At 46.4% G+C, this 288,358-nt stretch overlaps 3 protein-coding genes across 6 annotated transcripts in view; 2 read left to right on the top strand and 1 right to left on the bottom strand.

Moving 5' to 3' along the window:
• Window positions 1-99,119, top strand: part of CAMSAP2 (calmodulin regulated spectrin associated protein family member 2) — a 174,850-nt gene extending 75,731 nt beyond the window's left edge. Inside the window, exons 3-18 of one of the 3 annotated variants that reach the window (XM_075322053.1) lie at window positions 31,953-32,114; window positions 38,965-39,048; window positions 40,758-40,790; window positions 43,955-44,096; window positions 48,223-48,362; window positions 51,766-51,856; window positions 54,979-55,051; window positions 59,123-59,157; window positions 60,630-60,696; window positions 70,519-72,667; window positions 76,302-76,438; window positions 78,255-78,478; window positions 84,313-84,385; window positions 87,014-87,138; window positions 87,874-87,992; window positions 89,670-99,119. In XM_075322053.1, coding sequence (XP_075178168.1) covers window positions 31,953-32,114; window positions 38,965-39,048; window positions 40,758-40,790; window positions 43,955-44,096; window positions 48,223-48,362; window positions 51,766-51,856; window positions 54,979-55,051; window positions 59,123-59,157; window positions 60,630-60,696; window positions 70,519-72,667; window positions 76,302-76,438; window positions 78,255-78,478; window positions 84,313-84,385; window positions 87,014-87,138; window positions 87,874-87,992; window positions 89,670-89,975 — 3,960 coding nt within the window. In that variant the 3' untranslated portion in view covers window positions 89,976-99,119. Of the gene's footprint in view, window positions 1-31,952; window positions 32,115-38,964; window positions 39,049-40,757; window positions 40,791-43,954; window positions 44,097-48,222; window positions 48,363-51,765; window positions 51,857-54,978; window positions 55,052-59,122; window positions 59,158-60,626; window positions 60,697-70,518; window positions 72,668-76,301; window positions 76,439-78,254; window positions 78,479-84,312; window positions 84,386-87,013; window positions 87,139-87,873; window positions 87,993-89,669 lie in introns of all 3 variants that reach the window. The other 2 variants (XM_075322052.1, XM_075322054.1) reach the window with 2 other exon arrangements.
• A 68,541-nt stretch (window positions 99,120-167,660) lies between these two features.
• On the bottom strand, window positions 167,661-169,256 carry LOC142249316 (E3 ubiquitin-protein ligase TRIM39-like). The gene has a single exon (XM_075320951.1). It carries the CDS (start codon window positions 169,254-169,256, stop codon window positions 167,661-167,663), a length of 1,596 nt encoding a protein of 531 aa, XP_075177066.1.
• Window positions 169,257-173,125: 3,869 nt separating this feature from the next.
• On the top strand, window positions 173,126-287,314 carry WDR47 (WD repeat domain 47). 2 transcript variants are annotated; one of them, XM_075322049.1, is made up of 15 exons: window positions 173,126-173,380; window positions 186,223-186,389; window positions 191,351-191,434; window positions 191,593-191,677; window positions 194,283-195,085; window positions 196,892-197,018; window positions 221,048-221,226; window positions 241,142-241,396; window positions 247,347-247,407; window positions 263,827-263,990; window positions 264,069-264,238; window positions 264,593-264,763; window positions 265,391-265,522; window positions 268,670-268,888; window positions 282,345-287,314. In XM_075322049.1, the coding sequence occupies exons 2-15, from the start codon at window positions 186,232-186,234 to the stop codon at window positions 282,485-282,487; spliced, it is 2,751 nt and encodes a 916-aa protein (XP_075178164.1). In that variant the 5' UTR covers window positions 173,126-173,380; window positions 186,223-186,231; the 3' UTR covers window positions 282,488-287,314. The 2 variants fall into 2 exon arrangements, with proteins under 2 accessions (XP_075178164.1, XP_075178165.1); XM_075322050.1 differs by having other exon boundaries at window positions 173,129-173,380; window positions 196,889-197,018.
• Window positions 287,315-288,358: the final 1,044 nt, after the last annotated feature.

The following is a 288,358-nucleotide window of genomic DNA, read 5'->3' as shown; positions in this document are numbered from 1 at the left end:
TATAGGGGTGTCCTGACCAGATCCTGTAATATTTGTATAGTTGTGGGGGATCTGTGTACGGTCTGTATACTTCCCTACACTCTATATAGGGGTGTTGTGACCAGATCCTGTAATATTTGTATAGTTGTGGGGGATCTGTGTACGGTCTGTATACTTCCCTACACTCTATAGGGGTGTTGTGACCAGATCCTGTAATATTTGTATAGTTGTGGAGGATCTGTGTACAGTCTGTATACTTCCCTACACTCTATATAGGGGTGTCCTGACCAGATCCTGTAATATATGTATAGTTGTGGGGGATCTGTGTACGGTCTGTATACTTCCCTACACTCTATAGGGGTGTCCTGACCAGATCCTGTAATATATGTATAGTTGTGGGGGATCTGTGTACGGTCTGTATACTTCCCTACACTCTATAGGAGTGTTGTGACCAGATCCTGTAATATTTGTATAGTTGTGGAGGATCTGTGTACAGTCTGTATACTTCCCTACACTCTATAGGGGTGTCCTGACCAGATCCTGTAATATATGTATAGTTGTGGGGGATCTGTGTACGGTCTGTATACTTCCCTACACTCTATAGGGGTGTTGTGACCAGCTCCTGTAATATTTGTATAGTTGTGGGGCATCTGTGTACTGTCTGTATACTTCCCTACACTCTATATAGGGGTGTTGTGACTAGATCGTGTAATATATGTATAGTTGTGGGGGATCTGTGTACGGTCTGTATACTTCCCTACACTCTATAGGGGTGTTGTGACCAGATCGTGTAATATTTGTATAGTTGTGGGGGATCTGTGTACGGTCTGTATACTTCCCTACACTCTATAGGGGTGTCCTGACCAGATCCTGTAATATATGTATAGTTGTGGGGGATCTGTGTACGGTCTGTATACTTCCCTACACTCTATAGGGGTGTTGTGACCAGATCCTGTAATATATGTATAGTTGTGGGGGATCTGTGTACGGTCTGTATACTTCCCTACACTCTATAGGGGTGTTGTGACCAGATCGTGTAATATATGTATAGTTGTGGGGGATCTGTGTACGGTCTGTATACTTTCCTACACTCTATAGGGGTGTTGTGACCAGATTGTGTAATATATGTATAGTTGTGGGGGATCTGTGTACGGTCTGTATACTTTCCTACACTCCATAGGGGTGTTGTGACCAGATCGTGTAATATATGTATAGTTGTGGGGGATCTGTGTACGGTCTGTATACTTCCCTACACTCTATAGGGGTGTTGTGACCAGATCGTGTAATATATGTATAGTTGTGGGGGATCTGTGTACGGTCTGTATACTTCCCTACACTCTATAGGGGTGTCCTGACCAGATCGTGTAATATATGTATAGTTGTGGGGGATCTGTGTACGGTCTGTATACTTTACTACACTCCATAGGGGTGTTGTGACCAGATTGTGTAATATTTGTATAGTTGTGGGGGATCTGTGTACGGTCTGTATACTTCCCTACACTCCATAGGGGTGTCCTGACCAGATCCTGTAATATATGAATAGTTGTGGGGGATCTGTGTACGGTCTGTATACTTTCCTACACTGTATAGGGGTGTCCTGACCAGATCCTGTAATATTTGTATAGTTGTGGGGGATCTGTGTACTGTCTGTATATTTCCCTACACTCTATAGGGGTGTCCTGACCAGATCCTGTAATATTTGTATAGTTGTGGGGGATCTGTGTACGGTCTGTATACTTCCCTACACTCTATATAGGGGTGTTGTGACCAGATCCTGTAATATTTGTATAGTTGTGGGGGATCTGTGTACGGTCTGTATACTTCCCTACACTCTATAGGGGTGTTGTGACCAGATCCTGTAATATATGTATAGTTGTGGGGGATCTGTGTACGGTCTGTATACTTCCCTACACTCTATAGGGGTGTTGTGACCAGATCGTGTAATATATGTATAGTTGTGGGGGATCTGTGTACGGTCTGTATACTTTCCTACACTCTATAGGGGTGTTGTGACCAGATTGTGTAATATATGTATAGTTGTGGGGGATCTGTGTACGGTCTGTATACTTTCCTACACTCCATAGGGGTGTTGTGACCAGATCGTGTAATATATGTATAGTTGTGGGGGATCTGTGTACGGTCTGTATACTTCCCTACACTCTATAGGGGTGTTGTGACCAGATCGTGTAATATATGTATAGTTGTGGGGGATCTGTGTACGGTCTGTATACTTCCCTACACTCTATAGGGGTGTCCTGACCAGATCGTGTAATATATGTATAGTTGTGGGGGATCTGTGTACGGTCTGTATACTTTACTACACTCCATAGGGGTGTTGTGACCAGATTGTGTAATATTTGTATAGTTGTGGGGGATCTGTGTACGGTCTGTATACTTCCCTACACTCCATAGGGGTGTCCTGACCAGATCCTGTAATATATGAATAGTTGTGGGGGATCTGTGTACGGTCTGTATACTTTCCTACACTGTATAGGGGTGTCCTGACCAGATCCTGTAATATTTGTATAGTTGTGGGGGATCTGTGTACGGTCTGTATACTTCCCTACACTCTATAGGGGTGTCCTGACCAGATCCTGTAATATTTTTATAGTTGTGGGGGATCTGTGTACGGTCTGTATACTTCCCTACACTCTATATAGGGGTGTTGTGACCAGATCCTGTAATATTTGTATAGTTGTGGGGGATCTGTGTACGGTCTGTATACTTCCCTACACTCTATAGGGGTGTTGTGACCAGATCCTGTAATATTTGTATAGTTGTGGAGGATCTGTGTACAGTCTGTATACTTCCCTACACTCTATAGGGGTGTCCTGACCAGATCCTGTAATATATGTATAGTTGTGGGGGATCTGTGTACGGTCTGTATACTTCCCTACACTCTATAGGGGTGTCCTGACCAGATCCTGTAATATATGTATAGTTGTGGGGGATCTGTGTACGGTCTGTATACTTCCCTACACTCTATAGGGGTGTTGTGACCAGATCCTGTAATATTTGTATAGTTGTGGAGGATCTGTGTAAAGTCTGTATACTTCCCTACACTCTATAGGGGTGTCCTGACCAGATCCTGTAATATATGTATAGTTGTGGGGGATCTGTGTACGGTCTGTATACTTCCCTACACTCTATAGGGGTGTTGTGACCAGCTCCTGTAATATTTGTATAGTTGTGGGGGATCTGTGTACTGTCTGTATACTTCCCTACACTCTATATAGGGGTGTTGTGACTAGATCGTGTAATATATGTATAGTTGTGGGGGATCTGTGTACGGTCTGTATACTTCCCTACACTCTATAGGGGTGTTGTGACCAGATCGTGTAATATATGTATAGTTGTGGGGGATCTGTGTACGGTCTGTATACTTCCCTACACTCTATAGGGGTGTCCTGACCAGATCGTGTAATATATGTATAGTTGTGGGGGATCTGTGTACGGTCTGTATACTTTACTACACTCCATAGGGGTGTTGTGACCAGATTGTGTAATATTTGTATAGTTGTGGGGGATCTGTGTACGGTCTGTATACTTCCCTACACTCCATAGGGGTGTCCTGACCAGATCCTGTAATATATGAATAGTTGTGGGGGATCTGTGTACGGTCTGTATACTTTCCTACACTGTATAGGGGTGTCCTGACCAGATCCTGTAATATTTGTATAGTTGTGGGGGATCTGTGTACGGTCTGTATACTTCCCTACACTCTATAGGGGTGTCCTGACCAGATCCTGTAATATTTGTATAGTTGTGGGGGATCTGTGTACGGTCTGTATACTTCCCTACACTCTATATAGGGGTGTTGTGACCAGATCCTGTAATATTTGTATAGTTGTGGGGGATCTGTGTACGGTCTGTATACTTCCCTACACTCTATAGGGGTGTTGTGACCAGATCCTGTAATATTTGTATAGTTGTGGAGGATCTGTGTACAGTCTGTATACTTCCCTACACTCTATAGGGGTGTCCTGACCAGATCCTGTAATATATGTATAGTTGTGGGGGATCTGTGTACGGTCTGTATACTTCCCTACACTCTATAGGGGTGTTGTGACCAGATCCTGTAATATTTGTATAGTTGTGGAGGATCTGTGTAAAGTCTGTATACTTCCCTACACTCTATAGGGGTGTCCTGACCAGATCCTGTAATATATGTATAGTTGTGGGGGATCTGTGTACGGTCTGTATACTTCCCTACACTCTATAGGGGTGTTGTGACCAGCTCCTGTAATATTTGTATAGTTGTGGGGGATCTGTGTACTGTCTGTATACTTCCCTACACTCTATATAGGGGTGTTGTGACTAGATCGTGTAATATATGTATAGTTGTGGGGGATCTGTGTACGGTCTGTATACTTCCCTACACTCTATAGGGGTGTTGTGACCAGATCGTGTAATATATGTATAGTTGTGGGGGATCTGTGTACGGTCTGTATACTTCCCTACACTCTATAGGGGTGTTGTGACCAGATCGTGTAATATTTGTATAGTTGTGGGGGATCTGTGTACGGTCTGTATACTTCCCTACACTCTATAGGGGTGTTGTGACCAGATCGTGTAATATATGTATAGTTGTGGGGGATCTGTGTACGGTCTGTATACTTCCCTACACTCTATAGGGGTGTTGTGACCAGATCGTGTAATATTTGTATAGTTGTGGGGGATCTGTGTACGGTCTGTATACTTCCCTACACTCTATAGGGGTGTCCTGACCAGATCTTGTAATATATGTATAGTTGTGGGGGATCTGTGTACGGTCTGTATACTTCCCTACACTCTATAGGGGTGTTGTGACCAGATCGTGTAATATTTGTATAGTTGTGGGGGATCTGTGTACGGTCTGTATACTTCCCTACACTCTATAGGGGTGTTGTGACCAGATCCTGTAATATATGTATAGTTGTGGGGGATCTGTGTACGGTCTGTATACTTTCCTACACTCTATAGGGGTGTTGTGACCAGATTGTGTAATATATGTATAGTTGTGGGGGATCTGTGTACGGTCTGTATACTTTCCTACACTCCATAGGGGTGTTGTGACCAGATCGTGTAATATTTGTATAGTTGTGGGGGATCTGTGTACGGTCTGTATACTTCCCTACACTCTATAGGGGTGTTGTGACCAGATCCTGTAATATATGTATAGTTGTGGGGGATCTGTGTACGGTCTGTATACTTCCCTACACTCTATAGGGGTGTCCTGACCAGATCCTGTAATATATGTATAGTTGTGGGGGATCTGTGTACGGTCTGTATACTTTACTACACTCCATAGGGGTGTTGTGACCAGATTGTGTAATATTTGTATAGTTGTGGGGGATCTGTGTACGGTCTGTATACTTCCCTACACTCTATAGGGGTGTCCTGACCAGATCCTGTAATATATGTATAGTTGTGGGGGATCTGTGTACGGTCTGTATACTTCCCTACACTCTATAGGGGTGTCCTGACCAGATCGTGTAATATATGTATAGTTGTGGGGGATCTGTGTACGGTCTGTATACTTCCCTACACTCTATAGGGGTGTTGTGACCAGATCGTGTAATATTTGTATAGTTGTGGGGGATCTGTGTACGGTCTGTATACTTCCCTACACTCTATAGGGGTGTTGTGACCAGATCCTGTAATATATGTATAGTTGTGGGGGATCTGTGTACGGTCTGTATACTTTCCTACACTCTATAGGGGTGTTGTGACCAGATTGTGTAATATATGTATAGTTGTGGGGGATCTGTGTACGGTCTGTATACTTTCCTACACTCCATAGGGGTGTTGTGACCAGATCGTGTAATATATGTATAGTTGTGGGGGATCTGTGTACGGTCTGTATACTTCCCTACACTCTATAGGGGTGTCCTGACCAGATCCTGTAATATATGTATAGTTGTGGGGGATCTGTGTACGGTCTGTATACTTTACTACACTCCATAGGGGTGTTGTGACCAGATTGTGTAATATTTGTATAGTTGTGGGGGATCTGTGTACGGTCTGTATACTTCCCTACACTCTATAGGGGTGTCCTGACCAGATCCTGTAATATATGTATAGTTGTGGGGGATCTGTGTACGGTCTGTATACTTCCCTACACTCTATAGGGGTGTCCTGACCAGATCGTGTAATATATGTATAGTTGTGGGGGATCTGTGTACGGTCTGTATACTTCCCTACACTCTATAGGGGTGTTGTGACCAGATCGTGTAATATATGTATAGTTGTGGAGGATCTGTGTACGGTCTGTATACTTCCCTACACTCTATAGGGGTGTTGTGACCAGATCGTGTAATATATGTATAGTTGTGGGGGATCTGTGTACGGTCTGTATACTTCCCTACACTCTATAGGGGTGTTGTGACCAGATCGTGTAATATATGTATAGTTGTGGGGATCTGTGTACGGTCTGTATACTTCCCTACACTCTATAGGGGTGTCCTGACCAGATCGTGTAATATATGTATAGTTGTGGGGGATCTGTATACGGTCTGTATACTTCCCTACACTCTATAGGGGTGTCCTGACCAGATCCTGTAATATATGTATAGTTGTGGGGGATCTGTGTACGGTCTGTATACTTCCCTACACTCTATAGGGGTGTTGTGACCAGATCCTGTAATATATGTATAGTTGTGGGGGATCTGTGTACAGTCTGTATACTTCCCTACACTCTATAGGGGTGTTGTGACCAGATCCTGTAATATATGTATAGTTGTGGGGGATCTGTGTACGGTCTGTATACTTCCCTACACTCTATAGGGGTGTCCTGACCAGATCGTGTAATATATGTATAGTTGTGGGGGATCTGTGTACGGTCTGTATACTTCCCTACACTCTATAGGGGTGTTGTGACCAGATCGTGTAATATTTGTATAGTTGTGGGGGATCTGTGTACGGTCTGTATACTTCCCTACACTCTATAGGGGTGTTGTGACTAGATCGTGTAATATATGTATAGTTGTGGGGGATCTGTGTACGGTCTGTATACTTCCCTACACTCTATAGGGGTGTTGTGACCAGATCGTGTAATATATGTATAGTTGTGGGGGATCTGTGTACGGTCTGTATACTTTACTACACTCCATAGGGGTGTCCTGACCAGATCGTGTAATATATGTATAGTTGTGGGGGATCTGTGTACGGTCTGTATACTTTCCTACACTCTATAGGGGTGTCCTGACCAGATCGTGTAATATATGTATAGTTGTGGGGGATCTGTGTACGGTCTGTATACTTCCCTACACTCTATAGGGGTGTCCTGACCAGATCGTGTAATATATGTATAGTTGTGGGGGATCTGTGTACAGTCTGTATACTTCCCTACACTCTATAGGGGTGTTGTGACCAGATCCTGTAATATATGTATAGTTGTGGGGGATCTGTGTACAGTCTGTATACTTCCCTACACTCTATAGGGGTGTTGTGACTAGATCGTGTAATATATGTATAGTTGTGGGGGATCTGTGTACGGTCTGTATACTTCCCTACACTCTATAGGGGTGTTGTGACCAGATCCTGTAATATATGTATAGTTGTGGGGGATCTGTGTACAGTCTGTATACTTCCCTACACTCTATAGGGGTGTTGTGACCAGATCCTGTAATATATGTATAGTTGTGGGGGATCTGTGTACGGTCTGTATACTTTCCTACACTCTATAGGGGTGTCCTGACCAGATCGTGTAATATATGTATAGTTGTGGGGGATCTGTGTACGGTCTGTATACTTCCCTACACTCTATAGGGGTGTCCTGACCAGATCGTGTAATATATGTATAGTTGTGGGGGATCTGTGTACAGTCTGTATACTTCCCTACACTCTATAGGGGTGTTGTGACCAGATCCTGTAATATATGTATAGTTGTGGGGGATCTGTGTACAGTCTGTATACTTCCCTACACTCTATAGGGGTGTTGTGACTAGATCGTGTAATATATGTATAGTTGTGGGGGATCTGTGTACGGTCTGTATACTTCCCTACACTCTATAGGGGTGTTGTGACCAGATCCTGTAATATATGTATAGTTGTGGGGGATCTGTGTACAGTCTGTATACTTCCCTACACTCTATAGGGGTGTCCTGACCAGATCGTGTAATATATGTATAGTTGTGGGGGATCTGTGTACAGTCTGTATACTTCCCTACACTCTATAGGGGTGTCCTGACCAGATCGTGTAATATATGTATAGTTGTGGGGGATCTGTGTACAGTCTGTATACTTCCCTACACTCTATATAGGGGTGTTGTGACCAGATCGTGTAATATTTGTATAGTTGTGGGGGATCTGTGTACGGTCTGTATACTTCCCTACACTCTATAGGGGTGTTGTGACCAGATCGTGTAATATTTGTATAGTTGTGGGGGATCTGTGTACGGTCTGTATACTTCCCTACACTCTATAGGGGTGTTGTGACCAGATCGTGTAATATTTGTATAGTTGTGGGGGATCTGTGTACGGTCTGTATACTTCCCTACACTCTATAGGGGTGTTGTGACCAGATCGTGTAATATTTGTATAGTTGTGGGGGATCTGTGTACGGTCTGTATACTTCCCTACACTCTATAGGGGTGTTGTGACCAGATCGTGTAATATATGTATAGTTGTGGGGGATCTGTGTACGGTCTGTATACTTCCCTACACTCTATAGGGGTGTTGTGACCAGATCCTGTAATATATGTATAGTTGTGGGGGATCTGTGTACGGTCTGTATACTTCCCTACACTCTATAGGGGTGTTGTGACCAGATCCTGTAATATTTGTATAGTTGTGGGGGATCTGTGTACGGTCTGTATACTTCCCTACACTCTATAGGGGTGTTGTGACCAGATCGTGTAATATATGTATAGTTGTGGGGGATCTGTGTACGGTCTGTATACTTCCCTACACTCTATATAGGGGTGTTGTGACCAGATCCTGTAATATTTGTATAGTTGTGGGGGATCTGTGTACGGTCTGTATACTTCCCTACACTCTATAGGGGTGTTGTGACCAGATCGTGTAATATTTGTATAGTTGTGGGGGATCTGTGTACGGTCTGTATACTTCCCTACACTCTATAGGGGTGTTGTGACCAGATCGTGTAATATTTGTATAGTTGTGGGGGATCTGTGTACGGTCTGTATACTTCCCTACACTCTATATAGGGGTGTTGTGACCAGATCGTGTAATATATGTATAGTTGTGGGGGATCTGTGTACGGTCTGTATACTTCCCTACACTCTATAGGGGTGTTGTGACCAGATCGTGTAATATATGTATAGTTGTGGGGGATCTGTGTACGGTCTGTATACTTCCCTACACTCCATAGGGGTGTCCTGACCAGATCCTGTAATATATGTATAGTTGTGGGGGATCTGTGTACGGTCTGTATACTTCCCTACACTCTATAGGGGTGTCCTGACCAGATCCTGTAATATTTGTATAGTTGTGGGGGATCTGTGTACGGTCTGTATACTTCCCTACACTCTATAGGGGTGTTGTGACCAGATCGTGTAATATATGTATAGTTGTGGGGGATCTGTGTACGGTCTGTATACTTCCCTACACTATAGGGGTGTCCTGACCAGATCCTGTAATATATGTATAGTTGTGGGGGATCTGTGTACGGTCTGTATACTTCCCTACACTCTATAGGGGTGTTGTGACCAGATCGTGTAATATATGTATAGTTGTGGGGGATCTGTGTACGGTCTGTATACTTCCCTACACTCTATAGGGGTGTTGTGACCAGATCGTGTAATATATGTATAGTTGTGGGGGATCTGTGTACGGTCTGTATACTTCCCTACACTCTATAGGGGTGTCCTGACCAGATCCTGTAATATATGTATAGTTGTGGGGGATCTGTGTACGGTCTGTATACTTCCCTACACTCTATAGGGGTGTTGTGACTAGATCGTGTAATATATGTATAGTTGTGGGGGATCTGTGTACGGTCTGTATACTTCCCTACACTCTATATAGGGGTGTTGTGACCAGATCGTGTAATATATGTATAGTTGTGGGGGATCTGTGTACGGTCTGTATACTTCCCTACACTCTATAGGGGTGTCCTGACCAGATCCTGTAATATATGTATAGTTGTGGGGGGATCTGTGTACGGTCTGTATACTTCCCTACACTCTATAGGGGTGTCCTGACCAGATCCTGTAATATATGTATAGTTGTGGGGGGATCTGTGTACGGTCTGTATACTTCCCTACACTCTATAGGGGTGTTGTGACCAGATCGTGTAATATTTGTATAGTTGTGGGGGATCTGTGTACGGTCTGTATACTTCCCTACACTCTATAGGGGTGTTGTGACCAGATCCTGTAATATATGTATAGTTGTGGGGGATCTGTGTACAGTCTGTATACTTCCCTACACTCTATAGGGGTGTTGTGACCAGATCGTGTAATATATGTATAGTTGTGGGGGATCTGTGTACAGTCTGTATACTTCCCTACACTCTATAGGGGTGTTGTGACCAGATCCTGTAATATATGTATAGTTGTGGGGGATCTGTGTACGGTCTGTATACTTCCCTACACTCTATAGGGGTGTTGTGACCAGATCGTGTAATATTTGTATAGTTGTGGGGGATCTGTGTACGGTCTGTATACTTCCCTACACTCTATAGGGGTGTTGTGACCAGATCGTGTAATATATGTATAGTTGTGGGGGATCTGTGTACGGTCTGTATACTTCCCTACACTCTATAGGGGTGTTGTGACCAGATCCTGTAATATATGTATAGTTGTGGGGGATCTGTGTACGGTCTGTATACTTCCCTACACTCTATAGGGGTGTCCTGACCAGATCCTGTAATATATGTATAGTTGTGGGGGATCTGTGTACGGTCTGTATACTTCCCTACACTCTATAGGGGTGTTGTGACCAGATCGTGTAATATATGTATAGTTGTGGGGGATCTGTGTACGGTCTGTATACTTCCCTACACTCTATAGGGGTGTCCTGACCAGATCCTGTAATATATGTATAGTTGTGGGGGATCTGTGTACGGTCTGTATACTTCCCTACACTCTATAGGGGTGTTGTGACCAGATCGTGTAATATATGTATAGTTGTGGGGGATCTGTGTACGGTCTGTATACTTCCCTACACTCTATAGGGGTGTTGTGACCAGATCGTGTAATATATGTATAGTTGTGGGGGATCTGTGTACGGTCTGTATACTTCCCTACACTCCATAGGGGTGTCCTGACCAGATCGTGTAATATATGTATAGTTGTGGGGGATCTGTGTACGGTCTGTATACTTCCCTACACTCCATAGGGGTGTCCTGACCAGATCGTGTAATATATGTATAGTTGTGGGGGATCTGTGTACGGTCTGTATACTTCCCGTAGATCTCCATCATGATTAGCCCTGGCTGCCTGTCACACCCGCCGCTCTCAGGATTCCCTTTTCTGCCGTTTCCTTGGAAACAGGACTCTTCGTTCTGTTTTCCAGTCCCCCTGTGTGCAGGCGGAGGATTGTGGGGGTGTATCTGTGAGTCACTGTAGACTTTCAGTTAGTTTTGCATTTTTTAGTGTTCCCTGTTTTATATTTAATAAGTCTTCTGGAAATCCCAGCATGAAATGTTCAACGCTCGAACAGCAAACAGGAAACTAAATAAAAGCATCAGCTCTTAAAGGGAATCTGTCAGCAGCTTTGTGCTACCTCATCTGAGAGCACCATGATGTAGGCAAAGGGCTCCTGAATCCATCAATGTATCACTTAGATTACCGAGTGCAGCCTTTCTGACAGAGTTTATGGTATGCCACACAGCTAAAAAAAGCTGCAACCTCCCACCCCAGGCTATCTATATACAATGTCTATAGACAGTGAGCTGCTAATCACAAGAGGGGCTGGAGTTGGACAGCATGGGACAGTCAGAAAGTCACAGCAATGATAATGTCCTAGTGATAAAACACTCAGTTTAAGTAAACTATAGCACAGGAGGGGGCATGTGACATATCATTGAATTCGGTGTTTTAACCCTTACCTCATGTTGTCCTTAGCAGGTTTTTGTTATGTAATCTGACAGAACTTCTTTTAAAGGGTCTCTGTTAGTAAGATCAACCTTATCCCTCTTCCCAAACTGCATATTTGGGCATTCAGGTCTTTGAAATTCATGGACACCTTTTACATCTCCTAGGGACTCTAGCACCAGGTTTTTGCTACCACATATGAGCACAGCATAATGTAGAGACAGAGACCCTGATTCCAGCGATGTGTCACTTACTGAGATATTTGCTGTCATTTTGATACAATCACTGTTTTCTCTGCTGCAGATCTAGTAGTTATACAGAGTTCATGAATATGGTGGACTACCTGACCGCACACCAAGTAGTTCTATAATGATAATCTGCTGCTGATTATACAGTTATTTTATCAATCTACACTAAGCAGCCTGGTAAGTGACACATCGCGGGAATCAGGGTTGCTGCCCCTACATTATGCTGCTCTCAGATTAGGTAGCAAAAACCTGGTGACAGATTCTCTTTTATTCATATGCAAGTGAGGAGTTAAAAGGAACCTATCAGGTCCAATATGCACCCAGAACCTCGAGCAGTACTGGGTGGATATTGCTAATCCTTGCCTAACTGTCTCTGCATCTGGTAGCCTAGATAAAGGGATCTTTAGAAAAAGTATTTTTAAAGATCTTTTATCATATGCTGATGAGCGCGGGGACAAGTCCTCTGGGCATTAGTTTCCCTGGCTAGTCGGCCCCATTAGCATGTTGGTCACCCCTGTGGGCGTGCTATCATGGTAATGAATGTGCAGTGTCAGAGGATGATCACCTCTCCGCCGCCTGATGATTTTGTCTCCGTGCTCATTATGCTTTCGGTCATGCGCTCTACTTCAGTTTGAAGCTGGGACGCGTACACCCGGCTTCATAGTGCGCATGACCGAAACAGCGGGGGTTTGATGAGGGTTGATCTTATGTACAGATTCCCTTTAATGCCTCCAGGTCCACCTCCTGCGATTGACCTGAAACTGGTAGACAATTGTGGACGAGAGAGCGCAATAGGGTCTTACCCGGTAGGCATATGGGATATAATTGGATTACGATACACTCACCTTTTCAGGTTGTGCAAGTCACAATACCTACATAGCACATTCAGTAATGATATCAGCTGCAGCCCCGAGGTGTATAGGTTGTAGTGGGACGTAACTAGAAATCTGGTATATACCACGCTGATACTCAATGGTATATTGATATGTCTTTATTGTTCGTACAGTTCTACGCGTTTCAGAGACATCCGTCTCCTTCCTCTGGAACAATCTGTTTCTTTGATGTCCTGAGGAAGGAGATGGATGTCTCTGAAATGCGTAGAACTGTACGAACAATAAAGAGATTATATCAATATACCATTGAGTATCAGCGCGGTATATACCAGATTTCTACTTACGTCCCACTTTTGTGCTGAAACTGGCATCTGAGCCCCCAAATCTTTCGACCCTACCACTCACCACCCATACAAATTGCAGCTCCCAATTAACCCCCACATAGCCTGTGGGGATGCAATCTAAAGCTATGTGTGTTGTTTGCTGCAGCTCATCAGCAGGTATTTGCAGAGATTCTGCTCAGCCGCTGTCGATTTAGTTGCCAAAAACTGTGGCATAAAGGACACGATAGGAAATCTCAGCACTGGTCACTTTACGGCCTGGATTTTCTTCACATTAACTCTCAATCCCAATACTGCTGATGTAAACCCTGAAGGAAAATCTGCTGAGTATACGCGTCCCATGGGAAAATCCCCCTCAAGTCTGATATCACTGATTCCGCAGCTCTGGCAGTCATTTTCCAGTCTCTGGTGGTGGTTTTTGTTGTTTTTTTTTTTTTTTTTTCTTCCACCCCATGGAACATTCATTTCATTGGTCTGAAATTCACTGGAAAATGTTCACAGCATTTATTTAGGGTTGTTTATTAATGTTGTATTTATTATAAAATTTCTATTTTTTTATACAGTTTCCCATATCAGATTGTTGTGAAATTCCTCGTATTGTTGGAAAATCTTTTTTGGTAAGCTGATATAAGTTGTTAATAGGTGAAGTTGTTTGGAGCAGTAGAGGTGACGTCTGATGATGATTTCTGGCCGTGTGTAGTACAGTGATATGGTGGGTTTGTGGCCGCCCGTGCGTTTCCTGCCGGTGTCTCACCGCTCCGTCTGATGATGATTTCTGGCCGTGTGTAGTACAGTGATATGGTGGGTTTGTGGCCGCCCGTGCGTTTCCTGCCGGTGTCGCACCGCTCCGTCTGATGATGATTTCTGGCCGTGTGTAGTACAGTGATATGTTGGGTTTGTGGCCGCCCGTGCGTTTCCTGCCGGTGTCTCACCGCTCCGTCTGATGATGATTTCTGGCCGTGTGTAGTACAGTGATATGGTGGGTTTGTGGCCGCCCGTGCGTTTCCTGCCGGTGTCGCACCGCTCCGTCCGATGATGATTTCTGGCCGTCTGTAGCACAGTGATATGGTGGGCTTGTGGCCGCCTGTGCGTTTCCTGCCGGTGTCGCACCGCTCCGTCTGATGATGATTTCTGGCCGTCTGTAGCACAGTGATATGGTGGGCTTGTGGCCGCCTGTGCGTTTCCTGCCGGTGTCGCACCGCTCCGTCTGATGATGATTTCTGGCCTTGTATAGTACAGTGATATGGTGGGTTTGTGGCCGCCTGTGCGTTTCCTGCCGGTGTTGCACCGCTCCGTCTGATGATGATTTCTGGCCGTCTGTAGCACAGTGATATGGTGGGTTTGTGGCCGCCCGTGCGTTTCCTGCCGGTGTCACACCGCTCCGTCTGATGATGATTTCTGGCCTTGTATAGTACAGTGATATGGTGGGCTTATGGCCGCCCGTGCGTTTCCTGCCGGTGTTGCACCGCTCCGTCTGATGATGATTTCTGGCCGTCTGTAGCACAGTGATATGGTGGGTTTGTGGCCGCCTGTACGTTTCCTGCCGGTGTCGCACCGCTCCGTCTGATGATGATTTCTGGCCTTGTATAGTACAGTGATATGGTGGGTTTGTGGCCGCCTGTGCGTTTCCTGCCGGTGTTGCACCGCTCCGTCTGATGATGATTTCTGGCCGTCTGTAGCACAGTGATATGGTGGGTTTGTGGCCGCCTGTGCGTTTCCTGCCGGTGTCGCACCGCTCCGTCTGATGATGATTTCTGGCCTTGTATAGTACAGTGATATGGTGGGTTTGTGGCCGCCTGTGCGTTTCCTGCCGGTGTCGCACCGCTCCGTCTGATGATGATTTCTGGCCTTGTGTAGTACAGTGATATGGTGGGTTTGTGGCCGCCCGTGCGTTTCCTGCCGGTGTCGCACCGCTCCATCTGATGATGATTTCTGGCCGTCTGTAGCACAGTGATATGGTGGGCTTGTGGCCGCCTGTGTGTTTCCTGCCGGTGTCGCACCGCTCCGTCTGATGATGATTGCTGGCCATGTGTAGTACAGTGATATGGTGGGTTTGTGGCCGCCCGTGCGTTTCCTGCCGGTGTCGCACCGCTCCGTCTGATGATGATTTCTGGCCTTGTATAGTACAGTGATATGGTGGGTTTGTGGCCGCCTGTGCGTTTCCTGCCGGTGTCGCACCGCTCCGTCTGATGATGATTTCTGGCCTTGTATAGTACAGTGATATGGTGGGCTTGTGGCCGCCTGTGCGTTTCCTGCCGGTGTTGCACCGCTCCGTCTGATGATGATTTCTGGCCGTCTGTAGCACAGTGATATGGTGGGCTTGTGGCCGCCTGTGCGTTTCCTGCCGGTGTCGCACCGCTCCGTCTGATGATGATTTCTGGCCTTGTATAGTACAGTGATATGGTGGGTTTGTGGCCGCCTGTGCGTTTCCTGCCGGTGTCGCACCGCTCCGTCTGATGATGATTTCTGGCCTTGTATAGTACAGTGATATGGTGGGCTTGTGGCCGCCTGTGCGTTTCCTGCCGGTGTTGCACCGCTCCGTCTGATGATGATTTCTGGCCGTCTGTAGCACAGTGATATGGTGGGTTTGTGGCCGCCCGTGCGTTTCCTGCCGGTGTCGCACCGCTCCGTGTGCTGTGCAGGATTGCTGATCAGATGGAAATGCTGACCTGTCACAGGGGGAATGTGAGATAACCGCTCCTCTGTGCCCTGGGGGAGCTGAGGCTGCAGCAAGCACATACAGGATTGTAGGACATGAACACACAGGATCCGCCAGGTAGAGATATGGGGAGACCAGGGCGACGTCTGATTTCCCTCACTTATCAGATCTGTTAGGGCAGACCTTCTCAGAGATGTGATCAGGCACACGTGCTCCTTCTGTTCTTTTGGCAGCAGAACTAATTTTGGCATCACAAAGTCCCAAAAGAGCAGGGGGTCTTATAGGGTTAATGGTGGCAGCAGCTCTCGGGCAGGCGCACTGGTGTGTCTGGAATGGTTGGTGACACCCTTTTCACTGGTGTTTTACATTGATGGAAACAAGCCACCTCTGTTTGCCTTGCTTAACTCTTTAACAGTCTGTGGTCCCTCCCTGATTGTATGTCACTGTATACACATGGGTGTATGTGGTGGCTGTTGGCACCCTCCTGTGTAGAACATATCCATGTGGCCGCAGTCGCTCTTTATTATGTAGAGTAATAGGCCTAGCGGCCCCCATGTGTCACTCCTGACGCTGATTATTGTGCTGCGTAAGATCCAATTCATCCCATTTGTATGATTGTAATGTGTGCAATCATTTGCAATCTGTTACAATCACATTGATCATTCCCGTCAGCGGACTGATAACGCCTCGTGTGACCGGCATTTATCTTTTCTGGCAGCAAGTTGGAGAATCAGATGATATTTCACTTCTGATGGCAGCCTTTACCATCAATTAGAAATAACTGCTTTGGGTCATTTACACTCAGTGATGATCATTAGCTGCCGTCAGGATTAATTACATCACATACGTAATTACATGCTGTAAACTCTTCAGCAGAGATGGCCGTCACCAGTCTCCGCATTCAAAGAGAAGAAACTTTCTAGTTTTACATCTCAGCAAAAAATCTCCTACTTGAATTTACCTTTAAGAAAATGATTTATTATGTAGCCTGAGATGGCAGCACAGAGTCTTGTAGGACAGTCTGGTTGTCATGGATACCGAGCTGTTTTTTTAATGGGATGTTGGGTATCATTTCCCTAGCACCTGGTCCCAGGCTGGTAATCCATACTATTGTTTGTTTCAGTAAGGCTGCGTTCATACCTGGCGGCTGCTTGCTTTTGTTTGTTTTTTTATTTGCAGTTGCAGCAAAGAAAAGCAAAAACCACAGGGGCCGCAACATCCTGTAGACTGTGATCCCTCGTAGACCCCTCTCCTGTACCTGTCTGTGCCTTGTATCAGTCATGATTATTGTGTGACGCCCTGGCGCCGCCAGGTGGTCACACAGAATAGGCCCCCGCATAACACCTTCCCACACAGGGTTACATTCAGCCAACAAAACCCTAGTCCCCCCCCCCCCCATGGTAGGAAAGGCACACCAGTGGGTGGGACCAGGCGGATGGAGAACGCCCACCTAGGGGTCTGGAGAACCCGGGGCGGGAAAAGAAAAAAGTTCAGTTTGAGTTGTCAGTTGGAGTGGAGCAGTTGAGAGGAGAAAGTGAAGTGCGGAGTCAGAAAGGAAAGGTGTCGGGGTTGGAGCCCCGGCGTACTGGCTAGGTGGCAGACGGTGGTCCGTGTCCGTCAGGAGACTGGAATACGGCTGCCAGAGGTCCGAGGTGGACTGGGACAGGGTAGGAGTCTGCTGGTACCGACACCAGAGAACAGACCCGGAAACCGTGCACAGAGGGGGTACTTGGACACTGAAGCCAGTACCGGAAACAACAGTCTAGCTAATTAACCAATTGAGGGCAGGATTATAGGTCCTGTCCCAACCAAAGTCCCAAAAGCAGACAACCACCCACCGCGAGGGATAGGGCATCCGCCAGGGCCCGGTAGATCCCAAGGGTCAGCGTCAGTGGGCCCAGCTCCCAACCAAAGTACCGGGAGCTTACTCCCGTGTTTCACACTGGGAAGTCTACCACACCAAAAACACAGTGCAGAGGAAAGTGACACAGACCATCAGCCCGGGTGTGGGACCAGAGTACACCCGGCCGCAGTGGCCGGCCACCAGCACCTTGGTTTACCATTGGACTTGTGTGATTCATTGAATCGTGAGTAGAGTTGAGCGGATTGCTACCGTAATAATCCGGGTCCGGCGGATCTGTCGCGGGTTGTGACAGAAGTCCGGATCCGATCCGGCTCAATGGAAGTCAATGGGGGAGCGGATCCGGGGACGAGAGAGAGAGAGACAGACGGCAGTCTTATTCTATGATGCTTGCTGTGACAGGACAGAGATGTAGCAGAGCTAAATCGCCCTGGGGACAGACTACAGACCTGGGGGGCTTGTTTGGGGATTAATAAAGTGGTGAAAGAGGTTTGTTTGTTTTTTTTTATTTCAAATAAAGGATTTTTTGGCTTTTTGTGGTTATTTACTTTAATTTACGTATTAGTAATGTGGGGTGTCTCAGACGCCTGACATCGGTAACCTAGGGCTTAGTGGCAGCTATGGGCTGCCATTAACCCCCATATTACCCCGATTGCCACCTCACCTGGGTAATCGGGACGAACCGGGTAAAGTCCCAGGACTGTCGAATCTAATGGATGCGGCAATTCCGGGTGCTTGCTGACATATTTAGGCCGGGGGGTTCCCAATAACGTGGGTCTCGCCAGCCTAAGAATGCCAACCCTCAGCTGTGAGGCTTTAGCTTGGCTGGTATCAAAATATTGGTATCAAAATTGCACGCCTTCTTTTTTTAAATTATGCAGTTATTTTCCTGTACGATACAGACCCGCCCACCGGCAGCTGTGATTGGTTGCAGTCAGACAGCTATCACTCAGCATGCGGTCGCGTCTGACGGCAACCAATTGCAGATGGGGAAACGGTGAGTATGTATGAGCCTAATGAGCAGGTGCAGTGAATATGTAATGAGGCTAATGAGCGGGTCGGGAAGAATGATTGGCTGCGGGACCAGTGTGACAGCTGATCGGTGAGTATGAAGGCAGAGAGAGAGAGGTTTTCACTCCTGCAATGTTTTTTTGTCCTGAAACAAAGTGGATGACCAGTGTTTTTTGTGACAAGAACGCAGGAGCATCGCATACAAAACGCAACCCATTTTGTTTCCCTGCGTTTTGCCATCAATTTTTATCCCCTCATTGAGTTCTATGGGTGACAATACATTACCAAAACGCAAAAAAAATTGACATGCTGCTTTTTATTTTTTTGTCAAAGATTTTGCCAAATATTTGACAAATAAAACGCAAAGTTCAGATTTTTCATAGACTTTGCTGGGGAAGCAAAAGCATGCAGTTTGTCATTGACACAGTGCAGTTTAAAACGCAACCAAAATGCTAGGAAAAAAAAACCGCAGCGTGCGCACATACCCTTAAAGAGCAGGGTCCCACGACTATTCAGCTCTGCTACATCGGAGCCTGGAGAGACCGAAATCATGTCTCCTCTCTCCAGACTGTGGGAAACATTGACAAGCGGGACCCGGATGGCAGTAGTGACGTCACTCAGTTCAGCGGAGGTTATACCCGGGGTCTAACTGACAGTGCCAGACGGGGAGAGGGGGATGTGCGGGTAGTCTCGCACTCCCAGATCCCTGGCCAGCACTGTCGCTGTTAAAGCACGGGGCCGTACCCCCGCACCCAGTCAGCCCTTTAACACTGACCTTGCCAGCTGAAGGGGGGGATGCAGTTACCAGAGTGCGGTACTCAGATCACTGAATCCCATACCGTGAGAACCTGGGTATGACCTCCGGTGAACTGAGTGACGTCACTGCTGTCAGCCGGGTCCTGTTTGTCAGTGTTTTCCGGAGCATGGAGAAATCGGAAATATTTTCAGTCTCTCCAGGCTAAGATATAGCAGAGCTGATTGATTGTAGGACCTTGTGTGGATTGCATCAGACCTGCAGGGAAGTTTTGGGGGTTAATAAAGGCATGAAAGGGGGTCTTTCTTTGTATTTTATTTCAAATTAAGGATTTTTGGGGTGTTTGTGTTTATTTCGGTTCACTTACAGATTAGTGATGGGGGTGTCTCATAGACTCCTCCCATTACTAATCTAGGGTTTAGTGTCAGCTGTGAGCGGAGATTAACCCCTTATTTCCCCGAGTGCCACTGCACCAGGGCAATCAAAAAGAGCTGGGTAAAGTGCTGGGGTTGTCGCATCTAATGGACAATCCTGGGTGGCTGCAGGCCGATATTTTTAGGCTGGGGGCTCCCAATAATGTGGGTCTCCCCAGCAGGCTGTCACACAGGCTAGGAGCGGTGTCTGACTGCAACCAATCACAGACGCCGGTGGACGGGGGAAGCAGTGAATATGCATGAGCCTAATGAGCGACCCCGGGAGAAGAATGAGCGTCTGCTGGAGCAGTGTACAACCGCGCAGGTGACTCTGTAAGTAAATCGTGCTAGCTTTATTATTTTTTTTTTTCTTTAGTTTTACTTTATATATTATTTTTTTTTTATTTCCCTCAGGTGCCTTAGAACCCACGGGCGTCGGACTTCACATTCCGGTACACCCATCACTATTTTTTCACAAAAAAACACATCAAGTTCAGAATTAAAAAAACGCACCTACAAACACACCATCATTACAAGTGTTTTGTTTTTTGTTTTTTTTTACATTTCCAGGCACTCTGGGACAAGATGCAACTTTGGTTGCAGTTTGGGTGTAGTTAAAACTGCAGCGTGCGCATTTACCCAAGGTGGAGGAATTTCTGCATGTTTGATATTCTATAAAGCGAGATTTATAACCATTTTTTTCATTGTTTGCATATTATTTCCATGTTGGGTAACACGTTGATGTGCTCCTTTCTGCTCTGCATTTGCGCCTGGGTCTCTGGATGTGTCTGCATCCAGAATCCCCATCCGGTAGGAAAAACGTAGCGTCCAGCATCATATCAGGGGGTGATGTGATGTCTCATTGTCATTTCCATCAAGTCTGTAATAAGATGCAGTACAAATAGGATTGCTACAATGATCTTTGCACATTGTCTGCACACTTTTTTTTCCCCTCATGCTTGTTATTCCTATACATCATGAGCTCACTTGGTCCGTTTGATTCACTAGATGTAAAAGGCACCAGGGTCTCATTAGTCATACAGTGGGGGATGGGGATAGAGTAGTAAGGTTCTGCATAATAGATTAAACATTATATGTAATGAAGCACATATACAGTGCATATAAAAAGTTTACATCCCCTGGTAACATGCTAAGTTATTTTCATGTAAAAAAAAAAAAAAAAAAAGTCATACCAAGAAAAACATTTTTAGAACTTTTTTCAACTTTTAAGAAAGTTTTAATAAAGTATTATCAGTTTTTCAGTAGCAAAAGAAAAATAAAGAACAAAAGTAATATGGTTGCATAAATAAGCACACCTTTAAACTACTGCTTTGTTAATGTACCCTTTGAATTTCTTACAGCATTCACATCTTTTTAGGTAGGAGGCACATGTAGGATTGGTAATCTTTGCCCACTCTTCCGAGCAGTAGCGCTCCATATCTGTCAGATTGTGAGGGCATCTCCTGCGTATGGCCCCTCTTCAGGTCAACCCACAGATTCCCAATTGGGCTCTATCTGGGCCATTAAAAAAAAAACTTAAGGACTGATTCCTCAACTCTGGTGTAGCACACAATCGCACAATCTTCAGTCTTGCTGCAATGGACGTCACCAAATTCGTTAAGAGGTGCACACTACTTAATGAATTTGGCGCCTCTTGTAAGTGATGTGTGCTTCCGCGCTCTTGCCAGGAAAGCATACTCGCCAGGGTTAAAACAATCACTGATCTCAGGGAGAGCAGCCAGAGAAAACACTGCCGGCAGCCAGCGAGGGCGCTTAACACCTAGGATTTCACTGTGTTGAGCGCCCTCGCTGGCTGCCGGCAGTGTTTTCTCTGGCTGGTCTCCGAGATCAGTGATTGTTTTGTCTTGCTGGTCTACTAGGCATTTCTCCCACCTGGCCAGAATCCTACTCCACACTGATGAGGGGTGATACCCCGAAACAGCTGTCTGTGGATGGATACATGGCCTTGGTATTTCCCTTGTCATATCTTTAAACTCGTCAAAGAGTTAGGTATTGACTAAAAGGGCCACTTAATATGGTGGTTATGGTGGTCTCCTAAAAAGAGCCACTCCTTGGCTAGGTACTTCCCGGAGGGATATCTGGCTATTTTTTATGTGTCAAGACTCCTAACAGAGTCTCCACGGACCTTTTTGATTTGCATACTCGCCAGGGTTGAAGTAGCATTGCTGGTGTACACATTGTTGGCATTTTACATGAATGTTAGAAACTGACATGATCACACCCCCTTCCACCACTGCTCTACCCGTTTCGCGGCAGCGGAGTCAAACTGATGAAAAACGCCAAAAGTCGCAAATGTTTTGTGCAGTTCCCTGTTAATAAAAATGTGACTTTTTGAAGCTCCTGTGCAAGTTTTCAGACCTAAAAGCTTTGATGAATTAGTCCCTGGCAAAGCAATTCTTTTGTATATTTGGAAGTATGCTAAGGATAGTTGTGGTGTTCAACCGTGAAATAAGTCTTCTTCTTCAGCCTTTTAAGAGAGGCCTGAAGGTTTTGCTGCAAAATTGACTGATATTTGAAACTGCTCCTACTTCTCTATCCATCTTGACTAAATAATAATAATAATTAGGGACGATCGAATACCTCAAATATTCGGCTTCGCGAATATTTTCCGAATAGGTTGCCGATATGCGAATATTCGAGGCGCAATGTAAGTCTATGGGAAGCCCGAATACTTCCGAATAGTTGTTGTTCGGGTTTCTCATAGACTCACATTGTGCATTGAATATTTGCGAAAAGCGGCGACCTATTCAACAAATTTTCGCGAAGCCGAATATTTGAGGTATTCGATCATCCCTAAAAATAATATTTATTCACTTATATGGTGCTATTAATCCCACAGCGCTTTACATACATTGACAAAGCCTTAGTTCCAGTTGACAAAAAACATCCCTAAATCATAATGCTGCTTCCACCATGCTTCACTGTGGGTATGGTATTCTATTTATTCTATATGGTTATATGCAGTGTTGACTTTGCGCCAAACCTACATCTTGAAATTATGACCAAAAATTTCAACCTTGGCCTAATCAAATCATAACACATTTTCCCACATGCTTTATCAGACTTGAAGTAGATTTGGCAAAACATAGCTGGGCTTGGATGTTTGTTTTATTTAGTTTTAAGAAAAGGGCTCCGTCTTGCCACCTTACCCCAGCAGGCCAGACAAATGAAGAATTTGGTAGGTTGTTATCACATGCAGTACACAAGTACAAGAAATTCCTGCAGTTCCTTTAGTGTTGCTGTGGCCTTCTTGGCAATCCCCCGAACTAATTTCTACTTGTCTTTTCATTGTTTTTTGAGGAACATCCAGTTCTAGGTAATATCACTCTTGTGCCAAATGTAAATCTCTTCATGATGACAATCTGTAGTGTTTCATAGTATATCTACTGCCGTGGAAATGTTTTTTTGTACCAGTCTCAACTGATGACTTTCAAGTGTGTGATTCCTTTCCTGTATTGCAAGCTATTTACAGACCATGACTTTCTGTAAAATGCAACTATGAAAATGTCAGGAAAATCCTACTACAAAAGCTAAACTTTTACATGTGCTTAATTTGAACCAGTGTAAACGATGACCTATATTTCCTTGAAGTATTTCCAAATCTGTTGGATTGCAAGGGCATCTCCTGTGTACATCACCCTTTTAGGTCTACCTACAGATTTTCAGTTTTGGGCCTTGCCATTCCAAAACTTTAATCTTCTGGTGAAGCCATTCTTCTATTGTTTTTTAGGTATACTTAGAGTCATTGTTCTGCTGAAAGGTGACATTTCTCTTCATCTTCAGCTTGTTAACAGCAGCCTAAATCCTTTGTTGCAAAATTAACTGATATTTGGAACTGTTCATAACTCCTTTTACCTTAACTAAAGCCCCAGTTCTAGATACCAGAAAAAAGCTGCAAAGCATAATGCTGCCTCCACCATGCTTTACTGTGGGTATAATGTTCTTTTGATGATGCACCTTTGTAGCCATAATTTTTAAATTATGGCTAATAAGTTCATACTTGGTCTCCCCAGACCATAACTAATTTTCTCACATGCTTTTGGCAGACTTAATTTAGCTTTTGGGAAAACAGAACTTGGAAGTTTTTCTTTGTAAGAAAACGACTCCTTCTTTCCACCCTACCCGAAAGGTCAGATATATGGAAAAATACGGGAGATTGTTGTCACATATAGTTGTCCAAAATTCCTGCAGCTTATTTCATGTTGCTATTGCCTCCTCTTGGCAGCTTCCTGGACAAATTTTCTTGTCTTTTCAACAATTTTATAGGGACATCCAGTTCTAGGTAATGTCACTGTTGTGCCACATTTAAGCCACTTCTTTGTGACAGTCTTCACATTGTTCTATGGTATATCTAATGTTTTGTACATTTTTGTGTATCTTTCTCCTGAAAATCATGAGCCATACTACATGTAGTTTGTTTTGATGTGGGGTGTATTCATTCTCGCATCAACTAATTTGAGTAAAACTAAAGATTTTGTAATGAAAGTTAAATTACACAGGTCTGCAAGGGTAAAATAGTTTCAATAGTAAGAGGTGATTTTTATATACTTTCAATCTCTGAACTCCGTAAAAATATCTAAAAAAAAAAACAAAACAAAATGCCATCACGTATAGTTTTGTAACAAACCCTGACTTTATAGGCTTTATCTTGCACCATACTTTGACCCTTTTGCGTGACCTTTGGTGTAAAACTAGGGGGGTCAGACTTTAACTGGTATGGATATTTGGAGATCCAAAAATTAGCATTAACTCGAGAAAAAGAAATCCCTACTAAAACTTATAAACTTTATTAATTATGCGTTAAAATATCAACAAAAAATGTGAACAAACCAATCAATAATTTGTTAAAAGTGGTGTATGTGAGCATATCATCGATCAGGCTTGAATGTTAGCGTTAACATAAGACAGGGAAGTTAAACACCTACAAAAATGATATGATCCCTATAATTGACCGTAAAAGAGACCCAGGGAGGAGCCTTATCTAATCGCGGAGGTTGGCGCCCTAAAACAATGATGGCGCAGCCCTGGTCAATGTAGGCTGGCCCTAGTAAATCTCTGTATGTTCCTAGGTCATAGATTCCCAGTACACTCACACTACCACAAAGCCAGAGAAATAGATATAAATTATAAGACAAAGAGAAAAAATAATGACATATGGGCCTATATACTGCTACTGAAATATACCAAGCAACACAGACCCAAGCAATACAATTATTCAGACAAGTGCCACAATAAGTCAGTGGTGTATAGATAGTAGGTTTCCAAAGTCACCAAAATTTAACCATAGTGAAAATGCAATTCATCAAGGTAAATTTCAAGGGGAAAGAGGATACTTCCCTTTCGTTCATGACATTATGGCAAGATGCTCAAGGATCATGAGAAGAGTGCTGCCTCACTCTACTCCTGATACTTGAGAATCTTGCCATGTGTCTTCTGGCCGCCTGATGAACCTTTGCAGGAAAGGGAAATGCGTTGTGAACATGCCATAAGGCATCAACGAAAGGGAAGCAAAACTGAAGGAAGGCATTTTTGTGCGTCTGGATATTCGGAAACTCATGAAGGATGCTGTGGTCAAAACAAAAGTGAAAGCTGTTGAGAAAAGGGCTTGATACTTTTAAAGAAGTCGTGAAGAAATTTCTAAGTAACAACAAAGATCAAACTTTTAAGTCTAGTGTGGAGAACATGCTGAAACATCTCAAAACCTTGAGTTGTCTGATGGATTTGAGAAGAGAGAAGGTATTGAGAAGCTTTGAAGAGAAAAGGAGAAGGTGCAGAATTAATATGTTCAATAAGGAAGCCCCTTACACATTGCTCTGATCAAGTACAAATACACAGGGAGAAAAGTGGTGTGACCCAGACTGAGGGCGAATTGGTGTAGTGCTGATACTAAATTATATATATTTATGATGTGGGTTTGGTTTGTTTTTTTTTTCTTTTTATGAAATATAGATCTTTTTCATCTGGGATATTCACCAATTGTATATTTTTCAACGCTTCAGATTATCTGGGCATTCTGTGCTGAAGACTATTGGGGCTGCTTTATAGCTATATTGTACTAATCGGATGCCTCAGTATTGTATCTCTTCTATTATAGACATTTTCCCTTAAAACATGCGCATTCTGAAAAACTGATTATTTCAGCTCATGTGATTTGTTATGTTTTTTTTCTTTTTTCTTTTGGACAAGCTCAGACATTAATGTATGGTAAAGTTTTTTTGACTAGCCATTTTGGTATAATTGCACCGCTGTTTAATTAACTAGCTGTCTACAGTATGCAACACAATTACCGGTTCAAGCAGAGCACGGTTTTAATTACCGTTATTACAGGGACTAAAAATGACGACAAGGAAACAATGATATTACCATATTATGTCTAGATTTGTGTATTTATCAGGATTTAATTGCAAATTACTTTTTCTAGTCCCAAATGAAAGTGATTCCTATCATACTGGGGGGTATCAATAGAGAAGAACCCTCTAATAAACTACACCAAAAATGCAGGAATTGTACGGAGGCCATTCCTGCTTCCAATCTAGTACAAAGGACATTAGATCTCTGGAAAAGATTGTTGCAGGGGGGAGCGATAAAGTTCTGAATGTAGAAAGCTGTATGGCGTGTCAGGAGGGTGTGCTGAAAATCACCAGTAAGGCCACGTGCATATGTTGAGTATTCGGTGAGTATTTTACCTCCGTATCTGTAAGGCCACGTGCACATGTTGAGTATTCGGTAATTTACCTCAGTATCTGAATAATCTACATGTCCACATGGCCTTACAAATACTGAGGTAAATACTTACTGAATAATCTACATGTGCACGTGGCCTTACAGTGAGTATTTTACCTCAGTATCTGTAAGGCCACGTGCACATAGATTATTCAGTGACTTTTTTACCTCAGTATCCGTAAGGCCACGTGCACATAGATTATTCAGTGACTTTTTTACCTCAGTATCCGTAAGGCCACGTGCACATAGATTATTCAGTGAGTTTTTTACCTCAGTATCCATAAGGCCACGTGCACATATAGATTATTCAGTGAGTATTTTATCTCCAGTATCTGTAAGGCCACGTGCACATGTTGAGTATTTGGTGAGGGTTTTTTTTTACCTCTATTTGTAAGGCAAAACCAGGAGTGGGTGATAAATCCAGAAGTGGTGCCCGTGTTTCTATTATACTTTTCCACTGATTGTTCCACTACTAGTTTGGGCTACAAACACTGAGGTTAAAAACTTAAACACTGAGGTAATGAGTGAGCTTTATTTTTTCATTACTCAGTTATCAAACTTATGGTTCCGAAAGACCACCCTTCGGGGGCATGTTATGGTGGTCCCACAGGGTCACAGCTGTGAGACATATACAGGCATTTTCATTCTTTTATTTTAGGGGCTCATGCTCTGTAAAGAAGATAAGGAGGAATGGGTGAGGGGGTTGATACAGCTGCCAGGAGCGCCTAATGGTGCCCGAATGCGTAGCATTTTACAGGTGTCTTAGGCTACTTTCACACATCAGTTTTCTGTATTCAGGCACAGTCCTTTTTTTTCCTGATCCAACGGATCCTGAAAAAAAAGTGAAAACCGTATCCACCGGATCCGTTTTTTAACGGATCCGTTATGCCGGATCCGTTAAAAAACGGATCCGGTGGATACGGTTTGCATCCGTTTTTGCATCCTTTTCGTCCGTTTTTTGGCTGGATCCGTTTTGTTAATTACATTGGAGCATGCTCAGTTTAGAAAAACGGATCCGGCGGCCGCATCCGTTTTTTACCGCATTACGCCGGATCCGGCGTCCATAGGCTTCTTTTGTAAAACACGCCGTATCGCGCCGGATCCGGCGCGATGCGGTTTTTTTGCCGGACAAAAAAACGTTGCAAGCTACGTTGCCTCCGGCCGCCGCTTTAACTAATTTTGCCGCATCCGGAAAAAAACGGATGCAACGCAAAGCCATCCGGTACAATCCGGTAACAATGCAAGTCTATGGGGAAAAAACGGATGCGGTACCGGATCCGTTTTACCCGTTTTTTTCCGGATTGAACCTGATGGCAAAAAACTGATGTGTGAAAGTAGCCTTACATGTACTGACTATAAAAACTGCAAGGCCAATTACCATACCACACTCTGCTATAGACCCCTGCGGTTTTGCACCTTACCCGCGGCAGCATAGTCTGACATGGTGTGGATTTCTCATCACCCGCACTGGTCAGTTACCGCTGCGTAGATCCTCTCGGTGTGTGTTCAACAGATGTCCGAAAAACCACAAAGAACTATATCAAAAAAACACCAAAAAGGAGCCCAGACAAATGATATGTGCACACACAGAATGTGGTGAGCCTTCCTCATAAAGATGGCTGCAGCCGAGGTGCAAGATGCTGATGTCACAGCCACTCAACCTCCACACTAGGGGGGAGGGGCGGCTGCTTAGCATAAGACATGCACACTAATAAGGCTTTCACTGGGAGCCCATCATATAATGAGTGAAATGCACAGTGTCTGAACTGTGACCTATAAATGACGCCAGAAACCCAGGTCAGGCGGCCTAAACAGCACTATATAGGTGCATCTCGCACGGATACACGAGACGCACAGTGTCTGAATAATGGCCTATAAATGACGCACAACACCAGGTCCAGGCGGGTCAGTTAGCACTATGAGTACATAACACATGACAGGCTCACCATTTAACCACCTGAATTCAAAAGGTCCACACACATCCTGCAAAAATGGATAAAATGTGCCATACGTCAAATAGTGAGATATTAGTTTATATTTTGGCCCAAAATATGTAAGCTCGCAATCCGTTCGTCAAGGATTCTCACACTTGCGAGTCCCTACACTGAATTAGTTAGAAAAACCACAAAGAACTATATAAAAAAAACACCAACACTGGCGTCATTTATAGGTCACAGTTCAGACACTGTGCATTTCACTCATTATATGATGGGCTCCCAGTGCAAGCCTTATTAGTGTGCATGTCTTATGCTAAGCAGCCGCCCCTCCCCCCTAGTGTGGAGGTTGAGTGGCTGTGACATCAGCATCTTGCACCTCGGCTGCAGCCATCTTTATGAGGAAGGCTCACCACATTCTGTGTGTGCACATATCATTTGTCTTGGCTCCTTTTTGGTGTTCAACAGATGTCCAAACACAACGCTGGTCCTGTAATGTGAACCCTGAGGATGCACTTTTCCTAAGCTAAACTGTGTTGTAGAATTTGTTTTGCATGATGACCCATTTATCGGAATAAAAATGGCAGAATTTCATGTGCTTGCCACCCAGACATCCCCATCCAGATCAATGGCTCTGATTTTCAGCATTATTTTTTATTCATATGTGTTTTTCATACTTTTAGGGTTACTTCAGACTGTGGTGTCATGACCCAAACTCCACAACCTCATGTATGCTGTTGGGCTCCTTTCCGGAGACCCATAGCCAGTCCTTCCATCATCCTGTACATGGACCGTGTTTCACAAATGTCTGTATCCAGCCGTATTCCTATAGATAAGTCTATGGGAAAATGAATAAAAAATGACTTGCATAATTTGTTTGGGAGCGCACAGTTCTGTTGCCTCCCATGTGGCGTGGGAACGGTGCGCTCCTGAAGACTGAGATTTGTGGCCAGTGCTCGTGAATATGGAGGCCTGCAGAGTAGCAGGGAGCAGGGTTGCCCCCCGCTCTTATCATATCCTCCTGCTGATAAAACACTGGTTTAATAAAAATTACAGCAAGAGGTCCAATAAGTGACACATCACTGGAGTCAGGGTCTCTGCCCCTACATTATGCTGCTTTCACATTATTTATTTGTTTACCAAGTCTGCACGTTTATTAATCATTGTGGTTGTAACGAGTGTTTAGATCTGAAATTAGATTTATGGACCAGGTTGGAAAGTTACTGAAAGTATGAGTGCACAAATGGTCTTCAGACGTATAGAAAGATAAAGAACTAGCCTTACTGACTCAGGAGAACTGTATATCGTGCCTCACCCATTACAATTTGTCCTGGTTTATCCGGATAGTGCAGTAAATTTATATTATATCCAGTATAACGATGAGAGGACAGTGAGTAGGTCGCATCACTTTCTGCATTTCACACTTCTATAACATCCTAATAACTGTTAAAAAGCTGTGGCCGCCCCTCACTACAGCACGGCCAGCGCGCACCATTGTGCCCTATATACATTTTATAGGGTATCTTTGTCATTTTGCTTCGTTCCTATGTAAATATCCAGATTTTGCTTTTCATTTTGCTGTTTTTTCCTTTTTATTTGCTACTACAGTACTGACCAAAAGTTTGGACACACCTTCTCATTCAAAGAATTTTCTTTATTTTCAGGACTCTGAAAATTGTAGATTCACATTGAAGGCATGAAAACTATGAATTAACACATGTGGAATAAAATACTTAAAGTGTGAAACAACTGAAAATATGTCTTTTATATTCTAGGTTCTTCAAAGTAGCCACCTTTTTGCTTTCATTACTGCTTTGCACACTCTTGGCATTCTCTTGATGAGCTTCAAGAGGTAGTCACCGGAAATGGTTTCCCAACAGTCTTGAAGGAGTTCCCAGAGATGCTTGGCACTTGTTGGCCCTTTTGCCTTCACTCTGCGGTCCAGCTCACCCCAAACCATCTCGATTGGGTTCAGGTCTGGTGACTGTGGAGGCCAGGTCACATGGCGTAGCACCCCATCACTTTCTTTCTTAGTCAAATAGCCCTTTCACAGCCTGGAGGTGTGTTTAAGGTCATTGTCCTGTTGAAAAATAAATGATGGTCCAACTAAACGCAAACCGGATGGAATAACACGTTGCTGCAAGATGCTGTAGTAGCCATGCTGGTTCTGTATGCCTTCAATTTTGAATAAATACCCAACAGTGTCACCAGCAAAGCACCCCACACCATCACACCTCCTCCTCCATGCTTCATGGTGGGAACCAGGCATGTAGAGTCCATCCGTTCACCTTTTCTACAAAGACACAGTGCTTGGATCCAAAGATCTCAAATTTGGACTCATCAGACCAAAGCACAGATTTGCACTGGTCTAATGTCCATTCCTTGTGTTCTTTAGCCCAAACAAGTCTCTTCTGCTTGTTGCATGTCCTTAGCAGTGGTTTCCTAGCAGCTATTTTACCATGAAGGCTGCTGCACAAAGTCTCCTCTTAACAGTTGTTCTAGAGATGAGAAGGTGTGTCCAAACCTTTGGTCTGTACTGTATATAGTAGCAGTGGAGGACATTAAGAAATTTCTTCCACATACACTAGGAAAAATCCATGCAGAAATTCTATAAGTGCTCATTCATAGTCACGGGAATTGTATCCATGCATTTCAGATGGAATGCGTACACATTCTAGTCTATGGATCTATTCACATGTTCATTTTTGATAGGAGTCATGGATCAAAATTACCCATAGAAATCAATGGGTCTGTGAAAATTGTGGCCAGCACTCAGGTGGCATCAGTGTACAACGCGTGTGCTGCCCGTGATCAACATTGTAGTGAAAAGGAGAAAGTTTGTCATTTATTTATTAATGTGTGAAAATTGCTGTTTGTAACACAAGGGGTTTCGGGTCGTTTTCCCCGACGCTCAGGTCGTTTTCCCCGATGCTCGGGCCGGTTTCATGTCAGTCGGACTGAATTTGAATTAGGCTCTATACTGCAAATTTTTCTTATACAAATTATGAATTATGCAATTTGTGAAAGTATAAATAAATAAGACAGAACCAGAGTCTGATTAATTCTAGTAAATGGATGTAAATGGTTTTACGTTTTTCTATGTATTGTGCATGTTTCTTGCACCGCTGCCTGAGATGTCAGTGTTGCCGTCCTTTATAGTAACGCTTCCTATAATGTTCTCTATCGTCATGCAGAGCGCTCACCTGGCAATGATTGACACTCTGATGATGGCGTACACGGTGGAGATGGTCAGCATAGAGAAAGTCATTGCGTGCGTCCACAAGTACTCTCCCTTCTTCCAAACTGCGGAGCTGCCCTATGACATTGAAGATGCCGTCATGTACTGGATAAATAAGGTAGGGGATATACATCGTCTTATTCACTGATATTTATTGCTCTGTTGACGTGGACAAAGACCTTCCTTGGTGATGGTGGGTTTGCCGTGGGATAGTCTAACGGCTATGCAGGTAGTTTATTCTTACTGACTCATAGTTTTGTACCAGTGTCACCTGGCGTTTGTGGAACAGTTGGCAACACTATAAGGGCAGGACATCTGTAAACGTGCAGCTTCCTCCATAACCCTTGTGTTGATGATGGCTCTCTCTGCAGTCCCACCTCAGTATCATCCATCTTCTTGGAAAGGGCTTATCTGGTGCTGCTCACTTTTCCACCGGAGGCCTAGACGATGACCCCACACACCTGCCATGATGCCTCCACGAGCGTCGTATATCTGTGCCCTGTTTATTAGCATGGGAGTGTTTGTAGTGTCATCAGCACCGCTCACTTCGGATGCAGGAGCGAGTGGCACCGGCAGACCCCGGTACTGCTCCTGGGTAGGGGCAATGCTGCACTTTAGCACCCGGATCAGTTATTTATAGCGGAGTGTAAGCCTGTTATTCCTGGACAGCTTGTAATAACACAGACTTTACTCCCTAGACGTAAATCCTCTGTGTTAGTGTGCTGGCCAGCTGTCAGCAGTCAGATGGACACGGATTATAATCGATCGGTTATAACTAGTCATATGAGAACCATATCCACGTGTGTGCGCTGTGAGCAGTATTTGCTGCAGAGAGTTATTGATCTGGGTGCTGTTCCCATTGTCTCCTTTTCCCTATTCTCCCAGTCCAGGGTGTTAAAGGGAATGTGTCATCCTAAAAAAAAAATTTATGTTATGGTTTTTAATTTTTCTTTTTTTTTTTTTTTAAAGTGTTATGTTTAATAGTATAAAATATGGTAAATTAATTTAAAGTTTTGGTATTTTCGTCTTTTAAACACCAGGAGTAGCAGCTACTCAAATTTGCTCTGAAAACCTATTGTAGTGATAGCTCACATTACGACTGCAGCAAATATGGGAGGGGTCTGCTGCCTGAGTGACATCACTCCTCACTTCCTTATATGAGTCTGCAAAAGGGAACGGGAGCATAAAGCTTGGGGTCACAGTGCACAGATAATTTGTTGGTGACTGGAAAGTGATACCGAGATGTGAAGAGTGTCACCTAAGACGGCTGGTAGTGCCAATTGAGCAGCACAGTGACAACTGACAATCTATGACACATGATTGGATTAGATACACATGTCAGAGTACTCTATCACACATAATAGCATTCGAAACATGGCTCAGCAGACTGTATCACACATGATCGGATTAGATACACCTCTCCACCTACTGTATCACAGATAATGGGATTACATACACGACTCAGCAGGCTGTATCACACGTGATAGAATTAAGCCCAAGTCACACACAGCGAGATCGCTAGCGAGATTGCTGAAACGTCACTGGTTTTGTGACATATCAGCGACCTCACCAGCGATATCATTGTTTGTGACCAGCAGCAGCGAGTGGGCCCCTTCTGTGAGGTCGCTGATCATTACTTAACGATCAGGACCATTTTTTGCTCGTTGGTCTCCTGATGTGCAACATGCATCAGCGTGTTTGACGGCGGAAGACCAATGATCTGAATGTGCAGGGAGCCGGCGTCTGGTAACCATGGTACACATTGGATAACTATGCAAAGCGCTTTGCTTAGTTACTCGATGTGTACCATGAGAAACAAAGGGGGGAAGGGCACCACCCACTGGGATCTCCTGGTATACTGTAAAACACTGATTACGAGGAAAAAGGAGGTATACCACAAAATGGGATCACCAGACAAAATATATAGCAAAATACAAAATCTTTATTAGTAAAGCACAAAAACAGCGCATGGCCACACATTGGTTAAATAGGACACACAACTATTAGGCTATGTGCGCACGTGGAAATGGAATTTTCTTGAGAAAATTCCGCATGCTCTCAAAGATTACCGCACCCGCGGTAAAAAACCGCGGGAAACCGCACCCGAAAACCGCATGCGGTTTGCTGCGGTTTTACCGCGGTATTATTCGCGGTATTGCCGCGGTTTTGCCGCATGCGGTTTGGGATGTGCTTTATTGCATTCAATGCAATAAAGCACATTGAAAAAAAAAAAAAAAAAGTCATTTAATTCTGAGATAGTAGATAGATAGACAGAAGAATAGATAGAGGGATAGATAGATAGACAGACAGATAGAGGGATAGATAGATAGATGACAGATCGCTGCATTTCCCACGGTCGGCAGTGAGTTCACATTACCGGCCGTGGGAAATGACCGGTAATTACCTCTGCTGTCTGCTGCTTTCATTCAGCGCTGTGTCTGTGACAGTCGCGGCTGGATGTAAGCAGCGCAGGACCTGTGGATTACGCCGGAGCGGTGGATTACGCCGGAGCTTTGGTGCGGGAGGGGTTAATAATATGGTGAACGAGGCTTGTTTGTTTTATTTAAAATAAAGGATTTTTCGGTGTCTGTGTTTTATTCACTTTACTTACGGGTTGATCTTGTCAGCTGTCACATAGACGCTGCCATGATCAAGCCTGGAGTTAATGGCGGTGATCCACCACCATCATTAACCCCTTGTATTACCTTGCTGCCACTGCTACACGGCAGCAAGAAGAGCCGGGGACACGCCGGTGCTGCCGCATAATGCATGCGACAGTCCCGGGGCAGCTGCAGCTGATATTCTCGGCTGCGGGAGGGGGAGTGAGGCGGGGGACATTAACCCTGACCCTCTCCCTCCCCAGCCTGAGAATACCGGGCCACCGCTGTGTGCTTACCTCGGCTGGAAGGTAAATATGCAGCGGAGCCCACGTTCTTTGTTTTCTATATTTCCGTTTTCTTTCTATGTGTGTTCTATGTCTGTGATGTGTTCTGTGTCTGTGATCTGTGTGTGTTTACTCTCTGCTCCGCTTCCTCTTCCTGTAATGACATCACTTCCCTGCAAACCGCAGACAAGCGATGTACATTACCGGAGGTAAACCGCGAAATACCGCAGGGAATAACGCAGGAAAACGCAGTGAACCGCACAGAATTTGCTGCCTGCGTTATTCCCTGCGGGATTTCATGATTAACATTGGAGTCAATGGAGTGAAATCCCGCAGCGATGTGCGGAAAAGAAGTGACATGCACTTGTTTTTGCTGCGGGATTCCCGCAGCAAAACATGCAGCTGTCAAATTCCGCCCAGTGCGCACAGGATTTTTTTTCTCCATAGGATTTGCTGGTGATTCACTGCAGAGATGTTATGAACATTTTCTGCAGTGAAACATGCAGCAAAATCCGGTAAGTGCGCACATAGCCTAAAAAACATTTAAAAAGAAAACAGGCATAGGTGCCAAGTCAGAACCCTATAATCATAAATTGATATTGTATAAATAGATTTCAATAACACATCCCCTGCAATGATAGCAAATATAGCAAAAATCAAAGCTTGGTCAGGATTAGAGGTAGTGATTGCATATACTCCCCTATAAGAGATACCAAAGTGCCAATTTATAGTTTTTAGACAATAGATGTCAAGTTGTAAACAGATGGTCACAATAAAATCCACACTAAGAGCATAGATGTACTGCTGTCCAGATATTCCATCAGCCTGAGGGCACAATAGGATTGTACAAGGCACCACTCTGGGTCTATTATATATTCTAGTTAGTATATGATCTATTAGGTAGCAGTACAGATGGTAACGCACTATGCAAGTAAAAGGATTACCACAATTATCAGACCTAAGAAACAATAGATCGTATAAGACACCACTCAAAGTATATAAGGGTACCTTCACACTTAGCGATGCAGCAGCGATCCGACCAGCGATCTGACCTGGTCAGGATCGCTGCTGCATCGCTACATGGTCGCTGGTGAGCTGTCAAACAGGCAGATCTCACCAGCGACCAGTGACCAGCCCCCAGCCAGCAGCGACGTGCAAGCGACGCTGCGCTTGCACGGAGCCGCCGTCTGGAAGCTGCGGAGACTGGTAACTAAGGTAAACATCGGGTATGGTTACCCGATGTTTACATTAGTTACCGGCGCACACCGCTTAGCTGTGTGTGCAGGGAGCAGGGAGCCGCGCACACTGAGCGCTGGCTCCTTGCTCTCCTAGCTACAGTACACATCGGGTTAATTAACCCGATGTGTAATGCAGCTACATGTGCAGAGAGCAGGGAGCCGCGCACACTGCTTAGCGCTGGCTCCTTGCTCTCCTAGCTACAGTACACATCGGGTTAATTAACCCGATGTGTACTGCAGCTACATGTGCAGAGACCAGGGAGCCGCGCACGCTGCTTAGCGCTGGCTCCTTGCTCTCCTAGCTACAGTACACATCGGGTTAATTAACCCGATGTGTACTGCAGCTACATGTGCAGAGAGCAGGAGCCGGCAGCACAGGCAGCGTGAGAGCTGTGGAGGCTGGTAACTAAGGTAAATATCGGGTAACCACCTTGGTTACCCGATGTTTACCCTGGTTACAGCTTACCACAGGCTGTCAGATGCCGGCTCCTGCTCCCTGCTCGCTTCATTTCGTCGCTGTCTCGCTGTCACACACAGCGATCTGTGTGTCACAGCGGGAGAGCGCCTTTGAAGAAAACGAACCAGGGCTGTGTGTAACGAGCAGCGATCTCGCAGCAGGGGCCAGATCGCTGCTCAGTGTCACACACAGCGAGATCGCTAATGAGGTCACTGCTGCGTCACAAAAAGCGTGACTCAGCAGCGATCTCGGCAGCGAGCTCGCTGTGTGTGAAGCACCCCTAAGACATCTCAATGAATAATATACTGTGCAAACAAAGCTACATAAACTTTAAACAGTATCTCATATGTCTCACAGGGGTGTAAATGCACCAGGGTCACTGACTGTGGAGGACCGATGGATACTAAAAAGACTGATCAACGGCACTTGTAGTAAGTCATAGTTTCCTGAAGATAGGGAGAGACCATGGGCATGTGTCAATACATTTACCCAGTCAGTTATACAATGCAGGGAGAAAGGGTCCTGGCGTGGTTACCCCAACCCACGCGTATCACCGCTTGAAAAAGTGGCTTCCTCAGGGCAAAAGAGGGGCAATGCATGAGCAAAAAGGTGCCTTATTTAAATGTGAAATTCTAGTCAGCAATCGCTTACCGGTGTGTGGGAATGCAGCATTAGGAGTAGCAGTAGCGGTGGCGGCCGCCATCTTGGTTGACTCATCTGATTCAACCATCGCAATATTGTCAGTCGCTGTTAGTACTGCGCATGCGCATGAATAATACCGCACTATCGAGATGTAAATGTGTAGTGCGCATGCGCACAAAACTTATCGTCACAAAATCAAAAAAGGGCGCATAAGTGCTGCGGATATAGCGCTGAGAGCCAATAAAGAAAGTAAGCCCAGCCGGAATTATGGCTATACAACGGCACATATATAGAAAATAAATAAATAAACATAGCCAGAGTTACAGAACACATGTGCCCTAAAATGAAACTATGAATAGAGCCTGGTGGCTATAGAGTCCAAAGCATTATAACATAATACATAATCCTGACCAAGCTTTGATTTTTGCTATATTTGCTATCATTGCAGGGGATGTGTTATTGAAATCTATTTATCCAATATCAATTTATGATTATAGGGTTCTGACTTGGCACCTATGCCTGTTGGCTTTTTAAATGTTTTTAATAGTTGTGTGTCCTATTTAACCAATGTGTGGCCATGTGCTGTTTTTGTGCTTTACTAATAAAGATTTTGTATTTTGCTATATATTTTGTCTAGTGATCCCATTTTGTGGTATACCTCCTTTTTCGATGTGTACCATGGTTACCAGCATACGCCGGTTACAGGCTGCCAGATGCCAGCTCCCTGCACACGTAGCCAGGGTACACATCGGGTAACTATGCAAAGCGCTTTGCATAGTTACCTGATGTGTACCCTGGCTACCAAGCACAGCGTCGTTGCACGGGTCGATGGTGGCTGGTCTCTGATCGCTGTAGAGATCTGCCTGATTGACAGCTCACCAGTGACCATGTAGCGACGCTCCAGCGATCCCTGCCAGGTCAGATCGCTGGTGGGATCGTTGGAACGTCGCTATGTGTGACGGAACCCTTCGATATACAGCTCCACGGACTATATCCAATATGATTGGATTAGATATGTGGCTCATCAGACTGTATTACACATGATAGACATTTGCATTAGATTCATTGCTCAGCAGATTGTATCAGACATTTTAGGATTAGATGCATGGCTCAGTGGATCATATCACACAATAGGTACATGGCTCTTAGAAAATTGGGCCATTGATCTGGCATAACAATGGTCATTTTCTCCTTGGAAATAAATGGCTGTTGTAACCTATCCTTACAGTCACTTTACCAACAGCTATATAACACTGGTCTTATTTATGAGACCTTTACCACATTGTCTAGATGTGGGATGGCAGACTCTGTAACCTTCGGCACCCCGGTTGTTGTGAACTACAACTCCCAGCATGCTGCAGAGCCGCAGGTTGCTGACTCCTATTCTGTGCCATAGATGGGACACTATTCTCTTTCTGGTAGCAGGGCCGTGGGCAGATGACATTGCTCTCCATCAGCTGACACTGGCTGCCGTCCATAGGCACAATCAGCAGATAAAACAGCAGCGCCTGACATTATTATTGGGCTCCGATCACTCACTGCCAGCTGCTGGAGCCTTTGAAGCAGGAAATGTTTTTCTTTTTTGTTTGCAAAGCATTAGGATAATGTTAAGGAAAAGGTATTTTTTTTTTCTTTTAGGCAAATATTCCTGTAATATGCCAGAATATACCAGTATGTGTTTTTTTCCAACTTTGAGTAGCGCTGTATTTTTTTATTTTACTCTGTTATCCTTCTTATTTTTTTTTAGGTAAATGGACACTTGAAAGGAATACTTGAGCAAGAACAGCGAGTGAAAGAACAGCAGAACATGGATCCGAACGCTACACAGAAGGTATGTCCTGCCGGTGACATGGAGGGGAGCATCCGATAATGTTTAGGCTTAGATAAAAAATGCCTCCATCTGACATACAAGTGCTCCTATACACAACCATTTGGCTGATCATTGGCTAATGTAAAATGGCCTTAAAGGGGTTTTCCATTTTCAGAAAACCCATATCCCCCAGCTGCAGTATATAAAAAAAACAACAAACAACTGGGCCTTACTCATCTCCCCAGGTCCAGTGCTGAGCCAGTGCTGCCGCTCTCAGTGTCTTTTACTGTCAGCAGTGCTAACATCACATTGACAGCACTGCAGCCAATCAGTGATCTCAGCGGCTCTGTCCAAGTTGAGGGCACAAGCTGCTCTGCTCGATGATTGGCTGCAGAGCTGTCGCTGTAACGTCAGCAGTACAGAAAATAATAAACCCCACGAGCAGTGGCCTAGGCTCCGTGCTGGACCTGGGGACGGGGAAGAAAGAAGAGTTAGTGGTTTTGGTTGTTTGTTTGGTTTTTTTTTTGCTTTTGCTTGTTTTTTTTTATTTTTTAATAAACTGCACCGTGGGATCAGGTGTTTTCTGAAATTAGAAATCTCATTTAAAGAGAACCTGTCACCAGGTATTTACCTTATGAGCTCCAGCCACCACCAGTGGGCTGTTATATACAGGATTCCAGAATACTGTATATAAGAGCCCATGCTGCTGTGTAGAGCATAAATAACACCATTATAATACTCACCTTGGGGTGGTCCGATGGGTGTCGCTGTTCTCGGTCCGGCGACTCCTCCATCTTGTGTGATCTCTGCCCCATGTGCATGATGTGTGCTGCATTATTAGCAGAGAGGCTTCCATTGCACTCCTGCACATGTGCACTTTATCTACCCTGCTGAGTGCAGAGCACAGTACTGTAGTGCGCCTGTGCTGGTGGCCTTTCCCCTTTTCTTGTGCTTGCGCATTACAGTACTTTGTTCTGCCCTCAGCAGTTCAGATTAACGTGCAGGAGTGCAACTGAGGCTTCTATGTGGATGATGTACGACGCGTCATCCGCACAGGGCTGGGCAGGAGGATGGCGAGGGCACAAGATGGAGGGGGTGCTGGACCGAGAGTTGCCACACCCATCGGACCAGACCGCCTCATAGGTGAATATAATAAAGGCTTTTTTACGTTATACAGAGCAGCCGGGGCTCTTTATACAGTGTTCTGGAATACTATATATATATAAGGGCTCACTGCTGTGGCTGCAGCTCATAAGGGAAAAACCTGGTGACAGGTGCCCTTTTAAGAGACCCTGTGTCTGCTGATGGGTCTTGGTGGCTCAGTCTGGTAGTGATGGGCATTGTATTCAGTCTAGATATAAATTGTGGGAAAGCTTCTGCTGTAATGCAGCGTCTCATATTTCCTCCGGGGTTTGGGGAAGATGTGAAAAAATATGAAACAGTCCCATAATTTAGTTGCATGTTATAGTGCGGCCGCAGCCTTATGATGCCGGAGTTGTACTCTTGCGTTACTTAGCACTAATATACAGACTGATCAGTTGTGGTTTCTGATGCACAGGTGATGCCGCCATTTTATTTTGGCTCGGTCCTCACTTGCCGTTATTGCTCAGCCACCAGTATTATTTACTTTATTCTGCTCTGGCTGCTTCATGACGCTAAATATGATTCATTCTTTCTCTGTTTGCTTTTTCCTTCCCTTGCTTTCTCTGTATATCTCGTTTCCTATGAAGTCTTCTTCCAAATGGTTTTGGAAACTGGTCCCTGTAAGTGGCGCTCAGCTTGTGGTCTGTGGTGTGCTCGCGCATCGTGGCTTGTCCTCCATATCATGCTCTTCTCATCTTCCCTTTTGTACGATCCTTTATTGCAGATTCATCATGTGTAAAGCAATGACCATACATTACGCATAGCCACATGTCATGCTTCATTGTGGGATTTCCATCCAAAGTATAAACTCTGCTGTGTACTAGTAAATCCACAGTCAGGGCCGGTGCACATCACAGCCTGGTCCTGGGTTCAGCATATATTCCTTTGTGAGCTCCCGATGTATACCCCTAGTGTACTGATAGGCCCCTATGTACCCTCCATATGCCAAATCACTGCTCTCCTGGCATACACCGGGCAGGTATGTGCTGCCATACCTTATTTTGACACTTATTAGTCAATTTCCATTTATTTTATTTTTTTAATAAAACAGATGACAAATGACTCCCTTATAGAGAAGTGGTGTAGATGCGAAGGACACCTCTCTCAATAGGGCTATGTTCACTTACAGAATTTTTGCTGTTTTTTTTTTTTTTGTTTACAGCCAAATCCTAATTTCTTGGTATTAAAAACGCTGCTTTCAAAATGCCGTTTTCTTGGAGCATTTTTTTGGGTGCAGGTTACATGTTTGCACTGCATGCAAAACATCGTTATCAAAGTTAGTTTATTTGCCAAAAATACTGCAAAAAATGTTTTGGGTTGTTTTTTTTTTTTTTGTTGGGTTTTTTTTTTTGCATCGTTTTTTCACTCCTTTCTTTCCATGGGTGAAAAAAAAATTGCAAAGAGAACTGAAAGAATTAACATGCTGTAGATTTCAAAACCACTGCAATCCACACAAAAAAGACCAAGCCTGTGTAGGAGATTCTGAAATCTCATAATAAAATGCTGTATGTGAACATAGCCTGGTAGTAACATGCTCAAGATGGACTGACAGAGGAGCAAGTACAGGGCTATCGAGTGACGGGATGGCTAAAGCCGCCCATACCCATCAGATAGCGGTCTCCAGAAGGCTCGTTTGGCTGACTTCAATCTCACCCGACTCCTCCATACACATACACGCTGGGCCGGCGAGCGCTCCTGTGTTATGCATGGCGAGAGGAGGACGTACAGGGCTAAACAGGGACAAATGGCTAAAGCCGCCCATACCCATCAGATAGCAGTCTCCTGAGGGTTTTTGGCTTACGGCTATCTCTCCGGACTCCTCCATACACATACACGCTGGGCCGGCGAGCGCTCCTGTGTTATGCATGGCGAGAGGAGGACGTACAGGGCTAAACAGGGACAAATGGCTAAAGCCGCCCATACCCATCAGATAGCGGTCTCCTGAGGGTTTTTGGCTTACGGCTATCTCTCCTGACTCCTCCATACACATACACGCTGGGCCGGCGAGCGCTCCTGTGTTATGCATGGCGAGAGGAGGACGTTCAGGGCTAAACAGGGATAAATGGCTAAAGCCGCCCATACCCATCAGATAGCGGTCTCCTGAGGGTTTTTGGCTTACGGCTATCTCTCCTGACTCCTCCATACACATACACGCTGGGCCGGCGAGCGCTCCTGTGTTATGCATGGCGAGAGGAGGACGTTCAGGGCTAAACAGGGACAAATGGCTAAAGCCGCCCATACCCATCAGATAGCGGTCTCCTGAAGGCTCGTTTGGCTGACTTCTATCTCTCCCGACTCCTCCATACACATACACGCTGGGCCGGCGAGCGCTCCTGTGTTATGCATGACGAGAGGAGGACGTTCAGAGCTAAACAGGGACAGATGGCTAAAGCCGCCCATACCCATCAGATAGCGGTCTCCTGAGGGTTTTTTGGCTTGCGGCTATCTCTCCTGACTCCTCCATACACATACACGCTGGGCCGGCGAGCGCTCCTGTGTTATGCATGGAGAAAGGCCATAGGCCAGTGTCAGAGACCTCATGTGGGACAGATCTGCCATGACCGCAAAAGGATCAGACATATGAATTCAAAATGTCCAATCCTTTCCTGGCCCCGTACACATTAGATTGTTGGCTGGTCCTGTTGAAAATCATTGACTTGGCCCCCTTTACTGTGGGTATAGGGGGGCTCTTATAGGAATGTCCATGCCTGTGCATGAAAGTAAACAATCAGGAGTCATTACTCAGAGATGTTATGGACTGGACACAGCTCTGTTAAAGAATGACCACTGTTTTAATTTTAACTTCATAAATCAATAGAACACATGAAAATAAACAACTTTTGTAGTATATCTTATCAGAGGAATCCTCTTCTTTCTCTTACTAGATTGAGCTTTCGTTCTCAATTTAGGGTAAAATCTGTTTTGCATGAAGACAAAATTGTTCTATTGCTGTCATAATAGATGACAGTTGGTGCTCTTAAAATTCTATGGGTATGAAAAGGAGGGAGGAGCTAGCGGCAACACAATTTCTGCTGCACGTCCCGTACAACTTTGAGTACCAATTGTCATCTCCAATCTCCGTAATGGGGAAATCTGTATTCACTAAAAACAGATTGTTGCCAAGAATTGAGACATTTGAGAAAGAATGATCAGTTCATGAAGAGAAAGAAGCTTCTTAAGTTTCTAATTTTCATATATAATACTGATTTATTTAAAAACCTTGAAACCACAGTTCCTCTTTAAAGTGGCTGTCAGAAATCTTTGTCAAAAAGAGCAGTTTGTTGTAAAAAATAATCAACAGTACTGCAGCCAATAGCTGAGCTCCCTATCTACATGCAATGTCTGTGACGTCAGATCTGCAGACAGTAACAAATACAGGGAGTCATCCCTGACCAGGGGAGGGTGAGTAGAGCACCATTTGACTATTAAAACAAACTATGCTTGTGGAAAGGGGTTTTCTGGCATTTGGTGTATTCACTGGGAGAAGTTAATAGACATATACTATACAGTCATACCTAGCCCATAGGCTTCCATGTCAATTTAATGTATACTGCATAGTGCAGACTATGATATTTAAGGTCTTGCTGCATTTTTAGATTTGGTTTTAGTCTATTGATATGAAAAATTTAATTCACTAGAATAGGCTTCCCTTTTTTATAGTTCTTCTTCCATTCATGTCTGAATCTTAGATGCTGTGTTCATTTCAAAGTGTCTCCTATACCTACAATGTTAAATGAAGTGCAGGCTCAGCCCCTCTGACGTTTCTTCTTCTGTCCATAACCAGGCCAGATACAGGAAGGAGCAGAACCTGTACAAGCAGCTGCCATGCATACCGCTTATGGAGAATGTCTTGAAAGATGGCACTGATGGATGTGCCATCGCTACTCTCATCCACTTTTATTGCCCAGATGTGGTCAGATTAGAAGGTAGGTTCAAAGACTCATTTTCAGAAATTTTGGAATTGCTTACAAATTCCCTGATGTATTGAAGGAATTCTCCTTTCAAGGCAAGTGATAACCTATGCATCACTAGGATATACGATAAATTACTGATGTGTGAGCCTGTCAGCTGGAAATCCCACTCCTCTTTAAAGAAGCACTTCCATCAAAGTTTTTATCCTCCTAATATATTGCATTCATCATGTTATATACCACTATCTACTTACAATTGCTCATTTTGCCTTTCTACCCAGTTAATTCTTCTGTTTTCCATTAGGTCTATGAAATCACGTGATTTAAAAACATAGAAGAATACAAGGCACTCCCAAGATTGGCTGCAACGTGTGATTTATTTAATGTGATTTAAAAACAGACTAGCTGAATCTTTTTCTAAGCTCTATGTAGGAATGGGAAGTCTCTTTTTTCCAGCATGAGTCATCACTGCTAAAGTCAATGGCAGCAGGAGGAGGCAGCAGCTGGGTCAGGTGTTGAAGAGGTGACAGATTAATGCAGGGAAAAGACACTTCCTGTTTCTACATACAACAGAGAAAAGAGAAAAATTAACTGGGTAGAAAGGGAAAATAAGTGAGTGTAAGTACACATTGCTATATAATATGACGACAGCAATGTATTAAGAGGTTAAAAACTTTAAATGGGAGTGCTTCTTTACATTGAAGGTGCCAGAGCAAATGCTGTGTAAGAAATACAGAAGAGGTACCCTGTCTTAAGCTAGCTGCATTTATACTGAATGGTTATCATGAGCACAATCCCGATAACACTCGTTCATGATAATCTTGCAGTGTAACCAGACATCGTTTCCTACAGCATTTTCTGTTTGTACGCATACTATAAAACAACTGCCGATCAGTAAATTCTCTGTATATTTACATATGAATTGACGTACGTTTCTTCCCTTGGCCAGGAGCTGTACTATGTGCTGGCCATGAACTGGAGCTGCTTTATATGGCCAGACACGGCCATTACACAGTACACAGCAGGGGCACATATATAACATTATCCCAGCACAGGACGTTTTTTCTTTAGCACATCCAATTGTGGAAGTTATTATTCGGATATCTATTCATTAAAATGTACTTTATTCTTGGGTCACCCCCTTTAAGTCATAGGGATAGTCCTATTGATAAGCATTGCATTCCAGTTGGTTTGCATGTATTACATTTTGTCTCCATCGTCCTGTGCTAGCCCAGTCATGTACTGATAATTGCCCCGGGCTTTGCTGTCTAGCAGATATGTGATCCCACAGAAGTATCATGTATTGGACGAGGCTCCGGTGTGCAGCCTTGTGTGACATAGCACTGCAGAGGACAGCAGATTATAATATGGAGCTCACGTGCCATCAATCCAAGAGGTTGTCTAAACCGGTCACCCCAGCTATGCAAGTCATTGCCTATTCCCGGGATATGAGATGAGTTATTGATCCCTGAGACCCACCTCCAATCCCAAGAGTGGGGCTTTAACGTTCCTCCCATGTTGAATGCAGCAATGACCACACTCTCTTGAGCAGAACAGTGTGAATGTGTGCTGATTTGCCCAGGGGACATAAACACTATTGAGAATACAAAGCATAAAATGTAGAGGTCACGGGTCAGGTCATGCGTGTTACTACCATATGATTAGGAATATTCTATGTCCCTATTTATTACCCATGTGCTGTCCTTCTTTAGGAGCCCTACGTAGGACCTCTATGCTGCTATGAGTTATCGGTGAGCTTAAAGCACAAACTATATGTGGATGGATAAGCTATCACTTTATTGATCACTAGATCCAGCACTACAGAGCTCAGCAGTTTCCGTCAGTCCCATACAGAATGAATAATGCAGAGGGGCACTTGCTTGACCTCCGCTCCATTCAGACAAGGCTCTGCAGAGCTATATTCTCGGGATCGGTGAGAGTCCCAGCTGTCTTACCCCCGGGGATCAAGAGGTCAAATCAAATATCTTATTGAAGGCAGATAACATAAATTTGGTAGAACCCCTTTTGCCACTAACCATGGGGATCTAGGGCATGGGAAGGGTGAACAACACACGCTCTGGAGGTTTAGGGCATTGTCCGGGTTAAACCTTTGCTTTCTTGAAGGAAAAATAATTTAGGATAGATGAGGGGTTAATGCCTTGTTTTGTCTATATGTTCTCTGTGTTCTGCTTTCCTTTGTTTCATTGTCTGCATGTAATACACAAAGCTTGGAGTAATTGTGGATCTCCAGACACGAACGCACAGCCTCATACATGTGTTACACGTGTTAGGATGTTGTATTTGGGTCAAGAGTGAACAGCCGGTGTGTATCATGCTCCAGAACACGAATGTGTGAATCTGGCCTTATACTGATGTATGAATATCCCTAAAGTACGTAGGGTGCACAGTGTAAAGGCCACGTCTCACTAAGCGACATCGTTAGCGACATCACTGCTGAGTCACGGTTTTTGTGACGTAACAGCGATCTTGCTAGCGATGTTGCTGTGTGTGACATCCAGCAACGACCTGGCCCCTGCTGTGAGGTCGCCAGTTGTTGCTGAATGTCCTGGACCATTTTTTGGTCGTTACTCTCCCGCTGTGCAGCACACGTCGCTGTGTTTGACAGCGAGAGAGCAACGATCTAAATGAGCAGGGAGCCGGCTTCTGCGGACGCTGGTAACCAAGGTACACATCGGGTAACCAAGCAAAGGCTTTGCTTGGTTACCCGATATTTACCTTGGTTACCAGCGTCCGCAGCTTCTAGAAGCTAGCTCCCTGCTCCCTGCACACGTAGCCAAGGTACACATCGGGTAACTATAAGCAAAGCGCTTTGCTTAGTAACCCGATATGTACTATGATTACCAAGCACAGCGTCGTTACACGGGTCGCTGGTCGCTGATCTCTGATCGCTGTGGAGATCTGCCTGTGTGACAGCTCACCAGCGACCATGTAACGACGCTCCAGCGATCCCTGCCAGGTCAGATCGCTGGTGGGATCGCTGGAGCGTCGCTTAGTGTGACGGTACCTTAAGTGTCTGGAGATAAAACTTATGATATCCTGTCTCATATCGCAGTCTCTTTGGCGGCCTCCTTCCTACAAAGCTTAGATCAGACCTCCCTCTGGCTGTAAGGCAATATGCTGTAGTAAGATCCCTTCCTCACTGATCAGTCTGCAATAGGACACCAGGAATGTCAAGACCCCTGAGCAAAGAGATACAGGAAAATTCTTACATATCTCATCTCACCCACGTGTTGCACATTTTTTGCCATAGAAATGTATCTGTTAGATATTTCCCCACCTTTCAGTGTAGCGGAGGTGAAATCCACGATAAATCCATTGTCCCTAGTGCAGAATGTCCTAAACTCATGTTAGACAGGAAGACTTCTTAATGCCTATAGAGGATATCTGTGAGGGCACTGACTGTAATTAAGGAAGATCCCTTTGTCTATGGTTAGATGATGCTTCAGAATGACTAAGGAGAATTGGCCAGCAGGTTTTTGCTATATAATCCTAGAGCAGCAAAATATAGGGACCGAGACCCTGATTCCACTGATGTAATTTACTGGGATGTGTTTTACAGTTTCAATAAAATCCGTGTTTTATCAGCAGAAGCTTGTCATAACACGACCAGCCTCCTTGTGCATCCTAGTCATCTGCTCTGTGTAACCACGCTCCCACCACTGTTAGCAGCTTTCTGTCAATGTACAGTGTACACTGAAAGCTGCCAATCAGTGGTGTGGGTGGGGTTATACTGAGTAATGCTGAATCTGCAGCAGATAAAACAGTGATTGTATCTAAATGTCACTTGCTGGACAGCATGCTGTTATCACTGGAATCAGGGTCTCTGCCCCTAAATCATGTTGCTTCCAGATTTCATAGCAAAAATAAAAACCTGGTGGAAGCTTCTCCTTAATAGTAGCACATACATGGCGATTCAGAAAAGACTGATAAAAATGATACTTGTATGGTTGTTATTGATGCTGTATGTTGGATATTAGGTGTTACTGTATGATGTCTCCCATCTAGCTATATCATATCATATAGTATCAGAGCATTGGCGGGTCTGTAAAGCTGCCACCTTTTCATTATATTTTTGAGAATCTTTATTTTCTTATTATAATATCTATTTTTTTTTGTATAGATATATGCTTCAAGGAGTCCATGTCTCTGGCTGACAGCCTGTACAACCTTCAGCTAATTCAGGAGTTCTGCCAGGAGTATCTGAATGGATGCTGCCACTTCAGCCTGGAGGATATGCTGTATGCATCGTCCTCCATCAAGGTGTGTACCCGATGTATGTGACGACGGAGCTCGTGAAGAGCTTGATAAAGCTGCAGTTATGTATAAATTTGTGTGTGTTTTTGAAAGCCATACGTTTTTCTTATTTTACTGTCAATGTAGTATGTTGTTAATTATTATAGCAGCATTTATTCCATGGCGCGTTACATGTGAAAAGCGGCATGCATGGACAAGTACAATAATCATGAACAATACAAGACACAGACAGGTACAGGAGGAGAGGACCCTGCCCATGAGGGCTCAGAGTCTACAGGACCCTGCCCATGAGGGCTCAGAGTCTTCAGGACCCTGCCCATGAGGGCTCAGAGTCTACAGGACCCTGCCCATGAGGGCTCAGAGTCTACAGGAGGAGAGAGGACCCTGCCCACAGGGGCTCACAGTCTACAGGAGGAGAGAGGACCCTGCCCGCGAGGGCTCACAGTCTACAGGAGGAGAGAGGACCCTGCCCGCGAGGGCTAACAGTCTACAGGGGATGGGATTTGATGGCTTTAAGTTGTATTTTCCTCCCTCTGTAAATTGTGGTATTAAAACCACCATGACATCTCAGATGTTCACTTTTGTGCGCTCACCGGCCACCGTGCTCACTACCTGCTGCTGTGTCCCTGCTTGCAATGTGGGAGCCCAGGATCACGGTCCTGGGAAGTCCCACACAGACTTTTCAATCCTAATGGAAAGTGGCACATGTTACTAAGACATGAAATGTCGCTGCAGTGACGGAAATGGGTTACAGCGGATCGGTCAGATAAATTCGCTCATTCCAACCTGAAAAGTCAGCCATCTGTGTCTGATAGTAAAATAAGCTTAACATGGGTCCAACTAGACTTAACAAAAATAAATAAATTAAGTTTAAAAAATAATGATACCACAATTCTGACAGACTTAAAAAGAAAGTACACCAGCCTCATCAGGTCTAAGAGATCTATTTAACAATGCCTGCAGATTATATTGTGAAATTTGGTGACACATCAATTTCAACGGTACCTTGTCACTTGTTTTTGACCCCAGTCACTCCATGTACACAATGTTCCAAATTATTATGCAAATTGGATTTGTGTCATAGCAATTAAATTTTTTTTTTCAATGAAACTCATTGATGGTATTGTCTCTCAGGGTTCTTTGGATCACTGAAATCAATCTCAGATACCTGTGATAATTAGTTTGCCAGGTGAGCCCAATAAATGGAAAACTGCATGTTCCACAATATTAAGCAGGCCACAGTTGTCAAGTAACATGGTAAAGAAAAAGGATCTCTGCTGCCGAAAAGCATCAAATAGTGCAATGCCTTGGACAGGGGATGAAAACATTAGATATTACTTAAGCGTGATCATCGTACTGTGAAGAGATTTGTGGCTGATTCTGAGCACATAGGTGTTCATGCTGATAAAGGCAGAATCAGGAAGGTTTCTGCCAGGCAAGATCATCGGATTAAAGGCGGCTTTACACGCTGCGACATCGCTAGCGATGTCTCTAGCGTTCGCACCCGCCCCGTCATTGTGCGTCACGGGCAAATCGCTGAATGTGGCGGACAAAATCACTAGTACCCGTCACACATACTTACCTTCCTAACAACGTCACTGTGGCTGGTGAACAGCCTTTTTTCTAAGGGGGCGGTTCATGCGGCATCACAGCGACGTCACACGGCAGGTGTCCAATAGAAGCGGAGGGTCGGAGAGCAGCCGCATGAAAGTCACGCCCACCTCGTTGCCGGAGGACGCAGGTACGTTGGTGTTCGTTGTTCCTGGGGTGTCACACGTAGCGATGTGTGCTGCCTCAGGAACGACGAACAACCTGTGTCCAAAATCAGAAACTATATTTGGGAAATGGACGACGTGTCAACAATCAATGATTTGGTGAGTATTTTGCATCGTTAGCGGTCACTCGTATGTGTCACACGCAATGACGTCGCTAACGAGGCTGGATGTGCGTCACGAATTCCGTGACCCCAATGACATCTCATTAGCGATGTAGTTGCGTGTAAAGCGGCCTTTAGAGAGCAACTGCTAAAAAGCCATTACAAACCAGCAAACAGTTATTTGAAGCTGCTGGTACCTCCGGAGTCCCTCAAACCTCAAGGTGTAGGATCCTTCAAAGGCTTGCTGTGGTGCATAAACCTACTATTCGGCCACCCCTAACCAGTGCTCACAAGCAGATACGGTTGCAGTGGGCCCAGACATACCTGAAGACTAATTTTCAAACAGTCTTGTTTACTGATGAGTGTCGAGCAACCCTGGATGGTGCAGATGGATGTACTGGATGGTTGGTGGATGGCCACCATGTCCCAACAAGGCTGCGGCATCAGCAAGGAGGTAGAGGAGTCATGTTTTGGGCCGGAATCATGGGGAGACATCTGGTAGGCCCCTTTAGGGTTCCTGAAGGTGTGACAATGACCTCTACAAAGTATATAGAGTTTCTGACTGAGAACTTTCTTCCATACAAAAAGCAGAAACGTGCCTTCAGGAGCAAAATCATCTTCATGCATGACAATGCACCATCTCATGCTGCAAAGAATACCTCTGTGTCATTGGCTACTATGGGCATAAAAGGAGATAAACTCATGGTGTGGCCACCATATTCCCCTGACCTCAACCCTATAGAGAACCTTTGGAGTACCATCAAGCAAAAGATCTATGAGGGTGGGAGGCAGTTCACATCAAAACAGCAGCTCTGGGAGGCGATTCTGACATCATGCAAAGAAATTCCAGCAGAAACTCTCCAAAAACTCACAAGTTCAATGGAAGCAAGAATTGTGAAGGTGATCTCAAAGAAGGGTTCCTGTGTTAACATGTAACTTTTAAATAGCTTTTTATTTCAGTGAATGTGACCTCCTAATGCTGCAAATTCCACAAATGAGCATTTTCAGTTATTTAAAACATATAAAATATTTAGAAACTCTACTGTGCCTAATAATTTGGAACAGTGCATTTTGAGGTTTTTTTTTAATTTTGAAGATTATACTGTTATTATTGGGAGGTTTCTTCAATAAATTTCGATGTATGCTCTAACGGGTGATGACTTTTATTAGACTAATTGTCATTTGCACCGACCATCTAGGAAAATCGGAGAAAAATATCATTTGCATAATAATTTGTAACATGGTGTGCACAGGCACCACAATATGTCCTCACTATCACATATAACAATGTCTCCTTGCTCTCTGAACGTCTTTTGCAACCCTCCATAATCCATTGACTGATGAGTCCGTGTCGTCAGACCACCCTCATATGAAGCCTCCAATATAAGTGCGCTATATGGCCCTATTAATATGGATAGTACTTATTCCACTGACTGTTAGTTTTACCTTTTAAAGACCATACACAATAAATGTATTTTATATATTGTATTTCTGCGTCACATTCTTCTGTTTTTTGTTGTTTTTTTTTATCAGGCCAATTATTTGGTATTCATGGCAGAACTTTTCTGGTGGTTTGAAGTAGTAAAGCCATCATTTGTACAGCCGAGAGTGGTGGATACACAAGGTAAGGCTCTGGAGTTCTTGCCCCTGTGAAAATAAAAACTCTTATTCTCCCCTTCGGTGTTGGCGCTTGCTCTCCTGGGGCTCATGTGTCATTCTTACATCACTCGAGCCCTGCGCCCGATCACCGCCAACATATCAAACATCAGGGGAAGCAGCAGCTCTGACTTACTCTTGATGTTTGATTTGTCCATAAGTGGAGACCATTATATTAGTAGAATTTCATGGGAGAGAGGTTGTGGATACTATAAATAATCTGCTGTCAGGTCTAGACACTACAGACCTACAGTATACGGGCATGTCAATGGTGCCGATCAGAATAAAATGTAACTTTCCTTTTTTTTTTATGTCTCCTCTCCCTTGTGAAGATGTGGGCTTTTAAAGTTTAGGATGCATAATATGCTAATTTCCCCTCACCCAAAGGGGGGTCAGCAGAGATTCTTCTCTGGGGCGGTTTTACCTTTTTCCCCTGTATGCAGTGTGGGGGGAGAGGGATAAAAAAAAAAAAACCCAGAAAAGTTCAGATACAGATTTTTCACTGTGATCTGGTGAGACTGATATATCTTATTATCTTATCACACGAGATCTCCCTTACTTACATTGAAGCGCTGTGAAGATGAGCAAAGAGATGAGCTGTATTATATATCTGGGAAGAATGCCCCAATACCTGGGATCAATCCAAACGGTCATATCAGTGACGAATGCCCCAATACCTGGGATCAATCCAGACGGTCATATCAGGGAGGAATGCCCCAATACCTGGGATCAATCCAGACGGTCATATCAGGGAAGAATGCCCCAATACCTGGGATCAATCCAAACGGTCATATCAGGGAGGAATGCCCCAATACCTGGGATCAATCCAGACGGTCATATCAGGGAAGAATGCCCCAATACCTGGGATCAATCCAGACGGTCATATCAGGGAAGAATGCCCCAATAGCTGGGATCAATCCAGACGGTCATATCAGGGAGGAATGCCCCAATACCTGGGATCAATCCAGACGGTCATATCAGGGAAGAATGCCCCAATACCTGGGATCAATCCAGACAGTCATATCAAGGAAGAATGCCCCAATACCTGGGATCAATCCAGACAGTCATATCAAGGAAGAATGCCCCAATACCTGGGATCAATCCAGACAGTCATATCAGGGAAGAATGCCCCAATACTGAGATCAATCCAGACAGTCATATCAAGCAAGAATGCCCCAATACCTGGGATCAATCCAGACAGTCATATCAGGGAAGAATGCCCCAATACTGAGATCAATCCAGACAGTCATATCAGGGAAAAATGCCCCAATACTGAGATCAATCCAGACAGTCATATCAGGGAGGAATGCCCCAATACCTGGGATCAATCCAGACGGTCATATCAGGGAAGAATGCCCCAATACCTGGGATCAATCCAGACAGTCATATCAAGGAAGAATGCCCCAATACCTGGGATCAATCCAGACAGTCATATCAAGGAAGAATGCCCCAATACCTGGGATCAATCCAGTCATATCAGGGAAGAATGCCCCAATACTGAGATCAATCCAGACAGTCATATCAGGGACGAATGCCCCAATACCTGGGATCAATCCAGACAGTCATATCAAGGAAGAATGCCCCAATACCTGGGATCAATCTACACGGTCATATCAGGGAAGAATGGCCCAATACTGAGATCAATCCAGACAGTCATATCAGGGAAGAATGCCCCAATACCTGGGATCAATCCAGACAGTCATATCAGGGAAGAATGCCCCTATACCTGGGATCAATCCAGACAGTCATATCAAGGAAGAATGCCCCAATACCTGGGATCAATCCAGACAGTCATATCAGGGAAGAATGCCCCAATACTGAGATCAATCCAGACAGTCATATCAAGCAAGAATGCCCCAATACCTGGGATCAATCCAGACAGTCATATCAGGGAAGAATGCCCCAATACTGAGATCAATCCAGACAGTCATATCAGGGAAAAATGCCCCAATACTGAGATCAATCCAGACAGTCATATCAGGGAGGAATGCCCCAATACCTGGGATCAATCCAGACGGTCATATCAAGGAAGAATGCCCCAATACCTGGGATCAATCCAGTCATATCAGGGAAGAATGCCCCAATACTGAGATCAATCCAGACAGTCATATCAGGGACGAATGCCCCAATACCTGGGATCAATCCAGACAGTCATATCAAGGAAGAATGCCCCAATACCTGGGATCAATCCAGTCATATCAGGGAAGAATGCCCCAATACTGAGATCAATCCAGACAGTCATATCAGGGACGAATGCCCCAATACCTGGGATCAATCCAGACAGTCATATCAAGGAAGAATGCCCCAATACCTGGGATCAGTCCAGACAGTCATATCAGGGAAGAATGCCCCAATACCTGGGATCAATCTACACGGTCATATCAGGGAAGAATGGCCCAATACTGAGATCAATCCAGACAGTCATATCAGGGAAGAATGCCCCAATACCTGGGATCAATCCAGACAGTCATATCAGGGAAGAATGCCCCTATACCTGGGATCAATCCAGACAGTCATATCCGGGAAGAATGCCCCAATACCTGGGATCAATCCAGACAGTCATATCAGGGAAGAATGCCCCTATACCTGGGATCAATCCAGACAGTCATATCAGGGAAGAATGCCCCAATACTGAGATCAATCCAGACAGTCATATCAGGGAAGATGCCCCAATACCTGGGATCAATCCAGACAGTCATATCAGGGAAGAATGCCCCAATACTGAGATCAATCCAGACAGTCATATCAGGGAAGAATGCCCCAATACTGAGATCAATCCAGACAGTCATATCAGGGAAGAATGCCCCAATACCTGGGATCAGTCCAGACAGTCATATCAGGGAAGAATGCCCCAATACCTGGGATCAATCTACACGGTCATATCAGGGAAGAATGCCCCAATACTGAGATCAATCTACACAGTCATATCAGGGAAGAATGCCCCAATACTGAGATCAATCCATGGTGGCCTAAATATATATAATTAAAAAGGGTCCGGAATGCAGCTTTCAATGTATTGCCCTATAGATTTATCAAAGTTAAGTTAATTTTTTTTTTTACTACAGTTTAACATTTGCATTTTGCTTTCAGGACCACTGAAGTCAACATCAAAATCGTCCCGTTTTAACAGGAGACATACATTAGGAAGTTCCTCACGTGCAAGGTATAATAATATTACCTATGGCATTGAAATATTAAAATAAAAGAAAACCTTTAAAGGGAATATGTCAGCAGATTTTTGTTACCTCATGTGAAAGCACGATGATGCAGGCAAAGAGATCCTGAATCCAACAATGTATCACTTAGGTTACTGGCTGAAGAAAAAAACAACAGATCAGACCTTGACAAGACAGGCATCCCTGAGTTTCCTGTGTTAACCTTGCAGCATGCTGGCTTCTGCTTACATAGCAAAAACCTGGTAACAGATACCCCTCAATGTATATCACACAATATCTCATGAATTGTTTGGTTATGTAGACGGTGTACTTGTAGGGCAGTGGAGCCAACATGCTGTTCTGAGCTTGTAGTCACTTGTCAGGGAGGAAGTTATGACCCCAGTAAAGTGTTTCACTTGATCATTGCACAGGTGTGCCTTAGGCTGGCCACCATGAAAGGTTACTGTAAAATGTGTAGTTTTACAGTTTTGGGTTGTAAGAAAACGAGTCAATATCTGGTGTCACCACCATTTGCATCAAGCAGTGCACATAATCTCGTTTGCATAGAGCTGATCAGGTTGTTGATTGTGGCCTGTGTAATTCTGGTCCATTCCCCTTCAGTGGCTGTGGTGTTGCTGGATATTGGCAGGAACTTGAACATGCTGTTGTATACACTGATCCAGGGCAGCCCATATGTCTGGAGAGTATGCTGGCCATGCAAGAACTGGGGTTTTCAGCCTCCAGGAATTGTGTACAGATCCTTGCAACATGGGGTTGTGCATTATCAAGGCTGCAACAAGGTGATGATCGTGGATGAATGGAACAACAATGGGCTCAAGATATCGTCACGGTATCTCCACGGTATCTCCACTATGGGCCACTCAATTCACAATGTTGACCTCCGCAAACCGTTCACCAACACAATGCCATATACGCAGTCTGCTATCTGCCCTGTACACTGAAAACTGTGATTCATCGGTGAAGAGCATGCCTCTCCAACACGCCAGACCCCATCGAGTGTGTGCATTTGCTCACTCAATTTGGTTAAGACAATGAACTGCAGTCAGGTGGAGACCCCAATGGGGACAGCGTGCAGCAGAGGAGCTTCCCTGGGACGGTTTCTTACAGTTTGTACAGAAATTCTTTGCTTATGCAAACCGATTGTTGCAGCAGCTGTCCGGGTGGCCGGTCTCACACAATCTTGGAGATGAAGATGCTGGATGTGGAGGTCCTAGGCTGGTGTGGTTACATGAACATTCACTTCACGGACAACAGCTCTGGTGGACATTCCTGCAGTCAGCAGGCCAATTGCATGTTCCCTCAATACTTGTGACATTTGTGGCATAACGCTGTGTGATAAAACTGCACATTTTAGGCTGCTTTCACACATCAGTTTTTTTGCAATCAGGCACAATCTGGCGCTTTGCAGAAAAAACGCATCTGGGTTTTTTTTGCTGCCGGATGCGTTTTTTCTTCATAGACTTGCATTAGCGCCGGATTGTGCCGCATGGCCTTGCGTGGTGTCCGTTTTTTGCCGGATGCGCCATATTTAGCCGATGCGGCGGCCGGATGGAACGTTGCTTGCAGCGTTTTTTGTCAACGGCGAAAAACCGCAGCGCGCCGGATCCGGCGCAGTGCGGCGCGATTTACAATGAAAGCCTAAGGACGCCGGATGCGGCGACCTGTGGCAAAAACGCATCCGGCGGCCGGATGCGGTTTTTTGAACTGCACATGCTCAGTATCAAGCCGGATCCGTCAAAAAACGGACGGGCCGTATGGAAAAACTTATGCAACGGATCCGTTTTTTTCGCCGCATCCGTTGCATAGATTTTTGAGCCGGATTGTGCCTGATGCAAAAAAAGTGTGAAAGCAGCCTTAAGGCTATGTGCGCACGTGTGCGCTCTGCACCGCACCTAAAAGGTGCGCTTCAGAGTGCAGCTGAAAAGCTGCGTTCTGAAGCTCATGGTGCCGGCGAAAACGTGCGCTCCGCCTGCATCTCCTGCCATAGACAGAGCAGGGGCTGCCGGCAAAGCGCACGGAAGAAGTGACATGTCACTTCTTAGAACGCAACTATTCGGGCAGCAGCCGAAGCGCTGCGTTCTAATATGCCACGTGCGCACGGCCCCTGCACAATCTCCATAGATTGTGCAGGGGACGCAGGACGCATGCAGTTACGCTGCGCTACAAAGCGCAGCGTAACTGCATGAATTACGCACACGTGCGCACATAGCCTAAGGCCGCTTTACACGCTGCGATATCGTGTCCGCTATCGCTAGCGTGGGTACCCACCCCCATCGGTTGTGCGTCACGGGCAAATCGCTGTCCGTGGTGCACAACATCATGCAGACCCGTCACACTACTTACCTGCCCTGTGACGTCGCTGTGACCGGCGAACCGCCTCCTTTCTAAGGGGGCGGTTTATTCAGCGTCATAGCAGCGTCACTGAACCGCCGCCCAATAGACGCGGAGGGGCGGAGATGAGCGGGACGAACATCCCGCCCACCACCTTCCTTCCGCATTGTGGGCGGGACGCAGGTAAGGAGAGGTTCCTCGTTCCTGCGGTGTCACACGGAGCAATGTGTGCTGCCGCAGGAACGACGAACTACATCGTTACTGCAGCAGCATGATATTTGAGAATAGACCCCCATGTCACCGATGAGCGATTTTGCACGTTTTTGCGACGATGCAAAATCGCTTAGGTGTCACACGCAACGGCATCGCTAAAGCGACCGGATGTGCGTCACAAATTCCGTGACCCCAACGAGATCGCTTGAGCGATGTCGCAGCGTGTAAAGCGGCCTTTAATGTGGCCTTTTTTTGTGAGCCAAAGGCACACCTGTGCAATAATCATGCTGTTTAATCAGCATATTGATATGCCACACCTGTGAGGTAGATGGATTATCTCTTCAAAGGAGAAGAGCTCACTAACACAGATGTATACAAATTTGAGAACAATAGTTGAGAGCAAATGGCCTTTTATGTACATAGAAAAGTCTTAGGGCTGGTTCACACTAAGCGACAGCGACAACGAGGTCGCTGTTACGTCACCATTTTCTGTGACGTAACAGCTACCTTGTAAGTCGCTGTTATGATCGCTGCTTAGCTGTCAAACACAGCAGCCGAAGCAGCTATCATAACCGCGAGAGCAGGGAGCCGCGCACACTGCTTAGCGCTGGCTCCTTGCTCTCCTAGCTACAGTACACATCGGGTTAATTAACCCGATGTGTACTGCAGCTACATGTGCAGAGAGCCGGAGCCGGCAGCACAGGCAGCGTGAGAGCTGCGGAGGCTGGTAACTAAGGTAAATATCGGGTAACCACCTTGGTTACCCGATGTTTACCCTGGTTACAGCTTACCACAGATGCCGGCTCCTGCTCCCTGCTCGCTTCATTTCGTCGCTCTCTCGCTGTCACACACAGCGATTTGTGTGTCACAGCGGGAGAGCGGCTTTGAAGAAAACGAACAAGGGCTGTGTGTAACGAGCAGCGATCTCGCAGCAGGGGCCAGATCGCTGCTCAGTGTCACACACAGCGAGATCGCTAATGAGGTCACTGTTGCGTCACCAAAACCGTGCCGTAGCAGCGATTTCGGTAGCGATCTCGCTATGTGTGAAGCACCCCTTAGATCTTCGAGTTCACCTCATGAAAAATGGGAGCAAAAACAAAGTTGTTGTGTTTATATTTTTGGTCTGTTTATTTGATATCTTACACGAATATCATTAATCTTGATGAAATTAGTAAGAGAATCTTGTAAAGGGTTGACCTGTATATAATTTATATTATATGTTTTTTCCGAGGCTAGTAAGTACACCAGCCATTAAGATGTTCACCATAAGTTGGAGCAGGCAAAATATTGGCAAAAACTTTCTTTGCCATATTCTTGAATATCACAGAGTGGATTTTTTCTGAATTGATCTGCATTTACTGTTAGTTCCCCTAATTTGACATGGAAATTCTCCTTTTACAAAGCCTGTAACAACTAGGCGACTGACTTTCTGCTGCCTTAATTTTTAACATCTTTCAAACTTATTTTTTGCTGTTAAGGTGACAAGATGAAATTAATTATAATTTATCTTGCAGAACCCCCCCAGATGTGCCGACATCACCTGGACCAGGTAGGCTTTCTGTAGGACTTACAGTAATGTGATAACACTAGAGTTGGTTCATATCGATTTGCAGGATCCTGTCCATCTCGATTTGCGGGACCCTGTCCATCTCGATTTGCGGGACCCTGTCCTTCTTGATTTGCGGGACCCTGTCCTTCTTGATTTGCGGGACCCTGTCCTTCTTGATTTGCGGGACCCTGTCCTTCTTGATTTGCGGGACCCTGTCCTTCTTGATTTGCGGGACCCTGTCCTTCTTGATTTGCGGGACCCTGTCCTTCTTGATTTGCGGGGCCCTGTCCTTCTTGATTTGCGGGGCCCTGTCCTTCTTGATTTGCGGGGCCCTGTCCTTCTTGATTTGCGGGGCCCTGTCCTTCTTGATTTGCGGGGCCCTGTCCTTCTTGATTTGCGGGGCCCTGTCCTTCTTGATTTGCGGGGCCCTGTCCTTCTTGATTTGCGGGGCCCTGTTCTTCTTGATTTGCGGGGCCCTGTCCTTCTTGATTTGCGGGATCCTGTCCTTCTTGATTTGCGGGAACCTGTCCATCTCGATTTGTGGGGCCCTGTCCATCTCGATTTGCGGGGCCCTGTCCATCTCGATTTGCAGGGCCCTGTCTATCCACCACTTTATTCACAAGAGACTACGTCTAAATCCTGAGTGCGAAAGTAAAACAAAATTCTGACATATATAAAAATTGCAACGTTTCAACCTTAAATAGGTCTTTATCAAGTTCTTAAGGTTGAAAAGTTGGATCATCTTCATGTGGGTTCCTTGGAGTTTTATTATCTTGCATGATGACTGGCCCCCCCTTTTTTTTTTCTTATCCTGTTCATCGAGTATATCCCTAATCTATACCCTGTGGAAGGGAGCCCTGAGAACCACATCTTACTTGTCGGCATATCCTGCTCCTTTTTTGTTTGGTGCAGTGTCATTGTTGCGGTATGACTGACACTTCTGTGATGTCGCACCGCGCCGGCTAATGGAAGGAAGAGTCACAGATGATGTCACGTAGGAGGAGGTGGTTCTTAGGACTCGTGTCCAGCGGACCCAGATTACTGATGTGGCTGATGAACCTGGTCCCTTTAATTCTTCTGCACCCACTCTAGAGAACACACACAAGCAGTCATATTTGGGGTAATGTACCCCAGTGATCTGCAGTAATCATGTTCCTTGTACGTACCTGACCAGGCATCTGCTGCTTCTACTGAGGAGAACATCAGTGCGGAATAGAGATATTTTATGCAAAGTCCATCACTTTAAGCTCACGACATTTTGCCTAGCAAGCAAATGACCGAGCCATTACAAAGGGGGCGTTCTCCAGGGCTCAACATGTCACTGTTCTTCTAATCAGCCGTCCGCTCGAAGTGATGCCGTCAGTTACATGTGGGGTATAAAAAAGCAAATTACTTTTCATTGAGGATATAGATCATGTTACAATGGAAGCATTTATATGGTGGAACTAATACCTGCGTCATCATTTCAGCAGTTATTCGAAGATCATCTTCAATGTCCTACGTGGATGGACAGATTGGGACTTGGCCCAAAGAAAAACGGTAAAGTATCCTCGATTAATTATCTATGTACTTAGCTTGAGAAGGTGAACTAATATTATTTCTTCTATGGCGACAATATGAACAACTGCACTTGTGATTAATGTATATTTCTACGTAGAATGCAATAATCACTTATTAAAAAAAAAACCCTAAATGTAACATTTCTCCTAGTAATAAAGAAGCCTGCATAAATTATGTGATTTTCTTTATCGTTCCTATGGGAGACCCAGACATTGGGTGTATAGCTTCTGCCTCCGGAGGACACACAAAGTACTACACTAAAAAGTGTAGCTCCTCCCTCTGAGCCTATACACCCCCTGGAGAACCAGATCTAGCCAGTTCATTACTTTGTGTTCAGGAGGCATACATCCACACATGCATTCTCATCTGATTTTTCATTTTTGGAAAGATTTTGAAGAAAAGCGTGTCCAAGTCTGGACCCCCGGCATGTCCCTTCTCACCCCACTGTGTCGGCGGTGTTGTTAAGGTTGATTCCAAGGCTGGAGCCTTACATGCCGCGCTCCTTCACCATCCCTCTGGCTCTGGCTTGAAGTGGGAGCCAGCATGGTTCTCCATGCTTTGCAGGAGACCGGTCTCCATCCGCAGCCCTTCAGGATCCTGCTGGACGGAGCACTCATCCCCAGGCACATGGCCCTGCGTCTCAGCAAGCTAAGTACCTGAGACGTTTATATTCTGGGGGTCCCTGTACTTTATTATGTGGGGAGAGTGTGCTGAGTAATTTTTCTGACATTTCCGGCCGGTTCTCTGGCTGTCGCCTGAGAACCGCGCCGAGGGTGCCTGCGCGCCGGCCGCACCGCTCAAATTTAGGCCCCGGCTTCGCCGTAGGCCTACTTTCGGTTTCACTGCCCTCGCATGTCATTCATGCAGAGGGACAGTGTGGCTCCGCCCAGCGGCCGTTCTGCACAGGGGAGGGACACTCCTCACTGAGTACGTCTCCTCCCCTGTAAGTCTCTTTGGCCCTCCAGATCCCGCTCTCAGGGTTGGCCCCGCCCCCTCTCCTCGCTCCGGCGCCATTTTATCAGCGTTTTCTCTGCAATCAGCACTGGCTGCAGCATCCCTGCTGAGGTGCTTGGGGGTCCGGGCTTCGGGATCTGGAGGGCACACAACACCGCTCTGCACAGCACAGCGGTCTGGTAAGCCACAACCTCTGGTTGTGGGCCTCTGTATATACTCTCTGGGGGTCACTCTGGCAGAGCCCCCACTTCAGCAGCATGTCTCACACGAGGAGCAAGGCTCCAAAGCTATATTCAGTATGCACTGCATGTAAGCTCGTGCTGCCTGAACCGAGCACATATCCACATTGTGATGCCTGCTCTAACCTGACAATGCCTCAGCCTGGAATCGCCCCCCCAGTGGTCGCTCCGGCTCCTGTGGCTGAACCCCCGGCTTGGGTAGAATCCTTCTCTAGGTCAATCTCCCAGTCTTTTGCCGACTCCATGGGACAGCTGTCCCGGACTTTGCTGAACATGCATCAGCCCCCTTCACAGGGTGCCTCTGCTGCTAGGGCTCTCTCAGCGGAGCTCACAGAGGATTCATCATCTGGTCCCAGACCCCGTCCTCCTAAAAGGAGACGCAGGGCTCCCTCTCCTTCCTCGTCCCGCGGCTCTGTTTCAGAAGCTGACTCGCCGGACGAGGAGGATGCCTTTACTGGGGGCTCGGAGGCTACCTCCATGTGCCCCATTGATCTGTCTGAAAGTGACTCAGATGTTAGTGATTTGATTGCGTCCATTAATTCTGTACTGGACCTCAATCCGCCAGTATCAGAGGAGCAACCCTCTCTGGCACAAAAGCACCAGTTTACCTTGCCTAAGAGGACAAGGAGTGTGTTCTTTAACCACTCCAGTTTTCAGGCCACTGTGACCAAGCCTAGGGCCTGTCCTGACAAACGCTTCCAAAAGCGTGGTTCTGATGACCGTTTTCCCTTTCCACCTGAGGTGGTCAAGGAGTGGGCTCATTGCCCAAAGGTAGACCCTCCGGTGTCTAGACTCTCAGCCCGGACCGTTGTATCAGTGGCTGATGGCACCTCTCTTAAGGATTCCACTGACCGCCAGGTTGACCTTCTGGCCAAATCTGTATATGAGGCGGCAGGGGCCTCGTTCTCCCCATCTTTTGCAGCAGTGTGGGCTCTCAAAGCCATCTCTGCTTCTCTAGAGGAGATGCATTCCCTCACCAGGGAATCTATGCCCGAAATGGTTGCCTTAACTTCCCAAGCTTCAGCTTTTTCATCCTATGCCATGTCTGCCATGCTGGAGGCTTCTCACCGCAGTGCAGTGGCTTCGGCTAATTCCCTCGCTATCCGCAGGATCTTGTGGCTTCGAGAGTGGAAGGCAGATGCTTCTTCAAAGAAGTACCTTGCTGGGCTCCCTTTTGCTGGGTCCAGGCGAACGACTGGATGAAATTATTAAGGAAGCTACTGGCGAGAAGAGTACTTCCATGCCACAAACCAAAAGCAGGAAACCTGTCCAGGGTAGGAACCAGTCGAGGTTTCGTTCCTTTCGTTCCTCCAACTGGTCGTCCTCTAAGCCCTCGGCCTCGTCCACTAACTCAGCCAAGGACCAGAAATCCAACTGGCGCCCAAAAGCGCGTCCACAGAAGACCGCAGGAGCTGCTGCCACTAAGGCAGCCTCCTCTTGACTATCTGTCCGTGCCAGCAACGTCCTTAGTCGGTGGCAGGCTCTCCCACTTTGGCGACGCGTGGTTTCAACACGTCTCCGATCAGTGGGTGCGGGATATCATCTCCCACGGCTACAGGATAGAATTCTCTTCCAGCCCGCCAAACAGATTTTTTCTGTCAACTCCCCCCTGCTCCAAGGCCGCCGCCTTCTCTCAGGCCGTTGCATCCTTGCAGGCCAACGGAGTAATTGTACCGGTTCCCGCCCGGGAACGGTTCAGAGGTTTCTACTCAAATCTCTTCCTAGTCCCCAAAAAGGACGGTTCCTTCCGGCCCATCCTGGATCTCAAGCTTCTCAACAAGCATGTTCAGGTGCGGCATTTTCGCATGGAGTCTCTGCGATCAGTCATTGCCTCAATGACCCAAGGGGATTTCCTGGCATCCATCGACATCAGAGATGCCTATCTGCATGTGCCAATTGCAGTTTCACACCAGCGTTGGCTACGTTTTGCAGTCGGAGAGGAACATTTCCAATTCGTGGCTCTCCCCTTCGGGTTAGCCACGGCCCCTCGGGTATTCACCAAGGTCATGGCAGCAGTGATTGCGGTTCTGCACCTCCAGGGGTTGGCAGTGATTCCTTACCTGGACGACTTTCTAGTCAAGGCTTCATCCAGCGCAGACTGTCAGCGGAGTGTCTCGCTCACTCTCGCCACTCTAGCCCAATTCGGGTGGCTTGTCAATCTGCCCAAATCCACTCTGACTCCGACCCAGAGGCTCACGTACCTAGGGATGCAGTTCGAGACTCTGCCGGCACTTGTGAAGCTGCCCTTGATCAAACAGCAGTCCCTCCAACTGGCGGTTCGCTCTCTGCTGAGGCCCCGCCGTCATTCCATCAGGCACCTAATGCAGGTGCTGGGTCAGATGGTGGCGTCAATGGAGGCTGTTCCCTTTGCCCAGTTCCATCTGCGTCCTCTGCAGCTGGACATTCTCCGCTGTTGGGACAAGTGGACTTCCTCCTTGCACAGGCTAGTGGCTCTGTCGCCACAGACCAGGAGCTCTCTTCAGTGGTGGCTTCGGCCCCTCTCTCTGTCTCAGGGGTGCTCCTTCCTGGCCCCGTCCTGGGTGATCCTCACCACGGATGCCAGTCTATCCGGCTGGGGAGCGGTATGTCTCCACCACCGAGCGCAGGGCACTTGGACTCCGTCCGAGTCAGCCCTCTCGATTAATGTGCTGGAAACCAGAGCTGTGCTTCTAGCTCTCCTAGCCTTTCACCACCTGTTGGCGGGCAAGCACATCCGAGTCCAGTCAGAGAACGCGACAGCGGTTGCCTACATCAATCACCAAGGCGGGACACGCAGCCGCCTGGCAATGTTGGAGGTTCAACGCATCCTTCAATGGACGGAGGACTCAAAGTCCACCATATCCGCAGTCTACATCCCAGGTGTGGAAAACTGGGAAGCAGATTATCTCAGCCGTCAAACCGTGGACAGTGGCGAGTGGTCCCTGCATCCAGCAGTGTTTCAGTCAATCTGCCGCAAGTGGGGCACTCCGGAAGTGGACCTAATGGCATCCTGTCACAAAAACAAGGTTCCGGTTTACGTGGCTCGCTCCCACGATCCTCAGGCCTTTGCAGCGGACGCTCTGGTTCAAGACTGGTCCCAGTTTCGTCTGTCCTACGTGTTTCCCCCTCTAGCTCTCTTGCCCAGAGTTCTGCGCAAGATCAGAATGGAGGGCCGTTGGGTCATCCTCATTGCTCCGGACTGGCCCAGGCGAGCTTGGTACCCAGACCTGCTCCATCTGTCCGTAGAGGTGCCGTGGCATCTTCCGGACTGTCCAGACCTTCTCTCACAAGGTCCGTTTTTCCGCCAGAATTCTGCGGCTCTCAGATTGACGGCGTGGCTCTTGAGTCCTGGATCTTGACGGCTTCTGGTATTCCTCCTGAAGTCATCTCCACTATGACTCGGGCCCGGAAGTCTTCCTCGGCCAAAATCTATCACAGGACTTGGAGAATTTTCCTGTCCTGGTGTCGCTCTTCCGGCCATGCTCCTTGGCCTTTTTCCTTGCCGACCCTTCTGTCCTTTCTACAGTCCGGTCTGCAGCTAGGACTATCCCTCAATTCCCTCAAGGGACAAGTCTCGTCTCTGTCAGTACTGTTCCAGCGGCGTATCGCCCGGCTGGCTCAAGTGCGCACCTTCATGCAGGGCGCGTCTCACATCATTCCGCCTTACCGGCGGCCCTTGGATCCCTGGGACCTCAATTTGGTCCTCACGGCCTTGCAGAAACCCCCCTTTGAGCCTCTTAGGGAGGTTTCTTTGTTTCGTCTTTCACAGAAAGTGGTCTTTCTAGTGGCCATAACTTCCCTCAGGAGTGTCTCTGATTTGGCTGCGCTCTCTTCGGAGTCACCTTTTTTGGTTTTTCATCAAGACAAGGTGGTTCTCCGTCCGACTCCGGACTTTCTCCTTAAGGTTGTTTCTCCTTTCCACCTTAACCAGGACATTTCCCTGCCTTCCTTTTGTCCGGCTCCTGTTCATCGCTTTGAAAAAGCATTGCATACTCTGGATCTGGTGCGGGCGCTCCGGATCTATGTGTCTCGCACCGCTGCTCTTAGGCGGTGCACCTCTCTTTTTGTGCTAACCACAGGTCGGCGTAAGGGCCTCTCTGCTTCTAAGCCGACCTTAGCTCGTTGGATTAGGTCGACCATTTCCGATGCCTACCAGTGTTCTCAGGTGCCTCCCCCGCCGGGGGATCAAGGCACACTCGACCAGAGCTGTCGGTGCCTCTTGGTCTTTCAGGCACCAGGCTACGGCTCAACAAGTCTGTCAGGCTGCCACTTGGACTAGCCTGCATACCTTTTCAAAGCACTACCAAGTGCATGCTCATGCTTCGGCAGATGCGAGCTTGGGCAGACGCATCCTTCAGGCGGCTGTCGCCCACTTGTGAAGTTAGGTTCTGCCTACTTCTCAGTTTTTCTGTTTATTCCCACCCATGGACTGCTTTGAGACGTCCCATTGTCTGGGTCTCCCATAGGAACGATAAAGAAAAAGAGAATTTTGTTTACTTACCGTAAATTCTTTTTCTTATAGTTCCGTATTGGGAGACCCAGCACCCTCCCTGTTGCCTGTTAGCAGTTTCTTACCCTCCCTGTTGCCTGTTAGCAGTTTCTTGTTCCGCGTGTTATCACCGGCTGTTGTCGTGGACAGAGTCTCCGGTTGTTCCGGTTCTTGCTCTGTTTTTACTTGTGGGTGGCTATTCTCCTTCAGCTTTTGCACTAAACTGGCTAGATGTGGTTCTCCAGGGGGTGTATAGGCTCAGAGGGAGGAGCTACACTTTTTAGTGTAGTACTTTGTGTGTCCTCCGGAGGCAGAAGCTATACACCCAATGTCTGGGTCTCCCAATACGGAACTATAAGAGATAGAATTTACGGTAAGTAAACAAAATTCTCTTTTTTCAGTCTGCAGGCGCAATAGTCCCTAATCGTCCCTTTTGAAGATGAGCTCTTCTATATCCCTTCCCAACTGATTTTCTGTTTTTACATTTTCTTTTTTTCCTCTCCTTCTTCCCAGAGCCATTCCTTTTTTTTTTTTAATGCTCCCTTTGACATAGCCATATGAGGACTTGTTTTTTTACTAGATAAGTTGAACTTTTGAATGATTAATGTCCAATTTATCATATCAGTACTGGAAGGCAGGACAAACATTCCAAATGCAGCAAAAAAAAAAAGCAAAATTGTAATTTTATTTTCATTTACAGTGTTCATTAAACTGCCAAAATGTCCTAGATTGCAATTCTCCAGGACAGTCCGATTTATGCTGATACCTGTATTTTTTTATTTTTATTTTTATTTTTTTTTTTTATTATTTAAGTAGTAAAAAAAAATCGGAAATTTGTAAATTAAAAATAAAAATGTAATGGAGCTGTGTGAGGACTTGTATTTTGCGCCAAAAGACAACGTTTTTAAAGATATCATTTTATTGCCTCTTAATACAGTTTTTTACAATGCTGTGGCGGCTGAAAAAAATTACAATTTTGCCAATTTGTTTTTCTTCTTTGCAATGCCATTTACCAATCAGATTAATTAGTTTTATATTTTGATAGATCCCACTTTTCTGAATGTAGCAATACCACATGTTTTTTTTTTGTTTTTTTGATTTTTTTTTTTTATAATTTTTTAATAGAGGGAGAAGGTGGGTGATTTGAACTTTTTATGGTTTTTTTTATTACATATTTTGAATTTTTTTTGTTTTTTACTTCTTATTGCATTTGTTCATTCCCTTAGGGGATTTGAACCTGCGATAAATTGATCGCTTATGCTGTATACAGCAATATCATACTGTTGCTGTATATAGCAAGATTTGTGGTCTCCTATGAACACCAGCCACTGTCCTGATCGGCATGGATGTCTTTAGCAGACCCCGGGTGTCATGACAGCCTGTCAGCACCTCGCAATCACTTCACAGAGGTGCTGATGGATGCACAGAATGACGCACCCCCGTGCCAATGTGCTGTTAATGCCGCTGATAGAGATTAACAGCAGCACTGAACAGGTTACAGGCGCAGGCAGAGCTCCTCTCCACCCCCAGATGGTAAAGACAACTGATGGATGAATAATGGCTGCCAGCGTAGAGGTGTCTCAGTTCCTGAGCCCACATCAAAGTCAGGGAGCGGACACTGGACGTACCACTGCATTATGTCAGTATGGGATTAAGCTCTGATCCTTTTTCAAGTCTCTTGTGTTTTTAATAACAAAATAAAACCGTGACTTGTATTTCTGCCAGATAAAATGTTCGGATACAGGATATGTTACCTCAGGATTTTCTGCAAATGCCGGCACATATATCTGTCTGTTATTGCTGGGGAAAAGCCCATTAAAGACATTTATGGTCTTTTTTTTCTCAAAATTACTGAATTATTTGTACAGAATGTCTGTCCACTTTTTCTCCATTCCTGATCGCTTAATAACTGCATTTTTCCAGTTATCTTCTTCCCATCTTTATAGTGTATTTGTCACCAATTGTTGGGATATAATAAGTATTTGTTAAAAAGGACCAATCACCATTTCAAATGTATCTTAATCCTGCAGCTCCTTGGAGTATGCCACTTTTTACTTTTTAAATCCACCATATGTTTCTACAGATGGGGTGTTGCACTAATTTTATGGTCTATACGAAGGGGAAGGGGGGCGGCGGTTAGTGTGTGCCGCCCCGTGCTCAGTGGCAGCCGAGCCACTCTGGTCCGGACCTTCAGTGGGTGGTTCGAGGGTTTCCGGACCCGGGGGTCTGACGGTCACTCCGATCTAAAAGGGGTTGGCGGTATGGGAACGTAGGTGTACGGCCGGGGCCATGTTTAACTTCGTGATGCCACCCACGGGATGTGGTGAAGGTGGACACCACCGCTGCAGTTACGGGGCACCCGGGTGAGATGTTGCGCAGCAAGTTGTTAACCCCCCGTGGGTAGGGATGGTGGCCCCGGGACCCGTTGGGGTATGGACAGTGCAGGGAGAAGGGCGGCCGGAGGGCACTGATATACTCACAGTTAGTAAACACACACACGAGTCTCTGGTAAACCAAGGTGATGGTGGTCGGTGCCCATAGCTGTCTACAGTCTGGTCTCCCACCCAGTTGGTGGTCTCTGCCTTTTTCCTGCACCTGTTTTGTGATGATGGACTACCTGCAACTTGCAACTTCAGGAGTCCGCTCCCCGGCTTGTGGTTGCCTGAGGAGCTCTTTGCCCACAGATGCTGGCCCGTGGGATCTCTCTGCCGTGGCGGTGGCTTTCTATCCCCTTCGTTGGGCTGTTGCCTTCAGTCGGGACTTTGGGTGGGACAGGACCTATAGTCCTGGCTGCAATCAGTTAATTAGCTAGCCCCCAGTAGCTTCTGGACCTAGCTTCAGGGTCTGAGTACCCTCTTTTGTGCTCCGGTTTCCGAGTCTGTTCCCCGGGTTGGTACCGGCGGGCCACTACCCTGTCCCGGTCCACCACGGTTCCACCGAGGCCTCCATCTGTCTCCTACCCTGATACCTGTCAGGCCTGTCCTCCTCCACTGAACTCTCAAACTGATCTACTGTCTTTTCCCGCCTCAGGCCATCCGAACTCCTCCGTGGGCGTACCCAACCGCCTGGCTCCGCCCCATGGTGTGTCCATCAAACACTGAGGGGGGGAACTAGGGTTTAAAATGTTTGGCTGCTGTCACCTTGTTAGGGCCCCGCACTACACCAGTCCCTTATCTGTGACTACCTGGCCCGGCCAGGGTGTCACAAATGCTAATTTCATGGCTTTTACAAAGGGGAAGGGGCGGCGGTTTGCGCTAATTTTATGGTCTTTACAAAGGGGTCTTGTCTTACATGTTAGTAATGTAGAGCAGCTTAAAGGCACACCCCCAGAGAATCTTTTGAGCTAAACCCCTGTGAAAAACAAAAAAGTATACAAATAAGCACCATGTAAAAAGCCAATATCTCTGGCACTGTTTGGCAAATGAAAAAAAATGGAATATCCAGGGGAACAGGGGGAATAAAATAAGAGCAAAAAGGCAACCATCCTCTCTCCCCAGATCATACAGACATACAACATCTCCCTTCTCTCTTTCTTAGGGTCACAGTTCATTGTCTAGTTTGTTATTTTATAGTAACTGGACTACCAGATTATGAGTTGATTTCTCACTAAACCATTTTCGCTATATGAACAAGACAGGGACGCCGTCTTTCCCCTTTTATGTTCGTGCTTGCATTGAAGCTTCTAGCGGTTATCATTAGATCACCCAAAAATAATTGGGATTAGAGGAAAGCGATCATCAGAAAATGATTGTTTTAATCTGGTTTTTTTTTGTGTTTAAATATAATTTTTTTCCCTCATCACAAATGCTTTGTAAACAGCAGTCAGAAGAGCAAGAATGGTAATAACATTTCTTCCTTCTGTATGAGGAGTCTGGCTGTGCCTGTCAGCTCCTTACTCATGCAGCTGTAAAATCTCTAATCACAATCGTCTCTGCAGAATGCAATGCAAACAAGTCATACAATTAAATCAATATGGCATCACACTAGTGATTGTCACTCTTATATAGATTACTTTGACGTTATTCCCTATTTTTTTTTTTTTTAGTGTTTAAATGTTTTGACACTTTCTTGTTCTTTAAACGTTAACGCTTTTTGGTCTTAATTAACTAGAAAGTTGTCTCTTTTTTTTCCCCATTCTAGATCTTCAATGCACGGTGTATCATTTGACATTTCTTTTGATAAAGAAGATGGAATCAGAGTGACAACTCCGAGCCGGCCCATCCGAAGATCTATTAGTAATGAAGGATTCTCTTTAAACCTCACCCGTGTACCAAAACATATCCGAAAGAATCTTTCTTTCCAGCCTATCAACGGTCAAGGGCAATCCAATAGCATTAATGAAGAATGGAGTCAGGTACCACAAAACTATGATGACTTGTCACCCACCAGCAACCAGTGGGATTTAGATGAACTTGACCACAATAGACATCCCAATGGTCCACATGAGAGTAGAATACCTGAAGATGAGCTGGATACTCAGACAGAAGCTCCAAGTATTGAGGAAGCCCTGGAAATCATCCACAATCCAGAAAAGACTAGTCCCATTGTTACCGATCAAGTAAACAATGGCTTTTTTCTTCATAATGCCGATGTCAATATGGGCTTGCAATTATCGCCCCTTGCTCTTTCTGACACTAATTTGGATTTGTTTGACAAAAAAGGATCCCAGAGCTCCATTACTGACACTACAGAGGTGGACACTGGTATTCATATACAATCAGAAGACATCCCAGAAACGATGGATGAAGATTCTTCTTTGAAAGATTACACTGTTAGTTTAGATTCTGATTTTGAAGACCACATAAAGTTACAGCAGGATTATGGACTTCACATAAATAATGCTCGAGAACCAGTCAGTCCTTGTCCTAGCTCTGTTAGTGGCAAATCGCAAGCGGGTAGCACAGCTTCTTCCAGTTCTGGTATCAAAATGACCAGCTTTGCAGAGCAGAAATTCAGAAAACTCAATCATGGCGATGGCCGGAGTAGTGGAAGTAGTTCCCAGAAAACCACGCCGGATGGTTCAGAACTCAATATCCCGCAAGTGGTTGCACTTGGGCAAATCCAAGAGGTGGACTCTCTTCCACAAAACAAAGACACAACACAGCTCTTGGCCTCTGAGGTGGTGCAACTGAGAATGAAGTTAGAAGAAAAAAGGCGAGCTATCGAGGCACAGAAGAAAAAGGTAGAAGCAGCGTTTACACGTCAGCGGCAAAAAATGGGAAGGACTGCGTTTCTAACAGTTGTAAAAAAGAAAGGAGATGGGATTTCTCCCCTCCAAGAAGAAGCTGGATCTTTGGAAAATGAGAAAGCACCTCAAGAAATCTCCACACTAAAGGAAATGCGATCTTTAGCTACTGGCATCCCATCCCTAAGGGCAAACAGTGAGCAAACACATAGATGGCTGAGATCTCCTACAACACCTATAGATAACGAAAAATCTTGGAGTTTGACAAGCCCAAGTGAAGAAAACATGACCGAAATTGACGTAGGAGAGTACACCAAGTCCATCGAAAAACTAAACACCTCCCTGAATTTTCTCCAGCAGGAAATGCAAAGACTGGCTTTACAGCAGGACATGTTAATGCAAATGAGAGAGAAACAAGCCTGGGTGATCTCTCCACCGCAACCCTCACCACAAAAACTGCCCCAGAAGGAGTCGAAACCAGCAACAAAGCCTTCTGTAACGTGGTCTCCAATTCCTTGCTTTACTTTGGAATCCCCTCGGCAAGCTCACCGATCTCCTCAAACTTCACTTAAAAAGACTGTGTCTTTTCCTGCAAAACCTCAAAGGACACCTCGCCCCAATGAGCTGAAAATTACACCTTTAAATCGCACCTTGACTCCTCCACAATCTGTAGATAGCCTCCCAAGATTACGACGGTTCTCACCAAGCCAGACACAAACAAGATCCTTTGTCTATTTTGGAGATGATAAAAAACCTGTAACCGAAGACCAAGAGTCTAAAGGAGCATCTAGTACAGATGAAGGTGCCAATAGTGAGGCAAATCAGACTTCTGATCCAGCAGAGAAAATTATGGAAGTAGAGAAAAAACCCATTGAGTCAACAGTATCTGAAGTCTTGTCACAGCCCATCATTGAAACTGTGTGTGTGACCCCCAACGATGAGGTGTTCAGTCAGAGGAGCTTCTCCACCATTAAGAACGGCAGTCTAATTGAAGTCCCTCTCTCCAAGCTACAGCCTCCAGAGATGTCTGAAAAGGATGAAGCAGAAATTGAGAAAGAACTGATCTCCGAGGATCAGAAAGTTTGTTGTGGCTTCTTTTTCAAGGTGAGCATGTATGGTTACTTCATTATCATTTTCACTGCCCTGTAATATGTGAATGCAGGACTGAGGAATAGGTTAAGTGCTGCATGCTGTTCAGAGGGGGCAAGGCTCCGATTTGTATGTTTTCTAGTGTGTTCTCCGTATTCCAGTTGTGAGCCAGGTCCACATAGGACGATAAAATGTCTCTAGGCACATTGAGGAATCTTTGAGCCTAAGTGTACCCAACCCATGGGTTATGTGTTTAGCATGATTGATAACGCAGGTGCCCTTAAACCTTACCCTTTATGTTCTGTTCCTCATTTGTCTTGGTGCTGATCCTTAACTGCCCAACAGATTTTAGCTGAAAAAGTAGAGCAGGATTGCCAAAAGGGGGAACAAACAGCCTTGCAGATTAAAGGTATTTTTGGAAAAGAGAAGGCATTATTTTAGGCTAAGGACATACAGCGAGTAAAACGGAGCAAGTGTAATGCGGTAAAAAAATGCGTTCCACTCGGACCAATGTTACTCTGAGGTCGCTCCAATGAGTGATTTTTTTCTCAGTCTTAATCGGACTGAGAAAACAATCGCAGCATGCTAGGGGTGGAATTTAGTCCATTTTCTCTCGCACCCTTACAAGTCTATGGGGGGCAAGAGAAACATCGCATTGCACTCGCATTACAGTGGATATACGCATCAGCTGATAATGGAGGCGATAGGGAGATTACTCCCTCCCTCTTCTCTGCAGCTGTGCGGTGATCGCAGGATCGAATCACAGTACAATGACCCTTGGCTTACACTCCAGCAGAGCGGGAGCCGAGTGTCATGCAATACACTCGCAGTACTACACTTGTTGTCCCAGACTTACTGCTCTACTTTTAACTGAAAAAGTGGAGCAGGATTGCCAAAGGGGGCGGAAATGACCTTGCGAATTAAAAAGATTTTTTTGGGAATAGGGAAGGCATTATTTAAAGACCTGTCGCCAGATCAGAAATGGACATTTTTTTCCTTCGTATTTACCCACTGCTCCACTCAGGTTTATTTTGTTTTGTTTGTTTTTTTAATCCACCAATGCAGTTCCAGATATATTGGCCTTTTTATTTAATTGTAATGGTCTTCTCCAAGTAGGTGGGGTTCACAGAATTCTCTGGAGGTGTGTATTTAGGCTGCTCTGCCTTATTAGCATGTGGCCAACACTCCTTTTAGTACAGACAATAACAAATATCACTAAATCTAAAGCCTCATATATTTTAAATTATATGGCGTTCTTAAAAAATAGTAAAAAGCTGAATACTGAGGCAAGCAGCAGGAATAGAACAAGAGCAAACACGAGACACTTTTCACCAAATACCAGGTCCACTTTATGAAATTATTGCCTAGAGCAGGGGTCCCCAACCACCAGTCCGTGGACCAGGACCGGGCTGTTGGGTGTTTTTTGCTGCTTTGTGGCACATTTCGTGGGGTGGATGCTGCCCGCTGCCCCGCCCTGTCATGTCCCGCATAATGTTCTCTGCCGGCAGAGAACATTATGCAGGGCGTGCCGGAGTGGGGCGGTGGGCTCGCCTCAGTAGACGTGGCTCCTGACACAGCACATTATGTGGGGCGGGCGGCGATCTGGCCACAGTGTCGTGGCTCCTAGCATAGCTCCTGGTCTACAGCGTTGTACACTGAGGTCCCACCAGCACCCCCTGGTCTACAGCCCTTTTTAGTGTACAGCACTGCTAAGTAGCAGTGCTGTACACTGAGGCTAAATATACATGCAGAATTTGTTCCGACAGGAGCAGGGACAAGAATGTCATGTGTGTCCAGCCCTCTGTCCCCTCCTAGCTGTATGTTCTCCATAACCCCGCCCCCTATAATCAAAGCCCTGCTGCTGCCCCACCCCCGCCCTGCTGAGCCATTGAAAAATGGTCTTGATTGAAGCTGGTCCCCTTTTCAAAAAAGGTTGGAGACCATTGGCCCCTAGAGCATGTCTAATCTGCAGCACAAATTCATAGTATCATAGTTTTTAAGGTTGAAGGGAGACTCTAAAGGCCCTGTCACACAGAGATAAATCTTTGGCAGATCTGTGGTTGCAGTGAAATCATGGACATATTGTTCCATTTGTACAAGCCACAAACCTGGCACTGATTGTCCACAATTTCACTGCAACCACAGATCTGCCGCAGATTTATCTCTGTGTGTGACAGAGCTTTAAGTCCATCTAGTTCAACCCGTAGCCTAACATGTTGATCCAGAGGAAGGCAAAAAAAACCAATGTGTCAAACAAGCTACAATGGGGAAAAAAAATTCCTTCCTGACTCCACATACGGCAATCAGACTAGTTCCCTGGATCAACACCCTGTCATAAAATCTAATATACATAACTGGTAATATTATATTTTTCAAGAAAGGCATCCAGGCTCTGCTTAAATGTTAGTAGTGAATCACTCATTACAACATCATGTGGCAGAGAGTTCCATAGTCTCACTGCTCGTACAGTAAGGAATCCTCGTCTGTGATTGTGATTAAACTTTTTTGCCTCAAGACGTAGCGGATGCTCCCGTGTTCCAGTCGCAGGCCTAGGTGTAGAGAGATCTTTGGAAAGGTCTCTGTACTGTCCCCTCATATGTTTATACATTGTGATTAGATCCCCCTAAGCCTTTGTTTTTCCAAACTAAATAACCCCAAGTTTAATAACCTGTCTTGGTATTGCAGCCCACCCATTCCTCTAATAATCTTGGTCGCTCTTCTATCTACCTGTAAGATTATGCTATTTATAACCTTCTATACTGTTGCTATCAAGAAAAGCATCCAATCCTCTCTTAAATTCATTCAGTGAGTTGGCCATCACCACTTCCCCAGGAAGAGAGTTCCAGAGCCTCACTGCTCTTACCGTGAAGAACCCTCTTCTATGCTGATGTAGGAATTTTCTTTCCTCCAATCGAAGAGAATGCCCTCTTGTTCTTGTCATAGTCCTTGGTACAAACAGATCATGGGAGAGATCTCTGTATGGCCCTCTGATATATTTGTACATATTTATTAGGTCTCCCCTAAGTCTTCTCTTTTCTAGAGTAAATAGACCTAATTTTGATAATTTTGAGGGTGAGCTCCCTTTCCTTCTTCATTCATTTTAGCGATTTAAAAGTCCCAGTTTCTCCCCCCTAATAGAGGCACATGGTACAGGGAAAAAGAGCTTTTTCTGTTTATATATAATAAATATATATATATATATATTTATATTTATTGTATATAAACAGAAAAAGCTCATATATATATATATATATATATATATATAAATGTGTGTATATGTGTGTATGTATATATATATAATGTATATATAATATATGAAAGAGCTTCCTAGCTCTGCACGCTGTCTCTGATACACTGCAGAGGTGGTCGGTAACCTAGACTACGAGCGGTGACCTTTACAATTAAAATTACTTCTCTGGTCTTGACAAAGGCAGGAGTTTTAATAAGGTAATTTATTTTCATTTAACCGTCTGAGACTGCCACTCTTAATGTTTTTGTTTCTATGATAGGGTCACGCAATTGTAATTTTGGTTTATTATAAACGGGGGGGATATTATAAATTACCTTTGGAACATCATAAATCTTCAGTGCTTTTAGTTTTAGCAATTCTATTGGATATAGTCCCATGACATATGTTCCTCTGCTTCAGGATGACCGCAAAGAGGAAAATGACATGGCTGCAAAGCGTGCTGCTCTTTTAGAGAAGAGACTGAGGAGAGAACGTGAAAATCAGCAGAAGAAGATGGAGCAAGAGATGGAGCTGGAACACAAGAAAGAAGAGGCCAGGTTAGAGAAATGGCCAATATGTATCATGGCTCAGGTCTAAGATCACAATCAGATGAATGGTGGCCAACTGGCAAATAGTGATATATATCTGTTATATATAATCAGTACAAGATAGATTAGGGCTGCACGGTTTCTTATCTTACAGTTTGCGTAATTCACATTCCCATAAAACAGACGTGAATAATGTCATGTGATGCGACTGTTTGCAGTGTTATTCATGTCTGTGCCGGTCTATGGTACATTACAACTAGCATCATGGAGAACATTGTGTAAGAATAGAAAGTCACAAGGAGATAAATAGTTGCTTTTCTAACATGATATCAGTTTGTTTTTTATTCATTTATTTTTTACAGAAGAACAGAAAAACCCAAAAATTATTAAAAGGGTTGTCAGCGGCTGACATATTGGTAACCTATCTATCGGATAGGTCATTAATGGTGATGCATCCATCAGGATGAAATTCGCTGTTGCAGAGGGTAGAACTAAGTGATGTAGAGAGCACGAACACCGCGGCCCCATACATTATTCAGTAACCACTGCCGAGTACCAACTAGATGACGTGAAGGACTCGGCAATGTCCACTGAGCAATGTATGTGGCTGTTCTACTCCACCCTGTATATGGCCTAATTCTATCCTCTACAGGAGCAAATATGAGCAGATCGTTGGTGGTCTGACACCCAGGACCACCAATTAATCTCATATTAATGACAGATAAATCATCAATCTTGTTATTCAAAAACAGCACCTTTTTTATATTTACACATTCACTGTATATGCCATTTTTACTTAATTCTTTCTAATTAAAGGGGTTGTCACATGAAGAGCGTACATTTTAATTATAAGATCTTGGAATGGTAATAAGTTCCTCAATTGGATGTGTTCAAAATGTTTGTGTGCTGAGATAGAGGCCGCCCGGTTTTCCCCGCCTGAGGCCGCCCGGTTTTCCCCGCCTGAGGCCGCCCGGTTTTCCCCGCCTGAGGCCGCCCGGTTTTCCCCGCCTGAGGCCGCCCGGTTTTCCCCGCCTGAGGCCGCCCGGTTTTCCCCGCCTGAGGCCGCCCGGTTTTCCCCGCCTGAGGCCGCCCGGTTTTCCCCGCCTGAGGCCGCCCGGTTTTCCCCGCCTGAGGCCGCCCGGTTTTCCCCGCCTGAGGCCGCCCGGTTTTCCCCGCCTGAGGCCGCCCGGTTTTCCCCGCCTGAGGCCGCCCGGTTTTCCCCGCCTGAGGCTGCCCGGTTTTCCCCGCCTGAGGCCGCCCGGTTTTCCCCACCTCAGGCCGCCCGGTTTTCCCCACCTGAGGCCGAACATTTTGAGTGAGTGATATTGGAGCTCAGGCAGCCACTGAGCTTATAAATGTGCACATGCTATATGTATATATTCTATAAGATTATCTCCGCACAGGAATATTGTTTTACACATTTAATTTTGGACCTTAGAATTATCTTATTATTCATGAGACAACCTCTTTACTTGTTCCTCCTGATGTTTTGTCTACACACACCGGACACAATGCATGCCTTTTGTGGAAGACTTCGATATAAAGTATTGAAGTCCTGATGGAAGGTTCCTTTTTACAATAAATGTAGACTTCTGTAACTCCTGCACCAAATACGAGAACTCTGGAGACAACATGCTCGGTATAGATTTCTGCAGTTTATGCTGACGGTTTGCATTGCAATCACTAACTGAATTTGAAAAAAAAAATTGAAATCAGAATCTTAAGGGTTTAATCATTTTACAAAAGTAGCAATAATGGAAATAATAGTCTCATGATTTGGGGCTGCCGTTATGTATGACATCAGTTTACAACCTTATTTACACAGACGAAAGTCAGAAGAGGAACGTAGTAAGAAAGAAGATGAGAAGGCGAGACGGGAATTCATCAAACAAGAATACCTTCGTAGGAAACAGCTGAAGTTAATGGAAGATATGGACTCTGTTATTAAACCTAGAGTTAACCTTCACAGAACAAAAAAGACCAGGCCTAAGTCCATCCACAGAGACCATCAGGTGGAATTGCCGAGAACACCCACTGGCCCTCCTCCAGGTAATGTACCGTATTTTTCGTTTTATAAGATGCACCTGATTATAAGACGCACCCCCAAATTTGGTGAAGGAAAAGAGAATATTTTTTTTTAATGTTAAATGGGGTCCATCTTATAATGCCAGTGTTTGTCTAACAAATCATATAGGGTATATGTCCCTCATAGCCCCCCATACTAAAATTAGCCCCCCTTAATCTGGATATGGCCCCCTTATATTGAATATAGCCCCCTTGTGCTTGGACACGTCCCCCTGTGCTGACCATGGCCCCTATAGATGGCACACCTCCCCTGTGTTTGATATGGCCCCCATACTGCTGCCCATGGCCACGATAGATGGCACATCTCCCCTGTGTTAGATATGGCCCCCATACTGCTGCCCATGGCCACTATAGATGGCACACCTCCCCTGTGTTAGATATGCCCCCCATACTGCTGCCCATCTCTTTCGTTACCTTCTCAGCACTGTCCCTCCTCCTGTCTCCCTCCTTGCAGTTGAGCTCCGGCTTCCTCTACTTCCTGGTTCTTGCTGCCGGTCATGTGATCGGCACGGCAGAGTGATATCATCTCTGCATGCCTGATCACAGACAGCAGCAGCAGGAGACCGGGAGATCAGCGCTGGAGGTAAGTAAAGCTTTTTTTATTTTACTATGGGCAGCAGTATGGGGGCCATATCTAACACAGGGGGGATCATGTGCGATCAAGGGAGGGCGCAGGCAGATATAATATGCCCCGCTGCCCCAGCCCATCAGCGCGATGTGGTTTCAGCATCACGCTGATGGACAGCGGCTGTGCATATTATATGAGCAGGAGCAGGAGATCAAAGGCTACTTCCTGCAGCTTCACCAGCTCCCAGCACCGCTCCAGAGCGGACCCTGCAGTATATGTATGTATGTATGTATGTATGTGTGTGTATATGTATATGTATATGTATATGTATATATATATATATATATATATATATATATAATCACGCACCCCCGCATATTCGGTTTATAAGACGCACCCCCTACTTTCCCCCAAAATTTGGAGGAACAAAAGTGCGTCTTATAAAGCTCCACTATGTCTTCCAGTAAGCACAGAAAGGGGTGGAGGAATAAGAGACACAAGTCCGATATGTAGGAAGAGGCGTGTGCTCGAGAATTGAGGGAAAGTTTATAAATGATGATTCTTGGCAAAGCGTTTTCTTCATCTCCTTTGAATGATGTTAGTATAAAGTGTTTATAGCTTTTGTTGCCCTCAGTAGAATTGATACTAGTAAATGTCCCCCTCTAGTGGTGGCAACAAGCTGCTGGCATTGACCAGTTTGTGCAGCTTTCACTTAGTCATGCATTTTTGGTTGAAAATATTTTTTGCCTATAGGTTTCATAAAAGTTGTGCAATGTTCGGCTTCTATAGCCATGATGTTTCACTATTCATACAGTGCCTTGTGAAAGTATTCGGCTCCCTTGAATTTTTCAACCTTTTCCCACATTTCAAGCTTCAAACATAAAGATAACAATTTTAATGTTATGGTGAAGAATCAGCAAGTGGGACACAATTGTGAAGTTGAATGATATTTATTCCTTATTTTAAACTTTTTTAAAAAATAATTAACTGAAAAGTGGGGCGTGCAATATTATTCGGCTCCTTTAAGTTAATACTTTGTAGCGCCACCTTTTGCTTGCTGCAAGTCGCTTGGAGTATGTCTCTATCAGTTTTGCACATCAAGAGACTAAATTTCTTGCCCATTGTTCAGTCTTTAAACCTCTCCACAACAGTATCATGGACCTGCCTATTGTGTTCCTTGGTCTTCATGTTGCTCTCTGCACTTTAAACAGAACACTAAGACTATCACAGAGCAGGTGCATTTATACGGAGACTTCAATACACACAGGTGACTTATATTTATCATCATCAGTCTAACTAACCAAAATACCACAATGTTTGTCTGCTATTTCATCCTTCTTCTCTGCACGATTCCTAAAACTTAACATGGACAAAACAGAGTTTATTGTCTTTCCTCCTCCTCACTCATCTCCTCCAACAAGCCTTTCCATCAAACTTGATGGTTGCTCACTCACCCCAGTCTCACAAGCTCGTTGCCTTGGAGTGACCCTCGACTCTGCTCTATCCTTCAAGCCACACATCCAAGCCCTCTTAACCTCATCCAGACTACAACTCAAAAATATCTCCCGGATCCGTGCTTTTCTTAACCAAGAATCTGCAAAAACATTAGTGCATTCCCTCATCATCTCCCGCCTCGACTACTGCAACCTCCTGCTCTCTGGCCTCCCTTCCAACACTCTTGCACCCCTCCAATCTATCCTAAACTCTGCGGCCCGCTTAATCCACCTCTCCCCTCGCTACTCCCCAGCCTCGCCACTCTGCCAATCCCTTCACTGGCTTCCCATCGCCCAACGACTCCAGTTCAAAACATTAACCATGACATACAAAGCCATGCACAACCTGTCTCCTCCCTACATCTGTGACCTAGTCTCCCAGTACCTACCTGCACGCAACCTTAGATCCTCACAAGATCTCCTTCTCTGCTCCTCTCTTATCTCCTCTTCCCACAATCGTGTACAAGATTTCTCCCGTGCATCCCCCATACTCTGGAACGCTCTACCTCAGCACATCAGACTCTCCACTACCGTGGAAAGCTTTAAGAGGAACCTCAAGACCCACCTCTTCCAACAAGCCTACAACCTACAATAGCCCTCAGCCCAGTAGACCACTGCGCAACCAGCTCTGTCCTCACCTATTGTACCATCACCCATTCCCTGTAGACTGTGAGCCCTCGCGGGCAGGGTCCTCTCTCCTCCTATACCAGTCTGTCTTGTACTGTTAATGATTGTTGTACGTATACCCTCTTTCACTTGTAAAGCGCCATGGAATAAATGGCGCTATAATAATAAATAATAATAATAATAATAATAATAATGTCATTTAGGACAACATTGGATCATTTAGAGATCCTCAATGAACTACTTGAGTGAGTTTGCTGCACTGAAAGTAAGGGTGTTTTCAAACATCCGGTTTTTGCCGTCAGGCACAATCCGGTTTGTGCCTGATGCAACGGATCCATTGCAAATTGTGCTAAAACTGATCCGATGGATCCGGTAAAAAAACAGATCCGTTGTAGCGTTTGTACCAAGAATCCAGCTGTGGCCGCGGGTAACCTGAGTGAAGTCACCACTGACAGCGCGACTCACTTCAGTTGCTCCGTGGAGCTCACAGGAGCGGCGGTGTTCTACGGCCGCTGCTGTCAGCTTCCGATGTAGCAGAGCTGAAAGCGTCTTGGGACCTCATGTGGATTAGTTGGACCTGGAGGGGCATTTGAGGATTAATAAAGTGGTGAAAGAGGGTGTTTTTTTGTCTTTTATTTCAAATAAAGAATTTTTCGGGGTTTGTGTTTATTTACTTTCACTACAGTTTAGTGATGGGGGGGTCTCATAGACGCCTGCCATCACTAAGCTAGGACTTAGTGGCAGCTATTGGCTGCCACTAACTCCTTATGACCCCGATTGCCACCGCATCAGGGCAATTGGGATGAGCCGGGTAGAGTCCCGGGACTGTCGCATCTAATCGATGCGGCATTTCCGGGCAGCTACTGGCTGATATTTTTAGACTTGTAGGTGGGGAGTCTTCCCATAACGTGGGGCTCCCCATCCCGAGAATACCAGTCCTCAGCCAAGTGGCTTTACCTTGGCTGGTATCAAAATTGGGGGGACTGCACGCCCTTTTTTTGTATTATTATTTATTTTACTGCAAGAGTTAGACCTGCCCAACGGCGGCTTTGATTGCTTGCAGTGAGACAGCTGTCACACAGCGTGGGTGCGCGTCTGACTGCAACCAATCATAGGCGCCGGTGGGCGGAGGAAGCAGTGAATACGAGGTGGAATAATGAGCGGCCGGCATTTTCAAAGCAGGAGAAGCCACGGGAGCTTTGTGACAGCCGTGTAGCGCCGCGTCGGTGATCAGGGAGTATGAGAGAGGGAGAGACCGACCGACAGAGCGACCGACAGAGAGAGAGAGAAAAAGAGATGTTTTCTAACTAGAAAGGAATTTACATCTCATCTGAGCATGCTCAGTTAAAAAAAACGGATCCGTCGGTGGAAGCGCTTTTTACTGCATTACGACAGATCCGGCTCCCATAGACTTTTTCATTTTACAACATGCTGCACGGTGCCGGATCTGGCACGGTTCGCTTTTTTGCCGGTGACAAAAAACGTTCCCTTGCGCGTCCTTTCTGGCGGCCGGACGCAGAAATTTCGCCAGATCCGGCGCACGGCGGATGAAATGCGATGCCATACGTGAAAATCCGTCGCCAATACAAGTCTATGACGAAAAAACGGATCTGGCGGCAACAGACTGACGGAAAAAAACGGATGTGTGAAGGCACCCTAAAGGGGACGAATAATATTGCACGCCCACTTATCAGTTTTTTTTTTTTATTTTAAATAAGCAATATATTTTTTGTTCAACTTCACAATTGTCTCATTTGTTGTTGATTCTTCACCATAAGATTAACATTTTTATCTTGATATTTGAAGCCTGAAATGTGGGAAAAGGTTGAAAAATTCAAGGGAGCCGAATACTTTCGCAAGGCACTGTAGCTAGCTACAGAGCAAGTTAACTGTGGATCAGTCAGTGAGCTGTTTCTGATGGAAGGAATTGTAACTCTTCTACGCTGGTTTAGGACCACGCCAAGATGAGCTATGAACCCTGCTGTCTGAACTAGCTCACTGACAGATTTATTGTTATATTATTCTGTGGAAGCCAAAGATTCCAAAAATGTATAATTTACCCTAATAGCAAAAATGATTTTTGGCCATCATTGCATGCAGTTAAAGCGGTTGCCCACTACTCAGGCAACGTCTTCTCAATGTTTACCCCCGTTAAAATAATAACACTTCTACTCCCCTTCCGTGCCGAAGCTGTTCCAGCGGTGTTGGCACTCGCTCTCCTGGGGCTCACATGACGACGTTATGCCATGCGAGCCCTGCACCTAATCAGTGCCGGCTTCACTCTCTCTACATTCGGACAATTGAACATAAAGAGGAAGTCAAAACTGCGGCTGCCGCTATCTTTCTATTATTGTTTGATAGATCTGAAGGCGGGAGAGTGAAGCCGGTGCTGATTAGGTGCAGGGCTCGTGTGGGTAACAATGTCATGTGAGCCACAGGAGAGCGAGTGCCAACACCACTGGAACAGCTTTGGTACCAACGGGGAGTAGAAGTGTTATTATTGTAACCGGGGTAAACATTGAGAAGACGTTGCCTGAGTAGTGGGCAACCCCTTTAACTGCATGCAATGTTGGCCAAAAATCATTTTTGCTATAAGGTTACATTATACATTTTTGGAATCTTTGGCTTCCACAGAATAATATAACAATAAATCTATATCAGTGAGCTAGTTCAGGGTTCATAGCTCATCTTCCCCTCTGTGGTGGTCAGTATAAGTGCTATTATTTTAACAAGGAAAAGCATAGTGAGGAGTGGTTTTCCAAGTCATGGACAACCCTGGAAGTAAACAAAATTCTAAAGCTGTTTATATTGTAGATTTATGTGGCAATTAGAATAATATTTTCCTATGGAAAGTCACTCAGATAATTGCATATATTATTCATGTGCATTGTCACTGCAGTCATTGTGTTTAATCATTTATGGCAGAGAAACCTTTAGAACCAAAATGTAACCCAACTACAGCTTAACGACCTTCTCTCCATCATTGGGAACTGAATTTTATGCCTATGGAGGCATCTGTGAGTTTTCTATGAAGCGAAGGTGCAATGATCTAGCGGGCATTGCTTTTAGATTGCATTACAATGTATTCCTTTTTTATTGTTTTTCTTCAGCCTCAAGCTTTTCTCTGGCCTCTCTGAACACAGGCGACAATGAAAGTGTAAATTCGGGAAAAAGAACACCAAGGTAACAACTCACAAAGGCCTTTTGCCCCCGCAGCCAATATCCTGTACATGTATGTGATTGCGGGGGTTTCTGTGTGTTGAGGGTGCTCAGGAGCTGAGCTCTCTCCGCACGTGTCTGATGCCTGCTGTGTTCCACAGCCAGCACCTGTGTCTGACAGCAGCGGTCGGAGCTGAGCTCTGATTGCTGCTGATAACCATTTAAATTGAACGCTCCCTGGTGTTTGTGCACTATGGCTCCCGTCAGCCCCCCTGTACCGTGGCAGCTGGGGCTTCTGCTGGAGGCTCTCATCGCTGCCATATTGGTATTCTTGTGAAGCTTAGCTACAGGGTCAGCATCAGTCTATGGAAAAGTAATATTACAGGTCTCAGAAAATGGTTACACCAGTTTCCTATTTTACAAACTTTAGAATTTTTTATTTACCGGTATTTTTTTCACAACTTAATTTGCATAGTTTTTTATATAGTATCTCCGTAATCGTGCTGACCTGGAGAATTATGTTTCAGGGTCATTTTTGCCATTAATGCTGTAAATAAAAAAAAAATTGCAGAAGTGCTATTTTTTTTTTCATCATTTTATCCTTCTTGGATTTTTTTTTCATTTAGTACAACTTGTTTTGCAAAAAATAAGTCGTCCTATGGCTATGTGGATAAAGTAATACATGTATGGCTCTTGAAAGAATGAAATCTAGAAAACAAAAAATTGCCCTATACTAAAGAGGTTAACAAGGTTTTCGACTTTCAGCAATGGTAGGCGTGTAAAATACCAAAATCAGCTTGTTCTCAGCCGTCCTTGCTGACACTGCTCAGGTCTGTGTTTAGGCCTCAGTGGTGACGTCACTGCCGATATAAACCACATGAGCCTGAGTGATTGGCTGCAGCATGATGCTCTCTGTTGATGTGACCTCACTGCTGCAGCACAAACTGAGAGACCAGAGTAGTGGCGCAGAGCTGGGGAGTGTGGTTCGGTGCAAGAACTGGCTTTCTTATTTTACATGCCTGCCAGTGTTTGGGGTTTGCTCCTGCCTGAACCTCCACGTGATTGACTGTACTCCGTTCATCCATGAGATCAGGGGTCCCCAGCCTGTGACTCGCAGCTGACTGCTAGCTTGTTGCATTATCACCAGGCCCACCATAGCAAACCGCTATGAAGAGCAGGTCTCCAGATGGTGATTTATGTGAGTAGCCGCTCACAGAAGCACAGATCTGGATGCCCATATCCTGGCCTTAGGGCTTATAGATAAGTATGGCGCTGATGTCCCATGCTGGGCTCAGTTGTTAAGCTGTCTTATGAGAGCTGGACTCACACTAAATGCCGGGGTCAGAGATAACTGTGATGTCAGCTATTTAACGTCTTAGAGGTGATTTGACAGCAGTATCATAGCGGATTTACCCCCCACCCCATTTTTAACAATATAGTTACAAAGAAAACCTATTTCTTGGTCTCTTCATTGGGGGACGCAGGAACCAGGAGGCTGACACTAACATTACATCTAGATACAGTAGAAAAAAAATCTCCATTGTTCCCACCAGATTACACTTGAGCAGCTGACACCAACTTATTCCGTAAACCTTTTACTCTACTGGTATTCGTTTTCCCACCCTAGTGACTGGTTTAGGATGTCCATTGTTCTTGTGTCCCTCAATCAAGTGGCCGAGAAATAAAGATTTATGGTTCTTACCAGAACATATATTTCTCATAGCCTTCGATGGGGGACCAGGCACCCTCCGTTGTTTGGTTGATGGAAGGAGAGGCCTTGGTTTTGCTTCTCCGAATGCTTTGGCACTAACTCAATCACTGGCTGTTGGTTAGCTAGGTGTAGTCTGCTTGGGAGGAATACGCTTTTTTTCTAAGATGTTTTCCTTTTTTCTTTTACATTTTTTTTATTTTTTAAGATGTATCCTTAGTGTCAACCTCAAGGTGGCAGCATATTAACCTTTGGTCCCTTTGTTTCCCAATGAGGGCTCCATATAATAGATTTTACTGTGAGTACATGGGGTATAACACTGATTATTAACCGCCCGATCTTGTCTCATTCAGCCGTGTTTCCACCACAGGAATGGAAGGCCTCCCATATGATGGCAGGTTGAAAAAGTTAGATATGTTTAGCTTAGAAAAAAGACGTCTCAGAGGAGATCTCATTTATATGTATAAATACATGTGTGGTCAATATAAAGGACTGGCACATGACTTATTTCTTCCAAAAACAATACTAAGGACCAGGGGGCACTCACTGCGAGTGGAAGAAAAGCGATTCCGACACCTAAATAGGAAAGGGTTATTTACAGTTAGAGCGGTCAGACTGTGGAATGCCGACCACAAGAGGTTGTAATGGCAGATACTATAACAGCTTTTAAAAAAGGGCTGGATTATTTCCTCAGTACACACAACATTGTTGGTTATAAATGACTTAGTGACCAAATGTAGAACTGGTGGAGGAAGGTTGAACTAGATGGACCTAGGTCTTTTTTCAACCTAAGTAACTATGTAACTATGTAACCACATGTATGAGATCCTATTGTTCCTTATATACCAGCGGATCTAGCTCCCCTATTTTACTCTTTTACCTCTTACACTTGTGATCATCAGTTTAATTGTTTGCTCATTTGTTCCCTTTCCTCTGCTTGTCAGTCCATTTAGGTCGGAGTCTGTAGAAGGATATCTGTCACCTGGTCGTTCTGGTAGTCGAAATGGGGAAAAAGACTGGGAAAATGCTTCCACTACTTCTTCTGTGACATCTGCGACCGAATACACAGGTGGGTGGTCTGTGCCTATTATAGACTTTTTGCTGCAACAAAAGGAGTAGTTGATCATCTGCTTTGGGTAATAGAAGGGGCTGTAAGCAGAGGACAACATTTCTGTAGCTTACATATGACCTATTAGGACAGGATCTGTCCCTGCCCCCCCATCATCAGCTGTTATTAGCTGTGGTCTCAGAGCAGATCTTCAGCACATGGCTGTGACCACTACACATTGAACTGCGCTTATATGCATGCAGTGTAGACAATAGCATCAAATAAACCCAATAAGGGTTGTGCCGCATACGCTAACTTTTTTGCCAAAAATGCAGACTCTTGCTCATAGTCATGCAGTACTTTCCTGTTACAGTTGTCAGATGAACTCTCTGCTTTTGTGTGGTTCAGTGTAATTTTATGGATTGCACGTCATTCACTATTGCAGCTGCAGCTCGATGCACAATCAATATCAGCAGCCAAAAATATAGAGCACTAATCCTACAAAGGAATATTAGTACCTTCATTTAAAAAAATACGGTTTTAAAACACTGCTCTATGAATCATTGCCAACGCATGAAGACATATTTTGTAAATGTGTTCATTAGGCCCCCATTTTGCATGATATGGCTGTGCACTGACATTTTACCCCAGGTCTTGGTAATACTATCAAAGTCAATGAAAAATAAGTCTTATCAATAATTTGTTTTGCTCTGTTAGCTTTATGATTAGTGTCGATATTTCCAATCCTTCTTGCAGGACCAAAGTTATACAAGGAACCCAGTGCTAAATCTAACAAGTACATTATCCAGAATGCTATATCCCATTGTTGTCTGGCTGGTAAAGTAAATGAAGGGCAGAAGAACAAGATACTGGAGGTCAGTGTAAATAAAATATGGTGGCTCAAAGGAGCCAGAAATGCCAAAGATACTGCCGATGAGTGAAAACGTATGGCCTGAATACACGTGACAAGGTCATAATGGTACTGGTTGTAGCTTAGGCTCCCAATGAGATCCAGACCCATTGAGCCAATGTGTCTCTACGTCACAGACCCTGTATCCAGAGGGTGTGCATAGTTATATCCTTATATGTGTGGATTGTGTGTGAAAACCAACCCAAACATGGGGAGAATATACAACCTTCCCCTGTTGTCCTTGGCTTGAATCGAACCCAGGACACCAGTTCTGCAAGGTGAAACACAGATGAAGTCTGGGCCCTGGCGCTGCACATTATATTGGAGGTAAAGATGGACAGAGCACCCTGGTTCCACGTGATTCTAGCAAAAAGATTGATGGCTAATCCTACCTTCTTTGACCCCTCTCCACTCTATAACATCCTATCACATTATGGAGCCAGTGCAGGTGAATGGAGCCTGCTCAGGAGCAGAGCCTCATCCTCACAGGGCAAGTGCCGGCACCTATGTATAAGAGCAATGAATATGGCTAGCCCCAATTACTGCTGTTTAACCAATCGCCGCTAAATGTCGGGATCCCAGTGGAGCTCCTGTTTGAGCTCAACCCTCTTGCCAAACAAATGTAAAAAGGTTGCACGTACCAAAAAAAAGCGGTCACACAGCTCTGTCAGCAGAATCATCAAAAAGTGAGGAGTATAAGCTTTTTTATTTTAATGGTGCCAAACATGGGGAAAGAGAAGGAGTTGTCCTAATAGTGGACAAACCCCTTTAACACAAACACATATACTTTACCCTAATCCCATTGTTCTCATTTTATGTCCCAACCTTTTATGTGGCACTGTATCAAACTCATTTGAAGAGACCAGGTAGAGCACATCCACCGCCTTACCCTGGTCCTGTCTGGAACTTTACCCCCTCATAGAGGTTGATCAGCTTAGTTTGATAGGACTGATTCCTCTTAAATCCCTGCTGATGGTGGGTTATGAGGTTACTCCTATTGATATACTCCAGGATTGTTTCTCTTAGAAAATTCTCAAAGATTTTGCCATCAGTAGAGGTTACACTTACTGACCTATAATTTCTAGGCTCAGATTTGTTTCCCCTTTTTGATTATTGGCTCCACATTTGCTATGCGCCAGTCCTGTGGTACAGCTCCTGTTATTATCGATTCCTTGTGCACTGTCTATCATGGTACTCCTTTCTTTCAGTATTCGGGGGGTATATGCCATGCGGGCTCGGGGATTTGTCTATTTTAGTGTTGCGGTGGCACCGTAGTTACTCGTGAATAAGCAGGTGTCATTTAAAAGCGTTCTCTTGTAATAAAGGAAATATTTATAGGAAATTCTAAATACATTTAATTCGCAAATTATTCATGTTTTTTCTGTAGAGGTAACTATAGTTTTAAAATGGTCTCCATCTTGATACACTCATAGAAACCTATCATGGAAGGTGATTAGTACAGGTGCCAGTGAGCATGTGCAGTAGGACCTGCAGATCATCTATACCGCGTACTGTCCAGCTATCTCCAGGTCACAGTAGTTGAGCTGTACGCCGCACATGCTCACTGGCCCCAGTGCAGAGATTCTAGACTATATCGTATAACAGTATATTCTAATTCTGTTTTTCTTTTCTACATCCATAGGAAATGGAGAAATCGAACGCCAACAACTTCCTGATCTTGTTCCGTGACTCAGGATGTCAGTTCCGCTCTGTATATACTTACTACCCTGAAATCGAGGAGATCACCAAGCTGGTGGGCGTTGGTCCACGTTCCATATCTCGTAAAATGATTGAGGGTCTCTACAAATATAACTCCGATCGCAAACAGTTCAGCCACATCCCAGCCAAAACCATGTCTGCCAGTGTTGACGCTGTGACTATTCACAGCCACCTGTGGCAAGCTAAAAGACCTGTGACCCCCAAAAAACTGCTTTCCTCCAAAGCATAGCAATGGCTGGGAAAAAAAGCAAAACTGAGCCTCCCGAAGATTTATGGAGAGAGCAATTACTTGTTGCCAATGAGACTTGTATGGAGTGAACACAGACACTTCGTCCTGCTGTCTTTACACACAACTGGAATGTACGGCAGTATTGATCAAGGGTGGGATAGGGAGGTGAGGGAGGGGGGGTTATTTATCACAAAATGTTTTTGACTCACTTAATTGGGAGGGGTATTCATGGGGCATGTGCGGTATGACACAAAAGCACTGACGTCTGTCCATGTTTGGTGACTGGTATTACTCGACATCTCTTGCCTTATATATTGATATTCTTTTTTTATTATTCTGCATTTGCGTGTGTGCAAGATGATGTTGAGTTATCAAGGATAAATTGAAGGGGGGTGGGGGCCTGTTCTTTAATTTTCTCTATTTAGAGAAGGATATAATATGTGTTGTTGAGAAAACGTATCTGGATCACTGCCAAGAAGAGTGGCAGCATGAACTTGACCAAGTATTTTCAAGCTCTCTGGCAGTGAGGGGATTGTGGGATCGGCCAGCTTACCTCAAAAATGCAAGCCAGTAAGCATGAATTTGGATGACCGCATCACTTCCTTTATATTTATGTCTGCAAGTTTTACAAGAAAATGGCGTATTTAAGTACTCTCTCCAGTCTGACATTCCCAGAGTGCGGCGCGCTTGCATACGGCGACTAGTGTAGTCAGCGATTTTAATGACTGTTTTTATCACTTCATGGAGAGCGACTGTATTCGTGCTTTTATTTTATTTTTATACTATAGTCATTTTGTATTTTATTTAGCATTATCTGAACATTTAAGAAAGCGATTGCCATTGGGGTTAGTGCTAGATCCTTTATATGTGGGCAAACACTAGTCTTAACAGTTTGCTACTGACATATCGTCTGATACAAGATTTGGCTTGGTTTTAGCCTTTTATTAAAGTATTTATTGGGTGATGTCACCTGAGTGGGCGTGGCTAGTTATTAGGACGTCCCATGAGGAGTCAGACCTTATCAGCAACCATCACCAGACAAGCCCTGCATTTATGTTACGTAAAAAATATTTCACTAAAGTAAGAAAATCCCTCAAATAAATAAGAAAAAGAACCAGCAAGGTGAGTCGAGTGCCAATGTACAGCTCTAGAAGCAGTGTTAAGGGAGGGAGTATTAGATAGGGTATAACACTAATGCTGCAGGACAGGGCCATGCATCTTGTCTAGTTAGTTGCATGCACTTTCCAGGATGAAAGGTTAGCGTGTTTGTGGGTGTTTTTTATTCTCCATTTCAAGGACAAAGTATGGTTGTTGGGTTTTTTTTGAGACGTGTTGTAAAGTATTTCATATCATGTGAGATTTAACATTTTTTAAGCTAAATGCAAAGATAAACCATATGGTCATTACATTTTGAATAGTGTTTTTCACTTTAATATCTATTTTGTTATATGTAGGCATGTCAGGAGGATGGATTGTACGTTAATTTAATTTTTTTGATCTAAACAGAGATAGTCAAGGACCCGCAGAATGTAATTTAGTTTATTTACACTGATGTTACCAAAAATAGGGATAAAGGATGTGTTTAGCAGCCCAATAATGGCAGACAGGATAGAGATATCCTTTCAATATATTATGGTGTAATATTTTTCAGGTTCGCTGCAGGGGAAGGGTGAATTTGTTACCTGCCTCCAAAATCTGAGGTGTAGAAATTGCCATCCTGTATTATATTGTAGTAAGTACATACGTAGTTGGGAGAATATTGGTGGTCTCACTTATACTCTATTGGATTACTAAGCTTGCCTGTTCGGCCTCCGTAGGGCTCCATACTAAAATCATGAACCGATATCTTATACGATACCTATCCCCCTCGCTTATTGACTGTAAAAATAGGTCACAAAATGAGTACTATGGACTGTTTATTTCATTGGGGCATTATATAGGCTTAGTGTAATGTCCCTTTTAAATTTATCGCACCCATTGTGCTGTTGAGCATTGTTATTTCATTTGGGGGGGGGATTACAGTTGACCATTTATGGGGCAAATTGATCATTCTGCTTGTAAATGATAAAATACATTATCACATCCTAGATGGATCCACAAGTCGAGACATAAAATGTAACAATTTGAAATAAAATAATATGATTTGGGCTATTTATTCTTCGTGTTCAGTATACCGGACAGGAACAGTAATCAGCGCTATACAGTATATAGCACAGACTTATTCACACTACTCAGTCATGGTGGGGCTTACAATCTCCCTGCTGGATGCAAACACATTACCTTTATGGGTTCTTATAGTGGGACTATAGCAGGAGATTGTAGTTCTCTTTCTACCCCATTGGAAGAACATAAAACAGGAGGCAGATATTAACCCCCTCTACTACAGTGCTGGGTCACTGTATGTACGTTGCAATTGAAAATGGCACTGGACTGTCCAAGCAGCAACTGTAATCCTTATTACTTATTAGGAACAGATGCCCTTTCAGCAACCTTATCTGAAACATTTCACCAATGTTCCTTTCCATCCTTTTTCTGTGTATTCCCTGTATGCCACCTACGCAGGTTTCAGTAATAGCGGCATTGGAAGCAAAGCAAAAAATGACGAAGTGGCAATAACGTATTTAACGGGCACAGTTAGCCCATACGGAGCATTGTTACAGGATATGTCCAGAATACAGTATTTGTTCATTTAATGGCTGTTACAATGTATAGTATTGTACAGAGACAATTGTTCTACAGTGTATCAGGCGTCTTGTCTGTTACCCTCTGTGTGATAATCATGAGAGTAGAGACACATGGCTGCATTAAAGGGAATCTGTCAGCAGGTTTTTGTTATGTAAGCTGAGGTCAGCATGCTGTATTAGTTAAAATAAAAAAACAATTACGCTTCTCTTATCAGTGTGTGTGCAATTGTTTATGTAAACTAAAGGATTTATTACCCTGTGATTAACATTGCAGGACTATAAACTCATGTCAAGGGCAGTCCCACGCGACCCCTGGTGTGATTGACACTTCACAGTCAATGCACAATCTCCATTGAGAGCCTGGTGTGGGTAGGACAGCTCTGCTGTGTTTCGGAATCTAAATTTAAATTTTTATTGTTTCTGAATGACCTCAGCCAGTAATTTTGGTAATAAACTGTTGGATTCAGAATCTCTTTGCCTACATTATGTTGCTGTCAGATAAGGTAGCAAAAACCTGCTGACACATTCCCTTTGAGTGTTCATTCTGTGAACACTTGCCACCTCAGGAAACACTGTTCACTGTCAGATATAGGGTTAATCTACAGGTGAATAGTGTTACAATGCTGCCCGACTGTTGTACTCAAAGTGCAGCTAATGGAATAAAATTAATTTATTTCCTCCCAGGAGCCACCTGCTTTCAGTTAAGGGGTGTGCATGGAATGGCTCCAGTCACCGCTCACTATATTGTGAGTGTAAAGGCTTTACACGCTACGACATCGCTAAAGCGATCTCGTTGGGGTCACGGAATTTGTGACGCACATCCGGCTGCGGTAGCGATGTCGTTGCGTGTGACACCTATTAGCGATTTTGAATCGTTGCAAAAACGTTCAAAATCGCTAAACTGTGACATGCCCCCCTATTCTCAATTATCGTTGCTGCTGCAGTAACGATGTTGTTCCTCGTTCCTGAGGCAGCACACATCGCTATGTGTGACACCGCAGGAACGAGGAACCTCTCCTTACCTGCGTCCCACCAGCAATGAGGAAGGAAGGAGGTGGCGGGATGTTCGTCCCGCTCATCTCCGCCCCTCCACTTTGATTGGGCGGCCGCTTAGTGACGTCGCTGTGATGCCGCACGGACCGCCCCCTTAGAAAGGAGGCGGTTCGCCGGTCACAGCGACGTCGCTAGGCAGGTATGTGCGTGTGACGCTGCCGTAGCGATAATGTTCGCTACGGCAGCGATCACCACATATCGGCCGTACGATGGGGGCAGGTGCTATCACGCTCGACATCGCCAGCATCGGCTAGCGATGTCGCAGCGTGTAAAGCCCGCTTTAGAACGCTCTGGCACTTTTGATTAACAACTTGCAGTGCACAGATATAATGCAGAGGTGGCTGTCAATCAAACTGCTGGGGCGTTTATACTGAGGCCGGTCACAGTATAGTGAGCTAAGCTGTGACCTGTCACCACTCCGTGCCCTCGTGACGGAAAACCCACAACTCCCAGGACAAAACAAGTTCACTTTCTCCCAGTGGCAGAACTTTCTGTAAGATGTCTGGGAAGCATTATGGCGCTTTTTACCACCTGCAAGTTAATAATATCTGCAGAAACATATCATTTTCCAATGTGTGTTTTCTTTGAAATGTACTGTTCTTCTAATTGCCATTTATAAGGTAACTGTATGAGGCAGATACAAGAAGTACAGTACACAAACATAGATGGACGCTTACGGGAACATCTGTTCCGTCTTCATGCACCTTATTAATGACTGTATATAAAGCAAGATCCAAAACTTTTTGGATAAACCTATTGGAAATTAAATGTTGCTCCTTGAGGCCTGTACCTTCCAAGTGAAAGGGGCCCACATTGTGCCGCCTGCCCATGTAAGCGGCCTGGACGCTATTGTATAATGATATCATCCATCAGAGTCTATTGAAGACCACAAAAACTTTAAAAGCGTAAACTGTTTCACTGACACTACAATATGAAATGGGGAGCGAAAAGGTATAGACGGGTGAGCAGCCCCAAGTGCATTATCGCATGCAGACGTCCTTTACAACTGACAGTGTGCAATCGGCCTCACTTTTCTTGGGGGTTGGAGTTGTTTTATGGGGGCAGAGGTTTGTGCCCGCTGCACTACAATACTGTAGAGTGCTCATCTAGAGAAAATAGTAATACTGTAGAAAATACAAAGTATTTCTGGGTTCAGTTGAAAAAGATTTTGTACTAACATGGTCATAGGGGTGAAAACAAAAAGTTATCAATGTTTTATTTACACTATGTGCTAATTCGTGGCCAAGCGGAAATGTTGGAGGACATAGCTGTATAAAGGTGGTATATTCTGGCTCTGGTGACACTTCTTCTATTGGTGTCCATCAGGGTTTCCACCCGGCTTTCTGGTATTATTGAAGAATATTGCAATCTGCTGGAACCATGACAGCCATTATTAAACTCCATGAAATACATTACAGGATCTGTTCAAAAACCGATCTGGTTTTCATGACTCCATTATAAAAGAAAGCCATGTATTTTTTACTGACCACAAGTGGAGACAAATGATTGTCAGCTATTCATATATCAGGATTTTTAACTGATCGATAGTCTGCAGAAAAAAATAAAAATACCGACATAACCTTCATAGGTCTGATTTGAACCCAAGCTAATGAATTCCAATGAATGGATCAGCAGGAGCGCACAGATGCAGCTAGCGCTGTCCGCGTGTTAATTTGTCACTGGTTGCCATTTTTATTTTCCTTTGCACGCAAAACAAATGCCCAGAATGCGGGTAAAAATCTTGCAAACAAGAAGAAAAAAAAATGGATCTGTAATTTTGGCCTTGGGGCATGTGCACATGCTGAGTATTTGCAGAAATTTCTTTAGCATAGCAGGAAAAAAATGCATAAAGTATGTACCATATTTTTCGACTAGAAGATTCACTTTTTCCCCAAAAATTTTTTGGGGAAAGTGGCAGGTGCATCTTATAGTCCGATGGCTGCGGGGAAGGGGGGTGCGGTGGTGGTGGAGCGGGTCATCAGAGGCAGGAGCAGGCTGTAGCTGCGCCTACCGTGTCCACGTGGGCCCGCTCATTAGCCTCATTTCATATGCACTGCATCCTCCCGCCCATCATCTCTCAGCGCTGAAGCCGGCGCTGAGAGGTGGGCGGAATGATGGGCTGGGGGTGCGTGCATACTAAACAGCCGGCCCGCGTGATCTTCCCTGGCTCCTACAGCCTCGAGTGAACTTGTGTGGCTATATTCACTGCCCCTCGCATATCATCATCAGAGCAGGGGGCAGTGAATAAGTGTACTCACCGGTCACCATTCCCTGCAGCATCGCCATGTCCTCCTGTCTGCCTGCCCGCTGATGTGTGTGGAGAGCGATGCACACAGCGATGACGTCATCGCTGTGCGCACGGCTCCACATAGGCCAGCGGCGCTGCTGCTGGCACAGATAGGAAGACAAATGCTGCGTGGAGTGAGGAAAGGGGAGTATAAACGTTTGTTTTTAAGTGTGCTACAGGATGTGGGTCATATACCAGGATGAGGGCTATACCAGGATAGTGGTATTTACCAGGATGGAGGCTATACCAGGATGGGGGACATACAGTGCCTACAAGTAGTATTCAACGCCCTGCAGATTTAGCAGGTTTACACATTCGGAATTAACTTGGCATTGTGACATTTGGACTGTAGATCAGCCTGGAAGTGTGAAATGCACTGCAGCAAAAAAGAATGTTATTTCTTTTTTTATTTTTTTTTTAAATTGTGAAAAGTTTATTCAGAGGGTCATTTATTATTCAACCCCTCAAACCACAAGAATTCTGTTTGGTTCCCCTAAAGTATTAAGAAGTATTTCAGGCACAAAGAACAATGAGCTTCACATGTTTGGATTAATTATCTCTTTTTCCAGCCTTTTCTGACTAATTAAGACCCTCCCCAAACTTGTGAACAGCACTCATACTTGGTCAACATGGGAAAGACAAAGGAGCATTCCAAGGCCATCAGAGACAAGATCGTGGAGGGTCACAAGGCTGGCAAAGGGTACAAAACCCTTTCCAAGGAGGTGGGCCTACCTGTCCCCACTGTTGGGAGCATCATCCGGAAGTGGAAGGCTTATGGAACTACTGTTAGCCTTCCACGGCCTGGACAGCCTTTGAAAGTTTCCACCCGTGCCGAGGCCAGGCTTGTCCGAAGAGTCAAGGCTAACCCAAGGACAACAAGGAAGGAGCTCCGGGAAGATCTCATGGCAGTGGGGACATTGGTTTCAGTCAATACCATAAGTAACGTACTCCACCGCAATGGTCTCCGTTCCAGACGAGCCCGTAAGGTACCTTTACTTTCAAAGCGTCGTGTCAAGGCTCGTCTACAGTTTGCTCATGATCATTTGGAGGACTCTGAGACAGACTGGTTCAAGGTTCTCTGGTCTGATGAGACCAAGATCGAGATCTTTGGTGCCAACCACACACGTGACGCTTGGAGACTGGATGGCACTGCATACGACCCCAAGAATACCATCCCTACAGTCAAGCATGGTGGTGGCAGCATCATGCTGTGGGGCTGTTTCTCAGCCAAGGGGCCTGGCCATCTGGTCCGCATCCATGGGAAGATGGATAGCACGGCCTACCTGGAGATTTTGGCCAAGAACCTCCGCTCCTCCATCAAGGATCTTAAGATGGGTCGTCATTTCATCTTCCAACAAGACAACGACCCAAAGCACACAGCCAAGAAAACCAAGGCCTGGTTCAAGAGGGAAAAAATCAAGGTGTTGCAGTGGCCTAGTCAGTCTCCTGACCTTAACCCAATTGAAAACTTGTGGAAGGAGCTCAAGATTAAAGTCCACATGAGACACCCAAAGAACCTAGATAACTTGGAGAAGATCTGCATGGAGGAGTGGGCCAAGATAACTCCAGAGACCTGTGCCGACCTGATCAGGTCTTATAAAAGACGATTATTAGCTGTAATTGCAAACAAGGGTTATTCCACAAAATATTAAACCTAGGGGTTGAATAATAATTGTCCCACACTTTTATGTTGAAAATTTATTAAAATTTAACTGAGCAACATAACTTGTTGGTTTGTAAGATTTATGCATCTGTTAATAAATCCTGCTCTTGTTTGAAGTTTGCAGGCTCTAACTTATTTGCATCTTATCAAACCTGCTAAATCTGCAGGGGGTTGAATACTACTTGTAGGCACTGTATATACAAGGATAGGGATAATATACAAGGCAGGAGGATCATTACCAGGATGGGGTGTACCCTAGTAGAGAATTTGGGGACATTACCCCCAAAACAGTGTCAGCAGCAGATCCTCGCCCCATAAGTGTGTCATTACCACAGTTTTTGCTTACAATTTTATTTTCCTCCTCTAAAACCAGGGTGCATCTTATGGTCTGGTGCGTCTTATAGTCCGAAAAATACAGTACATTTTTGTGTCCCCCCCACTCCCCCTTACATTTATTTGAATAAGTGAAAACTGCTGAAAGAATTGCCATGCTGCAGATTGGAAGAAAAATGTTTTGATATGTTCAAAATTTCAGAAATCTTTCACTTTGCTGACACTTTAAACCGCTTCGGGTTTTTTCTGTGGCAAAATACGCAGAGTGTGAACAAGGCTTTCCACTCGTCCCTAGAGATGAGCTTATAAATGAATTTCATTCATTCAATGTACACATTGTAAGTGTAAAAACCGTTGCACCTCCTATACAACATCCTCCAATATATCAGGCGCCGAATAGTCATATTATGGATTAGAGAGTTACCAGTACATGAGCATAATATGGGAATAGTACAGAACCTCTTCCGTTTTGTTACTCCCTTTTGCTGCCCGAAATGCATTATATAGTATTAAAACAGCCTTTTGATGTATTAACAATCTAAGTCGTTTTCTCTTATTTTTCTTTTCCATTTTTTAGTATTATTATTATTATTGCTCTTTGTATTTTCACTGTCAGAGCTATTTATGCAGTATTATCATTTTTGATACTTATTTTTCCCTTTTTTTAATCCCATTTATCCTTCTGCAGTGATTCAGGATCATTTGTTTTGTATGTTCTTTTGTCATTCTTCTGTTATAATCTACATATACAGTATCGGGTATCATGCCATAGGGCTCCAATGGTAGAAACCTGCACATTTCCTTAGAGAGTACTGGTTTCTGTGTGAAGATCACTTATTTTCATGGAATAACTCAAATGATATGACGTTATGGTTTCAGCATCTTCAGAGGCAACCTAAACCTTTACATGCCTGACATCTTGTATGAATGTTCACAAGGAAGTGTCTCATTAATATGAACTTGTCTCATAATGTTTGCATGTAAATGAGATCTAAACAATTGTGTAGATACTATGTATATTGGTGTGTATGTACATATACGTGATAGGTAAAAGAAGACCTGCACATTTTAGCTTGCGTCATCATCACTGCAAGCAATGGAAAATAAAAGATCTCTTCACTGCATTGTGTTTTGTCTTTCTGGTAATTTTACAGTATAAGAAACTGTATATATCTAAAAAGATCATCTACTCTGAAGCCCACACGATATAGTATATTGCAAGGATATACCATTACTGGTCATCTATGGGATTCCAACCTTTATTCAGTGCTGTAGCTGTCAAGTGTGTCACAGCCTGATGTGATCTCGAGGCGATCTAGAATAAGGTCACAGCACATTGTGGATCGCAGATCCACTTTAGTGCCTACTCATTTATGCTGAGTTTGAGCGTATTTATCTCCAGCTGCAGCCACTCCTTTTCGCTACCATATTGAAAGGAACTCATCGCTGCATAGCTGTGGTGTTTACTTATTGCAGCTGCAAAGTTTCCTTCAGAAGAATGCAAAGTGTATCTTTTTTTTTTTTTTTTTTTCTTTTTGCGTCTTTCTCCAACCATGTGTCTTACCTTCCTCTTGTTGCCTTTTTTTAGTAGCTAGACTAGTGTCTCTTGTTGCCTTCGCTAGTCAGAGTGAGTTCAGGGCCAGCGAGGACCTGGGCATGTGATCGGCGTACGAGGGGAAGGACCCGTATAGGAACACTAGGGAAGCAATCAGCCTTAGGCCAGTGTCCCACTTGCGATTACCATGCGTATATTTCACGTGAGTTTCACGGTGCATCACCCGTCACGGACTCACACGCTGCTCACAGGTGCGGGTCGGCTGCATAGAGATGCATGCAACCGACCCGCTCCTGTGAGCAGAGTGTAAGGGGTACTTTGCACACTACGACATCGCAAGCCGATGCTGCAATGCCGAGTGCGATAGTCCCCGCCCCTGTTGCAGCAGCGATATGTGATGATAGCTGGCGTAGCGAAAATTATCGCTACGCCAGCTTCACATGCACTCACCTTGCCCTGCGACGTCGCTCTGGCCTGCGACCCGCCTCCTTAAGGGGCGGGTCGTGCGGCGTCATAGCGACGTCACATGGCAGGCGGCCAATAGACGCGGAGGGGCGGAGATGAGTGGGACGTAAACATCCCGCCCACCTCCGTCCTTCCGCATAGCCGACAGGAGCCGCGGTGAAGCAGTTAGATGTTCCTCCCTCCTGCAACTTCACACACAGCGATGTGTGCTGCCGCAGGAACGAGGAACAACATCGGACCGTCGCAGCAATGTAATTATTGTTTTCGCCGACGCTACACCGATGATACGATTACGACACTTTTGCGCTCATTAATCGTATCATCTAGGCTTTACACACTACGATGTCGAGAGCGACGCAGGAAGTGCGTCACTTTCGACATGACCCCACCGACATAGCACCTGCGATGTCGTAGTGTGCAAAGTACCCCTTAGTTTGTGATGGGTGATGCACCGTGAAACTTGCACGAGAAATACGCATGATAATCGCAAGTGGGACACCGGCCTTAGGTGAATATTAGGAGTTGATCCTACTCCCCTCTCCCCAGCACCAGAGCCTTGAATTGTATAGTTTTCCTAGGGTACCCTGTTGTGTCACTCACCTGGAGAGTCCGCCCCTCCCCCAGCATGATATACTTGCTGAGAGTCCTCTTGTTCCTGGCTTGACACCTGTAGTCACGTCGTGATCGTAGCTACGTATATCAGCATTTCTGGGGAAAAAAGTAGTACTCCCACCACTGACCTACTCTGGCTTTTCAAGCTTCAAGCAGTAATGGAAAGTTAACTTAAAACGTGGACCAACAAAATATTGGTTAAATTGGTGGGGACACTTTAAAGGTGGCTTTACACACTGCAACATTGCAAACGACATCGCTGTAACGTCACCGGTTTTGTGACGTAATAGCGACCTCCCCAGCGACATTGCAGTGTGTGACACACATCAGCGACCTGGCCCCTGCTGTGAGGTTGCTGATCACTACACATCTCTCAGGACCATTCTTTGGTCCTTTGTTTCCCGCTGTGCAGCATGATCGCTAGAAAGTCTCATTGTGTAAAGGGGCCTTTACAGCGACTTCGTTAGCGACTTCCCTTTCAAAAAGCTGCTTTACAACGTGACTAGCTAGGTCGTTCTGCAGGTCCGGATCACTGTTGCGTCGTTGGCCAGGTCTGCCTGTTTGACAGCTCACCAGCGACTCAGCAGAGACTTTGTAGCGATCCCGGCCAGGTTGGGATCGCTGGTGGGATCGCTAGAAAGTCTCAGTGTGTAAAGGGGCCTTAAGGCTGGTAATGATTTCTATTCAGTGATCAAGACCTCAAATACACATCACAGAAAAAATGAGACATTATGGTTATATCTGGTCATAATACCAGTATTAGGTTATGTTCGCATGACGTCTATTACAATCTGGAACCAACAAGCTTTTCAATTTAAAGGTTCTTCAGTCAACACTAGTGGGTTTTTTCCTAAAGCATCTTGTGTGGTTTTTTTTTGGGGGGGGGGGTTTCATGGTCTCTTCCTGAAAATTTTTTCGATAGTTTTGGCCAACTGTCTTTTTTTTTTTTTTTTCTTGGGTTTTCCCAAGTATTTGTGACGTGTTTTTTTTACTGTCGTTTACTAGTGAGTTTTTGGTGACAGGATTTCGCGCCATTGAATACTGAAGAGAGAAAATGTTACTTTTTTCCCCACAAAAATGTTACTTTAGCCCCAAGTTTTGCGGTTTCACAAGCGTAACAAGAGAAAATGCACCATACAATTTGTTGAATACGTTGATATTTCATGTGTGGTGAAAAAAATCTTCTGTTTGGGCGCACAGCAGGGCTCGGAAGGGAAGGCGCGCCATTTGAAATTTGGAGCAAAAAATTGACTGGATTAGATAGTGGATGCCATTTCACATTTGAAGAGCTCCTGATGTGCTTAAACAGTGGACCTCTTCAAATCCCCAAATCTTTCATTTTGACAAGGGCAAGAGGCAGGGCCAGCTCCAGGTTTTTGTGTGCCCCGGGCGAAAGAGTCTTGGTGAGCCCCATCCACTCGTAGACACCCACATGCACAGATACGTACACATACAGGCATACAAACCCATATTTAAAGACAAATTCACAAAATATACATAGAGACAGACATAAACCTATACAGTCATATCCACTGAAATACATAGATGCACATCTTGGAAAATCTCCAATTCTGCAAACAGTCCTCACTAATCAAACATTAACAGCTAGTCGTCATTTTGACAGCCCGAAAAAAGCTGCATGCACTGTTTTTTGGGTCATCAAAATGAGGAGCCCTAGACAGAATCGTCAGTCATATGTGTATATATAATATATAAAGGTGTGTGTGTCTGTGTGTGTGTATATGTGTGTGTGTCCGCTAAAGGAATTTGCACCATCTCCTTTACAATCACGATATTTTGTACAGGTGCCTCATGTGACTCAGGGAATGTCAGACTATGTTTTGAGGAGAAAATTTAACCCCGTGCTTTAGTTATTCGCCAAAAAACCTCCTTACATTAAAATCAATGGAGCTGGGAGCTACAAGTCATTAATAGGAGCTGTGATTGGTTGCTATAGGCAACAAAGGATATTTTTAGTGTAAGAAGCTTATGTGTGAGGGAATATATCAGTGGAGAGACGGGGAATCAGAGGGAGACAAACAGGGAATGAAAGAGCGAGAGGGAATGAGCAAGAGAGACAGGGAGTGAGGGACACAGGGAATGAGAAAGAGACGGAATGAGAGAGAGATAGGGAATGAGAGCGAGTGAGAGAGAGAGACAGGGAATGAGACAGACAGGGAATGAGAGAGTGATAGAGACAGGGAATGAGAAAGACCGACAGGGAAACAGAGAATGAGAGAGACAGACAGACTACATACACAGTTTCACACACTATACATTACCTCATCTTGCAGTTCCTGATCTTTGGAGAGCAGGAGAGAAGTTACTAGGAGCTGCACGGAGGCTGCAGCAGCTGAACAGCAGGACCTGCCATTTCACCAGTCATGTGATCAGGCAAAGTCCTTCACCTTCTCAGCCTCTGTTCTAGTCAGTACATTTCCTGTCCTGCTCTGCCGATCACCTAGATCAGTGCAGTGCAGGAAGAGAGAGCAGGTCTCTGTGAGTGACCTGCGACCCCTCATTTCACTGATGGCGGCCCCGCACCCTGGGGCCCGGTGATATGAGATGAAAGGGGAGGGGCCTGGACTGTCAGCGGCCCCGCCCCCTCCTGGCTTCTGCTTGCGGGGATCCTTACAGGAGTCACGGTTGAAATGCCCTGACGGCGGTCCTGAGTGCGCCTGCCAGCCCAAGCACTGCAGTCGCTGAAACTCAGCCTGGGGCCTGCAGGACTGAAGACGGGGAGTGGGGCTCCCCAGCTGTCCAGGGCCCCGGCATTTTCCCGTGTGTGCCGGGTGCTGACACCGGCCCTAGCAACAGGAGATAATGGACTATACCATTTTTTGTGCAATTTCTTCTGAGTTTGCCAATACCTCATGTGTTTGAAAACTACTTTTGAAGTGAAGTGAAGAAGGGAAGGAGCGCCATATTTGAGTTGATTTAGTTGGAATGGTTTGCGGGTGCCATGACACTTTGGCAAAGCCCCTGAGGTACCTAAACAGTGGAAACCACCCACAAGTGACCCAATTTTGGAAACTAGACCCATCAAAAAATTTATTTAGATGTTTGGTAAGTACCTTGAATCCCCAGGTGGTTCACAGAGTTTTATAACTTTGAGCTGTGAAAATGAAAGAAATATATTTTTATCACAAAAATGTTACGTTACTTTAACCCAAAATCTTCAATTTTCACTAGGGTAACAGGAGATATTGGACCATACAGTTTGGTGTACAATTTCTCCTGAGTTCGCCAATACCCCATTCGTGGTCGAAAAGGCACTTTTGAGGCACAGTACAAAGTGAAGAAGGGAAGGAGTGCCATATTTAGTTTGAATAGTTTGCAAGCGCCATGTCAAATTGGCGGGGCCCCTGAAATGTCAGAACAGCAGAGACCACCTACAAGTGACCCTATTTTACAAACTGCACCCCTTAATGATTTTATCTAGGGGTGCAGTGAGCATATTGACACTACAGGTATGTCACACAATTTTATACTATTGAGCGGTGTAGAAAAAATAATTACATTTTTACCACTAAAATGTTCTATTAAACCCAGATTTCCCATTTTCACAAGGGGAATAGGTTAAAATAAATAAATAAAATCTATCATATGTTCCACAATTTCTCCTGAGTGTGGCAATATCCCATGTGTGAATGTACAGTACTGTTTGGCTGCACTACAGGCCTCAGGAGGGAAGGAGCGCCATTTGATTTTTGGAGCACAGATTTTCCTAGAATAGTTTGCAGACTCCATTTCCAGAGCCCCTAAGTGCGAGAACAGCAGATAATAGCCTCTAAAGCAGGGGTCTCAAACTCTGCTGGGTTTATGGGCCTCAGATAGAAAAAAAATTATTTGGTGAGCCGCATTTTTTGCAGGACAAAGTGACATTTTTAGCAATACCACAAACAAATTTCTATACACCTTAGGATCATTTTTTTTTAATTCTTCACACTTATTTATTTTTTTTCAATGGCATTCATCATATGGGTTATGGTACGGTTTTAAAGCTTGAATCGTTCCGGATGCGGCAATTATGACATTTCTGTTTATTTTAGTTGATATATAAATAAGCATTGTCAATGGTAAAATAAATTTCAATGCTTTTATTTAGATTTTTTTTTTATATTTTATCCCCTTGCCCATCCTTGTCCTCATCTTGTAGTAATGTGCCCATACTGTTCCCCTTCTTGTAGTAATGTGCCCTTCCTTGTCCCCTTCCTGTAGTAATGTGCCCATCCTGGTCCTCATCCTGTAGTAATGAAGCAAATGGAGAAGAAGAAAATGTGCAAAAAGTGGGATCACCAGTATAACAAAAAATATCGTTTATTTGACACAAAGCACCAACATGGACATACATTAAAAACAAAAAAGCACAAGCTTATAGAAATGCACATGATTGATGTCAATGGTATATGACACCAAACGCACCCCACACCCTCAACAAGCCAAACAGCCCAATCTACAATATAAAGCAGAACATGCCTTTACAGAAATGGTTCTAACAGTGAGGAAATAACAAGCAGGTGACTGAGACACAATACAAGAAACATAGACATAGAAATAGACATAGAAAACAGCTAGCAATACATGGCAATAAAATGCATGGATAAACTGAGCCGCAACAATCACCTGTTAATGGAGAAAAGTGTGTCGAACCAGAGGATGCAAGGGCAGACGCTAGTAAAAATAAGGGCTGGAGACAAGAAAAGTGCAAAAAGAGGGAGTGGGGTGGTGACCCCACGCGTATCGCTACAGCAAAGTGTAGCTTCCTCAGGGGAAAGTGAGGAATGCCATGATTAGCGTGTCTTATATACAAGGAGTAATTAATAGATTGCTTACCAGCATGTAGAAGGAAGGCAGAGAGGAATTGCTGTACCGGCAAAGCACGCCGATGGGCGCCACCATATTCGCCACCTGATCTAGTCAGGTGGGCTCATGACGTGGAGGTGCCCTCCACCGCGCATGCGCTGGAACCATGGCACCCGTACAAGGAGCCTCACATGCGCACCGCTACAAGCAGGGGGAACGTTACATCATAAAGTCAAATGGCCACAGGCTATGTATATGTCATTTGTCAAAAGCGCATGCGCTGGCACGGTCGCATTACATATATTGCAGATTCTTATGGAGCATCAGACGCAACTACAGCGCTAATCGTATCATGATATCACAACAACATCCTATAAATAAATCTTTACCCAGCTCATGCGCAAAGATGGTGATGCCCATCACGTCAAAAAAATAGATATATACGGTTATGAAAATAACCAGAGATGTAAGCTCTAAAGACAGCAAATGACATTATACACAGCATGGTTCGCATGAGAGCAATGAGAATGTAGACATGATAACATTAACTGGGAATCAGCCAGCTAAATCATAGGTGAGTCACAATGATGATAAAAGCAACCATATAGGGACTGTGAACCCCACGGTGTAGCCATTCAGAAAAGTCACATGAAAGTACAGAACAGTGAGTAAGGGGCCCCCTACAGGGTAAGCCTATCCCAAAATCCCCATAGATGTATGTACAAAAAATGTTTATACAGAACTCCTACACATATATATGCATATATGACAAGTAGCATACCAGAAAAGGAAAATTGTGTAGCAATTTAAATAAGCATAATAAGCACACAAAATTTTATGAAGTTATTGGACAAAAGATGAAGAGATGTCAAGATGGTGTAGAAAAATCCGCAGATCAAAAAAAAAAAGCTTGATGAGACCTATGGCCAGGGAAAAATAGATGAAGCCGTGGGTGGACCAAAATCCATCACTAGGGACGTCCCAACACTAGACAAAGTTCTTCAAGAGAAATAGACGAGTCCTCATGCTGTTCAAACGTAGGGGTTCAGACCACCAAGGTATATAATCGCACCTACAAGAGAAGAAAAAACCCACAAATGAATGGCCCCGATGGAAAACAGGCCGCCCAAGGGGACCCCCCAGAAAAGAAGGGGGGTTCCACTGGGGGAAATATGGTGGCCCAAAAACCGGCCGAAATCGGGCCAACTGGGAAAGTTCAGCTGGCCTCTACAACAGAAAGAGAGCACCTACAGAAGGGTCCAAGCCTGAACCCAAATCGGGCCCTCATTTCTTATAGAAGCCTGTGAACAACATTTCCTCATTAAGGCCTTTAGGGGAAAGACTCTGTAGCTGGTAAATCCACCTGGCTTCCCTTCTCAGCAATTCTTCGGACATCCTGCCCCCCGAATATTAGGGGGGACAGATTCGAGCACCAATATCCGGACCTTGCGAAAAGAACCATTATGTAAGTCAAGAAAATGTTTAGCCACAGATGTAATGGGCTTACCTTGGGCTTTCTACACCATCCTGACATCTCTTCATCTTTTGTCCAAGAACTTCATAAAATTTTGTGTGCTTATTATGAACTATACTTTATAAAAGGAGGGGTTTTCTCCCTTCCAGAGATTGCTTTTGCCCCCCCTTTTTATTAAATTAAGGACTTAAATTGCTACACAATTCTCCTTTTCTGGTATGCTACTTGTCATATATGCATATATATGTGTAGGAGTTCTGTATAATAAACATTTTTTGTACATACATCTATGGGGATTTTGGGATAGGCTTACCCTGTAGGGGGCCCCTTACTCACTGTTCTGTACTTTCATGTGACTTTTCTGAATGGCTACACCGTGGGGTTCACAGTCCCTATATGGTTGCTTTTATCATCATTGTGACTCACCTATGATTTAGCTGGCTGATTCCCAGTTAATGTTATCATGTCTACATTCTCATTGCTCTCATGCGAACCATGCTGTGTATAATGTCATTTGCTGTCTTTAGAGCTTACATCTCTGGTTATTTTCATAACCGTATATATCTATTTTTTTGACGTGATGGGCGTCACCATCTTTGCGCATGCGCTGGGTAAAGATTTATTTATAGGATGTTGTTGTGATATCATGATACGATTAGCGCTGTAGTTGCGTCTGATGCTCCATAAGTATCTGCAATATATGTTATGCAACCGTGCCAGCGCATGCGCTTTTGACAAATGACGTATACATAGCCTGTGGCCATGTGACTTTATGATGTAACGTTCCCCCTGCTTGTAGCGGTGCGCATGCGCATGTGAGGCTCCTTGTACGGGTGCCATGGTTCCAGCGCATGCGCGGTGGAGGGCACCTCCACGTCATGAGCCCACCTGACTAGATCAGGTGGCGAATATGGTGGCGCCCATCGACGTGCTTTGCCAGTACAGCAATTCCTCTCTGCCTTCCTTCTACATGCTGGTAAGCAATCTATTAATTACTCCTTGTATATAAGACACGCTAATCATGGCATTCCTCACTTTCCCCTGAGGAAGCTACACTTTGCTGTAGCGATATGCATGGGGTCACCACCCCACTCCCTCTTTTTGCACTTTTCTTGCCTCCAGCCCTTATTTTTACTAGCGTCTGCCCTTGCATCCTCTGGTTCGACACACTTTTCTCCATTAACAGGTGATTGTTGCGGCTCAGTTTATCCATGCATTTTATTGCCATGTATTGCTAGCTGTTTTCTATGTCTATTTCTATGTCTATGTTTCTTGTATTGTGTCTCAGTCACCTGCTTGTTATTTCCTCACTGTTAGAACCATTTCTGTAAAGGCATGTTCTGCTTTATATTGTAGATTGGGCTGTTTGGCTTGTTGAGGGTGTGGGGTGCGTTTGGTGTCATATACCATTGACATCAATCATGTGCATTTCTATAAGCTTGTGCTTTTTTAATTGTTTTTAATGTATGTCCATGTTGGTGCTTTGTGTCAATTAAACGATATTTTTTGTTATACTGGTGATCCAACTTTTTGCACATTTTCTTCTCCATTTGCTTCAGTCTTTTTAAAATGTGCTAGTGGTTTTTTGATCCCTTTCTGATTTTCTTATGCTATATACATCTAGTGCTCTCCCATACTTAAGTGTTACATCCTGTAGTAATGTGTCCTTCCTGGTCCCCTTCTTGTAGTAATATACCCTTCTTTGTCACCATCCTGTAGTAATGTGCCCATTCTGGTCTCCTTCCTGTAGTAATGTGCCCATCCTGGTCCCCTTCTTGTAGTAATATACCCTTCTTTGTCACCATCCTGTAGTAATGTGCCCATTCTGGTCTCCTTCCTGTAGTAATGTGCCCATCCTGGTCCCCTTCTTGTAGTAATATACCCTTCTTTGTCGCCATCCTGTAGTAATGTGCCCATCCAGGTCCCCTTTTTGTATTGATGTCCTATCCTGTAGTAATTTCCCCTTATATGCCGTTCTTCATATACCGCAAAAAAAAGAAAAAGATTTTTCTCACCTGTCGTCCATTCCCTTGGTATACTCTTTCCTGCTTCTTGCAGCACGCAGACCCCGTGATGATCGCGGTCGGTGCCCTCAGTGGTCAGCTCTTTATTTAATTTGAATGAACTGCTGGTACTGCGCAGAGCTGTTAATCATAATTGTTATGTTTAAGGGCGTCAAGCCAGAAACGCGTTAACGACTTCTGTGCACTGTCTGACTATGCACGAATAAACATGGTTTGCACTCAGCTGGATCATTCTTCTGGTTATTGCTTTGCAGCCAGGGCAGGGCCGGTGTCAGAGATTGAGGAATGGCGAGGTCAGGTGGCAGTGAGCTGGATTATCTGCATTTTACTGCACAGAGCTCTTTGCAGCCCTAAACCAATGGCAACTGCTAGCCACTCGGAGTCGAGCGCTTGACGTCATATCACGATGTCAGCTGCTGGCCTGCTGTGATTGGCCGGCGGCTGTCTTAGGTATAGTTCTGCAGAGAGCTCTGAGTAGCACCAGCAGTTCATTCAAATGAGATAAAGCGCGGACTACTGTGGGTACCTACCGCGATCTTCATGGGGTCCACGGGCCTGCGGGCTGCATGAAGAAGCCTGAGGGGTTTCATGAGGCCCGCAGGCTGCGTGTTTGAGACCTTTGCTCCAAAGTGACTAGATTTTGGAAATGACACTCCTCTGTGAGTTTTATGTGTATAGTGACTATTTAGTCTCTGGATAACACCCATGGAGTCAAACGTATTGAAGGTTGCAGAATTGGAAATGGCAAATAAGCTCTTATAATGTGCAGTACATTGTTGTACCCATACATTGTGCTCAGCTTGTGATTCTAGAAATCTGCACCCTGTAAATTATGCAGACTTTCTTCACTATAACAATGTTAAACATGCGGGCGTTAACTGTGGTTTAGACACATTGTGGGGCTCAGAAAGGAGGGGGCATTTGCATTTGGAATTGCAGAGTCTGCTGGATTTTTTTAATTTTTTTTTGAGGGGGGGGATTTTGGTACAGAACATTTTGGATCAATTCACATTTATCCTGTGCTCTATGCCCAGCAGTTACATCAGGGTTTCCATCTACATCTCTGAAATACGTGATTCAGGTGAAACCCTCAATGGATCCATTCAGTAGTGAGGCAGCAGAGTTACTCTGAACACCATTTGGCCTCTGTTAAGAGGTACACGTCTTTTCAAAGGTGAACAAAACTGTTGTTGACCGCACTTTTGTGCACACCTAATATGATGAGTAAAAAGATGAACAACGCCGGGTCACAGGCCAGACGTGACATCAAAGTGACTCCCTCATTACAGTGAATTTTTGAATCACAATTCTCAGAGATTTAGGCCATGTGCCCACGGGAGAGCGTACCTGCGGACTTTTCTGCAGGTATTTCCGCAGGTTCACGCAGCTACTCCCCGAAATCCGCAGCTATCCATTGATGTGGTATTTCTGTGGAATTGTTGCGGTAAACCTAAGGAAACAGTGCGGAATTCCTGCGGATTTCCTGCCCTGTATCTCCATAGTGGAAAAGCAGGAATTCCACAGATAATTCCACATGAATAATGGATATGCAGTTACGTGTGGCTGCGGAAAATCCGCAGCCGCAAATACCGCAGCATTGACACAGTACTCCTCAAATCCCATATGATAGCATGGGGAGTGTCTGTACTTGCGTAAATCTGCGGGTTTTCCGCAGCAAATTCCACAGTAACTTTCTCCCGTGGGCACATGGCCTTACACGTTGCCCCCAGTATAAGCAGTCAGTGTAGATGAAAATATGAGCTGTGTCGTACTACGATCTTTGGAAGGAAGAATGAATAAATCAACAGCAATTGAAGAATTAAGTTTTATTTATTTATTTATTTTTTATGCCGTACACTGTGCAGTATAAGTGATTAGGCTGCTTTATTCCTCTGGTCAGTACGATTACAGCGATAATACAGTTATATATTTTTTTGGTTTTGTTTTTTTTTTAGGTTTGGCACGTATCACACTGAAAAACACATTTTTTGCAAAACAAAAGTTCTTTGCATCATTGAATTTTGAAAGTTATGTTTTTTTTAAGGGATTGTTTTTTGCAGGATAGGTTGGAGCTTTTATTGGTACCATTTTGGGTCACAAAACATTTTTTGATCATGTTCTATTCCGCTTTGTGACTCAGGATCAAGAGGAAAACAGTAAGTCAGGAATTGTTTGTTTTATTTTGTTTTTTTACACCGTTCACAGTGTCGTAAAAGTGAAAAGACTGCTTTATTCTTCAGGTCAGTGCGAATACAGAGATACCAAATTTATATCTTTTTTTTTTGTTTGTTTTGCCACTTCTACAACATAAAAACTATTTTATAGAAAAAAATAGTTTTTGCATTGCTGTACTCTGAGAGCTATGATTTTTTTTTTTTCGCTGACTGAGCTGTATGATGGATTTTTTTTGCATGACAATATGATTTTTTTCAGTGGTACCATATTTATTTATATGACTTTTTGATTGCATTTTTTTCTACTTTTTTTGTCATCTGTATGATGAAAAGACAGTTTTTAGTACGTTTTTGTTTTTTTACAATGTTCACTGAAGGGGTTAACTAGTTTGACAGTCTTATAGACTGGGTAGTTACAGACGCGACAATTTCAAATATGTATGCTTGATATTTATACACATTTATTGGGAAAAAAATACTTATTCCTTATATTCTGAGGGTTTTAAAATTATTTTTGCAATTTTTCTTTTTTTACTTAGTCCCTATATGGGACATTACTTTTATTAATCTGATCGCAGGTATTTTGTATTGCAATTCTCCAATATTGCAATACATTATACTGTCAATGCTGCACTGACAGAAGCATATGGGATCATGCTCCTGGCTTGATTCCAGATGCTTTCCGTAGCTTGGAGACCCAGAGGTCGTCATAAGGATTGGGCCCTCGCGATAACATTGTGGAGATACCAATTGGAGGGGAGAGGGAGCGCAATCCCTTTCCCAGACCAATAAATGCTGTGATCGATATCGGCATTTAGGGGGTTAAACAGCCAGGGACAAAGCGAGGACCTTCCCTGGCTGTGAGAGCCGGGACTTGGATCATAGGAAAGCCAAGTCCCCGGTGGCGATCACATGGGCACAGCTCCTGTACCCGCATGATAGCCAGGACCGTCAGAACAAACAGGGTAATTCCAAATTCCGTAAGTTTCCGCCTACTAGGACATCCCAGTACGTTCAAGGTTGAAGGTGTTAACAGTCATGCTGTTCACATTTTGAAATCAGAAGAATCCAATTCAGAGAAAAGGACGGCACTCACCAGAATCCAGCAAAAGTCTTTATTGAATGAAGGTGCAATAAAACAGCAGGAGCAGAGCTGACAGCAGGTCCCCCTCACGGACGACGGCTGTTTCGCGCATGGATATGCTTCTTCGGGTCCTTGAAATCAGAAGACCAATACAACCTTTAACAATTGATCAACAGCACTTTGCCATTGTGAGGCTTCAAGCAGGATGTTTTCAGACGGAAGTGTACAATGTTCTTAGAGTGTCACAGAGTATCATTAGCAGGTTGCAACACAGATACAGAAAGACTGGAATAGTCATAGTCAGAGAAGTGGACACACTTTGGCCACATCCCACACTGCTGACCATTTCATTGTGAACAACACACTTTGGAACCGTATGTCTTATATTGTATGTGCTTTTCAGAAGCTTTCTTTGCATATTTTATAAAATATTTGCTGGCACTGGCTATGTAAACTGATTTACCTCCTGGGAGATAATATTCTTGCCTCGTTATATGTATGTGCCCATACCTTGGTCTAATGCCCACATATATATTATATAATATATATATATATATATATATATATATATATATATATATATATATATAAAACTATTTGCTTTTATTTTTTTCAGGTGCCCAATGAGAAGTTTTGTCCTAGCTGCACAGGTTTCATGTATTCCATCATCCTTATATGGGTATGTTGTGAAATACATGTTTGATAGAATATACCCGGCGCCCTAATCCAGGAGGCTTTCTAAGCAAAACAGTAACTTTCACCCATACCTATTTTTTGTTTTGTTTTTTTTTGTAATACAAGGCACAATATATGTGTCTTAGGCTGTAAGTCTCCTTTCAGATTGCGTTTTTCCCTACGTCCACAGGTCCCGTCGGAGCATCCGTCCGAACCTCCCTCCTCCACTCTGCAAAGCGTGTTCCGGACGCATGCGCCCGGCAGGGCCATTCACTGTAATGGAGCACACTGCGTTAGCGTGTGCTCTGTGTTGTGCCATTTTTGCACATTTACGTTTTCTGTAGACAGACACTCGAACGTAGTGGACTAGTGGCTCTAGCTTGGAACGCACTGACACGGCAGGGTTCTCATCACATCAACTATGGCGTACATATCAGGCTTCTGGGAGGGTGACAGTTGCGCTCCAGCTTGAAATGCACTGGGGCAGCGCGGCTTCTCATCACATACCCCAGAACATGATGATCGGATCAAGCATGGCAATGTACTACTTTGGTAGTTTTTGTATCATCCTTAAACTATCAAGCATGATAAAAAAAATCAGTTTGGTATAATTTAATATCGGGACATCGAAGTAGAACTTTAACTGGTCATAATGGGATTACCTTGTACATTTGGGCACACCATTTAAAAGGGGATGTTTGGCCATTTTATTCCTCTATTACTACATCAACTGGACATCTATGTATCTTGCTGACACAAGCAGTACTTGGCCTCCTGATGAACCACTGGGGAAACGCCTTGAGACCTAATCATAATTATTGATGGAGTGATGAGTATTAATCTTTGACTTCCCTGTCACTGAAAAGAAAATTTGTCCTACTGTCTGTGGCACTGTTAGCACTTTTTGTTTATCTGGTACTGATGTACTTTGTATTATAGCACATGCACTTTTACTGGCTACATGTGTGAGGGAGTTGTAAGGCAATACAGGCACCGTCGACAGTGGGTGGGGGGGTGCCATTTTGTAATTTAGGGTGCCGACCTCCGCTGTCAGGTAGTGCACAGAAGGGAGCAAACATTGTAGGGTTCATCTCTTCCCTCCTGTTACCTGTGCACTTACCATTATCATTTATGTTTATTTGTGTGGACCAATTGCTTTAATGTATATCAAATAAAGTATTTTGGTTTTAAAGGGGTTTTTATAATATTAAATAGTTTATTGACCCTATATTCATGTTTCACTGATGAAAGTTAATTCATGCTGAGCAGAAATGATGGCCGCCAACAATGTTGGAAATGTCAGGGAGAGTGCTATGCAGCAGCCACTGTTGTCACCAGACGAGCCTTTGGAGGTGGTAGTGTGGTCAATAGTGTCTACTCAATACAAAACTGCCCTACACATTGTGAATGGTACAGTGAGAAGCCCCTAATTCTTGAATAACCTCATTAATCAAGTCATTGTGCCTCTTCATGAGCAACACCAGCCTAATTTCATCTTCATGGATGACAATGCTCCAGCTCATCGAGATGGCATCATTAGGGAACAACTGCTGGAGACTGGGGAACCTCAGATGGAGTGCACTTTCTCCAGACCTGAATCCCATAGAAAACCTATGGTATTAGCTGAGTCATCATGTAGAGGCTGTAACTCTGTACCCAAGAACCTCAATAACCCTTCAAGAAGAATGTGTTGACGTGCCTCAGCAGACAATAACTCCACTTGTGAACAGCATGTGACATCGTTGTGAAGCTGTAATTGATGCTGAAGGCCACACGGCAAGTTAGTGAGACATTAACAAATTTTGGGGTGTATACCCACCACTGTTCTTCGCTTTTGTTTCAATAAATTATTTGAGATGTGGAAATCACCCTGGCATATTTCTACTTAAATGCCCTGCTTTCATGATAAAATATTAATGTAGCGTGAACTTTTTACTTTTTCCATTGTGGGGAATCACTCACCAGAGAGCTCGCTTCTTGAGATAGCAAAACAGGTACACCGTCACATTAAGAGTCCAGCAAGTTTATTGCATACACATAAACTGGAACTCCGGCAACATAAAATAGGCCTCCTGGCAGCTTTAAAGCAAAACAAACACAGTTTATCCTCATGCTCCCAGAGAATGCTTCTAGAGGCATCACAACCTCTGCACAATAACCCCAGTCAGTATATTCAACTCCCTCTCAGAGGTTAAGTCCTGGAGGTATCACACCTCTATATACAGACCATGCGCCAAACAAATGGACAGCATTTTAAAAGCCTGAGACACCCCCATGGGCGGAGGAAGGGGAGTATGTACAGATATAAGGCACCCTCTCCTTATGGTAGGTACCTGGGCAACGTGGTCTATTCCTAGAGAAGAATTGCTAGTTGTTAAAGTCCCTTACCTTTTGTGCTGCTGCTGTTTTACTTACACTTGTCTGTTTCATAGTCCTGGCTTCTGCTGCTGTATCATACCATATCAGCCAGACTTGCTGTACCGGACATTGCTGCATCGTACCCTATCAGCCAAGCCAGAGGCTTATCTAGTGGGAGCTGGCAGAGCATGTGCATCAGGCGCAGTTGTCAAGGTGGCGCTGTTGGGCCATCTGATGCAGCAGTATGAAAGTCTCGCCAGCGACTGTGTTTTGCTATCCTCCATAGTGGAAGCCAGCTAGTCTCAGAGTCTGGTTGTCAAGCTGACAGCCAGGACTCCAAGAAAGTGCAGCATTTCGTCTCCCTGTGATGAATTGTACTTGCTTCTTTTAGATGCAAGTACAATTGAAGCCCTGACATCAGCTGTGTGATCAGGTCAGGGGAAATGTATATATGGCCACAGTGTGAGGAGAGAGGGTGGGGAGGGGAAATGTATATATGGCCACAGTATGGGGAGAGAGGATGGGGAGGTGGAATGTATATGTGACCACAGTATGGAGAAAGAGAGAGTAGGGAGGGGGAATGTATATATGGCCACAGTATGTGGAGAGAGGGTGGGGAGGGGGAATGTATATATGACCACAGTATGGGGAGAGCGCATGGTGATGGGGAATGTATATATGGCCACAACATGAGGTGAGAGAGTGTGGAAGGGAGATATATTTAGATACAGTATAGGGAATGAGGGGGAATATATCCAGATATAGCATGAGGAGAGAGGGTGAAAGGGGAATTTATACAGGCATAGTATAGGGATCGAGGGGGGTAATGAATACAGACAGCATGGGGAGCAGATATTTTGAGGATACAGTAGAGGAAATTTCAAGACTGTATTTGAGCGAGTTAGTAATTTTGCGGACACGGTATGGGAGCAAGCAGGCAGAATGGGTACAGACACAGTATGGGGAGGAGGAAATGTATGAGGACACAGTATAGGGAGTGAGGGGGAATGAGTGCGGAGATAATGAGAAGACATTATGGGATAAAAAAATGTGAGGGGGCACAGAATAGAGATTGCGTAGTAATGAAATATGGAGAGCGGGCAGCATGGGGGGACAGTGTGCAGCCATAGCAAGGAGGGGAGTGTGATGAGGAGGCACAGTGTAAAGGGTGGACAGTATAGGGGGACACAGTGTAGAGTACAGTGTAAAGAGAGGGCTCAGTATGGAAAGGAGAGGACAGTGTGGAGGGCATGTACCATTAGAGGGACAGTGTGTGCATCATATTTTGTGTAGGGAACACAGTGAGGTATAATTATTTATTCAGGGGCAAATATTATTATATAGGAGTTTTATGATTATTCTGCTATTTTTAAGGGAATCATGCCAGGATGTGCTGCAGAAGACCATAGAAGATGGAAGTCTGCAGTGACGAGCGGTGGATGTGAAAAGTCATTATGGTGTCTGGACAAGATGAAGAAAGTAAAGAAAGGACTCAGATCAGAGACATCATCATCTATAAGGTACCTGAATGTAAATGTTTATTTGTGATACTGATTAATTCTCATCAGTACTGTGGTTCCTGTATGGTCCGCAGTCTGATGATGAAAGATAACTCCCAGTACCTCCTTACCATTGTTAAGGATGTACTGAAAGTTGTAGGTGCATGTAATACAAATGTTTAAAGGTTTGACCTGACATTACAATTGTTGTACCATGTACTGATGGTGGTTCTGGTGACGTATTTCTGTACTAATGAGGATTTTGATGCTGTGTTTCTGTACCGATGGGGTTATATGGATGTATTTCTTTTCTGCTGGTGGTTCTGGTGCTGTATTTTTGTACTGCTGGTGGTTCTGGTGAGCAATGTCCGTAGTGCTGATGGTTCTGGTGAGGAAAATCTGTACTGCTGGTGGTTCTCATGATGAATGTCTTTGCTGTTTATGGTTGGGATGCTGTGTTTCTGTACTGAGGAGGTTCTAATGATGTATTTCTGTCCCTCTGGTGGTTCTGGTGATGTATTCCTGGGCTGTTATTAGTTCTGATCCTGTACACAATTAACAATTCATATCTTGTAAGATTTTATATTTGGCTATAATATAGAGGTTGTCCACTACTTTAGCATTGATGACCTATCCTTTTAATAGGTCATCAATGTCTGATCGGCCAGGGTCCGGCACTCTTGCCAATTAGCTGTTCTATGTGCCAGGGGCAGCAGCAAGTGGCCAGAAGTGCTCAATTCCGGATCTCTTCCGTCTTCTGATAGTGGCCGCGGGTGGGTACTGCACATCCGCTCCTATTCAAAATAATGAGGCAGATGTACAGTATCTGGCACACTTGTGCTCACATGACTGCCTACTCTTGCACTGGCATGGGAGAATTCTTAAAGTGTGCAGAGCATGCATTGCGAGAAATAAAAAGCCTGCAGTCACCTAGAGTGACTGGAAACTTTAATATCAAACCTGGACAACCCTTTTAATTATCAAATTAAGTACTTTATAGGGCCCAATCCTAACAGCATGTAATATACTCCCTGTCAGGATTCAGCTCTGCATGCTGTTTCCTGAAGTCATCACATGGCCACTCCACCCATATGCAATTTTCATATTTAGTCATGTGCCAATAAGCTTTTCTTCCTACTTCTCTGTTTTCATTGAACATTGAGAGAATTACGACAAATTCAAAGAAAAAAATTTAAAAAAAACTCGCCAGAAAAAAGCCAGTTATTTATACCTTTATCATGGTGGGCTGGCTGCATCCTGCGAGTGCATTTGACATTTTGACCTGAGTTGGCTGGTGTTTTTTTCTGGTGACCTTTTTTCTTTGAATGTATGTCCTTTTTGGTGAATTATTTATGAATATAGTGTAGGGTTACGAGCTTATGTATTTTGGCCAAAATATGGACTAATATACCTCACATTTATAATCATTTTACTGTATATCATTTTCATTGCACAATTTTTCACAGAATGTAGCCGGGCCCTCCGGGGTGTCAGTCCTGTGTGCTAGTGCACTTAAATAGTGCTGGGTAGCCCGCCTGATCTAATAGAATATCTACAGTATGTGACTGGTGCCCTATGTAAAACCCCATTAGTGTGCATGTTCAATATCAGCAGCCACCCCTTCCATGATTTGGTAGGTTGTGAGGCTGTTCCATCGGTATTCCACACCTGTGTTACCTATACCTTTATCATGGGGGGCCGGCTGCATCCTGCGAGTGTATTTGCCATTTTGACCTGAGTTGGCTGGTGGCTTTTTTCAGTGAGTTTTTTTTTTAATTTTTTTTTGGATAGGACAACTGGTTGTAACTGAAGGAAAGATGAATGTGGCCAAGTACAGAGATATCCTGGAAGAAAACCTCTTCCACAGTGCACTGGACCACAGACTTGGACGAAGGTTCACCTTGCAACAAGACAATGACCCTAAGCACACAGCTATAATAACAAAGGAGTGGCTTCAGAACAACTCTGTGACCATTCTTGACTAGCCCAGCCAGAGCCTTGACCTAAACCCAATTGAGCATCTCTGGAGAGACCTGAAAATGTCTGTCCACCAACATTCACCATCCAACCTGATGGAACTGGAGAGGATCTGCAAGTAAGAAAGGCAGAGGATCCCCAAATCCAGGTGTGGAAAAATTTGTTGCATCATTCCCAAGAAGACTCATGGCTGTACTAGCTCAAAAGGGTGCTTGTACTCAATAAAAAGCAAAGGGTCTGAATACTTAGGACCATGTGATATTTCAGTTTTTCTTTTTTTTATAAAGTTTGCAAAAAATTCTACATTTCTGTTTTTTTTATTTGAAGATGGGGTGCAGAGTGTACATTAATGAGAAAAAAAATGAACTTTTTTAATTCACCAAATGGCTGCAATAAAACAAAGAATGAAAAATTTAAAGGGGTCTGAATACTTTCCGTACCCACTGTATGTCTGCCTTAAATTGTCATCCTACAACTTGGGTCCCTGCTTTATCGGTCCCTTCGAGGTGTCCAGGGGATCAATGACGTGCCTTACAAGCTTAAGCTCCCTGCCTACTCTCAACTCGTTCCTTATGTCTCTCCTCAAACTTGTCATACTTGTCATCGTATACAATCAGATAAGCCTGCTGTAGCGTCCGCTGCTGTATCCTACCCTATCGGCCAACGCTGCTGTACCGGCTACTGCTGCATCATATCGGCTGAGCCTGCCTCATCAGAGACTGCCAGTGCCCATACCTCTGGGGTCAGCTATCGCAGAACTGAGTCTGAGTGGCACCTGGTTTCTACCTGCAGCGCAAATCCACCTTCACTATCAGAGGCTCTGGTGAAAACCTGGTGTGAGCCATAGTCATGCCCCTTAGGTATTCTGTGTTCTGTGGCCAAGTGGGTCAACTCCCCGCTCGCACCCGTGAGCATTACAGTTTGGTATATTAACTAGTTTTCTTGCCTTGCACCTGTTCAAACTTCTTTTATTCTTGGAAGTGCTGGTCAGTTGTTTTTTTCTATTATAATAAGAAGAAATGACACACGGAAAAAGTGTTGAACACGCTTACAGAAATCTACAGTGCTGGCCAAAAGTATTGGCACTCCTGCAATTCTGTCAGATAATACTCAGTTTCTTCTTGAAAATGTTTGAAATCACAAGTTCTTTGGTATTATTATCTTCATTTATTTTGCTTGCAATGAAAAAACACAAAAGAGAATGAAACAAAAATAAAATCATTGATCATTTCACACAAAACTCCAAAAATGGGCCAGACAAAAGTATTGGCACCCTTAGCCTAATACTTGGTTGCACAACCTTTAGCCAAAATAACTGCGAACAACTGCTTTCGGTAACCATCAATGAGTTTCTTACAATGCTCTGCTGGAATTTTAGACCATTCTTCTTTGGCAAACTGCTCCAGGTCCCTGAGATTTGAAGGGTGCCTTCTCCAAACTGCCATTTTGAGATCTCGCCACAGGTGTTCTATGGGATTCAGGTCTGGACTTATTGCTGGCCACTTTAGTAGTCTCCAGTGCTTTCTATCAAACCATTTTCTAGTGCTTTTTGAAGTGTGTTTTGTGTCATTGTCCTGCTGGAAGACCCATGACCTCTGAGGAAGACCCAGCTTTCTCACACTGAGCCCTACATTATGCTGCAAAATTTGTTGGTAGTCTTCAGACTTCATAATGCCATTTACACGGTCAAGCAGTCTAGTGCCATAGGCAGCAAAGCAATCCCAAAACATCAGGGAACCTCCGCCATGTTTGACTGTAGGAACCGTGTACTTTTCTTTGAATGCCTCTTTTTTTTTCCTGTAAACTCTATGTTGATGGCTTTTCCCAAAAAGCTCTAATTTTGTCTCATCTGACCAGAGATCATTCTTCCAAAAACGTTTTAGGCTTTCTCAGGTAAGTTTTGGCAAACTCCAGCCTGGCTTTTTTATGTCTCCGGGTAAGAAGTGGGGTCTTCCTGGGTATCCTACCATACAGTCCCTTTTCATTCAGACGCCGAAGGATAGTACGGGTGGACACTGTTGTACTTTCGGACTGCAGGGCAGCTTGAACTTGTTTGGATGTTAGTCGAGGTTCTTTATCCACCATCCGCACAATCTTGCGTTGAAATCTCTCGTCAATTTTTCTTTTCCTTCCACATCTAGGGAGGTTAGCCACAGTGCCATGGGCTTTACACTTCTTGATGACACTGCGCACCGTAGACACAGGAACTTTCAGGTCTTTGGAGATGGACTTGTAGCCTTGAGATTGTTCATGCTTCCTCACAATTTGGATTCTCAAATCCTCAGACAGTTCATTGGTCTTCTTTCTTTTCTCCATGCTCAATGTGGTACACACAAGGACACAGGACAGAGGTTGAGTCAACTTTTTTGAACCATAAATTTTATTGATTTTTAACAATAAAAATTGAACATACATGTTATGAGTTATTTTGTCCAGTCGGTTATCCTTAATAGTAAAGATTATCCATTCCCAGTCATTCGTTGCTAACAATCGATCTGTCAACATATAATATCAAACCCCAATGATTATACCGCCACTTCAGCACCAGATGGACGTGAGCACTAGCATTCCCCTTCTCCTATTCTCACCTGGAATCGGAGTAATCTAGCCACTTCCCCCATGTTACTTCGAACTTGAACCCTCTATTTTTAATTGCAATCATCCGCTCCATGCTACAATTGTGTTGCATCTTGGCCCTTATTTCTTGAGCAGTCGGAACCTGTGGTGTTTTCCATTTACTCGCAATGCATGCTCTTTCCACTGTCAGAAATTGTACGGTTATTATTACATAATTATAATCCATGTCTTCCAGGCCTATAGACAACAGAGCTTTTTAGGGGCCCAGCTCCATATTATATCCCAGTATTGAACTTAAGCACTGTTGTGTTTGTCCAAACTGGTTGTATCATCCCACACTCCCACCAGATGTGAAGCAATGAACCCGGCTGGTTGTTACACCTCCAACATTTATCTGAGCTCCGAGAATATATTTTCTTTAGCCTTACTGGCGCGTAATACCACCTATATAGGAGTTTCCTTGATATCTCTAAATGGTTGATACAATTGGACATTTTTTTGTGTATTTGAAACAAATACTCCCATTGTTCTTCCAGGAATTGAGTTTGCAAATCTTTTTCCCATTTCTTCACATATGGTAAGGAGTGCGGGTTTTGTGTGTCATTCAGGGCTTCATACGCCCTTGATATCCCCCCCTTTGTGTCTTTGTTAACCTCAAAGAAATGTTCTTATGATGATACCAACTCCTGTTGTTTTGTTTTCACATTTGACAATCAGTGTCTAATTTGAAGGTATTTGTAAAGGTCCCTCTTATTTACCCCAAATGTGCTAACAAGGTCACCAAACGGTCTAAGCTCCAAGTTATTCATGATTTTTCCTACCTTGGTTATCCCTTTTGAAAACCACTCCCCCAGATTCATATTTTGGATCATTTTACCAATAATGGTTATCGGGAGCTTATGTGTTCTTGTGGGGAGTAGTCTCTGCCCCACCTTCTGTGATAATCAAATGTTTGCTCCCGCTCGTATTGTGGGGTAACCTGGTGATTGCTCTTTTTTGGCTAAACGGAGATACCACATATATGAGGCCATAGAGGAATGTCCCACCAGTTGTGCTTCCAATTCTACCAAGGCTTTTGGGGAGTTCCCATCCCACCAGTATCTCAGTTGATCTAGCATAGTAGCTCGGTAGTATGTACGTACACACGGGCATCCTAGCCCCCCTGACCTTATTGGCATGAACAGGAATTTTGCCGATACTCTCGCTTTTTGTCGGTTCCATATGAAACTCATTAGCACTGACTGGAGCTTATTGAGGGTGTGCAGTGGTATTTGAATAGGTAGGTTGCGAAAGTAATATAGGATTTGGGGTAATAACAACATCATTTTTACTACTGATATCTGGCCTAACCAGGATATCATTGCCTTGGGGTATGCTTGTAGTTCCTTATTTATGTTTTGCAATAGATTTGCATAGTTTATTTTTCCCAGGTTTTTGATCGGATAAGTTAATTGAATCCCTAGGTATGGGATTTTGTCTGCCTTCCAAGTCAGTGGATACTGTTCCATTAGTTTTTGTTTTGTGGCCTGTGGGATACCCATATCAAGGATTATGCATTTACTCAGATTAATTTTATAGTATCTAACTTGCCCAAATTGGGTAATTATTCTAAATATATGAGGTAGGGAGGCCTCAGGGTTCGTGACACACAGTATGACGTCATCTGAAAATAGGCCTATCTTGCTCTCCAAGGCTCCCACACTGATCCCAGAGATTTCTCTCTCCTTCCTTATGGCCTTAGCAAATGGTTCCATCAATAGAACGAATATCAGGGGGGAGAGAGGGCACCCCTGCCTCGTTCCATTTGTTATATTAAATCCTGAGGACAAATACCCATTTGAATATACCTGGGCCGAGGGCTTAAGGCTGCTTTACACCAGACAATCTATCGTGCGATAGATCGTCGGGGTCACGGTTTTTGTGACGCACATCCGGCATCGCTGGCGATGCCGGCCTGTGTGACACCTCCTAGCGACGCAGTATCGCTCACAAATCGTGAGTCGTGTACTGCTCGCTTGGTTCCATAATATCGTTTAATTTAGTTGTTCATCGTTTCCGGGGTAGCACACGTCGCTCCGTGTGACACCCCGGGAACGATGAACAGCAGCTCACCTGCGTCACGCGGCCGCCGCCGGCTATGTGAAGGAAGGAGGTGGGCGGGATGTTTACGTCCCACTCATCTCCGCCCCTCCGCTTCCATTGGCCGGCGGCCGTGTGACGTCGCTGTGACGCCGAACGTCCCTCCCACTCCAGGAAGTGGACGTTCACCGCCCACAGCGTGATCGCACGAGAGGTAAGTATGTGTCACGAGGGTTACTGACTTTGTGCGACACGGGCAGTGATTTGCCCGTGACGCAAAAAGGACGGGGGCGGGTACGATCGATTGTGAAATCGCACAATCGGTCGTACCATGTAAAGCAGCCTTAAGAGTATAGTGCCATGATGGATGATAGGATCGATCCCTCAAAACCAAAGCCTCGAAGCGTCCTTTCCATTAATCCCCAGTGGATTCTGTCAAACGCCTTCTCCACGTCCAAAGATAGGAGCAGAGAAGGCGTTCGACTCCCCTCCACCTCAGCAATCAGGTTAATAAGGCGTCGGGTTCCGTCACTGGTCTGTCTATTTTTGACAAATCCAACTTGGTCCCAGTGAATTAGCTCAGGGAGGATGTGCAGGAGCCTTAGAGACAATGCTTTAGCATATAATTTGACGTCCGTATTTAATAACGAGATTGGCCGAAAAATTGCTGGAGTGTCTGGGTCCTTTCCAGGTTTGGGCAGGGTAATAATATGAGCATTCAGCATTTCTACAGGAAAGGAGCTGTTCTTGGTGGCCTCATTGAACACTCTTACCAGGTATGGTGAGACTGAGTTTTTATACTTTTTATAGTAGTCATTTGGAATGCCATCTGGTCCCTGGGCCTTGCGTAATTTCAGGGTATCTATAGCTCTATGAATTTCCAATGTTGTAAGTGCCTGGGAGAGCAATTCCTTCTGTGTAATTGATAGTTTTGGGAGATTTACTGATTCTAAGAATGTCATTATTTCTGCGTCATTTGGTTGGTGGGTCCGTTTGTCTCCTTTTACGTTGTATAGGGTTTCGTAATATTTAGCGAATTCGTTTGCAATTTGCTGAGGGTCCATTATTTTTTCCTTGTTGGGGCCAGTTAAGTATGGGATACGGGATTTTGCTGCACGTATTTTCACCTGTTTAGCCAACAATTCCCCAGATTTATTTCCTTGCCAATAATACTTCATTTTGAGTTTTTTGAGGGCATGCTCGTATGTGTGTAGATTAAGCTCATGTAGCTGTTTATGTAGATCTGAGATCTCCGCCGCTCTAGTGGGTGAGAAGGATTGTTTATGCAATCTATGTAAATTCCCCAGCTTAGTTTGGATATCAGTTACTGCCATTTGCGTAGTTTTTTTGTAATGTGAGGCCTGTTTTATAAAATGCCTCTCATGACCGCCTTGTGTGCACACCATAGGGTTGTGTCCGATACTTTTCTATTGTCATTTTGTGCAAGATAATCTTGGATGGCTTGCTGCGTTTGTGGTGCGTAAGTAGGGTGGTTCAAGATATAAGTATTGAGCCTCCATATTGGAGATTTAGCTATTTCATGCGTCTCCTCTATTTCCAGTGTGATGGGAGCGTGGTCACTTCAAGTGATGTTTCCTATTTTTGCGGCTAACACTCGTGGAATTATTGTTTTATCAACTAGAAAGAAATCAATTCTTGTGTAGGTATTGTGCGGGTGTGAGAGAAACGTGTAATCTCTTGTGGATGGATTCTTTAATCTCCAAACGTCATATACAGTGCCTACAAGTAGTATTCAACCCCCTGCAGATTTAGCAGGTTTGATAAGATGCAAATAAGTTAGAGCCTGCAAACTTCAAACAAGAGCAGGATTTATTAACAGATGCATAAATCTTACAAACCAACAAGTTATGTTGCTCAGTTAAATTTTAATAAATTTTCAACATAAAAGTGTGGGTCAATTATTATTCAACCCCTAGGTTTAATATTTTGTGGAATAACCCTTGTTTGCAATTACAGCTAATAATCGTCTTTTATAAGACCTGATTAGGCCAGCACAGGTCTCTGGAGTTATCTTGGCCCACTCCTCCATGCAGATCTTCTCCAAGTTATCTAGGTTCTTTGGGTGTCTCATGTGGACTTTAATCTTGAGCTCCTTCCACAAGTTTTCAATTGGGTTAAGGTCAGGAGACTGACTAGGCCACTGCAACACCTTGATTTTTTCCCTCTTGAACCAGGCCTTGGTTTTCTTGGCTGTGTGCTTTGGGTCGTTGTCTTGTTGGAAGATGAAATGACGACCCATCTTAAGATCCTTGATGGAGGAGCGGAGGTTCTTGGCCAAAATCTCCAGGTAGGCCGTGCTATCCATCTTCCCATGGATGCGGACCAGATGGCCAGGCCCCTTGGCTGAGAAACAGCCCCACAGCATGATGCTGCCACCACCATGCTTGACTGTAGGTATGGTATTCTTGGGGTCGTATGCAGTGCCATCCAGTCTCCAAACGTCACGTGTGTGGTTGGCACCAAAGATCTCGTCTTGGTCTCATCAGACCAGAGAACCTTGAACCAGTCTGTCTCAGAGTCCTCCAAGTGATCATGAGCAAACTGTAGATGAGCCTTGACATGACGCTTTGAAAGTAAAGGTACCTTACGGGCTCGTCTGGAACGGAGACCATTGCGGTGGAGTACGTTACTTATGGTATTGACTGAAACCAATGTCCCCACTGCCATGAGATCTTCCCGGAGCTCCTTCCTTGTTGTCTTTGGGTTAGCCTTGACTCCGGACAAGCCTGGTCTCGGCACGGGTGGAAACTTTCAAAGGCTGTCCAGGCCGTGGAAGGCTAACAGTAGTTCCATAAGCCTTCCACTTCCGGATGATGCTCCCAACAGTGGAGACAGGTAGGCCCAACTCCTTGGAAAGAGTTTTGTACCCCTTGCCAGCCTTGTGACCCTCTACGATCTTGTCTCTGATGGCCTTGGAATGCTCCTTTGTCTTTCCAATGTTGACCAAGTATGAGTGCTGTTCACAAGTTTGGGGAGGGTCTTAATTAGTCAGAAAAGGCTGGAAAAAGAGATAATTAATCCAAACATGTGAAGCTCATTGTTCTTTGTGCCTGAAATACTTCTTAATACTTTAGGGGAACCAAACAGAATTCTTGTGGTTTGAGGGGTTGAATAATAAATGACCCTCTGAATAAACTTTTCACAATTTAAAAAAAAAAAATAAAAAAGAAACAACATTCTTTTTTGCTGCAGTGAATTTCACACTTCCAGGCTGATCTACAGTCCAAATGTCACAATGCCAAGTTAATTCCGAATGTGTAAACCTGCTAAATCTGCAGGGGGTTGAATACTACTTGTAGGCACTGTAATTCATGTGTGTGAAACAGTTTTGTAAGTGGGCTAGGGTTAAGTTTTTTTGATCTAGATGTGGAATCCATGTTTGGCCAGAGTGCTACATTGAAATCCCCTACTAGTATTAGAGGGCCCTTTTTAACTTTGTTGGCTTTTACTATTGTTTTCCTAATGTGTGTATATTGTCCTTTATTAGGGGCATATACAGTTACTAGTGTGTATGGGATATTGTTAATTAAACATTGTAATATAATATATCGTCCATGAGGATCTATAATTTGGTCTGTTTGAGAAAAAGCAACCGAATCCCTTATTGCAATTGTCACCCCTCCTTTCTTCCGATCGGCTGGTGCCAGTAGCACATGCGGGAATCTTTTATGTTGTAATCTACTCATATCTCCACTGTTTAAGTGAGTCTCCTGTTAAGCTGGGGTCACACTAAACGACAGCGACAACGACGTCGCTGTTACGTCACCAAAATGGTGACGTAGCAGCGACCTTGTAAGTCGCTGTTATGATCGCTGCTTAGCTGTCAAACACAGCAGCCGAAGCAGCGATCATAACGACACGCGTCGCTGTGCTGCAACATGTGCAGAGAGCAGGGAGCCGCGCACACTGCTTAGCGCTGGCTCCTTGCTCTCCTAGCTACAGTACACATCGGGTTAATTACACGATGTGTACTGCAGCTACATGTGCAGAGAGCAGGAGCCGGCGCTGGCAGCGTGAGAGCGGCGGAGGCTGGTAACGAAGGTAAATATCGGGTAACCACCTTGGTTACCCGATGTTTACCTTGGTTACAGCTTACCGCAGCTGCCAGATGCCGGCTCCTGCCCCCCTCCTCGCTTCATTTCGTCGCTCTCTCGCTGTCACACACAGCGATCTGTGCGTCACAGCGGGAGAGCGACGACCAAAAAATGAAGCTGGACATTCAGCAACGAGCGGTGACCTCACAGCAGGGGCCAGCTCGTTGCTGGATGTCACACACAGCGACAGCGACGGGACGTCGCTGCAACGTCACAGAAAATGGTGACATAGCAGCGATGACGTTGTCGTTGTCGCTGTGTGTGACACCACCTTAACACACAATATGTCTGCATTGTTCTTCAATGCTTCTTTCCATAATGTTGACCTCTTGTATGGGGAATTTAGACCTTTGGCGTTAATAGATATGAATTTAACCCCCATCTAAATGTTTTGTCTTGTTTGCTAAATGTCTCTGCTGTGTATATTTTGTCCCTTTTCTCTTATGTGAACTGATGTGGCACACTGTTACACTCTCAATTTCATACTCATCTACATTACTGATGCCCACGTCCATCGTATGACCACGTCGCTACATACCCCCCTCTTTCTTTCCCGCAATTCCGACTGGAAGTTTCTTCAGCTGTAAATTAAAAAAAAAACAAACACAAGTAACTGTTGCACAAGTAACCTTGCTCTCAAGAGCGAAAACATAGGGTGCCCTTATGGGCTTCCCATATCGGGTATCAGGCGCCAAACTTAGGCCTATCAAACAAAATTTGACCTGGGCTCTGACATATTCCCCAGGAGTAGACCAGGAAAAAGAAAAATGCCTGTTCAAAAGAGAAACAGAAAAATAAAACAAAGAGAATAAAAAAGGAAAAAATTTATGGAAAAAATTCAGGTAAATTCTCAGTGTAGAGAAAAGAAAGAAAAAACGGAAAACCAAGATCTCCAAGAAATCCAGGAAAAGGGTCCATGTCCAAGTCCCGATATCGTATGGGGTCCATGCCATAAGTGACCCCCGGCTTCTTCAGACCCGAATTTTCTTCCCAAAGAGGTGCCTTTATGCTCTCAGTCTGTTTATCCAAATGGCGAATCCCAAAGAACTCTTCTGTAAAGGATCAATTAGCAGAGTTCAATTTCTTAAACACTTTCTCTACATGCAGAATTCATGCTTTGGACCAATCCTCCGCGATTTGTCGTGGTAGTGGGTTTCTTTCCAGGCCTTCCCTGGCTATAGAGGGTAGATTCCACTCCTTGCAGAGTCATAAGGCTTGTTCCGGGCTGCTTGCCACATGCTTGTGCCCATCTTTAGTTATTATGAGCTTTACTGGGAAACCCCATTTGTATGGGATGTTGTGATCCCTTAGTATCCCTGTGCATGATGAGAATGCCTTTCTGCGTGTTAAAGTGAATGCCGATAAGTCTGCATATATGGATATATCTTTAAAACGATCAGGCAGAGATGGCGGGTTTCGAGCTGCCTCCATCACTTTTTCTTTGATGTGGAAGAAAAAAAATATTTTTCCAACAATCATCAATTTTAATGTTTTTTCTAATGACTGTATTTCCACGGAATTTTTTAGTTCTGTTAATTTTTTCCATAAAAAAATTTCAGTGTTTTTCTCTCTTTCCCTTTCTTTTTCCCCTTTTCTTCTCTTTTTTTATTTACCCCTTCTCTCTTTTTTCCTCCTTTCCTCTTCCCCTTTTGTTCCTCCCTTTTTTTCTCCCCTTTTTTTTCTTTCTTCTTTTTTTCTTCTTTCTTTCTTTCTTCTTTTTTCTCTTTTTCCTTTCCTCATTGTTAATGCTCACAACTTTATCCATTACCTCATGCACCTACGAGTCACGAGTTTATGACATAATGAGTGAATACGTGGCTCTTTTTCAGACATATATATAGGAGCTCACGGCCTGTCTTTTGCTATAGTATTCTCTGTACGTCGTCCTGAGGAAGGGGACGGATATGTCCCTGAAACGCGTAGACCTGTGTAATAAAGAAAAGGGATTTACTAACAACATCTGGACTCCTGTGGTTTAAAACTGCTTTTCTCTTGCCTTTGAATTGTCTCCTTACTGCGGGACCGCTGCCTCCCACGCTATCTCCACGTTATTTGCATGCGTGATAAGGGGTTGTGACTGGCACAACCCCACCAGGTGAGTGTTCCTGCTAACATCCACCCCCACGTGTTTTACCGGGTAAGACCCTATTTGCGCCTTCTCTTTCCACAGCTTTCTTACCTTCTGGCTTTATCCATTATGAGATGTTTCTTGTTTGGCCCTCAGGAATGAGACACCTTTGTATAGGCCATCAGTTGATCCAGCTGATAAAATTTTTCACTAAGTGGCAGGGTTGCGTTCTAAATACTGATAGATTTCAGCTGTTGCCAAGACTTTCAGCACTTCTATTTCTTTGTGTGTTCAATATTTTTTCCCTGTGAAATTTATTTTTTTCCCAATGAAATTTCTTATTATTACACATCACTTAATTTATGGACATCTATGGTTTGATTTCTTTGCCTGTGTGGATTGTATGGATTGTTACTGACAGCTGGTATGAAATATATGTCAATAGCACTTTTTGAAGTATATTTAACCAGTAATTTGATGTGTTCAATACTTATTTACCCGCTTTATATACATTCCCTGACAGAAGTTCTGTCGCTTATCTATGTTATGTAAATAAAATCTTATAACCTGACTTTAAATTCATCCATTGGTTTTATAAATTACTCTTTTGAAAGCTGAAACACTCCCAAATTTGGTTTAGGTTATGAAAATAAAGTTGCTGGAAATCTGAAATATTGATCATTTAATGAACACAGGTCAGATTTTGGCAAGACAAAAGTTTTGTCGCCTTGTCATATAATGCACCCAATCCTAGTTTACATACTCACCTGTGCTCACTAAATGATCGGTTAATTAGTGGGTGTGTATAAAAAGAAACCCAGCACCCCAGACCTTCACTTGAACTGCAACTTGACCTCTGACAACATGCCAAAAATCCACCCTGCGACCAAAGCCTTGAATATCAAGAGGCTGAAGACCAGATCCACTGCAGAGGTGGCTGGCACCTTTAGTGTGTCTCTGCGTCAAGTACAAAAAATTAAAAAAAGATTTGAAGAGACTAGAGATGTTTTTGACAAGCCCAGGTCCGGCAGACTCCGCAAGACAACTGCTCAGGAGGAACGTTTGTTGGTTAGAAAATCCAAATCCAGCCCGTCTTCCACTGCAGCAGAGTTCGAACAGGCCTGGTCACCTCAAGTCTGTGTCAACTAGAACAGTTTGTAGGATTTTGTCTTGAAATGGCCTCCATGGTCGAATCAGTGCCCAGAAGCCAGCACTAAACAAAATCCAATGAAAAAAACCTGTGGCATTTGCCAAGTCCCAAAGCCTGCTAAACAGATGGACACTGGAAAAGTGGCAGAAGGTGGATTTCTCTGATGAATCTTCAGTTGAATTACACCACAGCCACCGCAAATACTGCAGGAGACCTACTGGAGCCCGTATGGATCCAAAATACACCCAGAAAACAGTTACGTTTGGTGGTGGAAAGATCATGGTCTGGGGTTACATTCAGTATAGGGGTGTGCGAAACATTTGCAGGGTGGAAGGCAATATCAATAGCCTAAAATATCAAGAAGTATTAGCCACCTTTTACATTCCCAATCATAAAAGGGGTCAAATTCTGCAGCAGGATGGTGCTTCATCTCATACATCCATCTCTACAACAAAGTTCCTCCTGGCAAAGAAGATCAAGGTGCTCAAGGACTGGCCAGCCCAGTCACCAGACATGAACATCATTGAGCATGTTTGGGGTAGGATGAAAGAGGAAGCTTGGAAGACAAAACCAAAGAATTTAGATGAACTCTTGGAGGCATGTAAGACTGCATTCTTTGCTATTCCTGATGACTCCATCCATAAATTGTATAAATCATTGTTGAACTGTATGGATGCAGTCCTTCAAGCTCATGGAAGTCACACAAAATATTAAATATGGCATATCTTTGAATTAGAAGTTAATTACTTGTTTGAATTTCACATTACTTTCTGTGGGCGACAAAACGTTTGTCTTGCCAAAATCTGACCTTTCTGTATTCATGAAATGATCAATATTTCAGCTTTGCAGAAACTTTATTTTCATAACCTAAACCAAATTTGGGAGCGTTTCAGCTTTCAAAAGAGTAATTTATAAAACCAATGGATGAATTTAAAGTCAGGTGAAAAGCTTTTATTTATATAACATGAATAAGCGATAGAATTTCTGTCAGGGAATATATGTGGAAACTGTAAAACTAGTGTGGAAAGAATGCTTAAAAAATGAAAGTGATATTAGTTTATTTTAAAAATTAAAATTAAAGTGAATGAACAAAAGTAAAATCTAACAAAAATTCTAGGTATAATTACACAAAGTCAGGTGTATGAGTAACCAATTATACCAAATAAGTGACAGCTATCATCAGTTTCATATATGGAAACAACCAATAACACCATTAACTGAAACAGCTGTGTAGGAGGCTTAAAAGGGGGTGAGAAACAGCCAAACACTGCTACAAAGCTGAAGTTGTGGAAGACACCATAGCATGACTGTGCAGAGCATCACTAGACTAAATAGTTATTTTGCATCGGCAAGGTGTCTCCCAGGCAAAGATTTCACAGAATACTCAAGATGTGCCATTCAAGTTTTTTTGAAGAAGCAGCAAGAAATGAGCAACGTTAAAGACTGTAGATGATAGTGATTGGCCAAGGAAACTAAAGGCCACTTTACACACATAGATAAATCTTTGGCAGATCTGTGGTTGCAGTGAAATCATGGACATATTGTTCCATTTGTACAAGCCACAAACCTGGCACTGATTGTCCACAATGTCACTGCAACCACAGATCTGCCGCAGATTTATCTCTGTGTGTAAAATGGCCTTTAGTTCAGCAAATGATACACACATCATACACACATCATGATTACTTCTCTTCAACATCGGAAGATATCCAGGAGTGCCATCAGCTCAATACTAGCAGGAACCAGTGGTACTCACTTACACCCGTCTGCTGTTTGGAGTGGTTAAGTGATTCAACTATAAACGCAAAGGAATTGAGATGCAGAGGAATTGCAGCATGTGTTTTGGAAGGCATTTTTTTTTTTTACCGAAGGGCTGGGGAACAGTAAAATATTGAGTTTCTGCAGCCAAAAGTGAAACCGGGAGATTCCTTGCAAGCTTGGGGCTGCATTTCATCAAATGGAGTTGGAGATTTGGTCAGCATTGATGGATTTCCCTGTGCTGAGAAGAACATGAAAATGCATATCCATCATGCAGTAGTGTAAACAGAATACAAGAATGCAATGGCGCAGTAAAGGCGGGTCAGTGGTGACTGACAACAGGTTTCTTTTTACACAAATAAATGCGTACAATCACGAAAACGGCACAAGTGATAATTATAAAACAGATTAATAAACGGTAAGAGATGTACAAAATATAAATGCAGGGGGGTGGAGCTAGACATGGCTGAGTGAGGACGTGCTTTTCTGGAGCTCCTCTATACAATCCCCCATAAAGCCGGCTTTTACATGAAAAATGGGCAAATCTACTGCCAAAAAGAGCAAGCCCAACACCCCAAGTCGGCCCCCTGCACCCCAGCACAATATTGGGGCTTATTTCACCCGCTCCAGGGAGTCTGGGGCACCTCCACAGCCGGAGCAAGAACTGCGGCCTGCAGAGCCTGAACCGGTCCCTGCTCCTGTCCTGGTGCCCGAGAGTACGGGAATGCTGGAGGCCCAGAGAAGAGATGACGCAGCAGAGACCCCCCGGGATGTATATGGTCCCACCAAAGGACCCACAGCGGCGGTGCACACAGTCAAGAACCCCGCGGCGGGAGGAGCGGTGAGTCTACCGGCGCCATTCCAAGATGGCGCCCGCCTACCTACGACGCGGCCTGGAGGGTCGGCGCTAGAGAACGGGACACCTGCGACCTTGCCTGCCCCACACCCCAACGTGTTGCCGATGGGACTGGGGAGTGCCCACAACTTACCTGCAGCCGGCGCCAGCGGAGTCTGGAAAGCTGCGCCGCACGAGCGTGGAGTGCACACGTGCCCGGGCCCAGGTGATGACTCACCGCTGCAGCCCCGGGCACTGAAGAATCAGACGCCGCGCAGCGCGGCTGAAGTCCAGGAGCTGCCAGCCTCTCACACAGGGGAGCCTGATTCCAGCGAGGAGGCAGTAGCAGACACCCCTGAAGGACTGCCTGGCCCACAATTTACAGGTACAGGGGTGGAGGGGAGACATGCTGAAAGGGGTCCATACCAGGAGTGATGGCAATGGCACAAACCACACTCCCTCACCAGGGGCCACACGAACACCAGGGGGACCTGGGGACGGAGGAGGACCGCATGAGTCTATGGTGGCGACTGCTGAATTCTGGGGGATACCTCAAAAGGAGGTGCCCCCCATCTTTCCAGACAGTTGGTGCACGGGATCCTCCTGGGCCGAGAGCCAGATTGCCGCAGACGGGGTTCTGGATGGGGGCACTTTGATACCAATGAACAAAGGGCCCATGGCACTGGGAGCTCCCCCACGCCGTCTTGTAGCTGGGACACCGCTGTGGGAGGGCATGAACAACCCCCAAACTACACAAAAAATGATATATGGCCCAGCTATACAGGACTCTTTTTATGCATACCCCAATATGTTTCATGCTGCCGACTTGACGAGTGAAGATCGCCCGGCATCCTTGGCAGATCTGTGAGCACTGTTACAAGCAATCCCCACCAAAAATGACATTGCAGCACTGGCTAATCAAGTGGTCGCGGAATGTAAACAGGAATTTATCCAACTGCGGTCTGATCTCTCTTCACTTACTCATAGGGTTGATACCCTTACTGAGCAGCAATCAACTTCTCAAGTCTCTATTCAATCCATCCAAGAGACAGTGATGAATCAATCTAAGCAATTATTTGCCCTTCAACAACACGTAGATGATCAAGAAAACAGAAATAGAAGGAACAATCTACTTATTAGAGGTCTTCCTGAATCAATTGCAGCCCCTGATATCCCTACTGTCCTCCGTTCCATTTTTAACAATCTGTTAAAGAAGCCACCAGGAACACCTCTAGAGCTTGACAGAGCCCATAGGGCCCTACGCCCCCCGGATCCAGAGGACACACGTCCAAGAGATGTTGTGTGCAGGGTGCATTTCTTTGCGGCAAAGGAGGCCATTTTACAAGCAGCCAGGAAGAAACCGAACCTAACATACAACGGCTATGCCATCCGCATCATGCCAGACCTCTCAAGACACACCTTAGCCCAACGTGCTACCCTCAAGCCCCTCCTGGATGTCTTAAAAGAAAAGGGACTACCGTTCCGGTGGGGATTCCCATTCTCATTATCGGTACAGAAGGACTCTCGATGGTGGGTCCTGCGCTCCCCAGAGGATGTCTCGGCGTTCACCAAGAACTTGGGCCTGCCCGCAATTCCCATCGCGGCATGGCCACTTACTTTACTCCAGCCCTGGGTCCCCAGGGAAAGACTCACCTATACCAGACCAACCCCACCTTCTGGGTCCAACAGGGGGCTACCTCCGAGAGGAGAACGGGGCCGTGGGGCGGGTCGCCCTCGTTACCCGACATAGAGAGGCTCAGAGGCTGCGTACGCCTCTATGACCTATCTTATCTACAGATATTCAAAGCGAAATTACTTTTACTTGTTGCTTTAAAGTTTATCCACTGCCCGTATTATATCAGCATTTAATTCTTTTGCCGGTATTTATGGTTATCTTTAACGTTTTTAGTATATCCAGAGCTCTACTTGGTTATGTCTGACATCCTTTTTCCCCAAATAGGTCGGGATCCTCTGTCCTGCCTAGTCAAGGCGGATATGTTCCCTAGGAACGTTTGTTCGGACTTAGGTTACTGTGCAAGGTCTTTTTACCTGATGCTCTTTTTGTTTTCTTCCCCGCTATACTCTACCCATCTAAAATCTCTTCCTCTCCCTTTCTTTGGTGGCCGGGCTGATTGTGTTCGACCCCCTTTCTCATATATCTCTAATGTCTCACTCTCTTATAGATGGCGGACCTAACTATCGCTTCTTTCAATGCCAGGGGCCTCAATGTTCCGGAGAAACGATCGCAGATATTGTACCAGCTTCATAAACGGAAGGTGAGCATGATGTGTTTTCAGGAGACCCATTTCAAACAAGGACACGCCCCCATTCTTAAAAATAAGTATTATCAGACATGGGTATCTTCAGACAACCCGGATTCCCGCTCTAAGGGTGTGGCGATAGCTATCCATAAATCCCTCCCACATCAAATCCTAAAGTGCACGACAGATAGTCTTGGAAGATATATTATCCTCTCACTGAGGGTGGGGGACCAAACACTCACAATCATTAATGCATACGCTCCAAATCAAAAACAGGACAGCTTTGTTACACGTCTGGTGGACGCTGCGATCCCCCTGATACAAGGTACAGTTATTTTATGTGGCGACCTCAATGTCACCCTTGACCCCACTTTGGATAACTCCAGGGGGAAATCTAACATTGCTTACACCACCATTAAACGGATCAAAAAAGCTCTATTGCGCATTCAACTATTCGACACCTGGAGACTGAAGCATCCGTCCGACAGAGACTATAGTCTCTATTCCCATACCCAAGACTCATATAGTCGCATAGACTACATATTATTACAGCACAATGCTCTCCCTTGGATTCAGCACACTGGGATGGATAGCATATTGTGGTCAGACCATGCACCGGTCTATTGTACGATTGAGATTCCCTCCCTCCAGGCCCCCAGAGGGTCGTGGCGGCTGAACGAGTCGTTGCTGCTGGATGAGCTGTGTGTTACGGATGTTCAGTCCTCTATCACAAGGTTTGTAGAGGACCACTCAGTAGATGACACAGCCCCCACTTATAAGTGGGAAGCATTGAAATGTGTCATACGAGGTATATTTATTAAACATGGGTCCCGAATCAAAAAAGAACGGGCCCAAGATATGGTAAAAGCTCTCCGCAGGGTTTCTGAACGGGAGCTCATCCACAAGCGAGCCTTATCAGCCGCAAATTTACAGGCTCTTCTACAGGCCAGGATAGAGGTTAAAAAACTATTGGATTCCTCATATAAGCGCCTATTACAGGTAGGAAAGGGGAGATTTTATGAGTTTGGGGACAAGCCAGGCAGGCTGTTGGCTAATGCGCTGAGAGAAAGGACAGCCCACACCCTTATACCTTGCATCAAGAACGCACGCGACGAATTGCTCTATGCCACCCCTGACATATCTAATACTTTTCATGATTTCTATTTCAAGTTATATAATTTACCTGTCGAGCCCCCTGAGCCGAGTGACGGATGTCCCTCAATGCCCTCACCTTTTCGGCGTCTTAGTAGCTCCATAATCGAGGATCTGGAAAGGCCATTCTTATTGAATGATTTGTTGACGGTGATCCGCGACACACCGGGTAACAAGAGTCCTGGACCCGACGGATTCCCTGCCAAATTTTACAAGGTCTTTGCGGAGCAGGTAGCTCCCTTAATGCTTCTTTCCTTCAATTAATTTTCGGACTCTGTCCCTATCCCGCCTCATTCCACCACTGCCCATATTTCCCTGATCCGTAAAGCGGGAAAAGACCCCACGGCATGTAGCAGTTTCAGACCGATATCACTCCTCAATGTTGATTTAAAAATCTACGCCAAGCTTTTGGCAAATAGATTGAGCCCTCTGCTTCCTGACCAGATTCATTTAGATCAGGTCGGGTTTGTCCCGGGTAGGGAGGCGAGGGACAATACCATAAAGACCCTAGACCTAATCCAACACGCACACACTAAAAAACTTTCTCTGATGTTGCTATCTTTGGATGCCGAGAAGGCTTTCGACAGAGTCTCATGGCAGTCACTCTCACAGACACTGGAGCATATAGGCCTGGGACCCGTTTTCTCATCTAAGATTATGGCCTTATATCATTCCCCGACTGCATATCTTAAGATCAATGGCACTCTGTCGAAACCCTTCTCCATCCGGAACGGGACCCGGCAGGGTTCTCCCTTGTCACCTTTACTTTATGTTCTAGTAATGGAGCATCTGTTATCGGCCATCAGGAATAACCCGGACATACAGGGTATTCAGATCGCCAACCGGGAGCATAAATGTGCCGCGTTTGACGATGATCTCCTTATTTATCTTTGTAACCCTTTCACATCCCTCTCGTCTGTACTACTGGAGCTAAACCGCTTCAGCAAATGGTCCAACTTCAAAATCAATTTTGATAAATCGGAGGCCTTAAATGTCTCTCTGCCCCTAACAGTGGTAAATGCTCTTAAACCAAATTTTCCCTTTCGATGGCCACCCCATGGCAGTATTGGATATTTGGGCATAAAGATCCCTGTCGACCTGACCAGGCTCTTTCAATTAAATTATCAAACTTTTCTGTCAAGGCTCGAGGGAGATTTGGCCTCATGGCAAAAAGGTACTTTGTCGTGGTTTGGCAGGATCAGCGCTCTCAGGATGACGGCCTTGCCACGACTGTTGTACTTAATACAGACGGTTCCGGTCTACATCCCGGCAGCATACTGGGCCAAGACACAACGCTTATTCAATCAATTTGTTTGGTCCAAGAAGCGGGCTCGCTTGAGATGCAGTGTCTTAACTAGGATCAAGAACGCAAGAGGAGCGGGTTTGCCTGATTGTAGGCGATACTACATGGCAGCCGCCTACGCCAGGGTCCTGGACCTTCTGCACTGCTCGGGGTCTAAGCTCTGGGTTAGTCTGGCACAAGATTTGTGCCCTTTATAAATTCCGACCCTGCCGTGGACCTGGCCTCTCCTCACTAAACATAAAATTGAGATGTCCTACAGCACCAAACAAACATTGAAAACGATACACTCAATGTCATCACGCAACCTTATGATCCAGCTTAGAGGACCCCTTATGCCAGAATTCCTGCCGGGAGCATCGTCCAATAATTTTCTGGGCAGCACGAAACTAAACCCCCTGAGATTAAACCAGGTGGACCCGGGGGGTTCACTCCTTCCGCTCCGGGAGATTGTAGAGAACCGCAACTTCAAACTGCAGTTCCATTTTGAATATGCCCAACTCAAACACTTCATAACCTCCCAAGACACTGTCATGGCCCACTGTCCGCCCCAAACACCTTTTGAAAACCTTTGTAGTGGGTCTTCTGATACGCGCCATGCAATATCAAGGGTGTACAAGTTTATGACAAGCGCGGCGGAGACGTGTCCCCCTCGCTTCTGTGCGGCTTGGGAACCAGAGCTCAATCAGACGTTCCCTAGGTGTCAATGGGAGCGCTGTTTCCGTCTAACCCACAGGTCAGTGGTAGCCACCAGGATGCAAGAAACCAGCTATAAAATACTTTCTAGGTGGTACAGGGTCCCGACATCTCTTCATGCGTGGTGTCCCGAAGTCCCTGATACGTGCTAGCGCTGTGGAGTGCAGGTAGGCACCACGTCACACATCTGGTGGTACTGCCCGAGCTTGTCGGTGTTTTGGAACAAAGTACTAGCAGCCATCCAAGAGGTCACCGGGACTGTAGTCCCAAGCCGCCCAGAAGCAGTCTTACTATATATCTTTGACATATCCGAAAAGATCTATAAAAAATCCATTTTAGGTCACCTTCTCCAGGCTGCCAAGACAGTGATTCTACGTCATTGGAAGGACCCTATCCCACCGACGCTGGATGAGTGGGTAATGGAGGTGAATGTGATTCACCGAATGGAAATGGTGATGGCCCAGTCACGTGGGCAGACAGTGGAGACGGCCACCAAATGGTTTCAGTGGGAATCATTCCTATCGGGTAAAAAATTTCTGGAATTAATCTAACTCCCAGAAGACAGGTACCCTGGCCCCATTATTCTTCAGATAATATACTACCCTTTTGATAAGTCTTGGTCCAATAGACGATGTATCAGTCCCGGTCGCTGAGTCCTACTTCCTATCCTTTTACTTCTTTCTCTGACCCGCTTTTTCCTCTTTACACCTCATAACTGTCTCTTTTCTTTAGCTTTCTCCTTTGTTTTACTATTTTATAGGGTTTAAAACGATTATTCACGTAATATTGTAATCTTCGATATTTCATTATGAAACCCATGATAGTTTGCAGACTTTCGATGAGTGCTATTCGTTACAGCACAGCTCCGTGTTTTTCTCATGTATGTTTTTGAAAATTTAATAAAACTTTTTAAATTGGAAAAAAAATATAAATGCAATATTATTACACTTGGTTATTTATAACATTAAATAACAAGTATCACTAACTTATGTTAGTCGTATTCTCTCTGCAAGGGAGGCGTCAGTGTCACTTGGGCTTCTGTCATGGTCCCCCCCTTCTCTAGGCAACACAATTTAACAACACACGGCCCGAATGGCAATGGCACAACCTGCTGGCCTGCAGGTTCAATTTTAGTGGGTAACTTTCCTCACTTAGTACCATGCATCTGGATAGGAAACAACGGCCTGGCTGACTCAAAACTTCTGGCATCGACATTTGGTCTTCTTCCGGAACTGGTGTAAATCAGGTCTTTGGGTTTGGTTCACTCTTGGATGCTTCTATGACAATTGTAGCTATGTCCCCACTCCGCTGCTCACACGACCACTTCCATCTCTTGGAGCCAACTTCACCTCTTATAGACCATTCCAAGCTTTTATAAGTAATAACTGTGCCACAACTGTCACCTAACCAGGCATCTCTTCTAACCTCTTCCATAGGGAAAAAAACACTTCACTCTTCAGTTCCTGCTTGCCATTTCCCACCAGGAGATGGTGATATTTACTTGCAGATACTGAAAGCTGTTAATAGAGTGCGTCTTCTGTTCACCACCCCCTTACATTCTTCCTCCTTTTCAATTCACTGGTCCTAGGGTGAGAAGAGTTTTCCTGCATCCTTCAAGTTCTTTTGGGGTGGGCCCAATGTTGCTGGTAATGCAGCATATTTCTGATTTCTGAGTGTTTTGTATTATGCACTGACAAAGTCATCCCTCAGCGTACCTACTGGCTGGAACACCAGCATTGGAGCTCTCAGTTCTGTGGGGCACCTGCTGAGGTCGCACATCAGGAGCACTTGGAGCTTCTAGCACTGTATCAGGCTCAATCCCTATCCTATTTTCTGGTTCTGTTGAAGATGGAGGCGCAGCTTCTCTGTGCTTGGTAGGCACCGCAAACCAGTCATCCTCACTGTCAGCAGCCCCCCTTAGCGCAGCATTCCTTTGCTCTCTTGGGAGTTCGATCACCTGCTCTTCTTCTTTAGACATGTAAGGATAGAGCATGTTTTGATGTAGCACGCTATTGGATGCTTCCTTCTCTAGTTTCATACACCAAGTTTTTGGGATGAACCCTTCTTATCATTTTACTTTAGGTCGTTTAGCTCGTACCAGCAATTGATCTCCTGGGTGTACAGACCCTCCTTCACTGGAGTTGCAACTGGATGATCCAGTTCCTGAAACTTCGTTCCACAAGCCACCTTAGTGTCTGAAGTTAATGCCGGCTTTCCCGTACTCATGTGATTGTACTGATTCTACTGCAATCCTCTTCTGGGTTGAGATCCAGTTTGGTGATCTCACAGCTGTTATGGCTAAACAACAGCATGTATGGCATGCACATAGTGGTGGCATCAGTTTGATTGTTTTACGCCTACACCAGCTTTGGAACAAATTCAGGCCACCTCACCTTCCGATCATCTTCCTTCGTTCTCAGCATGTGCAAGAACATCCTATTAAAGCGCTCACAGGCTCCATTCCCTTGAGAATGAGAAGGCGTCATTCAAGACCTCTCAATGCCATAGAGACAATGTAATTATTCCATGAATTTCCCCTGAAAGCAGGCCCCTTGGTCAGAGTGGATCCTCTTTGGCTACCCATACACTCAAATGACGTCTCGGCAGATGGCCCGGGCTGCCAACTCGGCTGTCTGATCCCTGGTTGGGGTCACAACTGCGAACTTTGTAAATTGGTGGGTCATCACAAAGCAGTATTTGTAACAGTTATGAGATGTGCCAATCATGAGGTAGTCGACCACTTACACTTTTACTGGTTCAAATGCCCTGATCACTTGAGTGGGATCCGTTTGTTCTGGAGGCTTTGTCAGTTCACACTGCTGGCATCTTTGACAGGCTTCTTCCATCACCCGATGAATTACGGTAAGTCCAATACATGATCTGCTGCGACCACTGGAAAATAATTTCTGCCTAAAAGTAGGCACCCTTTTCATGAGCCTCCTTTGCCAGGCTCAATTCCATTCCTTCTGGTATCACCAGTTGCCAAGTGGTCCTGAATTCTTTGGGCAATTATAGCCACTTAATTTCAGACCATTCTTCAAAGAGAGCTGCTCCCACTGACCTAGTATCCTTAATCAACTGATCAACAAGGCTTTCCATTCTTCCTTACTGGACTTCTGACCTAGGGTAACCCACTTTCACAAAGCTGCCAGATCTAGATCAGAATGCTGTAATTTCACCCATTAATTTCTGGGATGTCCTAGTACTTGATCTGGTAGAAGCTCTTCTCCCAATTTTTGAGAGCCTACAAGAGATGCCGCGAACAGCTGGAAGTCCACGGTCTCGTCCCCCTCCAAAACTTCATCCACATCTTAAGTTGGTTGCTGTTGGGTTACTCTGGATAGTGCTTGTGCACGTGTATTCTCAGCCTTTAATCTGTAGGATATCTTATATTGGTACTTGGACATCTTTGCAACCCATCATTGTTCCAACGCCCCCAATTTGCCATTCTCCAGATAAGCAAGAAAATTGTTGTCAGTTCTGACATGAACGTCTGACCATGACAGATACTCTACAAACTTCGTATGGCCCACACACTGGCTAGGAACTTTAGTTTGAATGAGGAGTAGTTATTGTGATTCTTCTCCAACTTCATGCCCTTCTTGACCTGCGTCAATACCGCACCCCAAACTGTAGAGGTTCCCATCTGTAAATAGCAGAAAGGGTTGAGAGAACTCAGCATACACCAGAATGGAGGCATTTGTCAGTGGAAGCTTCAGGGCCTGGAAGAACTCTTCCTGTCTCAGCCCTCACTGAATCAGGCAACTCTTGGCACTTCATGCCATTAATAGCTCATGCAATGGTAATGCAGTCTTTGCAAAGTCCTTAATGAACCTTCCATAGTACCCTAACATACTGTCACGCACCTGGGGCGGCTGCACCACCCGTCACTCACTGTTCCGGTTCCCATGCGCCCTGCTCACAGCTGCTGTGCCTGCTCTCCTTCTGCGGTGCAGCCTGCGCCTCCTGCCCACTGGTCCCAGCGTCGCACCATGCTCCATGCTCCCGTCTTGGTATCCTGCATTCTGATTCATCTCCTGTGTCTCCAGTTCTGGCGTACGGGTCTCGGGGCTCGCACATGCGCACTAGGGCGCGGGTGCATGCTCTCACCTTTTCTTAAAGGGCCAGCACCATTTATCCGAATATTGCTACTGATAGGTACTGGGTACTTAAGACTTCCTTTCCCTTTGGGTGGTGCTTGTTCAACGTGTCCCTGTAGCCTTGTCTCTGTGCTAGTTGTTCAGGGCCCTCTGTGCTTCGATTAACTCTGTCTCTGCCAGCAGATCCTGAGTACCTGTCTGAGTACGCCCGTCCTTCCGTCTCCTCTGGTCATCTCCTGTAACAGCCAGCTGCGAACTCCTCCTGATTCCATCAGCCTGCACCTGTCTTCAGTCCTGGTCTTCGTCCTGATCCCGCCAGTCTGCATCTGTCTCGGGCTAGTTGCAGCTTCTACCGTGAACCCGAATAGGATGCTACCCATTGTACCCTGCTAATCTCTGCTTCTGTGCATTTAGGACCTCTGAGGTTGCGCTCGACAGTCCCTGTATAGGGGTTAGCTCGCGGTTGCCTCCTCGGGGGGAGTCCGGTGCACAGTCCTGTGGGTCCCCTCCTGGATTGTCGTTACACAGACCCAGGAATGCTCTTAGTTCTCTTACTGTTGTAGGCGTAGGCCATTTGTGCATGGCGGCCACTTTCTCCTTCGTTAGGAAGGCACTTTTGCCAGAGACCTAGGTAATCAACTTCTTGCTGGAACAGATGACACTTCTGGGGTTTTATCTTCAGTCTGTGTTTATGAAGCCACTCCTACACCTGTCCGAGTCGGGTAAGATGTTCCTTGTATGTGGTGAAATAATTATGTCATCAAAGTAAATTAGTACCTCCTCAAAGTTCAAGGCTCCAAGACACTTTTCCATCAGCCGTTTGTTCTCCTTGGAGCGTTTGTCATCTCAAACTGCATCCGATTGAAAGAGATGAAGTTGGTGAATCAGCTATGAATATGAGTGAATTAGGGTGCAGTGCACAAAACTGCTGACCGGCTACTGGGCAATGCTCCACAGACAAGTTCAGAAATAGTTTTTAGTACCCGCAAAAATAGGTTAAAACATACTTTTCATTGTTGAATTAAAACATGATAATTTGTTTTTATATCACATAGAGCAAACAGGTCTACGCATTTCAGACAATGAGCCCTTAGTTGTGACCAAAGGGCTCACTGCCTGAAATGCGTAGACCAGTTTGCTCTATGTGATAATTTGTTTTTATATCACGTTTTAATTGTACAATAAAAGGTATGTTTTAACCTATTTTCGCTAGTGCTGACAATCGACTTCTGATACTGTCTGTGCGGCACCCGATTGATTTTGAATATCCACACAGTAAGAATAACCGCGGTCTTCGGACGATTGACTTCAGCCATTGGAAACTGCCAGTAGCCGCTGGCCAAGTTAAGGGAAAATAAATATCTAGCTTTTCCTAATGTGGACAGGTATTCTTCTATCCTCGGCAAAGGGCATGAATCGCGGACTGTGCAGGCGTTCAAACGCTGGGAGTCCACATAGAGTCTCAGTGTTCCATTCTTCTTCCAGACCATGACAATGGATGCAGTCCAGGGGCTCTACATTTTCCGTATCACCCCAACGGCATAGTGAGCACCATCTGACCATGTGGCAGAGTCAACGTAGTGTTGGGGGGCACCACTTTATTTCTTAGTGGTTGGCATTCAATGGGAAACATATGCATTTGGCAAACCCAGATCAGCTGCTGGAATACTCTTCTACTCAGGTGATGTCAGGTGGCATGTGTTCAGTAGCTTCCTTACTGACCATCTGTTAGAAACTGTCCCATTTCCATCAGAACATTCATCCCCAAGATCAAAATTATTCCACCACCAATGGGGCCTTTTACTAGCACAATTCCTTTCTTTCCCAGATATCTTCAACAGACATGTATCTGCATCGATATGACTCCCGATATTTTGATGGATAACTGAGTGGCGGCCATCAGCTGTATAGCTGGACCATCTCTGGAGTGTGCGACATTTGGAAAATGTTGTCGGAAGTATACTTCTGGCATAGTGGTCATTTGGGATTCTATCTCCATTAAGCAACAAGTTCTTTGTCAATTAAATTTGGCGAACATGTTTGGTCTCTCATTAACAATGTCTTTGGAGTCTTTCTACCTTTCTTTAGGAATACTGAGTTCCACGGTGTGCACCTTACCATGGGGCATGTTAAGGTCCAGTCACACTAAGCAACTTACCAGCGATCCCAACAACGATAGGGATCGCTGGTAAGTTGCTAGGAGGTTGCTGGTGAGATGTCACACTGCAACGCTCCAGCGATCCCACCAGCAACCTGACCTGGCAGGGATCGCTGGAGCGTCACTACACGAGTTGCTGGTGAGCTCACCAGCAACCAGTGACAAGCCCCCAGCGCCGCTTGGAAGATGCTGCGCTTGGTAACTAAGGTAAATATCGGGTAACCAACCCGATATTTACCTTGGTTACCACCGCACGGAATTTCCCGATGTGTGCTGTAGCTACATGTGCAGAGAGCAGGGAGCAGCGCACACTGAGCGCTGGCTCCCTGCTCTCCTAGTTACAGCACACATGGGGTTAATTTCCCGATGTGTGCTGTAGCTACATGTGCACAGAGCAGGGAGCAGCGCACACTGCTTAGCGCTGGCTCCCTGCTCTCCTAGTTACAGCACACATGGGGTTAATTTCCTGATGTGTGCTGCAGCTACATGTGCACAGAGCAGGGAGCAGCGCACAATGCTTAGCGCTGGCTCCTTGCTCTCCTAGTTACAGCACACATGGGGTTAATTAACCCGATGTGTGCTGCAGCTAAATGTGCACAGAGCAGGAGCCGGCACTGACAGTGAGAGCGGCGGAGGCTGGTATCAAAGGTAAATATCGGGTAACCAAGGACAGGGCTTCTTGGTTACCCGATGTTTACATTGGTTACCAGCCTCCGCAGAAGCCGGCTCCTGCTGCCTGCACATTTAGTTGTTGCTGTCTCGCTGTCACACACAGCGATCTGTGCTTCACAGCGGGACAGCAACAACTAAAAAATGGCCCAGGACATTCAGCAACAACCAGCGACCTCACAGCAGGGGCCAGGTTGTTGCTGGATGTCACACACAGCAACATCGCTAGCAACATCACAAAAGTTGTTCGTTAGCAGCGATGTTGCTAGCGATGTTGCTTAGTGTGACGGGGCCTTTAGGTAAATGGCTGCCTTGCCTATTAACAAACAATGAAAGCTGGCACACTGCAAAAATTGTGCTTGAGGAACTGACTAAGTCCTCAATATCAATAAAAATAAAAAACCTCAGCATTAAATGAGACAATAAGAATTCATGAATGGTGCAAAAAGTGAATACCTTTATTCCAATTCGGCACCACAGAGAATATTCAAAGTTGACTTTCTGACCTGTTGAAGGTCTTTGTCAAGTATATCTGTGTAGAGGGAGCCAGGCTGTGACAATGTCCAATAGCGTTCAGGGAGAGCGCTGAGTGGGGGTATAGCAGAATATGCTGCAGGTGATCCACCACATGGAAAGAGCTCCAGATGTGGGTTTCGCTATTGAGTTCCTTGAGTAGGACAATTCTTGGATATGTGTCCTCTACCTCCACATGTCTAACCTTCAGTTCTACACTCTTCGGGTACATGGCATGGCTGATACTGCTGATCTCTTGGTGAAGGATACACCGTTCCAGTGTCTCTTTATACTAGGTACAATGTTTGGCTCTGCAATATTTGCAAAGGTTCTTATAATACTTTAGCATCCAGGGATATGGGGTACTTGGTTCTGGGCAGTGTACATCTTGGGAATGTCACGATGGTGGCCGATTCCATGCCCTGGGCCCTTTTTTGTAATGGGGATATTTACAGGGGATAGGTGAATAAAGTTTATTCGTGACACCACTTGAAGTGTTGCGGCTAAGTGTAGGGAGCCGCTATGGTAGTCCCTCCGCAAGTAGGGTATTGCCCCAGTGGGTGTATGGTTCATTGGGCTTCGAAAGAAGGGAGTCCAGATAGGTATTTAGTGCAACTGGTTTAGTCACTTGAGATGTTAACTGGTTGCCCGAGGCCGGCTGGTTTTGCCTCCAGGTCCCCTTCGTCCCAGTGCCAGTCTGATTCTCTAGTACCTTCTTCCCCTGCACCTGTCTCTGGTAACTGGGTCCCCATGGTATAGAATATAGGCGGTCCCCATTTTGTGGTTTGTCCACTTCTGTCCGCCTGACGGTAGTGTGAACCCTTTGGAGTTGGAGTCTCTGGTCCTGTTTCGGTTCTCCCTTTGCTACTGAGACTTCAGATTTGTTAGGGTTAGCAAGGTCCTTGGTGGTCCCTTTTTCTGGGCAGGTGTTAACAGGTCGGCTTGAATCTCTTTCCTGTCCTAGGGTCCTGTACCCAGTCGGTGCGTAGTTCTGGGAGTACTCCACCGGCAACCACTTCTCCTGGGTACCAGGTCACCATCAACCCGAGTTAGGACGTTGCTCAGTCACACCTTCACACTTTACTGTCAACTCTAGACTAGACTACGCTCCATAGTCTACCCCTCCCACCTGGTCAACTAGTGGACTGGAGTGGCTCCACCTCTAGGTGGCCATCCATTGGTCCCACCCTAGCTACCATTGTAGGGTGGATTGTTGGGGAAAACTGGCATTACCTGGGTTTTTGTTGGTACCGGCACTAGGGTTCTGGGTTCCTAAGGGGGTAGGCCCTTCATCCATGTGGGGATGAAGAACTATGTAGCACCCTGAGGTGCGCTACAATACTACGAAATTCTCCTCTGATTTCTCACATTTCTTGACACAATTTACAAGTCTAGTCTGGCTTAGCATCAGGCAACGCCGAAGCAGATACTTCATGATCAGATCACACCTGCCACCACTGAGGTCTCTTGCTATGAGACTCTAGCTTCTGCCCCAGCCTCCAGAAAGCTTGGAGTTATAATATACACATAGCTTGTCTCAGTTAGGGGGCCCTAAGGCCCGCAGAAAGCTGATCCCTTAACGCCTTGTCCAGGAGTCCCAGTCCCCGGTACCTTCCATGAGTCTTCTTATAGATGTGAGCCATTCTTCTTGCAAAGCATTCACATACTTGGCCACCATTGTCTCAATACTTGGCCAATCATAGGCCAGCAGCAGATCATTGCAGTAGCGTATATGTTGCGGGCGGGGGCACAGACCATGGCAAGGGGGGGCTACTTGAGACGCTCGGATCCGGGATCGTGGTTGTGGCCCGAGTGGCAGCCGGATCCGAGGCTCGTGCAGCAGCCCGTCACCCACAACTGAATAAAGGGGTTATTTACAGGGGAGAGTTTGTCAGTGATGCCACCCGTGGGTTTTGGTGATGGTTGGTGACACGGCCGCTGCCTTGGTGGGGGGCACCCGGGGGTGATGGAGCGGGACAGCAGGATGGTATCCCCTCCACGGGTAGGGGAGGTGTAGTCCCGGGGCCCAGGTGCAGGTGGAGTGGAATGCTGGGGTGCAGTTAGCAGGTTGGACCGGATGACACCGGTGTACTGACTGTTGTTGAATAAACCACACAGAGTCCAAATAGTAAACCAAGTGCCGGATACCGGTAGCCTCCAAAGGGGTGTGCTCGGGTCCCGCACACTGGTGAACAGAACAGGGGCCCTTCCTCCTGCACTTCTAGTTTGGTGTCTCGTGTGTTGACTAGTCCGCATAGAACGAGAAAAGTCCACTCCCTATGTCTTTGCTGTGGGAGCTGTTGTCCGCGAGATCTGACCTTTGGGATATTTACAGCCACTTGCAGATGCCCTATCCCCCGCGTTGGGCTTTCGTCTCGCTCTATCTGTGCTACTCGTGGGACAAGATGTGGAATCTTGTCCCCTGCTGGTTAATCGGAAAGGTGCTTGAAGCTGTCCTCTCCCTGGGGTCCAGGTACCCAGACTGTGCACGGCCTCCGGACCGGATTCCCGCTGTCGGGCTACAACCCTGCCCCGGTCCACTTAAGGTCTCCCGCGACCGGATCTCCGTCGCCTGTGGCCCTGCTCTGCCGTCTGCCACCTAGTCAGCTCAGGTAGTTCGGGAGCTACAACATCCGACTACCACTTTACTCCTCTCACTTCCACTGTCCAGACTAATCTGTTGTGTTCCCTCCCCTGACACCTCAGAAGCCCTAGGTGGGCGTCACCATCTGCCTGGCCCCGCCCATTGGTGTGTCCCTATTGTCCTGGGGGGTGACTAGGTTTTTGTGGCTGGTGTTTGTACCTGTGTGTGGGGTTAAGAAATAGAGAGATTTCCAGTGCCAGGAATAGGTTAAAAATCCTTTTTTATTGAAAATAAGGTAATAAAAATCCAGCAGATACCATAGTAGATGTCAGAAAGATGGCAGAACAACGCGTTTCGACGCTTCAGGTCTTAGTCATGTTCTGACTTAGAGTATAACCAACTCCCTTATATCGGATCCCTGGTCCACTGATTAAATTCACATGTGTGGCTTCACTAGAAGCAACTCCTCAAGTAGTAATTACAAGGGATCCGAGAAAATGGAGATATACAATGGCAAGTTCATATATATGAATATATATGATATAATATGGTATAATGCAAGTATACATAGATACAAAATATATATACAGAGACATATATACACATAAAATAACAAACATTAAAATAATTTTTATGGACCGAATTCCCTTAATATTTAATATAACTATAAGTGTAATATAAAGTGATCCAACAAGACACTCAGCACATAACAATATAAATATGGTTGTATACCTCAAGAAATACGAAATCCCTGCCAGGGTGAAAATCTAGCATATAACCTTCCACATACATATAATGTATGCTTGCCTTTCAATAGTAAACTGAATTCAATAGGAAATATTTATTATATACTAACCTAACATTCCATTTTTATTAAGACAAGTAATATTCCAATAACAATTTTTGGTTACAAACATGTAGCAAAGAGGTCAAAAACCGCATAGTATGAATTAGGGTGCAGACCATATTAATCCCATTAGGTGTAATACCAATAAGATAGGAAAAGGTAGGGAAATACAAAAGCCGATTATATTTAATAATGTAATATCAAATCCTGGCGATTATTTAAACCCTCCGGATATCTAGTGTTGAGGGTAAAAATCCAGAAGGATTCCCTATTTAATAATTTCCTTCTATGGTCTCCACCATAGAGGCAGTGATCAGCAAGAAGGGGGATGCGGCCGCAAGAGGCAGGAAGCAGGGCACCGAGGGAACGAGGACAGGTGAGGAGGATTTGTTTTGGTTTTTTTTGTGTGCGAAGAATAGCAGACTGGAGGCAATTCTACAAAGAGAGCATTACTACAAGAGGAGCAGGAAAGGGGCCATTACTACAGGATGGGCACAAGGAAAGGGGACATTACTATAGTATGGGGACAGGGATGGGCACATTACGATATTATATGTGCGGTGGATGTGAGGATCAATGCTTTGTACTACCAATGATTGGAAATACAGAGCAGTGATATCTCATCTGTGACAGCACAATCACTTCGCATCACATCCACCGCACATATAATATAGTGAAGTGATGTGTTCATCTTTGCTGGAGCAATGAAAGGTCAGTGCTGACTGTGAGTGTGCAGAGGGCGGGTCCGGACAGTGAGGCCGGACAGTGAGGCCGGGAGGTGCAAGCTCTGACTATGAGGTTCGGCACAGGAAAATGTCATATTAGGTTGAGCTGCATGTACACAAAGAGCTGCAGAGCATAAAGTGATAATTCAAGAGGAACAAAAGTTAGAAAACAAAAAAAAAAGTAATGTAGGGGTGATTTACGACGATACAGCACAGATTAGCTTAAACTTTTTTTTGGAGTTTATGTCGGACAACTCCTTTAAAAATAAATTAAACCTATTGAAAAACACTGACCATAGAGCTTTTCTTGGTGTAAGACGCTTTGCAGATTTAGGGTGGAGAAGAATTTTTGGTTGGTAATTACAGTAATAGGATGGATAGCTCCCTCCAGAAAGTGTTGCCATTTCTCAAATGTTAATTTGATGGCAAGTAATTCCCTGTTACCAATATCGTAATTAAATTCTGATGATGATACTTTCTTAAAGGAAAAAGGCGCATGGACTCAGCTTACCAAGAGACGGACCCTGAGACAACAGAGCTCCTGCACCCACTTTGGACACATCAACCTCCCCGTAAAAGTCTGAGACATGTCAGGCTGTACCTATAGAGGTGGCAATGAGAAGCATTTTTAAGATTAATTAGTTATACACATAGAAAGCACCCTCAGACCATCTTGAGAAGTTTGTACCCTTTTTTTAATCATTTCAGTGAGAGGTCTTGATATGGCAGAAAAGTTCTTAATACATTTTCTGTAATAACCTGCAAAACCTAAAAAAGTTGCAGAGCCTTAAGGTTTTCAGGACGGTCTCATTTTAATATAGCCTGTAATTTAGAGGGATCCATTCTAAAACCTGCCTCCAATATTATATATCCAAAAAAGGAAGTTCCTAAAAGGCGAATGCACATTTCTCAAGTTTAGCATAAAACCTATTATCTCTGAAAATGTGTAGTACCTGTGTTACATGTTTCATATGAGACCTATAATCCTGTGAGGATATCATCTAAGTAAATGATCACAGCCTTCCCCAAAGGGCACTTTCGATTTTCATGTGCAGAGCACTGGAGCGTCAACGTGCAGCAGCATGATGAAGTCAAGACAGGAGTGGAACGATCACCAGGGGTGGGTGAGGTGGGGAGTCCACCAACCCCAGCCCCTGCCTTGCTTCAGCTGAATGTGCATAGGAGGGCGCACATACAGCTGAAATGCATCGCGGCTCAGATAGGACGCTACACGACATGGGAGCCGGGGAGGATCAGTAAAATTTTTTTTTTCTTTTTGCAGCACACCAACGTGCCAGGAGGGCCCCAGGAAAGAGACATACAGTATATACCAGGAAGAGGACATAAACCGGGATGGGGACATATTTACCAGAATATGCCTAGAAGGGAGATATATATACCAGGAGGCCCCCAGGATGGGACACATATACCAGGATGGGGACAAACCTGGGTGGGGACATAATACCAGGGGTGGCCCAGGAAAGAGACATATATACCAGGAAGAGGACATATATACCAGGAAAGGGACTAATAAACAAGGATGGAGACATATATACCAGGAGGCCAGTAGGAGCCCAGGAAGCGGACATATATACCAGAAAAGTGACAAATAAACAAGGATTGGGACATATATACCAGGATGGGCCCAGGAGAAGCCTACCCTCTATTGACTTACTGCCACATTACCTTTAAGGTGAGGATGAGGCTCTATGGCCAGGTATTGTGTGTTTTAGGATTATATTATTTATCTGCAGACACTGCCTTGTTTATAAACTTATTGTGCATTCTATTATCAGTGCCCTGATACTTCATTGGAGATACAGTATGTACAGGATTATGTCCACCCCCCTATTTCATCTACTCTTTTTCTCTTGTCAATCATGTTTTTAATCTTTGTTTTTGTCAGACTTATATGTGTTGTATAGAGATGAGCGGACTCGCAGACAACCTGGACCGGCGGGGTCCCTGTAAAAAAAAATTTAAAAATCCAGTTCTGGTCTGGAATCCGATTCCCATATAAATCTACGGGGACCAGAATCCAGAAATTAAAAATGGTGGTGAAAAGGACAAGGGGGTAGGAGCGTGCGCGGTGTACTCATTGAGACCCATGTCATGGCGGAAAGCTGTTTCCAGGTCGCACATTCATTTCCGGAGCTGAAAATTGAATATGCATGGCTTTCCCTGCCCACTGGCAACTGTCATTGGTTGCAGACAGAAGTGCCCCCAACCGGTGTGACAGCGTGTCTGATGCTTCCACTAACAGATGCTGCATATGTCTAGATCATGCAATAAATATAAATAAATAAAACAATTTATGTAGGGTTCCCCCATATTATGATACCCAGAACAGATAAAGCCCATGGCTACAGGCTGAAGCGCCCAAGCATGCGCTGTGTATCAAAATAAGAGGAACTGCATGTGGATTTTTTTTTAACTATTTGAAAAAATAGTTTAAAAAAGTGACATGCAGCCCCCCCCAATTTTGATACCCAGCCATGATAAAACCCAACAGCTGGGGCTGGTATTCTCAGACTGGGAAGCCCTGTGGGTATTAGGCCACCCCCCAGCCTAAACATAGCAACCTGTAGCTGGCCGAGATTGTTGCATCTATTAGATGTGACAGGCTCGGCGCTTTACCCGGCTTTTCCCGATTGCCCTGATGCGGTGACAATCAGTGTAATGAGGGGTTACTAACAGCCCACAGCTGCTACTAAGTCCTAGATTAGTGATGGCAGTTTTTATGAGACCCCCCCTATCACTAATCTGTAAGTGAAAGTAAGGCTAGTTTCAAACATCCGGCTTTTATCCGGTTTGCGGGATTCGGCGCACGCCAGTACAGTGTATACAGTATAACGGCAGCTCCGCAACTTCTGGGTCACATGCTCCGGTCACATGACAGCATGTGACCGGCTCTTGTCACGCTGCCATTGTACTGTATACACTGTACTGGCGTGCGCCGAATCCGGCAATCCGGCGAAAAGCCGGATGTGTGAAACTAGCCTAAATATACCACAAAGACAGAAAAAAATCCTTTATTTGGAATAAAATACAAATAACACCCTCTTTCACCACTTTAGCAACCCCAAAACACCCCTGGACCCCTGGTCCGACATAATCCACACGAGGTCCCATGACGATCCTGGCTCTGCTACATCTCAGTCACATCAAGCGGCCATAGAGCATGACTTCCTGATGTGAGTGCTGACAAAGACTGAGCTGCGTGATCACCAGTGACGTCACTCAGGTGATTTGCGGTCACAGCTGGAAGTTCCATGCTCCTCCACCTGTGACAGTAGATAACCTGACCTCAGGTGATCTCAGTAAACTCATCTGCATCTCCTGGCAAAAAATGCAATTGTTTGCTAAGAGATGCATATTTAGTGCTGAAATTTTCACACTACATTCATGCACCAAATATACACCTTCTGGCAGAAAACTGCATCAATACTGAACCAAAAACTGTGTTAAAAAGCTTAAAAAATTGCGTTTTTAGCCAACAAGTATAGATTAGGAGCAGGAATATGGTGTAAAAATGCCATAACCAAATTTGCATCTCTTGGCCCAAAAATGCAAAAAAAAAAAAGTTTCCACTGCTTGCAGCTTTCAAAATTGTGAAACTAGCTATCTTCTCAATAAACCCCATTTGTTTTAGAGTTGATACAGCCCCCTTTCATCTTTTTCCGTAAGAGCTAGTGTTTAGTTTTTTTGTTTTTTTTTCTGCGAGCAGGTGCAAATTTGGTGCTGAAATCTGGTACAGACCATTTCAGCACCAAATGTGCACCTCCTGGCAGAAAACCGCAGCAAAAAAAGTGTACAAAAACAGCAGTTTTTTGCCAGGAGGTGTAGATTGGGTTCATAAAGATGGTGTAAAAATGTAATCACAAAATTTGCATCTCTTGGCCCAAAAATGCAAAAAAAATATTTCTGCCAAGAGGTGCAAATTTGGTGCAGCCCATTTCAGCGCCAAATGCGCACCTCCTGGCAGAAAATCGCAGCAAAACCCTGCTACATAAAAAATGCTTCAAAAACCCTCGTTGTTTTGCCAGGAGGTGTAGATTGGGTGCAGGAATATGGTGTAATAAATGTCAGCATCAAATTTGCATCTCTGGCTTAAAAATGCAAAAAAATAAGAATTAGACCTACCGGTAATGATGTTTCCAGCAGTCCGTCATGACAGCACCACCGGAGGTTGCTCCCCTATCTTCTGTAGGGACAGGAAGCACGCAAGAGGTAACCCCTCCCATCCCAAACCTACTCAGTGACTTTCCAATTACCACCGCAGGATGGGTAGAACGCCATTTTATTTGAACCAAAACAAACAGAAAACAGTGCAAAACAAGACAGTAATACAGAAACAAGCATGAAAAGGGAGGGAATAAGGGTGCTGTCATGACGGACTCCTGCTAAAGATGGGGAGACAGAAGGCGCAATAGGGTCTTACCCGGTATTAAACGTTAGAAGTAAAGAGAGGTACACTCACCTGGTCGGCTTGTGTCAGTCACAACTCCTTAGTAAGCATGTGAGTGTCCACGTGGTCCAAGCAGCGGCCCCGTGCAGAATGTGGTAGAAAAATATCATATAGGAAAAACGGGTTTTATGCCGCGCTAAAAAACCACTGATGTCAAGATGATAAAAGTAATCTCTTTTTTTATTTTAGCCAAGCCAACGCGTTTCAGAGACAAGGACCGTCTCCTTCTTCAGGGAAAAATGATTTCTTTCTTTTTTTCCCTGAAGAAGGAGACGGAATCTTTTGTAAGACCCTGGGGATGAGAGGAATCGGAGGGAAAGCGTAATGCAGACTCTCCCCCCAGAATTGGGAAAGAGCGTCCACCGCCAATGGCTGGTCTGCCGGATTGAGGGAGAAGAAGCGAGGCAGCTTCGAATTCCGCCGGGTGGCAAACAGATCCATCTTCGGCTGTCCCCATCTTTGGACGAGACTCTGAAAAACTGCTGGGTTCAGACACCATTCTGAAGGATGAACCTGGTGACAGCTGAGATAGTCCGCTTCTGCGTTCTCTATCCCCTTCAAGTGCACCGCAGATGCCGAAATGACCGTCATCTCCAATAGCTGAAAGATTTCGTCTGCCAGCTGCTGTAGAGGTGGGTGGCGCGCACCTCCCTGAATGAAGGATACTGCTGTCGTGTTGTCAGAAAGGATTCGCACATGTTTGTACCTGATCCATCGCCGACACTGCTTGAGAGCCTCCAGGATTGCTCGCAGTTCCCGAACAGTAGAGGACCGGAATGTCACGTGATGGGGCCACGGTCACTGAAGGTAAGACTGGCCTACTTTGGCATCCCAACCCGATTGACTCGCGTCCGTGGTAATCAGGACGCATGGCGACATGTCCAACGGACTCCTTGGAGGAGATTGCTCGTGTCGCACCACCAGTGCAGGGACCACTGGGCTTCTTCCGTCAGGGAAAAGCGCAGTTCCAAGTTCCTCTGGTGACTGCCGGAGACTGCCAGGATGTTCCTTTGCAGCGCCCTGGAATGGTACTGACTCCATTGCACGCAGTGAATGCAAGAAGTCATGAGGCCTAGTACCCGCATAGCCCGTCTTACCGACGTCCTGTTTCATATGGCGAATCTTCCAATCTCTTGACTGATCGAGGACACCTTTTCCGCCGGAAGAAACGAACACTGGCTAGTAGAGTCCAGGACAGTCCCCAGAAAGATTCGCCGCTGGCGTGGCAGTAATGCTGACTTTTCCAGATTGATCATCCAGCCTAAATCGGTCAGCGATTGCGTAACAAGCTGAAGATGATGCTCCATAGCCGGAACGGAATCTGCCACCAGGAGAAAATCGTCCAGATACGGAACCAGGGGTACGTGTTTCAGCCGAAGGTAAGCCACCATTTCCACCATGACCTTTGAAAAGATGCGTGGGGCGGAGGAGAGGCCAAAAGGGAGGCAACAGAACTGGAAATGGAACACCTCCCTTCCTTTTTGAAGGGTAAACCGTAAATATCGTTGACTTGTGGGATGAATGGGAAGGTGGTAGTAGGCATCCCGCAAGTCTATGGTGCACATCAATGAGCCTGGGGATATTAGAGGAACCGTTGATCGGATGGATTCCATGCGAAACCTCTTGTAGACGACCCAACGGTTCAAAGGCTTCAAGTTTATTATTGTCCGGTACTGTCCGGAAGGCTTTTTTACGGAGAACAGACGGGAATAATGCCCCCGAAATTTTTCAGCCTGAGGGACTGGGAGAATAGCACCCTTCTGTAAAAAGTCTGCGACATCCGTCCACAGACGAGCCATGGAGGAGGTGGACCCCTGAGTAACCAGGAAGCGACTGGGGGGGGATTGGGAAAATTCTGTCCTGTGTCCCTGAGCTATCAGTGATAGAACCCATGGATTGGCGGTTACTCCCTTCCAGCAGTCTAAAAAAATGGGATAACCGACCCCCCACCGGAAAACCGTCAGGATTGTTTGGACTTGGGCCGGTAATCCGGATCGGGTCTTGTAACTCTTGGGCCTCTATCAGACCAGTAAGGAAAACCCTTTTTGCCTCGAAAGGATTGCCTACGGGAAGAGGAAGGTTTATTATGGGGCAAAAACCTGCGTTTTTCCTCAGGGAACCCCTTATTTTTGTCAGAGGCTTTCTCCAGTATCTCATCTAATGCTGGCCCAAAAACCCGTAAGCCTGAGAATGGAATGGAACACAACTTTTGTTTAGACGCAAGGTCACCTGACCAAGACCTTAGCCAGATGGATCTCCTGGCTGTATTAGACAGAACGCTGTTCTTGGCTGCGAACCTAACCGATTCGGCTGAGGCATCAGCCAAGAAATCAGTTGCATTTTTTAACAGCGGCAATGCCTCCAGGAGACTCTCAGTGGGAGTACCCTGCCTAAGATGGTCCTCCAAATCATTGAGCCAGAAGCCCATGGATCTGGCGACCGAGGTGGCAGCAATATTAGTCTTAGGCTATGTGCGCACTGGGAAATGGAATTTTCTTGAGAAAATTCCGCATGCTCTCAAAGATTACCGCACCCGCGGTAAAAAACCGCGGGAAACCGCCCCCGAAAACCGCATGGGGTTTGCCGCGGTTTGCTGCGGTTTTACCGCGGTATTATTCGCGGTATTGCCGCGGTTTTGCCGCGTGCGGGTTGGGATGTGCTTTATTGCATTCAATGCAATAAAGCACATTGAAAAAAAAAAAAAAAAAAGTCATTTAATTCTGAGATAGTAGATAGATAGATAGATAAAGAGACAGAAGAATAGATAGAGGGATAGATAGAGGGATAGATAGATGACAGATCGCTGCATTTCCCACGGTCGGCAGTGAGTTCACATTACCGGCCGTGGGAAATGACCGGTAATTACCTCTGCTGTCTGCTGCATTCAGCCTGTGTCTGTGACAGTCGCGGCTGGATGTCAGCAGTGCAGGACGCCGGAGCCGGAGCTGTGGATTATGCCGGAGCTGTGTGGATTACGCCGGAGTTTTGTTGCGGGAGGGGTTAATAAAATGGTGAACGAGGCTTGTTGGTTTTATTTAAAATAAAGGATTTTTCGGTGTCTGTGTTTTTTTTCACTTTACTTACGGGTTGATCATGTCCGCTGTCACATAGACGCTGCCATGATCAAGCCTGGGGTTAATGGCGGTGATCCACCACCATTAACCCCTTGTTATATTACCCTGACCGCCACTGCTACACGGCGGCAGGAAGAGCCGAGGACACTCCCGGTGCTGCCGCATAATGGATGCGACAGTCCCGGGGCAGCTGCGGCTGATATTCTCGGCTGCCGGAGGGGGAGTGAGGCGGGGGACATTAACCCTGCCCCTCTCCCTCCCCAGCCTGAGGATACCGGGCCGCCGCTGTGTGCTTACCTCAGCTGGACGGTAAATATGCAGCGGAGCCCACGTTCTTTGTTTTCTATATTTCCGTTTTCTTTCTATGTGTGTTCTATGTGTCTGTGTCTGTGTTCTATGTCTGTGATGTGTGTGTGTGTGTGTGATGTGTGTGTGTGTGTGATGTGTGTGTGTGTGTGTGATGTCTGTGTCTGTGATGTGTTCTGTGTCTGTGATGTGTGTGTGTGTTTACTCTCTGCTCCGCTTCCTCTTCCTGTAATGACATCACTTCCCTGCAAAACCGCAAGCAAGTGATGTACATTACCGGAGGTAAACCGCAAAATACCGCAGGGAATAACACAGGAAAACGCAGTGAACCGCACAGAATTTGCTGCCTGCGTTATTCCCTGCGGGATTTCACGATTACATTGGAGTCAATGGAGTGAAATCCCGCAGCGATGTGCAGAAAAGAAGTGACATGCACTTGTTTTTGCTGCGGGATTCCCGCAGCAAAACATGCATCTGTCAAATTCCGCCCAGTGCGCACAGGATTTTTTTTCTCCATAGGATTTGCTGGTGGTTCACTGCAGGGATGTTATGAACATTTTCTGCAGCGAAACATGCAGCAAATCCGCGAAAAATCCGCGGCAAAATCCGGTAAGTGCGCACATAGCCTTAATGGTCGCGGTCGACGTTTTCCAGGTCTTCTTTAGCAACGCGTCGGCCTTGCGATGCATGGTGTCCTTAAAACCAGAAGAATCCTCAAAGGGAATCGAGGTTTTTTTAGCAATTTTAACAATTGGTACATCAGTTCTAGGCACAGTCTCCCACAAGGCCACGTCCTCCGGATTGAAAGGTAGACGGGACTTAAAGTCTCGAGGCATGAAGAGAATAAGTTCAGCATTTTCCCACTCTTCCAGGATCATGTCCTTGAGCTGGGAATTGACCGGAAAAACTCTAGAGCGGCGGGAGCGCAGTCCTGCAAACATTTTATCCTGCACCGATGCAATTTCTTCAGGTTCGTCCAGCTGCATAGTGTGCTTGACCATCTTAAGCAGTGTGTCCGAATCCCCGCAATTGAAGATATATCTCTTCCGGTCCACTGCTGGGGATGAAGAACGGCTAGAGCCGTCATCCGAGGAGGATAATGAGCGAGAGCCCTCCTCTTTGGAGGACAAGTCCATCTCCCGTCGGGGTCTGTTATGGGTCTCCAGGGAGGTGGAAGAGGATGAAGTTAGGGAAACCATGGAAGTCTGAACTTCCTCCCGAATCACGCTTCTCATATGTGCCAGAAGGGAGGATTGTTCATCATTCATGATGTTAGCAATACAGGCTGCACATAGATCTTTAACATAGGAATCTGCCAACTTCACATGACAGACAAGGCAGCGTTTTGATTTAGAAGCCACCTTCTGGCCCGCCGACCTCTTTTGTGTTGGCACCGGTGAGGAGTCCCTGCCCTAAAAACACAGATAATGCATAATGAGGTGGACATACTAAAACCGGCTACCAGGCGAGTTTAAATCAGAAAACTGCCTTACATGGACCAGGGGAGAACCCGGGGGGGCATCAGGCCGGGTGACATCATCCATGACTGAAGAAACAGCACAGAATACACAGTGCACCCTGAACCCCCCTTTATACAATACCGTATCCTCGGCATCCCTGGTCCGACCCTGCTGCTCTGTTCAAATCTCCTGCTGACGCCGCCGCTCCTGGAGTGACGCGCCCGGAAGTAGAATGACGTGTAGTGCGGCTATGCGCGTCCCGGAACTCACCGCACGCTGAAGCAGGGGACCCAGCGCTCCCGTGTTGGGAGATGCGGTCTGAGCTGGGAGCTCCCGCTCTACCAGCGCGGCTGAGGGACCAGTTTGTCGGTTTCGGCCGGGGGATTCACTTGGCCGGGGAACAAAAGGCCTGTGCCCCCCTTTCCCTGGATCCGGTAAGTCGCGCCGCTAGGTACGCGCTCTCTTGCATGCCCCTGTCCTGTGTAGGGACAGGAAAAACACTGAGTAGGTTTGGGATGGGAGGGGTTTTAACCTCTTGCGTGCTTCCTGTCCCTACTGAGGATAGGGGAGCAACCTCCGGTGGTGCTGTCATGTAAGGACGACCTAGAAAACCTTTTTTCTTTCTGTCAGGAGGTGCAAATTTGGTGCTGAAATCTGGTGCAGACCATTTCAGCACCAAATGTGCACCCCCTGGCAGAAAACCGCGGAAAAAATGTGGCAAAAAATGAGTAAAAAACCTGCATTTTTTTTGCCAGGAGGTGTAGATTGGGTGCAGGAATATGGTGTAAAAATGCAGAAATATGTTTGGTTTTTTTCTGCCAGAAGGTGCAAGTTTGGTGCTAAAATCTGGTGCAGACCATTTCAGCATTAACTTGTGCACCTATGGCAGAAAACAGCAGCAAAAGCGCAGCAAAATCCCGAGGCAATAAAAAATGTGTCAAAAACCCAAGTTTTTTTCCAGAAGGTGTAGATGGAGTGCAGGAATATGGTTTAAAAATGTCATCACTAAATTTGCATCTCTTGGCCTAAAAATGCAAAAAAAAATTTCTTTCTGCCTGGAGGTGCAAATTTGGTGCTGAAATCTTTTAGCACCAAATGTGCCCTTCCTGGCAGAATACCGTGGCAAATCACCTGAGTGACGTCACCGCTGATCACACGGCTCAGTCATTCTCTGTCTGCAATCACAACGGGCAGTCATGCTGTATGGCAACTCGCTGTGAATTGGATGTAGCAGAGCTAAATTGTCATGGGACTTCTGTGGATTACGTCGGACCTGCAGGGGTGTTTGTGGGGTTAATCCTTTATTCCAAATAAAGTATTTTTTCGGGGTTTGTGGTTTATTTATTTTCAATTACAGATTAGTGATGAGGGTGTCTCATAGATACTGCCATTACTAATCTATGGCTTAGTAGCAGCTGTGGGCTGTTATTAACCCCTCATTACCCCAATTGTCACCACATCAGGGCAATCGGGAAGAGCCGTGTAAAGCCGTGTAAATCTAATAGATGCGACAATCTTGGGCAGCTACAGGTTGCTATTTATAGGCTGGGGTGGGGGTCCAATAAGCATGGACCTCCACAGCCTGAGAATTCCAGCCCCAGCTGTCGGGCTTTATCATGGCTGGGTATCAAAATGGGAGGACCGCACATCTGTTTTTTTAAATTATTTATTTAAATAAAAAAAATTAAAAAAAGCCGCATGTGGTTCTTATTTTGATACACAACCAAGATAAACGCAGGGCTGTGGCTGCAGCCTGTAGCCATAGGCATTATCTGTGCTGGGTATTGTAATACGGGAGGACCCTACGCCAATTGTTTTATGTATTTATTTATTTTTAGCCCTTGATACTGACCTGCAGACAGTGCCTGTGAGTGGTTGCAGTCAGGCGCTATCACACAGATTGGGGGCTGACTGCAACCAACCACAGACGCTAGGACGGCCAGTGGGTGGGGAAAGCAGTGCATATGCGATGAGCGATAATGAGTGGCACAGGAAGTGAATGCGTGACCTGCAAGCAGTTTGCTGCCATCACTGAGCCTTGGTACGTATGAAACCCTCACTTCATTCTTATTTTCTTTATTATTCCTTTATTTTTAATATAATCTCTCTAGTGCCAGATCAAACACCTGGAATACCAGGCCCGGCACCCAAATACGTTTGAAACTGCGCAGATCTGGACTTTTACAGTCCGGGTTTGCTCATCCCTATTAATGATGTAATGAGAGAATCTTTTGAAATTCAAATTTACCGGCTTTTACGCAAAAAATTATTTGCGTTGAATAAATTTATACAAATCTCAATATTTAAAAGCTTGTAATTACTCAAAAGATACTCATGGAAGAGACAGAAATAGAGTGCAAGGACCCACCTGAGCATAAGAGCTTACACTCTACAAGATAGAGAAATAGAATGGACCCCGCGCATTGGCAGCTTTGCTTTCTACTTACATTGTGCATAGGCAGAAGGCTGCCAATTAATGATGGGGGCAGGGTTATACATAACTCATAAATATGGAGGACAACATGGAAGCAGATGTACTAGCTTACCAGTGATAATCTCCTGCAGATAAACTTGTGTTTTTATAAAAAAAAACTACAGCAGGCAACTCTGTAAGTAACACAAACATGAAATCAAGGTCTTTGCCCCTACATTATGCCGCTCTCAGATTACGTGGCAAATTGTGGCAAAAATTTGGTGATAGATTTCCTTTAATACAATTTTAGGCCCTGTGCGCACTTACCGGTTTTTCCCGCAGATTTCCTGCGGATTTGCTGCATGTTTCGCTGCATGTTATGTTCATAACATCTCTGCAGTGAGTCACCTGCAAAACCTATGGGAAAAAAAAATGCTGTGCGCACTATGCGGAATTTGACAGCTGCATGTTTTGCTGCGGGATTCCCGCAGCAAAAACAATTGCATGTCACTTCTTTTCCGCAGGTCGCTGCGGGATTTCACTCCATTGATTGCAATGTTATCGTGAAATCCCACAGGGAAGTGATATCATTACAGAAAGAGGAAGCGGAGCAGACACACACACATCACAGACACAGACATAGAACACACACACATCACTCACACACAGACATATAGAATACACATACAAATCAAACGGAAATATAGAAAAAAAAAACACGTGGGCTCCGCCGTATTTTTACCATCCAGCCGAGGTAAACACACAGCGGCGGCCCGGTATTCTCAGGCTGGGTAGGGCGGGGGCAGGGCTAATGTCCCCCCTCCTCCTGCAGCCGAGAATATCAGCCCGCAGCTGTCCCGGGACTGTCGCATGCATTATGCGACAGTCCCGGAGTGTCCCCGGCTCTTCCAGATGCCGTGATGCGGTGGCTATCCAGGTAATAACGAGTTAATGGCAGCGGATCGCCGCCATTAACTCTAATGGCAGCGTCTATGTGACAGCTGACATGATCAACCCGTAAGTAAAGTGAATAAACACACACACCGAAAAATCCTTTATTTTAAATAAAACACAAAAAAGCCTCCTCTTTCACCCGTTTATTAACCCCCCCGAAGCACACAGCTTCGGCGTAATCCACAGGTCCGGCGTAATCCACGTCTTGCGCTGCTTGCATCCAGAAGCGAGTGACACAGACACAGGCTGAATGCAGCCTCGCAACGAGCCTGCAGAGGTAACCACAGGGCATTTCCCACGGCCGGTAATGTGAACTCACTACCGCTAGGGAGAAATGCAGCGTGTGCTCACAGGGACTCTATCTATCCCTCTATCTATCCTTCTATCTGTCTATCTATTCCTCTATCTGTCTATTTATCTATCTACTCTCTATCTCAGAAGGAAATGACCTTTTTTTTTTCTTCAATGTGCTTTATTGCATGGAATGCATTACAGCACATGCGGCAATACCGCGAACAATACCGCGGTAAAACCGCAGCAAACTGCATGCAGTTTTCGGGTGCGGTTTGCCGCGTTTTTTTACCGCGGGTGCGATAATCTTTCAGACCCTGCGGAATTTTCTTAAGAAAATTCCGTTTTCCAGTGAGCACAGGGCCTTATATGCCAAGTGGATGACCAGAAGTTTCTTTGGAAATTTAACCACTTCTGCACTGTCATAGGCTTTATACATCCGGGCAGTCCACACTAAAACGTAAATGCTGTCTAAGCAGCTAGTTTAAGATTGTGCAGCTGCGAGTGAGGGAAACTAGTTTTCAGACACAGCCAAACTTTCCAGAGAGAGGACCAACATGGTATATTACCATGACTATGACTCGCCCACCCCAGGGCCTTAGGTGACTCGGTGTCGGGCCGGACTTGTCCGGGGTAGTCAGCGGTGGGGGCCTGATTCCGTGACCCTGGTGGAGTCAATTAATGTGGCGATATTGGGGGAGATGGTGATAATGTTTATATATGATTCGTGACGCCACCTGTGGTAAATTGCAGCTCTTTAGGGCAGCAGCTGCTGGAAGGCACCTTCGGGGCTGGTGTTATGGCAGCTGAGATGTTGCTTGCTCTCCACAGGTAGAGTGGGTACCCCGGGGCAACCTTTGGTACTTTGTAGGTTCTATGGTGTTGTGTGCTGTGATTGAGGTGCAGGGCCGACAGGACAGTAGAAAGGAACAGACACTGACATTGATTTCTTTACCTTTCTCCTTTACTTGTCTTTGGCAACTAGGGAAGTCCTGGGAGCCTGTTACAGCTGGTACGGTGGTCCGGAGGCCTGGAATCAGGCGGGTATCTCACACTGGCCAGGTGAGTAATGAGGCCTACTCCCTACGCTTTGTCTGGTAAATGGGGCCCCGTGACTTCGGTAATGCTGAGACCCGTTCTGTTTCTCTTTGAGGTGGGTTATCACCTCCCCCCCGTGTGGTGGGCTGCGTGGACGATTACAGGTGCCGTTCCGTCTATCCAGGCTCCCAGTCCTGACTTTACAGCTGCGCCTCCAGGTGTGGGGTAGACAGAGACCTGCAGTCCTCTCGTCCTCTGGATGCGACCACCGGTACTCGAGTGGCCCTGAACTCCGATATTCAAGTTTTCTAGCGATCACGTCGGGGTGAGCTGGCTGTGCTCCACTCCCCAATATACCAGGATGAGTGGGCATTATAGCATGCTGGGGGCTATATACCAGGATGAGTGGGCTATATACCATGATAGGTAGCTATATACCAGGATGGGGGGGCTATATATCACAATGGAGGGCTATATACCAGGATGGAGGCTATATATCAGGATGAGGGGGCTATATACTAGGATGTAGTGCTATATACCAGGATGGGGGAGCTATATACCAGAATGGGGCCATGATGGGGCCATATATACCAGGATGGTCAATTATGGGTACATATATACCAGGGTTGGGCCATATATACCAGGCTATATCCATGATCGGGGTCATACACTAGGATGGAGCCATGATGGGGACATATACCAGGGTGGGGCCATACATACCAGTTTACATCCATGATCATACAACAAGATGGGGACATATACCAGGATGGGACCATACATACCAGGATATAGGCATGATGAGGGTCAAACACCAGGATGGAGCCATCATGTGGACATATTTACCAGGATGGGGTCATGCTGGGGTTATATATATCTGAATGGGGCCAGGATAGAGGACATACAGTGCCTACAAGCAGTCTTCAACCCCCTGCAGATTTAGCAGGTTTGATAAGATGCAAATAAGTTAGAGCCTGCAAACTTCAAACAAGAGCAGGATTTATTAACAGATGCATAAATCTTACAAACCAACAAGTTATGTTGCTCAGTTAAATTTTAATAAATTTTCAACATAAAAGTGTGGGTCAATTATTATTCAACCCCTAGGTTTAATATTTTGTGGAATAACCCTTGTTTGCAATTACAGCTAATAATCGTCTTTTATAAGACCTGATCAGGCCGGCACAGGTCTCTGGAGTTATCTTGGCCCACTCCTCCATGCAGATCTTCTCCAAGTTATCTAGGTTCTTTGGCTGTCTCATGTGGACTTTAATCTTGAGCTCCTTCCACAAGTTTTCAATTGGGTTAAGGTCAGGAGACTGACTAGGCCACTGCAACACCTTGATTTTTTCCCTCTTGAACCAGGCCTTGGTTTTCTTGGCTGTGTGCTTTGGGTCGTTGTCTTGTTGGAAGATGAAATGACGACCCATCTTAAGATCCTTGATGGAGGAGCGGAGGTTCTTGGCCAAAATCTCCAGGTAGGCCGTGCTATCCATCTTCCCATGGATGCGGACCAGATGGCCAGGCCCCTTGGCTGAGAAACAGCCCCACAGCATGATGCTGCCACCACCATGCTTTACTGTAGGGATGGTATTCTTGGGGTCATATGCAGTGCCATCCAGTCTCCAAACGTCACGTGTGTGGTTGGCACCAAAGATCTCGATCTTGGTCTCATCAGACCAGAGAACCTTGAACCAGTCTGTCTCAGAGTCCTCCAAGTGATCATGAGCAAACTGTAGACGAGCCTTGACATGACGCTTTGAAAGTAAAGGTACCTTACGGGCTCGTCTGGAACGGAGACCATTACGGTGGAGTACGTTACTTATGGTATTGACTGAAACCAATGTCCCCACTGCCATGAGATCTTCCCGGAGCTCCTTCCTTGTTGTCCTTGGGTTAGCCTTGACTCTTCGGACAAGCCTGGCCTCGGCACGGGTGGAAACTTTCAAAGGCTGTCCAGGCCGTGGAAGGCTAACAGTAGTTCCACAAGCCTTCCACTTCCGGATGATGCTCCCAACAGTGGAGACAGGTAGGCCGAACTCCTTGGAAAAGGTTTTGTACCCCTTGCCAGCCTTGTGACCCTCCACGATCTTGTCTCTGATGGCCTTGGAATGCTCCTTTGTCTTTCCCATGTTGACCAAGTATGAGTGCTGTTCACAAGTTTGGGGAGGGTCTTAATTAATCAGAAAAGGCTGGAAAAAGAGATAATTAATCCAAACATGTGAAGCTCATTGTTCTTTGTGCCTGAAATACTTCTTAATACTTTAGGGGAACCAAACAGAATTCTGGTGGTTTGAGGGGTTGAATAATAAATGACCCTCTGAATAAACTTTTCACAATTTAAAAAAAAAAAAAAAAAGAAATAACATTCTTTTTTGCTGCAGTGCATTTCACACTTCCAGGCTGATCTACAGTCCAAATGTCACAATGCCAAGTTAATTCCGAATGTGTAAACCTGCTAAATATGCAGGGGGTTGAATACTACTTGTAGGCACTGTATATACCAGGATGGGACCATATATACCAGGATATAGCCATCATGGTGTCATACACCAGGATTGAACCATCATGAGGACATATTTACCAAGCAGTGGCCCAGTATGGGGGGCCCAGGCTCAAAATCTGCATCGGGGCTCATCAGACTGTAGTTACGCCACTGAGCAATGTGTATATATATTGGGAATTACTGACTGTGCTTCCTTCTCCAGACACTGCGGTCATGTGATTGGTGGGTGTAGGGAGGGATCAGGAGCTGCTGGGTCCTAGGAAAACCAGACAGCTCTCCTATGCAGCCAGGAAACTTAATTCTTTGTAGCTGGAGCTAATGTACCAACCTCCGTTATAAAGGAGATCGTCAAAAAAGGGAATGTATTGTTATGTTAAAATGCTCTCACGAAGGTTTTTTTAAGACCTTCAAGGGGGCACAGTGTATAAAATAATGAAAAAAAGGCAAAATAAAATAGACGAAAGCATAAATAAAAAAGAAAACTTAAAAAAAAGGCATTTCCAATCTAAATCGCTATGTCTAGGTCCCCCCATCAAAAAAACGTGTACTGTTTAAAAATTATTTCTTTGGAAAGACAACAGTTTAAATTGATTTTAGCGGTCCATTGCTGTAGTAAAAGTATGTGAGAAATATACACGTATTTCCTATTGTTTTTTATATTTTACCCAGATATTAAAATAAAGCAATACAGAAATACCATAAAAATTAAGCCTCATGTATCACGAAAAAGAAAGAATTGAATATTTGAACAAGAATAAATTATAAAGCCGTTAATAGCGTGTATATATCCTTTATCCTCCCACTCACTGCGTGCGCCACCAATCATATATTCTTCTCCTAGTGATGTCACCAGTCATTGGGTAGATTTCTATGATGATAGTTCCACACAGTTGATCCCCCCTTGTATCTTTATACAACCATCATATACATATAACACAGCATGAAGGGGCTCGGTGAAGGTGGTAGTGATGGCGTGTAAGAGTCTGATGGGGTCACATAGCTCATAAAAGGACAGCTGCCCAGCCTCATAATCCAGACAGATCCTAACTCCATCACTGGAGATCTGCTGAGGTAATGGGATCACTTTACAATCATGTCTTACTGAACACTGGTTATTATACACCAGCCCTTTATATAAACCCCAGGACATGTTATTATTTCCAATGAGTGACTGACGCCCCCCCCTAGCTATATAGGGATAACACATTCCCACGATCCACAAATCTGATCCACTGATCTCCACATCCCAGTAATGTCGTCCTGAGGTAAATCCGCTCCTGCTCATCACCTGAGAATCCTGGAATCTCTCTACTGTTTCTGGACGATTCTGTGTTATTTCTGTCCAGGTTGCAGCTTTCAGATCGTCTGATATAAGGAGATTATTATCAGCCGTGTTTACATCCAGTAATATGTCTGCAGGATCCTGTACATAGAAGATCACATTTACATCATTTATCAAAGCAGATACTGTGTGTGATATGCGTGAGATCAACTCCACACCCTGATCAACTCCATCATGTCGTGCTGTGTCCACATCACCTTTGTCCTCCTCAAGATCACACAAGTCCCCGGTGTCTGGATCCTGTAAGACACTCAGTGGATCAGTCATGTTACACAGATCCTCAATGTGCCTCATCTTCCTGGACAGCTTGTCCTTCTTTATTTCCAGCTGATGGATCACATCAGACAGTGAAAGTGAAACCTGCTCTTTCCGCCTGGAGATCTCACTCAGGACCTTCTTCTCCAGGTATCCCAGTCGTCTCCTGATGTCTATACACAGGCCAGTGACTCTCTCGGCTTCTCCAGATGCTTTTTCTTGAGCTTTTCTCCTGCGTTCCTCCAAACTTTGGACTCTTTGCTCAGTCTTTTTTCTTTTTGTGATCAGTTTCTGGAGAACATCTCGCAGTTTCTTCTTTTTTTTTAACGAGGCCTCATCCAGCATCTCTACCTTGTGTCCCTGGTGTTCTCCAAACAAACTGCAGGACACACAGATACAAGCAGCGTCCTCAGTGCAGTAATATTCCAGGATCTTCTTATGTCCAGAACATATGTTCTCCAGAGAAGTGCTGGGATCAAATAAGACGTGTTCTGGTCCTTTGCTGTGAACTTTCAGGTGATTATCACACAGAGAAGCCTCGCAAATTAGACAGGATGTAACAGCAGGTACAGGAGAGTGAATACAGTAAGTGCAGCAGATCCCGGTGATCTCCTCCTGATGTGGCTGACGAGACAGGAAATTCTCCACTACATTGCACAGAGTTATGTTCCTCTGTAGTGGAGGCCACTTCCGAAATGTTGCTCTACATTCAGGACAGGAATAATCTCCATACCCGCCCTCTGTATCCAGCAATCTATCAATACAGACCCAGCAGAAGTTTTGTCCACATTTCAGGGTTACAGGATCTGTATAAATGTTCCTACATATGGAGCAGCTCAGCTCGTGTCTCAGATCTGCAGACGCCATGGCTTCCAAATTCCAGAAAAAAAAGGAAATGAAAGTGAGTTATAGGGTATGTTTCAGCACATGTGACATAACACAACACCCAGCTGAGAACTTCTATTAGACCTGAGCAAATCTTATAAAATTCAAATTTGCTAGCTTTGCCAAACTTTGACAGAAAACTACTTTCAATGCCGCTTTATATGTTGAGCAATAGAATTTGTGCCACTGCAATGCTCGCCTCCGGGGATGGTGCTGCGGTGAGCAAAAGTGGACCCACTGGACCACAGGGAGACCCCGGGCCTACCCTTTCATGGGGTAAAGTCCGAGACTGTGGCAGTTGATCCCCAAGGCAGGGACGGACACAGGAGCAGACAGAACAGAGTCTTAAGTGCAGACAGGGACCACCGGGGTAGCTTGAGACAGACAGCACAGGCAGGATGGATAGACAGAGTCTCTAGCACCAACAGGGCATAACGGACAGGCAGTCAGTAGCAAGGTAGATGCCACAGCCAAGACGGACACAGTCAATAGTACTAAAAGCAGGACGGACTTGTAGCAGGTACAGGCAGGACAGGACTGCAACCAGGTGCCAATAGGCAGGACAGACTGGGACCAGGTGCCAATAGGCAGGACAGACTGGGACCAGGTGCCAATAGGCAGGACAGACTGGGACCAGGTGCCAATAGGCAGGACAGACTGGGACCAGGTGCCAATAGGCAGGACAGACTGGGACCAGGTTCAGGCAGGGACAGAACTAGAACCAGGTGCCAGCAGGCAGGACGTTATGAGTGGGGATGAGCGGACCCGGACAGTAAAAGTCCGGATCCGCGCAGGTTCAAAGGAACTCGGGTGCCGTGCCTGGGATTTGGATGTTTGATGTGGATCTGGCACTAGAGAAATAAAAAAAAAATAAAAGGAATAATAAAGAAAATAAGAATGAAGCGAGCGCTTCACACATACCAAGATTTAGTCATGGCGGCAAACTGCTTCCAGGTCATGCATTCACTTCCTGTGCCACTCATTATCGCTCATCACATATGCACGGCTTTCCCCGCCCACCGTCCGTCCTGACATCTGTGACTAGTAGCAGTCAAATGTGCCCCCAGCCTGTGTAACAGCATCTGACTGCAACCACTCACAGGCGCTCTCTGCGGGTCAGTATCGAGGTCTAAAAATAAAGAATTGGCGTAGAGTCCCCCCTTATAATGATACCCAGCACAGATAAAATCCATGGCTATAGGCAGCCTGCGTTTATCTTGGCTTGTGTCAAAAACAGTAGAACCGCATGAGGCTTTTCTTAATTTTTTTTATTCAAATATATAATTAAAAAAAAACATTGTGCGGTTATCCCAATTTTGATACCCAGTCATAATAATGCGTTGTTTTTTTTAACTATCTAAATAATTATAAAAAGCGAGTTGCAATCCCCCCAATTTTGATACCCAGCCATGATAAAGCCCAACAGCGGGGGCTGGTATCCTCAGGCTGAGGAGGTCCATTCTTATGGAACCGATCCCCAGCCTAAAAACCTGCAGCCGCCCAAGATTGTCACATCTATCAGAGGGTTTAGCACGTCCTCCCCTATGTGCCCTGACCGCAGTGTCGCCTGCCTCCCATATACAATATATATATATATATATATATATATATCTCCATGACTATGACACACATACAAGGTTTAGCACGTCCTCCCCTATTCCTCTATGTGCCCCGTCTGCAGTGTCAGCACACAGTCACAGTCCCACCTGCCTCCTATATGCAGTATATACAGTATATATATGACACACATGTACAGGGTTTAGCACGTCCTCCCCTATTCCTCTATGTGCCCCGTCTGCAGTGTTAGCACACAGTCACAGTCCCACCTGCCTCCTATATGCAGTATATACAGTATATATATGACACACATGTACAGGGATGACCCCATCCTCCCCTATTCCTCTATGTGCCCCGTCTGCAGTGTTAGCACACAGTCACAGTCCCACCTGCCTCCTATATGCAGTATATACAGTATATATATGACACACATGTACAGGGTTTAGCACGTCCTCCCCTATTCCTCTATGTGCCCCGTCTGCAGTGTTAGCACACAGTCACAGTCCCACCTGCCTCCTATATGCAGTATATACAGTATATATATGACACATGTACAGGGATGACCCCGTCCTCCCCTATTCCTCTATGTGCCCCGTCTGCAGTGTCAGCACACAGTCCCACCTGCCTCCTATATGCAGTATATACAGTATATATATGACACACATGTACAGGGATGACCCCATCCTCCCCTATTCCTCTATGTGCCCCGTCTGCAGTGTTAGCACACAGTCACAGTCCCACCTGCCTCCTATATGCAGTATATACAGTATATATATGACACACATGTACAGGGTTTAGCACGTCCTCCCCTATTCCTCTATGTGCCCCGTCTGCAGTGTTAGCACACAGTCACAGTCCCACCTGCCTCCTATATGCAGTATATACAGTATATATATGACACATGTACAGGGATGACCCCGTCCTCCCCTATTCCTCTATGTGCCCCGTCTGCAGTGTTAGCACACAGTCCCACCTGCCTCCTATATGCAGTATATACAGTATATATATGACACACATGTACAGGGATGACCCCATCCTCCCCTATTCCTCTATGTGCCCCGTCTGCAGTGTTAGCACACAGTCACAGTCCCACCTGCCTCCTATATGCAGTATATACAGTATATATATGACACACATGTACAGGGTTTAGCACGTCCTCCCCTATTCCTCTATGTGCCCCGTCTGCAGTGTTAGCACACAGTCACAGTCCCACCTGCCTCCTATATGCAGTATATACAGTATATATATGACACATGTACAGGGATGACCCCGTCCTCCCCTATTCCTCTATGTGCCCCGTCTGCAGTGTCAGCACACAGTCACAGTCCCACCTGCCTCCTATATACAGTATATACAGTATATATATGACACACATGTACAGGGATGACCCCGTCCTCCCCTATTCCTCTATGTGCCCCGTCTGCAGTGTCAGCACACAGTCACAGTCCCACCTGCCTCCTATATGCAGTATATACAGTATATATATGACACACATGTACAGGGATGACCCCATCCTCCCCTATTCCTCTATGTGCCCCGTCTGCAGTGTTAGCACACAGTCACAGTCCCACCTGCCTCCTATATGCAGTATATACAGTATATATATGACACACATGTACAGGGTTTAGCACGTCCTCCCCTATTCCTCTATGTGCCCCGTCTGCAGTGTTAGCACACAGTCACAGTCCCACCTGCCTCCTATATGCAGTATATACAGTATATATATGACACATGTACAGGGATGACCCCGTCCTCCCCTATTCCTCTATGTGCCCCGTCTGCAGTGTCAGCACACAGTCACAGTCCCACCTGCCTCCTATATACAGTATATACAGTATATATATGACACACATGTACAGGGATGACCCCGTCCTCCCCTATTCCTCTATGTGCCCCGTCTGCAGTGTCAGCACACAGTCCCACCTGCCTCCTATATGCAGTATATACAGTATATATATGACCCCATCCTCCCCTATTCCTCTATGTGCCCCGTCTGCAGTGTCAGCACACAGTCCCACCTGCCTCCTATATACAGTATATACAGTATATATATGACACACATGTTAGGGAAGACCACGTCCTCCCCTGTGTGCTATCACTGATGTTATCACAGGACACTTCATAGTGGAAGTCTATAACTCCATACATCACAGGCTGCCCAGGATGAAATGGCTGATAAAAGAGAACAACAGAATGTCCTCATGAAATAACACTGGCTGCTGAGAGCCCGGGAGAGCGGGGGGACCGCGCACCGTACACACCCCGCACACCCTGCGGCCACTGCCCCATCATGGGCAGCACCACACCCTCTCAGGCGGACTGCGGGCAGCTCTGCTCGGGGTCCTCACACTGCGGGCTGTGATTGGTTACCGGCGGATCCGCTTGACAACCGCAGCCTGAGAGAAAAGAGACGCAGAGACAGGGTGGTGCGGCCCGGGCACCGGGAGCGGCGGGGAACAGCGGGCCTGACACGGGGACTAACGGGGCTCACAGGGACCACGGAGCCGGCCGGGACTCTGGGGCACCGGACCGGGAGACCGGACAACCAGGTACCAGGGGAGGCAAGGGCGGCGGCGTCCAGAGCATCTCCAGCAGCGCTGACGGCAGGCTCCATCCCAGGAGATGCTGCTCCCGCACGGTGCAGGCTGCCCGCATCAGTCTGCCATGTCTGTCCGCAGGAGAGACCGGGGGTCGGCCGATGAGTCACAGATCACATCGGTGGAGGGTGTGATCAGCAGTAGTGTTAGATCTATCTGAGATCATATTGGGCAAGTCTGTGATCTGCTGATATGTAGGAGATAACATGGCTGAAGGCTGTGATCTGCTGATCTGTCATGAATCTATGTGAGATCATATTGACAAGAGCTAATCTTCTAATTTATTTATTTATTAGATATATATGAGAGATCTCTGGTTTGGTGATCTGTCAGATCACATTGGTGGAGTGTGTGATCTGTAGTTGTGTTATACATATATATGAGATCACATTGGTGGAGTGTGTGATCTGCTGATATGTAGGAGATCTGTATTAGCAGATCACATTGGTGATGTGCATTGTCCACTGATCTGTCACAGGTGTTTGAGGTCTGCTGATCTGTCAGATCACATTGCTAGTTGTGTGATCTGCTGATATGCAGTAGATCTATATAAGGGGATCACATTGGTGGGTGTGTGATCTGCTGGATCTATGTGTAAGATCACATTAGTCCCTGTAGTGTCTGATGTTTGTGAGGAGATCATACTCTGATGTCTGTGATCTTCGTCTTCCTCTGGTTACGGAGAAAAGGGATTTATAACACAGGAAAAGCGGAAATTGTATTAATTTGTATTAGTTTTGCTGATCTGACAAATTGGGAGATATTTCTCTTCTGATCTTGGGCTCATCAGCATAATCTAGAAGAGGGGAGGACCGTGAGACCTAGAAGAGGGGAGGACCGTGAGACCTAGAAGAGGGGAGGACCGTGAGACCTAGAAGAGGGGAGGACCGTGAGACCTAGAAGAGGGGAGGACCGTGAGACCTAGAAGAGGGGAGGACCGTGAGACCTAGAAGAGGGGAGGACCGTGAGACCTAGAAGAGGGGAGGACCGTGAGACCTAGAAGAGGGGAGGACCGTGAGACCTAGAAGAGGGGAGGACCGTGAGACCTAGAAGAGGGGAGGACCGTGAGACCTAGAAGAGGGGAGGACCGTGAGACCTAGAAGAGGGGAGGACCGTGAGACCTAGAAGAGGGGAGGACCGTGAGACCTAGAAGAGGGGAGGACCGTGAGACCTAGAAGAGGGGAGGACCGTGAGACCTAGAAGAGGGGAGGACCGTGAGACCTAGAAGAGGGGAGGACCGTGAGACCTAGAAGAGGGGAGGACCGTGAGACCTAGAAGAGGGGAGGACCGTGAGACCTAGAAGAGGGGAGGACCGTGAGACCTAGAAGAGGGGAGGACCGTGAGACCTAGAAGAGGGGAGGACCGTGAGACCTAGAAGAGGGGAGGACCGTGAGACCTAGAAGAGGGGAGGACCGTGAGACCTAGAAGAGGGGAGGACCGTGAGACCTAGAAGAGGGGAGGACCGTGAGACCTAGAAGAGGGGAGGACCGTGAGACCTAGAAGAGGGGAGGACCGTGAGACCTAGAAGAGGGGAGGACCGTGAGACCTAGAAGAGGGGAGGACCGTGAGACCTAGAAGAGGGGAGGACCGTGAGACCTAGAAGAGGGGAGGACCGTGAGACCTAGAAGAGGGGAGGACCGTGAGACCTAGAAGAGGGGAGGACCGTGAGACCTAGAAGAGGGGAGGACCGTGAGACCTAGAAGAGGGGAGGACCGTGAGACCTAGAAGAGGGGAGGACCGTGAGACCTAGAAGAGGGGAGGACCGTGAGACCTAGAAGAGGGGAGGACCGTGAGGGCTAGAAGAGGGGAGGACCGTGAGGGCTAGAAGAGGGGAGGACCGTGAGGGCTAGAAGAGGGGAGGACCGTGAGGGCTAGAAGAGGGGAGGACCGTGAGGGCTAGAAGAGGGGAGGACCGTGAGGGCTAGAAGAGGGGAGGACCGTGAGGGCTAGAAGAGGGGAGGACCGTGAGGGCTAGAAGAGGGGAGGACCGTGATGGCTAGAAGAGGGGAGGACCGTGATGGCTAGAAGAGGGGAGGACCGTGATGGCTAGAAGAGGGGAGGACCGTGATGGCTAGAAGAGGGGAGGACCGTGATGGCTAGAAGAGGGGAGGACCGTGATGGCTAGAAGAGGGGAGGACCGTGATGGCTAGAAGAGGGGAGGACCGTGATGGCTAGAAGAGGGGAGGACCGTGATGGCTAGAAGAGGGGAGGACCGTGATGGCTAGAAGAGGGGAGGACCGTGATGGCTAGAAGAGGGGAGGACCGTGAGGGCTAGAAGAGGGGAGGCCGTTACATTGTACTGACGTCATTATCCATAGAACACAGACGCGGAGGCCGGTACACTGTACTGATGTCACTATCCATAGAACAAAGACGCGGAGGCCGCTACACTGTACTGATGTCACTATCCATAGAATACAGGTGAAGAGGCCGGTACACTGTACTGACGTGACCGTGCACAGAATACAGACGCGGAGGCCAGTACACTGTACTGACGTCACCGTCCACAGAATACAGACGCGGAGGCCGGTACACCGTATGGACAGTATCCTTGTCACAATGTACAGTAGTGTATAATGCTTGAACAGAAGTGAGCCAAGTGATTTCTAGTAATAGATTCCCTTAGGAAATTACATCTGCAGGTTTTTGCAACTCCGAGCAGCATAATGTAGGAAAAGAGACCCTGATTCCAGTGATGTGTCACATCGTCATTTTTATTTACGAACCGGACTTTGTGTCTGCCAATCTTACACTACCTCGTCCTCCTCATCTCGCCCCCTACGGTATCTGTCGGTGTCCCCCTAAGGCTCAGTTCTTGGACTACTGCTGTTCTCCAGCTACACCTTTGGCCTGAAACAGCTCATAGAGTCCCACGGTTTTCAGTATCACCTCTACGCTGGTGATACACAGATCTACCTCTCTGGACCTGACATCACCTCCTTACTAACCAGAATCCCAATGTCTCTCTGCTATTTCATCTTTCTTTTTTGCTTGATAACTAAACATGGACAAAACAGAATTCCTCATCTTTCCCCCATCTCACTCTACCACTTCACCTGACCTATCCATCAAAGTCAATGGCTGCTCACTCTTCCCAGCCCCACGTGCTCACTGCCTGGGGGTTACCCTCGACTCTCCTTTCTCTTTCAAGCCATATCCAAGCCCTTTCCACCTCTTGCTGACTCAAAATAAAAAATATTTCCCGGATCCATACATTCCTTGACCAAGAATCTGCAAAAACACTAGTGCATGCCCTCATCATCTCCCACCTCGACTACTGCAACCTCCTGCTCTGTGGCCTCCCTTCTAACACTCTCGCACCCCTCCAAGCTATCCTACACTCTGCTGCCTGACTAATCCACCCGTCTCCTCGCTATTCCCCGGCCTCTCTTCTCTGCCAATCCCTTCATTGGCTTCCCATTGCCCAAACACTCCAGTTCAAAACACTAACCATGACCTACAAAGCCATCCACAACCTGTCTCCTCCTTACTGACCTAGTCTCCCGGTACTTGCCTGCACGCAACCTCTGATCTTCACAAGTTCTCCTTCTCTACTCCCCTCTTATCTCCTCTTCCCACAATCGCATACAAGATTTCTCCCGTTCTCCCCCAAACTCTGGAACTCTCTACCACAACATATGAGACTCTCGCCCCCTGTGGAAACCTTCAAAAGGAAACTGAAGACCCATCTCTTCCGACAACCCTACAACTGCAGTAACCCTCAGTCCACTATACAGCTGCCTGACTAGCTCCATCCTCACCTACTGTATCCTCACCCATCCCCATAGACTGTGAGCCCTCGCGGGCAGGGTCCTCTCTCCTCCTGTAGACTGTGAGCCCCTGTGGGCAGGGTCCTCTCTCCTCCTGTAGACTGTGAGCCCTCGCGGGCAGGGTCCTCTCTCCTCCTGTAGACTGTGAGCCCTCGCGGGCAGGGTCCTCTCTCCTCCTGTAGACTGTGAGCCCTCATGGGCAGGGTCCTCTCTCCTCCTGTAGACTGTGAGCCCTCGCGGGCAGGGTCCTGTCTCCTCCTGTAGACTGTGAGCCCTCATGGGCAGGGTCCTCTCTCCTCCTGTAGACTGTGAGCCCTCATGGGCAGGGTCCTCTCTCCTCCTGTAGACTGTGAGCCCTCGCGGGCAGGGTCCTGTCTCCTCCTGTAGACTGTGAGCCCTCGCGGGCAGGGTCCTGTCTCCTCCTGTAGACTGTGAGCCCTCATGGGCAGGGTCCTCTCTCCTCCTGTAGACTGTGAGCCCCTGTGGGCAGGGTCCTCTCTCCTCCTGTAGACTGTGAGCCCTCGCGGGCAGGGTCCTCTCTCCTCCTGTAGACTGTGAGCCCTCGCGGGCAGGGTCCTCTCTCCTCCTGTAGACTGTGAGCCCTCGCGGGCAGGGTCCTCTCTCCTCCTGTAGACTGTGAGCCCTCATGGGCAGGGTCCTCTCTCCTCCTGTAGACTGTGAGCCCTCATGGGCAGGGTCCTCTCTCCTCCTGTAGACTGTGAGCCCCTGTGGGCAGGGTCCTCTCTCCTCCTGTAGACTGTGAGCCCTCATGGGCAGGGTCCTCTCTCCTCCTGTAGACTGTGAGCCCTCGCGGGCAGGGACCTCATGTACCTGTCTGTGGCTTGTATTGTTCATGATTATTGTACTTGTCTATGTATGCCCCATTTTCACATGTAAAGCGCCATGGAATAATAATAATAATAATAGTATACATGACAATAAGAAACTGTGTAATATATCTCATCACATAAATTCTCTTCTTTCTCCTTCTGAACAGCTGTCCCATTTTTAAACTTCTCAATTCTTGGGTAAAATCTGTATTCAATGAAGACAGATTGATACATTACTCAGAATATTATCAGTAGCAACTGTAAAGGGGAGGGAGGAGGATAGAAGAGCTAGAGGCAGAGCTCCTCCTTCCGACTACATAGCATCTTGTCAGTAGCATCTGTCATCTCCAATGTCAGTAATTAAACAATCAAGCTTCCCGGAGTACAGATTTTAAAGGGGTTGTCCACTACTTGGACAACCCCTTCTCTATCCTTAATACCCCCTGCAGTGATGGCATTGGCTCTCCTGGGGATCACATGACATTGTCACATCACATGGTCCATGCAGCCAGTGAGTATTGGCTTCACTCACCCCTCCATCGGATGTAATTGACATCTGGAGTAAGTGAGGGCAGCATCAGCTCTCGCTTCCTCCAGATATCTGATTTAGATTAAGAAGGAAAGAGTGTAGCCACCACTGATTGGCTGCAAGGGACCATGTGATCCCCAGGAGAGCAAATAACGACACTGCTTTAACGGTGCTGTTATTGCTAGTCAGTATAGCTATTATTATTTTACTGGGGGAAACATAAGTATTAGGCTGAAGCTGTCTGAGAAGTGCATAAACCCTTTAAACATGGATTAAAGGGAAACGGTCACCAGATGTTTGTATGTTAAACTAAACTTGCCCCTTCAGCAGCGCCTATGCTGCATTCTATGAAGGTGCATGTTGTTCCCTGACTCCCGCTGTAGACCTCACAAATAGCTTTATAAAACCTAGCGTCATGTATACTAGTCATTGGGTCCGATCTGATGGGCGTCCTATTTTGCGGCTCTTGTCCTTCCTTTTGGCGCTGATCGCCGTCCTCCTTTTATGATTGATATGGATGACGTCTCCGGTGCCATCCATATAGCCGGGCAAAATCTCGCACCTGCGCAGAGGCATTGCCAGCTCACTTCACTCTGCCCTATAGCGGGTAGAGCCGAAAACATCGGTGCGCCTGCGAGAGCCAGCAGTGTCTCCAGCACCATCCACATCAATCATCAAAGGAGGACGGCGATCAGCGCCAAAAGGAGGGACAAGAGCCGGAAAATAGGACGTCCATCAGACCGGACCCAACGATTAGACTACAAGACAGGAGACTCTATAAAGGTGTTTGTGGGGTCTACATTGGGGGTTAGGCTGCTTTCACACCTCCGTTTTTTCCTGTGCGGCACAATCCGTCTCTTTGCAGAAAAAACGCAACAGTTTGTTTTTTTTTGCCGCCGGTTGCGTTTTTTCCCCATAGACTTTAAATAGTGCCGGATTGTGCCGCATGGGCTTGCGTTCGGTTTTTGCTGGATGCGGCATATTTAGCCCATGCGGCGGCCGGATGGAACGTTGCCTGGCACGTTTTTTTGTCCGGCGAAAAAAACCGCATTGCTACGCATCCGGCCGATGTGGCGCTTTTTCCAATGCATGCCTATGGATGCCGGATGCGGTTTTTTGCACTGCACATGCTCAGTAGCCTGCCGCAACCGGCAAAAACCGGACGGGCCGCATGTAAAACCGTATGCAAAGGATGCGTTTTTTTCGCCGCATCCGTTGCATAGGTTTTAGAGCCGGATTTAGCTGCACTGCAAAAACCGGAGGTGTGAAAGCAGCCTTATGGGGCAACATGCACCTTTATACAATGCAGCTCAGGCGCTGGTTAGGGTGCTAGCTTTGGTTTAGAATGCAGAAATCTGGTGACTGGTTCCCTTCATGGATTTTGACAATAAGGCATCAGTTTAGGATGAGAAAGAAGTTGATTTGTCTAAAATTTGTTACAAAGTTGCTTATTGTCATGTGCATTAATGGTTTTTAAATTAAAATATAAACGATGTTTATTCTTTAATGTAGAGTCAGGTCTTTCGTCACTCTGCCATGTTTATACCCGTCTTCTCAGAATATGGAGAGCTGGGCATTAAGGCGCCAATCAGTGACTGTGCACACATGGTACATCTCGTTAGGTGGTTATATTTTGTGACTTCGGTGACCTCCCCATACAGATCTGATTAGGGGATCACATGTATGCCGATGCCCCTTTAACACTCGTTATCTGTTTAAAAGCGTTCTGTTTCTCTTCGATCTTTCAATATCCCATTTTATCTTTGCCCCTTTTTTGCTGCTCAGTTTCTCTATTGCATTTCAGGGAGTGACCTAGCTGCCAAATAGTGAGCTGTTGTTGTTTATGTAATCAGTAGGGTGGGAGGCCTGTCTGCTAGATAGTGAGCACGCCTTCGGTGGGAGTATTGGGGGAGCGCTATCCCACCCACCCCTTATGTCTTCTCTGGCTGGGAAAGGATACAGACAGAATGTCATTTCCTTTGTTGCTTGTGGTTCATTTCAGAACTGCTCTCGTATTGACTTTTAATTATTTCGCACCCAGTGTATTGGGAAGGGGCCTCCTATCCAGATGGGAGAGCCAGACTGTTCAATTATTTATGGCACGATGTGCAAATGAGCCCCCCTGTGCCGGTGATCGGGCAGCCGCTCAGATGTGTCAGATCTGTGCCCTGGGCATGAATGCAGAGGACAGCTGGTGGCAGCAATCATTACAGGGTATGGGAAGTGGCATAATATTATAACCGCCTCATACGGTGTCCGTCCAATGATGTCTGAAAGCAGAGAGCAATAGACGACCCGTGTATACAGTCAGCTGATGGGGGCTCTGAGATCAGCTGCAATGGAGGAGGCCAGAGTCCTTCCCTGGTGGGTAAGGAAGGCGATTACACAGTACCATCCATTACCAAAGATCACAGGGGTTCTCAGGGAAATAATACAAAATATTATTAATAGTAAAATATTCACCCGATAAATCCCTCATGTCCAAATCATTGCATCAATGTAACCTAAGACCAGCAGGGGCTATGAGATCATCAGATGTATGTGGCACTTGTGTAAGCCATGGAGGGGGCACAGACGCGCCCGGGCCCCTGGGTTTTTCGGATTGGCAGTGATCCCCACCTGTCATACATTAAAGGGGCTGTTCTGAACATGTAACATACGGAAACCTCAGTGTCGGGATTCTGATGTTTTACTGTACCGGTGCCGCTCAAATGCCCCTTACATAACTGATCAGGTACCGACCACGTTCTCATCCGCTTCTTTATATAGTCTTAAGTGGGGAACGTGGTCAGCACATGACACCAAGTATGTAAATTGTATACCTGATGTCTCATGACAAGCGCTGAGCGGGGAAACTGTGTGTGCACACATGGCCACTGAGCGGGAAACTGTGTGTGCACACATGGCCACTGAGCGGGAAACTGTGTGTGCACACATGGCCACTGAGCGGGAAACTGTGTGTGCACACATGGCCACTGAGCGGGAAACTGTGTGTGCACACATGGCCACTGAGCGGGAAACTGTGTGTGCACACATGGCCACAGAGCGGGAAACTGTGTGTGCACACATGGCCACTGAGCGGGAAACTGTGTGCGCACACATGACCACTGAGCGGGGAAACTGTGTGTGCACACATGACCACTGAGCGGGGAAACTGTGTGTGCACACATGACCACTGAGCGGGGAAACTGTGTGTGCACACATGACCACTGAGCGGGGAAACTGTGTGTGCACAGTCTTTTTGCTGTGTTTTCGGAGCAGAAGCTGAGCGGAAACTCCCAAGTTTTTGAGGAGGATTTTGAGAGTTTTCACTCTGTTTTTGCTCCAAGAATTCTTCGGTAAACTTTAGTATCTGCTCCAAACATTCAGCAAAAAGGCTCCTGGTGCACATGGTGTTTACGGCTAAGTTCACACTTCCATTGTTTTGCTTCCGTCAGGTCCGTTGTTGTGACGCAACGACGGATCCATTATTTTTTAGATGTCAACTGACGCAACAGATGTGTTATTTCACAGGATTCCATTCTCAGGAATCCTGTGAAAAAGCGAATCCGTTACATCTGCTGTGCGTCCGTTTTTTGACGGATCCTTCGTCATCCGTTTATGTTTGGGACAGCCCAATGGGAGTGCCAGACATGCTGGGCATGCTCAGTACAGCATGACTGAATCCAGCACTGAATTCCTTCGTGTGATGGATTACCGCAGAATCCAGCACCATAGACATACATTATAGGTTGGGACGGATGGTGACAGACACCTGCGGAGTCCGTTTTTTTTTTGCCGCTCCAGAAAACGTTACATTCAGCGTTGCTTCCGCCTGACGGTCAGTCAGTAAACAACTGATCCGTCACACGGCGGATGCAACACAAGCCATCAGTCACAATCTATCGCTTATAGAAGCCTATGGGGAAAAAATGGATTCCTGCAAAATATTTTGCTAGATACCGTAATTCCTGAAGGTGACGGATTGCGACGAAACAAAACAACGGAAATGTGAATTTAGGCTTAGGGTATACTCTCGTGGTGGTTTTGCAGAGTTGATTTTATTTATTTATTTTTTTTTTTGCTGTATTTTTTTTGTCAGCAATAACAGTGCGTTTTACACTACAAACAAAGTGAATTTTCATTTTGTTTTGTGAAATTCACAACATGTAAATTATTTCAGTATTTTTGCAGCGTTTTTCATCCACTTTAAGGACTGGAGGAAAAACATGCACGTAAAATATCTGCGGATTTTTCCTACTACCACTTTGGCTTTTGGTACCGAAAAAAAATAAATAGCTGCGTGTGAATACACCCTTACTGTATTTTGCAGTCTTTTACCATGACAGTGTCAGCTTTGAAGAAGATTCCACAATGAATCCACCTAGAAGAAATGACGTGACCCAGCAATTTCCTTAGACATGAACAGGCTGAGTATTTAGAGCTGTTTTTGTGGATTTTGGGGCTAAGCAGCCTGACCTGCAGGCGGACACCACACTGACACTGCAGGGCAGGGGGGAGCTGTGCTGACGTCTCCTGGCTCACAGAGGATTGTCCACACTGGATTCAGTTGTATCGCCTTTCACTTGTGATTTGGAAAAGATCGATTTTCACAGATGATTTGAATAAAAAATAACTGTAGAAGTTACAATAAAGGGATAAAATAAGATCTAAAGAGATGAGTGATGATTGAGCACTACCATGCTCAGGTGCACAGTATTCATTAGGAGCTGTTGGTGGCGGTGCTCGGATTGGTGCAACTCGAGTACCCAAATATAATGGAAGTCAGTGGGGTTCTCAAGCATTTTTCTAAGACATCTTCTGGGAAAATTCTCAAGTTCTCCATTGACTTCCATTTTACTCAGGTATAATATCACCCATCTGAGTGTCCATCTGCTCCTAATGTGTACCCGAGCATGGTAGTGCTCGCTCATCACTAAAAGGCTTCAGTTCCACTTGTGTTTTGCACAGACGAGTGCAATCCAATAAAACATTGGACTGCACTTGCTCCAGTACAAAATTATGGGGCAGTGTCCATCTGCGATTGATTTTCCATGCCATATCTGCCTGAGAAATGAATCTCAGCATGCTGCATTTGGCAGTGAGTCTCAGGTCACGCACCCCCATACAAGTCTATGGGAGCGTGTGACACATCGCACTGCACTCGCATGTCATCCGACTGCAATGTGATGTACACAGAAACAGGCAGCGGAGGAGATGGGGAGAAAGTTCTCCCTCCTTCTTCTCCGCAGCTGTGACCCTATTGCAAGATCGCATCACAGTCACATGACCCTCGGATGACGCTCACAGCAGGGGGTCAGTAGCATATCGCTCCCGATGCTCTCACATTGGAAGATATGCGCAAATGGAACGGAGTCCAGAGAGGTGTACACGGAGACCCCTGTGAATGTGTGGTCTGAATAAATGTCCTTTTTAATAAAATCACTTGTCTAAATCTTTGCTGGAAAATACAGATTTTACCCTATCAAGTGGAGGAGAATGCGGGCACATAAGAAGTAATATAGGGTATTGGCAAATCGTGGCTTATCATAGCTGTAGGGATGGTTTTCTTTATCAGTTGAGAGCAGGAATAGGGCTGGATGATTATCCATTGACCTGAGACTCAGAGTCCTTCTGCAGTTAAAGATTTTTTACCAAAGGTTCTAGAATGGTTTAAAACTAAAAAGAAGAAATAACCATCTTACCACCCTTCACTGCTATGCTACCGGTGCACATTAACCTGTACTTCCTCCTAATGTGATATCGTCTACACTCATGAAGAAATGACCGCTGCAGTCAATCACATTTTTAGCCCAGATTCCTGCTGCATAGATTTATCATGTAGCACACAGACTGCCTGCAGCTGCCATTAGAGGCATCCCCTGGATATCATGGTATTCTAGAGCTAGTGCTTACATAACTGTATACAGCTGTGCTCCCTCTAGTGGTGGCTCATAGAGGACACCTTTTTCTACAAATGATTCAGTTATCGTGCACTGAGAGTCTAGTTCTGGGATCAGTCAGTCCGCTGTTTACTAGGCTATTTTGGAGATCAATAATATAAGTTGGTGTCTAGATTTAGGAGCTAAGAGTGTGTAAGTAATTTTTAAATAGGGAAATATATTTAGAAAAGCAAATCTTCTACTTTTGCTTTTTTCCCTCATTATTGCTAAATATCCAGGCCTGCCAGGCTGAGTGCCTACATGATGGCTGCTGATTGTACAGAGCTGCTCCCCACTTGCTGTATATGCAGACACTATGCAGCCTGTACATCACCCCCGGAGCTCACACACATCTACATGATGGCTTCACCTGCATAGTGGAAGACGGCCAGGCTGTGTCTGTAAGAGATCTCTGTCCTGCGAGGGTGAAGTCACATTTATTGCAGACATTTCTCTGCTTCTCCCATTGATGTGATGGGCTCTACGGAATGTGTGCTCAAGGAAATCAGTGTAGCTTGGGCTACTGATAGGTAATAGCCATAAGTTACATCTGGCTTCCAAATAGACGTCCAGTGAAGGGTTTACCATTTACAAGGACCATTACCAGACCTGACGATGAATGCGGTGGAGCTGTAATGATGTGATCTGTCATCTAGAAGGCTGGGCTGCCATACTGTCACCCCATAATTCTGCGGGTAAGCTTGGGTATTATTTGTAAAATCATGCGGTTGTAGCTCTGCCAGCTTGGGGCATTTTCAGTGCGAATACCCCACATAAAGGACGTCTGGATTTCTAATACTGCTGTACCCATTAGTCACAACCCAGGCTTAACTGAGGCCATATTCACACAAACATACAAAAAAATGGTCCACGTTTTCATCATTAGGGCATATGTTTGAATACATCAGCAGGGAATAAAATTTACAAGACCAAATACTGTACAGTTTATGTTAAGAATGGCAATGTATCTGCAAAAATCGGATGTTGTATTGTTGATCCATATGGGATCTTTGTGTTTTTTTGTGCACCCATAGACTCAAATAGGTGAGGTTTCTCTGAAATACAGAAGAGACTGGTGCAGGATTAAAAAATAAAAATCTGTTGTCTGCCGGTGATGAGTTATCTGTCAGTGCACGGCTGTGATGCGTCCTGTATGTGCCCTGCGGGCGTCCTCTCCGTGCTCACACCCAGGTGTAGGGTGACATCAGGGTGATGTCAGGGTGTACACGGCTCCCAGCTCCGGCTATACATCGTGGCTGGCGTGCCTGATCTCTATAAACAAGCGCCGTCACATTGGACATATTGCCGACTTTATCCATGTAATGGACAAGGTTTAAGGCGGATCATGTGTTTTCTCTTTCCTTTTCCCTTTCATAAACATTAATAATAGATTAATTTTACACATCGGCTCTGCACTCTGTGCCCCACATGAGCTAATGTAAGAATGCAGGATCGGCCGGCCTGGCCTTGATGGCAGGGGTTCAGCCGGAAACAATGTCAGCGCATGCTGTGCTTTTCTCTGCCGCTGTAACACTGGACCTCTGTATTTCTGGGCTTTTTACACTAGATGGCAGATGGAATAAAAGATGGATAAAGAGGAGTCCGCTCCTCTATGTGCAGGATTTCCATGCCATACATAATTGTGAATGCAGCTTCACCAGAGAAAATCTGTTTCTTGTGTAATGCAGACACCTATATTCCCTTACATTATTGATTATTTCTTTTTTTTCCTCCTTCCTTTCAGACCATCACCATGACGGCTGAAGAAACTGTGAATGTTAAAGAGGTAGAGATTACAAAGCTGATTTTAGACTTCCTCAATGCCAAGAAGCTGCACATCAGCATGTTGGCCCTGGAGAAGGAGAGCGGGGTGATAAATGGCCTGTATTCGGATGACATGCTTTTCCTTAGGTATGTCGCAGTATGCAAAGGCTACAGAATCGCCTTATATATCAGCAGCTACACAATATAATGTTATGGGGATCTCATCATTATTACACAAGTGTCGTTCACCGCTTTATTTTACATTGTATTTTATATCCTCTACCCACCATGTGGCCTTCAACACATCCCCAGAGAAAAGGGGCAGGTATATTTTAAGAATTTTGTCACATAAAAAAAAGTTAAAATAAAAAAGCATTAAATAAAAAAAATGTAAAAAAAAAATATAAGGCCTAGTTCACATTTGTCCGGTGCACTGCAGCACAATGTTCATTTAATTGAAAGAGCAGGATTCAAACAGAACCATTCACTGTAATGGGGCAGGTGCAGTCACTTTGCACTTCTTCTGGCCTTTGTTCAGAAGTGTTTAATGGTTTTCTTTTTTTAGACAGACACATGGTAGAATGAGCGTTAATGTGTTTTCAATGGGGAGAATGTCATAAGATCTCACCTGGGAACAAAAGAACTAGTTGTTTAAAGTGTTTGATCTTTCCTAGAGAGTCCCCTATACACATTAGATCAGTCTTTTCAATGCCACTCACTCACTGCTACTGTGTCTGCACTCTGACGACATCTTTCACAGAAGCTACGGCAGTGGTGGAAGTACAAGCAGAGAGCCAGCGCTGCACTCTCCTCTCCCATAGCCTCCATCACCCAGGATTCATGACATCCTCATTGGGCGGCAATGCGAGAAAGTAGTAAGTAGCTGTAACGCTGCGACTAATGACATCCTGGTTCCAGGAGGGGTGATGGACGCTGCGGGGAGTGAGTGCAGCTCCAGCCTCCTGTGCTGTGACGTTTTAGACTCCTCTCAAATGAAATGTTACAGGAAGTGCAAAAAAACACCCTTTAGGTATTAGCTAGATAGGGGAAAAATTTAGGGTAAGGTGTGATAAAGCAAATTACAAAAGTAATTAGGATGTAAGGATAGAGATTTACATTTTAGGTGCTGGACTGACCCTTTTAGACCAGCACTAACCTGCTTTACAATATTAGACTTCTGGTAAATTGTGGTTTGCAAGATGTTTTATTTAAGATCCTGGTGAGATTGGGATTATGATGCAGATAAGTATTAATGTAACCTCTTTACCCATAAAGATGTGGTTGCTTTTGGGATATACACCCTGCAGACATTTATAGCTGAGCCTCATTGATAATGCTGTGCAGAATACTGCTAGATGGCTGATCACTTTCCAGGTATTAATGATCAGCTTGAAATCTGCTTGTAATAATAAAGCTGCATGTTAGTGCGGCTCGCTGCCATATTACTGGAACTTATTATTATTTATAGAGCCCCGCTGATTCCTCCATGATGCTGTGAATGAGAAGGGGTTACATACAAAATATATCAGTTACAGTAGACCATGATGTGCTGTGTCTATGCCTAAAAGGGAGCCTGCCAGCCCAAAGTGACAATATAGCTTGCACAGATAGACCTCTAGGGGATATGGACCCTATATAATTCGCACCTTAAGGCTCTGTGCGCACGTTGCGTATTTACATGCAGTTACGCTGCGATCTGCACCGCAGCATAACTGCATGCGTCCTGCGTCCCCAGCATAATCTATGAAGATTATGCAGGAGCCGTACGCACGTGGCGTATAAGAACGCAGCGCTTCGGCTGCTGCCGAAAGCATGCGTTCTAAGAAGTGACGTCACTTCTTTTGTGCGTATTGGTTGTATGTCGGTCTCTCTCTCTGTCGGTCTATCCCTCTCCCCCCTCTCTCATACTCACCGATCAGCTGCACGGCGTTCACACTGCTCCGGCGGCTTCTCCTGCTTTTGAAAATGCCGGCCGCCCATTATTCAATCTCGTATTCCCTGCCCACCGCCGCCTATGATTGGTTGCAGTCAGACACGCCCCCATGATGAGTAACAGCTGTCTCACTGCAGCCAATCACAGCCGCCGGTGGGCGGGTCTATGTAGTGCAGTAAAATAAATAAATAATTAAAAAAAAACGGGGTGCTTTCCCCCCCAATTTTGATACCAGCCAGGGTAAAGCCACACGGCTGAAGGTATTCTCAGGATGGGGAGCCCCACGTTATGGGGCGCCCCCAGCCTAAAAATATCAGCCAGCAGCCGCCCGGAATTGCCGCATGGATTAGATGCGACAGTCCCGGGACTGTACCCGGCTCATCCAGAACTGCCCTGGTGCAGTGGCAATCTGGGTAATAAGGAGTTAATGGCAGCCCATAGCTGCCACTAAGTCCTAGTTAATCGTTGCAGGCGTCTATGAGACACCCCAATGATTAACCTGGTTAAAGTAAATAAACACATACACCCAAAAAATCCTTTATTTGAAATAAAAGACAAAAACCACCCTCTTTTGCCACTTAATTAAAATCCCCAAACACACCTCCAAGTCCGGCGTAATCCACGAGGTCCCACGACACATCCAGCTCTGCTACATGAAGCTGACAGGAGTGGCAGTAGAACACCGCCGCTCCTGTCTGCTCCACGCAGAAACTGAAGTGAGCCGCGCTGTCAGCGGGAACGTCACTGAGGTAATGCCTGTGTGTGCGGTGATGATGAGGGCTGTAGTGTCGGACTGTGTGCGGGGATGTAGGCGGTAATGTCAGGATGTGTGCGGGGATGTAGGCGGTAATGCCAGGATGTGTGCGGGGATGTCGGAGGTAATGGCAGGATGTGTGCGGGGATGTTGGAGGTGATGTCGGGATGTGTGCGGTGATGTCGGGATGTGTGCGGTGATGTCGGGATGTGTGCGGTGATGTCGGGATGTGTGCGGTGATGTCGGGATGTGTGCGGTGATGTCGGGATGTGTGCGGTGATGTCGGGATGTGTGCGGTGATGTCGGGATGTGTGCGGTGATGTCGGGATGTGTGCGGGGACGTCTCTCAGGTGATCATGTGGCTCACTGCAGTCACTCAGATTTGCGGTCACAGGTGAAGGACTCATCAAATCAAGCCGCGGCACACGGACAGAGCCGCGATCACAATGAAGTCGGGCGAAGTTCACCAGAGTTCATTCTGATCGCGCGGCTGTCTCCCGCAGCCAGCCATGTGCTCTTTTTGACATTCTGGTCCCAGTCGGCTCTGCTGCAAGTCTTTGGGGATGCTGCAGAGCCGAGTGGGACCGCACTGTCAAAAATGTGCTCTCTGGATGCTTTTCCCATGGCAGAGCAAGCATCCAGAACACATGAATTCTGCAGGAATGTGCGCACATTGCGTTCTGCCGAATGCGTCTCAGAACGCAGCTTTTCGGCTGCGTTCTGAGACGCACATGCAGTGACTATTTACGCTGCGTAATAGAACGCAACGTGCGCACGTAGCCTTAGGCAGGCTGCAGACGAGCGCATGAAAAATCGTCCAAGATTCAGTCAGAAAACTCAGACGGTTTTCAGCTATAATTTCCTCCTTGTGTGCGCCGCTTTCATACATCTACATTACAAAATGTCAATGATCAAACACCGTTTTCTAGGTTTGTGATAGAAATGTATCTGTAAAAAATGGATGCCACATGGATGTTGTCTGGGTTCTGTGTTTGTTTTTTTTTTTTAGTTTTTTTTATGCACACATAGACTTCAATGGACGGCTCTCATCTGAGACTTGGAAGAGAGTAGTGCATGCGGGAATTTTTTTCTTATAGACTTTAGAACGAAGAGGGAAATCATTCATCTGAGCAGCCTTCTTCAATAACGGGTCAGTTTGCGTCTGATCAAAAATTAGTTAGCACACGTTTGATTCTACATGCTTGTCTGCATGAGCTCTTAGTGTCTTAATAGCTGCCTCCATTTTACTGATCTTATTCTTTACCTTAATATGCTATTTAGGATGCTCAGTGCACCCTGGGTGTGGCGAAAGGCTCAGTGCATGGTTACACCCACTATTTTTTTTGTTTCTGTGCCATGTTTACTAATGATTGACAGTGCTGGCTTGCCTGGATTTTCTCTGCAGACCGTTCTCACTTCAGGCATACCAGTCAGATAATAGTGATGGAGGTGGGGGACGGTGCATTGAGCCTCTTAGCCACACCCAGGGTGCACCAGGCATCCTAATTAGTATATTTGATTAAGGCCTAAACCACACGGCGAGAAAATCGGTGCGACTGGAGTGTGATAAAACACCGCATTCCACTTGGACCAATTCTAGGCTGTGTATCAGCGCACATGAGTGATTGACTATTTTCTCAGCCCTTATCGGACTGAAAAAACAATCGCAGCATGCTGTGACTGTAATGCGAGACTCTTTTCTCTCACCCATTCAAGTGAATGGGGCGAGAGAAAAATCGCACTGCACTCGCGGTACACCGGTGTACCATGCGTGCAGAGCGAACCAGCTACGGAGGAGAGAAGAAGATAAATCCCTCCCTCCCCTCCTCCATGCCGGCCTGCCCCCCCTCAGCGCTGGCCCGTCCCCCGCAGCTGGGGTCCGCACGCACAGTCAGACCGCAGTTGCAGGGATACTGGCATGACACTCGGCTCTTGCTGTGCTGCCTGCGTGAGCCGAGTGTCGTGCGAGCATTGCAGTAGTGCCCCGTGTGGCCCTGGCCTGAAGCTTCAGTTTCTGTAGCGCAGAGGCAGCATTCAGAAAAGGTGCAATGTTTTATAGGACCTCGATCCCCTACAAGGCTATGTACTTGGTTTATATGAATAGACCTCCTTTAAGGCTTGGGCTATATGGTGACTTTCACCAAGTTTCTGAACCAAAAATCACTATATTCTCATTTTGAGCATATGGGGCCGTGCTGTGGCCTGTAGGCTACTGCGACAATCAAGTAGCAAAAAGTCAGAGCCAGTTTGTCATATTCACAGTACCTTGCATCTCATAATATGACGCCATTCACCTGCAGCGTGCTGCCATGCATTGTGTGGTCCTGTGTCGCAGCCAAAGTCTCCGTGTAGCCCCAGCCTTAATGCTGATAATGTAATGTGACATTCTCTGCCAATCTTCTGTCCTTTCATAACCCACAGACAATTGATACTGGACGGTCAATGGGATGAGGTCCTGCAGTTTATCCAGCCGCTTGAGTGCATGGACAAATTTGACAGAAAAAGGTAAAATGAATAGAAGGGTAATTGTCAGTGTGCAGACGTGTCGCTGTGCAGCATGCCATGATTGTATGTGTTGTGTATCACTATTTATGTGTGTAATGTACACATTATCCGTTTCTGCATTTTCCTGGATACACATAGGGCTATTTTCATCTCCTCAGGTTTCGGTACATAATTCTGAAGCAGAAGTTTTTGGAAGCGCTGTGTGTGAACAATGCAATGTCAGCAGAAGAGGAGCCGCAGCATGTAAGATAGAAATGAGCTCACAATGGGGGGTTCTCCTAGAGCCGCCCTTGGGAAACGCGTTCTTCCGTCTCTTCATCTTCTGCCTTTAGCCTTGTTGTGCCAACTAATTCATTATGCAAAAAAAATTGGAAACTTTTTCATACCTCTGTTTTTTTCAGAAGCTGATGAATAAAATACTTGTGCTAATTTAGCCAGGATATGAGGGTCCTTTTTTATATTCTATTATATTGCATTCTCTGCCTTGTGTATACTGTCATCTGATAACATTCTGTATTGATACAGCCATCCTCCATGTATAAAGACAGTCCTGTGCGATGTGGCTGCACATGAATATTTTTTGGGTAGGAGTCATGTAGAATTGGCAGTCTTTGCCCACTCTTCCTTGCAGTGACTCTAAATCCTGTGTACAACACCCACTTAAAGTCACCCACAGAATTTCAATTGGATTCATGTCTGGGTTCTAGCTGAGACAATCCAAAAGTTTGATCCTCCTCTGGCAAATCCATTGTTTTGTTAATTTGGAGATGTACTTAGGTTCGTTGTTGTGCTGAAAGGGGACATTCCTCTTCATCTTCAGCTTTTTATCAGAGGCTTGAGGATATTGAAGTAAAATTGACTGATATTTGGAACTGTTCATAATTTCCTCCACCTTTTTAAAGCCCCAGTTTTAGTTGACAAAAAAAAAAACACCCCAATGCATAATGCTGTCTCCACCATGCATCACTGTGGGTATGGTTTTCTTTTGATGATGTGCATTATTGGCTTTGCACAATACATACCTTTTGGAATTGTGGCCAAAACGTTCAATCTTGGCCTCATTAGACCATAATATGTTTTCCTACATGCTTTTGGCAGACTTGATGTGGGTTTTGCAAAACATAGCTGGGCTTAGATGTTTTTCTTTGTAAGAAAAGTCTTCCTTCTTTCCACCCTACCCCAAAGGCAAGATATATGAAGAGTGATGTCACATGCAATGCACAGCCCGAACTTGCCATAAATTCCTGCAGCTCCTTTAATGTTGCTGTAGGTTAGATTTTCACATTGCACTGGTCTGATTTATACGCTCTTGTGAGCGAGGCTTCAGGCACAGCTCTGCCGGAGAACGGACTGCACTATGAGAAGTCTATTGCTGCTGCAAATGTTTGTAATTAGACAAGGTTCTGTTCTGCTGTACTGTGTCCGCTCTCCTGCACTGTTAAGGTCCAGTCACACTAAGCAACTTACCAGCGATCCCAACAACGATAGGGATCGCTGGTAAGTTGCTAGGAGGTTGCTGGTGAGCTGTCACACTGCGACGCTCCAGCGATCCCACCAGCAACCTGACCTGGCAGGGATCGCTGGAGCGTGGCTACACGAGTTGCTGGTGAGCTCACCAGCAACCAGTGACCAGCCCCCAGTCTCCTAGTTACAGCACACATCAGGTTAATTAACCCGATGTGTACTGCAGCTAAATGTGCACAGAGCAGGGAGCAGCGCACAATGCTTAGCGCTGGCTCCTTGCTCTCCTAGTTACAGCACACATCGGGTTAATTACCTGATGTGTGCTGCAGCTAAATGTGCACAGAGCAGGGAGCAGCGCACACTGCTTAGTGCTGGCTCCTTGCTCTCCTAGCTGCAGCACACATCAGGTTAATTACCTGATGTGTCCTGCAGCTACATGTGCACAGAGCAGGAGCCGGCAGCACAGGCAGTGAGAGCGGAGGAGGCTGGTATCAAAGGTAAATATCGGGTAACCAAGGACAGGGCTTCTTGGTTACCCGATGTTTACATTGGTTACCAGCCTCAGCAGAAGCTGGCTCCCTGCTCACTGCACATTAGTTGTTGCTGTCTCGCTGTCACACACAGCGATCTGTGCTTCACAGCAGGACAGCAACAACTAAAAAATGGCCCAGGACATTCAGCAACAACCAACGACCTCACAGCAGGGGCCAGGTTGTTGCTGGATGTCACACACAGCAACATCGCTAGCAACGTCACAAAAGTTGTTCGTTACCAGCGATGTTGCTAGCGATGTTGCTTAGTGTGACGGGGCCTTTAGGTCTGGACACCAGATCGCAGATATCAAGGTATGTTATTCAGCTTCCTGTGACCTTCATGCCCACATGAACGGCTTAGGAGGGTTCATGCTACTGATAGATTCTCCTTCACCTGTCGTCTGTCAGGAAAATACAGGTGCAGCACAAGCAACAATGAGAATGATTTTACGAGTGGAAAATCATTTCAGTTGGTGCCTATGGTTCTTATTTGCCTGGATGCCCCTTTGGCAATGTGAAAAAAACAGACTGCTGATTGACCCCAGCCAGATCACCTACATAAAATATATAGTAATGACATCTGCAGGGGCAGACAATTGCAGACAGATTGTTCAGAGTTTCCAGTGATCAGGTTTCCTCCTCCAGTTACCCGTCTGCTGCGTTACTTAGGTTTTATTCCCTGGGGCTCATTTCTTAACTATAACGATGTCTTTAGCAGACAAAAGCCTATTGCAGGGGTTAATGGGATATGATGACTTGTGTGCTTGTTAGTTAAAATCTTTAATAAATGGGAATAGATAGGAACAAACCAGAATAACCACCTGTTTATTTTTTCCCCTGTCTTGCTGCAGCTGGAATTCACAATGCAGGAAGCCGTGAAGTGTCTCCATGCCCTAGAAGAGTACTGCTCCTCTAAGGAGGATTACAGCAAGTTGTGCCTTCTGCTCACACTGCCGAGGCTCACAAACCATGCAGAGTTTAAGGACTGGAATCCCAGCACCGCTCGGGTGCACTGCTTCGAAGAGGCCTGTGTCATGGTGGCCGAATTTATTCCTGCTGATCGGAAGCTAAGTGAGGCAGGCTTCAAAGCCAGTAATAACCGCTTGTTCCAGCTCATCATGAAGGGCCTCCTGTATGAATGTTGTGTAGAGTTCTGCCAGAGTAAGGCCACGGGAGAGGAGATTACAGAAAGCGAGGTCCTACTAGGAATAGACCTCCTTTGTGGTAATGGATGTGACGATCTTGACTTAAGTCTCTTATCCTGGCTTCAGAATTTGCCTCCCAGTGTGTTTTCTTGTGCCTTTGAACAGAAGACACTGAACATTCACGTAGACAAGCTTATGAAGCCCATTAAAGCTGGCTACGCAGACCTTCTCACCCCTCTCATCAGCAAACTATCTCCATACCCTTCCTCTCCTATGAGACGGCCGCAGTCTGCTGACGCATACATGTCACGCTCGCTGAACCCAGCCTTGGATGGTCTTACGTGTGGGCTGAGTGGCCATGAAAAAAGAACTGTTGAGCCTGGAAATAAAACCTCACCAATGTCTCATTCATTCGCTAACTTCCATTACCCCGGGGTGCAGAACCTCAGCCGCAGCTTAATGTTGGAGAGCTCGGACTGTCACAGTATCTACGAAGAGTCTTCTGAAAGGTACTCGCATGAAAGTGCTGAGAGTTTGGTGGATCACGAGCCCTCACATCCAGCATTTCTGCTAACAATCATTCACATTACAGTTTTTTCTCATCCTGTTTCATTTTTTAAACCTAACCTGACAATATATTGTACTTTTTGTTTTATAAGACACATCAGATTATAAGTTGCACCCCAAATTTAGAGGAAAAAAAAATAAAAAATATGGGGTTCATCTTATAATCTGGTGGTGTCTTATCAGAGGAGGGGGACAGAGCGGGGTCAGAGGAGGGGGACAGAGCGGGGTCAGAGGAGGAGGGGCAGTGCTGGAGTAGGGCAAAGCTGTAGGCGGAGCAGCGGGTGTCCCAGATGCTCACTACGAGCACTGTGAGGCAGGATGAGCATTCAGAAACTGTCGGCAGTGCGAGCTTCAAAGAAATGGCGCCCGGAGTTGCCGTGTGCACAGTTGGAGCTCTGGGCTCAATGACAAGATGAGATCTCCTCTGCGCGCGCACCACCTCCGAGCACCATTTTCCTTAAGTACACTGCAGGGAGATCAGTGGTCCGAAGGCGGCACGTGCGCAGATGAGATCTTGAGTTGAGACCTCCATCTGCTCACACTCCAACTCCGGGCGCCATTATTTGAAGTCTGCGCTGCCGGCATTTTCGGAATGGAATCTCCAGCCTCCCCGCCCGCAGCTAGCACAGCACAGCCCGTAGCAGCGCAGCCCCCCCACACAGCCTGCAGCATCTCCTGTGACCCCTCTCTACCTCCCCCCGGTAAGCTACATTCGGATTAGAAGACTCACCCCTAATTTTCCTCCCAAACTTTTGGGAAGAAGTGTGCCTTATAATCTGAAAAATACGGTATCATCTTTATTCAGAGGGTGTTTTTTTTTTTTTTTTTGAGGCCTTCAAAACCTATGAGATTTTCAACCAAACACTCCTCTTTATGGAGTTCCTGGTTTCCTGAAGCCATGTTTTAGAGATTTTGAAGTGTTTTGAAAAAAAATTATTTTTCTAAAGCAGCCTTTTGATTAGTGATTAGTTTGGAGCAAAGTCCATGAGGATCAATTTCAAAAGAACTTTTTGATCAAATATTTTTCAAAATCTGAAGTGTTTTGCTCATTGCTAAATGTTATATGTATTGTACAGATCTAGAAAATGTAAGAACTTGTCATTTACATGTGATAACAAATGATCAAGTGGAGCGGTATTTCCTTCCCACACATAACTTAGTATATAGGGGTGTGTACATCCACCTGCTAATGTGAACGCTGCCGGTCACGTGCTCAGTGTCTCCCCCGACTGCCAGATCCTCATGCTGTGCCAAAAGCAGTGATCCAGTGCTCACTTGACGGTAGCCAATGGTTTCGGCCATTTGCTAGTGAGGGATGTTGACCATTATGTGCTCAAAAAATCTATTTGTAGTTGTTCTCTTTTGTGTGGAGATGAGAAGGGTGAATACTAGATTGCATGCAGAAGGTTTGGGGAGTTCTAGGCAGAAAGCAAACATCATCTCACCCGACACTGCCCCTCGGCACACGCTGTGACACTATTATTAGCTTCTGAGGGAGGCATGAAGGAAAACAAAAAAGATAGAAAGTTGTATTTTATGGGGTGGCAGTGCTAAACGGATTTTAAAATAGCATCTCATGGCCTTCTCAGATTTTTTCCGGTAGTGTGATTTGTAGGATAACATCTTAAAAAGACCCCCAAACTTCCCTTTAAATATGTCTGCAATTTTGTGCGTTCAATGAAAAGTCACATTTGCTATATCCATCAGCACATGTAATGGATACTGCAACTCACCTTATTTTCCAGCAGAAGTGAAACTCCTCAGGAGAAAGACATTCCAGGCAGTAGTGAGACCTTGTGCCAAAACATCAGCCCCGAGAACGATCTCCAGGCGGCAGCATCGGACGAGGGGCCAAGAAAACCAGAGAGGAATGAGGTAATGTTTCCCTGCTGAGTGATCGCATGATTTCATTGCTTTTTCCATGGCCTGAAGGCATATTCAGTGAGTTGGTGTAGGAAATTCTGGCATGGCACGTGTGCGAGCAGAGAACAGGAGTGTACACGCAGTTTACTTTTCATGTGAACCCCCAATTCCAAAAAAAAGTTGGAATCTTGTTTAAATGTAAAGAAAACAAGAATTCAATGGTTGGAAATCTCTTACAGTACAGACCAAAAGTTTGGACACCCCTTCTCATCTCTAGAACAACTATAAAGAGGAGATGTTGTGCAGCAGGCTTTCATGGTAAAATAGCTGCTGGGAAACCACTGCTAAGGACAGGCAACAAGCAGAAGAGACTTGTTTGGGCTAAAGAACACAAGGAATGGACATTAGACCAGTGGAAATCTGTGCTTTGGTCTGATGAGTCCAAATTTGAGATATTTGGCTCCAACCACCGTGTCTTTGTGCAACTCAGAAAAGGTGAACGAATGGACTCTACATGCCTGGTTCCCACCGTGAAGCATGGAGGAGGAGGTGTGACGGTGTGGGGGTGCTTTGCAGGTGACACTGTTGGCAATTTATTCAAAATTGAAGGCATACAGAACCAGCATGGCTACCACAGCATCTTGCAGCTTCGTGCTATTCCATCCGGTTTGCGTTTAGTTGGAACATCATTTATTTTTCAACAGGACAATGACCCCAAACACACCTCCAGGCTGTGTAAGGGCTATTTGACTAAGAAGGAGAGTGATGGGGTGCTACGCCAGATTACCTGGTCTCCACAGTCACCAGACCTGAACCCAATCGAGATGGTTTGGGGTGAGCTGGACCGCAGAGTGAAGGCAAAAGGGCCAACAAGTGCTAAGTATCTCTTGGAACTCCTTCAAGACTGTTGGAAAACCATTCCTGGTGACTACCTCTTGAAGCTCATCAAGAGAATGCCAAGAGTGTGCAAAGTAGTAATAAAAGCAAAAGGTGGCTACTTTGAAAAACCTAGAATATAAGACATATTTTCAGTTGTTTCGCACTTTTTTTACTACATATTTCATTCCACATGTTTTCATTCATAGTTTTGATGCCTTCAATGTGAATCTACAATTTTTAGAGTCATGCAAATAAAGAAAACTCTTTGAATGAGAAGGTGTGTCCAAACTTTTGGTCTGTACTGTATAGCCATATATTCTTCACAACCGGACACACATCAGAAGGTGAACATTAGAGATTTCTCTGTTATTTAAAAAAAAATGAGCTTATTTAGAAATTGATGGTAGCAGCACCTCAGAACGCTGGGCCCGGGGGCCATATGTACCATGGTGTCGCACCCTCTCTACTTTTTACCACAGTCTGTAAACCTCTGAGAAGTGAAGAGACCGATTGCTGGAGTTTTGGGGGAGGAACGTTGCACCATTCTTGTCTGATTTAAGGATTCTAGCTCCTCAACAGTCCGAGGTCAGAAGACGAATTTTTCATTTAATAATGCACCATATGTTTTCTATTGGTGAAAGGTCCGGACTGCAGGTGGGCCGGTGTATCACCAGAAGTCTTCTGCAAAGCCGTGGTGGTGTGATGGATGCAGAGTGTGGTTTGGCCTTGTCTTACTGAAATATGCAAGGTCTTCTCTGAAAGTGACATTGTCTGGATGGGAGCATGTGTTGTTATAAAGCCTCTGTATAAATCTCATCATTGATAGTGCCTTTATAGAAGTGTACACAAGAGTACAGCAACACTCTGTAAGCCCCACGATATATATGAACATATGAAACTGGAACTGCATTCATGAGAACCCGCGGCTAGACGTCCTTCTTTGACTGGACTCTAAACCTAATATGCCTCTTCCGGACTATAAACCTGGAACTGTGCGCTGATAACAGGTCCCTCTCTTCTTGAGTCCACAGGACATGGTGTCTGTGGTTTCCATAAAGCATTTCACATTTTCTTTCTTTTGATCACAGAACAGTTTTCATGTTGCCTCAGTCCATTTTAAATGAGTTTTGGCCCAGGGAAAAAGGCAGCATTCTGGATTGTGTGGATATACTACTTCTTTGCATGAGAGAGCTTTAAAAAGAACTTGTCAGTAGAATACATTCTCCTAAGCCAGTGATGGTGAACCTATGGCACGCATCCAGACAGGGCACGCAGAGCCCTTTGTGCTGGCACGCGCGCTGTCGCCACACTGGGCCACTTTGAACTGCCGGTGTGATTGCGCCAGCAGCTCAGTGATGTTTAGCAGAGGAGACATTTCTCCTCGCTCTGACACGCCTCCTCTCCTAGGCCACAGGCCTGTTGCCTAGGAGACGGAGGAGTGCCAGTAGGCGGCGCCGGCGTCTTGTGGCCGCGCGGGAATTGAAGTGACTGAGGACGCAGCAGCGGAGGAGCGTGTGCTAGAAGGTGAGGGTTTTTTTTTATTTTTAAGCTCTGTGAAGCTGTGCCAAGGTGTGGGGGGACAGAGCCAGCACGGGTCAAACATGGGGAGCACGGGGCAAACATGGGAGAACGGGGCAAACATGGGGAGCATGGGGAACAGAGCCAGCACGGGGCAAACATGGGAGCACGGGGCAAACAGAGCATGGGGCAAACCTGGGAGCACGGGGCATATACAAACAGAGCACGGGGCAAACATGGGAGCACGTGGCAAACATGGGAGCATGGGGCATACAGAGCATGGGGAAAACATGTAGTGCACGGGGCAAACATGGCAGCAAGGATGGGGGAAACGTGCAAAAATGGGGGAAACGTGCAAGGAGGGAGAGAAACATGCAAAGATGGGGGAAACATGGCTGCAAGGATGGGGGAAACATGCAAGGATGGGGGAAAGATGACTGCAAGGATGGGGGAAAACATGCCAGGATGGGGTACATTTAGCAGGAAGGGAAACATGCCAGGAAGGGGTACATTTACCAGGATGGGGGGATACATTTACCCCAATGGGGGGGAAACATGAAAGCATGGGGGGAAACATGCCAGGATGGGGGTACATGAACATGCCAGGATGAGGAAAAATGCCAGGATGGGGAACATTTATCAGGATGGGGTACATTTACCAAGAAAGGGGACATTTACCAGGATAAGGGAACATGCCTAGATGAGGTACATTTACCAGGATGGGGTCATTTACCAGCATGGGGGAACATGCCAGGATGGGGTACATTTACCAGGAATAGGGTAAATTTCTTCATCGTTCCTTATGGGAGACCCAGACCATGGGTGTATAGCTTCTGCCTCCGGAGGACACACAAAGTACTACACTAAAAAGTGTAGCTCCTCCCTCCGAGCATATACACCCCCTGGATGACCAAATCTAGCCAGTTCAATGCTTTGTGTTCAGGAGGATCACACATGCATTTTCATCTGATTTTTTATTTTAAAGAATTGGAAGAAAAGCGGGTCCAAGCTGGACCCCCGGCATGTCCCTTCTCACCCCACTGTGTCGGCGGTGCTGTTAAGGTTGATTTCAAGGCTGGAGCCTTTACATGCCGCGCTCCTTCACCATCCCTCGGGCTCTGGCTTGAAGTGGGAGCCAGCACGGTTCTCACTGCTTTGCAGGAGACCGGTCTCCATCCGCAGCCCTCTCAGGACCCTACCGGACGGAGCACTCATCCCTCAGGGACCTGGCCCTGCGTCTCTCAAGCTAAGTATTGAGACGTTATTGTCAGGGGGTCCCTTGCATTTTTTTAATGTTGGGGAGAGTGTGTTATTTTGGTGACATTTCCGGCCGGTTCTCTGGGTTTCCCCTGAGAACCGTGCCGAGGGTGCCTGCTCGCCGGCCGCACTGTAAAATTTAGTCCCCGGCTTCAGCTGCGGCCTACTTTCGGTTTCACTGCCCCTGCATGTCAGTCAGGCAGAGGGACAGTGCGGCGCCGCCCACCGGCCGTTCAGCAGAGGGGAGGACACTCCTCTCTGAGGAGATGTTTCCCTCCCCTGTATATCCCCTTGGCCCTCCGGTTCCCGCTCTTGGACTAGGCTCCGCCCCCCCCTCCTCACTCCGGCGCCATTCTATCAGCGTTCTCACACTGATCGGCGCTGGCTGCTGCATCTCTGCAACCTGTCTGGGGGTCTGAGTTGTGGGATCCGGAGGGCACACAAATCGGTCTGGTAAGCCACAACCTCTGGTTGTGGACTTTATTATACACTCTCTGGGCATTCTGAAGGAGTGTGTTCTTACTGCAGAGCCCCCACCTGAGCAGCATGTCTCACACTAGGAGCAAGGCTGTACTCAATATGCACTGCATGTAAGCTCGTACTGCCTGAACCGAGCACATATCCTCATTGTGATGCCTGCTCTAACATGGTGGTGCCTCAGCCTGGAGTCTCCCCAGTGGTCCCTCAGGCTGCTCCGGCCCCGGTGGCTGAACCCCCGGCTTGGGTAGAATTGTTTACTAAGTCTATCTCCCAGGCCTTTGCTGACTCCATGGGAGAGCTGTCCCGGACTCTGCTGAGCATGCATCAGCCCCCTTCTCAGGGCGCCTCTGCTGCTACGGCTCACTCTCCAGAGCTCACAGAGGATTCTTCATCTGCTCCCAGACCCCGTCCTCCTAAAAGGAAACGCAGGGACCCCTCTCCTTCCTCGTCCCGCGGCTCCGATTCACGAGCCGATTCGCAGGACGAGGAGGATGTCTTTACTGGGGGCTCGGACGCTACCTCTATGTTCCCCATTGATCTGACTGAGGGGGATGCAGATGTTAGTGATTTGATTGCGTCCATTAATACTGTTCTGGACCTCAATCCGCCAGTATCAGAGGATCAACCCTCTCTGGCAGAAAAGCACCAGTTTACTTTGCCTAAGAGACCAAGGAGTGTGTTCTTTAACCACTCCAGTTTTCAGACCACTGTGTCCAAGCCCAGAGCCTGTCCTGGCAAACGCTTTCCTAAGCGTGGTTCTGATGACCGTTTTCCTTTTCCACCAGAGGTGGTCAAGGAGTGGGCTCTCTCACCAAAGGTGGACCCTCCGGTGTCTAGACTCTCAGCCCGGACAGTTGTATCTGTGGCTGATGGCACCTCACTCAAGGATCCCATTGACCGCCAGGTTGACCTCCTGGCCAAGTCTGTCTATGAGGCGGCAGGGGCCTCGTTCTCCCCATCCTTTGCAGCAGTGTGGGCTCTCAAAGCCATCTCTGCTTCTCTGGAGGAGATGCATACCCTCACTAGGGACTCTATGCCTGAATTGGTTGCTTTAACTTCCCAGGCTTCAGCCTTTTCAGCCTACGCCATGTCTGCCATGCTGGAGGCCTCTCACCGCACTGCGGTGGCCTCCGCCAATTCCCCCTCTATCCGCAGGATCTTGTGGCTTCGTGAGTGGAAGGCGGATGCTTCCTCAAAGAAGTACCTTGCTGGGCTCCCATTTGCTGGGTCCAGGCTGTTCGGTGAACAGCTGGATGAAATTATTAAGGAGGCTACTGGCGGGAAGAGTACTTCCTTGCCACAGACTAAAGCCAGGAAACCTGTCCAGGGCAGGAACCAGTCGAGGTTTCGTTCCTTTCGTTCCTCTAACTGGTCATCCTCTAAGCCCTCGGCCTCGTCCACTAACTCGGCCAAGGACCAGAAGCCCACCTGGCGCAAGAAGCCGCGTCCACAAGGGTCCGCAGGAGCTGCTGCCACCAAGGCAGCCTCCTCTTGACTATCTGGCCGAGCCAGCAACGTCCTTGGTCGGTGGCAGGCTCTCCCACTTTGGCGACGTGTGGTTTCAACACGTCTCCGACCAGTGGGTGCGGGATATCATCTCCCACGGCTACAGGATAGAGTTCTCTTCCAGCCCGCCAAACAGATTTTTTCTGTCAACTCCCCCCTGCTCCAAGGCCGCCGCCTTCTCTCAGGCCGTGGCATCCTTGCAGGCCAACGGAGTAATTGTGCCGGTTCCCGCCAGGGAACGGTTCAGAGGTTTCTATTCAAATCTCTTCCTAGTCCCCAAAAAGGACGGTTCCTTCCGGCCCATCCTGGATCTCAAGCTTCTCAACAAGCATGTTCAGGTGCGGCATTTTCGCATGGAGTCTCTGCGATCAGTCATTGCCTCAATGACCCAAGGAGATTTCCTGGCATCCATCGACATCAGAGATGCTTATCTGCATGTGCCAATTGCAGTTTCACACCAGCGTTGGCTACGTTTTGCAATCGGAGAGGAACATTTCCAATTCGTGGCTCTCCCCTTCGGGTTAGCCACGGCCCCTCGAGTATTCACCAAGGTCATGGCAGCAGTGGTTGCGGTTCTGCACCTACAGGGGTTGGCAGTAATTCCTTACCTGGACGACCTTCTTGTCAAGGCTTCATCCAGCGCAGACTGTCAGCGGAGTGTCTCGCTCACTCTCTCCACTCTTGTTCAATTCGGGTGGCTTGTCAATCTGCCCAAGTCCACTCTGACCCCGACCCAAAAACTCACGTACCTAGGGATGCAATTCGAAACTCTGCCGGCACTTGTCAAGCTGCCCTTAGTCAAACAGCAGTTCCTCCATCTGGCGGTGCGCTCTCTGTTGAGGCCCCGCCGTCACTCCATCAGCGACCTTATGCAGGTGCTGGGTCAGATGGTGACGTCAATGGAAGCGGTTCCCTTTGCCCAGTTCCATCTGCGTCCTCTGCAGCTGGACATTCTCCGCTGTTGGGACAAGCGGATTTCTTCCTTGCACAGGTTGGTGGCTCTGTCGCCACAAGCCAGGAGCTCTCTTCAGTGGTGGCTTCGGCCTCTCTCTCTGTCTCAGGGACGCTCCTTTCTGACCCCGTCCTGGGTGATCCGCACCACGGATGCCAGTCTTTCCGGCTGGGGAGCAGTATTTCTCCACCACCGAGCACAGGGCATTTGGACTCTGTCCGAATCAGTCCTCTCGATCAATGTGCTGGAAATCAGAGCTGTGCTCCTAGCTCTCGTAGCCTTTCACCACCTGTTGGCAGGCAAGCACATTCGAGTCCAGTCAGACAACGCGACAGCAGTTGCCTACATCAATCACCAGGGCGGGACTCGCAGCCGCCTGGCAATGTTGGCGGTTCAACGCATCCTGCAGTGGACGGAGGACTCCAAGTCCACCATATCCACAGTCCATATCCCAGGCGTGGAAAACTGGGAGGCAGATTATCTCAGCCGTCAAACCGTGGACAGCGGCGAGTGGTCCCTGCATCAGACAGTGTTCCGGTCGATCTGCCGAAAGTGGGGCACTCCGGAAGTGGATCTAATGGCATCCCGGCACAACAACAAGGTCCCGGTTTACGTGGCTCGCTCCCACGATCCTCAGGCCTTTGCAGCGGACGCGCTGGTTCAGGATTGGTCCCAGTTTCGTCTGGCTTACGTGTTTCCCCCTCTAGCTCTCTTGCCCAGAGTCCTGCGCAAGATCAGAATGGAGGGCCGTCGGGTCATACTCATCGCCCCAGACTGGCCCAGGCGAGCTTGGTACCCAGACCTGCTCCGTCTGTCCGTAGAGGTGCCGTGGCGTCTCCCGGACCGCCCAGACCTTCTCTCTCAAGGTCCGTTTTTCCGCCAGAATTCTGCGGCTCTCAGATTGACGGCGTGGCTCTTGAGTCCTGGATCCTGACGGCTTCCGGCATTCCTCCCGAAGTCACTATGACTCAGGCTCGGAAGTCTTCCTCGGCAAAAATTTACCACAGGACTTGGAGAATTTTCCTGTCCCGGTGTCGTTCTTCCGGCCATGCTCCTTGGCCTTTTTCCTTGCCAACCATCCTGTCCTTTCTACAGTCCGGTCTGCAGCTAGGACTATCCCTCAATTCTCTTAAGTGACAGGTCTCGGCTCTGTCAGTGTTCTTTCAGCGGCGTATTGCCCGACTGGCTCAGGTGCGCACCTTCATGCAGGGCGCATCTCACATCATTCCGCCTTACCGGCGGCCTTTGGATCCCTGGGACCTTAATCTGGTCCTCACGGCCTTACAGAAACCCCCCTTTGAGCCTCTTAGGGAAGTTTCTTTGTTTCGACTTTCACAGAAAGTGGTCTTTCTGGTGGCCATAACTTCTCTCCGGAGAGTCTCTGATTTGGCCGCGCTCTCTTCGGAGTCACCTTTTTTGGTTTTTCACCAAGACAAGGTAGTTCTCCGTCCGACTCCGGACTTTCTTCCTAAAGTGGTGTCTCCTTTCCACCTTAACCAGGACATTTCATTGCCTTCCCTTTGTCCGGCCCCTGTTCATCGCTTTGAGAAAGCGTTGCATACTTTAGATCTGGTGCGGGCGCTCCGGATCTATGTGTCACGCACCGCCGCTCTTAGGCGGTGCACCTCTCTTTTTGTGCTGACCACAGGTCAGCGCAAGGGTCTCTCGGCTTCTAAACCGACCCTAGCTCGTTGGATTAGGTCGGCCATATCCGATGCCTACCAGAGTACTCAGGTGCCTCCCCCGCCGGGGATCAAGGCACACTCGACCAGAGCTGTCGGTGCCTCTTGGGCTTTCAGGCACCAGGCTACGGCTCAGCAGGTCTGTCAGGCTGCCACTTGGTCTAGTCTGCACACCTTTTCGAAGCACTACCAAGTGCATGCTCATGCTTCGGCAGATGCGAGCTTGGGCAGACGCATCCTTCAGGCGGCTGTCGCCCATTTGTGAAGTTAGGTTTTGCCTACTTCTCAGTTTGGTTTATTTCCCACCCATGGACTGCTTTGAGACGTCCCATGGTCTGGGTCTCCCATAAGGAACGATGAAGAAAAAGAGAATTTTGTTTACTTACCGTAAATTCTTTTTCTTATAGTTCCGACATGGGAGACCCAGCACCCTCCCTGTTGCCTGTTGGCAGTTTTCTTGTTCCGTGTGTTTTCACCGGCTGTTGTTGTAGTCAGAGGTTCCGGTTGTTCCGGGTTTTGCTCTGTCTCTACTTGTGGGTGGATGTCCTCCTTCAGCTTTTGCACTAAACTGGCTAGATTTGGTCATCCAGGGGGTGTATATGCTCGGAGGGAGGAGCTACACTTTTTAGTGTAGTACTTTGTGTGTCCTCCGGAGGCAGAAGCTATACACCCAATGTCTGGGTCTCCCAATACGGAACTATAAGAAAAAGAATTTACGGTAAGTAAACAAAATTCTCTTTTTACCAGGATGGGGCCATCATGTGGACAAATATACCAGAATGTAGGAAATATATCAGGATGGGGGACATGTTTACCAGGAAGTGGCCAGGAAGGGGGACAGAACTACACAATGAAAGGGGAGGGGACCAACTCGTACGTCTTTATGGGATTTCAAGATGTTCAGACTTTGAAATGTAGATGTGGATTACAGGGTGACATCTGATTGCATTCCAGGCTAAAATCTCTGTCTAATATGCTGCAATTTTTTTCCAGAAAGATCAATCCAACTGCTGTGTCTGGAAAGGGCTCAGCTTCAATGTGTGGTAAGCATGAGAGTGATGCCCCCTGCTGAAGAGAAGAGAAGACTGCAAAGGTAAGGTTAAAATCAACTATTTACATAATAGGATTGGTTGGCACTTCGGAAAAAAAAAAACGGGTTTAGGGCTACAGTTTGGGCACTCTGCCTGTGAAAGGTTCGCCATGACTGTCCTAAGCCATCTATATGAGCATGTAGGCTATAGGAACTGCATAAAATGATGTCTTGATATTTGCGGTCCGATGTTTTATTTTAGAGAAATTCACATTTTTCTTAATATGTAAATGAGCTGATAAGATCTATGGCCTCTCGCTAAGAATCTGCTGTTAGAGAATATTATAAATGAAAGGAGGCGTTACCAGTGTGACAAGGAGAGTGGACTGTCAGTCATTACATGTCTCACACTGGTAACTGCCCGCTTCATTTAACATGCGCGCTGACAGTAAACTCTTATGCAAATCTGTGTCTGGCCATAGATTTTAACAGCCCATTTACATATTAAGAAAAATGTGGATTTCTCTGAAATAAGACATCCATAACACAGATATCAATTTATTCAGCTCCTTCTGCCCTGCATATGCATGTAGACATCTTAGGAGCATTGACACTCTGTACAGATTCCCTTTAACTTCCTTTTCTTCATCGTTCCTATGGGAGACCCAGACCATGACCATGGGTGTATAGCTTCTGCCTCCGGAGGACACACAAAGTACTACACTAAAAAGTGTAGCCCCTCCCTCCGAGCATATACACCCCCTGGATAACCAAATATAGCCAGTTCAATGCTTTGTGTTCAGGAGGCACACATCCACACATGCATTCTCATCTGATAATTTGATTTTTGGAAACAGTTTGAAGAAAAGCGGGTCCAAGCCTGGACTCCCGGCATGTCCCGTCTCACCCCACTGTGTCGGCGGTGTTGTTAAGGTTGATTTCAGGGCTGGAGCCTTACATGCCGCGCTCCTTCACCATCCCTCGGGCTCTGGCTTGAAGTGGGAGCCAGCACGGTTCTCCCTGCCATGCAGGAGACCGGTCTCCATCCGCAGCCCTTTCAGGATCCTGCCGGACGGAGCACTCATCCCTCAGGGACCTGGCCCTGCGTCTCACAAGCTAAGTATCTGAGACGTTATTATCGGGGGGTCCCTTGTACTTTATTGTTGGGGAGAGTGTGCTGTGTACCTATTCTGACATTTCCGGCCGGTTCTCTGGTTTTCACCTGAGAACCGCGCCGATGGTGCCTGCGCGACGGCCGCATCGTTAAATTTAGGCCCCGGCCTGAGGCCTAGTTTCGTTTTCACTGCCCCTGCATGCCAATCATGCAGAGGGACAGTGCGGCTCCGCCCAGCGGCCGTTCGGCACAGGGGAGGGACACTCCTCTCTGAGGAAATATTCCCTCCCCTGTATATCTCCTTGGCCCTCCGGATCCCGCTCTTAGAGTAGGCCCCGCCCCCTCTCCTCGCTCCGGCGCCATTTTATCAGCGTTCTTATGCATGTCTGCACAGCGATCGGCGCTGGCTGCAGCATCTATCTGGGGGTCCAGGCTGTGGGATCTGGAGGGCACAGAGATGTCCCAATGTCAAACGGTCTGGCAAGCCACAACCTCCGGTTGTGGACCTGCTTATATACTCTACTTATATACTCTCCTTATATACTCTGCTGGGGGTCATTCTGGCTCAGAGTCCCCACTTCAGCAGCATGTCTCACACGAGGAGCAAGGCTGCAAGACTGTACTTAATATGCATTGCATGTAGGCTCGTACTGCCTGTACCGAGCACATATCCACATTGTGATGCCTGCTCTAACATGGTGGTGCCTCAGCCTGGAGGCTCATCCCCAGTGGTCCCTCCGGCTGCTCCGGCTCCGGTGGCTGAACCCCTGGCTTGGGTAGAATCCTTCTCTCCATGGGACAGCTGTCCCGGACTCTGCTGAGCATGCATCAGCCCCCTTCTCAGGGCGCCTCTGCTGCTACGGCTCGCTCAGCAGACCTCACAGAGGATTCTTCATCTGGTCTCAGACCCCGTCCTCCTAAAAGGAGACGCAGGGTCCCCTCTCCTTCCTCGTCCCGCGGCTCTGATTCACGAGCTGACTCGCAGGACGAGGAGGATGCCTTTACGGGGGGCTCGGACGTTGATCTGTCCGAAAGTGACGCAGATGCTAGTGATTTGATTGCGTCCATTAATTTTGTACTGGACCTCAATCCGCCTGTATCAGGGGAGCACCCCTCTCTGGCAGAAAAGCATCAGTATACCTTGCCTAAGAGAACAAGGAATGTGTTCCTTAACCACTCCAGTTTTCAGGCCACTGTGACCAAGCCCAGAGCCTGTCCTGACAGATGCTTCCCAAAGTGTGGTTCTGATGACCGTTTTCCGTTTCCACCAGAGGTGGTCAAGGAGTGGGCTCATTCACCAAAGGTAGACCCTCCGGTGTCTAGACTCTCAGCCCGGACAGTTGTATCAGTGGCTGATGGCACCTCTCTTAAGGATCCCACTGACCGCCATCTGTATATGAGGCGGCAGGGGCCTCATTCTCCCCATCTTGTGCAGCAGTGTGGGCTTTCAAAGCCATCTCTGCTTCTCTAGAGGAGATGCATTCCCTCACCAGGGACTCTATGCCCGAGATGGTTGCCTTAACTTCCAGGCTTCAGCCTTTTCACCCTATGCCATGTCTGCCATGCTGGAGGCTCCGCACTGCGGTGGCTTCGGCTAATTCTCTCGCTATCCGCAGGATCTTGTGGCTTCGAGAGTAGAAGGCAGACGCTTCTTCAAGGAAGTACCTTGCTGGGCTCTCATTTGCGGGCCCAGGCTTTTCGGTGAACAACTGGATGAAATTATTCAGGAAGCTACTGGCGGGAAGAGTACTTCCATGCTACAACCCAAAACCAGGAAACCTGTCCAGGGCAGGAACCCGTCGAGGTTTCGTTCCTTTCGTTCCTCCAACTGGTCGTCCTCTAAGTCCTCGGCCTCGTCCTCTAACTCAGCCAAGGACCAAAAATCCTACTGGCGCACGAAGCCGCGCCCTCAGAAGACCGCAGGAGCTGCTGCCACTAAAGGCCCTGTCACACACAGAGATAAATCTTTGGCAGATCTGTGGTTGCAGTGAAATTGTGGACAATCAGTGCCAGGTTTGTTGCTGTGTACAAATGGAACAATATGTCCATGATTTCACTGCAACCACAGATCTGCCAAAGATTTATCTCTGTGTGTGACGGGGCCTTAAGGCAGCCTCCTCTTGACTATCTGGCCGAGCCAGCAATGTCCTTGGTCGGTGGCAGGCTCTCCCACGTTGGCGACGTGTGGTTTCAACACGTCTCCGATCAGTGGGTGCAGGATATCATCTCCCACGGCTACAGGATAGAATTCTATCCAGCCCGCCAAACAGATTTTTTTTCTGTCAACTCCCCCCTGCTCCAAGGCCGCCGCCTTCACACAGGCCGTGGCATCCTTGCAGGCCAACGGAGTAATTGTACCGGTTCCCGCCTGGGAACGGTTCAGAGGTTTTTACTCAAATCTCTTCCTAGTCCCCGAAAAGGACGGTTCCTTCCGGCCCATCCTGGATCTCAAGCTTCCCAACAAGCATGTTCAGGTGCGGCTTTTTCGCATAGAGTCTCTGCGATCAGTCATTGCCTCAATGACCCAAGGAGATTTCCTAGCATCCATCGACATCAGAGATGCCTATCTGCATGTGCCAATTGCAGTTTCACACCAGCGTTGGCTACGTTTTGCAATCGGAACGGAACAATTCCAATTCGTGGCTCTCCCCTTCGGGTTAGCCACGGCCCCTCGAGCATTCACCAAGGTCATGGCAGCAGTGGTTGCGGTTCTGCACCTCCAGGGGTTGGCAGTGATTCCTTACCTGGACGACCTTCTAGTCAAGGCTTCATCCAGTGCAGACTGTCAGCGGAGTGTCTCGCTCACTCTCGCCACTCTAGTCCAATTCGGGTGGCTTGTCAATCTACCCAAGTCCACTCTGTCTCCGACCCAGAAGCTCACGTACCTAGGGATGCTATTCGAGACTCTGCCGGCACTTGTAAAGCTGCCCTTAGTCAAACAGCAGTCCCTCCTTCTGGCGGTGCGCTCTTTGCTGAGGCCTCGCCGTCATTCCATCAGGCACCTCATGCAGGTGCTGGGTCAGATGGTGGCGTCAATGGCAGCAGTTCCCTTTGCCCAGTTCCATCTGCGTCCTCTGCAGCTGGACATTCTCCGCTGTTGGGACAAGCGGCCTTACTCCTTGCACAGGTTAGTGGCTCTGTCGCCACAGACCAGGGGCTCCCTTCAGTGGGGGCTTCGGCCCCTCTCTCTCTGTCTCAGGGACGCTTATTCCTGACCCCGTCCTGAGTGGTCCTCACCACGGATGCCAGTCTATCCGGCTGGGAAGCAGTCTATCTCCACCACAGAGCGCAGGGCACTTGGACTCAGTCCGAATCAGCCCTCTCGATCAATGTGCTGGAAATCAGAGCTGTGCTTCTAGCTCTCTTAGCCTTTCACCACCTGTTGGCGGGCAAGCACATTCGAGTCCAGTCAGACAACGCGATAGCGGTTGCCTACATCAATCACCAGGGCGGGACACGCAGCCGCCTGGCAATGTTGGAGGTTCAACGCATCCTGCAGTGGACGGAGGACTCCAAGTCCACCATATCCGCAGTCCACATCCCAGGCGCGGAAAACTGGGAGGCAGATTATCTCAGCCGTCAAACCGTGGACAGCGGCGAGTGGGCTCTGTATCCGGCAGAGTTTCGGTCCATCTGCCGCAAGTGGGGCACTCCAGAAGTGGATCTAAGGGCATCCCGGCACAACAACAAGGTTCCGGTTTACGTGGCTCGCTCCCACGATCCTCAGGCCTTTGCAGCAGACGCGCTGGTTCAAGATTGGTCCCAGTTTCGTCTGTCTTACGTGTTTCCCCCTCTAGCTCTTGCCCAGAGTCCTGCGCAAGATCAGAATGGAGGGCCGTCGGGTCATTCTCATTGCTCCAGACTGGCCCAGGCGAGCTTGGTACCCTGACCTGCTCCATCTGTCCGTAGAGGTGCCGTGGCATCTCCCGGACCGCCCAGACCTTCTCTCACAATGTCCGTTTTTCCGCCAGAATTCTGCGGCTCTCAGATTGACGGCGTGGCTCTTGAGTCCTGGATCTTGACGACTTCTGGTATCCCTCCTGAAGTCATCTCCACTATGACTCGGGCTCGGAAGTATTCCTTGGCCAAAAATCTATCACAGGACCTGGAGAATTTTCCTGTCCTGGTGTCGCCCTTCCGGCCATGCTTCTTGGCCTTTTTCCTTGCCGACCCTCCTGTCCTTTCTACAGTCCGGTCTGCAGCTAGGACTATCCCTGAATTCCCTCAAGGGACAGGTCGCGGCTCTGTCAATGTTGTTCCAGCGGCGTATCGCCCGGCTGGCTCTGGTGCGCTCCTTCATACAGGGCGCATCTCACATCATTCCGCCTTACCGGCGGCCTTTGGATCCCTGGGACCTTAATCTGGTCCTCACGGCTTTCCGGAAACACCCCTTTGAGCCTCTTAGGGAGGTTTCTTTGTCTCGTCTTTCACAGAAAGTGGTCTTTCTAGTGGCCATAACTTCCCTCGGGAGAGTCTCTGATTTGGCCGCACTCTCTTCACCTTTTTTGGTTTTTCATCAAGACAAGGTGGTTCTCCGTCCGACTCCGGACTTTCTCCCTAAGGTGGTTTCTCCTTCCACCTTAACCAGGACATTTCCCTGCCTTCCTTTTGTCCGGCTCCTGTTCATCGCTTTGAAAAGGCGTTGCATACTCTGGATCTGGTGCGGGCGCTCCGGATCTATGTGTCTCGCACCGCTGTTCTTAGGCGGTGCACCTCTCTTTTTGTGCTGAGCACAGGTCGGCGTAAGGGCCTCTCGGCTTCCAAGCCGACCCTAGCTCGTCGGATTAGGTCGGCCATTTCCGATGCCTACCAGTGAACTCAAGTGCCTCCCCCGCCGGGGGATCAAGGCACACTCGACCAGAGCTGTCGGTGCCTCTTGGGTTTTCAGGCACCAGGCTACGGCTCAGCAGGTCTGTCAGACTGCCACTTGGACTAGTCTGCATATCTTTTTTTCGAAGCACTACCAAGTGCATGCTCATGCTTCGGCAGATGCGAGCTTGGGCAGACGCACCCTTCAGGCGGCTGTCGCCCATTTGTGAAGTTAGGTTTCGCCTACTTCTCAGTTTTCTGTTTATTCCCATCCATGGACTGCTTTGGAACGTCCCATGGTCTGGGTCTCCCATAGGAACGATGAAGAAAAAGAGAATTTTGTTACTTACCGTAAATTCTTTTTCTTGTAGTTCCGTATTGGGAGACCCAGCTCCCTCCCTGTTGCCTGTTGGCATTTTCTTGTTCCGCGTGTTATCACCGGCTGTTGTTGTAGACAGAGGCTCCGGTTGTTCCGGTTCTTGCTCTATCTCTACTTGTGGGTGGCTACTCTCCTTCAGCTTTTGCACTAAACTGGCTATATTTGGTTATCCAGGGGGTGTATATGCTCGGAGGGAGGGGCTACACTTTTTAGTGTAGTACTTTGTGTGTCCTCCGGAGGCAGAAGCTATACACCCATGGTCATGGTCTGGGTCTCCCATTACGGAACTATAAGAAAAAGAATTTACGGTAAGTAACAAAATTCTCTTTTTGTGGATTGCACAGCGAACTGTAATCACAGATTATGATTTCTTGTTGTATTTCTGAGCCCATGCAGTTAAAATCATGTCTGTGTTTATTGCAGTGGTGTCTGTGGGCCTGTAAATTACGGGCATCCAATACTGACCTTCGGCCTTGTCCCTTTTGCACATGGTTTTTTCAGCAAACTTTTGATATTATGTACTGGATATGGTGAGATATTCAAAGGAAGCAAGAAATCTATCATAGCTCTCACTTCCTCCCGCTGTCTGATTCGTCCAAATAAGGGGACAGTAAAGCCAGGGCTGATTGGCCGCAGGGATCCTGTGACATAACGTCATGTGATCCCTGGGAGAGTGAGTATAGGTGTTATTTCTTTGTCTCTCCATTGGGAGACCCAGACAATTGGGGTGTATAGCTTCTGCCTCCGGAGGCCACACAAAGTATTACACTTTAAAAAGTGTAACCCCTCCCCTCTGCCTATACACCCTCCCGTGCCTCACGGGCTCCTCAGTTTTATGTTTTGTGTTGAAGGAGGCACACATTCACTCAAGCTCCCATTTTAGTCAGCAGCAGCTGCTGATTGTATCGGATGGAAGAAAAGAGGGCCCCAGGGCTCCCGGCATGCTCCCTTCTCACCCCACTAAGTCGGCGGTGCTGCTAAGGTTGAGGTACCCATTGCGGGTACAAAGGCTGGAGCCACATGCCGTTTCCCTTCCCCATCCCTTAGAGGCTCTGGGAGAAGTGGGATCCTAACCGGTCATCCATTCACTGGGACCGGGCTCCCTCCGCAGCCCCTGAGGGAATCTGCCGGACAGGAGACTTGGTATCATCAGGGACAGGGCCCTGCATCTAAAGGTACTCTGTGTCCCCTTGGGGACGGTGCATGGAGCACTTGGGTCACAGACGCTGCAGCGCCTGCTGTATTTTTGTGACGACCGGGACTACCGCGCCGACCGCGCCTGTTTGCCGGCCGCGGCATTAAATTTAGTCCCCGGCTTCATGCGGCCTAGTACCATAACTCCCGCCCCCGGGCCTGCCAGTCGGGGGTAAGGGCGGGACGGTCGACCTGACGTCGACAGTGAGGGCTGGAGCATACTTTAGGTGTCCTCCTCCCCCCTCACTGATCACTGTGGGGCACCAGATTCCCGCACTTTATTAACGCCGCCCACGGCTCCCTCCTCCCCTGAGAGCTCCGGCAGCCATTTTTACAACTCATTCTGCCGGTGGTGGACACACAACCGCTTTGGGCGGTCGGTAAGCCACACCGGTCACCCGGTGCTGGTCCCCCCAGGGTGCCGAAGTGTGTATATATATATATATATATATATATATATATATATATATATATATATATATATATATATATATATATATATATATATATATATATATATATATATAATATATTATACATAATATATTATACATTTTCTCGGTTCGGCCGCATTGTTTTGTTTTTGGCTATATACCCTCAGTGATCACGCTCCTAGGAGACAACAGCATGTCGTTCACAAGGAGCAAGGGTGCCAAGACGCAGGGTTATTTTGCAACCTGTACCTCTTGTGCGGCTATGTTACCTGCAGGTTCCACCTACTCTCACTGTGAGCAATGCTCGGCCCATGTTGCACTCGCTCAGCCGGAACCTCGGGCACTGGTGGGACCCTCGGCTCAGGTAGACCCGCCGGCTGCCCCTGTCCAGGTGGCAGGGACAGAATTTGCAGCTTTGGCTGAGAAACTCTCTGAGTCGCTTTCACAATCCATGGCTCAGTCTATGGACAGATGGTCTGCTAAGATACTAGAAGCCTTGCAGTCCAGATCGGTCCTTACACAGGCCCCGGGCACTGTAGGATCATCGCCCCCAGGCCCCTCTCAGGCTGCGCCGCAGCGTGCTCCTGGGATGGCACCTAGGTCTCACGGGGAGGACTCAGGCACGGACCGCAGTCCCAGACCGGCTAAGCGGGCTCGCTGGGAATCTTCCCCGACTTCATCACGCTGTTCGGGGTCTCAGCTTGATGACTCTCTGGAGGATGAAGCGGATGGCGCAGCTCAAGGCTCTGAACCTGACGTTGCTCTCAATCTTGATACACCTGAAGGGGACGCCATAGTAAATGACCTTATAGCGTCCATCAACCAGGTGCTAGATCTTTCTCCCCCAACTCCACTTATAGAGGAGTCGGATTCGCAGCAGGAAAAGCACCAGTTTAGGTTTCCCAAACGTACACGGAGTGCGTTTTTCGATCACTCTAACTTCAGAGAGGCTGTCCAGAAGCACAGAGCATTTCCGGACAAGCGCTTTACTAAGCGCCTTAATGACACACGTTACCCCTTCCCCTCTGACGTAGTTAAGGGTTGGGCTCAATGTCCCAAGGTGGATCCTCCAGTCTGTAGACTGGCGGCTAGATCCGTAGTATCAGTGGCAGATGGTTCATCGCTCAAGGATGCCACTGACAGGCAGATAGAGCTCCTGATGAAATCCATCTATGAAGCCACAGGCGCGTCTTTTGCCCCGGCCTTTGCAGCCGTGTGGGCACTCCAAGCTATCTCAGCTTGTCTGTCTGAGATTAATGCGGTCACACGTACCTCTGCTCCGCAAGTTGCGTCTTTGACTTCTCAGGCGTCGGTATTTTCATCCTACGCCATGAATGCCGTCCTGGACTCTGCTAGCCGTACAGCGGTAGCGTCCGCCAATTCGGTGGCAGTCCGCAGGGCCATGTGGCTACGCGAATGGAAGGCAGACTCTGCTTCCAAGAAGTTCTTAACCGGTTTGCCATTTTCTGGCGACCGATTGTTTGGCGAGCGATTGGATAAAATTATTAAGCAATCCAAGGGAAAGGACTCGTCCTTACCCCAGTCCAAACCAAACAGACCTCAGCAACGGAAAATTCAATCGAAGTTTCGGTCCTTTTGGCCCTCAGCCAGGTCCCAACCCTCCTCGTCCAACAGGCCACAGTAGGGCCAGAGGAACTCTTATTCATGGCGGTCTAAGTCACGTCCTCCAAAGACCGCCGGAGGCACCGTCTCCAAGGCGGCCTCCTCATGACTTTCGGTCTCCCCAAACCGCATCCTCGGTCGGTGGCAGGCTCTCCCGCTTTTGCGACGCCTGGTGGCCAAATGTCCAAGACCGATGGGTGAGAGACATTCTGTCTCACGGTTACAGGATAGAGTTCAGCTCTCGTCCTCCGACTCGTTTCTTCAGAACATCTCCGCCCCCCGAGCGAGCCGAGGCACTTTTTCAGGCGGTGAACACTCTGAAGACAGAAGGAGTTGTGATCCCCGTTCCCCTTCAGGAACGTGGTCGCGGTTTTTACTCCAACTTGTTCGTGGTGCCAAAAAAGGATGGATCATTCCGTCCCGTTCTGGACCTCAAACTGCTCAACAGACACGTGAGAACCAGACGGTTTCGCATGGAATCTCTCCGCTCTGTCATCGCTTCGATGTCCCAAGGAGTCTTCCTAGCATCAATCGACATCAGGGATGCTTATCTCCATGTGCCGATCGCACCAGAGCATCAACGCTTCCTGCGTTTCGCCATCGGGGACGAACACCTTCAGTTTGTGGCACTGCCTTTCGGCCTGGCGACAGCCCCACGGGTCTTCACCAAGGTCATGGCATCCGTTGTGGCGGTCCTACACTCTCAGGGCCACTCGGTGATCCCTTACTTAGACGATCTCCTAGTCAAAGCACCCTCCCGGGTGACATGTCAACACAGCCTGACCGTGGCTCTGGAGACTCTCCAGAGATTCGGGTGGATCATCAATTTCCCAAAGTCAAAATTGACACCGACCCAATCACTGACTTACCTCGGGATGGAGTTTCATACTCTCTCAGCGATAGTCAAGCTTCCGCTGGACAAACAGCGTTCGCTGCAGACAGGGGTGCACTCTCTTCTTCGGGCCCAGTCACACCCCTTGAGGCGCCTCATGCACTTCCTGGGGAAGATGGTGGCAGCAATGGAGGCAGTCCCCTTTGCGCAGTTTCATCTGCGTCCACTCCAATGGGACATTCTCTGCAAATGGGACAGGAGGTCGACGTCCCTAGACAGGAACATCTCTTTCCCTGGCAGCCAAAACCTCTCTTCAGTGGTGGCTTCTTCCCACTTCTCTGTCGAAGGGAAAATCCTTCCTGCCCCCATCCTGGGCTGTGGTCACGACGGACGCGAGCCTGTCAGGGTGGGGAGCGTTTTTTCTCCACCACAGGGCTCAGGGAACCTGGACTCCGACAGAGTCCTCCCTTCAGATCAATGTTCTGGAGATAAGGGCAGTGTATCTAGCCCTGAAGGCGTTTCATCGGTGGCTGGAGGGCAGGCAGATCCGCATACAGTCGGACAACGCCACGGCGGTTGCGTACATCAACCACCAGGGCGGCACGCGCAGCCGTCAAGCCTTCCAAGAAGTTCGGCGGATTCTGCTGTGGGCGGAGGCCACAGCCTCCACCATCTCCGCGGTTCACATCCCAGGCGTAGAAAACTGGGAAGCAGACTTTCTCAGTCGCCAGGGCATGGACGCAGGGGAATGGTCTCTTCACCCGGACGTGTTTCAAGAGATCTGTTGCCGCTGGGGAACGCCGGACGTCGATCTCATGGCATCTCGGCACAACAACAAAGTCCCGGCATTCATGGCACGGTCTCAAGATCACAGAGCTCTGGCGGCGGACGCATTAGTTCAGGATTGGTCGCAGTTTCGACTGCCTTATGTGTTTCCTCCTCTGGCAATGCTGCCCAGAGTGTTACGCAAGATCAGGTCCGACTGCCGCCGCGCCATCCTCGTCGCTCCAGACTGGCCGAGGAGGTCGTGGTACCCGGATCTGTGGCACCTCACGGTGGGTCAACCGTGGGCACTCCCAGACCGACCAGACTTGCTGTCTCAAGGGCCATTTTTCCATCTGAATTCTGCGGCCCTCAACCTGACTGTGTGGCCATTGAGTCCTGGCTCCTAGCGTCCTCAGGGTTATCTCAAGATGTCATTGCCACTATGAGACAGGCCAGGAAACCAACGTCCGCCAAGATCTATCACAGGGCTTGGAGGATCTTCTTATCCTGGTGCTCTGATAAGGGTTTTACCCCCTGGCCCTTTGCCTTACCCACTTTTCTTTCCTTCCTTCAATCCGGAATGGATAAGGGTTTGTCTCTCGGCTCTCTCAAGGGACAAGTTTCAGCGCTTTCCGTGTTTTTTCAAAAGCGTCTAGCCAGGCTTCCGCAGGTCCGCACGTTCCTGCAGGGAGTTTGCCACATAGTCCCACCATACAAGCGGCCGCTGGAACCTTGGGATCTTAACAGAGTGCTAAGGGCTCTTCAGAAACCACCTTTCGAGCCGCTGCGAGATGTCTCTCTATCACGTCTTTCGCAGAAGGTGGCTTTTCCAGTGGCAGTTACATCGCTCCGTAGAGTGTCGGAGCTAGCAGCGTTGTCATGCAAAGCCCCCTTCCTGGTTTTTCACCAGGATAAGGTGGTTCTGCGTCCGGTCCCGGAATTCCTCCCTAAGGTGGTATCCCCCTTTTCATCTCAATCAGGATATCTCCTTACCTTCATTTTGCCCTCATCCAGTTCACCAATGTGAAAAGGATTTGCACTTGTTAGATCTGGTGAGAGCACTCCGGCTCTACGTGTCTCGCACGGCGCCCCTGCGCCGTTCAGATGCGCTCTTTGTCCTTGTCGCTGGCCAGCGTAAAGGGTCGCAGGCGTCCAAGTCAACCTTGGCTCGGTGGATCAAGGAACCGATTCTTGAAGCCTACCGTTCTTCTGGGCTTCCGATTCCTTCAGGGCTGAAAGCCCATTCTACCAGAGCCGTGGGTGCGTCCTGGGCATTGCGGCACCGGGCTACGGCTCAGCAGGTGTGTCAGGCGGCTACCTGGTCTAGTCTGCACACTTTCACGAAACACTATCAGGTACATACCTATGCTTCGGCAGATGCCAGTCTAGGTAGGCGAGTCCTTCAGGTGGCGGTTGCCCACCTGTAAGAGGGGGCCGTTTTCGGCTCTTTTTATCGAGGTATTCTTTTACCCACCCAGGGACTGCTTTTGGACGTCCCAATTGTCTGGGTCCCCCAATGGAGCGACAAAGAAGAAGGGAATTTTGTTTACTTACCGTAAATTCCTTTTCTTCTAGCTCCTATTGGGAGACCCAGCACCCGCCCCTGTTCCCTTCGGGCTGTTGTTCTTTTGTGTACACATGTCGTTAATGTTGAATTGTTCCTTTGGTTCATGGTTTCAGTTCTCCGAACATCCTTCGGATTGAATTTACCTTAGACCAATTTATAAGTTTCCTCCTTCCTGCTTTTGCACCAAAACTGAGGAGCCCGTGAGGCACGGGAGGGTGTATAGGCAGAGGGGAGGGGTTACACTTTTTAAAGTGTAATACTTTGTGTGGCCTCCGGAGGCAGAAGCTATACACCCCAATTGTCTGGGTCTCCCAATAGGAGCTAGAAGAAAAGGAATTTACGGTAAGTAAACAAAATTCCCTTCTTTACTGGGGGAGAAATGTGATTGTGATTGAGAAAAGGTAGTCTGAGTAGTGGACAATTCTCAACTCTTGTACATGTTGCAAACAAGATAAACCATTGTATGTATGTGTGTGTGTATATATATATATATATATATATATATATATATATATATATATATATATATATATTATTTAAAAAGAAGGAGCCAGCACGATTTCTATACTGTATTAATAAATGGAAATGTTTAGCAAAACATTGCAATATTTTGAGCCACCCCGCCAACGTCACGGCAAATTCCATGGGGCAGTCCTACACTAAATATTATTTTATTTGGGGTGCCATATGGCCTCACACCTTTAATGCAGAACTGCTTGGGGCAGCACTTACCTGGTGCTTTTCATTCCTGTACCTGTGACTGAGTCACAGCTGTGGGCAGGACAGGCCCAGGCAAGTGCTGCTAAGATTAAATAGCCTGTGGACAGGACCAGTGGCTGTGTGTGAACAGTCACCAATGGTTAAACCAATATACAGATCGAACAACCAAAATAGGTTGCCTGGGCCTGTCCTGCCCACAGCTGTGACTCAGTCACAGGTACAGGAATGAAAAGCACCAGGTAAGTGCTGCCCCAGGCAGTTCTGCATTGAAGGTGTGAGGCCGTATGGCACCCCAAATAAAATATAGTATTTAGTGTAGGACTGCCCCATGGAATTTGCCGTGACGTTGGCGGGGTGGCTCAAAATATTGCAATGTTTTGCTAAAAATTTCCATTTATTAATACAGTATAGAAATTGTGCTGGCTCCTTCTTTTTTTAAAAAAAAAAAAAAAATAAAAATATATATATATATATATATATATATATATATATATATATATATATATATATATATATATATATATATATATATATATATATATATATATATATATATATATATATATATATATATATATAAAACCTATTACACTATTTTACTGGCGCATTTATTCCATAAATCCATAAATGAGCCCTGATATTTGTATGCTTTTCTTCCCACATCTTCCATTTCCTATGTTAAGAGTTGTCCACTTTTATGCTAGAAATTCCTCCTATCCTTAACCAGTGGTCTGCTGTTATGGTCTTGGCCACCATGGGGAAGTACAGCGATACAAAATCATGGTAGAAAGTAATGGATTGTAATGTAATGACACGCTCCCAGAGAACATTTTTATTAGGATGATCGAATACCTCAAATATTCGGCTTCGCAAATATTTTCCGAATAGGTTGCCGCTATGCGAATATTCGATGCGCAATGTAAGTCTATGGGAAGCCCGAATAGTTTCGAATAGTTGTTGTTCGGGTTTCTCATAGACTTACATTGCACATCGAATATTCACGAATAGTCAAATAGCGGCGACCTATTTGGAAAATATTCGCGAAGCCAAATATTTGAGGTATTCGATTATCCCTAATTTTTATGACCACCAACTAGTTCAGCTCCTAAACGATGGATCCCCTATATACCTCCAGATAACCCTCAAAGAATATTAGAAGATGGGTTTTCTACTTGACCCCTTTTAATATCTTCTTTTTACTACTTTTTGTTGCTATTTACTCCAGATCCGGCATCCTCATTATTTTCCACAGATTGACATTGGCTGCTTCTTCAGCATTTCTGTTTGTGATGTTTTTCAGCTGCGGGACTCCACAGAGCAGTTTGAAGAGTATTACCGGCAGAAGTTACGTTACCAGCAGCACCTGGAGCAGAAGGAGCAGCAGAGGCAGCTGTACCAGCAGATGCTGTTCGAGGGGGGAGTCAACCAAACCGAGGAATCTGACCACCCTCAAAACCTCACCGAACAGTTTCTTAATAGGTGGGAATAACGTCTAGGCATGTTTTGGCAATATGAACCCTTTGAGGACCAGAGATTTTTTTAATTTTTGTGCTTTGGTTATCTTACTTGCTAAACTTTTTTTGTCAGTTTTTTTTTTTATCGACATAGCCGTACTAGGACTGTTTTTTGGGGGGTTTTTTTACAACCATTTAGTAGTTTTATTTTAGTTTGAGTCACACCATTCATGTTATTATATGCTTTACTGAAAAATAGAAAATAAATTCCCAAGTGTGGTGAAAAAAGTGCAGTTTCACCATTGTTTTGGGTTTTGTTTTTATGACTTTCAGTGTGCGGTAATAAATACATGGCAGCATAATTCTCCAGGTTTGGAAGATTACGCGGTGATACTAAAGTTATGGTTTAGGTTTTTTTTGTTTCTTTTTGTTAGTTTGGCTTTTATCTTAAACCATATTTCTTAGTGGTTAAAAAAAATCAGAACCTTGTGAAAACAAAATATATATAATTTTACCATATTCTGAGACCCATAACTTTTTTTTTCTTTGTCGCTCCATTGGGAGACCCAGACAATTGGGTGTATAGCTTCTGCCTCCGGAGGCCACACAAAGCATTACACTTAAAAGTGTAAACCCCTCCCCTCTGCCTATACACCCCCCCGTGCATCACGGGCTCCTCAGTTTTATTGCTTTGTGGAAGGAGGCACACATCCACGCAAGCTCCACATTTTAGTCAGCAGCAGCTGCTGACTATATCGGATGGAAGAAAAGTGGGCCCATAACAGGGCCCCCAGCATGCTCCCTTCTCACCCCACTCAGGTCGGCGGTGCTGTTAAGGTTGAGGTACCCATTGCGGGTACATAGGCAGGAGCCACATGCTGTTTTCCTTCCCCATCCCTTAGGGGCTCTGGGTGAAGTGGGATCCTAACCGGTCACCAGGCACTGGGACCGTGCTCTCTCCGCAGCCCCTGGGGGAATCTGCTGGACAGGAGACCGGGTATCATCAGGGACAAGGCCCTGCTACTCTGAGGTACTCTGTGTCCCCTTGGGGACGGCGCATAGAGCGCCTGTGTAATGGACACTGCAGCAGCTGCTGGGTGTGTTTGTGCGCCGGGACTATCGCGCTGACCGCGCTTGTTTGCCGGCCGCGCTTGTAACTTTAGTCCCCGGCTTTTGCGGCCTAGTACCGCATATTCCCGCCCCCAGGCCTGCCAGTCAGGGGTAAGGGCGGGATGCTGCACTGGACGTCAGCGCTGAGGGCTGGAGCATACTTTGTATCCTCCTCCCCCCTCACTGAGCACCGTGGGGCACCAGATTCCCGCACTTTTACAGGCACACCCACGGCTCCCTCCTCCTCTCTGAACGCCGGCAGCCATTGCTATCAGCACTTCAGACGCTGGAGAACTTCAGAGGGGAGACAACTCCGAGCTCCACAGCTCTGGGAGGCCCAGGCAGGGAATCTGGTGGTCACACAACCGCTGAGAGCGGTCGGTAAGCCGCACCTGTTACTAGGTGCTGGTCCCCCTGAGTGCCGAAGTGTATATTTATATGCTTATATTGTATACATTTACTCTGTACGGCCGCACTATTAGCTTTTGGCTATATACCCTCACTGATTGCTCTAAGAGGAGACAACAGCATGTCGTCCGCAAAAAGCAAGGGTGCCAAAGCACAGGCTTACTTTGCAACCTGTACCTCATGTGCGGCAATGCTACCTGCAGGTTCCACCTACCCTCATTGTGTGCAATGCTCGGCCCCTGTGACACTCACTCAGCCGGAGTCTCAGCCACTGATGGGACCCCCGGCCCAGGTGGAACCTCCGGCCCCCACTGTCCAGGTGACAGGGACAGAGTTTGCAGTATTCGCTGACAAACTTTCTGAGTCTATGGATAGATGGTCTGCTAAGATACTAGAAGCTTTGCAGTCCAGACCTGTAACACAGGCCCCGGGCACTGTTGATTCATTGCCCCCATGCCCCCCTCGGTCGGAGCAGCAAAGTGCTCCTGGGTCGACTCATAGGTCCCACGGGGAGGACTCCGACACGGACCGCAGTCCCAGACCGACTAAGCGGGCTCGCTGGGAGCTTCCCTCGACTTCATCTCACTGTTCAGGGTCTCAGCATGAGGACTCTCTGGAAGATGAAGCGGATGTGGCAGATCAGGGCTCTGATCCTGACGCCGCGCTCAACCTTGATACGCCTGAAGGGGACGCCATAGTAAACGACCTTATAGCGTCCATCAATCAGGTGTTAGATCTTTCTCCTCCAGCCCTTCCTAGTGAGGAGTCAGCTTCTCAGCAGGAGAAATTTCATTTTAGGTTTCCCAAACGTACACGGAGTGCGTTTCTTGATCACTCCGACTTCGAAGATGCAGTCCAGAAACACCGAGCTTTTCCGGATAAGCGCTTTACTAAGCGCCTTCATGACACACGTTATCCCTTCCCCCCTGACGTAGTCAAGGGTTGGGCTCAGTGTCCCAAGGTGGATCCTCCAGTCTCTAGACTGGCGGCCAGATCCATAGTTGCAGTGGCAGATGGTGCATCACTCAAGGATGCCACTGACAGGCAGATAGAGCTCCTGATGAAATCCATCTATGAGGCTATCGGCGCGTCCTTTGCTCCGGCATTTGCAGCCGTATGGGCACTCCAAGCTATCTCAGCTTGTCAGTCTGAGATTAATGCAGCCACACGGGCCGCTACTCCGCAGGTTGTGTCATTAACCTCTCAGGCGTCGGCGTTTGCGTCCTACGCCATGAATGCTGTACTAGACTCTGCGAGCCGTACAGCGGTAGCATCCGCCAATTCAGTGGCAGTCCGCAGGGCCATGTGGCTACGTGAATGGAAGGCAGACTCTGCTTCCAAAAAGTTTTTAACCGGTTTGCCGTTTTCTGGCGACCGCCTGTTTGGCGAGCAATTGGATGAAATCATTAAACAATCCAAGGGTAAGGACTCGTCCTTACCCCAGTCCAAACCTAACAGACCTCAACAACGGAAGGTACAATCGAGGTTTCGGTCCTTTCGGCCCTCAGGCAGGTCTCAATTCTCCTCGTCCAACAGGCCTCAAAAGGGTCAGAGGAACTCTGATTCATGGAGGTCTAAGGCACGTCCTAAAAAGACCGCCGGAGGAACCGCTCCCAAAGCGGCCTCCTCATGACTTGCGGACTCCCCAAACCGCATCCTCGGTCGGTGGCAGGCTCTCCCGCTTTTGCGACGCCTGGTGCCCACATGTCCAAGACCGATGGGTGAGAGACATTCTGTCTCACGGTTACAGGATAGAGTTCAATTCTCGTCCTCCGATTCGTTTCTTCAGAACATCTCCGTCCCCCGAGCGAGCCGATGCTCTTCTTCAGGCGGTGAACACTCTGAAGGCAGAAGGAGTGGTTATCCCTGTTCCCCTTCAGCAATGGGGTCACGGTTTTTACTCCAACTTGTTTGTCGTACCAAAAAAGGACGGATCTTTCCGTCCCATTCTGGACCTCAAACTGCTCAACAGACACGTGAAAACCAGGCGGTTCCGGATGGAATCTCTCCGCTCCGTCATCGCCTCGATGTCCCAAGGAGACTTCCTAGCCTCAATCGACATCAGGGATGCTTATCTCCACGTGCCGATTGCACCAGAGCATCAGCGCTTCCTGCGTTTCGCCATCGGGGACGAACACCTTCAGTTCGTGGCACTGCCTTTCGGCCTGGCGACAGCCCCACGGGTCTTCACCAAGGTCATGGCATCCGTGGTGGCGGTCCTACACTCTCAGGGCCACTCGGTGATCCCTTACTTGGACGATCTTCTTGTCAAGGCCCCCTCTCGGGTGGCATGCCAACACAGCCTGAACATTGCTCTGGAGACTCTCCAGAGGTTCGGGTGGATCATCAATTTCCCAAAGTCAAAACTGACACCGACACAATCGCTGACATATCTCGGGATGGAGTTTCATACTCTCCCAGCGATAGTGAAACTTCCGCTGGACAAACAGCGATCACTACAGACAGGGGTGCAATCTCTCCTCCGAGCCCAGTCACACCCCTTGAGACGCCTCATGCACTTCCTAGGGAAGATGGTGGCAGCAATGGAGGCAGTTCCATTTGTACAGTTTCATCTGCGTCCTCTTCAATGGGACATTCTCCGCAAATGGGACAGGAAATCGACGTCCCTCGACAGGAACGTCTCCCTTTCTCGGGCAGCCAAGGCCTCCCTTCAGTGGTGGCTTCTTCCCACTTCCTTGTCGAAGGGGAAATCTTTCCTGCCCCCATCCTGGGCTGTGGTCACGACGGACGCGAGTCTGTCAGGGTGGGGAGCGGTCTTCCTCCACCACAGGGCTCAGGGAACCTGGACTCCGACAGAGTCCTCCCTTCAGATCAATGTTCTGGAGATAAGGGCAGTGTATCTAGCCCTAAAGGCGTTTCAGCCGTGGCTGGAAGGCAGGCAGATCCGAATTCAGTCGGACAACGCCACGGCGGTGGCATACATCAACCACCAAGGCGGCACACGCAGTCGCCAAGCCTTCCAGGAAGTTCGGCGGATTCTGCTGTGGGTGGAAGCCACAGCATCCACCATCTCCGCAGTTCACATCCCGGGCGTAGAAAACTGGGAAGCAGACTTTCTCAGTCGCCAGGGCATGGACGCAGGGGAATGGTCTCTTCACCCGGACGTGTTTCAAGAGATTTGTTGCCGCTGGGGGAAGCCGGATGTCGACCTAATGGCGTCCCGGCACAACAACAAGGTCTCGGCATTCATGGCACGGTCTCAAGATCACAGAGCGCTGGCGGCAGACGCATTAGTTCAGGATTGGTCACAGTTTCGACTGCCTTATGTATTTCCTCCTCTGGCAATGCTGCCCAGAGTGTTACGCAAGATCAGGTCCGACTGCAGCCGCGCCATCCTCATCGCCCCAGACTGGCCGAGGAGGTCGTGGTACCCGGATCTGTGGCATCTCACGGTGGGTCAACCGTGGGCACTACCAGACCGACCAGACTTGCTGTCTCAAGGACCTTTTTTCCACCTGAATTCTGCGGCCCTCAACCTGACTGTGTGGCCATTGAGTCCTGGATCCTAGCGTCTTCAGGGTTATCTCAAGATGTCATTGCCACTATGAGACAGGCCAGGAAACCAACGTCAGCCAAGATCTACCACAGGACGTGGAGGATCTTCTTATCCTGGTGCTCTGATCAGGGTTTTATTCCCTGGCCATTTGCCTTGCCCACTTTTCTGTCCTTCCTTCAATCCGGAATGGAAAAGGGGTTGTCTCTCGGCTCTCTTAAGGGACAAGTCTCGGCGCTCTCTGTATTTTTTCAAAAGCGTCTAGCAAGGCTTCCGCAGGTACGCACGTTCCTGCAGGGGGTTTGCCACATAGTCCCCCCTTACAAGCGCCCGCTAGAACCCTGGGATCTGAACAGGATGCTAACGGTTCTTCAGAAACCACCTTTCGAGCCAATGAGAGATATTTCTCTTTCTCGCCTCTCGCAGAAGGTGGTCTTCCTAGTGGCAGTCACATCACTTCGCAGAGTGTCTGAGCTAGCTGCACTGTCATGCAAAGCCCCCTTCCTGGTGTTTCACCAGGACAAGGTGGTTCTGCGTCCGGTTCCGGAATTTCTCCCTAAGGTGGTATCCCCTTTTCATCTCAATCAGGATATCTCCTTACCTTCTTTTTGTCCTCATCCAGTTCACCAATGTGAAAAGAATTTGCACTTGTTAGATCTTGTGAGAGCACTCCGGCTCTACATTTCTCGTACGGCGCCCCTGCGCCGCTCGGATGCGCTCTTTGTCCTTGTCGCTGGCCAGCGTAAAGGGTCGCAGGCTTCCAAGTCAACCTTGGCTCGGTGGATCAAGGAACCAATTCTTGAAGCCTACCGTTCTTCTGGGCTTCCGGTTCCTTCAGGACTGAAAGCCCATTCTACCAGAGCCGTGGGTGCGTCCTGGGCATTGCGGCACCAGGCTACGGCTCAGCAGGTGTGTCAGGCGGCTACCTGGTCGAGTCTGCACACTTTCACGAAACACTATCAGGTGCATACCTACGCTTCGGCAGATGCCAGCTTAGGTAGGCGAGTCCTTCAGGCGGCGGTTGCCCACCTGTAGGAAGGGGCCGTCTTTCAGCTCTATTACCGGGGTATTCTTTTACCCACCCAGGGACTGCTTTTGGACGTCCCAATTGTCTGGGTCTCCCAATGGAGCGACAAAGAAGAAGGGAATTTTGTTTACTTACCGTAAATTCCTTTTCTTCTAGCTCCTATTGGGAGACCCAGCACCCGCCCCTGTTCCCTTCGGGCTGTTGTTCTTTTGTGTACACATGTTGTTCATGTTGAATTGTTCTTTGGTTCATGGTTTAAGTTCTCCGAACATCCTTCGGATTGAATTTACCTTAGACCAATTTATAAGTTTCCTCCTTCCTGCTTTTGCACCAAAACTGAGGAGCCCGTGATGCACGTGGGGGTGTATAGGCAGAGGGGAGGGGTTTACACTTTTAAGTGTAATGCTTTGTGTGGCCTCCGGAGGCAGAAGCTATACACCCAATTGTCTGGGTCTCCCAATAGGAGCTAGAAGAAAAGGAATTTACGGTAAGTAAACAAAATTCCCTTCTTTTTTTTTCTGTAGTTCTTTTAGCGAAAGACTGACTAAAAATTGTGACACCTTTATTTTCTCTTTGGAGGACTAGCATGCCTGCAATGGGCTTCAGCAGGCCCCGAGCTCCCATGATAACACATAGGCTACACACAATTATGGGATCATAATTGTTTGACAGCAGCATTTAATTGGTTAACAGTAGCAATCAAAGCTCAATCTGACTGCTGCTGTTAAAGGCAGATGCAGGCTGTGTAACACAGCAGGCATCTGCCATGTATGAATGGAGTACAACTCCTAATCTCGCTTTCTAAAGCCCTACTTGAGATGAAAAAGTATGGTTAATGTCATTAAGGGATTTAATGGTTTTCCACTTTTAAAACCCCTTAAGGACTGGGCATTGTTTCCTTTTTACGCCTTTGTTTTTCCCTAATAATTTTGAATTACACTGTCTATTCTTAGTGTGGCGAAATGACAAACAAAGTGAAATTCTGTAAATGTGTTTTTGTTTTTTTTTTATTTACAGAGTTCACATTACCATAAAACTGACCTGGCAGTATGATTGTCCAGGAAACATTTGTCCCATTGTTTACTGAAACCAACACTGTGCGACCACTTGTTTGCCAAAATATCGTAGGGACTCTGTTCCCAACCTGGAATCTTAATGCATTCACTCACAACCACTTTTTTCTTAGGCTCGTTTCACACTTGCGTTGAACGGCATCCGTTGCATTGCGTTGTGTGACGGCTGCAACGGATGTGTTGCATATAATTGCTCAACGGATGCAACGGATCGTACAAAACATCGGAATCTGCTTTATTTTTTCTTTTCCTTTACAGTTTTACCGGCAGCAGGCTATTGTGAACAATCAGCTGATCACCCGGCTGCCGGGTGATCAACTGATCGCTCACAGCAGCCGGTCGCCGGGTGATCAGCTGATCGCTCACAGCAGCCGGTCGCTGGGTGATCAGCTGATCGTTCACAGCAGCTGGTCGCCGGGTGATGAGCTGATCTTTCGGCCGCCGAGAATGTGTGCGGGGGGGGGGGGGCGGAGTGTGGGTTGGGTGGAGCCGAGCGGGGCCATGGCGCTGAGGACGTCAGTGCCGCGAGGACTTCATGTCTGGGGACGTGTGTGTGTGTGTGTGTGTGTGCGTGTGTGCGTGTGTACATGCGGAGTGCGGGAGGGGGCGGAGCCGAGCGGGTAAGTGTCGGGCTCCCTGCACACGTTGCCAGGGTAAATATCGGGTAACTAAGCAAAGCACTTTGCTTGGTTACCGGATATTTACCTTGGTTACCAGCGTTCACCGCTTAGCACTGGCTCCTTGCACACGTAACCAGGGCAAATATCGGGTAACTAGGCAAAGCGCTTTGCTTAGTAACCCGATGTGTACCCTGGTTACGTGTGCAGGGAGCCAGAGAGAGCATGTGCAGCGAAATCCTATGGATTCCGCTGCTCAAAAAACGTTACATGCTGCGTTCCTTCCGCCCGGCGGAAGCAACGCAGCGTCAGCCAGCAGAAGCAACGCAGATTCATCAGTTGCAATCTGTCGTCCATATAAGTCTATGGGAAGCAGCGGAATCCGTTAACAGATTCCGCTGTTTTCCAAAACGGCGGATTGCAACTGAAGGAAAACAACGCAAGTGTGAAACTGTTCTTAAAAAGAGGCATGTTTTACGCAATATCACACTGTACCAAAAATAACTTCAGAGCCTTCTGTGTATCCTGCCGACTACGCCAAATGTTTTGCTATATTTTTTTTTTAACACTTAGGTTCATATACGACTTTAAAGTGTACGCAATATCATATTTTTCCTTTTAAGTTGCTCGAAATCTCGCCTCGAAATCACTAAGGTTGACAAATCTCCGGGCCCGGATGGCATACACCCCAGAGTACTACAGGAATTGAGTTCTGTGATAGATAGACCATTATTTTTAATCTTCTCAGATTCCTTAATAACAGGGTCGGTACCGCAGGACTGGCGCATAGCAAATGTGGTGCCAATATTCAAAAAGGGGACAAAAACTGAGCCGGGAAATTATAGGCCGGTAAGTTTAACCTCTACGGTTGGTAAAATCCTTGAGGGTTTCTTGAGAGATGCTATACTGGAGTATCTCAAGAAAAATAACCTTATGACAGAGTATCAACATGGGTTTATGAGAGATCGATCCTGTCAAACTAATTTGATCAGCTTCTATGAAGAGGTAAGTTCAAGCCTGGACCAGGGAAATGCAGTGGATGTTGTGTATATGGACTTTTCAAAAGCTTTTGATACGGTGCCACACAAAAGGTTGGTACATAAAATGAGAATAATAGGGATAGGGGAAAATATGTGTAACTGGGTTAAAAACTGGCTCAGTCATAGGAAACAAAGGGTGGTTATTAATGGTACGTACTCGGACTGGGTCTCAGTTCATAGTGGGGTACCACAGGGGTCAGTATTGGGCCCGCTTCTTTTCAACATATTTATAAATGACCTTGTTGGGGGCATGCGGAGTAGAATTTCAATATTTGCAGATGATACTAAACTCTGCAGGGTAATCAATACAGAGGAGGATAATTTTATATTACAGGGAGATTTATGTAAATTGGAGGATTGGGCTGAGAAGTGGCAATTGAAGTTTAATGTAGATAAATGTAAGGTCATGCACTTGGGTAGAGGAAATAACATTTATGATTATGTACTTAATTGTAGAACACTGGGTAAAACAGACACAGAAAAAGACTTGGGTGTATGGGTGGATGATAAACTTCACTTTAGTGGACAGTGTCAGGCAGCTGCTGCCAGGGCTAATAAAATAATGGGATGTATTAAAAGAGGTATAAGTGTTCATGAAAAAAATATAGTTCTACCTCTGTACAAGTCACTAGTGCGACCGCACATAGAATACTGTGTACAATTCTGGTCACCGATATATAAGAAGGACATAGCTGAACTGGAGAGGGTGCAGAGAAGAGCGACCAAGATTATTAGAGGAATGGGTGGGCTGCAATACCAAGATAGGTTATTAAACTTGGGGTTATTTAGTTTGGAAAAACGAAGGCTTAGGGGGGATCTAATCACAATGTATAAATATATGAGGGGACAGTACAGAGACCTTTCCAAAGATCTTTTTACACCTAGGCCTGCGACTGGAACACGGGGGCATCCGCTACGTCTTGAGGAAAGAAGGTTTAATCATAATCACAGACAAGGATTCTTTACTGTACGAGCAGTGAGACTATGGAACTCTCTGCCGCATGATGTTGTAATGAGTGATTCACTACTAACATTTAAGCAGAGCCTGGACGCCTTTCTTGAAAAATTTAATATTACCAGTTATGTATATTAGATTTTATGACAGGGTATTGATCCAGGGAACTAGTCTGATTGCCGGATGTGGAGTCAGGAAGGAAATTTTTTCCCCATTGGAACTTGTTTGCCACATTGGGGTTTTTTTTGCCTTCCTCTGGATCAACATGTTAAGCGGGCTTTACACGCTACGACATCGCTAATGCGGAGTCGTTGGGGTCACGGAATTCGTGACGCACATCCGGCCGCATTAGCGATGCCGTTGCGTGTGACATCGATTAGCGATTTTGCATCGTTGCAAAACAGTGCAAAATCGCTAATCGGCGACACGGGGGTCCATTCCCAATTATCGTTACTTCAGCAGTAACGAGGTTGTTCGTCGTTCCTGCGGCATCACACATCGCTGCGTGTGACGCCACAGGAGCGAGGAAGCTCTCCCTACCTGCCTCCAGGCCGCTATGCGGAAGGAAGGAGGTGGGCGGGATGTTAAGTCCCGCTCATCTCCGCCCCTCCGCTGCGATTGGGCGGCGGTTCAGTGACGTTTCAGTGACGTCGCTGTGACGCCGCACGGACCGCCCCCTTAGAAAGGAGGCGGTTCGCCGGTCACAGCGACGTCGCCGGACAGGTAAGTATGTGTGACGGCTCTGGGCGATGTTGTGCGGCACGGGCAGCGATATGCCCGTGTCGCGCAACAGATGGGGGCGGGTACGCACACTAGCGATATCGGGACCGATATCGCAGTGTGTAAAGTAGCCTTTAGGCTACGGGTTGAACTAGATGGACTTAGAGTCTCCCTTCAACCTTATAAACTATGATACTATGATACTATGATAAGTTTGTATTCATATTAACCTTTATAATAAAATTACTTAATTGCCTTCTTTAAAGTCGTATCTGAATCTTAGTGTTAAAAAAAATCGCAAAACAGTCAGTACGATTACGGAGATGCCAAGGATGTAGTTTTTGATTTGTTTAGTGGTTAAAGAAATTCTGAAATTTTGAAAAGAATAAATAAAAATTTAAACAAATCCTGTTTGTGCTGCGACTTTCACAGAACCATAATGTTTTCAATTTTTGGGGTATGGAGTTTTGTGGGGGCTTGTTTTTTTGCACGCTGAGGCGATGGCACTTATTACATTTTTTCTGTTGTTGTGGCACCTTAAAAACTACAACGCTCTGGTGTTTTGTTTTTTTCAGTCTGATCGGTAAGCAATGTAATATTTTATATATTGACAGATAAAACTTTTACAAACGCAGCGATACCAAATGTGTATTTTTTTTATTTTCTAATATTTAATGTGGCAATTTGAAATACATAAATAAATAAATAAATAAATATATATATATATATATATATATATATAATTAGTTACCCCTAAGAGTGTAATTCACCTGTGAACTTCAGGATACACCTACTTCATGAGTGGTATCCTAAATGCCCAATTAGTCACACCTGAACCAAGTAACTCATCTGGAGGTTCAGCTGGAGGGCAAGTTCCAAATGCGAGATAATGTGTTAAATCCACAATTTTTCCTCTTATAGAAGGAGTAAATCAGACAGAATCCGGTCTGGTGAGATAATAGTGGAATCAAATGTGTTATTAAACCACAACAGGAGGAACCACATAAGGTTCCATCAACAGGTAAATTCTGAATTTAAACATTGAGGTCTGCTGATCCCAGCAAAACATGAGGCAGCAACCTCACCATGCAGCATAATCTACTTAGAAAGTTCCAAGGCTTAATTTCTAATTTTAGTGCAGGACTCTGACAGATGTGAATGACAGACTGCACACTTTTTTTTATTCTGGCCGACTTCCTCTGAACTTTTTTAAGGATAGAGCCTGTGCGTGCCGTGTAAGAATCCTAAAGGAAGGGGAGACTGAATCAGGCTCTACCCACACCACTACAGGTCAGATTCCTGATACCTGCACTTACGTGACCCTGGGACTCATCAGGGGGGCTAGCATCAGACCTGTCACCTTCATCCATTGCAATAAGCAGTGAGTAGGTCGTTATACAGAAACGCACAGAATGCACATTTCCCCGTTCCCAAGGTTTGATACCTGTTTGGGCGACGACAGGGCTCGTTCCCGCCTCCAGTGTTCCGTCCCGGATCACACGCCGCCTTCCAGGGCGCCGCCATATTCCGACCAGGAAATGCGGAAGTCTTTGCACTGCACATGCGTCAGCGTGCGTGTCAGGCTGGAACGCATGGCGCGCGCACACCCGGAAGTGCCACATGGCCGCGGCAGACAGGGGAATGCCGAGAGCCCTCACCTGAGGGAAGCGGCTTTTGCCGGGAACTCCTGCTCCACCGGCCGGCTGAGGGACCTCTCCTTAAGAGGTGTCGGCCAGGGGCTGCTTGACAGGCCGGAAGGAGAGAGCAAGCCCCCCCAATCCGCCTGGACCCCGTACATCCCGACGGTAAGACTTGCGTCCGTCCTGTACAGGGACAGGAAAAACACTGAGGAAAGGGGGATGGGGAGGGGCTTTTAACTTCTTGCGTTTCCTGTCCCTGTAAAGGTCAAAGGAGCAACTCCTACCGTGCTGTCATGTGGCGTCCTGGAAATATATATTATGATATACACTAGCTGTAGTATCTGGGCGTCGCCCGGGATAGTAACTGTCTCTCTGTCTCTCTCCCAGTCTCTGTCTGTGTGTCGCTGTCTGTCTGTCTCGATCTGTGTCTTTCTTTGTCTGTCTGTGTCTCTGTCTGTCTGTGTCTCTGTCTCTCTGTCTATTTGTAGCAGTCTATGGCCTTGTGCGCACTAGGCGTTTTTGCCGCGTTTTTATCGGCGTTTTTTTACCGCGTTTTTGTGCTGAAAACGCAGTGACATTGCTTCCCCAGCAATGTCAATGGGTTTTCAGAAGTGCTGTCCTCACACAGCGTTTTTTTTTAGCTGCGTTTTTGTGGTGACCACAAAAACGCAGCATGTCAATTATTTCTGCGTTTTCCACTGCGTTTTTCACTCATTGAATTCAATGAGATGTTAAAAACGCAATGAATAACGCATATAGCCGCGTTTCTATGACTAAAAACGCAGCTATAAACGCAAGGGGTGGGCACTACAGTGACGTGTACAGGAAGAGGATTCCTTCTGTTGGTAAACACAGAAGCATGAATCCTCCCGGTACCGTCACCGCTCCGTCCACCTCCCGTCCTGTGCATGTCAGCTCCGTGCGGCGCCATGTCTTGGCGGGAGGTGGAGGCAGCGGCGAAAAACAAAGTGAACAGTAGAAAAAAAAAAATGTCATATATACTCACCTGTCCGCAGGGTCCCGGTGCCATGCCCGCTCCCAGCTCCTCCCGGTCCCGCCGCTCTGGCTGTGTGCAGTCTCCCCGGTGCAGGACCTTGCTTGCAGGACCTGGCGGTGGATCACCTGATGCAGTCACCTGACGCATCAGCTGATCGTAGTCTCGCCGGCTTTTTCGCGCCCGGCCGGCTATCAGCTGATCCTGCAGTCAGGGGACTTCATCAGCTGATTACCGGCAGCTCCGGCAGCGATCGTATAGGATCAGACTCCTGTCCAATCGATCGCTCCAGGAGCTGCCGGTAATCACCACAGCACATAAGTGAGTATTATTTTTTTTTTTTTTTTGCACTGATGCATCAGCTGATTGTATAATCGGCTTTTATACAATCAGCTGATGTGTGATGTGATTCAGGCACTTGAACCTGACACATCATCTGATCGCTCTGCCTTCCAGCAAACCGATCAGATGATATTGGATCCGGATTGGACGGCGCGGGACCCTGACCCAGGATTACTGCGGAGGGGGGTTTATTTGAATAAAGATGGAGTCACTAATTGTGTTGTGTTTTATTTCTAATAAAAATATTTTTCTGTGCGTTGTGTTTTTTTTTTTTTATCATTACTAGAAATTCATGGTGGCCATGTCTAATATTGGCGTGACACCATGAATTTCGGGCTTAGGGCTAGCTGATAATATACAGCTAGCCCTAACTCCATTATTACCTAGCTAGCCACCCGTCACCAGGGCAGCTAGAAGAGTTGGATACAGCGCCAGAAGATGGCGCTTCTATGAAAGCGCCATTTTCTGGGGTGGCTGCGGACTGCAATTCGCAGTGGGGGTGCCCAAAAAGCATGGGTACCCTGCACTGTGGATTCCAATCCCCAGCTGCCTAGTTGTACCCGGCTGGACTCAAAAATTAGGCGAAGCTCACGTCATTTTTTTTTTTTTTAATTATTTCATGAAATAATTAAAAAAAAAGGGCTTCTCTATATTTTTGGTTCCCAGCCGGGTACAAATAGGCAGCTGGGGGTTGGGGGCAGCCCGTACCTGCCTGCTGTACCCGGCTAGCATACAAAAATATGGCGAAGCCCATGTCATTTTTTTTTTCTTTTTGGGCAAAAAACTGCATACAGTCCTGGATGGAGGATGCTGAGACTTTTAGTTCTGCAGCTGCTGTCTGCTCTCCTGCATACACTAGTGAATGGAGGATGCTGAGACTTGTAGTTCTGCAGCTGCTGTCTGCTCTCCTCCATACACTAGTGAATGGAGGATGCTGAGACTTGTAGTTCTGCAGCTGCTGTCTGCTCTCCTGCATACACTAGTGAATGGAGGATGCTGAGACTTGTAGTTCTGCAGCTGCTGTCTGCTCTCCTCCATACACTAGTGAATGGAGGATGCTGAGACTTGTAGTTCTGCAGCTGCTGTCTGCTCTCCTGCATACACTAGTGAATGGAGGATGCTGAGACTTGTAGTTCTGCAGCTGCTGTCTGCTCTCCTGCTTACACTAGTGAATGGAGGATGCTGAGACTTGTAGTTCTGCAGCTGCTGTCTGCTCTCCTGCATACAATGAACATTTTGAAGAAGGAAATGACATCAGACCTTTTTTTTTTTTTTTTTTCATCAACAATCTTTAATGGCATTGTGCACTGATTAAAAACGCAGTGAGCAAAAACGCAGCAAAAAACGCACCAAATCGCAGCAAAAACGCATGCGTTTTTGCCGCGTTTTTTTTAGCCGCGGGTGCGTTTTTTAGCCAAAAACGCACATAAAAACGCAGCGTGAAAAAAACGCCTAGTGCGCACATACCCTATCTGTCTCCATCTTTGTATCTGTCTCTCTCTATCTCTGTGTGTGTCTGTCTGTCTCTCTTTTTCCCTGTCTCTTTGTCTGTCTCTTTGCTGGTCTGTCTTTTTTCTCTCTCTCTTTATCCGTCTTTATATTATATTATATTCACTGTACGTGCTGCTGGGTCAAATCATCTAACATAGTGAAATTTCTGTGCATCGTACAAGTAATCAGGTAATTGCAGGATAAAGTACCCTAATGGGGCTACAAGATTCAGGAAAAAAAAAAAGTTTTTTTAAAAATATGGAGAATAAACTGTAACAATTCAAATCACTCCTTCCCTCCAATACAAATAAATAAAAAAATAAGTACACATATGTGGTATCTCCAGATCTGTAAAGGTCGGCTGTATGAAAATATAAAATTAAAGAGGTTTTCCACTACTTTAACATTGATGGCCTATCCTTAGGATAGGTCCTCAATGCCTGATTGACTGGGATATGGCATCGCGCACCCCTGCTGATCAGGTGTCCTCTGTGCTGCCGCTGGCTGGAAATGCTCAGTTCCAGAGCTGCCCCATCTTCTGATAGTGGCCACAGCCGAGTACTGTACATCCATCTCCTATTTAAATTAATATAAGGCGGGTGTACAGTACCAGGCCGCTATCAGAAGACAGGGCAACTCTGGAATTGAGCATTTCCAGCCGCCTGTTGTCGCCACTGGGACCAACAACAGCTGATCGGTGGGGTGCGGGGTGTTGGAACCTGACCAGACAGTGATGACCTACCCTAAGGATAGGCCATCAATGTTAAAGTAGTGGAACATCTCATTAATTAACCTGATTGGTAAACACTGTAATGAGAAAAAAATCGAAACCATAGGATTTCATTATAACCCCAAAGTGGTTTCGATAGAAACGTCAGCTCAGAAGCAAAAACAAACCCTTACACAGCTCCACCAACTGAAAAATGGAATCGTTAGGGGTCTCGGAAAATACTGACACAAGCGACATTTTTTTTTTTTTTTTTTTCTTTCTCCTGAGCTTCTGAAATTTTCTTTTACCAATTTAAATAAAATGAAAAAGACTATGCATGTGTGGTATCGCCATAATCGTACTGACTAGAAAATATTATTACCTGATAATTTTTACTGTATAGTGAACGCCCTAAACACAGCTGTGGAATTGCGCTTCTTTGCAATTTTGCTGCACTTAGAACAAAATTACATCTTACTAGTTCATTACATGACAAAATGGCCGGTGTCATTCAGAAGTACAGCTCGTGCATACTGATGAGCCAGCACTAATGCTCAGATGATCGGTACTCGTAACGAGCGGGTCAGACGCTTTCCAAAAAAATGCTTGACTTTCGTTATACTCTGTACACGAGTCGAGCCCATCCTGAGCATGGTAGTGCTCGCTCATCACTACTCGTCCAGCAAAAAAAACCTGTCATTGCTAAATTGATAGAAGAATAAAAAAAAGTTATAGCTCTTGGAAGAAGATACAGAAAAACAAAAGCGCCAAAAATGAAAAATCACCGTGTCAGCAAGGGGTTAAAAAAAAATTGATCCCCAAATGATAGCACACACTTAATTATAACAAAATCCGATAGTACACATTTTCCCTGGGTGCAATGCCTGCTCACCGCTGCTCTTGTTTCTGTGATTTGGCTGCAGCAGTGGCATCACATGGATAGCGCACATCACCACTGCAGTAAATCCCTGAGCTCAGTAGCTTGACTATATCTAAGTTCAGTGTTTGGCTGCAGCGGTCATGTGTGCTGTCGATGTCATGCCACTGCTGCAGCCTAAAACGTGATTGGAGCATCTGTTAGAGCTGGGGACAGTGTATAATATTGTTTGGGGATCACTTTTATTAAAACCCCCTACAATAGGAACTGATGTGCAGTTATCTTCGGCGGCCACTACAGAGAGCAGAGCTGTGCTGTTCATCTGGGGCTGCAGGAGCTGATATATTCACGTAACAAAATTGACTGGAGATCTTCATCGACAGACCCCACCAATCTCTACAATGAAAATATACAGTTAAAACCAGATGTTTCCATACACTTTCTAAAAAGACAGATCTGCAGGTTTTTCTCACTGTCTGACATGAAATCAGAATAAACCTTTTCCCGTTTTAGGTCAATTAGGAACCAAAATTATTTTGCCAAATGCCAGAATGAGAGAATGTTTTAAGGCATTTTTATTACTTTTGCAAAGTCAAACATTTACATACATTTCATTTAGTGTTTGCTACAATTGCCCTTCAAATGTATGACTTTGGTCAAATGTTTTGGCTAGCCTTCCACAAGCTTCTCACGATAGTTTGTAGGAATTTGGGCCCATTCCTCCTGACAGGACTGGTGTAGCTGAGCCATGTTTGTTGGTCGCCTTGCTCGCTCCTGCCTTTTCAGTTTTGCCCAAATATTATCAATAGGATTTAGATCAGGGTTTTGTGATGGCCACTCCAAAACATTGACTTTGTTATCCTTAAGCCACTTTGTAACCAGTTTGGCACTATGGTTCAGGTCATTGTCCATTTGGGAGAGCCATTTCTGCCCGAGCTTTAAGTTCCTTGCTGATGTCTTGAAATTTTGCTTCAGTATTGAAATATAATCTTCTTTCTTCATGATGCCATCTTTTTTAAGTGAACTGGTTCCTCCTGCAGCAAAACAACCCTACAACATGATGCTACCACCGCCGTGTTTCACACTTGGATTGGTGTTCCTAGGCTTCAAAGCATCTCCCTTTTTCCTCCAAACATAACAATGGTCATTATGTCCAAACAGTTCAATATTCGTTTTGTCAGACCACAGGACATGTATTCAAAAATTAAGGTCTTTGTTCCTGTGTGCATATGCAGACATTAGTTTGGCTTTTTTATGTTTTCTTACGGAGTAATGGCTTCTTCCTAGTAGAGTGGTCTTTCAGCCCATGTTGATACAGTACTCGTTTTTCTATGGATAATGACACAATCTTTCCATCTTCTTCCAGCATCTTCACAAGTGCTTTTGTTCTTGGGTTGATATGCACATGTGTGACCAAAGCACGTTCATCTCTGGTCCAGAGAACTCGTCTCCTTCCTGAGCGGTATGATGGCAGGACAGTCTCATCTTGTTTGTACTTGCATATAGTTGTTTGTTCAGATGAACATGGCACCTTTCAGGTTTCTTGAAATTGCACCCAACGATGAACCAGACTTGTGCAAGTCCACAATTCTCTTCCTGAGATCTTGGCTGATTTCTTTTGACTTTCCCTGATGCTACACAAAGAAGCAGTGTGTTTCAGGTGTGCATTAAAATACATCCACAGGTGTGTCTAATTCATTCAGATGTTACCAATAAACCTATCAGAGGCTTCCAAAGACATGACAGCATCATATGGGCTATCCCATATTGTTTAAAGGCATAGTACTCTTGGTGTATGTAAACCTTTGTCTTTGCAGAAAGTAATAAAAATACCTTAAATCATTCTCTTTCATTATTCTGGCATTTGGCAAATATAAATAATTTTGGTTCCTAATTGACCTAAAACAGGAAAGATTTATTCTGATTTCATGTCAGATAGTGAGAAAACCATGCAGATGTGTCTTTTTATAGAGAGTGGAGGGAAATGTCTGGTTTCACTGTAAGTCTTCCCTGAGCTCTGTTCCTGTTCTTTCCTGCTTATCTCTATAGACTTTCTATGAATCCATATACAACTCGCTTCAGTCTCTGAGATCGAACCCTCCGACATCTTATCATGACTAGGGTGTTTTTTTTTGGTTTGTATTTTTAATCATAGGCACTCTTTTAAAAACATTTCTCATTAATTTTAGATTAATTAGATTTAAATCTATTAGACGTGCAATACCATCAATGCCATGTCTCTGTATCGCTGTGATCTACCGTATTTTTCGGACTATAAGACTTTCCGGACTATAAGACGCACCCTGGTTTTAGAGGAGGAAAATAAAACTTTAAGCAAAAAAATGTGGTCATGACACACTGTTATGGGGCGAGGATCTGCTGCTGACACTGTTATGGGGGTAATGTCCCCAAATTCTCTATTAAGGTACCCCATCCTGGTAATGATCCTCCTGCCTTGTATATGATCCTGCTATAAACCCCCATCCTGCTCATATACCCCCATCCTGCTCATATACCCCTATCCTTTTCATATACCCCCCATCCATCCTGCTCATATACTCCCATCCTGCTATATGCCCCCACCGTGCTCATATACCATCCTGGTATATGGCCTGTATCCTATAGCACAGAGAAAAAAAAACAAACGTTCATACTCACCTGTTCCTCACTCCCTGCAGCCGATCATCTTCCTCTCTGCACCACTGACGTGTGTGTGTGTGTGTGTGTGTGTGTGTGTGTGTGTGTGTGGCCGTTCCCCCTGCAGCACGCGATGTCTTCCTGTCTGTGCCGATCAGCTGATCAGCACAGATCAGCTGACCGGCACAGACAGGAAGACATCGCGTGCTGCAGGGGACGGCTCCACACACGGGGACGGGTGAGTGTACTGATTCTCTGCACCCCGCGCTGATGATGACGCGCAGGGAGCAATGAATACAGCCGCGCATGATCACTCCAGGCTGTAATTGCCAGGGGTGATCATGCGGACCGGCTCTTTACTATGCGCGCGTCCCCGCTCGTCCTCCCGCCCACCTGTCAGCGCCAGCTTCTGCGCTGAGAAATGGGCGGGAGGATAGCCGTGCATATGTAATGAGCGGGCCCACGTGGTCACAGCAGCACCTCATTCCTCGCAGGCACAGTCAGACCATAAGACGCACCCCCAACTTTCCCCCAACATTTGGGGGGAAAACAGTGCGTCTTATGGTCCGAAAAATACGGTATATGTCTTCTTTTCTTTTTGACACTTTATTTACAATGTGTAGCTCCATTTTAATACAAATATATATAATCCAGGTTCATTTACATTTTGGTTAAAAGTTAGAAAATGTATTTGTTTTTTTTACATAAAACCTGGTTCACATCAGTCTTCTAACTGCATTGCTTTGTATTTTTAGCATTTGATTATGTCTTTTTATTCCCCTTTAGGTCTATTAAAAAATTGGGTGAGCTGAATGTTGGGATGGAGCCTCTTAGTGAAGAGACAGAGACGAAGAGTCATCCACACAATGGGCCCAGAGACAGCAGCTCGTCTGCCACCAACGGGCCGTCGCCTATAACCTCTTCTCTACCAAGAAATCAGCAGCCTGATGGCCAGAACATGAATACAAGCACCCCTAGGAAACGAGGAGTTGCTGCTCATATACCATTCCCCGAGGAGTCACCGGTGTTTGGAATCACAGGGTTAGTTATATACGTTAATGTTTGTATATGTGACTCTTGTTATTTAGTGCTGCAGATTAGAATGAGGACCTGCATACAGCCACCAAGTATCTCTGTATTCTGGACCCTTTGAGCCTTATAGGTGAAGAGGAAGAATACTGAATTTTCTTTATCGTTCCTATGGGAGACCCAGACATTGGGTGTATAGCTTCTGCCTCCGGAGGACACACAAAGTACTACACTAAAAAGTGTAGCTCCTCCCTCTGAGCATATACACCCCCTGGATAACCAGATCTAGCCAGTTCATTGCTTTGTGTTCAGGAGGCATACATCCACACATGCATTCTCATCTGATTTTTCATTTTTGGAAAGATTTTGAAGAAAAGCGGGTCCAAGTCTGGATCTCCGGCATGTCCCTTCTCACCCCACTGTGTCGGCGGTGTTGTTAAGGTTGATTCCAAGGCTGGAGCCTTACATGCCGCGCTCCTTCACCATCCCTCGGGCTCTGGCTTGAAGTGGGAGCCAGCACGGTTCTCCATGCTTTGCAGGAGACCGGTCTCCATCCGCAGCCCTTCAGGATCCTGCTGGACGGAGCACTCATCCCCAGGGACATGGCCCTGCGTCTCAGCAAGCTATGTACCTGAGACGTTTATGTTCTGGGGGTCCCTGTACTTTTATTATGTGGGGGAGAGTGTGCTGAGTGTTTTTTGCGACATTTCCGGCGGGTTCTCTGGCCTGAGAACCGCGCCAATGGTGCCTGCGCGCCGGCCGCACCGCTGAAATTTAGGCCACAGCTTCGCCGGAGGTCTACTTTCGGTTTCACTGCCCTCGCATATCATTCATGCAGAGGGACAGTGTGGCTCCGCCCAGCGGCCGTTCTGCACAGGGGAGAGACACTCCTCACTGAGTACATGTCTCCTCCCCTGTAAGTCTCTTTGGCCCTCCAGATCCCGCTCTCAGGGTTGGCCCCGCCCCCTCTCCTCGCTCCGGCGCCATTTTATCAGCGTTTTCTTTGCAATCAGCACTGGCTGCAGCATCCCTGCTGAGGTGTTTGGCTGATGGCACCTCTCTTAAGGATTCCACTGACCGCCAGGTTGACCTTCTGGCCAAATCTGTATATGAGGCGGCAGGGGCCTCGTTCTCCCCATCTTTTGCAGCAGTGTGGGCTCTCAAAGCCATCTCTGCTTCTCTAGAGGAGATGCATTCTCTCACCAGGGAATCTATGCCCGAAATGTTTGCCTTAACTTCCCAAGCTTCAGCTTTTTCATCCTATGCCATGTCTGCCATGCTGGAGGCTTCTCACCGCACTGCGGTGGCCTCGGCTAATTCCCTCGCTATCCGCAGGATCTTGTGGCTTCGAGAGTGGAAGGCAGATGCTTCTTCAAAGAAGTACCTTGCTGGGCTCCCTTTTGCTGGGTCCAGGCTATTCGGTGAACAACTGGATGAAATTATTAAGGAAGCTACTGGCGGGAAGAGTACTTCCATGCCACAAACCAAAACCAGGAAACCTGCCCAGGGTAGGAGCCAGTCGAGGTTTCGTTCCTCCAACTGGTCATCCTCTAAGCCCTCGGCCTCGTCCACTAAGTCAGCCAAGGAACAAAAATCCAACTGGCGCACAAAGGCGCGTCCACAGAAGACCGCAGGAGCTGCTGCCACTAAGGCAGCCTCCTCTTGACTATCTGGCTGCGCCAGCAACGTCCTTAGTCGGTGGCAGGCCCCACTTTGGCGACGTGTGGTTTCAACACGTCTCCGATCAGTGGGTGCGGGATATCATCTCCCACGGCTACAGGATAGAATTCTATCCAGCCCGCCAAACAGATTTTTTCTGTCAACTCCCCCCTGCTCCAAGGCCGCCGCCTTCTCTCAGGCCGTGGCATCCTTGCAGGCCAACGGAGTAATTGTACCGGTTCCCGCCCAGGAACGGTTCAGAGATTTCTACTCAAATCTCTTCCTAGTCCCCAGAGGCTCACGTATCTAGGGATGCAGTTCGAGACTCTGCCGGCACTTGTGAAGCTGCCCTTAGTCAAACAGCAGTCCCTCCATCTGGCGGTGCGCTCTCTGCTGAGGCCCCGCCGTCATTCCATCAGGCACCTAATGCAGGTGCTGGGTCAGATGGTGGCGTCAATGGAGGCTGTTCCCTTTGCCCAGTTCCATCTGCGTCCTCTGCAGCTGGACATTCTCCGCTGTTGGGACAAGCGGACTTCCTCCTTGCACAGGCTAGTGGCTCTGTCGCCACAGACCAGGAGCTCCCTTCAGTGGTGGCTTCGGCCCCTCTCTCTGTCTCAGGGGCGCTCTTTCCTGGCCCCGTTCTGGGTGATCCTCACCACGGATGCCAGTCTATCTGGCCGGGGAGCGGTATGTCTCCACCACCGAGCGCAGGGCACTTGGACTCCGTCTGAGTCAGCCCTCTCGATCAATGTGCTGGAAACCAGAGCTGTGCTTCTAGCTCTCCTAGCCTTTCACCACCTGTTGGCGGGCAAGCACATCCGAGTCCAGTCAGACAACGCGACAGCGGTTGCCTACATCAATCACCAAGGCGGGACACGCAGCCGCCTGGCAATGTTGGAGGTTCAACGCATCCTTCAATGGACGGAGGACTCCAAGTCCACCATATCCGCAGTCCACATCCCAGGCGTGGAAAACTGGGAAGCAGATTATCTCAGCCGTCAAACCGTGGACAGTGGCGAGTGGTCCCTGCATCCGGCAGTGTTTCAGTTACTCTGCCGCAAGTGGGGCACTCCGGAAGTGGATCTAATGGCATCCCGGCACAACAACAAGGTTCCGGTTTACGTGGCTCGCTCACACGATCCTCAGGCCTTTGCAGCGGACGCTCTGGTTCAAGATTGGTCCCAGTTTCGTCTGTCCTACGTGTTTCCTCCTCTAGCTCTCTTGCCCAGAGTTCTGCGCAAGGTCAGAATGGAGGGCCGTCGGGTCATCCTCATTGCTCCGGACTGGCCCAGGCGAGCTTGGTACCCAGACCTGCTCCATCTGTCCGTAGAGGTGCCGTGGCATATTCAGGACCGTCCAGACCTTCTCTCACAAGGTCCGTTTTTCTGCCAGAATTCTGCGGCTCTCAGATTGACGGCGTGGCTCTTGAGTCCTGGATCTTGACGGCTTCTGGTATTCCTCCTGAAGTCATTTCCACTATGACTCGGGCTAGGAAGTCTTCCTCAGCCAAAATCTATCACAGGACCTGGAGAATTTTCCTGTCCTGGTGTGGCTCTTCCGGCCATGCTCCTTGGCCTTTTTCCTTGCCGACCCTTCTGTCCTTTCTACAGTCCGGTCTGCAGCTAGGACTATCCCTCAATTCCCTCAAGGGACAAGTCTCGGCTCTGTCAGTGCTGTTCCAGCGGCGTATCGCCCGGCTGGCTCAGGTCCGCACCTTCATGCAGGGCGCGTCTCACATCATTCCGCATTACCGGCGGCCCTTGGATCCCTGGGACCTCAATTTGGTCCTCACGGCCTTGCAGAAACCCCCCTTTGAGCCTCTTAGGGAGGTTTCTTTGTTTCGTCTTTCACAGAAAGTGGTCTTTCTAGTGGCCATAACTTCCCTCAGGAGAGTCTCTGATTTGGCTGCGCTCTCTTCGGAGTCACCTTTTTTGGTTTTTCGTCAAGACAAGGTGGTTCTCCGTCCGACTCCGGACTTTCTCCCTAAGGTGGTTTCTCCTTTCCACCTTAACCAGGACATTTCCCTGCCTTCCTTTTGTCCGGCTCCTGTTCATCGCTTTGAAAAAGCGTTGCATACTCTGGATCTGGTGCGGGCGCTCCGGATCTATGTGTCTCGCACCGCTGTTCTTAGGCTGTGCACCTCTCTTTTTGTGCTATCCACAGGTCGGCGTAAGGGCCTCTCGGCTTCTAAGCCGACCTTAGCTCGTTGGATTAGGTCGGCCATTTCCGATGCCTACCAGTGTACTCAGGTGCCTCCCCCGCCGGGGATCAAGGCACACTCGACCAGAGGTGTCGGTGCCTCTTGGGCTTTCAGGCACCAGGCTACGGCTCATCAAGTCTGTCAGGCTGCCACTTGGACTAGCCTGCATACCTTTTCAAAGCACTACCAAGTGCATGCTCATGCTTCGGCAGATGCAAGCTTGGGCAGACGCATCCTTCAGGCGGCTGTCGCCCATTTGTGAAGTTAGGCTCTGCCTACTTCTCAGTTTTTCTGTTTATTCCCACCCATGGACTGCTTTGAGACGTCCCATGGTCTGGGTCTCCCATAGGAACGATAAAGAAAAAGAGAATTTTGTTTACTTACCGTAAATTCTTTTTCTTATAGTTCCGTATTGGGAGACCCAGCACCCTCCCTGTTGCCTGTTGGCAGTTTCTTGTTCCGCGTGTTATCACCGGCTGTTGTCGTGGACAGAGTCTCCGGTTGTTCCGGTTCTTGCTCTCTTTACTTGTGGGTGGCTATTCTCCTTCAGCTTTTGCACTAAACTGGCTAGATCTGGTTATCTAGGGGGTGTATATGCTCAGAGGGAGGAGCTACACTTTTTAGTGTAGTACTTTGTGTGTCCTCCGGAGGCAGAAGCTATACACCCCAATGTCTGGGTCTCCCAATACGGAACTATAAGAAAAAGAATTTACGGTAAGTAAACAAAATTCTCGCTCTTTTGCTTTTATTAATATGTAAAAATTGCTTCAACAGCATGGCTGTGGAGTCTGAAACCCAAACCTTGGACCCCTCAGGCTCCATGGCTCGGACCCCTCAGGCTCCGTGGCTCGGACCCCTCAGGCTCCGTGGCTCGGACCCCTCAGGCTCCGTGACTCCGAGAGGGAAAATAATTACAATTGAAGTGAAATTGTGCAAGAAAAAATTCAATCTGTTATTCTGCGATCATTCAGCACATTATTGCATTTTATGGTGATTTTGCTTCATAGTAGGACCAAGATGGGGGGATAGGATATAGGGAATACAGCCCAGAAGTTCCTCTCTGAGGCTCAGCAGTGAGGGGCGGACGTTGCCAGTGATGGGCCCCTGTGCACGACTTGTCTGTTCCCCAACTATGTATACACACCCTCATTACATACATATTCACATTAGACCTAAAATATGCACATGCTAATATGTCATACACTTTCATTCATACACTATGCACTCATGTATATACAGTGTAAACATACACACAAGTGTATATATAAAATACGCACGTGCACGATGACATTTTTTGGTGCACCTGTTCAGATGATATATTTTGTTCGTAGATGTAACAGATATGCATATTTTATTTTTACGTAAGCTTCACTATGAGATCTTTTTCTTTTATGCTAGTCTAGCCATAGTTTAAGTGCCATTTTGCAGACCACATTTATGTTAACTTTTCTGTACAGGTTTAATGGAAAAATAAAACAATTGTGACATTTTTTTACTGCATTTAACAATCACCATAATAATCTATTCAATGTATTGTATAGGATTTGCAGAGATACCTAATATACCTGTATTAGTTATGGGTTTGTGATTTTTTTTTTCTTGTAAAACAATGAATATAATTTTTTTTAATTAATTTTTAAAGTAATTTATAGTAAAAATAAATCTTGACTTTTATTGTACTTCTAATATACATGTATGTAGAGTTGTATCTGTATGTACCAGTACCATATGCCTGTAAAGAGGAAGAATACTAATTAGATATTTAAGCAAAGAAAATTGTCAAGATCTTGAATCGAAGAAGGAAGAATGGAATGATCACAGCATTGTCTTAAGACACATGCAGTGAGATGGTGTTATAAACTAGATGGTGTCCGCCTGCACCGTAGATAGTGACACTGGTCAGGGAGTGTTGGTAGCATAATGGTGTGCAGTATGTCACCGCCAGTAAACCTCCTGTGCTGCTGCCACCTCAGAGATACTACAGACCTCCACTTACCATAGATAATGTTTATTATGTTTATTTTTTTAAATGTTTAAAACATGTTGCCATTAAAAATGAAGTCAACCCATCTCCGTAACCTTTTGCATCATTTTTATTTGCAGGGAAAAAGTTGGTCAAAACCTTGAAGAACCTGTTAGTGCTGGAGCAAGAAAAAGTTCAGAGGTGAGAGCTTATAAAACATAAATCCTCAGAAGTGTACGACATTCTGCATTGCAGCCCGCTTCCACACTGGGACACTTATTATTGAAAGAGTTAACAGGCCAATGAATCTCATTTGCTTGCAGTGAATATATTAATTTAACCCCTTCAGCCCCTGCCAATTTTCTGGGGTTTGTTTTTTTTCTTCCCTTCTTCCGAGAGCTGGAAGAAAAATAAAAATCTTTTTTATTTTCTTTATCGTTCCTATGGGAGACCCAGACATTGGGTGTATAGCTTCTGCCTCCGGAGGACACACAAAGTACTACACTAAAAAGTGTAGCTCCTCCCTCTGAGCCTATACACCCCCTGGAGAACCAGATCTAGCCAGTTCATTGCTTTGTGTTCAGGAGGCATACATCCACACATGCATTCTCATCTGATTTTTCATTTTTGGAAAGAGTTTGAAGAAAAGCGGGTCCAAGTCTGGACCCCCGGCATGTCCCTTCTCACCCCACTGTGTCGGCGGTGCTGTTAAGGTTGATTCCAAGGCTGGAGCCTTACATGCCGCGCTCCTTCACCATCCCTCGGGCTCTGGCTTGAAGTGGGAGCCAGCACGGTTCTCCATGCTTTGCAGGAGACCGGTCTCCATCCGCAGCCCTTCAGGATCCTGCTGGACGGAGCACTCATCCCCAGGGATCTGGAACCCTGCGTCTCAGCAAGCTAAGTACCTGAGACGTTTATATTCTGGGGGTCCCTGTACTTTATTATGGTGGGAGAGTGTGCTGAGTGAGTTTTCTGACATTTCCGGCCGGTTCTCTGGCTGTCGCCTGAGAACCGCGCCGATGGTGCCTGCGCGCCGGCCGCACCGCTCAAATTTAGGCCCCGGCTTCGCCGGAGGCCTACTTTTGGTTTCACTGCCCTCGCATGTCATTCATGCAGAGGGACAGTGCGGCTCCGCCCAGCGGCCGTTCTACACAGGGGAGAGACACTCCTCACTGGGTATATGTCTCCTCCCCTGTAAGTCTCTTTGGCCCTCCAGATCCCGCTCTCAGAGTTGGTCCCGCCCCCTCTCCTCGCTCCGGCGCCATTTTATCAGCGTTTTCTCTGCGATCAGCACTGGCTGCAGCATCCCTGCTGAGGTGCTTGGGGGTCCGGGCTTTGGGATCTGGAGGGCACACAACACCGCTCCAGCGGTCTGGTAAGCCACAACCTCTGGTTGTGGACCTCTGTATATACTCTCTGGGGGTCATTCTGGCAGAGCCCCCACTCCAGCAGCATGTCTCACACGAGGAGCAAGGCTCCAAAGCTATTAAGTATGCACTGCATGTAAACTTGTGCTGCCTGAACCGAGCACATATCCACATTGTGATGCCTGCTCTAACCTGACAATACCTCAGCCTGGAATCGCACCCTCAGTGGTCTCTCCGGCTGCTCCGGCTCCTGTGGCTGAACCCCCGGCTTGGGTAGAATCCCTATCTAGGTCAATCTCCCAGTCTTTCGTTCACAGGGTGCCTCTGCTGCTAGGGCTCTCTCAGCGGAGCTCACAGAGGATTCTTCATCTGGTCCCAGACCCCGTCCTCCTAAGAGGAGACGTAGGGCTCCCTCCCCTTCCTCGTCCCGCGGCTCTGTTTCAGAAGCTGAATCGCGGGACGAGGAGGATGCCTTCACAGGGGGCTCGGAGGCTACCTCCATGTGCCCCATTGATCTGTCCGAAAGTGACTCAGATGTTAGTGATTTGATTGCGTCCATTAATTCTGTACTGGATCTCAATCCGCAAGTATCAGAGGAGCAACCCTCTCTGGCAGAAAAGCACCAGTTTACCTTGCCTAAGAGGACAAAGAGTGTGTTCTTTAACCATCTTTTGCAGCAGTGTGGGCTCTCAAAGCCATCTCTGCTTCTCTAGAGGAGATGCATTCTCTCACCAGGGAATCTATGCCCGAAATTTTTGCCTTAACTTCCCAAGCTTCAGCTTTTTCATCCTATGCCATGTCTGCCATGCTGGAGGCTTCTCACCGCACTGCGGTGGCTTCGGCTAATTCCCTCGCTATCCGCAGGATCTTGTGGCTTCGAGAGTGGAAGGCAGATGCTTCTTCAAAGAAGTACCTTGCTGGGCTCCCTTTTGCTGGGTCCAGGCTATTCGGTGAACAACTGGATGAAATTATTAAGGAAGCTACTAGCGGGAAGAGTACTTCCATGCCACAAACCAAAACCAGGAAACCTGTCCATGGTAGGAACCAGTCGAGGTTTCGTTCCTTTCGTTCCTCCAACTGGTCGTCCTCTAAGCCCTAGGCCTCGTCCACTAACTCAGCCAAGGACCAAAAATCCAACTGGCGCACAAAGGCGCGTCCACAGAAGACCGCAGGAGCTGCTGCCACTAAGGCAGCCTCCTCTTGACTATCTGTCCGCGCCAGCAACGTCCTTAGTCGGTGGCAGGCTCTCCCACTTTGGCGACGCGTGATTTCAACACGTCTCCGATCAGTGGGTGCGGGATGTCATCTCCCACGGCTACAGGATAGAATTCTCTTTCAGCCCGCCAAACAGATTTTTTCTGTCAACTCCCCCCTGTTCCAAGGCCGCCGCCTTCTCTCAGGCCGTGGCATCCTTGCAGGCCAACGGAGTAATTGTACCGGTTCCCGCCCGGGAACGGTTCAGAGGTTTCTACTCAAATCTCTTCCTAGTCCCCAAAAAGGACGGTTCCTTCCGGCCCATCCTGGATCTCAAGCTTCTCAACAAGCATGTTCGGGTGCGGCATTTTCGCATGGAATCTCTGCGGTCAGTCATTGCCTCAATGACCCAAGGGGATTTCCTGGCATCCATCGACATCAGAGATGCCTATCTGCATGTGCCAATTGCAGTTTCTCACCAGCGTTGGCTACGTTTTGCAATCGGAGAGGAACATTTCCAATTCGTGGCTCTCCCCTTCGGGTTAGCCACGGCCCCTCGGGTATTCACCAAGGTCATGGCAGCAGTGATTGCGGTTCTGCACCTCCAGGGGTTGGCAGTGATTCCTTACCTGGACGACCTTCTAGTCAAGGCTTCATCCAGCGCAGACTGTCAGCGGAGTGTCTCGCTCACTCTCGCCACTCTAGCCCAATTCGGGTGGCTGGTCAATCTGCCCAAATCCACTCTGACTCCGACCCAGAGGCTCACGTACCTAGGGATGCAGTTCGAGACTCTGCCGGCACTTGTGAAGTTGCCCTTGATCAAACAGCAGTCCCTCCAACTGGCGGTGCGCTCTCTGCTGAGGCCCCGCCGTTATTTCGATCAGGCACCTAATGCAGGTGCTGGGTCAGATGGTGGCGTCAATGGAGGCTGTTCCCTTTGCCCAGTTCCATCTGCGTCCTCTGCAGCTGGACATTCTCCGCTGTTGGGACAAGCGGCCTTCCCCCTTGCACAGGTTAGTGGCTCTGTCGCCACAGACCAGGAGCTCTCTTCAGTGGTGGCTTCGGCCCCTCTCTCTGTCTCAGGGACGCTCCTTCCTGGCTCCGTCCTGGGTGGTCCTCACCACGGATGCCAGTCTATCCGGCTGGGGAGCGGTATGTCTCCACCACCGAGCACAGGGCACTTGGACTCCATCCGAGTCAGCCCTCTCGATCAATGTGCTGGAAACCAGAGCCGTGCTCCTGGCTCTCCTAGCTTTTCACCACCTATTGGCGGGCAAGCACATCCGAGTCCAGTCAGACAACGCGACAGCGGTTGCCTACATCAATCACCAAGGCGGGACACGCAGCCGCCTGACAATGTTGGAGGTACAACGTATCCTTCAATGGACGGAGGACTCCAAGTCCACCATATCCGCAGTCCACATCCCAGGCGTGGAAAACTGGGAGGCAGATTATCTCAGCCGTCAAACCGTGGACAGTGGCGAGTGGTCCCTGCATCCGGCAGTGTTTCAGTTACTCTGCCGCAAGTGGGGCACTCTGGACGTGGACCTAATGGCATCCCGTCACAACAACAAGGTTCCGATTTACGTGGCTCGCTCCCACGATCCTCAGGCCTTCGCAGCGGACGCTCTGGTTCAAGACTGGTCCCAGTTTCGTCTGTCCTACGTGTTTCCCCCTCTAGCTCTCTTGCCCAGAGTCCTGCGCAAGATCAGAATGGAGGGCCGTCGGGTCATCCTCATTGCTCCGGACTGGCCCAGGCGAGCTTGGTACCCAGACCTGCTCCATCTGTCCGTAGAGGTGCCGTGGCATCTTCCGGACCGTCCAGACCTTCTCTCACAAGGTCCGTTTTTCCGCCAGAATTCTGCGGCTCTCAGATTGACGGCGTGGCTCTTGAGTCCTGGATCTTGACGGCTTCTGGTATTCCTCCTGAAGTCATTTCCACTATGACTCGGGCCCGGAAGTCTTCACCGGCCAAAATCTATCACAGGACTTGGAAAATTTTCCTGTCCTGGTGTCGTTCTTCCGGCCATCCTCCTTGACCTTTTTCCTTGCCGACCCTTCTGTCCTTTCTACAGTCCGGTCTGCAGCTAGGACTATCCCTCAATTCCCTCAAGGGACAAGTCTCGGCTCTGTCAGTGCTGTTCCAGCGGCGTATCGCCCGGCTGGCTCAGGTCCGCACCTTCATGCAGGGCGCGTCTCACATCATTCCGCCTTACCGGTGGCCCTTGGATCCCTGGGACTTCAATTTGGTCCTCACGGCCTTGCAGAAACCCCCCTTTGAGCCTCTTAGGGAGGTTTCTTTGTTTCGTCTTTCACAGAAAGTGGTCTTTCTAGTGGCCATAACTTCCCTCAGGAGAGTCGCAGACGCATCCTTCAGGCGGCTGTCACCCATTTGTAAAGTTAGGCTCTGCCTACTTCTCAGTTTTTCTGTTTATTCCCACCCATGGACTGCTTTGAGGCGTCCCAATGTCTGGGTCTCCCATAGGAACGATAAAGAAAAAGAGAATTTTGTTTACTTACCGTAAATTCTTTTTCTTATAGTTCCGTATTGGGAGACCCAGCACCCTCCCTGTTGCCTGTTGGCAGTTTCTTGTTCCGCGTGTTATCACCGGCTGTTGTCGTGGACAGGTCTCCGGTTGTTCCGGTTCTTGTTCTGTTTTTACTTGTGGGTGGCTATTCTCCTTCAGCTTTTGCACTAAACTGGCTAGATCTGGTTCTCCAGGGGGTGTATAGGCTCCGAGGGAGGAGCTACACTTTTTAGTGTAGTACTTTGTGTGTCTTCCGGCGGCAGAAGCTATACACCCAATGTCTGGGTCTCCCAATACGGAACTATAAGAAAAAGAATTGACGGTAAGTAAACAAAATTCTCTTTTTTCCATCAATCTTACCATGTGAGGGCTTATTTTTTGCGGGGCAAGTTGTAGTTTTAAATTAAACCATACATTTTACCATATAGTGTACTGGAAAACGGCAAAAAACTTTCAAGTGCGTAAAAAATTGCAAAAAAAAAAGTGCAATTGCATGGTTGTTCTTGAGATATTTTATTCACTGTGTTCACTATATGGTAAAACGGGTGTGTCTGTGTAATTCCTCAGGTCGGTGCGAGTTCGTAGACACCAAACATGTATAAGTTTACTTTTATCTAAGGGGTTAAAAAAGAAAAAAAAAAATCAGAAGTTTGTCCACAAAAAAGTGATGCACTCTTTGAGCCATTTTCCACAACCCATGGCGATCTTATTTTTCGGGATCTATGGCTCAGTGATGGCGTATTTTTTGTCTTGAGCTGACATATTTAATGGTACCATTTTTGCGCAGATGCTCCGTTTTGATATCCTGTTATTGCATTTTGCGCAAAATTTGTGGCGGCCAAAAAACGTAATTTTGACATTTGGAAATTTTTTGCCGCCACACCTGTCTTCTGATCAGATCAATTGAATTGATATTTTGATAGATCGGGCATCTCTGAACGTGGCAATACCAAATATGTGTATATTTTTTTTAACCCTTTAATTTTCAATGGGGCGAAAGGGGGGTGATTTGAACTTTTTTTTAGGTTTTTTTTTTTTACATTTTTTTTAAAAATTTTTAAAACTTTTTTTTTTTAACTTTTTTACTAGTCCCCCTAGGGGACAATGAGGATCAGCAGTCTGATCGCTGGTTAATTTCTCTTGATCAGATCTGCACAGCTCAGAACAGGACAAATGCTCGTCTTCTGTAACAGTGGCTGGTCTGCTCAGTGTTACAGGAAGTGAGTCATGTTAGCTACAGGAGTCCTCACATGACCCTATGCTACCATGGCAACCATCAGCTCACAGTGATCACATCATGGCACCGCCGATGGATTCGGGTGAGTGAAGATTTACGGTGGCTGGCATTTTACATTGCGCTGTCACATTTTGACTGTTCGATTTAAGGGGCATACAGAAGTGGGTGGATGGCGGATCCACCTGTCCCTGCGAGGCACACATGTCAGATGTTCAGATCAGCTGACGTGCAGGAATCGCCTCCGGCTGCCCGTAGCAACTGCAGGTGATTACACCTATACCCCTCAGTTGTTAAGGGGTTAAAAAAAAGAAGTAGTAATGTCTCACAGAAGATGCAATGTTTTTCAAAATTTAATTTCAGGATTTTTAATTGTGACATTTTGTAAATTGTTTAAAACAGTGGTGTTTTAAGTGTATTAATATTTTGGGCTTCCTTTACATATAGCGAGTGAAATAAGTATTGAACATGTCTCCACTTTTCTAAGAAAATATATTTCTAAAGGTGTTATTGACATGAATTTCTTTGTCGCTCTATTGGGAGACCCAGACAATTGGGTGTATAGGCTATGCCTCCGGAGGCCGCACAAAGTATTACACTAAAAGTGTAAAGCCCCTCCCCTTCTGCCTATACACCCCCCGTGCTTCCACGGGCTGCTCAGTTTTTTGCTTTGTGCGAAGGAGGTCAGACACGCACAGCACAGCTCCACAAATTAGTCAGCAGCAGCTGCTGACTATGTCGGTTGGAAGAAAAGTGGGCCCATATAGGGCCCCCAGCATGCTCCCTTCTCACCCCACTCTTGTCGGCGGTGTTGTTAAGGTTGAGGTATCCATTGCGGGTACGGAGGCTGGAGCCCACATGCTGCTTTCCTTCCCCATCCCCCTCAGGGCTCTGGGTGAAGTGGGATCCTATCGGTCTCCAGGCACTGAGACCGTGCTTCATCCACAACTCCTGTGGAGACTGCTGGATAGGAGCCGGGTACCGTTCAGGGACATGGCCCTGCTACGTGAAGGTACTCTGTATCCCTGTGGGGACCGCGCACGGCAACACCTCAGCTTTGCTGGGTGTGCTAGTGCACCGGGGGACCGGGTTAAACTGTGCCATTACACACTCAGCGTCGCTGAGTGTGTTTATATGTAGGGGCTACCGCGCTAACCGCCGCTGCCATGGGAAACTGCGGCGCGGCTGGGACTTGTAGTTCGCCGGGGACTTCGGCGTTGGCCGCGCTTTTACGGTGGCCACGCTTATACTAGAGTCCCCGGCTTGGCTTGCGGCCTAGTTTCCCTTTCTCCCGCCCTCAGCCCTGACAGGCAGGGGAAGGGCGGGACGCTGCACGGAAGAGCAGCACTGAGGGCTGGAATATGATTTCCATACTCCACCCCCCTCACTGTGCACAGTGTGAGCACCTCGGCTACGCCCACGGCTCCCTCCTCTCGTCAGGACGCCGCAGCCATTTCCTGTCAGCTCCTACGACGCTGCAGAGAGGGACAAACCCTGAGAGACCCAGACACGGTCTCTGGTGGCCTCATAACCGCTTTAGGCGGATGGTAAGCAGCACCTGTGGTGCTAGCCTCATGGTGCTGTAGTGTACTGATACATTATTTGTTTTTAGTATATATTTTACACTGTATGAGCACAGTTCATTCTGGCTATATACCCTAGTGTGTTACTCAGGGAAAACAATAGCATGGCGCCCACAAAAGGCAGGGGTGCCAAAAACACAGGCTTATTATGCTGCCTGCGGCGCTTGTACGACCCAGCTGCCGGCAGGTTCCATTAACCCTCATTGTGTGCATGTTCGGCCCCGGTGACACTTCTTTAGCCAGGGCCTCTGCTAAGAGGGGCCCAGGGGGAGCCACCTGTTGACACTGTCCTAGTGACGGGGACGGAGTTTGCAAAACTCTCTGAGACTATGGCTAAGATACTAGAAGCCTTGCAGTCCAGGCCGGTATCTCAGCAAAGGGACTCTGTTGAATCATTGTTCCCTGGCCCCCCTCAGTTGGACCAACAATGTCCTCCCGGGGTATCTCATACATCCCAGGCTGAGGGTTCTGACTTAAACCCCAGCCCCAGACCGACTAAGCGGGCTCGCTTAGAATTTCCCTCGACATCATATTGTTCAGGGTCTCAGCGGGGGGAATCTCTGGTGATAATGCGGAGACAGCTGATCAGGATTCTGATCCTGAGGGCGCTCTCAATCTTAATACTCCAGACGGGGACGCCATACTGAATGTTCTTATTGCGTCCATCGATCAAATGCTGGATATTTCTCCCTCAGCTCCTCCGGCGGAGGAGTCAGCTTCTCTTACACCGAGTATGTTTCTAGACCACTCTGATTTCAGAGAGGCAGTCCAGAATCATCATGCTTGTCCAGATAAGCGTTTTTTCTAAGCGCCTTAAGGATACACGTTATCCTTTTCCCCCTGACGTGGTTAAAGGTTGGACTCAGTGTCCCAAAGTGGATCCTCCAATCTCCAGACTGGCGGCTAGATCCATTCTTGCAGTGGACGAGGGGGCCTCGCTCAAGGATGCCACTGACAGGCAGATGGAGCTCTGGTTGAAATCCATCTATGAAGCTATCGGAGCTTCTTTTGCCCCAGCATTCGCAGCTGTATGGGCGGTACAAGCTATCTCAGCAGGTCAAGCACAAATTGAAGCAGCCACATGCACGGCCGCGCCACAAGTGGCATCCATTACCACCCAGACCTCGGCAATTGCGTCTTACGCTATTATTGCTGTCCTGGACTCTGCGAGCCGTACGGTGGTCGCGGCCGCCAATTCGGTGGTACTCCGCAGGGCCTTGTGGCTACGGGAATGGAAGGCAGATTCTGCTTCCAAAAAGCGCTTAACCAGTTTGCCAATTTCTGGCGACAGGCTGTTTGGCGAGCGTCTGGATGAAATCATCAAACAATCCAAGGGAAAGGATACATCCTTACCCCAGTCCAAACAGGACATACTCCAACGGAGGAGAGGGCAGTCGAGGTTTCGGTCCTTTCAGGGCGCGGGCAGGTCCCAATTCTCCTCGTCCAAAAGGTCTCAGAAAGTACAAAGGAACTCTGATGCATGGCGGTCTAAGTCACGTCCTTAAAAGGCCACCGGAGGCGCCGCTAACAAAGCGGCTTCCTCATGACTTTCGACTTCCTCTAGTAGCATCCGCGGTCGGTGGCAGGCTTTCCCGCTTTTGCGACACCTGGCTGCCACAAATAAAAGACCGCTGGGTGAGAGACATTCTGTCTCACGGTTACAAGATAGAGTTCATCTCTCGTCCCCCGACTCGATTCTTCAGGTCATCCCCGCCTCACTAGCGAGCCGAGGCTCTTCTGCAGGCGCTGCGCACTCTGAAGGCAGAAGGAGTGGTGATCCCGGTTCCTCTTCAGCAACTGAGCCACGGTTTTTTCTCCAACTTGTTTGTGGTCCCAAAGGAGGACGGGTCTTTCCGCCCGGTCCTGGACCTGAAACTGCTCAACAAACATGTAAAAAACCAGACTGTTCAGGATGGAATCCCCCCGCTCCGTCATCGCCTCAATGTCCCAAGGAGATTTCCTTGCGTCGATCGATATCAAAGATGCTTATCTCCACGTACCGATTGCTCCAGAGCACCAGCGCTTCTTGCGCTTCGCCATAGGAAATGAACACCTGCAGTTCATGGCACTGCCGTTCGGCCTGGCAACAGCCCCACGGGTTTTTACCAAGGTTATGGCTACTGTAGTAGCGGTCCTCCACTCTCAGGGTCACTCGGTGATCCCGTACTTGGATACTGATCAAGGCACCCTCTCAAGAGGCATGCCAACGCAGCCTCGACGCTTCCCTGGAGACTCTCCAGGGTGTCGGGTGGATCATCAATTTTACAAAGTCAAATCGGACACCGGCCCAATCGCTGACATATCTTGGCATGGAGTTTCATACGCTCTCAGCGATAGTGAAGCTTCCGCTGATCAAGCAGTAGTCACTACAGAAAGGGGTACAATCTCTCCTTCAAGGCCAGTCACACTCCTTGAGGCGCCTCATGCACTTCCTGGGGAAGATGGTGGCAGCAATGGAGGCAGTCCCTTTCGCGCAGTTTCACCTGCGTCCCCTTCAATGGGACATCCTACGCAAATGGGACAGGAAGCCGACGTCCCTCGACAGGACCGTCTCCCTCTCTCAGGCGACCAAAGCTTCCCTTCGGTGGTGGCTCCTTCCCACTTCATTATCGAAGGGGATATCCTTCCTACCCCCATCCTGGGAAGTAGTCACGACAGACGCGAGTCTGTCAGGGTGGGGAGCGGTTTTTCTCCACCACAGGGCTCAGGGTACGTGGACCCAGCAAGAGTCCTCGCTTCAGATCAACGTGCTGGACATACGGGCAGTGTATCTTGCCCAGAAAGCGTTCCAGCAGTGGCTGGAGGGCAAGCAGATCCGAATTCAGTCGGACAATTCCACAGCGGTGGCATACTTCAACCACCAAGGCGACACACGCAGCCGGCAAGCCTTCCAGGAAGTCCGGCGGATTTTGATGTGGGTGGAAGCCACGGCATCCACCATATCCGCAGTTCACATCCCAGGCGTGGAAAACTGGGAAGCAGATTATTTCAGTTGCCAGGGCATGGACGCAGGGGAATGGTCCCTTCACCCGGACGTGTTTCAGGAGATCTGTTGCTGCTGGGGGGTGCCGGACGTCGACCTCATGGCGTCCCGGCACAACAACAAGGTACCAATGTTCATGGCACGGTCTCAAGATCCCAGAGCTCTGGCGGCAGACGCCTTAGTTCAGGATTGGTCGCAGTTTCAGCTCCCTTATGTGTTTCCTCCGCTGGCACTGTTGCCCAGAGTGTTACGCAAGATCAGGACCGACTGCCGCCGCGCCATCCTCGTCGCTCCAGACTGGCCAAGGTGGTCGTGGTACCCGGATCTGTGGCATCTCACGGTCGGCCGACCGTGGACACTACCAGACCAAACAGACTTGCTATCTCGAGGGCCGTTTTTTCCATCTGAATTCTGCGGCCCTCAACCTGACTGTGTGGCCATTGAGTCCTGGACCCTAGCGTCTTCAGGGTTATCTCAAGACGTCTTTGCCACTATGAGACAGGCTAGGAAACCAACGTCCGCCAAGATCTACCACAGGAAGTGGAAAATTTTCCTGTCGTGGTGCTCTGCTCAGGGTTTTTTCTCCCTGGCCTTTTGCCTTGCCCACTTTTCTGTCCTTCTTTCAATCTGGACTGGAAAAGTGTTTGTCGCTCGGCTCCCTTAAGGGACAAGTCTCAGCGCTCTCTGTGTTGTTCCAGAAGCGCCTAGCCAGGCTTCCACAGGTACGCACGTTCCTGCAGGGGGTTTGTCACATCGTTCCACTTTACAAGAGGCTGTTAGAACCCTGGGATCTAAACAGGGTTCTGATGGTTCTTCAGAAACCACCATTCGAGCCAATGAGAGATATTTCCCTCTCACAACTTTCGCAGAAAGTGGTTTTTTCTAGTAGCAGTCACTTCTCTTCGGAAGAGTGTCTGAGCTAGCAGCATTGTCGTGCAAAGCCCCTTTCCTGGTGTTTCACCAGGACAAGGTGGTTCTACGTCCGGTTCCGGATTTTCTCCCTAAGGTGGTATCCTCCTTTCATCTCAATCAGGATATCTCCTTACCTTCTTTTTATCCTCATCCAGTTCACCAATGTGAAAAGGATTTGCACTTGTTAGATTTGGTGAGAGCACTCAGACTCTACATTTCTCGTACGGCGCCCTTGCGCCGCTCGGATGCACTCTTTGTCCTTGTCGCTGGCCAGCGTAAAGGGTCACAGGTTTCCAAATCAACCCTGGCTCGGTGGATCAAGGAGCCAATTATCGAAGCTTACCGTTCGGCTGGGCTTCCGGTTCCATCAGGGCTGAGGGCCCATTCTACCAGAGCCGTGGGCGCGTCCTGGGCTTTGAGGCACCAGGCTGCGGCTCAGCAGGTGTGTCAGGCGGCTACCTGGTCGAGCCTGCACACTTTCACGAAACACTATCAGGTGCATACCTATGCTTCGGCGGATGCCAGCCTAGGTAGACGAGTCCTTCAGGCGGCGGTTGCCCACCTGTAGGAAAGGGCCGTTTTACGGCTCTCTTACGAGGTATTATTTTACCCACCCAGGGACTGCTTTTGGACGTCCCAATTGTCTGGGTCTCCCAATAGAGCGACAAAGAAGAAGGGAATTTTGTTTACTTACCGTAAATTCCTTTTCTTCTAGCTCTAATTGGGAGACCCAGCACCCGCCCCTGTTTTTTTGTGTACACATGTTGTTCATGTTGAATGGTTTCAGTTCTCCGATATTCCTTCGGATTGAAGTTACTTTAAACCAGTTTATAATTCTTTTTCCTCCTTCTTGCTTTTGCACCAAAACTGAGGAGCCCGTGGGAGCACGGGGGGTGTATAGGCAGAAGGGGAGGGGCTTAACACTTTTGAGTGTAATACTTTGTGCGGCCTCCGGAGGCATAGCCTATACACCCAATTGTCTGGGTCTCCCAATTAGAGCTAGAAGAAAAGGAATTTACGGTAAGTAAACAAAATTCCCTTCTTCTCTCCAGATATCGGTAACAATTATCCAAACACCGTAGATGGCCATAAATTTACTGATGTGTAACCTCTTCACCTCCAGGTGATTTTCCGTTTTTCATTTTCATTTTTTCCTTCCCTTCTTCCGAGAGCCTTAACTTTTTTTTATTTTTCCGTCAATATTGCCATATGAGGGACTATTTTTTGCAGAACTTGTACTTTTGAGTGAAGCCATTAGATTCACCATATAGTTTACTGGAAAATGGGAAAAAAAATTCCAAATGTGGAGAAATCGTGAAAAAAGTGAAATTCCACAGTGGTGTTTTTTTTTTTAATTTTTATTCAGTGTTCACTATATGGTAAAACTGACATATCAGTATGATGCCTCAGGTCGATGCGAGTTCGTAAATACCAAATCTGTATACTTTTACGTTTATTTAAGGGCTGAAACAAAATTCGGAGGTTTGTCCAAAAAAAAGAATAGCGCTTTTGACACCATTTCCTGAGACCCGTAACGTTCCATTTTTGAGGATTTGGAGTCAGTGTTCGATTATTTTTTGCGTATTGAGCTGACGTTTTTAATTGCACCATTTTTGCATATATGCAATATGTTGATCACCTGTTATTGCATTTTAAAGAAATGTTTTGGCAATCAAAAAACATAATTTTGGCATTTGGAATTTTTTTCTCGCCACTCCGTGATCAGATTGATTTTATATTTTCATAGAACAGGCATTTCTTAATGAGGTGATACCAAATGTGTATTTTTAATTTTTTTTAACTTTTATTTTCAATGGGCCGAATGGGGGATGATTTGAACTTTTTTAGGGTTCTTCCATATTTTTTATTAAACTTTTTTTTATTTAGTTATTTATTTCTTTTACTACTCCCCTAGGGGACTTTATCACTGCAGTGTCCGTTCACCTGTGCATTTCTGCTGATCAGAGCAGCATCGCTCTTATCTCCTGTAAGTGCCAGTGCTCTGTTGTCTCACAGGAAGTGAGTCATGGCAGCATCAGGGGTCGTCAGCAGACCCTGCGCTACCATGACAACACAGTGTCACGTCATGGGGCTGCTAATAGCAGCGGGGAACACCACGATCCCCACCGTGGCCCTTTAAATCGTGCTGTCAGTGTTTGAGAGTGCAATCAAAGGATCCACCCGTGCCTGTAAGCCGCATATGTCTGCTGATCAGATTAGCAAACATATGCAGGGAATACCGCGGGCTCGCCGCCGAAGCCAGTGGTAACCAGAGGGAGGCGATCAAGAACGTACCAGTACATCCTTGGTCATTAAGGGGTTAATAATTTGAAATGACACTGAACACGCTTGGGGTGCTTTCACACTGCCCCCCCATACTGCATCTGGATGTCCACCTCCAGTAGGCATATATGCCAGAAAATGGTGCATGACACAGCACATGGTGACTTCATCTGCACCATTATGGCCAATGGCCCTGTCGCTGTATACATCAGAATCCCGTTTTCCAGGGGCTTTAATAGTGAAAAAGGGACAAAATGCAATGTGAAAGCACCCTTTCTGATATTTATTTAATACTTCATTCAAAATCCTTTGTTGCAGATGAAGCTTAAAGACTCCTCCTTTATGGACAAACTAGTCACCTGCATTGCTCAGGTGTGATTTGGTCCATACTTTAACACAAGCACTCTTCAAATCCTCAAGGTCCAGTGGGCTTTTTTTTATTAACTCTTGTAATGTTAGTCCTGGGAGTGGACCCGCTGGACTATGCACCTGTCAGGCGTAACTGCAGAGGGCCTAGATGCAAGAGATGCTGGATGCAGGATTCGATCTGGACCAGGTACAGGTTAACGGGATCACGCACAAGTCCAGAACTGAGACTGGTACAGGTCACAGGGATTAGGCTGAAGTCCAGGAGCAGAGACTGGTGCTGGTTACTGGGATCAGACTGGAGTGTGTGCTCAGAACGGTACTCAGGATCTGCAAGCAGAGACAGAGTTACACCAAGCACAGGCACAGAGGGACCTGAACAACTAGTACAAGAGACAAGCTACAGGGACACGTTGAATAAGCACTGGCCATGAGGATTAGCAAGTCTTAAATACCCAAGGTTACTTATTAGTGATATTCTGAACAGCTGTGCTAGCTCTTTAAGTCTAGGTGAGTGCACGCGAGTGCCCCCTAGTGTGCATGTGTGAGGGCCGCTACCCGGAAGTTAGAGCCGAGACCACAGGAGGAGAGGCAGGACGCTGGAGCGCAGGTGGCTGCAGTGAGTGAACGGCGCGGAGCCGGAGCTGACTGGGAAAAGGTCTGGACAGGGTAGCAGGAGAGCGGGCTCGGCAGGGAGCGGCGCGGTCGGACTGGGAGCATGACAACTCTGAGCTTTACTTTCTTCCATAAATTTTCTATTGGATTCAGGTCAGTTGATCAGCTCGCCCATTCTAACACCTTTATTTTCTTTCTCTGAAACCAATAGAGTGGTTCCTAGACTGTGTGTTTGGGATCACTGTCTTGCTGAAATGTCCACTCTTGTTTCATCATCATCCTGGTAGATGACAGCAGATTTTTATCAAGAAAGTCTCGGTACATTTGTCTATTCATCCTTCCTGCAATGACCTGAAGTTTGCCAGTGCCATATGCTGAAAAATGGCCCCACACCATGATGTTCCCACAAATACCAAATTACCAAATATCACTGTTGGCATGGTGTTTTGGGGTGCATTTTGGCCTCCAAACATAGTGTGTATTATGGCGTGGTGAATGTTCATACAGGCCGTGGAAGTGCGGCAAATGAAAAATTACTGGCCTTTAATGTACGGTAACAAACTTTCCATTTTGTACAGACTTTTTGAATATGATGATACTAAAAATGTTTATTATTTTTAAATGTTTGAATTTCTTTACTGTTGAATGGGTGATTTTATATAAATGTAAACATGTTTTTTTGAGTTTGAAGTTTTGATCTCTCAATCGCTTAATCTTTGTACTGCCATACCACAATATGGCAGTAAATGGAGAACACGTGGCTCACCTTTTGAAGCTAATGTTGTGGTTGAGCCCCACATGAAGACTAACATTGCATTTACAAAGTCTTTCATCAGGTCCACGGCTTCCTCATCGTATTGTGCAGAGACTGATCGGAGCCGGTGTATGCTGCCCGGAAATTACGTCATTTCAATGTTGATGTTTTAAAGTGATCGCAACATGTAACTAAATAAATTGCAGTGATCAGTGTAAACTCCGCTCGCTGCAGGCGCTGGCTGGTATGATGCAGGCTCCGCTCATGAGCCTTCTTCTTACTTTCTTTAGCAACCTATGATGAAAATACACTTCGACCTATGATGGGAAAAAAAAAACCAGGTAATCCTTATCCATAGGTATAGGGTATAAATTGCTGATGGCTGGTCTGAACACAGGGACCCTTAATGATCCCGATAGCGGGGCTGGTGAGCCCTGGGAATGGGGCTTTGCTGCCCCGTCCTGAACAGAGCAGAGATATGTATTCTCGGCTGTTGCTTCATTCAGTGCCTATAGGACGCCTGAGTGTAGCACTTGGCTATTTCCAGCTGTCCCATAAGGGGGAGTTTGAGCATTAGGTTCCGAAGATATTTGTACATTTTCTGGTTATTAGCGTGGGACTTGTATATAATAGTTGTTGGCCGTGTGCTCGTCCTGGCTGGTGGCACCTGTTCATGCATCCTTATCCACACCTATTAGTGTCCGATTCCGAAGTGAGAGGAGAAATCCATTCAACGTTTGCACATGGATCCTTCCCATTCAATTTTTCCGTTATATATTTATTTATTTTTTGCTTTAACAGGCAGACGAAAAAGCAAAACAACAATTTATCTGCCTCACAACAATGGAGGATACACAGGCGGTCCGTGCGGTAGCCTTTCACCCCAGCGGATCACTTTATGCTGTTGGATCAAATTCTAAAACTCTTAGGGTTTGTGCGTACCCTGATGCATTGGATACTGCCAGGTAACAGATCTGACATTTCCAGCGGCCGTCAGCAGTGTTCAGCTATCTTATTATTAATTGTTATATTATTTGTTTCAGTGTCCCGACCAGTCCGACGCAGCCACCAGTTCGATTTAAGAGGAACAAACACCACAAGGGCTCCATTTACTGTGTGGCCTGGAGCCCTTGTGGGCAGCTACTTGCCACAGGGTCTAATGACAAGTATGTCAAGGTGCTGCCTTTTAATGCTGAAACCTGCAATGCGACAGGTAAGACTGAGTGCATGTAACATTGGGTGTCACCCTGCACCCCTTGCCTGACATTAGTAATATGTAATAGTCTGTGCTGCATCCAATAAGGTATTTCCTAATATTTATGATCTAATGGGGAAAGGGAGCTGATTCTGGGAATGAATGGGAAGGAACAGATGCTGAAGCTCAATGTAATGTGGAGCATTGTTGATCCTTTTTTCTTTCCTTTAATTGCCCCCAGGGTAACCATATTGGAGATGCACACTCTATCCCCCCACCCCGTATAGACAGTACAGTATGGCATATTTGCTTTCTGGCAGCTGAAATGAATCCTCCCACTGGAGCCTGTAATTCACAATATTGCCATTTCAGGTCCAGACTTGGAATTCAGCATGCATGATGGAACGATTAGAGACTTGGCCTTCATGGAAGGGCCAGAGAGCGGTGGTGCGATACTGATCAGTGCAGGAGCAGGAGATTGTAATATCTACACTACAGACTGCCAGCGTGGCCAGGGACTTCATGCATTAAGTGGGCACACAGGTAAGCATTACCTCAGTGGCACATCAGGTACACCCAACACTTCAGTCCTTCTGAGCACCCATTAAAGCACCACTCCAGCTTGTTCTTGTTTTTCTTAATGCTGGAGTGGTGCTTTAAATCTAAGTCCCTTGCTCCAGCTCTTTACTTTCCCTCCAATGATTTTCATCCTTCTTCGGTGACGCTAAAGTCCTGCGGTGCCCTCTTGTGACTGTAACCAAGGTCTCAATACAACTCGAGAAACATAACAAGGCTCCCATAGACTTGTGACCTCCAGCATACTCCATGAAACACTGGAGCCGCCATCAGGTCACAAATCACAGGAGATAGACGGGGGCGAGAAACAGGTGAAGACGATGGCAGGCAAGTGTAAGATCGAGTGCAGGTGACTTGCATTTAAAGCACCACTGCAGTGCTGGAATAAAAAAAACACTGAAATGGTGCTTTAATTGAAGAATGCAGACTGTATAGAGGACCATTGGCTTGTTAGTCTCTGATTCCTTCTGTGCACACCACATATAGGAAACTGTCTGATAAAGTTTTGATCTGTGAGCGGACTTGTATTTTACATTCATTAATGTCCTACTGAACCTAGTAATGAAGACTATTTTTTTCCCCTGTGTGTGGTAGGGCACATCTTGGCTCTTTACACATGGAGCGGTTGGATGATTGCATCAGGGTCCCAAGATAAGACTGTCCGATTTTGGGATCTCCGTGTTCCCAGCTGTGTTCGAGTGATTGGCACTACGTTCCATGGAACAGGTAAACTAGTGACTTCTATATATAGTTGTACTTACATGTCAGCTTCTTCTAAATTTACCATTCCCTACCCTACGAGAGAACAAAATGATCTGGCATAGTAAAAGTTAATAACAAGAAACGGAACCTCAGGAGACGAAAAAAATATGATCTTTAAGAGTAGTTATTAGAACCATATATATAATGATGAAAGGAAAATACGGGTTTTATGCCCCTCATTTTATGTATATGTATGTATTATATGTACACGGGGCACAGCTCCATGGAGCAAATTAGCGTCAGATGGTTCAGACTAGATACAAGATGTGATGTGAGCTTTGAGCTTCCTCTGCTTGTCGATGGTCTCTGGAATCGCAGCTAAGTATCTACATACATAATTGCCAGTTGCGGATGTGACCTTATCACACAATGCACTGCAGCACTATCAGTTGTGCAGCCGCAGTTCGCGCCCACATCATAGCCATGGTAACCAGGGACAAAAGTGCAGGCAGAGTCCAAATTGTGGGCTGAGTAAGCACAATTCTGTTCCCAGTCTAACATTGTGCTACCCATACCACATCCAGGTATAATGAGGGGTTGGTGTTTTAAATTACACATTTGTGATGTCAGAGAGCAGTAAGGAGGCGTGGCCGGGTATGTCTGTTTTTCCAATGATGGTCACAACAGCTTACAAGAGATCATATAGTGTAAACACACACAGAGCACACACAGGAGACACCATATAGTGAACACAGCTCAAGAAACACATCACCAGATACCAATATACAGCACACAACAAGGAAGAGACAGTGCACAAGGGTGAAAGAGGTGAAATGACGCAACACATACAATACACAAGTGCAGACTGATCACATACAACAGATATATTGGAAAGTGCAATCAGTGTGACACATGTCCACTGCTCCTGTCACCTCCACTAAGCACCGACAGATGTTTATTTCACCGCACTCCCGATGCGATAGCATTGGGCCTATTTCTAGTAATCTATAAAACTGTGAATATGATACAATGTGGCAAACCTTTAAGTGCTGCCTTAAAGACGCAGAACGCAAAGTATGAAATCATCTAAAAAAAATCCAACTGGTTTGGGCTTCGGGTTTGAGCCTTTATATTCTACACACTGAACATTTAGAAGTTTCATATGTGAATATGTGTGTATGTATATGTAATTGGCTCGATTATCAGAGCCATATCAAAATAAGGACAAATGGCAATATGTAACTATAATATTACGCCACATCCACAATAAATGACCGGTATTCTGACAACTCAATGAACTAATATATAAATGTGAGGCTGATGGATAAAAGTTAACCATCATCAAAAAAGTCTTTCATTGGTTGTAAGAGGTTTGGAGCTTGTTCTATACTTTCTTTCAACTTTTTGACTAAGTTGAACAATTTGGAAAGAATGGAAAAGTTTTCTACTTGCTAAATCATTCTGAGCATTACAGACATCTTACTTTTTATGCCTCTTTAGAGCTGTGTTCGCACCTCGTGGCCACTCTGTGTTTTATTGCCATAAGTTGCTATAGTTCTACAATGATTATGGCAAAAAAGAAAACGAACCATGACTGCTACATGTGAACGCAGCCCAACCATCAGCTTGGGAATTGGTAATTGTCAGGTTTAGGCCTTGTGCACACTGTACAAATGTCAGTATTTTTTTAAATAGACTAAATTTTCCATAAAGTAGGAAAAATAATTTTCTGATGCAGGCAGGCAATTGTATTGACCTTTATTTTACATTGATAACACTAACCCTTTATATAGTATTTTACAAGGAAGATTGCTAACCCTCTAAATGGGTTTTATTGAACTTGGGAGAGACCATCTGCGTGAATTTTCAGACCATTTAGAGATTTATTTTGTACATCTCCTGTAGTTGATATGTTGCAGATGTCGCCACGGGATTAAGGATGTCATTATTATCCCATTTAGTGGCTACATTGCATTAACTAGAGATGGGGTGCAGAACCTGCAGCCAGGGGTCCACAGGAGACCCCATAATACCATTCTGTGCTGCCCTCAGCCATTGCTAAACTTTTTCTGTTGTTGAGTCTCATAAACTAGGAGTGAGTCAATAAAGGGAGGAAGGGGGCAGGGAAAAATGGAATCCAGCACCAGGTTTTTACGTATGAATAAGGACATGTTTTTAACCTCCTGTCCGAAACGCGTAAGGACATTGATACCCGTTTCCCCCCTTTTGCTGTTTTCATATTTTTAACTTCTATGTCTCAATAAATTTTTGATTTTTATATAAAACAATTTTTGGTGCTGGATTCCATTTTTCCCTGCCCCCTTCCTCCCCTTATTGACTCACTGTTGGTTCCAGACTGGGCTATGCTGGAGGATCTGTGCAGCGCAAATTTTTCCGGGGACCATATATCATGGTAAGCTGAAAATACTTTTTTCTGCTCTCATAAACTAGGAATAGCTGCAGTCATTGTATAGTCCTCTTCAGGCTGCAATCAGACGGCCATAGATTCTCTCATGTGAGAAAATCGGGCTGATTCTGCTAATGATACTCTGATCAGAGTTTGACCTGAGTTTTAGCCGGGATGATCCGATTCTCTTGGATGTGGGAATTGAAGCACACTGTCAGGAGAAGATGAAGCACAAAATTCTTCCATCTTCTCAATTGTGCTCTGAAATCGGACTGCACTTGGATGTCATCTGACTGTAGTCCAATGATTTCAACGCACCTATAGACTTGATGTAATTCATTTTTTTCTTTCATACTGAATCGGCATGAGCAAAATAAGCGCTTGCCGGCACTGCCCCAAAGTGTAACGTTGGAGCGAGTACTATCTGATAAAATATTGGCTAGCCCTCGTCCGAATTATACACTGGTGTGAGCAAGCCCTCACTCCTTTTTTCTGGACTGCTAAATAATGGAGCCAAGGACCCGCTTGATCATTCGGATCGAAAAAGGTTGTGCACCTCTGTATTAGCGGAATCCTACTTTCCACACTTCTGGTGACATACAATATAGCACTGATGTGAATGCGTCTAGCCAAACAGGGTATGTCAATTGAAAAAAATCCCAATTTATTCCAAATGTATTCCTGTTCTGTGTAATGCTTAATGATATAAAGTGTTCTTCGCTTCTTTTTTGTTCCCTAACTGAATTATGACTATCGACTTTCAGGCAGTGCCGTGGCCTCGGTGGCTGTGGATCCTAGTGGGCGGCTGCTAGCCACAGGACAGGAGGACTCTAGCTGTATGCTGTATGACATCAGAGGAGGCCGAATGGTACAGAGCTATCATCCACACACCAGCGATGTGCGCTCCGTCCGCTTCTCCCCAGGAGCACATTACCTGCTCACTGGTTCTTATGACATGAGGATTAAAGTCACAGATCTACAAGGTATGTTCTGTATTACTGACGTGAACATTGGGTTAAGGAATTGCCTCCTGGCTGCAAATGAAATCTCTATGGGATCTCACATAAAGAAATACTCATTTCAAAATATTCACACATGGAAATAAAGCCTTATTCAGACGTCAGTATTTTGGTCAGAAATGCCAAAAACTAGGAGTGGGTCCAACCGATTTCCATAATGGCTTTCTCTCTGTAGCTTCCTTTCAAAGTTTTGGTTTAGAAATACTGATGCAATCAAATGATGCATCGAATCTGTCAGGGGCAGTGTATGATACAGGGGTCCACGGAGCCTGATCTGGGTGGTCATGTGTGGCTTGCCATTCTGCTATCTACAACAAGCTCACGTTATTACTCGTATATCACCAGCAGGGTCACTTACGATGTAGCGTTTGATTTTATCTAAATGAGGCATCCCTAACTACAGTAGGTGAATAGATGGATGGACAATGCCCACAGTAGCCTGCATTATAAATAAAATGTCCAGGAACGAAAGTGGCTCTATCAAAGCACATTCATGTAATCAGGACTTTTTAACCCAATAATGACCATCAATTCACCTTTTTTACTGACTGTACCAAGCTGTTTATTTGGCCACTCATAACATTTCTGTTATCGCTCTGATTAATTGTCTTTTTTCAGCTTACTCCCTTCATGACCTATGACGTACTGATACATCATAGGCTGTGTCTCAGCCTTTAATGCTGGCTGTCACGCCGAGTTTGCATCTTTCTGATCAGCCGACACATGCCCCTAACTGCCACGGGTGGATTGGAGATCCACCCACTTCTGTTAACTAGTTAAATGCCACTGTCAATCTCTGATAGCGGGATTTAATACGTGCCGGCAGGGAGTGCGTCATTCTCCACTCCCATCTGTGGCCCGTAATGTGATCGCAAGGCGCCAATGGGTGGTGATGACATCAGCTGCATGACGGCGTTCAGAGGACCTTATCATTTCTGCTGCACTGCTCTGTACAGCACAAGCAATTTGGATGATAGCAGCATCAAGTCCCCAAGGGAATGTAAATACAGTAAGGCAAACACCAGTCCATATCACCCTCATTTTGCCCCATTGAAAACAAAACAATAAAAAATACACGTTTGGTATCGCCACTTTCAGAAACGTGCAATCTATCAAAATATAAAAGAAACTAATATGATCGGTAAAAGGTGCAATGAAGAAAAAAATAAAAACACAAGAATTAAGTTTTTGGGCCCCTGCAACATTGCAATATTAGGTGATCAAAACTTTGCATCGCAAAAAAAAAAGAAGGGAATTTTGTTTACTTACCGTAAATTCCTTTTCTTCTAGCTCCAATTGGGAGACCCAGACAGTGGGTGTATAGCTACTGCCTCTGGAGGCCGCACAAAGAACTACACTTAAAAGTGTAAGGCCCCTCCCCTTCTGGCTATACACCCTCCCGTAGGAGTACGGATTCCTCAGTTTTAGTACCAAAGCAAGGAGGAGGAAAGCCAAAAACAGTTTCAAAAACAAATTCAATCCGATAACAAGATCGGAGAACTTAAGAAACAACATGAACAACATGTGCACCCGAAAAACGAAACCCTAAGAACAAATAGGGCGGGTGCTGGGTCTCCCAATTGGAGCTAGAAGAAAAGGAATTTACGGTAAGTAAACAAAATTCCCTTCTTCTTTTTCGCTCCTAATTGGGAGACCCAGACAGTGGGACGTCCAAAAGCAGTCCCTGGGTGGGTAAAAAGATACCACATGAACGGGCTGTCAGACAGCCCTTTCCTACAGGTGGGCCACCGCCGCCTGAAGGACCTGTCTACCTAGGCTGGCATCTGCCGAACCGTAGGTATGCACTTGATAGTGTTTGGTAAACGTGTGCAGACTCGACCAGGTAGCCGCCTGGCACACCTGCTGAGCCGTAGCCTGATGCCGCAATGCCCAGGACGCACCAACGGCTCTGGTAGAATGGGCCTTCAGTCCAGATGGAATCGGAAGCCCAGCAGAACGGTATGTGTGAAGAATTGGTTCCTTGATCCACCGCGCCAGGGTGGATTTGGAAGCTTGCGATCCCTTATGCTGACCAGCGACTAGGACAAAGAGCGCATCAGAACGGCGTAGAGACGCCGTGCGAGAAATGTAAATCCTGAGTGCTCTCACCAGGTCCAACAGATGTAAACCTTTTTCAAATTGGTGAACTGGATGCGGACACAAAGATGGCAAAGTGATATCCTGATTGAGATGAAAGGAAGAAACCACCTTGGGAGAAAACTCTGGAATTGGACGCAGTACTACCTTGTCTTGGTGAAACACCAGGAAGGGAGATTTGCAAGATAACGCCGCTAGCTCGGACACTCTTCGAAGAGACGTGACCGCCACAAGAAAAACTACTTTTTGTGAAAGCCGAGAAAGGGAAACCTCTTTCAAAGGCTCGAAAGGCGGCTTCTGGAGAGCAATGAGAACCTTGTTCAGATCCCAGGGTTCCAATGGCCGTCTGTAAGGAGGAACGATATGACAAACTCCTTGGAGAAACGTGCGTACTTTAGAAAGTCGTGCCAAGCGCTTCTGAAAGAATACGGATAGCGCGGAGACTTGACCCTTAAGAGAGCTAAGCGACAAACCTTTTTCCAACCCAGACTGCAGGAAGGAAAGAAAAATTGGCAATGCAAATGGCCAGGGAGAAAACCCTTGAGCCAAGCACCAAGCTAAGAATATCTTCCACGTCCTGTGATAGATCTTAGCTGAGGATGGTTTTCTAGCCTGTCTCATTGTGGCAACAACTTCATGAGATAAACCGGAGGCCGCTAGGATCCAGGACTCAATGGCCACACAGTCAGGTTCAGGGCCGCAGAATTCAGATTGAAAAACGGCCCTTGAGACAGCAAATCTGGACGGTCTGGTAGTGCCCACGGTTGGCCTACCGTGAGATGCCACAGATCCGGGTACCACGACCTTCTTGGCCAGTCTGGAGCGACGAGAATGGCTCGATGGCAGTCGGACCTGATTTTCCGGAGAACTCTGGGTAACAATGCTAGAGGTGGGAACACATAGGGGAGTCGGAATTGCGACCAATCCTGAACCAAGGCGTCTGCCGCCAGCGCTCGGTGATCGTGAGACCGTGCCATGAAAACTGGGACCTTGTTGTTGTGCCGTGACGCCATCAGATCGACGTCCGGCGTCCCCCAGCGGCAACAGATCTGCTGAAACACGTCCGGGTGAAGGGACCATTCTCCTGCGTCCATGCCCTGGCGACTGAGAAAGTCTGCTTCCCAGTTTTCCACGCCTGGGATGTGAACTGCGGATATGGTGGACGCTTTGCTTTCCACCCACGTCAAAATCCGCCGGACTTCCTGAAAGGCTTGGCGACTGCGTGTTCCCCCTTGGTGGTTGATGTACGCCACCGCCGTGGAATTGTCCGACTGAATCCGAATCTGCTTGCCTTCCAGCCATTGTTGGAAGGCTCGCAGAGCAAGGTAGATTGCTCTGATTTCCAGAACATTGATCTGCAGGGTGGACTCTTCCTGAGTCCACGTCCCCTGAGCCCTGTGGTGGAGAAACACCGCTCCCCACCCTGATAGGCTCGCATCCGTCGTGACCACTGCCCAGGACGGAGGAAGGAACGACTTTCCCTGTGACAATGAGGTGGGGAGAAGCCACCAACGCAGAGAGTCCTTGGCAGTCTGAGAGAGGGAGACAGTCCTGTCGAGGGACGTCGACTTCCCGTCCCATTGGCGGAGAATGTCCCATTGTAGAGGGCGCAGATGAAACTGCGCGAACGGGACCGCCTCCATTGCTGCTACCATCTTTCCTAGGAAATGCATGAGGCGCCTCAGTGAGTGCGACTGGCTCTGAAGGAGAGATTGCACTCCTGTCCTTAGCGAACACTGCTTGTCCAGTGGAAGCTTCACTATCGCTGAGAGAGTATGAAACTCCATGCCAAGATAAGTCAGAGATTGGGTCGGGATGAGATGCGACTTTGGAAAGTTGATAATCCACCCGAAACTCTGGAGAGTGTCTAGTGCCACCTTCAGACTGTGTTGGCATGCCTCTTGAGAGGGTGCCTTTATAAGCAGGTCGTCTAGATACGGGATGACCGAGTGGCCCTGCGAGTGCAGAACAGCTACTACTGCTGCCATGACCTTGGTGAAGACCCGGGGGGCTGTTGCCAGACCGAAAGGTAACGCTACGAACTGCAGGTGTTCGTCGTGTATGACGAAGCGTAGGAAACGCTGATGGTCTGGCGCAATCGGCACGTGGAGATACGCATCTTTGATATCTATTGATGCTAGAAAATCTCCTTGAGACATTGAGGCTATGACGGAGCGTAGGGATTCCATCCGGAACCTCCTGACTTTTACGTGTCTGTTGAGCAACTTTAGATCCAGGACGGGTCGATACGATCCGTCCTTTTTTGGGACTACAAACAGATTGGAGTAAAAACCGTGACCTTGTTCCTGAAGAGGGACGGAGATCACCACTCCTTCCGCCTTTAGAGCGGCCACCGCCTGCAACAGAGCATCGGCTCGGTCTGGTGGTGGAGACGTTGTGAAGAAACGAGTTGGCGGACGAGAACTGAACTCTATCCTGTACCCGTGAGACAGAATATCCCTCACCCAACGGTCTTTGACGCGTGACAGCCAAATGTCGCCAAAGTGGGAAAGCCTCCCACCGACCGAGGGTGTGGGAATCGGAGACTGCAAGTCAGGAGGACGCCGTCTTGGCAACGGTTCCTCCGGCTGTCCTTTTTGGGCGTGACTGAGACCTCCAAGAATCTGAGCGTCTCTGGTCTTTTTGAGTCTTTTTTGACGAGGCGAATTGGGACCTGCCCGGTCCTCGAAAGGACCGATAACCAGACTGACCCTTCCTCTGTTGGGGTTTGTTTTGTCTGTGTTGCGGTAAGGATGAGTCCTTACCCTTGGAGTGTTTGATGATTTCATCCAAACGCTCTCCAAACAATCGGTCACGAGAAAAAGGCAAATTGGTTAAGCACTTCTTGGAATGAGAATCTGCTTTCCAATGTCTCAACCACAGGGCCCTACGCAAAACAACGGAGTTGGCTGACGCCACTGCCGTGCGGCTTGTAGCGTCAAGAACAGCATTAATCGCGTACGACGCGAATGCCGACATTTGCGAGGTCAATGGTGCTACCTGCGGGGCAAATGCACGTGTGACTGAGTCGACTTGCACAAGCCCGGCTGAGATAGCTTGGAGTGCCCATACGGCAGCAAAAGATGGCGCTAACGACGCTCCAATCGCTTCATAGATGGATTTCAGCCAGAGCTCCATCTGCCTGTCAGTGGCATCTTTAAGTGCCGCTCCATCTTCAACTGCAACCAAGGATCTAGCTGCAAGCCTGGAAATTGGAGGATCCACTTTTGGACACTGGGTCCAACCCTTGACCACCTCAGGGGGAAAAGGATAGCGTGTATCTTTAAGCCGTTTAGAAAAACGCCTTTCCGGATAAGCGTGGGGTTTCTGGATTGCGTCTCTAAAGTCAGCGTGGTCCAGAAAAGTGCTTAATGTACGCTTAGGATATCTGAAATGGATTTTCTCGTGCTGCGAAGCTGACTCCTCTGGTGGGGAAATATTTAACATCTTATTGATGGACGCTATAAGATCATTAACTATGGCGTCACCATCTGGTGTATCTAGATTGAGAGCGGTCCCAGGATCAGAATCCTGATCAGTGACGTCCGCTTCATCACCCATAGATTCATCTCGGTGGGATCCTGACCATTGAGATGAATGTGAAGGCCCCTCATAGCGAGCCCGCTTAGGTTGCCTGGGGCCATCGTCCGAGTCAGAGTCTTCACCCTGAGGTGTATGTGCCCGTCCCGGAGCTTGGAGGTAATTCAGCTGAGGGGGACCAGGGGGCAATGATTGCACAGTGTCCGTGGCCTGAAGTACAGGCCTAGCTCGCAATGCGTCAAGAATTTGTGACATAGTGAGAGACATTCTGTCAGCAAAAGCTGTAAACTCAGTTCCTGTCACCTGGACAGCATTCACAGGTGGTACACCCTGGGTCACGTCCAGCAGAGGTCCCGACTGTGCAAGCGCCGCAGGGGCCGAGCACTGCACACAATGGGGGTCAGTGGAGCCTGCCGGTAGAAAAGTCCCACATGCGGTACAGGAAGCATATAATGTCTGTGCCTTGGCACCCTTGCGTTTTGCGGACGACATGCTGTTGGCTCTCTGCAATGTGAGAGAGTCTATAGCCAAAGGGCGACAAGCGCTATGCAGTACAAAGTATTTGCAGGAACAAAATACTAAGATTACTACTGGCACAAGAGGGGGTGAGCCCAAAGGGCTGCTTACCGCCCGCTGAATAGCGGGTAAGAGGCGCAGAATTCCTTGTCTGGGTCTCCCCGGCTCCCCTCTGCAGCTCAGCGTGTCAGCAGGAATGGCTGCCGGCGTCTGTGGAGAGGGGCGGTCCGTGGGAGTTCCCAAACAAAAGTGCGGGAAACAGTGTCCCCTCTGTGCCTATTGTGAGGGCTGGAGTATGTAAAAACGACTCCAGCCCTCAGCGCTGATGCACTGACCAGCGTCCCGCCCCTCTCCTGACTGGCAGGTCCGGGGGCGGGAACGAACGGAAATAGGCCGCAAAAGCCGGGGACTCGAGTTATCAGCGCGGCCGCCGTAAAAGCGCGGCCCGCGCTGAAGTCCCCGGCACACCACAAGTGCCAGCCGCGCCGCAGTCCCAGCGGCCGGCGCGACCTTTTCCCAAAAGTGTGCCTGCTTCAGCGAAGCTGAATGAGGCTATGGCACAAGCGCCGCAGCGCTGATGTCCCCGGCGCACTACAACACCCAGCATGCTGCGGTGTGAGCGCCAAATGCACGGGGACACAGAGTACCTTGAGGAAGCAGGGCCATGTCCCTGATGTACTCCGCTCCATCCAGCATCTTCTCCAGGGGCTGTAGATGGAGCACGGTCTCAGTGCCTGGAGACCAGTAATCCCACTTCACCCAGAGCCCTGTAAAAAGGGATGGGGAAGGAATCAGCATGTGGGCTCCAGCCGCCGTACCCGCAATGGGTACCTCAACCTTACAAACACCTCCGACATACAGTGGGGTGAGAAGGGAGCATGCTGGGAGCCCTGTATGGGCCCTCTTTTCTTCCATCCGACATAGTCAGCAGCTGCTGCTGACTAAAAACAATGGAGCTATGCGTGCGTGTCTGACCTCCTGCGCACAAAGCTAAAACTGAGGAATCCGTACTCCTACGGGAGGGTGTATAGCCAGAAGGGGAGGGGCCTTACACTTTTAAGTGTAGTTCTTTGTGCGGCCTCCAGAGGCAGTAGCTATACACCCACTGTCTGGGTCTCCCAATTAGGAGCGAAAAAGAAAAAAGGATGCAGTCATCTCCACCGATCAGCTGTTCTCTGTCCCAGCAGCACCAGCAGACGGCCAGAAATGCTCAGTTCTGCAGCTGTCCCATCTTCTGATAGTGGCCGCAGTCGGGTATTGCACATCTGCCTCCTATTCAAATCAATAGAAGACAGACGTGCAGCACCCAGCCGCGGGCGCTATGGGAAGATGGAGCAGCTCTGGAACTGAGCATTTCTGGCTGCCTCCACCGGCACAGAGAACAGCTGATTGGTGTGGGTGCCGGGTGTCAAACCCCGACTAATCAGACATTGATGACCTATCCTAAGGATAGGCCAGCAATATTAAAGTAGTGGACAACCTCTTTAAATAACTGGAATTCCTAAACCCTTGCTCTAATTAGAACGTGAAAACCCTCAAATTAAAGCATGTTAACCCCGTATTGATTATATAACTTTATCATGATTATGTTTTGGTAAACAACTAAAATGCCAAAACTTGTCTGTGTCCAAACATTTCTGGCCCTGCCTGTATGGGCATGTATGAGGCTACAAGTTCAAGTCAGGAAGCTTGAACTGCTCTCAGCAACAAAGGCCTCGCTGAGCAACCATGGAGCTCCAGCACTGAGACCGGTACATGCCCCTGAGTCACTAATGACTTATCAAACAGACAATCCCTTTAACACCAATCTGTCACCATATTTCACAATACAAATTGTGTCCATTATTAATGGGAACCTGTCACATCCAGAAAGGCTATTTACCTGCAGGAGTAGTGGTAATCTACAGGTGAATAGCATCGAAATCCTGTTTATCCGGCTTACTGGAAGCGCGATCACGGAGATAATGACGTTATACCCGTCTGGTAGACGTTGCAGGGCCTGGTCACCGCTTACTCTCCAGCCCGCTGTAATCCCCCCGGGTCTGCTGTGTGTGCCGTGTCTGTGTGCGGAGCAGGCTGTCAGTCACTGTGCTGGGAGTGATTACAGTGCGCTTACTGGACAGTGAATGGTGACGGTAATGGTCCCCTGCACCACCCCAATAACTGGAAGCCAGTGGCTGCAGTGACAATAAAACTTAATTTCCTCCCTGTAGCCATGCTTCCAGTAAACAGATCACCACCAGGTCTGCAGGTAACTAGCATTTCTGGATGAGACCGGTTCCCTTTAAACAGTTCTGGTGAGGAACTGTTATACAGTTCTGATGGTGTGTTTACAAAGAAAAGGAATATCAAAATGACTGTGCAACCCTAATGTGAAACTTGGCACTTTCTCATTAATAGCATTGGGGGAAATAGAACTCTGTGTATACGACCTGCCTCTAGGAGCCTCGACACCAGGGGGAAAAAAGTGTTCGCTCTGCCTAGTGGACTATACCTGCTCCTCATATAGTAGGTAACTCTCTTTTTAAGCCTAGTGTCTATAAGATGCAGACACCACTTATTTCTCAGGTCAGCTGCACGTCCCCCCCCTATTTCCCGGTGATATAGATGTCCCACACTCTAGGTGTCTCCTCAGATAGGTGTCAGACCGTGCACTCCACAGTAGTGCACCTTCACTGGTTAGCCATCCTCCATGTCGGCTGCTACAGCAGACTGCTTGTGTCCCCACAATCTGTGCAAGGTCCCCAAAGTTTTGTCCCTGGAAACATGTTGGATTCAAGACTATAGTTCCTTCAAAATCCCTTACTCCCTGCTTGGTCTATTACTCTTCTCTACATTTTCCATGAGCTTGCTAAAGTCTTTCCACTGGGGGGGGGTCTTCCTCCTCTTTATTTGCCTAACGATCCTTACTCCAAGGTTCATTGTTTTACAACCTCTTAACGGTTTCATTTATATTTTTTACAGCTGTTTCTCTGCGTCTTTTTGTGTCAGGCACAACTCCTATGTAGGTACAGAAACCAGCTGCTGCTCCATCTGCTGGAGTAAAACCAGCAGTAAATGCAATATTGGAAGCGATATGCGGATAAATCTGCTGCGCTGCTTGTTAAGAAGATATCTAATGGAGATGGTGGTGTTCAACAGAAGAGTACCTTTGTTAATTCTATGCATTTCAAAGTTGAAAAAACTCCTTCATCAGGAGGAGGCTGCAATATCTTCTTGACCAGCAGTGCAGGAGATTAATCCGTATATGCCTTTCCACTATTACATTTTCCGGGTCTTCGGCACTTTTTGCATTGTTGCAGGGGATTTTTTTTTGTGTTTACAGAGCTCCCTTGGTCCTTCTCTTACCCCCTGACTGGTGGCCTTTCTGCTGGTTAGCCTTGGCTTTTCTCATGTATAGGCCACAAACTTTGCTCAGGCCCTAGGATGAACTGGTACCTTCCATAACCTGCCTGGATCAGGGTGAGGGAGGGTATGTTGGAGAGCAGGCCTTTTCTCTCTTTTAATGGGGGTTTCTGTGATTAACCCCGGAATACCCAGAATACTTCATTGTACATTGAAAATGCTTTTCAATCTACATTCTGTCTATATTATCGTTCCGTTTTTTTCTTATTTGCAACTTTATGTGCTTTTACTGCTTCTCACTGTGCCCTCGCATCACAGCACTGCCACTGCTCCTCAGGGCGTTCTTTCTTCTGAGATGTTGTCGGAGATCAGGGGCAGTGGTGTGCGTTCTTACTGTGTATGCATGCCAGGCCCCTTGAAATACATTTTTAGGTCCCCGGAGAACCCATTTAAGCACTTTTTTCCTTTATTTACGTGAAGATGGCCCTTTTTTCTTTTTTCAATACTACAGACATCCTTGCTTCCTTTTTTCTCCTGTCTTTCCAAAACCCTTCGGAAACATCCAGACAAGGATAAATGCACCACACCTTTCCAAGGAAGCAGTTTCCTTATGGTGGCACTGCTCGCAACAGTTTTCATTTAACAACCATGGAAATTTTGATGATATTGTCAAAGAATGGAAACACCTGGATAGACACAACCCTTCCTCAAGGAGATTTGAGTGCCTCTTCCAATTTTGTGAGAAAAATTAGTTACCAAAAGCTCTATGTTTTCCCCCATGGATCTAAAAGTATACCGTCTCTAAAGCAACAACCTTGCACTTTACTGATGTGGCGTCCCTTTGACTCCCTCATAAAGTGGACTGTTCAGTAGCGATATCCATCTTACATCTGCATTTGCAGCATCATGAGTCAGCAAGGCCTTTATAGTCAAGGCTAAGCATCTTCAGAGTTTGTTGCAAGGCATCTCAAGGGCCTTCTCAATTGCTGGATGCCTCAAAATATCTTGGCAAAGCTTCCCTTGTGTGAGAACAACTTGCGGCCTCCACTGCAGTCAATTCCTGGCTGTCGTCAATCCACTTAAATCCTGGTCCAATGAGCGAACTTCCAAAAGGCCCTCACTGGACTCCCCTTCACAGTGGAGGGGTTCTTTGGAGACTGCTTAGAAGATATCATCAAGGACGAGACTGGTGGCGGGAGTGCTCTGCTTCCACAGAACTGTAGATGCTCTCCTGAATCTAGGCGGTCACAAAAGTTTAACTCTGTTCGTGATTCCTCTTCCTGTGGAGACAAGTTCGCCCTATCTTTCCCATGCCATGTAGCCCTAATTCATCCCTAAGCCATTCTGGCATGCCAGCCCAAGACCATAAACCTATGAACTACCACGTCTTCCCTACTTGAATCACCTACCTGGGTGGGGGATGACATTGCTCCTTCTGGGAGACCTGGATCGCTCATGCCTGTGTTAAGAATGTGGTATCTCTGGGCTACAAGATCAGCTTTGACTCCCTACCCCCAAACATGTTTTTTCCATCATTCCCCCAAAAGCGTTGCCTGGTGCGCTTGCCTTCTTCCAAGCCATGTACGACCTTCTGCTCCAAAGAGTCATTGTTCCTGTTCCAGACACAGAACCATTCCAGGAATACTGTTCACAGTTCAAGAAGGATGGCTTGGTCAGACCTATACTGGACTTGAAAATGCTCAAACAGATTTTGCATTGAATCCTTGTAATCTGTGATGTTCAGAAGACATATTTTTAAATCCCCATCACCAAGTCACACCAACATTTGCTTCACTGACTGATCTTTTCACTTTGTTTGTCACATTTCCCTTTGGACAAGTCACAGCTCTCAAGGTCTTCGCCAAGGTGCTCGATCTCCTAATGGCGATTCTTTGTGCCTGAGGGGTTGCAGTCATAGCTTAGCTGGGCCATCTTTTGGTGAACGCACCATGCAGTGTCTAGATCTAATCAGGGCCATTAGGACTTATCTTTGCGCAAACCTACTGATGTTCCGATTTCTCTTTTCATGATCCCTGACTAGCAATGTAAGGGCCTATCAGCCTTAAATCCAACCATTTCCAAATGGATCAGGTCAGCTATTGTGGAAGCCTATAAGGCCACTGGCAAATCTCCACCCTTTTGGGTAACCCCTAATTACACAAGGATGATCAGGCCTCTGTCTCTCAGGTATGCAAGGCCATCACCTGGGCATCGGTTCACATCTTTGTTAAACTCTACAAAATCCACTCTGGTTTCTGCCTATGCCAGGTTAGGTAGAAAGGCACCGCCCATCGTCTTCTGTTAGGCGATCCAAATGGTTGGCTGCTATTTTTTCTCACCCATTGGGACTGCTCTGTAATGTCTGTAACTACCAATGCTATTAACAAGAAAATTAGATTTTTTTACTTACTGTAACATTTGTTTCGCATTCAATATTTTGGAGGACACCGCTCCCACCCTTTTCCTGTTCTTTAGTCTAAGTGACTTCTGGTTGCCTGTGGTCTATATTGGTTTCCTGCCGGGGTTCAGGTCATGTTTTATTTTTGGTTGTTTAGGTTATAGAATTTTTACTGGTTTTCAGCATTCTCTCCTACTATTTTTGACACTAAACTGAGCTCTCTAGTGTCTGAGGTTAGGGGATAGCCAACCAGGTGGAGACAACATTATTTTTTTTTTTTCCATCAAATGTCGAGCCTCCTAGTGGCAGGGCATATACTCATGGTCTTGTGTCCCTCAATGTATTCAATGAGAAAGGGATTTTACAGTAAGTACAAAAAAACTATTTTATGGTTCTTGCTATAGCTTGAGCAACTTCTTATTTTAACATCAGGCAGGTAACTTTTTAAAAAGGAAAAGGATTATAGTGCCATTCTGTAATGGATTTTCAATGTAAGTACAACAGCCTCATTGGATCTAATAGCCTCTCAATACATTTTTTTAAGTCAGCTAAAACGTCTGATTTTGAAAGTACTGGCGAAACAACTACCGTGTTTCCATGAAAATAAGACACTGTCTGGCATTTCCCCCCACCCCCCCGCCCAAAAAAAAATGTGCTAGGGCTTATTTTCGGGGTAGGGCTTATTTTTGCAGAAACACAGGTTGGGATAAGAATCATACTTACCAGACCTCGGACATATGCTTCGCTCCTAGGTCCCCCTGCGATTCACAGCAAGTGCTCCTAGCAGGTCCCTGTGTGCTCCACAGTGGTTCACCACTGCTTTCAGCTGGTACTCTCACTCATATATACACACACACACACACACACACACACACACACACACACACACACACACACACTAGATTGCAGAAACATCACACACAGAAACATCCGGTGGTACCATACTGCTGCCGGCCGGAAGCACTGTGGACGCAAAGACCTGCGGTGGAACACATTGATGCATTCCACTGCAGGTCCTCAATGCATTCTACCGCAGGTCCTCACCTTTCACAGCGTCCCGTTTCGGGTTTGGTGAGTGATTGCAAGGTCTGTCTTCTCATTTTTTTGGGGATGTCTGCTTTCTTTAATGAAGTATCTTGCAGTTTTCTTTAACAAAAAGGTTAAAGAATCCTAACAAAAGGTGCATAGACACTTCATTATTGAACCGCAACTAGGGCTTATTTTTGGGGTAGGGCTTATATTTAAGCGTTACTCTGAAAAGGCAGAAAATTCCTGCTAGGGCTTATTTTTGAGGTAGGGTGTAGTTTTGGGGAAACTGTATATTGAGGCCTTTGAACACTTCCCCAACAGAAGTTGTTGGGGTCAAAAGTGATCTCTGAAATGATGGTCTTGTATCTTTACACCCATGTATGTTTTTGGTTCATGATTGGAAAAGTGACAATTCCTTATGGATTTTATGCCTTGAGTATCTGAAGATTATTTCATGTAACTTGTTTCAGCTCTAACTTTTTTACTTCTCCACAGGTGATCTTACAAAACCTCTTCCAATCATTGAAGTCGGCGAGCACAAGGACAAGGTGATCCAGTGTCGGTGGCATACACAAGATCTGTCCTTTTTGTCGTCTTCTGCAGACAGAACTGTATCATTGTGGGCTTACAATGCTTAATAAGAGACTTCAGAATTTAGGTCGACTTTCACTAGAAGACCCATTTGGCTTCTCCTATTTGGCCTCCATTATCACGGTTTAAAGTTAACCCTCTAGGCTCTGAGAGGTTGGTTAGTAAACGCCTGCAAACAAAAATCAATCTAGAATTAAATCATAGATGCATCATGCTGTAGTAGTGCAGGGGAACGGGGGCAAAAAGAAGGAAAATCAGGCTGCCACAAGCCTCAGGTTAGTCAAAGCTAAAGGTCATTTAATATATATACATGTATATATTAGTTTTTTTTCTCCTGCTTTGTCAGTACGTGAGTGGGAATCCTGTTTTTTATGAGCACGCATATCAGCAGAAGAAAATGATTAGCCTATGCTAAAAACAAGCAGTAAGTAGCACTTTCAGAAGACGTTTTGCATCAAGACAAGTCGTTCCCTTCACACAAGTTTACTGTTTGTTTTTGCACTTTAATATTTACATTGCTCCCTACTATATCCAAGTGATTGGAGTAACGATAGCGAAATGTGCCAATATCATATGGAATTCCTTCAATTAAATGATTGCAACAAAGTACCAAAGACGTAAAAGGTTTACACCGCAGATTTAGCTATTTTTGTTGAAGTGGAGGTATGTGCCATTAAAGCGGATACTGTTCCGACCTTACATAGGGCAGCACAGTGTAATGAGGACAGTTGGGCTCTCCTGATAGCGAGAACAGCACAAAAATATTATGCCACTTGGCTAGTCCGAGAATACACAGGGCACATAACTGAGAAATGGGCAAAATCCTCATCTTCTTCCCGCCCTATGTGCGGTGATTGACAGGCTGCTGTGTGTGCAGATATACCATGGTAAGCCATCAGTCACTGCCTTGAAGGCCTGGGGAAGCAGGAGGACTCCCCTCATGAACACACCGGACTAATACACGATGTGTTAGGCGTATTCGCTGATGGCTTCTAGAAGTCACAGGGCTGATACTTTTACCATACAGAAGAGTGTACTTGTCTTCATACTACACTGCCTCTTCATAAAGCTGCATACTGTAATGAACAATCTGTTTTTTAGGGGGAAAGACAATAACGCTTCGCATTTTAACATCCAATCTCATCTTTTAACGCTGCTCCCCATTGTCTTTCCGGCCACAGCGCCTCTTGCCGATCAATAAGGGCGGGGGATTCAGGTAGCATTAAAAGGGAAGTGTCTGTGATAGGTAAAGTTAGTATGCATTTTTTCGGCTTTTTTTATAGCTAGCTGCATGTTCCTTTAAAAAAATCAGACATGGAAAATCCTTTTAAAGTAAAAATTCCAAGGGTAACATACGTGTCCTTCTCCGTTACAGACATTTCGGAATATTGGCTGTGGTTTTAAACCGCCACAATGTCCACTAATGATTATTTTAGCCACTCCAAGATGTGAGGAAGCGCAGCAAGGCTCAAATTTCTATAAGATGGTCTCATTGTTATTATTATTAGATGGCGGCTTTATTAATGCGAGAGACGCAGACGTGTGATAGTTATACCTCCCTGAATTACTAAATAATGGCAGTAATACCATTAAGAATTTCTTAGGGTATGTTCACACTTGGCGTTTTTGCAGCATTTTTTTCTGCTCTCAAAACTATCACTCTTGGCAGTAAATGCGCTGCGTAGAAAACACAGCAAATAGCTGCTTTTTTGCTATATTTTTCAGGGGGATTACATATGTGATTTGTCTACAGTACATATAAAGTTAGATTAATTCACCAAAAACATAGCACAAGTGTTTTGCTGTGTTTTTTTGCAGTGTCTTTGCACTCTTTCATTGCGTTTTATGAGTAAAAAAACCGCTGCAGTTCTCAAATTCAGTCAAGAACAAAACCGCATGGGGGGGGGGTCATCAGATTTTGGAAATTTCATAGCTTTTGCTGGTACTGTAAGCTGCTGGTTCTTTTCTGCAGAAAAAAATGCAGCAAAAAGACCCTTCAAAAACGGAATGTGTGAACACAGCCTTAGGTTAAGCTCCCACAATGAGTATTTGGTGAGTTTGAGGTTGCAGATTTTTTTGCACCGGTTATGTAAATCTGGTCGTTTGTATTTTTTCATTGTGTGTTTGAGTTTGCTTGCATTTTTATCCCATTTTTTACTCTACAGTTTTTCTCTTTTTGATATGTCATCTTTTAAATAAAGCTGCTTTTGTTTTTGATACTTATTGGTATTTGACTTTTGCCAAAACTTTATCACTACAGTCATGGGTTGGTTAGTGGAGACACACTAAAAACACATGCGTTTTTTACCTGCGTTTATTTGCACCTAATGCAATTCCACGGAGAAAATTTGCTCATAAAGTTCAGCGTATCAACAAGAGAAATTACCGTGTTGTGGTTTTCAAACATGTACCACAGGTCAGTTTATGCAGCGTAAAAGAAAGCGCAGCAGGCAGGAGATTTCTATAAATCCCATCCACTTTGCTGGAACTCGAAGATGCTACGTTTTTTGTTCAACAGAAATATAAAGTGACAAAACCTCACCAAAGGCTCATCGTGGGAGCTTGAATTTAGGGTAATACATGCTTCGTGAACAGAGCACTCAGGGCTCAAAGCTTGTAGCAGAAAATGCTTTCAAAAGTTGTCGAGTTTTGGCACAACTTGAAGTTGCGCTAAAATTTCGCCACTTATGGTATTCTCAATCCATAAGTGGGCAGAGATGGAGCAGAACGGGGGAGGGGGAGCAAGGGGGGGTTTGGAGACCACTGCTCGTCAAATTAATTACAAGCGGCCACATTCACTACGCTAAAAAATTTTATTCCCCTGAATGGAGCAGGATTAGTTGTGAGGATCGCACAGAAGATTCATGAAGAAGCATGACTCCTAGCACACTCTTGCATCGAGGCATGTGTTAACACCGGTCTTGATTAATAGGAGCCTCTGTGTTTCTGGATCTATAAATAAAATTTAACCAAAATATTTTTAACTTCCCCAATCCACTTTGTCATTCCTCCTGAAAACAGAGACCAGGATCCCTTCATTCAAGACATCTGAAGATCCCCTCTCGTTTTAACTGGACATTAATTTGGTGAAAGCCTTGTTCATCACATCATTTTTTAGCATATTTTAATTATTCAAATGCCTTATTGTGGCTTTATCTAGTACAGAGCTCATTTACATTTATTATTTTGTTCTTTGATCATGGAAAACCAGCAGCATCCACATACATCTTATCTCCTGAACCAGTTACTCCTCTCTTAATGCTTTATCAATACAGACATAAAAACCCCACTTAGTTTCTATATCAATGTTGCCATAAGCTGAGAATGAGGCCTTATAAAACAAACAAATTGCTCCATGTATCAAAACTAGTGAACTCAAGAACCGGAGTGGTTTCCATACCAACCGATTAGATTTAAACTTTTCTATTTGAAAATTAATGCAAAGATTCCGCAGGTTGCCATGGGCAACCCCATCTGGTCTTGTCTGCACCAGGTTTCATGCTGATGCCCTTTGTGTTCCACTTTTCTTTGGGATTTGCCATTCATTTCTCCACTAGGAACCATAATAATGTTTTCCAAATTCTTAGTTATAAGAACATTTCCTGGTGTAGGTTATTGTAATTTTTTTAAGGAGTATTCCATCCTATGCAGGTTGATCAGCTATCCAGTGGCTATGCGATACTGTTAGATCACGGTTTGGTGGCGCTGACCACATAACCACCACACAGGCTCAGACCCTGATGACTATAAATGAGCAGCCAGCTACCTGTAAGGTCATGTATTTGAATGGAGCAGCAAGGTCCATGTGTGACCTTCCTCTCCATTCAGCTCCCCTTAGTTGCTGTCTTGTGGCCAGGGGAGTATAGGAGGAAACCATTTCCATTCTGGCCATTACTGGGACCCACATTGATTTTTCAGTCATCACCTGGGACTTGTTTAGGCTGGACCATTCTTTCCATTGTGGCACACATGAAGGAACCATAACTGTTCTTTGGAAAATAAAGTAACGGTCATTATGGGGACAAATTTCATATAATCTAGAAGTAGCAGGGCAGTTAACGCATTCCCATCACTATATGGTCACTGATGGGATGGTTGTATAGTGCTGCACTAGCCCCCTGACGTCTAGTCCGGGCCTTTAGAAATCACAAGACTGTATCGTCGTCCTCAAGGTGACCGCATGTGAACAAACCTCATCCAAAGCAAATCAAGGCGCTCCACACTACTATATCGTGCTGTATGCTGACTTTCATTGTGGGTGAAATGCTGCTAGAATTATCCAGTGTTGATCTCGATGTTTTCCAGTTTTTATACACATACGGTAAATATATGCAACATAAGCCAGTTTTCCTCGCACACCCTCTGCTTCAATGGCCAGTAAGACTTCTCACTGGCAGTGATGGACCTTGTGATCTCACTTGTAACCTTCGGTGCCAGAAAGAGTATCGTCTACACGACTGCATGGCACATGAGCATGAAATCAGTTTCCCTATGTTTCTTTCTCAGAGCAACAACTAACCTGGCTATTAAGTCTTGCACTCGCGTGTCGTGTTAACTATTTTTCTATCATCCTGGTGGAAATCTAGCTTCAATATTGTATTCACTAATGTAAATGCTAATACTTCTGGACTATTCTGTTCATACTGTATATTTTTTTATGTTTGTTAAATTAAAAAAAAAAAAGCCTAAACGAGATTTAGGAATGTTTTTATTTATTTGATATGAAGTGGAATTCTTATTTTGTTCTTTTAACATACTACATTTTCTGTGCACTGTATGTATCTATTTTTTACCTATTGTTTAATGTGGAGATGTTTACTATGGAAGTGTAACTGTGCTGCAATATGAATAAAGAGATCCAAGATTCATCATTTCAGCTGGCTAATCTGCTTTATAGGGTAACTGTGCTCCAAAGTAACTGCTTAGAATAAGGTCCCCTTTGTATGTACATGATGAATAACTCCATTTCCGGTCATTATGTAACTTGTAAATGAAAGATATATATTCCTCGCTGGTATCACTGCCTTTTTTTGTATTGCACTTCTAACAAAAATAAAAATGTATCCATTGTTTGGAGCCGGAATATATATTTTTCATTTGGATGTTTGAACGGCCATGGCAGGACCGGTTTCCGTGCTCGGCATTTGTCAGGCGGAGGTGAGCTGGATCACATTTTGTTTGATTGTGACTTGTATTTTGCATTCTTACCAGTTTTCACCTCTGTAAATTGCAATCCACTGTTTGCTGGGATGAGTACATGAGTTGCAGTGCTTTCTCTCATGGACAGCACAGAGTCAGGGGTGCCTGCTCTCCCTTCACTTTTTAGCTCAGAAACAAAAGCTGAAACATAGAGACCATTATAGAGCAGAGCTGAGCTGTGTTGATCTGTATCAAGCTTTGATCGGAGTTAAAACACTTTTACAGAGCTCTGCACAATAATTTTCTGTGTTCCCTTCCCTGCTCCTCACTTCTTCCCTCTCCATAGAGTAAAATTGCCTAGTCCTGGAGGCAGGTGAAGAAGTGCCTAAGTGGGGAAGGAAGCAGATTTCGCTAAGATACATTATACTATTAATTTATGCAAAGTTTTTTGAAAGTACAGTTTTAACCCGTTCACTCCCAATCCTGTTTTCATGTTCCTGACCAGACTAGAAAGAATGTTTTTTTTTGAGGCAGTATATCAAATTTTAACTAGCAATCCTACCTTCATTAAATATTTAAAACATCAATTTTAATTAGATACTTTTTAAAAAATACAAAATAATTCCACACCGTGAGTGAATACACACAACCCACATAGACAAAAAATAAAAATTTTGGACACAATGAGGCCACAGTTGGGGACCTCCTTATATGCGGAGTTATTGTGGAATACTCAGTACTATATATCTAGATTAGTGTAAAAAATCTAAATACACCCT

This window comes from Anomaloglossus baeobatrachus, chromosome 8 (genome assembly GCF_048569485.1).
Source record: "Anomaloglossus baeobatrachus isolate aAnoBae1 chromosome 8, aAnoBae1.hap1, whole genome shotgun sequence".
In the NCBI taxonomy this organism is placed as follows: Eukaryota; Metazoa; Chordata; class Amphibia; order Anura; family Aromobatidae; genus Anomaloglossus; species Anomaloglossus baeobatrachus.
The sequence above is the reverse complement of the archived record's forward strand: the minus strand, read 5'-3'. Positions and strand labels throughout refer to the sequence as shown.

Coding starts and splice junctions, on each gene's coding strand:
- WDR47 (XM_075322050.1), top strand. CDS start 186,232: ATGACGGCTGAAGAAACTGTGAATGTTAAAGAGGTAGAGATTACAAAG. Junction 263,991..264,068: donor GATGCATTGGATACTGCCAG/GTAACAGATCTG, acceptor TATTTGTTTCAG/TGTCCCGACCAGTCCGACGC. Junction 265,523..268,669: donor CACTACGTTCCATGGAACAG/GTAAACTAGTGA, acceptor ATCGACTTTCAG/GCAGTGCCGTGGCCTCGGTG.
- LOC142249316 (XM_075320951.1), bottom strand. CDS start 169,256: ATGGCGTCTGCAGATCTGAGACACGAGCTGAGCTGCTCCATATGTAGG.